The sequence below is a fragment of the Megalops cyprinoides genome, chromosome 9 (assembly GCF_013368585.1).
Source record: "Megalops cyprinoides isolate fMegCyp1 chromosome 9, fMegCyp1.pri, whole genome shotgun sequence".
NCBI lineage: Eukaryota > Metazoa > Chordata > Actinopteri > Elopiformes > Megalopidae > Megalops > Megalops cyprinoides.
Window position 1 is genome coordinate 27,004,510 of NC_050591.1, and position 257,195 is coordinate 27,261,704.

At 38.4% G+C, this 257,195-nt stretch overlaps 2 protein-coding genes across 2 annotated transcripts in view; one reads left to right on the forward strand and one right to left on the reverse strand.

Moving 5' to 3' along the window:
• LOC118783436 (F-box only protein 40) overlaps positions 1–4,699 on the reverse strand; it is a 5,205-nt gene extending 506 nt beyond the window's left edge. Inside the window, exons 1-3 of the mRNA XM_036537307.1 lie at positions 4,677–4,699; positions 4,121–4,158; positions 2,021–3,889 (exon numbers count right to left, since the gene is read on the reverse strand). Coding sequence (XP_036393200.1) covers positions 2,021–3,889; positions 4,121–4,123 — 1,872 coding nt within the window. The 5' untranslated portion in view covers positions 4,124–4,158; positions 4,677–4,699. The remainder of the gene's footprint in view (positions 1–2,020; positions 3,890–4,120; positions 4,159–4,676) is intronic.
• Positions 4,700–79,205: 74,506 nt separating this feature from the next.
• On the forward strand, positions 79,206–235,046 carry cntn5 (contactin 5). Its single transcript, XM_036536353.1, has 24 exons — positions 79,206–79,518; positions 135,516–135,642; positions 155,973–156,185; positions 169,565–169,688; positions 170,205–170,380; positions 181,037–181,132; positions 185,493–185,696; positions 193,817–193,919; positions 199,345–199,526; positions 201,455–201,591; positions 202,583–202,712; positions 205,828–205,972; positions 214,420–214,547; positions 215,105–215,280; positions 219,063–219,183; positions 220,553–220,711; positions 222,758–222,907; positions 224,805–224,875; positions 229,428–229,662; positions 231,716–231,825; positions 232,307–232,493; positions 232,607–232,719; positions 233,255–233,423; positions 234,866–235,046. Exons 2-24 carry the CDS (start codon positions 135,588–135,590, stop codon positions 234,967–234,969), a joined length of 3,288 nt encoding a protein of 1,095 aa, XP_036392246.1. The 5' UTR covers positions 79,206–79,518; positions 135,516–135,587; the 3' UTR covers positions 234,970–235,046.
• The last annotated feature ends 22,149 nt before the right edge of the window (positions 235,047–257,195 follow it).

The following is a 257,195-nucleotide window of genomic DNA, read 5'->3' on the forward strand; positions in this document are numbered from 1 at the left end:
ATTATCAAATACAATTAAAATTAATTGTGTTAGTTAACTCAGTTCTTAATAAAACTATACACTTACTTTGACACTATAGCATACTACATAACATTATATTCATTTTGTGGACACTCCTATCCAGAGGAATGTCCAGCACAAGAGAACAGAAGTGATCCATCCAAGTTATATGAGCAACAGCATCAGACCAGCGCCAGACCAGCAAGCGCATGGACAACACTATTCAAGCATCACCACTTGTTAACTTGTGCTAATCTGAAACTAAACAGCCTAGAAAACTATGGGAAGTGCTTACATACATACACTACCATATATCTCAGAATCACTAAATCACAGTATCCATAGCACATGTTCATGCTACAAGTAAATAAGCAGCAAGTAATACTAATATAAATACTATACACCAATAAACAACAAATGTGGTAAAATGGGAACTGAAAAGGTCAAAGTTTTGAAATTGCTCCTAACCTACTATGACCTGAAAGACCAACTGTCTTCCGCCTTGTTAAAGTGACAGCACAGTAAGGTCATGTTTGCATTCCAGCTCAGTAAGGTCAGCGGCTGTTCGCTGCACCCTTGTCCCCTGTCCACCAGAGTGCAGACAGAGCGGTGATAAAGGGTGTAGTGCTGCCAAGGTCATGTTTTTTTTTTTTTTTTTTTTTTTTTTCCCCCAACTTTAGTTGTGTTATAATGCATTTTTTCTCCACTTAGATGAACAAAACATGCATCTTGGAAACGTGCATCTTAACGTTCTGATATTCTTAGGAAATTTATTCAAATGAAGAAAAGACACATGTTTATGCATTTGTCCCAAGTGTATTGAAACAGACAGCCATACTTGTTTATGAGTGCTTGTTTCTCTACTGAAGAACCTGGTCTGCATGTTGCATTTGTACATTTATTTCATATGTATCTGTATTATTTTCCTTTCTTTATCTTATTTATTTAAGTGAACTGTGTGGTTGCAGACTGAAATGAGAGTGAAAGTATACAGGAAATGGTGTCACCTCAGAAGGACAGCAATGAATTCCCTGCAACAGGTGTTTCCATGGAAGTTGTGATGATTTATTTGTACTTTACTTAATTTAGTTGTAATTTAGTTTATATCTGACTTTATCAGACATATTTATGTTCCTTTTCTTTGCAGGGCTACTACGTATGGAGAGACGGAAGAGTTTGAAGTATAAAAATCCTCTGTCAACTGACTTCCCTATAAGTTGTGTTCAGCGGCTATTTACATAATGTGACTAGATGCCGTGAATGATTGAACAGACATGCCCAAATGCCATAGCCAGCACAGGCACCAGGCAGTCACTGGGGTTGAGTAATCCAAATGCTTGCAGGGAGCAGCAACAAAGCAAATTTAGACTTCAGTCATATTATAACCCTTCCAACTGGGAGACAAAGTGAAATCAGACACTGTCAGAAATCAAACTGTTTGACTTTTGGTAAACACAATGGCTTGAAGGTCTATGTAAATTACAACAATCTTTGTCATTGATTTAGGCTGAAGATTATATTTTTGCATTTTTGTTTTTCAGACTAATAAAACAGTTGAATGTTTGAGATATCAAGGTGAATGAATGGCTAATATGTAGGAACTATATAATTATCTCTTCAATATATTCATATGGTCAAACATAATATAAACTTTAATGTGACCATTGCATTACAATTTGTGGAAAAACCACCACTGAAGCTTGAATCTTGATATTTGAAACTTAGGATGTGAGTCTTGATTCTAGCAACTTGTGACTTGAATTGACCTCACTGTTGTGATTTGGGACTTTACTTGAAACTTGACTGTTGTGACTCAGGACTCATAAGGGCTCATAAGTAAAAACTTGAGACTCAGTTGGGACTCAAATAAAGTATGCCAAGTCCCCATGTCTGCCATTATGGATTGCCTACCCACTAGCTACTGGTAACATTCAAGTGATAATGGATAAAACAGACAGGTAGATTAGATTATAGATCTACACTAGAAGCTTTTCAAAAACAATCATGTAATATAACTTGCCTTCTTTCTGCACTTCCAGCTGGATCCACCATGGGAATAGATCTTTTTCTCCCACTTAAGGGAGACCATCCCCCTCTCCTGCAATAGAGTAGCACAGACATCCCTCATCAGCCTGGAGACTTGGGCTAACTGGGACAAGGTGAGGCTGTCTAGAAAGCCAGCAATGTGCTGCAATATCTCGAAGGGGAGCTTGCTGAGAGAGTCTAGATTGCGTGCCCGCTTCCTTTCTGGGGTAACAGCCTTCACACCCTCAAAGAGCAAGGCTGGGATCTCTGGCCGGATGTTGAAGGTGCTGAATTCCTGGTTGTATGTGACAGTGGCTCTGTGCGTAGAAGGCTGAAACCTCTTCTGACTGTAGGTGCAGCCGAGGTATGCTAGAGGGCAGCGTTGCTCAAACCAGCCATTCAAACAAGACTGGATGTCTGAGTGCACGTTCTTGAAGTGGGAGGCAAATTCATCCCTTCTGAAGAAGTGATTACAGAGGAAAGTGAATGCAGAGCTTGCCTTATTATGCCTTCTTGTCACGCACTCTGTTTGAATCTGGACATGCAGAGTCAAGGCCCGGTCAGCAGTGATATCTGCCAATGAGGTGTCTGCTTTGAATGGGGCAGTGCAGAATTCATATGTCTGAGTCCCAATGTCCACAAAAAGGCCATCCGTCCCCACAGTTTCACTAATCGGATGCCCTCTTAGTTCTTTTTCTAAGGAGCACAATAAGGTTGCATAGACCTCATCCCACTTTGGAAGGTCTGCTTGTGACACCCCTAAATCAGATGTGTCAACCCCTTTGTCTTCCCTCTTTGCTCTAGTGGAAGGATCTTGGAGATAGTTGCGTTTTGCTGTGTAGCTGATGGGAACACTGAAGGTGTTGAGAGTTTGGACCTCTATGGGTTCCAGGTTCCCATACACAAAATCCCTCTCTTTGGGCGTGCAAGCAGCGAGCTGGCCGAATCGAATGAGCATACTCCCATGGTGAACCAGATACATGTTGTATTCTGCTATGTTGACCTCTTTACCTAGCCTCTCCAAGACTCCATCTTGCCATGGAGCAAGACCAGTTTTGTTAACATCAACAGACGTGGTGGTTGCAGTCTCCTCTTGCAGCTTGGGTGCTTCAGTGCAGTCTGTATGACTGCCTGATGAGGCCTTGCTCTCTTTTCCGTCACTGGGTGTAGGTTTGTATTTCACTGTTTGCTGGCAACTACCTAGCTCCTTGCTAAACATGCCCTCCCAGGAAGTGTAGTTCTCGATACTGGTCACCTCTTTGCTCTTTGCAAGGGCCTCGCGTTCTTCCTGTGTGAGCTCTGCTTCACTGAGTCCATAATCAAGAGGATCTCCTGGGAGCACTGAGACCTCGTCTCGATCCATGCCCCCCACAGCCCCCTCAAGCTCCTCAGGAGTAGGCTTCTCCTCCCTCTCCATCAACTCAGGGAACAAGCTTTTCATTTTCAACGAATGAAACAGGAGATTTTGGTCTCGAACGGCCATGGACAGGTCCAGCTGTTCATCGGAGCCAGGCTCCTTCAGGACGCTTTTGTAGAAGGTGGTGTCCGTCTCAGCCACGGGCCAGCGGTTCCAGTCCAACGAGCAGCTGACCACGCTGGCTGGACACACCTCCAGGTGTTTGGCCAGCTTATAGCGGCACATGGAGAAGGGGCAGCCAAAGCTGGCATTGAGGCAGGGCACTTTCTGATAAGGACACAGCAGCTGGTGCTCTTCTTCCTTGCACATGTGGAAGACAGCGCCACAAAGCAGTCGGCAATTGATGACTACACAGGAGACAGAGACCTCGACCGGGGCAGTGCAGTGCTGGTTGAAGCACTTCTCGCAGTGCTTGTGCTGCCCGGTAGGAGCTTTCTTGTGTCTTCCCTGGAAAGAAGAGCCAAAGCATTGTGTTCACATAGCATGAAATAAGGACAGCAGCGTTAACCTTGGAGGGCTTTCCATGAAATGAACAGATATATCTTCAATACTTAATCACATAATTCCATTATGTTTAGAAAAGCTATAAACTAATGGAGACACCGGTTCTTATCTCAAGAAATTTATTCTAATTCTAACTAATTGCTCTCATTTTGAAAAATTATATTAATAACCTACCATTTTCACCAAACTCTCTCCATGCTGTATTTCATTTTCTGAAAAACAACACAATTTGTTTTTGCAGACAGTTTTTATCAAGATGGCAAAGCAAAACAAATTGTACATCGCCCTCAGTTGAAATAATCACTTTTACCATTGCATACTGTGTAAAGATCAAAATAGGTGGAACAAAGCGATGAAAAGATAAGTAAAATACTTCTCTCACGATATTCAGCCTCTTTAAAAATTAAAATAAACTAATCTTCCTCATGGGACAGACACAATCATCCTCACCTTTGTTCCTAAATTTCTTTATATGAACATATCTCTAATAATAATAATAATAATAATAATAATAAATAATCTGGCATAATAAAGTTAACAGCAAAAATCAATACAAAAAGCTTAGTTTGATTGTATCTGTTGTAGTAAATGTACAGCCCATGTAGTCTGATAATTGGTTACTGGGGGAAACACAAAAATACAGCAGTAGTAGTTCAGTAATGCAATAATGTATTACAGACAAAGTTAAAAAGTATAGTCCTATGTAGAAATGGACACAATAGTAACTTACCACAATGTGAAGTCCCCCATGGGTCTCCAGCTTGCTTACTGAGGGCTTGTGCGTTGTTCTAAATATCTGTGCATGGAAAAGTTAAAAATAGACAGAGCTGCAGACAGGCTAACATCACCAGACCATAGACAGGAAAGGTCAGGTTAAAGGTCTTATATTTACTGTTAGTTTGGAAGAGAAATTTATTGTTATATATCGTAGGTTTGAGAGACCTGTTTCCTGGCCTGTATGCAATGTTTGGAAGCATGGCAAATTTTTAAAAAGACAAGACAATGATTTATCACACAAAATACTAGGTCTCCTATTTTCTGACATTTGACCGTTTCCATATTTTGAGGTAATTTCTAAAGACTTCTAATTTTTTCATATTCAATCGTTCATATTCATATTCATATTCATATTCATATTCAATATTCCTCGTTTTTTTGTGGCTGTTATTGTTATTCTTGAATTTCTCCACAAGATGACAGCATAGTCCTTCAACATATGTTTTCTATCATTATTGGTAAGCTTCAGGGAGTTCATATTTCTAAAAAATACTAAGCTGAACTCGATTACACCAATTTCTTGACAAAATTCTAGGAAGTTATTTTCAACATGACATTTCTATGCTATGTCTGCTTTGTCATCATAACATTTTTATCAATTTTTGAAGAGCCAGCAAAAAGTATTACTTGCAATAAACAAACCATACAGCTAGCTGACTCATAACTGATTCACATACATTCAAGCATAGTTGCTATCTGCCCCATACTTTTGACATATTCATCCAATTATGAATGTTATGTTGTTCTGGATATATGCCACAATTTATACCATAGATTATCACAGGATTTTTTTTTTTTCAGTAAGTCAAATGCAAAGGCGAGTAGCATCAACAGATGTGTTTTTTTTATCCAAACTCCAAATCCAATTTTTTAAAAATATCTTTATGGAAGTGTGGTGATGTCCTTGAAGGAGCTGTTTCAATGTGACTAATACCTCACAGACACGGTGTATGGAGCTACTGTAGACAAAATTCAACTCTGCGTTCACTTGCCTGTAGTATGCTATACTTACATCCTCATAATAACAAAAAAAAAAAAAAAAACACATTGCGGATGCCTGCATATTGCACCCTGATATAACTGTCACTTTTCTCCCTGGTTGGTAATTATAATGTTTGTCAGACAGTGGAGACATATGCAGGATGCAGCTGCTGTCATTATCACTATTATACAGTAAGTGTGCTGTAATCAGTGCCTGTCTCATCAAAAGATTATGCTCTGGAGCAGGAAAACGAGGTAGGAACATTAAATTACTGTTGCACAAAATTCAGTATCTCTGCATCTCTGACCAAAATAACAGCTGGGACTATTTCCCAACTCCCAGCCCACATCTTACATCAGTACGGCTGCCTGCTTAAACACGGTAGCACTGGATTTCATATATAGAGCAACTTGAGACTTGGTCCAGTAATACAACAGAAACTTTTCAATATATTATATATATTATAGTTGCACCATCTGATAAGACAGATAAACAGTAGCAGACGGATCTGTAGACAGAGTTGATACTTGTGTGGGCAGAGAACCACAGAATGATATAGTGTGTAGTACAGACATTCTGTCTATTAAGTCTAACCACAATGTGGCTGCATTTAGTCTGGGCCAGAGGTTAAATGTGCTCCAAAATATCCGTCTCTGGAAGTAACCTTAACATTCAATAGCTCATGGCTTATGGTGAATAAGACAGATAAATCTGCCATACCCTGGCCCCCAGATGTTTATACATCCATATAAATGTTGTTCTGAGAATTATTCACCCAATATGCATTTCAGAATAATATTAAAAACAATAAAATAAAACTTTACTGTTGTTACCACACCATCATGGGGGAATTTTATACATTCCCATTAGGGCAAGGAACTGTAAGGACTCTTTCTAATTTTGTCATATTAATGGAAATAGATAGGATCTAGTGAATTATAAATGTGGTGTTAGAATGAACATGTTTTTACAAGAGGTCTGGGTAATCACAGTTGAAAACACTTGGACACTACTGAAGTTATATTTTAAGACTCTGTCTAATACCTTATTTAGGAAACTGCATTTGGAGGTTGTGACAAAGGTCCAAATGCAACTTCATCAAGCTGATGAACAAAAGCCTGCCAAAATATAATGGACAAATCCCTATAACGGACAAGAACACTATTGCTCCCAAAACTTAATTTGTCTACTGTTCACTTTGGATTCCAGTGACAATGACAGTCTCTGGCACTGCTTTTGCTTATAAACTATATTAGATTATATCTATCTTCTGAAACTGACAAATAAAAGGCTGTAAAATGCTATACACCACAATAGATATAATAATTTTGAGAGAGGAGCAGACTTATTTTATGTGCGTGTTTGTGCCACTATGGGACTATGGGATAAGGACAAGGCAAGGAAAATGGAACTGAAATAACCCCTGAGACCTGTGTCACATCGATCATGGCAGACACAGGTGACATCATGGTAAAGGATGAAAACTTGGAAAACCCTTGAGAGTACAATAACAAAGAATTTGAGGTAGTTTTTGTATGACTGCATGAAAGTGTCCTCTTTATGTGGATTTAAATTTTATTATTACAGACCAGTGTGTTACCCTTCTTATAGCGGCCACCTACTCCGTAGATCTTAAAGTGTCATTTCCTGGGAGTCTTCTGTGAACAACTAAAAAGTACTGTTTTATGATTACATTTATAATTCAGACTCAAAAAATACATGTTCCCATTGTAAATCGATTCAACATACAAATGTGAACAATGTAGTCCTCAGCTTGTGATTTTGAAATATGTCTTTTTTAACTTAATTCAATGTGCAGTGAAGGTTAAATGTCCGACTTACCAATCACCATGCTAAATGTCTGCATACCTGAAAGGTCATTACACTCACATGTCACAATTAGTCTGGCAGAATGCTGGCAGTGGAGGAATCAGAACAGATATGTAATTTATGTCATAGGAGGCCAATAATGTAATATTGATTTCCACTAATTGCACATGGTGGATTTACTGCCTTTGTTTGCATAAGTTCTAACCAAGGCTTTGACTGAGATTTCATGAATCCCATTAACAACTACAGACTTGCTAACCTGCACTTTAGTTACCGGAGGTCCAATATCTCATATATCGTATCTCCCGTATGGAGGTAGCATGCCAAAAATTGCAATGATTATTAAAAACACAAGTAACAGTTATTTGTATAACAGTTATACAGTTATTTATACTTCATACATTATTTAGATTACATACATTATTTTTTTTATTTATACTTTATACAGCAACAAAATTTCAAACTTGCCCACATTCTATAAAGTTTGTGTATTCTTCTGGACTATGCATTTGTGAATTTCCTAAAAGCAAGATGCAGAATTGTAAATTAGATTTCCTGCCTGTGAAGAGAGTATAAAGACGGTAATATACATCTCATATAGCATGTCAAAAAATTCAGATTTATACAGTACATATATATATATGCTTTTCTTTTACACCTGCTGTGTTTATGAAAGGGTCTATATCCTGGTTCAGATTTAACACTGCATACTGTATGTTACATGAATGTGTCACTATCTTGTCTTCTTGTAATTAACAAGTTGTATCTCTGATATCGCCGTCATCAGTGGAAACTCATTATTGTTGGCTGAGGCTGAGAGAGACAGTAGGATAAATTGGATACAAGCTCAAAAAAATGTACAGATTGCAATGATTACTGGGATTCTGATGTCTCAAGACGGGGGGAAAGTGTGATCTTGGCGATAAAAGCTTGTTGGGGAACTTCAAAGCCAGACTGCTGAAGTGGAAACTCTCTCAGATCAGCGCCCAGGAATAATACAGGAGTATAAAAATCCATCTGCTTCCCAGACGTTAGCATTCCCAAAGTAAAAGAAATGAACCATGGCCATTTTAGGAATGTTCAATTATCTCATTAAACTCTGAATTTTCCAATAGAGCAAGGTTTTATCACGGGGAATCTGAATTGGTTGCAAAGCAAAAAATTACCAGCAAAAGGCGTTGTTGTATCCCGAAAGGACGTTGGAAAAATTATTTCTTTAAACTGAATAAAAGATGAACAGCTTTACTCTGATCCTTTCCCTACTTTTATTAGCCCCGGTAATCTAATTGTGTATCATACAACAGTGGCAAGGCTGTTATTTACCCAGATTTATACTCTGAAATAGAGCAATACATTAGAATAAGAAAAAAAATATTTTGTCCACATCCTGCCTGTTTTTACCTTTTAATGTGTGAGTAGGCACTGTATTCATTTAGAGACCTCCTCATTGCACTCCTCACCTTGTCTGGTCTGTTTGGAGTGATAAGGATTTATGGGGCCTGCAAACAGAAGGAGCCATTCTAATAAGGGCAAACAATGCACCACTTCATGTTTTATTTATCCTTCATTATTGAATGTTCTGTTCGTATGTCTTCTGGTGCAATGTGCTCGATCTGCTATCCTTCTGCCTGTGATGCTGGATAATTTGGCACAGAGTGCAAGGGTCACTGGAGAGAGGATCCATTCAACAAGAAAATTCAAGGGAAATTTAAACAGCCTGCCGCATGGATGTCACAGGGCTTATAATCAGTTATTTAAAGGGTTTAAGTGCCACTCATTGTGGTGCACCTGGACTGGTCCCTTTTCCCAAAGGATGGCATTTCGGATTGGTGAATGTCAGACTTCAGAGCTTTGGAGATGAGATGGAGGCATAGATCTGCGGGCAGCATTGGAAGGATCAGGTGGCAATTGAAGAAGAGGAAGAAGAAGAGCAGTGTGAATCCACAGCATGCTGCAGTTTGTGCTGTAGGCCACCACGTGATGTGTGGTGTTGCAGATTGCATGCTTGTCACAGCTCACTGGCTGCTCTTTGATCCTTACAATCTGAGAATGAGAGAGGGTAAGCACACAATCCTGAGCACATACACATGCCTGCATTTACTAATGTGCACAAAGACACACACACACACACACACACAGCAGCTGTGAATATATGACATTTAAACATTGTGAGATGAAACAAGATCATTAGAATTGGGATCCTTGTGATCCGAAGTCTTCTCTCTCTCTCCCTCTTTGTTGTTGGATGCTGCATGAACAGGTCTCCCTCTGCAGTTTGTTAGCTGTAAGCCTCAGAATCAGAATGTCAGAATCTCCCACTCATGTGCCTCAAACAATGTCTCAGCAACTATTGAGATTTTTCATGCCTTATAAAAATGGAAAGATCAAACATTTCATCTCTGAAGTAACGTCACACTTCCCCTTTGTAACAAGTTACTGCTGAAAGAGAAACAATATGCATCTTTGTTGGATTATAGCTGCGTCCCTTTTCTTCAAATGAAGTCACCTGCTGGAATCTCCTCGAAAAGTATGTATATGATATTAGTTAAGTACAAATACCAACCACTTATTATGTGCCATGGATTTTTTTCAGGATCACATGTTACGAACGATGAAATATGAAAGAAGAGTGAACTATGATGAATGAAATCAAGGCAGACTGCTCTCGTCTCAGTTGTGTAGCTGTTGAGGACATGGAGCCAAGAACAAAGAGGGAGTGCATTTGCTCTACTGGTTATAATCTTATTTTTGCAGAGGAATATTATCTACGTGCGTTTTCTGTTTTGGCCCTCCTTCCAGTGCAATGCGGATGTTGACAGCCCTTGCGAGGCGTAGCCCATTTTCTGCCTCGGTAACTCCTCCGGGCTCCCTGTTGCCCTGTCCTACAGCGCCAACTGTCCCTTGCAGTGGTGCCACCAGGCCGCTCCCCAGTTACCGTCATCCCCAATTACTCTTCATCGTGACACATCTCCTGCAATGTGCCCGCCGCGCCCCCTTCTTCTGTCCCACTCCGGCGAGCCTCTGTCTCCGGTCTCAGCCTGGGAAGTTCCACCACTGCCCCACCCAAGGGTAACTAACTGTCTCATGGTCCATTAGTCCCCCCGTCTCTCCAGCCAATGAAGAAAAATGCCTTCACTGCGGGATCATCGCCGCAATCAACGGATTTGAATGTATGCCTCGTTTCCTGACTCCCGACATGTCTGCAATTCTGTGAGAGATCTTGAGGCAGGACTCCAGCTTGATTCAACCACAGTATTGGCAAAGATTAGACACAGGAAGGATAGAGGCAAAATCAACCTTTTTTATCAGGCTGAGCAACTGAGAACAGACACTCTGGAGGTGGGGAGAGATTGCTTCAGCACTCCTGGTCCCACAAGGGCACAGAACACCAATTGGAAAGTTTTCCCACACAAGGACACTCGCAATCAGAGCATCTAATGTGCAGCAACAAATCAACCATGAGCAAGTCCGTATGACACGCTTTTCAGGGGATGTTATGCGGTTCCATTTGCTCCTTATTTACCTTGGACATAGGTATTCATTATCACCGTACCAAAACATGATAAAAACGGGTATTGGATGTGACACATCAATTATTTAAACAAGACCAGTTCCATTTATTTGTTTTCATTGGTTTTAGCCTTGCATTCACGTTGGAGCTATTGTGCTGCTCCTCTTAAAGATGTCAATTTATCACACTCTGTGATTTAACTGCCTTTTGCCTCACTCTCATACTTTAGTGTCTAGCTGGGCTTTCTGAAGGGCAAATAAACCTGACCATAGCAGTGGAATTTCAATACCAGTAAAGCATTCTGGGTAAAGTGGGCACCGGTAAGCTTGTCAACAAGCTTTTGTGCTGAAGACAAAATTCATCTCCAAATTTCCCATGTTAAGTCTATGAAGATGATTTCTATGCTGTCATTATATATATATATATATATATATATATACATACACCATTCTACCATTCTATACCATCTATAAGAAACGCATCCAGTATTGTTATGTATAGCTGGTAGTCATTTACACATATAGGTAGCCCAGTAAAGTCACTGGATAGTCATCGCTTATTCTCTGGTCGTAAACACAGATTTTCATCACAGGGCCTGTGGCCCTAAATGGGATAAATCAGAAAGCCAAAGGGAGGGCTGCTGTGGCAGTATTGATTTTTTCAATATTGATAAATTGGGTTCCAGAAGTGGAGTCATTTCAATGAGAATAGTATTAATGGGCTGGGCTGGCAAAGCCTTTGAAGAGTAATGACACTTTCAAATGTGTTTGTTTTGATCCTATCAATGTTGTCATGTGTGGTGAAACGGACCAGCTTGAGCACAATCAAATTCTAGCATCCTTTGGAGGCATTAAACAAGGACTGTTGAATCACAAATCCAGTATACATGTACACACACACACCATCATAATTATCATTCCTCATCAATGACTATAATGTAGTACTGTCAGAAACAAGATTTCTTCCCAAACGTTTTCAAAGCAATGTCCAAACAGGTATGTAAATTTGGTGAAAACATTTTTTGGTATCAAAGCTCACCCTCCCTTTACACCCTCTCCAATTTATTTTCAGCATGTACCTTCCTCCTCATTTTCACCTCTCTAAGCTAACTTTACTGATCCATTGTGTACAGTAACAAGTCAGGAAGCTCGTCTCAATGGCTGGGTGTGATCCTCAAAATCCAAAAAATTACTAATTAACCTTTACCATGACTGTAAATATTATGTTCCTCATTTATAAATCAATGTGGCATAAATTGCTTAAATGCTAGCCTTTTTCAGGAGATTATTTTCGACTGAACACTGAACTTTCATCTGCATCAGAGGCGCATACCCTCCAGTCCCTAAAGCACAAGAAGAACTAGAGAAGAAACTGGAGATAAAACATTTAATCATATTATTTCCTCAGCTATATATCGAATTCTCACAAATAAGACTGCTCTAAATATGCACACTGTGCATTCAGTCATGTAATATTTTTACAAGCTGTTTAATGCACAACGAAATTTTATGAGTAAAAGCAGCACAGAAATTGGCAACAGAAGCACCTTGAAGAAAATAATTACTTGATACAAAGCAAGAGCAGATGGAATAAAAAAAAAATCTGACACCTTGAACCTGAGGGGCAACCAAGCAGAGCACAGGATGCCAGTGACAGATTGACTGGCAGTGCGCTGCAGACGAGAGAAAGGTTCTTATTGGCCTAGTGGTGGCTTGATATGAAGCAAGTTTATGGGGTAAGTGTTCGGGGTACGGGTGGATGAGTGCTTTCCCCTCTTATTATTGTGATTGATGGCAGGACACAAGCAGTGGGTGCTCATGACGCAAGGGGCATGTGGCTGTGACACAGAGTTGGCGTCAATTCCACTTCAGTTCAATTAGTCATGGACTGAATTGAACTTCTGTTCATGAATAGAAAATTGCGTATTATTTTCTATTACGATTTCTCAGGTAATGATAGGTCAATTCCATTTAATTTCAGTTCTTTTCCTGAAGTGACTGCCCTGAAATGGAAATGACCCATGCTCTGCTGTGATGGTCTATAATGCCTGTTTGAGAGCCACAAGACCATGCCTCTCTTTTCTGCTCCAGCCTCCAGAAGCTTAGCCTAGCTGGCCTTCAGACTGCTCAGCAGCCCTTAACAGTTTTTAGACTGTTAACCACCCCCCCCCCCCACCCACCCACACACTTCCATACATATACGTTACCAGTCTATAGTGTTAATAGCTTGTCATCATCTGCTTAACTTCACACAATTTATTCTCCGAAATCTATTGCCAGCAACAGCATTCATTGCCCCCAAATGAACCAATGGTTGACAAATCTGTGCTTAGTAAAGGTTTGAATAAGGGTTTGTGGGAAGTTGTGGGTTTGGAAGAGTGACCCATCAGACAAAAAAACAATACTTTTTACATTTACATTTAGGTCATTTGGCAGACGCTTTTATCCAAAGTGACTTACAAGTGAGGAACAGCAAGCAAGCTACAGTAGTGTAGGAGACCTTGGAGTAAGCTTAAGTGCAACCTAAACAACTATATTTGTTGATCAAAAGACAGTTGAGGCGAAATGTTTCGTATTGGTTTTCTCCACGTATTAAATTGAATTTGCATATACATGTATACAATGGCTAATGGCTGAAGTCCATTGGGAATAACACGAGTGAGTGAATATGAGTGTCGGTATGTTCAACTGTCTGTAATTGTGTCCCCCGATGCTGAGCACAAAGTTTTCCCTGACACATACAGACTATGCCTTGAACCCCACCACCATCACTCACTTTAATGAACCTTTGTTGCAAAGGCCAATGCAACAGTGACTTGTACATTAGAATGAGCGATGACAGCGATGCTGTTCATTCTGATTATTAATATGCTCTTCATCAGTACAAATCATTTTCTTTTCTCAGAGATATCTGCACTCACTGTTGCAGGGCTTCCAAATCTCTTGCAACTTAATTTATGCATGATCTGAAATCAGGAATTTGAAATGTTCTTAAAATTATCCAGATTATGTCACTCTAATGCATATTTTAAGGTCTCTCCCCACATATGTCTATGGTAGAAATTGGTGAAAGTACAGTAATGAGGAAAAACTAGCACTCTCTACTGAAAGGTCCCTGACTACTATCACTGCTGGTTGTGCACAGAACAACAGACATTCCCTTTCAGAGCAGATGACTCCAAGCAAGGATACTGTTAACACTGGGGGGGGGGGGGGGGGGGGAGCTGTAGCAGTGTAACGTGGAGCAGGGTGAATTTAAATACAGAGACCACTCAGAGGCAAAGGCTGGTTGTAAGAAAACAAAACCTTCTTTACTGAAGGCCTCAAGAAAACCAGGCTTAGTACACAAGTGCATACACAAAGCATGGTAACTCAAAACGGAGCAATGAGCAAGGGAAAAGAGGGTTTAAATAGCAGACAAAGCGTTTGACAATACTAACTAGACACAGGTGTAACACCTGAACTAAATGGGAACAAACAGGAAGTGAGGCCATCCGGTGGGAGTCCTGGAAAACAGCAGCTAGAAACCCAGACAGGATGTTATGAAGACACTCGTTGGTCATTGTGGGAGGCAGCAGCAACCACAACCCTGACAAGAAGAACAGTAAAACATGCTTAGTCTGGACATTGACCTAAAAAGCCTTCATAAATTTTTACATCACATTTGAAGTGACTGTACGGCTTTGAATAATACTTACTTTTGAAATCATTTATTTTTCATGTTTGCATGTATTAGATTTTTACAACAACCTTGACCAAAATGTAATTAATTATAAATTGAGAGCCAATTTAATTATCCAAATCAAATATCAGAAGATATGTGATAATTTAGCTGTTCATCTTTTTAAAACAAACATTTTCAGCTTTTTTAAAATGCATCTTGCCCATTATTATTATTATTATTATTATACAACATTAAACAATTCACTAAGAATGATACTACATTTATTTTTCATGTGCTTTACAGACAAACTAAAGAAGGAACAATGTCTTTGAAGTTGAGTTGATGTCATATTGTGAGGAAACGCTACCCACACCACTACCCTGCCATGATTACAATAATGTCAGAACAGTTGGTTTTGAGTGGAGGACTTGAAAGAGTTTTCCCACTTGAAGAAACAGAAATGTTAATGCATTTTTGCAGTCTGCTCTTCTGGTGTGTGGCCCTTGTAAGCTGTTCTCTGCAGCTCAACCCTGCCGCAGTCTTAAATCATTTGCATTTTAAAACAACTCCATTTTTAAAATGGGGTACTTTGTGGCCTGCATATCAAAGCATATTTTAACATATAGTATGCACATTTTAGCTTTTGAAATGCAACTTTCAACAGCACAAGTGGAAATCAAATCCATCTTTCTTTTTTAGTACTGATGGGAGTGGGAAGACTAGAAGTTGTGTTTCCAAGTTCAGTCACTGTCTTCTGGACATATTTGATCTAATGTGATTCTTAGTTCTGTAGCTTAAGTTGTTGCTGTTGACAAAATGCACATCGGCAAATTTAAACTGAAAAGATGTACAGGATCTGTAGCACTCTCTGAAAAAAAAAAATTAAATAGTGAAAAGTACTGTTGTTGCCAGACCTGTCAGCTTTATCCATTGATTTATTGCAGACCCTTTGCACTGCAGGTGTACTGTGTCCTGCTGTAGAGCGACCCAGACGAGGAGAAACCTTGTCTCTGGAGCTTAAAAAGTTTAGTCTGGTATTCAGATACCAACATTTAAGAAAAAATACAACAAAATTAACAGTTTTCACCAAACTTTCTATTAAATGAATAAATTATACAGTTTTAGAATCTGAGATAATAGCAGTCAGTGGGCAAATATATTATGCCATATAATAACTTTCACCCTCAAACTCCTGAGAAACACGAAGTACACCCTTGTTACTCTGTGGTATATGCTTTATTGGTGCCTATAAATAGGATGTTAAAGTAAGTGTATAAAAGCCATCCACTTCTACAAATGCCCACTCCCTCTTCCCCCATAAATGTCTGTTTAGCCATTACTGTTATTGATGAGCTTTGATGTGGGTCATTATACATGTCAGAAGCATATGTTCTCTCCATGCTCTTGAAAGTGTAGTTAGGTTTAGAGGACTACCAATGAGAGAAAGATGACTGTAATTACAACAAATACATTGCAAGCATCTATCTGGCCCAATTCAGGAATAGTCCTCATATTCCCTGACTACACCTAGGATCTGTGGTGCAAATTTTTACTCTCTTGCAACTAGTAGAACCGACCCTTGTCCAAAATTTTGTCTCTAGTATACAAATTATCATCATTTTCTTATAGTGTCCATTATGGTTTTCTTGAAAAAAATCCTGACCAATTGTACAAACATACTAAAATCACAACCTGTTGAATGAGGTGTGTGTGTGTGTGTGTGTGTGTGTGTGTGCGCGCATGTGATTTGTGGGCATGTTTGATGAGCAACTTAATTGTCATATCTGACTACATTACATTACATCCCATTGTCATTTACCAGATGCTCTTATCCAGAGCAACTTATGTGGATTACAGTTCTTCCATGTTATCCATTAATACAGCTGGTTATTTACTGAGACAATTCTGATACTAGTAGCTAGCCCATGGGTAGCAGTGCCCCAGCAGGGAATTAATCCAACAACCCTTTGGTTACAAGCCCTGCTCCTTTGCAGTATCAGAGGGTGAATATTCAAGACTTGCCTGTTAATAAACCCAAATGCATACTCTGGTTCCCCATGAGGCTAGCCTGACTACAAAGTCTTACAATAATAAGTATGTATACATTTGAAGAGGATAAATTGCAGTTTGTTTGAGTATTAATTTATTATTTCTTCCACCACTTTGAAAGAGTCATCTGTCTGAAGAAAACACCCATTTTCATAAAACTAAGTTGCTTCTATATCTAGAATGATCCCTTTCAGAAAATTACAGATTTCACAGATAGTGTGAAAGTGGTTACCAGGGAGACGAGCTCTTCTGCAATGGTTTTACTGTTTGAAATACAAGCATGTTCATATTTTACCTGCGCAGCATAAATACCTGAATTATTTCTTGTACTTAGATCTTAGATGCTTTTCTCTACATAAGCAAATTTCATCGTTTGCATTTTATTGTATTATTAGTGTTTATTATCTGCTTATTAGATGCCCTTAGTCCTTGTCCACATAGTAAGTTTTAGAAATATATATTTTTTGTATTTTAGAGATAATATATAGAGTTATGTGTGCAATGAAAGTATTTTCTGTTACAGTGTTTCGTCATCTGTATTTGTAGGAATTCAGTATGTGTTAATTTTGTTTGTATGGGATTGTAACATTTATTCTTTATCCTGGCAGTTGTAGAGAGCCTCTGCCTTTCAGGGTTTAACCAAAAAATGAAGGCACTTATTGTTTCGATGTTCGAGATTCAGGAGAAGAGTTTTTAGACATCCAATTACCTGAAATCTGGCAATGTGTTTTTCCCCCACTGTTTAACTGTGGCGTATGTGTTTTCTTCCATGTCAGTGTTTTTGGCATCCCTCCCCCAACCTGTCTGTGCCATGATGTCCACAGGGGGACACCAGTCCCATCCACATGGCCATGGCCAGGTGCGACTGCCATCATCAGACTCCAAGCCAAAAGAATTGCTTCCTTATTTTTGCATAGCATCTTTCAATCTTGTAAATTAAAAACCTCTTTGGAGATTCATTCTACTGAATATGTGTCAAGGCTGAAAATGATTTATCATATTTATTTATAATAATATTTTTTTTTCTTTTATTCTCTGTACATTAAAAAAATAACTTGCCAGTCTCTGCTCCAGATCAGATGAAAACATTGTCTGTATACAGTACCTATGCATCCTCTCTGGTATTAACCCTTTCTCACGTAGCTTATTTTTATGCTATGTAGTGTGTGCGTTACATGGTTTGTTATGTTTTCATTAGTGTTATTAACCTTCTCATAGTTTTCAGTTCGTCAAATCGCTGTTTCCTCAAAGCCAAAATTAGCTAGAATTTTTCCAATCCAGTGTTCTAATCACACCGGTTTTAGCATATGCACTAAACGGCAAATCACACCGGTGTGACCGTATGCGCGAAAGGGTTAAAATCTGAATGCATTACTGTGAATTCATTCTCAATTTCTACCTTATACACATATTTGTGTAATTTGGTGCAATAATAGGGTCCATAGCTACATTTTCTATCTGTAAACAGCAGCTTGGTTTATGTGGTTTTTTTCATTGTTTCTGATTATGTGAGTTGTGTATTTAGGGGTTATTCCATTTCGTCAAGGTATGATCCAAGAGCTTCAAAATAAACTAAATGGGAATATCATTATAAGAAGTTGACATGGAAAGAAACACTAGCCAGTGATTTTCAGAAGGTGACCACAAGGTGTGGCTTTGTGTCACAAATTACATTACATTGCATTATTGGCCTTTAGTGGATGCTCTTATCCAGAGCCACATACATCGGTTGCAGTTTTTTTTAACAATTTTACTCATTTATACAGCTAAAAATATTTACTGATGGATATTTACTAAGGCAATTGCAGGTTAAGCACCCTTACAAGTTAAGTCAAGGGTACAGCAGCAGTACCGCAGCGGGGAATTGAACCGGCAGCCTTTTGGTTACAACTCTTGATCCTAATTCTGATCCTTAACCAATATGCTACACTGCCACTCCAAACAAAGTAAACACTTGACACAAGACCAAATGCACTAATACTCCTATGTGTTTTATTGTTCCTGCAAAATAAAACAAAATATACTTCAAATGACTGTCATAATAAGCAAGCAGACTTTTCAGGAAAAGATTTTGACATTTCCAAATCACAGCGAGCGGCGAAGATTGTGTCATGGTTTGGCCTGTAACTGAACACAGGTGAAGATCACAGAGCTAGCCCTTCAGCAAGTGACAACATAGACAGTGCTTTTTTAGCTAGATCGAATGATGCATGAGGCCTCTCTATTGCCCAGTTGCCATGTTTCATGAAAGCCAAGCTATTGAGCTGTTGGTGGCCTGCAGCTATATGAGTGGGAGAGGCACCATGGGTATGCTGACCGATGAACCGTGATCCGTTGTCCATGGTGCTGGTGGCATGGCTGATGTCCTTGGTCCTAAACAGCTCACCTCTGATTGTGGCCTTGAGCAGACAGCCACCCCACACCTGCAACACAGGAGTGCATCCCCTCATGTGGTCCCTTCTCCTGGTGCCAAATAAGGCCATTGTGAGGACAACATCCAATGGATCTTTAAGGCACGTTGGGTTTTAAGTCACCTGGCAATGTCATTGGTAAACTAGCATATGCAGATTTCCACAATCAACGGTGTAGAGAAACATTCTGATTTTATTTAAAAACTTCAATCTGAAATATGAGTTGCATGGGATACATATCGGCCGAATTTAGGGGGGAGTAACCCTCTGGCCATTAGTATTCAATCGTCTGATTTCAGTCCCACATCCTCATTATTATTCCTTATGATATGAGGTTTAAAAAAAAAAAAAATTTACATTTTATTACTTCATATGAAGACTTTTATCAGCTAGAGCACAGATATTGCACTTGAGATTCTTACTTTCAAATATGTAGCACTGACTACAAGCCCTTGCTTTGCAAGGGAAATCAAGCTCCTCCTATTCTTGGTTTAAATATGTAACCCGTGTAATTAATACAAAGTGAATAACTGATGATGGTGAATCGCTTTAGCCGAACATTTGAGACACTTTATCGCCTCTTTAATCAATGTTTAAATCAGGCTCAGCATCATATGCTCGAGTTGGATAAATGAACTGTACTGGTCATACAGAGAGGTGATGAGGCCATTGCGGAAGCTGAGCTCATACCAACCTGCAGACAACTCAGAGATTTACTCACTCCAATCCCCAGGCTCGTCTATATGATTCCCAGTCTGAGATGACTCTGTTTGCTCAGATGTGGCGTCGGTGCAGATGCAGGGTAATCTCGTAACTCTCTCCCACCATAAAGAGAATCATCAGGAAATCAAAGTGCAAAATGTGCCCTGGGTGACAAAAGCCGGACCTGACAGCGATCATCCGCAGTTCCGTTTGCTGTTCATTACCCCTGCGCTATGCCCTCCCGCTTTAATTCCGGAGCGCTTGGCCTTCTTACCTTGGCTGCATTTGTGAACTCATGTGTAAACATCTCTCTTCAGCTCAACGCAAACAGGATGTGACTTGAAGTGTCCCCTGGGTCATGGCCGGCTTCATGCCTGAGCAGAAGCAAGTGTCTGCAGGCCGAAGCCTTATAAAATTGTTTACTCTTCATCTGGAATGTTTCCTTCTGTGCAGTCAGGGATTCACATATCCTGCACAGCGACTTGTATATTAATTGAAAGATCTATGTAATGACAATGAGAATATGTAATAACAAGGAAGTGATTTTTTCCTTCCTCGTCCTCCTGCTTTGGAACAGGTATACTCAAGCATTATTACATAACAAGGCCTCTCCTCTTAGTGTACAATGATCAGATGGAAAATAAACTATGTATCAGTGCTGGTTCTGACAGTGTTCGAAGGAGAGAGATAACGTAATCTGTTGTAAATTACAGGGTATGGTATGAACAGTAGAGAATGTGTATTCATATGTAGAAGGCATGTGATGAAAAGACAAAAAAAACATTCATAAAGCATTATTGTGAATTACAGTTAGCATTATCATGACTTTTATTGGAAATAAATGGACTATGATTATTATTTCTCCATTATCCTATAGCTGTGTATTTGTCTTATTTATCCATGATCTTAGGAACATACATTTTGAAAGTCAAAGAGTTAAAAGGATTTTGAAAGGACTATGGTGGTGTTTTTTGTGTTAATATGGCTTAGCCTATGTTGTGCTTATGCAGAAAAATAAATCAGACACAGAATCATTAAACATCTGTTTATTTCGAATGTGCAGTTTATTATACTTTCTAATTGTGTGTAGCTGTGTAATTCATTAAGAACATTACACATTTGGCCGCAAAGATAGTCAGATTTAATCAGTGTGCCTGTTCAAAGACAACTACACTCTGGAGTCCTTTCTCTCTCATTCGTAATTCATCTCTTTTCCAGTTTCGGAGAGCTAGGATTTACGCCACTCATGTTAACAGTTATTGCAACATCATATTTATCCCCCTCAGCCAGTCTGTGACAGTGTATTTTACAGAGTCTGTGTAAGCATACCTCTGTTTAATGAAAAACAATAATGTAATTGCCATTCCTTTAACAGCATCACAAAATTAGGATCTTAAGATAAGTATCCACCGACACAGACCAAACAGTTATGATAACTATGCAACATCATTGATCAAATTGGTTCTGTTGAAATTAGAAGGATTCATTCACTGCCCTCTGGCTGTGCCTGAAGTAGAGATTCGCCTCATGAAGGCGTACGTCTCGAGTCAAAAACCTTTTCACAAGTACACAGTAGTGACTTACCTTTTCTGAAGAACAGAAGAATGCACTTACAAATAACAAACAAGGAATTACAGGGCAAACAAAGCAAGGCATCACATCTGAAATGCCATTACTTTAATATGCGCAACCTCCCATATAGAGCTAATGGCTTCGTATTGACTTATTTTCTGCTTGAGCTGCATTTCTATTGCAACTGCCATGAAGTTGTCAACCATGATTCGGCTGAAGGTCACAGGAAAATACAATGCTTTAATCAGCATCTAAGTGCTCTGCTGTCTGTGGAGAAGAACTCGATTTTAACCATCGAGATTGTGGAGAAGTGGGGGAGGAGGAAAACATCAGTTTAGCTCAGAATGTAGAAGAGAGAAGAAATCTGTATTCACTAGTGGTTATTATGTCTTCACTATCTCTAAAGAAAAACCTAGAAGTCAGAGTAAACAGTGATTATACCAATATATATTGATATGGTATATTTGATATTATTATCATCCCACCACACAGCCATAGACAATTATAGTTGGTTATAAATTATATATATATATATATATATATATATATAAATAAAAAAATCTGGTATTATTTTCTCTGACTTGTAGAGTTGTTTGGTTTACAATGCTGATCAAATAGCTGTTGTAATAAAAACATCTACAATTTGCAAAAGATATTGAACAATGACTTATTTTTGTTTCACGGCAGTTTCTTTTTTATAACGGTAAATAAGGCACCGGGGAAATGTAAATGGAAAGTGCAATGGTTCTGAAAAAAAAAAAAAAAAAAAGCTTTATGGGGTTGGGGGTGGGAGGGTCATAGGCAGTTCACCAATACAATAGATAGTATTCTGGTTCATTCAGAACATTCAAGTGAGCAGATTTCAGTCATAGGTTGTCAGCACCGTTGGTGGGCATATATGCAAAGCTGTTACTGTGCAAAGTGGGGTTGGATATCCATAATGTGCTGGTTGTACTGAGGTGAAATGACAACTGAGATATCTGAGATTTGGGTTTTGGATGACAAAAACACTAAGGTGGCCGTATATGACATGCTTACTAATACTGTATTAGCACTTAATAAAGTAGTGTTATTCCCTAAAAAACACACACACTGTTAGTCATTAATACTCCCTAGTTCAAGTTTTTTGAAGTGTATTTTACTGACATTCATTTGACATTTTCAACATTATGAGAAGTACACTCACCAAGAGTGGGGACAAAAAAAGTCAATAAGTGAAATGAATATCAGATCTTTCATTTGCTTTCTTTAAACAAACAGTACAGTTTCTAATTTGAGAGTAGATAAATTTTTCGCCATAAACTAATGACCCAAACTCAGTCTTACTCGTGGAGCAAAGTGTGCAGCACCTGTGCTAAAGGTGTTAGGGTTCATAAGGTCAGTGCCCATCCCTGAGGCAGCTCCGGCTGAGACAGCTTCAAGTAAAAGGAAAAAAAGACACAAACACACTGCAACACCATGGCTACAATCATGTTTGCTCAATATTAACAAATCCGACTGCTTGAAAATACAAATGAATGCATGCTAGATAATTGAATTTGATGCATCAACCATTTCCAGTGGCTTGTCAACTGGTGGCCTTTTATTTCCTATAACATCAGCTGTAGTTTAACCTAGCCAGTTCACATTCGTAAGGAATATGGTGCAGAGACATGACCATATTTGATTTGGGTTCACCAACAACAAACATGTCTGATTGGCTATTGCCATGGTTACTGATCTACAAACACTTGCTCTCCTGCAAAATGGCACAATGTAATTTCAAGGTACATTTAACGGCTATGGTGTAAAATTTCTGCAGTGTTCTTGAAAAAGTCTCATTTGCTGATCTCTCCTAAGCACCTGGTGTTTGTTTTAGGGGTCTACATTTCCTTCAAATGAGATTCTGAACACAGAAGGACACAGTGTAGAGTAAAGTGGTTAGATCACAGGACTCCGGACCCGAGGGCTAGCTCAATAGGACATTTGTGTAATAATGGGCCATTAAGATTAATGTCCCTATTTCTGGTCGACTCAAAACAGGCTTAAGTACAGAATCACATATGCATCTTAAAATTCACACATGCACCTGTGCATTTCTGTTCATTCACACATATGAAACTAAGTTCTCCACTGCACTGTGATTCAACACATACAGCAGTTGTTTAATGTGCTGCACACTAAACGGTGACCTTTGCAAGATAAATTTTGCATACCACTCACCAGTTGTGAAAGTGGTACTTTAATATGATACAGTACATGTTCTAAACTTAAAAAAAAAAAATTACAAAACAATAACACAGCATAAAAAGTGTAGACATCAATTTGACATAGTATAATGGAGCACAATGTATGTGACACAGCAGAAGAAATGAAAAATTGACTTGCTTCCCAGGTAAAATGTGCACATTACTTGGCAACCCTGAAAGACAAAGGAGTGTGAAATTGTATCTGCTCAGCTCCTTCAGCACAGATTGAATCACAGCGTTATAATTAAATTGTTGCCATTCGAATTGCTGGACAGCAGATGCCTCAGCATTCACCCACAAATAGGGACCACATTTCCGCTCACTTGTTCTAAAGCTGTACAATCATAGCTACAGCAGGTTTGTTAAGAAATGGCAAAAATCAGAATGAAACATTCAGTGTATTTCATAGTGGGTCCAGGCTTTTTGACAGCCAGTGTGAATTTCTCAGTATGCATGCCGTTTGTACTGACAGTTAAAATTTTGATATCTGTAATTATTAGTATTACTTATGATATACCATGGAAGCAAAGGACCAGAACTGTGAACTGAAAGTATTATTCTTGAGAAGTATGAAATGAATCCACATTTAGTGTTTTATGCTCCTGGCACCAATTAGCCTGTGACTATAGTAATAACTTGTCCTCCTTCTCATTTGCTCTTTTTGTAGAGTGACAACATGTGAACAGAAAAGCATATACTACTACTACTACTACTACTACTACTACTACTACTACTACTACTACTACTACATTACTGGAAGCTGTTCTTTTTTTAAAAAAAATCTTCAGGTTGTGATCCTGAAAATCCAGAGACAAATATCAATTCAGAGTGTTACGCCCCTGCGTGCTTTGTCTTGTTCTGTTGCGTTGCATTTCCCGTATGTTGCAGGACGTCCCATGGGTGGATGGCGCCGAATTGCTTGCTCCTCCCGCGGACGTGCAATTGGGAGTTCTGCTCTATAAAAAGAGCATGATTTCACGATGTCGGGGGACACGCCGGAGGCACATCGTATTGGAGCCACGCCTCGCCTCCGTTGACATCACAGCTTCATTCGCCATACTCAGAATGAGAGTGAGTTGACGGCCTGAGATGCGAGGCTTGCCCTGTTGCTGTTGTTTGACTTGTTTATGACCGGCATTGGTTGTGTAGCCTACTTAGTAGTTTTGCAAGCCTTAGTTGTTGTTTCTATAATAAATACTTTAAAATATATCGAGCCTTGTCTCGCCGTTTTCTTTTTGCCGGCAGTGCCGTCTCACCCCTTTTGTTCACGCTCCTGACCCTAGACAGGGTCGCGACACAGAGGTTCTCTGTTGGGTTTATGTTGACCCACCACAAAACACAGGAAAGTGTGTGTAAACACAGGAACGGACAACTTTATTAAAAATTCTAATAACACAAATGGATGAACAGCACAATGGGCCAAACAGGAGCACTAGGCTGATACTCAAACCCTTACACCTCTCCTAGCCCTGCCTTCAACCACACTGGAGCTGCCTTAATCCAAGATATCCCTCTACAGGCATGTGTGATCAGGTAGTACACAGCAAACACGCAACCTACATTAATTACTCCTCCACTACAGGCTAGGGGTAGTCACACAAAAATTAGATAGCACAATACTAAATCTAACTCAGGTGACTCCCTAACTACATTCAATCTGCTTGCTCACCTTTCTGCTCTTTTCACTCTCCCTGCTTGATTACCGAAAATGGTATCAAGTGTGCCTCATCTCCATTCTTGCCCTTGCACCCACGGACCCCGTCCCATTTCCAGTGCCAGGAAGCAGCACCAGCTGCTGACACACCCACAATCCCACCCCCTTCCTCTCTTGCCCAGATAAGCTCCCAGCTTCTGAAATCAGAACAGCAGATGTCATTTTGTTGAGTAGTGCATACCAAAATATCTGGTGACCCTGGTCATTGATGTTCCTGCTCACAGCATTCAGATGATCAATTATTTTCTAACTCGAGGCAGTTGTGGCATTCGCTTTTATTTTAATAAGGGGATGTTTTAATGTTCGTTTCACTCCATAAAATATTGGCTCCTGCTGCGTACATAAGTGCAGAACTAGCATCAAACAATGAACTCACACCCACAAGCACAAAACATCAAGAAAGTTCAATAAATAATGTATAAACTTATGACAAACAAACAAAAGAGTCCTGAATGGCGAACAGCATGGCATAGAGACAGATGGATCAAATGTTTCAGTTTATACAGCCACTGTCAGTGTCCTCTTTTTAACAGGCAAGGAACATCACAGAATCTAAAAAGACAAAACTAGCTCAAAAGGTGCAGAGGCATTGTTGGAGATATAGGACTGGAATATTCTAACACAGACTGATAGATAATAAACTGCAGAGGGAGACTTGTGTGCAACAAACTAGTAATTTTGCGCTTTTAAAATGAAATATACACATTTCTAAACTGGAACTTATGATTTGTGACATATGCTTACAAACTTCCTTTCTTAGCTTGAAGACTTTTTTTGCACCAATTTCATTTCTGTATGTGATTACAGCATTGTGAAATGGTATTCAATTTGAATTCAAGGATAGGATCAGCCACAATGCAGTTACTGTGAATTACAACCTTGTAACCCCTACAGCCTGAAAGCTGCAGATTTCAGCCCTATGAGCTTACCTTATTCTCTGCTGAGCAACACATTTTTCCACATAGAAACTTCCACATTATTTTGCCATGCACAGGAGGCTTGTATCTTTCAATGAAAAACAATGCCTTCATACTTCAGTAATGTTGGAGGGTGGACTAAGTCAACACACTGGTGGTTGCTATCAAATGTATTCACAGCCAGTACTATCTAACCTGGAGAGATTTTATGATGGAACACAGGCCATCAATGATGGCCCACAAACTTGGTAGCCAGGAATCACAGCACCTCACTCTGATCGATACCACAGCATGCTCCAGCTTTATGATTGTTCTCACACTGCCAATTCTCCTGCATCTAAAATTCCAGATTGTGACAACCTATCCATCAGCAGTTCAGCTGTGAGGAGGTAGCTGCACAGCCAACTACACTGGACAATCACTGCTGCCCAATGTTCTTAGATGCAATAGAATGGCATGGCAGAAACACTTCAGGTAGACTCATTAGCATAAGAGTTAAAATGCCGCTTTAAATGCATCAAGACATAGACATACTGAATGGGAATCATTGTAAAATTGTTGTGAATTGTTGTGTACAATAAACTAATCAATGGTGGGTCCTCATGTGATCATCTGGCCATGTAGTCAATAAAAATACCACTTGTAGTGGCTGATTGCAGCCTGACTTCATGATACTGCATTAATGAAATTCTGGGCCCTTGCTTGCTTCCATTTTTGCAGTCTCACTCTGAGACAGGATAATGCATGTCCTCATGCCATTCACATAGCACAATGGCTTTCTCACAAGATTAGAATGGAACACGCAAGCCATGTGCACTCTATTTTCCTGACTTGAACCTCATGGAACATGCACAGGATAGGCTGGGATGAGACTGGAAAACTGGCACGCGCTTTAGAAAGTGTCGAAAGTGTCTTAGCAAACAGAATCCATAACTTGATGGAAAGCATGACTCCCATATGTACTGTTGTGTTGCTTCTAATGTTAATATACATGCTACTAGCCCGTGCCATTCACAGTAGACTCTCCTGTTGACAATAAGTGCTAAGTAGCATAATGACATGTCTTATGAGACCCGTCGCACCAAGACTGCCACCAAAAATGAAATATGACTTCATTTTAGAACTCAAAGATGGTGTTGTGAGCTTCTTTATGACATGATTATAGTTGTATTTCAAGTGCTGCTATTTAAACCAAACCATATTACTGTGCTTTCTTTTAAAAAAAAAAATAATAATTCACCAAGAGATTCATATCACCCATAGTCATTGTGGCATTCTCAGAATGCAGAAGGATATTTTTCTCAGTCAGTGTTGCTTGCTCAGTATATTCTGATGCAGATTTGGGCTATTTGATCTGCCTTCACATTGTGGGGAAGTGTGGTTTCTTCCTGTAAATTTTTACTTTTCTTTTGTATTGCCATTCAGTTTGCCTTTTTATTTGTCCCTTTGTCTTTTGCTGTATGGAACCTTCACCATATGTGAATAAATTACATTTTTCTTTGGCAGTTTGACCTCAGACTTAGTAACAATGCCAAAAATGGAGAATCCTCATTAAATGGAAACATTACCACACAATTTAAAATGCATGTTACTGACTCCAACAGACATTTTTAAAGCCGGTTGTTTCCAGTCAGGTCAAGGGTAACCCTTCACGGGGGACTGGGTTATGGATGCAGTGCCAGTGTATTGGCATTGTATGTTCTGATCATTCTTGCATCTGTTTTAACTAATCAGATTGGGATGGGAAGGGACTCTGCAGGAACAGTGAGCTATTTTGTGCAGCCAAATAATTAAACATTAATACTCATTGGATTTGTGTGGATCAATGTTATTGACCTGCTGTAATATTTCATGAGCCAGTGTTGTTTTGGCTGACTCAATGCACTCCCGTCTCAGTTTTACTACAGGAACAGTACGTACTTATTCAGATTTCCGAACCCACTTGATCCAGATTATAGATTTCTCAAGTATTAGTCCCCAAAATAAGGAGAAAGTCCATTATGATTTTGTAGCCAAAGCATAAACTTTACTTCCTTTTGCCAGTAAACCATTCTTCCGGTTCATGCAGCCAGACGATGGATTCTGCTGGAGTCATGGTTCTGGATCAATAGCCCCTGTTGAATTACTTTGTTTTAGGAAACTTGGTCATTTATTTGTAATGAAATTCCAGCTTGTGAATCCTTAACTGCATTTTGCAGCAATCATCACAATGACGACCATGGAAGATTGCCGATATGGTTTTGTTCACCATTTTGTAATCTGTGCCATGAAATGAAGGAACAGAAATATACTATGGACAGTTGTCCTGCTAATCTAATAATATTTTACATAACTGAAAAATAGCTTTCTTATCAGAAAGTTCAGCATCTGTGAGTTGGCTTCGCTTAGCTGCCTTCCTTGACATCTGGTGTTTGAACTCTTACTTCTTGCCATTCTTATGGTTGTTGTATGAGGTAACACACTGCCAATCTTTTGTACATCAGTTTCCAAATATTTCCCAACAAAGTCAGATGGCAGCTCAGGGATCCAGAGGTATGTGCATCTTAAGGAGGCAGAACATTGTGGTTGATTTTCTTCCTTTTGAAATTCCTGTCACTGTTCCTTAAAAGTATATTTTATCTTTGTTGATGTCTATGATTACATATTCAGCTGGTCTTCATTTTTGAATGTCTGTATTCAGAATAAATTGCAGTTATTGAACAGAATCAAATCTCCCTCCCTGTTTAAATCTCCCAATAAGGGAAGCTAAATCCAAAAGATGTCTTTTTTAGTATTGTATCAAATACAATGAGGAGCAAAAATCATCATCAAGGCTATCAATAGGCATCCTCTATATGCTAAGACCTATTGAAAGAGTAGTTAGGCTTGATATACTATGCTGAACATACTTGTGTGTGGTACTGCGAGCATGGCATCTAGTCATCCATTATAATTTATTCTTTCAAGATCACCCCTTTCTGTAATCTCCAAAACCAAGGTTAACAACTGAAATAGATTCCTCTGTCCGAACAAGTCTACGCATGATTATTTATTTGTCATGTCTCTCTAGGCAAAACAGGACATGTTGTGATCACAGTTGTAAAATACTCATTACGTTTACATTCTTTCGGCAGGCACTCTTATCCCAAGCGACTTCCAGCGCATGTAATGTAATACTCAAAATACAGAATCTTTTTGAGCACGTCACTAATTGCGCTTCTCAAAAGCTCTAACCAGCTTTTTTTCCCCCCCTGCTGTCACAGGAATACACCCAGCCTCCCCAAGCATACCCAGGATATGGGGAGTAGGCTTGAGATCTTTATTAGGGAAAAATTCATAGCAAAGTACAGACGTGGACTCCATTGCCAGAACCACCTTTCCATTCTCTGACCGCACGGTAAGCCCTGCTGCCACCCAGACAAGCCCACTAAAGGTAAGCATGCGTCCTAAATGGCACACACACACACACACACACACACACCCCTCCCACACACACAGGTACTGATAACATCTACTCTACACTGCTATCTAGATCATCCCATCATTAAAGCTGCCCCCCAGACAACTTCAGCACTATGACTCCCCTTTCTCACTACTGCCCCCACTTGTAGGATGAACAGCAGCAACAAGGGAGCACACACAACCACATACCCACAGACATAAAAAGGGGGGTTTGTAGCATTGGCCTGGAACAATCTGCTGGGTCTACCTACACCCCAAAAATAAATAAAACCAAAATGAAAAAGATGTTCCACATGACAATGTGCTACCCTGGACTCCATTTGCATCCCTCCAATCTGAGTAGCTTTTTCCCCATCCTCCCTCCTTTGCACACAAAGAGAGAAGGGAAGCAGCAAGTCTCAGCAGCCCAGCCAGCTCACGAAGCAGCCTACACTCTCACAATTAGCCCCATCAGCTGATAACATTCTTTTACTGCAGGAGAGATGCGCTAGTGCACTCAACCCCGGACACTGCTCTGTAAGCTTGTCTCACTCCCATTATAACCTGCTTGGTTTCTCTCCTCTCTACAAGACTGTCACTCCTGGAACAACCACACCACTGCCCCCAAGCATGTTCCTTCCCCCTCATCACTCACACATGTATACATTTCCTCACACTCAGTTAGAACTCACACAAGCAAAGCTGACTTTTTCTGTATTTAAAAATAAAAGCTTGCCTCCTCCCTAGGCAGGCATCTCTCTGAAACAAAAGAACCCGCCCTTTTAAATTCTCCTCACCACCAACACTAATCACTCATCACATTCAGGTGCACTCAGTAACGCCTACGTGCCCCGCCTCCATCAGTAACTGTGGCATTGCTTACCCCTCCCCCCTGCATTTTTTGCTACTCCCACTGACAGACATTTTCAATTTTCACAGCTAATCACAATTACTGAACCCTGATTAAAGTTTCAGCATTCAGCCAACATGCTAAGACTGATGCCAAACCATTTACACATTTGCAGTGAAAAAAGCTTAATCACTAGTGACCAGAGTAGTTTTCATATATTCATCCTAGACAGACACCTATCCCTGCCCTGGTGAAATATTTAATGCTTCCATTCAATGCCATGGTGGAGCAAATTGAGAGAATATAGTGCTCTTTGAACTGCAGAAAGTATAATCAGCATATATTTCCAGCACCTCATTAAAGTCCCTGCCAATAAGACTTCAACACAGCTGAAGTTATTTCTATCACAGCGCCTCCATTAGCCTTGTAGTCTGTAACCCAGTGTTTCTCAGTCCTCTCCTGGAGGACCCCCTGCCCAGCATGTTTTAGATCTCTCCCTGCTCCAACACAGCTGATTCAAATGATCAACTCGTTATGAACTCCTGAAGCTGCTTAATAACAAACTGATCATTTGAATCAGCTGTGCTGGAGCAGGGAGAGATCTAAAACATGCAGGGCAGGGGGTCCTCCAGGAGATGGTTGAGAAACACTGCTGTAACAGAACACAAGCATGAACTTCTCTAACACATGCTAATACTACAGTTAAACTGTACATATAATAAAAGGGGAAAAAGCATTTAAGAATAAATATCAGCAACTGATATCTGCTTAATTACTGGTACCAATATTGTTTTATATGTCATACATATCATCTACTAGATACTTAATGGATGACAAGTATGTAAACTATCCTGATTAGTGCAGTTATTGAACAAGAGAAGTGCAATGCAAATATTCTTGCATCCTCAGTGTTAGAGTGGTTTCCCAAAGGATCTGCATGGAATCGATTGTATAATTTGTATAATAAACTTCAGGAGGCATACAGAAATTGTTGATTTGTTGAATGAAAATAATTATTGATATTTAGGAGCAGTGAGGAAAACTGACATTATAAATATCCAGATAATAAAAACATGCACAATTTCTTATGTGATGATTCCCTGTGTATCAGCTTTCACAGAGATCTCCTTTGTCCTAATTATTGATTGAAATAACCAGGATCACAATCAATCACTGAAATTGATCACGTCCAGCAGCAATACAGAAATGAATGACAAGGCGCCATGATTCTTCTAAAACTTTCCAATGGCCTGTATTGTATAAATAAATTCACAAAGAATACATAAATAATCAGTTCCAAAGGAAGTCGAGATGAAGACATATGTATATCCCATAATAAAAAACTGTACAATGGTAGGAGTGCAGAGTGAATTCATATAAGGTTTCAAAATTGCAAAAGTTTATATGGTTGCTATTTTGCTTTTATTTCTTTATGAGACCGTACCTGGGTCTCTCTATAAATATAAATGGTTCAATTTGGTGTGAAAAATAATTCAGAATGGCTCAGAGCCATTTTTTTTTGCTCTGTTTCCTTTATTTCCCTTTAATTCTTTGTTTTTCTTCTTTCTTCCAATTTTTCTTCCTTATATAACTTGGCAGCATTTCCCAGCTTCACTTTCATTTGACACAAGCATTGGTTGAAGTATACAGATATGGGTAAAATACTTCACATTGTCAGGTTCATGGCCATGTTTAATATACACACAAAGCAACATTTAAGTAACTTTTTGGGACATTCATTCATTCAATCATCTCATGGTCAAGTTCTAAACATGTATACATTGATTTTCATAACATTTAGAACATGTGAACAACCAAAATGGTCAACAATAATTGTTAATTTATTTCTTTCAATTATTCATTTAAAATTTACCACAGTATTAAAATATTATATTCAGGTGCACTCTTGCACTTAATAACTCATCAATCATTTGGCCTTAAAGCCTTGTGGTTGCTTATCACCTGAATTCACTCTTTGTTTCAAAAGATTAATCTCAAGTACCATGAAGCAAGTCACAAATTTAAGTATTAAATCGTTGCATTAGTGTTCATGTTCGTTGGTTATATTTGGGGGCGTTTCCTGGGCACAGACTGCTTACCTGAGGGGAGAATGTTTGACACCCCCCCCCCCTTCCCCCACAAATATTGTCTGTTTTTGACAGACTGCTAATTAAATTAGAATGTGAATTGGATAGTAAGTAAAGGGTTCTCAGAATCCAATTATGAAATGCAAATATTGAACAATACATGAGACTAAATCAAAGGTTCCAACATGCATGCTTTATCTTTTATTTTTCTATTTACTAATCAATGTGAAATGAGTTGTGTAAGGCAAAGTCCTTTACATACATAAGTTATTTGAGACTACAGGATCTGTCTGGGGTATCATTTTTGCAATGCAACCAAGTCGAAACCTAAGGCAAAAGGCATTATGATTTAATTATATAACAACAACCCTGAAAGTAGTTCAGAATTCATAGAAATACATGCATCACTGCATCTCAAAGGCACTCAATGTGATGTTACTTCCTTTTTTTCACAAAAACCCAGCGCAAATAGTGGATATTTTATATGCTGGATGATTCCCAAAGTTGAAGCCCTGTGATAAATCTGTAATTTTATGAGAGCAAAGTTTTTCACTTAATGAGATGGAATAAAACCCATCTGTATAAATCATAAACACACCCCACAATTATTATGCACACAATGCAATACATATCAAGTTAGAAGCCAGTAACTATATCTTGTGTTTGTGATTATAGCTCATTGTATAAAATGAAAAGCAAAGAAGAAAAAATGACAGGGCATACATATTAAATCTCAGGAGCTAGCAGAGGGACGTAAGGAAATCCACAGACTTAATGTTATTGCACTGTTTGTTTTATGCTAGTGAAACTCAATGAAAAATAAGAAAGGAATGATATTTAGTAAATTAATATCTAGGACAAGAAGAAAGTCTATTGGTGGATGAAGGTGTCAGAGAATGATATGGAATGTGTCAAAAAAAAAAAATCGTAGGTGGATAAAGTACAACAGAATGGCTATCAGCAGTAAGCGAGAACAATCGCCTTAAGAAAATTCACAGTGGCCAGAAACCAATGGTGTGACTGAGGGGTGCAATATCATGAGGGAAGCAGAGAGAAACACAAGTTATGAAAAAGTTATGTGTTTTCCATTTATGAATAATTCATTTTGTTTTGAAAGATGACCTCTCTCCTTGTGCACCTTTATATGTAATTGTAATTGTTTTCAAGGCTGATACCATTTATTTTAAATGTAATTTATTGAAATATGTAATTTACCCAAGTAAGAAATAAAGCAGAATAAGTATATGAATGCCTCAGAGTGGCAAGAGCTTGTCCTTGGCTAAAACCTGTACCAGAAACGTATATATGTCATCTTCACAAAAGAAATTCAAGGGATGCATTATTTAACAGGTCTGACTTCAAATATACCTAAAGTCAATCAACTTTAACATAAAACCTCTTCAAAATATGTAACACTTCATGGGTTGAGTATCCGAAACAGTAGTCTGGGGCACCTGAGTACCAGAATGCTTTGAGTGCTAGCTGAGTTTCGATAGCCCAGGCTTGATCCCTGCTATGTCATCAGCTGACAACTACCGGGTGCCCACAGCAGCAGAAAAAATTTTGTTCAACTGGGGATTGAGGGAGGGATGTGAGGGGTTGCTCATCTTGCCACTCTCAGACACCCTGTGGCTCATCTGGTACCTGCAGGTTTCTCTGATGATGTCAGTGAAGCCGCAGACATCCTCCAATGGGTGCTTAGCCCACTGTTGTGTGTTGGTTGACTTGCAGGGTGAAAAATAGTCCCGGTTGGCATGTGGGTGTATCAGAGGATTGCATATGTCCCAGTACTCCTGCATGAGTGCAATGGTTGTCGCAGTGAGACAGCCAACATTATCTAATTAGTAATTACTAAATCAATGGTTGCGTTTCCAAAGTTAGGGCCAGAAAAAGCATAAAACATAAAATAAACATTAATCTGATTTCATTTATTGGGGCAATAGTTTCTGGCAACAGTTTTTAAAACTAATAGGCTCCCTTCCAAACCCACTGCCTTAAACATGAAAAAGTGATAGTCACACATCAACTGCGAAGTAATCATATTGTAATGGCAGACACACCATCCCTCATGTTAATGTTTGGCAGTGCGTACCTCATACTTACACAGCACTGACAGTGACACCCATTTTGAGTTTTTCTACAGAAATAACCATGACTGAGGACTGATCTAACCTTATGTAAATATACTGAATTTGGATCTTATACGACCACGCAGTACTTGCCCAACCTTGGATGATTTTTTATCTTCTTTATGTCTGTTTCACCTTCTTATTTTTCCTACTACCTTACATCATTGAAAATGTTCAAGTGCCTTAATTTATGTACCTTATCACTGTGTATATATACACGGTGTATATAACAAACAATTGCCACATCTGTTTGTTGTAGCCACTTGCAAGACACTGTCCACCCTTGGTGCAAAATAGATGATTGCTATCTTGGTTGTGCATGAAAGTTAGCTAACTGGGCTCCAAACCAAAGATGAATAGTTATGCTAAAAAAGCAATGTAACTACATTCCCCTTTTAAGTTCCTCCCCCAGAACATACCAAATACCAAAAATCAATTATCGTCATCAATTACAATATTTACATGAATTTTATCATTAGCAACAGTATTACCCACATTGCCCTAAGAATATAATCAATAATTGCCTTTAAACATTTAACAGGTCGATATAATATCATCGTTTACCTCTCCCCACATTAGTTCGACCTTTGTCAGGCGCCCACAGATCAAAAAAGTTTCATATTAGAGACCTTTCCATCTTTTCCGTCACCTGACGCTGCCAACACTGCCCCAAACCCGCCAAACAATGGGGTAAGTTATATTACCTTTTTATATTCTTTACAAAATTAATTTAGCTGTGCACATTTTCTCAAAATATTCTCATTTACATTTAACCAATGTACTTGCTTTAGTTCACTGAGTTATATTGTTTATGCATAGTTAGCATATTTGCGGAACATAGACCCTGGTGCCCGGCTATGAACTAACTATGGCTATGAATGCTAACTTTGGGGCAGCTGCCTTTTGCTAGTCTGGCTCCCCTTATGGCAGAACTATAGGAACAGTCCAATAACGATTCATTATTTACATTACAGCAAAGTCATAAACAAAATCGTTTTCTTCAACTACAAATTGTCGCATATTTACCACAGCAAACCCGGTACACACGATTACATTACGAAGACCTGGACTTCAGTGTACAAATGTGAATTGTTAACCGAGGGCCAAATTTTAGTCCCAGGTTGCAGAATGTGTGTCTGAAACGAAGGTAGGATGGCCTGCAGTTTTAGCCCAGCATTAAGGATAGCCCTGGGATTAAATAAATAAATAAATACATAAATAAATGCATACATAATGTATGGTTGTACTGAATCAACCAGTACGTTTGTTCAGTAAAAAGAGTAAAAATGTCCATCACTAGTTATTTTTGTTAAACTGGAATTTTTAAAGCCACTGCAATTGGATAAACTGGGCAGCATTCATTTTCAACAGTTATTAATTTATTCTGACCAGCACCAAGGCCAGATACACTGCATTTTAACTTAGTTAATTAGCTCTCATAAAAAGGTAAATTTAGTAATATATTCTATGGAGATGCACTCCATTCTCCTTCTTGTGGCATTTTGAGTTGGTGTTAAAATGAGCCTTTTGAAAGGATAGTTTGAGAATAGAAAGCAAAAGGAAAAATTGTCATTTTTTCAAAGGCCCTTGAAGAGGCCATCAAAAATTGAAAAAAAGGAATATATGCTGGGGTCCTAATTAATAGGACAATGCAAGAAGCTCTTGTGTCTGTGGGAATTCTTTTCATGTGTAAATGTGGTATCATACTGTGGAAAGACTGTTTTAAAGTTCAGATGAACTCATAATTCTTTTTGTTTCTCTCAGATATACTGTAGACGCCTGTTTTTTCTGTCTTCCATGATAGGTAGCCTGCTTCTTTTAATCAAAACATTTTCAATACAGTTACTTGTAGGTATTGTCACACTGATGTCACAAGGCCCTGGATTCTGTGAAGTGATAAAATGTATATCTGGCTTCAGTATCAAAGAGTAGAGGGTATCTGTAGCTCCTTTTACACTGGCAGAATGGCAACAAAAATGTGATACAAGTCATTTCTGAACCCTCCTTGATCCTAGTCCACAGATTACGACTAAGTTTATACCACATCTGTGTTGAGGCTGTCTTAATAGTAAATTGAATGGTGTTCAAAACATTTTCTCTATCAGCTCATAACCTACCTTACCCAGTAAGGAAGTAAGGCACTGCCTTAAGATTTTTACCAAACCTTGAACTCAGTGATACGTTACTAATTACCTATCACGTTACCGCCTACTGTAAATCTTCTCCTCAATCTCCATCCACCTTTAAATGCTTATTGCTTTTGTCCAACTCTTTTTGTGTGTGCCACATGCATCTTATGAGAAATCTCTCATGCATTCAGCTCAGCCAAAAGTGCTCAGATGAAAAGTGAGTATGGCTGCGTGCCATCTCTTGATCACAGATGCATGATCTGGCATGTGCATGGGTGACAATGACATTTCATGCTTGTAGTGTAAATATGATTTTCTGTTTAATTGCTCTCACAGCATATTTGTGTAAATTGACTGGGTAAATCTGATACACCCTCTCAGGGGAGAAAATGGCTTACATGCTTTTAATGAGGGTAGAAGTCAGTTTCTTAATTCATCAGAGAACCCTATCGGAGCCAATCACACAGAATACAGGGGTGATGATTGAAAACTGAGACCTGGGGGTATGGTGTACATCACTTTGTTAATTAACTACCCATGAAAACAAAATAAAGGAGACCACAGAGCCAAGAGGTTGACAGGACAATAACGGACAAATGTTACCTGAACATTGCTGGGCCAAGGAAAGAGAACCTGGATATTTGTTATCATGAAATATCACATAACCTCATCAAAGACACAATGTTTCAATATGTTACAGTTCTTTTTTATTTTTCTGAGAAATAGTAATAGCTGTAGATGTAATATAACAGGAACAGTAATGGTAAAAGAAGACGCAAGTGAATGGAATGCTATAAAGTTGTGGCATTCCGTGCTTTTGTAACCATGACATGCTAAGGTTGAGGTCAGCAATCAAAAGAAAGATAAGTAATGTACAGAAGGAAAGAAATAATCATACTATGTGAAATAAAGGCAGCCACTCTATTTGCCTTTTTATTGTCTGTAAAGCGCCCTTTTTTCTTTGCCTCTTGTTAGCCTCAGAGGATGGTGGTCATCAGCCACTGACAGAACATGACCATTCTGCTTTACGACAATGTGCTACTACAATTGTTTAATACACTGCAACAATGCTGCCCTGAACTTTGCTTCCAATTCCACAACTAGTTGCACTAGACCAGCAATGATGCTTTCTTGCAGTAAATTCTGTTTTTTTTACTGTTCCCAAGCTGCTTTTCTGAGAAGGCAGCCACCTGGAATGCCTCTCTGGTCATTTAAGAAATCAAGTGATGGGCAGTCCTTCAAAACTATGCTCTGAAAGTAATTCTCAATTGCAGTGTATTTGATTAACACACACACACACACACACTGACTATAAGTAGTTAAATCATTATGACAATGAGACCTGCAAGAATAAAGAGATGCCTTATTGCTCATTGTACTTACAGAAGATTCCAAAGTGAATGCTCCCCTCTCGACTCCATTTGAGCTCTCAGTTTCAGTACCATTTATTATGAACCAATAGGATCACAGCTGCTCTGAACTGCTTCTATAAAAAGCATTGTCATGACAACAGCTACCTTAACATCTGTCAATATGGTTTATGGTGTTTGCACAGACTTTCCATGTATATGCACAGGCTTATTAATTATGTATGTGATAATTACATCAGCATACATCAGGAGTTTATGACATTTGCAGAGAGTAAACTTCACTGACAGGTCAGTATGTTGATGAGCTACAGTAAATGTGTAGCATCTTTATTGATGTTTACTGGGCTGGTTACATCCTAAAAAACACAGACATCAGACACAGAGGTGAGGATTTATGTCCTGCTTCAAATATTACCAAGGAGCAAACATTACATTATTTCCCAACTGTTTGTTTATTTGATGCAGGGTTAATATATGTGCATCTGATTAGGGTTGGGTTTTTTATGCTAAAGTAAAAAGAGTAAATAATTAAGTTGATTGACATTGCTACTCAGCATGGCATTACACCTCGCTGTTGGAATCTGATTATTAACATCAAGAGGAACAAGTCATTGTCTGACAGAAAAAACCAAACAAACAAACAAAAAGCCTCAACCATGTATACTAATGGTACATTATTACTCCAACAGTTACTGTTTAGCGAGACAGCCAGCATACTGAGACATGCGGGGGACTGTGTGTAAGACTGTTCATAATCTATCAACAATATGCCACATACTTTCACCTGTAAAAAGCTGACATTGTTTTCTCTTGATCATGGTTTGTTTTGGAGATGTAATGTGCATGAGTAAAAAGTATATATTTTTTATTTTCAAATACAGTTGTCATCAGACCTCTCTGGTTTCCTCAAAACTTTAATTTACTCTTGGGATTGTCATTTTGACATGTTAAATTGCTGTTAGTTCTGTTAGTTGACCTGTATGGTCAGCCTCTGTGCCATGAGCAGGAGAGCAGGTTCTACTTGCATAGTGAACAAGCTGAACTGAGTTCATACTGTATTCCAAGTGTTTGCATATCATATTATCCAGGCACATTATACATATCACTATTATGTGCCTGATAGAGAGGCACATGTGTTAGGTGATATTATATTTTGAAGTGGAAATAGTCATTTCAGTCAATTTTGTAGTAGTTCTGCAATACATGAGAATACTACATCGAATCTGTGTCCACATATGTGTCTTTAATGAAATGGCAATGCATGTAAGCAAAAATAGACATTGAGAAAAAGCTTTGGAAGATCAGTTGTATGCTGTATATAAAACGTGCCACATTGAAGCAGATGTGATAGCTAAAATATTTAAAAATCCCAGTGCACTAGCGTTCTGTTTGCACCATATATATGATGTTGACATTGCTGTCCTAAATGGGGCTCAGATGGAATCAAAAGCCTTTTAAAAAATCATCTCTTTGACATTAATTTTATTCATGACTTTAAAAACCCCATTTTATTATGTGCATGTCGTTATAGACTGCAGGAAATGCATATCGGATTTATGGTTCCTGTAAAAGATGTGTGTAATTAAAAACAGAAACCCTTTGTGTTTGGTGTTCGACAACTGTGGGAGGACAGTTTATTCTCATCGTGTCTGGACAGCTAACAAATGTAATTTTGATAAATGACAGGTGGGTGTTTTAAGGACAAAAGCGCAAAATTTTGTAAATAGGATATTAACCGTACACATTTACACATGATAAAATGTATCTTTAAGCATAATGCTTCATACAAATAAGGTTATACAAATAAAATGCACATAAAGAAGGTTATGTATATATAGAAAAATATATATATATATAAATAAATAAATATATATATATATATATATATATATATGTTCTTTTTCACATAATGTATTGTAAGTAAATATAGAGATGTACACATACACACACATGCACTACATAGAGTCCATGTTCCATGCTGTTTAATACACACTTCCCCAGTTTCATCGGGATTGACTGTGAGATATTTGCATTGCGTGGGACATTGTGTGCCCTGCAGTGTCTCCCTTTGATGCCAGTCAGCAATACGGCTTCACTGATACATTTATTGATCACGAAGCAAAGACGTTTCGCTCCCGCTGTTCTGGATTTTATTTCTTCCCTGCAGTTCCATCCAATTATTGATCTCCTGGCGAGAAGGAAACGGTTACAGGCATGAGAGCCGTTTACACTCCCAGACATAAATTTATTCAGGCACTTAAATTTGTTTATTACATTATAGCCTTTTACTCATCCTTCTTTATCTATTACTTCAAGTTCTTATTTTTAAAACTTTAATTCAATATTTTCTGTGGTTGTCTCTTTCAACAGAAATAAAAGAAAACCATGTGAGCATTTTATTTTTTTTTTCTCTCATATTTCATTTCAGTTTATTTGTAAAGTATTTGATTTTTCTCCAATATTGAATCAAATGTCTTTATAGTAACCACATTCATATATTTTGGAACAGGAAACATAAGGTTGGTGAAAATCCACCAATAACTGTGTAATAAAGGTTACATCAATTTAATATGTCTGGTTGTTTGAAATGCAATTCAGCTTGCTAGAAATAAAACAAGAATATGAATATTTGATTGGCTACATCTGTCTGTTTACTTCTAATGTAGAATACTCACCCACCTGAGCAACTAATTATTTTCACTTTTATTGCAACTTAATCATGCCTGTATATACAATACATTTTAAAGTTGCCCTGATGGCCATTCCTGTGCCTCCTAGGTTTCACTACATTACAATCATTACATTACATTAATTGATGGTAATGTTTCATATGGCATGAGAGTGATTAATAAAAACACAGAAAATGGCATCATAAAATATATAAAATATTAGTGCAGCTAGATTTGGATATTCTTTTTCATAACCCACACTCAGAAAATTGTGTCCTGTTGATGGTCAGATTTTTAAAAATATTTTTGCATCATCTTACTGGTTTCATAGCTGAAGTACTTGCATTTTACATCCTTCAGGTGTCCAACTCTGGGCTTGAAGACACCAAAAACAATGTGCCCGGGGACTACACATTTTGTGTGTATCCCCCTTGTGTTGCTTCAGGAAGGACTTGGATGCTGTTCTTGCCTTTCCCATCCTTACAGTACAGTTTAGTTGCTAAGATTGTTGCAGTGATGATTTTGTGTTGTCTTTCACCGATGGCTTACCTGTTAAGTATATATTTCGTACTTATTTGTCTCCCATGATAATGAACCCAGCAATAAATTTGCTAAATTTGTGATTCTGAATATTGCTAGAACATCTTATGGCTTGGATATTCACGTCATTCATGTCAAAGTGCATGGCAGATCAACACCCAGTCAACTTGCAAAAGTATTCAGTGTGTCATAGTGTTTGATACAGAATCTTGCAATTTTTTATTAGTCTTTGTTATTAGTATTTGTGTGAAGAGCTCTGTGTCCTGCAGAATGTTAATACTGCCCTCTAGCAATATTCCTCATTCTGATCCAACATTATCAAGCCATCTTGCCTGAAGATTCTGCTAATGTTAATGTTTCACATGTTTTAATGTTCATGTTTCACGTTTATTGATTTTTGAAGAGTCACATCACATAGGCAATACACATAAGGAGTCCAGTTTTGATTTATTAATACTAATGTCATTCAAATGTCAAAATATTTCTCATTTTTCTTATTTCATCTCATTTTGTCATGTTATTCCCTTATGGACTAACCATATTTATGGGTGTATATATATATATAATGTAAGAATACAAATAGGTGAATGAGTTCTAAGGATAAGCACATTTAATTTATTAGCATTTACGTTGTTTGTCATATGATACCGTCATGAGCTTTCATGCAGAGCATTGGAAACTTTGGGGGGAAAAATGTTCAACAATGCATGCTGGGTGTCAGAGCTAACCAAGGACATGTTATGACTTCATTAAAAGAAGCACTATTTATTATATATGACATGACACCCTGTCTGCATGGTGGAGCTGCCACCGCTGAGATGGGTTTTGTCCTTGCAGACACCTCAAATGAACTTCCTGCTATACTTAGAATTCACAAAAGACAAGAAGCATCCATAATGAAATTTGTTAACAACTCCCATGATGAGTTCCACCTGAACTCTTATTGCAAGACCTTCCAGTCTTTGTCCTTTGCGTAACTCTCAGCATGCTTGAATTGTACTGTGTAGTGCCTGATATGACAGGTAAAAAAATGAATAAACACATAAATACTATGTATTTTGAAAGATAGACAGACAGATGGATAGACCAGGTCACACCCATATGTTAGTTTGAATGTACTAATTTGGTTATCTGATCAGAAACATGCAAGAGCCGTAAGTACTTCTATTGTATATTCACTTGACTCAGACCAGTGACTGACTGGAACACTGACTGAATGATTAACTCAGTGAGTGCGCAACTGCCAAGACAACAATGCATTGCCACTAGAAACACAAGAGGGCAATGTGACTAGCAAGGTGAGTTTAGCTGCTAGATGCATGATGGGACAAGGCTGACAGTGAAGTTGTTGCAGCCAAATATAATAAGTGCAAAAAATATTTGAAAAACCTAGAGGGAAAACTTTCCAACTCCACATGGTTAAACAGAGACCCCTTTTACTGTCCAATAATCACGTTATGCCTAAGACACTAGCCTGCTGCCCAAGCCATCAAGCCTCATTCTTTCTAAAATGTGTCTGATCTCAGATGACCTATCGTAAATCTTGCTGGCTCAGTATAAATCAGAATTGTCATAGTTTTGTTCGTTCAAGAGGCTATCACCTTGACCGAAATACTGCATGTCAATCTTGATTAATATGACAGTTATGCACAGTGGCTTTCAGAGTCTGCCAATGTATGTTGAGAGGTAGAGGGGATATTCCCTGTGGGGCTTTAATACAACTCTTGGTTTGAAAGTTACGCACATCAGTGTTTGATTACTATAGTATAACCATTCAGCAAAATCTAATTTACTTTATTTCTACAGTGGCAGTAATGCTGACCCAATCAATCTCTCTGAAATGTCTTGAAAGGCTACTCCAAACCCCTGGGAAAATAAATAATAATTTCCACTGTGCAGAAGCTGAACCTTGGTATGACAATACAAGACCCCTGGATCGATTGATCTGACCAAATAATGATTGACACTTGCTTCAAATCACAGCTGTTACTGAGTTTTTTGTTTTATGTAACATTTTGATTTTCTCTTCATGACCTCATTCTTTGGCATGGCGTAAAGCAAAATATAGCTTTCACGTTTTAAAATATTTTTGAAATGCTTTCAATATGTTTCAGTTATGTGAGCCCGTCCATTCTGACAGAATTTCAGCTGAGAAATCCAAAGGAACAGGGTAGAAAAACTGAGGGGCAGCCACGCAAGAGAAATTACTACCACATTGTATGATCTAGACCCACAAGCATAGTATTAAAAGACTACCTTATGCCCATGGTACTAGCAAAAAAACAAAAAAAAATCGCCCAGACTGCAGTGCATAATTCCATGCATTGCCGTTTGTTGGCGATATGAACACATGTCTCATGAATTGGTCACAGGATGTAACAATGTGTAACCTGTGTGTTTTGGCTTCCATTTTACTGCCATTTCCCATGGTGATTTCAATCTGTTGCATGGCTTTATTTTATCTGTTTTTTTCCATGTCCCATGAGCTGGCACATTGTGGAAAAGCAGGTGTCCCTGGAGAGTTGGGACGAAAGTTTGCAATTTGTTTCTGCCCAGCAGGCATGGTGAATACAACTCCCCCTGGACATTACAGAGATTATTTCTGCTGCACATACGAGCTCTCCCAGCCAGTAGATCGCCTTGTTCCCTGAACGCCGGCAGCTTTGCGATAACACCGCCCCTGATGGGACCAACACACAGCGATGGGGGCTGCCTGCACACTGCACAGAGAAAAATAATATTTGAACAGCAATAACACTAATAATAGCTCCAATGAGTATAACATATGACTCAGGAGCATGCATTGATAATATAAAATGAGGTCATTTTATTCATCACTTTCTTGTGTGGGTGGGTGAAGGATGTTTAACTTTAGCAGTTGTGACCCTAGACACTTATTCGGTGTAATTGCTTACAAATTGAACAGGATCTTCATGCCCAAGGTTCCTCATGGTTATTCTCCTTTGTTTTAGAGTGGCAGTCTTGAAGTACTTTTGAGCAGGGACAAGATTTTAAATAAATAAATAAATGTTATGGGCTAACGAAGCATTTTCCACTTCTTAATGATGAAACAGTACACCAGCAAATTAGTATGTATAAGTACATTTCAATACGCAACACAGACATGTTCAATACTTAGGTATTATTAAACACATGGAGAAGAAAGCATCATTAATACCTGATACCTGATACCTTTTGTATGGAAAATGAAAAATTTATAACTGGCAAGTGCTCATTAAACAAAAAACATGTAATAATTCTGAAAAATGTAAAATTATTTCATGAATTGTGAAATAATTATGAAAATTTATGAAAAATATTTTAAATATTCATTTTCAATATTAAAAAAAATGTTTCAGGTCAAAAAACAATAGTTAGGAGCTCAAACTAGCTGGAAGAAGAGCATATTGACAGTAGAAAAGGTCCACATATACACATGATGCCAGAGCCTTAGACTAATGTTACATTTGTGTTCAAAATCATGTCTTCAACATTTGCTGTACAGTTTATATACACTTTAAATCACAATAGCTTTTTCATGGCCCTCTTTCAAAGGGATGTGCTGCCATCTCACCTCAAATGATGCACAGACGATTTTCCATAATAGACAGGACTAATTTCTATTTAATATCATGACACTTGTTAATATTTTTGATAAATATCAAAGAAGCCACACATTTAGTACATTGTGACTGTTCTCATTTATTGCAAGTTCACCACTGAAGTAATGCCTCACAAATTCGGGTGTGAAACCTCCTTCATGTAACTTTTACGTTTACGTTTTAAATAGCACCCACACTGACACAGGGTTTTGATACAACATTAGCTATTCACACTCAAACCTGAATTCAGAGCACCTTGACTAATTAATTTTGTAAGGACTGAATTGACAGTGTTTGTGAAATTAAGCTATAATGAAAGCGTGAAAGACAAAGTAAATACATGAATAGCTAAAAATAAATAGATAAGTAAAACTTCATCCTGCCATTCAGTATAAAGTAGTTTGTTAAAACATTTTAATTTGAATTACAATCCAGTCCAATCCATTCATTTCACATCCAATGCATGCAGGGAATATGATATGTAGGTTACATTTTGAGGTGTGCACGCACAGCAAATACTTGCACATGCATGGACACACAGGCTTTGTTTGCTTAACTGTTCAGAGAAATGGCACAAGTGCTACATATACCGACAACACAGTGGAAAGTGACCAGATCATCTCTTGCAATTAATTCAGCACTGGGTTGTACAAAACCTCTCAGAAGTTCTTGTAAGTAAACTCAGATTCTGTCAGGATTAATTAGGCTAAAAAGAGGACGGGTGAACATCCAGCAGAATTTTTCTGTTCAAGATTCACGAACTGAACTGATAAAACACAAGATTAAAATACAATTGTGGTGAATGTTTTCAGTACAAATATACAATTTCTGTACAGTTGATGCATGTTCTACATGATTATTATTTTAATTGTTATTATCATCAAAAAGATTACTTTTTCCCTTTAAAAATAATATTTTTTTTTATTGCCTGGTGTAATTATGTATCTAATTGGAGTGTCATCATGATAACAAAGAACAAGGTAAGAAATGCAGAATCTGATTTATATAAAGTGAAGAAATTAGTCTCAGAGGAACTACTCTCAATATAATAGGAGCTGTTAGGGTTTTGTGAAAAAGGAACAAAAATGAATACTACAAACTAATTTTACAGAAACTTAAAAGAAAATGAGTTTGAATGGGTCAGCACATATTGAACCTCTAAACTGATGTTGAGGTTGTATGATATCTGAGGTCAAAGTAAATTAAAATTTTGACACTTTCACAATTTTGAAAAATTACTGTGCTGTAATCCTGAACCATTCCAGGCCAATTTGATTTACTTTACTATAGTTTGTTTCAATTGGTTTTAAGAAACCCACTAACACCAACAGCTGAACTCTTCTTCAAACCATCCAAATGATTCATGACCATGATCTTGACAGAAAAGCAAATTATATCTGTTGTATGGAGAATTCTATATTCCATATTACAATACTTAAGAAAGCAGCTTTAAGGGATGATTTTTTTCACTTGTTGACTGCCAGCCACTTGTGGTTTAATTTAAACACAGTGCCAATGGGGTTGTGTAGTTTGTGGTTAAGGAAGTGATGTGACCAGAAAAGAAAAAAAGCCCTGGAGGGTATAGTAGTTAACCTGAAGTGCTCCAGTAAATATCCACTTGAATACACAGATACAACTTAAAATGGGAGAGTTAACATCATTAGATGCTGGATATTGGCTTCTGCCTGGCAAATAATGTATGATGATTAAAAAGAAAAAAATCAAATGTTTCTGAGATTGAAGTATATAAATTGAAAATCTTCCCAGATTAGAGAGCAGAAGAAATGCATACACTGTCATGCAGCATTATGCTAAATATGAAATAAAGAATATGCCCAGTTGTGTCATAGAAGCTGCCCTGTAGCTGCAACCCACACTGGGAGAGTGAGACAAATATGTGCCTTTGTCCCAAATATGTGATGTCACCCATTACTTCTTTACACGATGTAGTCCCCATGCCAAGCCGACATGAGTCAGAGGCAGACACATCACACACAGTTTTATGGAGAAAGGCTGTGAGTACCTGACCAATCAGCAGGGGTTACTAATAGGCAACTGTATGGACAGGTCCCTGGTCAACCTGCCCTCTATATCCTCTATATCCCTGGCAGAACAAAGCCAGATTTTGTTTGCCACTATGGGCCCCTGGTCATTGTCGTTAATGACATGGGATCAAGACCGGGGCATAGGGTTCAGCTCTTCATAAACATTGAACACTTTGCCTGACTTAGCTACTCAAGAACCACCCCTGCATGTAATATTTCATGTCAGCTAAGCAGCTGCAGTGTTTAATGGAAGAAAGTGCAGTGGCGGATTTGGTGTATGTAGTTCATGTAGTTCCTGTATCTGTGTAGCTGTGGAACGTGAGCCTATAGTGATGGATTACCCTTTCAGGGAGCTAAACTAAAGAGGTCCAAGCGTGGACCCTTGGGGGACTTCGTGTGATTGGATCAACATTTAAATTTGCCAAGTAACACCATTTTGTGTATGTAGAACTAAAGTCAAGTGAGAATGGCATGAGATTTGACTGAGGTTCTTGGGTTGTCCAGTAAAAGGTTTCAAGTGGTATAATATGGTGTGTGACAGTATCAAAAGTGCACTTACATTTAGGAGGATTAAAATGCTAGAAAGACTACATGGTCAGCAGATATTAAAATATCATTATTGACTTTTTTAGAGCCATTCCTGCACTTCATATGCTAGACCTGAGTTCATATAATTTTGAGCAGAATATACACAGCCAGTAGTCCATGATGTTTTTACAGTCTGCACGGTGAATGGGCACAAAACTGGTAGACAGAATTTTACAAGAGTAAAGGATCAAATAGGATAGAACGACGATAAGCTGGATAACAGCAGAGGACAGCAACGTGTGTGTGTGTGTGTGTGTGTGTGTGTGTGCGTGCATTTATTTGTGTATGCACTTCATTTAGGTAATATCATTGTGTTGTTTTCAGTACATTTTCCACTAGATTGACTGAGACCCATAGAACAGGAAACTCAGCAGTTAATTCATTGAGTTGTTGCAGTTTCAGTGAGAGACAAAAGTGCTTGTCAACAATAAATTTGTTGATGAGAGGACATTTCTGGTTTAGTGGTCTTACGTTTAAAAGGCTGATTTTTGCAGAATGTCAGGCACTAGAATGTTCAAAATTTGTAACATCTGTGGTTATAATCAAGTTGCTCAGATGGCAAAAAATGTCCAAAGTTTTTGTGCCATTATTGTGTTGATATGAAGCACTTGTCAAACTAAATGCAGTGCAGTTGCTTTTAAATTTTTGGCTGTAGGCACAGCTATGCTTGGATCCTCTGAGCATATTTGGGCAGACAAGATGCTTAAGTCCCTTAAAGTATTTAAAGCCCATGGTTCAGAGTGCAAGTTTTGCCACTGAAGTGAAGAGGAGCTACATGGGGCCACAGCAGCATGAATGGCATCCAAGAGTCCAATAGCAGCAGATGAAGAAGCTCTGCTGAAATTCACCACAGAAGAAGCAAAGATGGAAAATGGAGCTAGTGGGCATGAGATTCGAAGAATGTGGTCCCAGCAATTCCAGGATAAGTACTCTAGGACACGGAAGAGCTGGTCCAGGAAGACATAAAGTCCTTCTTCACAGCCAAATCACTGACATATCCATGGCTGACAGGACACACATAATCAGGACACAGGAGACCACAATCCAGCTGGGGAAAGTGATGAGATAATGCAGTGGTCGGGCACAGCACTGCACTCCTCTCCAGCAGAGGTAATGAAGCAGTGTAACACCAGCAGCAGGAAGAGGGAAATGCCACTACAGCAGGTACAATAAGTGGCTCGTTTTCAATGCGGACATAGATGATTGACATACTAACACCACTGAAATTAAGCTAAATAGTAGCTAATTGTAAACTAAACACAACATGAAATACTGAATTAAAGTGGGTATATTGAAACAAACAACACAAGCTCAATTTCATAAAGTCCCAACAGAGGAACTTCCATAAGTGGAAGAATAAGTTGTAAAAATGTATGCTTAAAAACTACGGTGCGGTTGCGAGGGAATTCTCTGAGTGCAGATATGTGTGAAGCGAGAGAGGATCCCTCGCAGCATTTACTGTAAGATACAAAGAGGAGATTTTCAGTACACTCACAAGGAAGAGAGGAGATTGATTTATGGGCTTCTGCTGCACTCTACCTTCATTCATCACTCTGTCCCTGTGCACCCAGCCATCCCACCTCGCCTGGGAGCCCCCCACCCCCCACCCCCACATGCAGTCTGCTGCTCTTGCATCTGAATAACAAGCTGCTGGCAGCACAGAGACCCATGCCTTACCTGCGCTGTGAGTCACCATCACGACTGAGACGCAACCACGCACTGTACAGTACAATGAGACTGCACAGAACACAAGCCACACACACACACACATGCTTGAAATTTTCTTTTCAATAGAGATAATTGTGTCTCGCTCTCCCCTCATGCTTCAGACTCTTCATCCTTTGTAAGGTTTGCAAGGCGTTGCCCCTTGTTTTGCTCAAGAAAAAAAAGCCACAGTTTTGAGGTATGCAATGTTGACTCAACTTACCATTCACTTTATGCCAGGTCTCAGAGTAAGGTGTCTAAATATTTTATAAGATGAACCTAACTGTGATTATGTTCAGTGCAATTTCTGTGCAGGGATTTATTGTCTAGTCAAATGCTTAATGGCCTCTTTTTGCAAGCTGTATAAGTTTATTGCATTTTTACTGCAGCATATCTCTGTAATACAAAACTTGCATATGCTTCCTTATTAATGCAAGCAGTGGAGTCTGAAATGGAGGGTGGATTCAAGCAGTGGATATGCTAACACCATTCATGAATATGCATGAATTCCCTCACAGTTGCATAACCACCCTTTAATTGTCAAAAAAGTATTCAACAATGCTGTCAAATAAGGGCAATTTCATGTCATTCCCTTCAATCTTATTCTTCATTAGTAGAATCATGCATTCTGGTGCCTTTTAATTGTAATTATTATTCTATACTTTGAATTTGATTACCACTATTCTTTAGTCTTGATAATAACTGTAATTTCAAGAGACTTGCTTGTCCCTATCCCCTAGTTTCATAAACACCAGTGCTTGCATAGACTGCTGGATCAAAAATTGATACCGCATGTAGCCAGTTATTACTGTGCCCTTATGAGATGTAAACTGAGCCATAAAACATTGTAACAATGGTTTTCACTGTTTGTTACACTTTGTCACAGCAAATGACTGTGTAATAAGCCCTCCTAGTGAGTGGTATCTTTAAAAGATGGGAGAAGTAAGTGGAGATTCCATTTTTTAATGGCTGTTGACCTACGAATAAAAAGAACTTCTCCTGAATGGGGATGTCTCAGGTGTCACATCTCAGGACATGTGGAAAATATGCATACCTTTGCCTACTTCCTTCAAGAGAGACAGTGTGGGAGAGGGAGACTGAGTGTTTCCCACTGTCCCTGAATTTTACATTGTGTCATCTATTTGATTCCTGTTTTTGCTGTGGTGTAGAAAGGCAGGTGGGACCTCCAGTAATCCACAGGTAGGCATCTCAGCTTTTAACAGAAAAAAAGAGAGACCATCTAATTTTGTTTGAAGTAAGAAAGACATTATTCTGTAAATGCCTGCCATTAAGTTCTGTTTCCGCTTGCCACAGAATGCCTTTAATGCTTTGTGCTCTGGCAGGTATTTACTGGCTGGAAAGAAATGTCAGACAAATAGGTAGTCTCAAAGGGCAGACCAATCCTGCATGCAAAAATGTCCACTGGAAGCCCACGCTATCTCCTGCTGTATTCACAAGGTTAAGCCGAGAAAGTCATGCACTCTGACACGCCATTACACACCAAAAGATCACACAAGACAGATGACTTAAAAGCCATCAAGACTGGGAGAGGGAGAGTAACTCAAGGTGCCACTGAAAGCTAATAAATCCCTTGATTCCAAGGGCCCTGTCCGCTCACAAGGGGTCAAATTTACCACTCTGGCCAATAGTTCAAGGACATGTAAGCCAATTTCTTGTTTCCCTAAAATAAAGGCTAAGGAGGTCATTGTCTGAAGTGATAAGGTCGTAGATCGTATGGTCTGGTCTGGCCTACATGGTGTGGTAAAGGGTTATTTCATCAGTCGAAGGTAGTGCCTGTGATAGTGTCTGTTCTTAGATATAATGAAATTATTCCAATGAGTTTACATGGGCATTTACTCAAATTAAATGAAATACAGCAGACATAGTTAAAAGGCTAAGAACACCAGGGTACTCCACAAAACCACATATGTAGAACACAAAATATAGCACACAGCTTTGTATTATTATTTCTGGAAGCTTGTTTTTAATTAGTCTAATCCAATATTTACACACTTTACAAGAATACAGAATAAAAGGGTGCATAGCAAAGCGTTTGTTTCAGGATCATAGCATTAATGAGAGGAGGAATTTGGAACATGGCAAAAACAAACGCCATATTGCAGCCACACCAGGGTACCCCAGGATCTCAAGAGAGCTCTCTTCCTGTAATTCTACAATACTGTGCAAATGTGGGAAATCCCCTGTGCTGAAAATATACTGCCTCAGCATTTCTAGAGCATGGTGGCCTAATAACGGGAGCTCAACACATAATAATCGTAAGTGGTGCAATTCCAGTTTAAGTTACAATATAATCATAAGACAAAATTGCATTGGTGGCTTGAGAGGCACAGTTTGTTTGTTTTTGTTTGTTTGTTTTTTTTTCTAATTACCAATCAGTTCAATAACATGGATTCATTTTAACTAAATGGCCAGATGCCTCCAAATAATAAACATGTAGCTGACTGCTGTCCTCTGGGTTTGTATTTTTACTTATGGATTCTTACATTATTTCAAATCTTAAATTATTCACCAGAGTTAGTCAGGAGTCCTGAATGATGAAAAGTCCTTACGACTATAAAAAAACATTTAATTAATGAGGAACTGATATAATCACTATTCATTTACTTTTTCAACTAGGCAGGTTATTCTGGAAATAATCTGTCAGACAGGAACTCTGAGGGGCACTGTTCTGTACCAGTTGTGTTTTTCCATTTGCCCCATATCAGACATGATTTCTTATTTATATCAGGAAAATACACCATTCTTAATTTACATAATTAAACATAACCATTACTTGTAAAAGGAGGAAAGATGATACATGTGAATATCACCAGGTAATTCTCATCATAATAGCTTGCCTCTGAATGTGTAGCATTACAGAGCACATAGAGTTGGTTGCAAAAGCTCTTCAAGGACAAATCATCCAATATTCCCAGGGGGCAAGAAAAAAGGTGACAGTGACAGAGAGAAAAAAGTCTCCTTCTACTTAGCAGGAAGAAGCCTCCGGAGAAACCAGGCTAACTGGGGATACCCATTCACCACATGCTGCCATGGCACATATGGAGCAGAGAGATAGAAGGTAGAATTACAAAAAAAGAAGGCCAAGATCAATAGGGGAAGCATACCCAGTGAAGTACAACAGTTGGCCAGTTTGTACCCTTAACAGTCCCTAAAGTAGGCAGGGATGTTTTTTTTTTGCTGGTGCACAGTTGTTTTGCAGCCCTAGTGCCCCTCCCAAAACCTTCCATAGAAGCTCCATTCCAATTCTTGTTGTAAGATACAATGGTCAGATGCTGAGAAAATATGATACTGAGTCCCTGAGATGGACACAAGTGAAGCTCAAAATGTCGAAGCTCTGTGCTTTAAAGGCCTTTATTCTTGATTTTTCACAATTTTGGCTGCACCTGGAAAATGAGCAGCCCTAAAATTTTTTGTGACTTTTACTCAGGTGTTCACTCCTTCAGCAGAAATGATTACTACCGTATAACACCACCACTAGAGGGCAAAAATGCCAGGAACAGTTGAAACACAGGAAAAGTGTTTCATAGTTCATATTTTTTTAATGTAACAGAACCAGCTTCTTATGAACAAAGGAGTGAAACTGAGGATTTTGAGGATATTTTTTTAGTAATGCCAGAGCAGGTTTGTTTAGTTTTATAAGTTACAAGTAAGACTTTTTAAAAAGTAGATAAAATACATCCAATATATCACAGGCAGCGTGGGAAGCAACATTTGAGCAAACCGTGAGAATAAATTACCACTATATTCAAACAGCCAAACTCCCAGCTGCAATTATTCAATCATGCAATTAGCTGAGATTACATTCAAGGGCATGCTTATATTTTTGTGTGGTCAGGGTGTTTTTTTGGGGAAATTTTTTTTACCCTGTTGATAATGTGTCAAAATATTCAGAATAAATCAGCACATACCATTTGGAATATGGGAGCTGTTGAGAATACATTTTTAATTTTATTTATTTATTTTCTGTGACATTTCTGTGAAAACATAGTTAAGCTTATGTGGTGGAGTCAACTAAAGAAAGTAGTTAAAGATGGAGAATATCAAACCAACTCCATGCCAAAGCACCTGCAGAAATTGTATTTAAAGAATAGAGTAAAATGGGAGTATTGGAGCATTAAGTTATTAATGTTGTTCTTATTTACCAAAAGAATCTGTCAGTGCCTGCATTTACCATTCAGTTATGTAATCCTCAATGGGAAAAAGGAGAAAGACTTTGGAACTTGGTTTTTTCTTATATCTTTGACATTTCCTTTGTATAATTTTTCTGAGATACATTAGATGATCATCTCATCTTTTTCGTAATGGCTTCTATGAAAGCTTGAGGAAGGTGAAGCTTTATCTGAGGATATAACTGAGGTTTGGGGGAAAGTCACTCTTTAATTCAATCTTATTCTTTAAGTGTAGAAAGTTTAGATCATGCCTGTCATTCTGTCACTGCATGGTTTAAACTGTGCTTGACTGTGACTAGCATTGCACTTATTGATAAGATTGCTGGATAACTAATGTCGTACTATAAATATAATATTTATCTCATGGATAGATTTTGTTTACTTCATCATGAATCTCAGTGTCTCTGATGACCTGTTCTGAGACCATAATCTTGCAGAGGTGTGAGGTGTACCTATTCTGGATCAATTTGCTCCTTCTTAAAAATTCTGCCACAGATCCATTTTGCTGCTGTTGCTCCTAGCCAGTGTCATCAGAGCTAATTCACTACTGTCCCCTCCCCAGCTCTCACTCTTGAGGTTGGGCATCTGCAGTCAGCCCTGCCCAATCTTATGTGGATTCTCCCATATCCTTGTCACCTTTGCTCTGCCTGTTCAGTCCATCACTTCTGCCTGCATTTTTTTTTTTTTTTTTTGCTGTCCTCCAGCAAGTCTGACATCAGTGGGCTTTCTGAGTTTTATTTCTCTGTATCCATGACCACCTTTTTCTCATGGCCCGTACTAAGTCCGATAGTTGAGATTCTGATGCTAGTTACTACAGTTGGAGCTTGTAGGGATAAGGAGCAATCTGTGCAAGCGGCAAAAAAAAAAAAAAAAACAATGGATGACCTCATACTGTTCTTAGAACTCCTGAGGTTGGGAGACTGGAAGCTTTTATGGTCCTGAAATGGGGCCCTGGGTAACACATAATGCTCTCATGATATGGACATGCTACACTTTTACTAGATCAAACTTAGTTTGAAATTAGTTGGTCTCTTTGTAATCTATGCATAATATTTTTGTTTTGTGTGGTGTTTATTACTTTGCACATTTGTGACAAGGTGAGGTTGCATTACTAGAGTTGGATTTCTGCATTGCATCAAGGCTTTTGAAACCTGCTGAAAATACTTATGGGTTTGTGTATCATTAGAAAAGAGCAATCTGTAAAAAGTGAACAAGTGAAAAACATATACTATACCTTTAGAGCTGAAAGGGTCTCATAATAGGTAATGCTATTTTATTTTTCATTACTTTACAAATGAAGGAATAGATCAACCATCGGTATTGATTAGTTGCTTAAGTGATGGAAACAATTGAACTCGACAACTGATGTTAAAGCAATGTGAAGATTATGCTGTCATATTTTACTACAATCAAATATAATTTTACTACCAAAGTTAATAGTGATTCTTAGCTGAAAAAACTTTGAATCCCTTAAAAAACCTTTGAAAACCCTTTTTTGGTAACTGGTTACTTTTTTCCCCTCTAAACTCCTGTGCCTAAGATGCTGTGTGCATGGCCAGAGGCCCTGGATATCTGAAAAGATAGTAGATTTCAGAGTACCAGCAGGTGATGAGTTTCATGTGGAAGATTTAATTAGGAGGTTTAGGAATTAATGCCTGGGGAAACGTTGGACCTGGTCAACACTACAGAAATGTACATGCTATTTGAAGCAGCTGACAACAAACCCAAGCCTGAAAGAGAAAGAAAGGGTCAGACACTGACCCTTGGATTAAACCCAAATAAGTTTTCAGCTTTAACTCACAAATGTTAATAGGTCTGGCATGATTTGGTAAGTTCAATGAACACCAAAGTTAATAAAAACAATAATGTTTGTACTGGAATAAAGACAGTAATACTTTTATTTATTTTTTTTGTGTTGGTCAAAGCTACGGACAAATGCTGATAAAATCCGGGGTGTGCGTTGCATGTTAGGGCTGATATTTGTGTCTGTTTGTCAAAACATGACCCGTATCAATTGGGCTGTTGGAACCTGAGAAAAACCTTCCACGAATACAAAGTTCAGTAACTATTTAGTTGTTTGGGGAAAGCTGAAACATACCAGATATCACCAATGCATGAATGACTGATCGTGATTAGTTCTGTAGGATAACTGTAGTGACTCTCAGAACAGAAAATAATATGGATGAGTTTAATGTTAAATGAATAGATGAGGTTCTAATGGAATCCACAATGAACATATTTCAAGACACAGCCTTTATGATGAACCAAGATAAATCAGAAAAGGTAAATCTTGAGAATCTATACCTTTCAGAACTGGTCAATGATAAATTTTCTTTAATTAAGGTTAATCCAGGTAGGTTAACTGTAAACCCTCAACCAATATCAAGATGCACACAATTATAGTCCAAAGGAAATATGTGCAGAATTTCATTTTGACCAGCACAGGATTAGGAATAAGCATGTCACCCCTGGAGAGACTGATTTACGTCTGAGGTTTTGTGTTTTCCAAAAGGGCAGCCATGATGACTATCTCATCACAGTAAATCCTGAGAAGAAAATTACATTTGATAATGCTCCTTGGCTCTGGGGCAGATGACAATGCAAGCAGCGTGGAAAACATATCACTGATCCATGATAACGACATCACTCAAAGCGTCATGCTTTTAATCTCAGTGACAATTGATAAGTTGAGTTTATAAATAAAACATGGAGGTAGTTCGAAGATATGTCTCCACCTCTTTCTTTGTATATTTTCAGCTGTCAATCCCTTTCTTTCATAATGGTAGGTGTAGAATGTGATGGGAAAAATTCTATTTAAAATAGACTAAAAAAACACATGAATTGTGTGAAAAATAGGTTTCACTGTAAGTCCAATACTTTTTCAAGTATATGAAAATATTTCTCATTTTGTTCTATTTGCTCAACATTTTCAGAGATAAAAAAGTGGTGAAAACGCAAGGCCAGCTTCTTATAACAAACAGAAGTGACAGCAGGGGTTTTGACAGTAAAAGTGAAAATAAACTTACACATATCACCCTGCATTCATTATCTACTTTGAACTGATATTTGGTAGCCACTAATTCTGGCTTCGCCTTATTGACATTGTGAATTCTTCACCTAAATGCAAACTGGTTTCCCAATTTATTCAATTCACACAACACTGCTAATGAAAGCAGGCTAATTCTCAGCCAGTTGTGCTGCACAAAAACTTGACAAGGCCTCTTTCATGTAGGATCCTGCTTGTTAGGAAATTCATTATTTTTATTTATTTATTTATTTACTTGATTATTTTTGTACTTTTTGTTGCTCATTTAAACTTTTAACTGGTTTAAATTTCTGTGTACAAGCCAAAAGTAAGCTCAATCACCACTATGTTGAAACAATGCAGTGATGCGGCAGCTGAATTTAAAGATAAACCGCTACATGTGCTGGCTTTGTTATTTTATGCTGGTGTATGGATCAGTGTTTAGTTGGAATACTGGAGATAAGGAGAACCCATGATGGAGGCTGGACTGAACCCAACAACCCTCTTAGAGATAGAATGAGACTGTCAAGCCATGCATACAGCAATAAATGCAATATTCGTAGGCTGACCCTCATTAAGGAGGGATTTTATGGTGCTGACTTAAATCCAGAGCAAAAATACCTACCTACATACACTGAATCTGTGCTCTTTATGCCTTTCAACACCCAAGTCCCACATACAGTAAACTTCTTACATTAACAGTAACTTCAGCCTTCAGAAACCTTTCTTTCTTTCTGCCTGCTTGAATGTGATTTCTCAGCTGAGCCAAGGTATGCTTGTTTAGGCTTTTTTTTTTTTTTTTTTGCTCTTTCAGAATTGATCAAGGATGAAATTCCTGTAAGCTCTATTGAATTTAGAGCTTGTCTGGTGAATGTTGAAGCTGTTCTGTGACATCTCCAAGACATAAAACTCTTGTTTCTATTCGTTTTTAGGTGCTACACAGGTGCAGGTATGGAGTGTGGACATCATGTGAAATGCTACTGTCCAGGGTTATATTCTGGCCCACTTTCAAAGAGACACTGCCTTGATTGTCTTACAAAATGTCTAAAATGTGTTTGTGTGCACTGCAATAGACTATAAGCCTATCGAGCGCATGGTCTCTTGCAGTTGTTCCCATCTTACATTCTGCCCCTGGCTTTGGCCCATTCTGACCCTATGGATAATGTAGTTGGAGGAGGAAGGATGAAGGAGCAGACAGATATCGCTCCAGGTGATATCTGTTGGAATGGTCTATGGTGGAACTCAGACTGTCGCTGACATTTTGTATGGCAACATCTTGATTGGTTTTTAAGTCTAAGATGCAGTTCAAGAAACTGCTTTGGCAGGTGGTCGGCTTTTCGCCTGTGCAGACGCGTATCAAAGGCACGGAACATGCAGGCCTCATCTGCGCAGTTATTAGCTCAGTGTGATGGAGAGCATGTGTAAGCAGCAGCACATGCCTTGCAGTGCCAGAGCTCTCCCACTGTACGCTTGACCTTCTCTCACTAGCTGCTTAACCTAATCAATTATGGTTCAGAGCAGCAGCCGAGAGAGAGCGAGGGAGAGACCACAACCTTGTCTGAGCTCTGAGGAGACTGTGAATCATTCCCTGTGAGCTCCAGAAAGAACACAGCCACAGGCAAATAGAGAGTGATCTGGAGGACATGGATGTACGAAATGAAGAAGAGTCAGTCAAAAAAAAAAGAGGGGAAGTAGAAGGGCAAGGAGGGATAGAGTACGCAGAGGCACAGGAATGGGAGACACAGATCTGAGGCAGGAGGGAAAGGTGGAGGTGCTGCAGTCCCTGCTCCCTTTGATGACCTGTCTAGATTGAAAACAGTGCAGTGTGTGTGTGTGTGACTGAAAAAGCAACACTTTCTGTCTTCTGTGCACCACAGTTGTAGCGGTAAAAGATCATCAATACCACATATAACACATCTGAGAAAGTCTTGCTTTTGTGCCCTTTTTGTATTATTCTCCTTTTTGCCACAGATAGGCTGAGCAGCCTGACAACCTCCACAATAAATTAGGTCTTTAAACACCATTAGTGTACAAATACTATACATGCTTAGAAAATTTTGTGATAATGCAATGATTAAATTCTTAGTAACAGTGTATGTGTTGCTTATGTTTCTGATGGATGCAATAGTTTTCCAAAATTTTTACAGATAAGTGCCTTACCAATGGAATAAATGCTAATGAAGATATTTTGGCAAACTTGAGAAAAGCAATGGGTGACTTTAATCATTCATCGAATCAAATTACAATTCATTTCATGGACTTCAGGGTTAACTTGGATAAATTTTCAAGAATTCATTTGCTGGCTATACTTTACATCTCTACTCTGCAACTTGTCCTTGTATGTTGAGTCCAGTACTAAGGGAGAGTGAGTTTCAATTCACTGCCTGAGTAGTGGTATGAATGCTGATGCACTGCACTGGGGTTGACATTCATGAGCCTGGCGGTGGGTACTTGATTATTGAATGACCCATTGGGTGTACTAAAAAAAAGCTGAAACAATGGTGTAACTTCTCTGACTTTTACAACTCAGTTCAGCTTGTAGCCTGCGTGTACAGTGGTGTCATTCTCTCCACTGTGAGGAATACTGACCTCTTTTCTACAGACTTTGCAAAAAACTTTGCCTTACTGTCTTCAGAAGCACAGATCCACGTGTAGTTTTTCTGTTTGTTTTGCTAATTATACTGTCGTTGGTGGCTATGTCTAAATTGAATATTTCCCTGCTGAGTTAGTTACCTAGTTTCCCTAGCTGGCAGCTATGTTGAAACTAATGAAATGCCTGTAACTCACTGAGAAATTTTTAAAATTTTTTAAATTTTTTTTGATAAACCTTATGGCTTGAATAATGATAAAAAAAAGGAAAAGACATTCCACTCCCTACAGCAGAGCAGCAGATCAAAGCCTTTGACCATTGTCATATGGTTACCATTTCAACCTAAATATCAGATCAAAGAGTCTCCCAGTCATACCTCCATCAGCACATGCAACAAACATTCAAAACTTGGATGGAACCTTGTTTAATGTCTTCACCACTATACTTGTGATAGGTGTTTCCTCCATTATTCCCCGAGATATCACTCTTTCTTAGAGGAGGGACAGTTATTTTTAGAGTATTATCCTTTTTCAGGGGATTAGCAGTTATTATTAGAGATGCACTATTTTTGTATAAGCTTATTTTGGAGAAATACCCTTTTTTAAATTGCACTTCAAAGCCACCATATGAAAATGTGCTTCTCTTCCAGAATGATGATGTTTTAAAGTTTTCAGATTAACTCAGATTAACATGTCATTGCAGTAGCTTCAGATGCCCTGAATTCCATTGGCTATTACTCTGGTCTTCAGCAGGATCAGTAACACAATCTACATTATATGTAATTAGGCTACTGGTGGAAGCCTTGTGTTGATGCAGCTATATCATTCTTTTATGAGGTGCATAGTTACTGTTAACAAATTACATTTAATGAAACTAAAAATCCTTTAGTCTACATTTTATTGCACCAGTATATGCAAAGTATTAAATGTAATTATGCATAAAATTGTGTGTTTAAGAATGTGCTCATGGGTGTTCATGTATCATACAAAATGTTTGATGATCGGTTATAGTCGGATTTATTGGAATTGCTTGTGTTTCTTCAAAAGAAAATAACAAGCCATGAATTTTTTTCCACAATCACCTATTATAAACCCTATATTCTACAGCAGGTCATAAAAACTCATTGTTAAAATTTAATTCCCTGTCTGCAAGACTTATATGAATCACCTAAACTGGTGTTATGCTCATTTAGTCCTCTCAATGAGAAACAGATTCTGTTCAAAGATATCCACAGTGAGCGCTAGGCTGGACCATTCTGTTTACAAAGCCTGGTACATAACAAGAACTATGAGTATGTAAGCATTGAGTATGATCTCAATTTTCTCATATTGAATTAAAACAGTCATTGCAGCAACTTGCAAATTCATGTTTTTTGTTCTAGGCTTTAATATGGTTAATGGATTGCATTTGTATTGTGGTTTGTACTTTATTTCTGTATTTATTTTCTATACTTTGTCCCTTTTTGGCAGAAAGCATACAGTTCTTTGCATTTTGCCACAAACTGAAATCAGTGAGCTGCAGTAATTTTGAACAGAGGGAAAGGTAGCTCATGTACTTTGCCTTTCAAACATTCTGTGAAAGGTAAAACAGACACCTTCCTGTGGGGCAACAAGGTACATTTTATGCAACATTTGTTTTGTTACAGTCCTAAAACACTGAATGTGCTTTGAGGGAAGAGGCTATTTTTCTCAGCAAATAGTACAACTACAAAGGAGAAAGGTGTGGGTGGGACAGTCAGAACATGCTGGAGATGACATTAAGCCAACTCTTCCACTTTCATGGATGATGCTAAAATTACAAATGCACCAGCTTAATTAGTTGCCTCTCCTGCTGTTGCTTCAGCAGGGGTACATGCATATGATGATGCATTTCTCTTTTTTCTACAAAGATGGATAAGAGTACAAATATATCATGTGTCCATAAATCCACAGCCAATGTTACAATGGTTGTCAATTTTCTTAAGAGAACAGAGCCTCATCACACAATATATTTTTTGCGAGAGCAATAAAATTAATTACCCATGCCAACTAATACTGGAACAAATCACTGCCTGGTTTATTTGTTAATTATTTTACATATTATTTTTGTAGTGCTCTGCAGTCTAACCCATAAAGACAGTGAGGAAGCCAGCAGCCACTGACTGTCTGCTGATTAGCTAGCTACCTCTTTAGCTAAATATGTCAAATTTCTTTTGACCATTTATTTCTCAGTGACAAATAAATATTATCAGCTTTGACTTTGAAGCAATAAATAACCAGTAGCTAGTAGGTGGCTGTAACAATCAGGAGTACAGGAGTCCCTCAGGATTTGGTCCTTGGCCTCCTTCTGTGTTCCTTTTACACAAAGTTGCTTCTGTCATTTCTTCCAATTGATTCTCACACTGCTATCCTGATGACACTTTTGTCAATATCCTTGGAGTGACGCTACACAATGGGCTGGAATGGACCTCATAGTGATGGTCAGTAGGGACTGTAGTTTCTTCCTATTTAACATCAGAAGGACCTGCCCCTTCCTCACCACCTGTCCAGCCCAATTCCTGGTCCAAGTCCATGACCTTTCCCACCTGGAACACTGCAACTTCTTCCTTGCTGTGCTTCTTACATGTGCAATAAAACCCCTGCAGCTCACCCATTCTGCATCCATTCTCCCCAGCTGATCCACAATGTCCCCCAATTTTCTCATGTGTCACCTATCAGGATATCTCTCCGACGACTGTCTGTGATGGCTTAGTCAGAACAGCAACCTCCCCCCCAACACCTGTCATCTTTTCTTTCCCTTATGATTGTTTTATACATGGTAGTTTTTACCACAAGGTATGTGGCAGCTTTCTTTTTGGAATACTATGGTCCTACAGTATATTGTGGTTATATTGTGTTGCACATGCACATTAAAATAAGTATGTACTTGTGATCTTAGCACTGTATTTGGCATTGACACATTTTTAAATATGATTAGTAGTGTCCTGTTACTACAACTTTTCATGGCATTTTCTTAGATGCACTTTGTATGGACCTTCTAAGTTGCTCTGGATGATAGCGTCTGCAAAGTTATGATCATGTAATGCAATGAAAATAATGAGAACATTAATCTAACAGTGAATATACTCATGGAAGAATTAAATCAATATATCCATGGATACTATTAACCCAGCTGCAGCGATAGCCATGGATACATTAAAACAATAGCAACAATGTCATGGTCATAGTCTATGCCATGAAAATCATGTTTGCTTGGTTTTCACTGTAATTAGAATAATGATGTGAATGATTTATTGCTGTTGTCTTCCATGTTCCAGCATATGTACTTTGTTGTCTTTCTTTCATTAGATGGTACTTCTTTTTTATTGATTGATAATTGAGATTTCAGTCTTTTGAAATAGCTCAAGCACAAGCAGTAAAATGACTCAATATCAGTACCTTTTAATTGTGTACTCTTCAAGAATAGAGATGGCATCAGTGGGTTTTATAACAAGATGGAGATCCATATCCATAATTGAAACTTCTAAAACTCGTCCTAGAAATCATGTGTAGCTCTCCGGTGTAGGCAAGACAGATGAGCCCAAGATGAACCACACAAGTTAACTGAGGTCCAAGCTCTGGCTAGCTCCACCCTCATTCAAACAATGCACCATTAATTTGCATTAGGAAAATTATCTGGGTATGACGAGAGACCACATTCTCTGGTATATATTTCCTATATTTCCTGCTTGTCTTCTCCTACCTTTCTCACAGATTGTGATTTATCTCAGCGGGTTTATTAAAATTGAGACAGTGGAGAATGGAAAATAGGCACTGAATCAGACTTTGTAATGCGATAGCATCTCCCTGCATTAGCAAACATCTAACGATGATGGTAAAAAAAAAACCCTCATTCTTTTCATTTGAGTGAGGGTAAAAGTCCATAAAGAGATCCTTTCCGTAATGGTGGTAAAGACACCATTATCTATTTCCCATGGATATTTTTCATGCGTAAGTGTTCCACACACGTCTTACTTTAACTTTTATGAAACGGAGCCAGAAAACCCATTAGCTGAGTATGCAAATGAAAACACAGAGGTGCGACAGTGTGAGAAAACACACAATTGTAAATGTGAATTGACATAATGCGCATATCTGGAGCTGGTCCTCAATAAAGGGACCTGGAGATGGCTCTGATAGTGTGGTATCACAATAACAATTAATGTGTGATTGTTGAGTTTGATGAAGATATTATGTGAGGTAGAGACTTAGTGTATGTGGAGAATTATGTTTATGTGAGTGACAGTTTTATTTTTTGCATATACATCAATATTTAAAAGTCATTGCAGATTGACCGCCTGTCACTTTTATTAGAAGACATCATTGGGTGAATTTAAGGCTAACGTTAGACAGCTACTTAGCTTCTTACATAAAGTAACATGAGAGACTATTCACAGTTCTTATTGATTACATGAAACATCATTCGCATGGTGCCTAAAACACCCACAGCTGTGCCAGTATTCACAGACTATCCACTAGCTAACTAGCTAGTTATAGGTTGCAAGCCAGGGAAATAATGTAGACTTCAGTGGATACAATGCAGAGCACCCACTGCAAAGTTACAGGTAACCATCACTCAAGATCAGGAAACAGTGCAGTAACATGTTGTGTGTCCAAAAATGAATATGTGAAACCCCTGTTGCAAAGATAGAGATCAACTTACTCGACACTTATTTTAGTCACATTAATCACATTATGTTGTAACCAATAATGTGTAGACATCTATTCAAAAATAAATAAGGAGTTCTTATCTTAAGCCAGTATTTGAACTCTGTTCTGAAAATTAATGGAATGAACAATGATGTTTCAAAACTTTGCTTGTAGGCTGTTGAATTCAGTGGCTAGCTAGCTAGCTAATGAATCCAGCAGTTAGAGATAATGTTAAGAACATGTCTAGCAACAGCAGAGTAGAAAGCTTGGTAACTACTTTCATCAGTGGAATGATGTTTCATGTAATTAATAAAACTTGTTAAATACAGTCTGAGTTCCAGCTTACTGTTGCAACATAACCACCTATCAGTTTTGACAAAAATGGATCACTTTTATAAAAGTGTTAAAACTCAGAAACATCATTTAAATATCATTAGGTCTGGCATAAATTGGATCTGAATCTGATCTAAAATTGATGACATACAAATATGTGGGCTGTGTTGAATTTGAGGTTTCAGGAGGATTGAACATTCAATACATGCCACATTATATATCTCAATTATAGCCTTTCATAGACTGAAGATTTAAATGGTAGCTCTTAATTTAAAAGTACATTGGGGGAACTTTTAGGTCCTTCAGCACCTGATGAGATTAGTGTAAACTCCCAGCAGGCCTCTTGTCTTCAGAGCGACTTATTACCTCTCTCAGGCTAGTGCTTGCCTGGGGAAAGGGAAATGTAAAATTTACTTTTGGACAAGCAACACTTCAACATGATGGATTTTTCTGAGTAACATGCTCCCAAAGAAACAAACCAATCACTCACTGGAAATGGCTTTTAAATAGACAAAGTATTTCAATTAATACTCATCAGAGAAACTATATGATCCCCTAACTCTGTACCAGCTTCAATAAATAATATAATAAATGATGTTTATATATATACATATATATATTCTCTGGTTCTATATATGATATCTCCTTCATACAGTATAGTTTGAACTCAGGCCTGAAGTGCAGATAAAAGGGAATGGGGACACGGGGGATGGTTCATCAAAGACTCTTACAAAGATTGTTGTAGAGAATGTATGGATTAGCAAGGCTCTGATGATACAGGGGAATTTCAGGGGGAAGGTCTTCAGACAGATTGATCTCCCATCCTGCCTAACGACTTCAAGCGTGTAATAGCATCAGCAGACTTCACTTTGGATTCTTGGAGAGAAATCAGCAGCCGCAACTAATTAAGATTGATGAGAGAGTCAGAGTTTCTAAAACACTAATTGAATCCTTCAGCACCCAGAAAACAAGTCAATCTGTGTGCCCAGCCGAAGTCCTATCACCAGATCTTAAATCAACACCTATCCCTCCGTACAAAGGAATTCATGTAAAAAGGCGGTTTTCATTCCTCATCATCATATAGTTTAAATTCACCAGCAAGTTGATAATGATATTATGTATGCTATGTTGGATTTAAAAAAGGTGTGGTCATAGTTGGCAACAGTGTTATAGATACGATTCTAACTGAAATCCCAATCTGGGGACATAAATATGTAAAATGTCACTTACTTTATTTACATGTTGTGTATTGATTTATGTAAATGTTTGTATAGATAGGAAAAGCTTTCTGTTTTTTTTTCCCATTCTAAACTGCATCTCCCTGTATTTGCTGGGATGTGACATTATAGCAGTCTTTGCCAATATGTTCATGTTCAGGGCATCAATCATGACCCTTACTAATGACTTATTCATTATCCATTTTCAAACACACATCCTGAAGATGAGAATCGAAGGCCCACATTTTGAGAGACACTGTTGCAAGCCGAGTGTCAGCACTTTCTGAGATGAGTTGCACGATCAATCAATTTCATTTGCTGAAAGGGATCCCAGGTGTACTATCCTGCGAGTAAAACGAATCCTGTGTGTAGGGAGTGGGGGGTGTGTGGGGGGAAGGGCTGGCGATGGCAAAGAAAAGATATGCTGGATAGAAATGTGAGAAAGATAGGGAATATGCTGCTGGATACCAGCTTATGCTCAGATATCGAGCTTGGCACCAGATATCATGAAAGCATTAAGTTTTTAATTCACCCCCGTTGTGCTCAATATGTTGTAGTTAGGCAATTCATTATATGATACCGTGACATTGTGCTGACATAATTCAGCACATGCCAATACATTCAAAAATTAATGGGCCATATGTACCTTCAGGGTGGGAGATATTGCAAGGTTATAATCTTGAGTAATTAGTACAGTGGTAACATCTAATTAATAACAGACCTGAGAAAAAAGTTCACCTGCTGGGCTAGTACAAAACACTGAAAAAGATGTATAGCTGGAAGCTGGTAACAAGTCAATGTAGGTGGGACATTGTCACAGGTGAATGGAGGTATTTTCTCTTAGTCACAAGACACTTAAGTTAAAAGGACACTCACTTTAATAAATACATGAAACTAAACTAATGGCAGAATATATTTCCTGTATTTCATGTAAATACAGAAGTAAATAAATACAATTTAACTTCAGAAAGACCATCCCAGGAAATTAACTGCTAATTCAGTTATTCATGGAAAATTATTATAAAATCAATGATTTTATTATCAATAAAATCAACAATGTTATTCTTGATTATTTTGTTGATTTTTTAATAATAAAATCAATAAAATTATTATTGATAATACAGTAATATTACCCGAGAATTATTTTCACAAAATTATTATCACATAAAACAGAATAAGCACTAGAAACAAGCAGACATCACATGCAACACAAGCATTAGCAGAGGATGATCCTGCCTAAGTGGATTTACCATACAGACCAAACAAATGGAAGCCTGGAACAATAGGAATTTTCATGGTACATGTTTGTGTCTTGTCTGACCTGGGATCCTGCCGTGATCAAGAGCTGGTTCAAAGTGTAGCTCCAGCAAGCCAAGCGTCTTCTGCTGCCTCCCACTGTGAGAGGAGCAGACGTGGCTGGAGTGTCTGTCCAGCACTCAGCCCTGGCAGCTTCTCTCTGAAGAAATACTCAGAGAAGGGACAGCCAGTGGATGTCACAAGAACTGTTTTATTTATTTATGAGTGTGCTCTTCTATTATTTCACAAGAGATTATATTTTAGAGGTATTTCACAGGAGATGTGCACCAACAAAGAAGTCTGACATTATTCAAACGTGTTTTTTTTTTCCAAGATCGTATTCATCATCATGATCGGCATCATCATCATCGATGACATCATCAACATCATCATCACCACCATCAGCATCACAGTTGGTTCATATGATATGTACCTGTGAGGATGTCATGTAATTGAAAAAACCTGATAAAGGAGAAGGCTAAAAAGGTTTTATTTTATCATTTAACATAAATGTCATCCATATTTATATTGCTCTAATATGTGAGCATATCATTGATTTGCCATATATCTTGCACAACTGGAGCTGGTCGTCTGTGTCATGCTGCCCCCACCCCCCTCATTTTCTCAAGCAAAAATGTTTCAATGTGAGTTGCGAGACTTTTTGTATTTCACAGCACTTTTCAAGGTCAATGGCTTTGAGTTACCCCACAGGCACTCTCAGCCACACTCAGAAGGTTTTACTTTTATTTGGGATGAGTAATTGCATGATGCCAAGTCTCAGAGCTGCAATTTAAGTTTGACCAGAGGCCGGGGAGCCCATTTGTCTGCAGAGGATTTTAACTAGCAAGTGGGATGAAAAGAATTACGAAAAGCTGAGACTCATCTGATGTGCCAGGCATTGATTACCGAAGCCACCTGTTAGGTCATGACTATATGCAGTGCCTGGCCTATCAATGATTGCACCTTTGCAGCAACAGCAGAGAGGACTCCAAAGGTCAAGTGAAGGACCTGATCATGTCATCCACCAGCACCACACACCATCTTCCACCTGACAAAATGCACGCTCACTCCAGAGCTGGTTTAGTGGCCTTGTGATTGGAGCGTCCGTCCTGACCCCAAAAGATTGTGTATTGAATTTTCTGCTGCTTAAAGCTACAAAAGATGGATTGGGGTAATGGCCCAGCCATGGACTGTGTTCTGTCCTAGGAGTGTACTTGTGCATGGTACTCCCTCTCACCACAGCAACCAGGACAAGCTCTGATCCTGTGTGCCTTGCAGGCTTAGATATATTTTTCACTGCACTCAGTTCTAGCATTGCTTGAGACCAGAAACCCTTTCTATAAAATGCATATGTCTTCTGATTGTTTCTAAAACAAAGCACCCCAAAAATGTATGGATGTCCACTATGTGGCAGGCACAAAATTCAAACCAATACCATGAGTCAAAGATCAAATGTAAACACAATGATATGTATGAATGTTTAGGTAAGAGCCTTATGCCTAGTCAAGTTGGATTCAACTGGACAGATTACCTGGTAAATTGTAGCTGTTCCATCAGAGGATTAAAGACAACAACAGTTACCTTTTTTACTTCTGTGCACAAGCCTACAGTCCAGAATATATTCAATTACATTCCCTGAAAGTATCTGGGGTCACAAGAAGACTGTTTTGTGGCAAGATATTCTTTTCCCCAGGGACACTATCCTCAGAAAGCATTCAGACAACAGGTGAGAAATCAATTTATGTGCTGCCTTGAGTCCTCATAAGCACAACAAAGTCCACCTGACTGAACTATTCATTTCAGCTCAGTTTGTGGAAAAAAAGAAGTGCCTTGAAGGAAATGACTTTTCCCCCCCTCCTGCGATCCTGGTCACACACTCCTTTGACTTGCTTATTGTTTATCACCTCCGATTTGAAATCGAGTCACAGGGGTGGGGTAATATACATCTCCCATTACAGCGGCTCATGGATGCATCTTGACACGTCGGTAATCCGATATGAATCAATCAACGCTGCAGTTATAGATGTGATAAGAGGGCGGATGGGATGCAGACTGACCGTCCTTATTGTTTGGAGGGCACTGAACTCTCAGGGGGCTGTGGGAGGCAGATGGAGCAGAGGTGTTGTCACTGCTGAGTGAACAGGTAATGAATTATTCCAGTACAAATGGGCTCCACCACTTGGGAGAGCAAGGTTTCTCACACAAACATGGGGAGGTTGAGGAAAAGGCCACAAAGGGCTCCCTCTGGCACTGGTGTTCTGTACATGCAAATTCAGTGCTCCGTAAAAACAGTGGTATCCTAAAATTTGATTAATAATTCATTAACAGTATCTGCTTCATGTTAAAGTCTTTTTATGAAATCATTTATAGATATCATCCTCAAGCAAGACGCGCAGTTGAATCAGTTTAATACTCCCTCATTTTCAATCCCAACCCCCTTCATATCACCTCTTCAACTATCAAGCCATTGTTACTGATGTCAAATGAACTCATCATAACCCACTGTATATCCCCAGTGTGGATAATAATAGGTTTCATTTGTGGATGCACAGATGTGAGCCTGAAATGATATTGCGCATACGCATTGTGAAACACGATGAGCTATCATCTTAGCAAAGCTCTTTCTATGGTAAAAACCCTAATGATATCCTTGTTATGTGTAAGCTAATTAGAAAACTCAGTACTTCTTCGCTGTTTGCTGCCTCAGTAACCATGAATCAAAATGACTCATTTGGTGTGATTCAAGTTACCCATATGGCAGGGTTGTCAGCCAAATAGAATGAGAATAGTTAAGTAAGCAATTATAGATTTGTAAATTGAAAGTACAATAAAGCCTTCATCCCATCCCATCCATGACACCTGTCATTTTCTATGCCTGACAAATATATAGTGGACATGGTGCCTCTGATGTGTATGTCTCTTGTTTGTCACTGAGGACAGTTTTGTTGTTTTTGTAGAATTTAATCTAACCAATTGTGTACTGTAATGTACTGTATAAACCTCTCAGTTGTGAATGAAAGTGTCTGGTAAATAATGTGTGCAACATACAGTATAAAAACAAGTAGATTTTGACCTTTGCTATTTTTTATTCTGAAGACAATTGTTTTGTTATGATATAATTGATAATACTTCAATGTAACATTCATTGTAAAATCCATTACAAGAGAATATAATTAAATTATAGTGTCTGACTTTTTTCTTATCAAAACAACACTAGATCAATTTATAATAATTTGGTCAGTGGGCAGTGCAGTGTGTATGTCTATTCTAATTGATTTGCCTTTATTTGAAATGAGCTCTCTACTGCAGCTGCTGCAAAACCTGTGTTTTTAACATCATTGTAGAGACCTTTTGTGAGATTTGTTTTGACCTCCAGCCATGAGAGGAGTGGGCCACTGTAGTGAGTCTGCGAACACAGAAGGTCAATATGGGTGTGAGAAGGTCAACACACATGTGACAGGACTTATCTCTATGTTTATCAATTGTTTTGACAGTCTGTAGGTCTCCTGTTTTGGCCCACTGGCAACAGTGGTTTCTCTATTTTAATCTCTGTCTCTCTCCAGGGATGTCTCTCAGTTTTATAAATTTTGCTTTATCTATTGGGTGCACCTTGTTTGCCCACAGGACATATGATTTAAAAGCTCACAGTGCATTCCGTTTGGGCATTAAAGTGAATTTATAGTTCTGTAAGGCTTTTCCTTTTACAGTCTCTTTCCCCCAGGTTCAAATTGTGTAAACAAATGTATGTTATTAATATTACTGAAAATGTATATTCATAAAAAAATCTAATGTATATTAGTTTTTAAAACAATGTGTTATTTAAGGTTGTTTACATGAAATATATGATTGTTTTCAATATTATCTCTGCTAGAGTAAGATATACTAAAAATTGGTTGGAGAGAGCTGCATAGGGTTGATGTACTGCAGGGAACCGACTCTGTTGTGCTCCATATTTCAGTGAGTCTCAGCCATGTACCTCTACGGTGTCTCAGACCAGACCCCTCTCTGACAAATTGCATGCCACTTGTCTGTGGGTCACACTTGCCACATGGGACAGGATAAGGATACCATTATTCCAGGTGGATGCATTATTTGCAGGCCCACCATTCTAGAGGACCATATGTCACAGTTTTTCAGGGAAAAGCTATGTCCATGTGGATGTCAGCGTTGACCAATGGCAACCAGTGGATGAGGTCACGTAAAGATATGATGGAAATGCTGATAATATTGACCCACATACTGGATATAAGGTATAAAAATGGCTCAGATAATAATGTGCTGTAAATGTAATATAAACCCAGCACAAAGCAATTGCTACAATCCTGCCTGTAGGTATTCTTATTGCATATAAGCTGAATTGATTATGGTTGTGTCCTGTCTCCATGTATGAAATGCATCTTTTTGTTTTTTTCTGGATTTGTCTGGATATAAGATCAATACATAATCAAATTTTAAATGAGGTATCCATAGGAACAATAAATAAATCTCAAACCAAGCCTAGGAAATGTCTATAAAAGGTCTTGTGACATACCCACAGACATGTGAACATCCTTTTCATGTAAGCAGTTCCTTTAGTCTGCAACAGTTTTGTTCTTGAATTTTTTAAGCGAGTGAAAGTAAGTGCAGTTTATTCCCTGGTCATGACTGAGATATGTGATGAGGCAAAACTGTAATTATGCTGCTGTTGTTGTTTTTTTTTCTTTTTCTCACATCAAACAGGCCCTTAATCTTTTATCTCTGAAAGAATGTTTTTATGTCTCCACTTGCATACATAAATACTCAACCTGCAGATGTTTCCACTGTCTTCTATGTAAAGCAGCAATCTACTACTCAAATGATAATATACCAATCCTATCTACTCAACATCTGCTGTGAGATAAAGAGAAATTGCTCATATTTTCCAGGCAACATAATGTTCTTCACCATCTGCACTGGCAGAATTTTTGTTTATCTTTTTCAGAAGTCTGGATGCCCACAAACAAAGGACTAAAAACTGCAGAAGAGACATGGGGTAAACATCCCTAACCAACCAGAAAAATTAAAATGGGTAATAGGACAATGTCATGTAAAATATATAAATTCATACTATAAATGTAATAATACATGTACTTATAATAATTCTACTGACATCTGCTGTAGGTCTTTTGTCTGAAATGTTATGTTGAAGTAAACTGTGCAGCCCCAGACAGTGTTTATTTGAATGTGAACAAGTCAGTTGCCCTGACAATAATGATTTGTAAAGGTTATAGGTCCACCAAATCATTACCCCAAATATGTTGTAATGTATATATATATATATAAATCTAGATCAGAACTCAAACCAAAATATGACTTTTTGTTAGAGCTGTAAGTATTGTAAGCATTTGCTATGTATTTTAGGATTTAGCAGTTTGTTGTTTGTAATATTGGATTTCTTCGCTATCAAGGATTTGTGATTTAATTGCTGTCAAGCTTCAGCTAATTTACATGAATTCACTTATTTATATTCTTTTCCTCTGTTTACAATTTAATATTCAGCAAGTTGAGGCCTATGAAAATCTTCTTGGAATCTATGAATCTTCTATTAAAGGTGAGTAACAGCATATTAATTAACAATTTAGGTGAACTTTCCCCTTTGAGGGTTTCATGTAGAAAGAGTAAGAAACAGCATATTAATTCAGTATGTTTTTCCCAAGGCTGAACCTAGATCTGTCTTAACTTGTAAAGAGATCAGCACCACAAGCATTCCAATTCATCGGCTAACACTCAAACATTTGATTGTCAGGCCTAATGACTCACTGTAATCAATCATACATATCCACCAGCTGTTCCACTGGCAGCTTGCACTTTTCTGTATTGTTTTCCACAGTCTGCCTGGACAGGTGACAGAAAAGATAGCAGAAGCTGAAAGAAAATAAAGAGATAAAAAAACCCATATCTAAAAAAGTCTCTTTCATTTAAATGGGCTCAGAAAAAAAACAGACATGAGGTGATGGTTTGCTCAGCATGGAAACATATTGTTGAGGTCTTTCCACTTTAGCGGTGAGTCATTGAATATGCGTGTGTTAATCAAATGCATCTGCCTAGCCTGACCTCTTAGCTTTTAGTTCCTACAATTAATGCCCTTCCGTTTATTCATGCATTACTGTTAAGAGGTTTAATTTATTTTTGTTCTATTTTTTTTTCTTTATTGAAGATAGTGTACTGTGATAGAAGGCCCAGACTTAAACAACAACACCACCATATGCGACATTTGCATGATGGGATATACAATGTTGTGGTGCTGATGATAGTGACGATGGATTGAGACAGGGGTGGAGATAACTGCTCTGTACATTGGAGCATTACACATTGTATGGTTGAGTTGATTGTAAATCAGTGTATTTCTGCTGGTTAACATCTGTGTTTTCCCAGAAAGTGATATGCAACTTCAGAAAGAGATCATGAGGCTTTTCTTCTCACAGAAATAAGGAACCGGCCGTGCCATAAACAATCCGCAAAGGACATCATCATGTTTGGAGATAATTTATTCCTCTGACAAACAACCTTTGGAAAGGTGTAGCAACGAGTCAGCCAGATCAGTCAATTTATGATCACAATGTATTTGAAGCTTTTACAAATAAGGCTCAGAAAGTATTATACTCTGCTCTAAATTGTGTTTTGAAATTTACTATACTATTTGTAAATCCTTCAAAATCTGTTTTTTTTTTTCTCATTCTCATAACTAGACCATTCGCAATACAGTTTCTACCAATGTGTATTTACTTTTTCTATTTGTGGTACAATATTTAAATATGAAATTCCACTGCATTAGACAAGCATGTATGTATTTAATGGAATTATGCTGACCAATTAAAACACATTATGAAATTAAAAAGAAGAAAAGTCCATGACAAATCCGTGTCTGTCATATATGTTGGGTGATGTAACTGTATTAAGTATTTAAAAGAAATATGAAAAAGAGAGAAAGGCATTAGGTTCCAGTGCTGTTTCAGTCTGCCTCTGTAAACGGAAACATGGAAACATGGAAACAATTATTGTTTATTGATGATGCATTTAGCAGAATCGAGTCACAGGGGCGAACAGAAAAAGTTATCAGAAAACTGTCTTGTTGCCATTAATGAAAGCACAGTGCCAAGTTCCAGTTATGGTTCCATTTGCGGTTTTACTGAATTCTGACTCCTTCATATTACTCTGACACAAGTGAAGTGCTCAGCTGGAAGCAAGTGAGTGTAGAGGTAATTACAGATCTTTAAAAGAATCACACACACACACACACACACACACACACACACACGGTATACATCAATTATATACATTATATACATTACAAGTTACCTATCAATTAAGTTGGTGAAATACTTAGTTCCACTTATACTGCATCAATGCTTGTAAGTGCTTCATTGCAACAACTCCATAGCAGCACTGTTCAGGGACCAACTGATTAATTATTGTTATTGTTTTAATTAATTTTTATTGCTCTACTTTCTGAAAAATAAATTCTGTGCCTCAGGGTCTCTGTTTAGTCAAACTCTCCATCTTGTGCATTCCTCTAATCTCTCCACACTGTTCCTCATGGAGAGTCAGATTCTTTACTTTGTAGATCCATGTACATGGACAACATAGGCATTGTCAATGGACCTCTATTACATTACCTCTATTGCAGCTTGTGTGAGTTTAGTTTAAATTATTACCCTTTACATTTAAGTAAACTTCAAAGGAGCCAGTTTTTATTTTTCATGAAGGAATGTTTTTAATTAGAAACTGAATTTGCCTGTGTAGGATGTGGAAAAATTATACATGGGCTGGCTTTATATGTAAGGGGTGAAATGCAGAAACAATACAGTTAGTGACCGTCAGATGTTGATGATCTTTTAAGTTTAAGAAAAACATGAAACCTCTCAGTGTTAATTGGAAAGCGTTCATGTTTGTTTTTTCTAAAGCTTCTTTCAGTCTAATCCAAAAGCAAAAATGACGCCAGCAATTTGCTTTCCAAACATTTCTTAGCCAAATTACTGTATCCCAATTGGCTGAAAAATTGCACAACAAATGAAAAAATCCAAAGGGCATCCCAGTCCCTAAAGGGCTCAGTAATGCAAAAGTGAAATGGAATTAGCCATGGGAAATTTGCTTTTGTTTAGTGTTGTTCCATTACATTACAGCCTTTGAAATAGTAAACGGTTACCATTAACTAACCATTAATTATGCGTGTGACACTGCTAGTGTGAAAGCAATATACCTCAATGGTCACAGAATAGAATTTAAAAACTGGATGACAGCATCTCATAAACAAATGATGCAACATAATGAGCATCACTGTGGTGCCAAAACAGCCCGTTGCAGTGCTGGTGGGGAGGAAAGGACAGAGTATCAGAAAAATGGCTGGCTTTCCCCCGACTTTAAAGAAATGATAGAGACCTTAAAATGTCTGATCGCCAAAAGAAGCCATCCGAGCGAGCAGAGGAGTGCAGCCACTGTGAAATGGATCTAATGCACAGGCAGGTTGATGCTGAGACTCGGTGCTGGTTAATTAATGATAGAGGGGGAGATAGGCTGTGAGCCTAGAGTGATGCCATTTAGACGCTGCAAGCGGAAGGGAGGAGAGTGTGAATGGAGGATGAGAGATATCACTGATATCAGGAACAGAGGGAGCCAATTCTTACATTGCATACGGTTGCCTTGTTTAAAAGCAGATGGGTGATGTGCCGCTGGGAAGAGAGGGCTGGGGAGCCGCACACAAAGAGATACGGCCTGTGTGTGCTGGTCTTGTTTCAAGCAAATGTGGTGAATAAGGGAAAAAAGATATGATTTATGATTTAAAGATATGCATTCATTTAGGCAATTTCTTTTTTTGTATAAAACATGACATTCAAACTGCATGTAAGTTAAAATTACTAACATTTTTTCATTACCATAAATGCTTAATAGCTGAAAAGAACTTTCCTAGTTTTGTTTCTGGGTAATGGATGGTCAAATAATAACAGAATTTAGTCCAAAAATTCTGCTGGTATATCTGCAATTCTAACATAGCTGCTATCTGCGATTGGCATGACAGATTACTTATGTAAAGTACTGCATTAACCTGAAGGACATATACATACAGTACTGTACCCTTCATATTTATTCATATCCTTGACAAAAGAGGAACAGAAAGGATGTTATAAATGTCCATTTGGATATTTTTCTGCTTAAAACGTTATGCTTTAATTGCACAGAGCAAATTCAGAATGTTCACATGTAATGGATATTAGTCCATAAAACAATGAAGCTCAAGTTCATTCACTAGTCTGCCAAAGTAAATCTACACAATGATTTTGATTATTATAGTTGAATATAATGGGGTATAGTGGAGTAGTCTGGCACTAGAAAGACGGAATCAAATGTTTTCTGTTTCCCTGTGGTAAAAAGGAGGTAACACACAGTAGACATTTACCAGCAGCATCATTGTCTTCTGACAGCAATACATTCTTTGGCCTCAATATGGTGTCACCTAAAGGTAAATAGTTACTGTTGCTATGATCATTTGCACTTCCCCTGTACATTATAAATAGAAAAATCTAGATGACATGCTATAAGCTGAAAGCACCAGTTTCCACTTTTGTGCAGTAATACTCAGAATAAAGAAAACATTTCTGAGCGGATGCAGTTGTATATACAGTGTGTGTGTATGCATTAAATACAACTTCACGTATGAGTTCTGCAATCTCTTAGACAGACTGTTTTACACAACTGTCAACATGCATTGTCTGCCAGGAGACAATGCAGTAGCATCAATTCTCATGTTTAAGCTCAGAAAGCTCTTTGAAAACTGCAGGTAACTGATCACTGACCTTCACAAGTTGGAAGTGGGCTATAAAGGAGTTCACAAAAACCTGAAAGTATAGTGTCCAACAGTAAGAAATGTAAGGCTACTGATGCATGGTCATCTTGCAACCTTTGTCTGTGAGACATGATTTAAGAAGAAACTGTAAATCTAAAGGCAGCAGTTAAAAAATTGTATTTTAAGGTTACAAAGCATCTCAAAGACCCATGAAAAGTTGTATGTATGAATGTTGCATTCATGGCTGAGTTGGAAGGAAGAAGCTCCTTCTGAAGGCAAATGACGAAAAAGGCTATTTGAATTTTCCAACTAAATCTATATGACCATTGCAATTATGTCTCATTGTATGAACTTTGACACGTAGGAGGACATTATGGCCAAAACCCGTTCAGCCAAGAAGCTCAAATTTGACTGAAAATGGTCAGGTCAGCATGATGATGCATTCATTCAGATCTACAAATAAGTGAATAATTGATCACTCAATACATGTTCTCAACTGATCTTTTCAATCTCCATACCTCATTCCAATCACATATTTGTGACTCAAACTTTAGAAATCAGTTCAAACTAAACAAAAACTAAAAGATCTTAAGGCCTTGGTGAGGGAGGGTGGTCAAAACCTTACTGAAAAGAAACAGAACAAGACTACAGGGAACATCTTGCCAGTGTCATCCATGCGAAAAAAGGATTTACAAAGTAAATTGATTATAGGGATGTGAGTAAATGTGGCCCTTGTACTTCTTGCTTTTTTGTGAATGACTTTGCTCTTTGTAGTGGAATTAGGGTTAAAGTATATAAATGCAACATTTTTGTTAGAAGGAAGTATCAATAAATGTGGAGGGCACTGTAAAATATGATATACCATTTATTGGAAGATATTTTCTATTTACCTTATGTATATTTACAAGGACTAAAACTAAAAATGACCACAGATAATCTGAAAAAAAAAAAACACTGCATCTCAGGAATAAACAAAAATACAACTGGCAATAAACATACTTCATGAAAACTGCACTGAAAACTAACTTTGCTGTCCTGCCTTTTTTTTTTCAACTTTATTGATGGATTCAGAACATCTTCAACAGCTTTCCTATAAAGAAGCAACACGTACATCTCACTGGACATGATGCATGTGCAAAGGTTGCAGTCAAGCAAAGGTTTCCTGACAGTTATGTGAATTATTGTTGAGAAATGGGAGATATTAAGTGATAATGACCGCTACTGAAAGCTGAGATCCTCACTGTACATCATAAAGAATTCACATTGACATTGATGTCTGGGGGCTGTGGCAAACAGTGCCTCAGTCCCTGTCTTTTTGTGTTGGGTGCAATAAAGCGTGAAGAGCACACAAAGTACATCTATTAATGCGTCCTTTAATTGAACCTCAGAATAATGTAATGTTATTTGGCTCACATCTTCATTCAGAGCAATCAGGACAGGTGGCTCTAGGGAACATTAACCCACATGTTACAATATGTATTTTGCCTCTGTAATATCCCAGATGATTTTGCACACTGATATAAATTTTGAGGCACCATGTATTTCATTAATCCAAAAAAAAAAAAAAACAGGGACCCAATGCCATGCTGCTTGTACATTCAGAATATACAGGGAAAGGTCCAACTAGCAGCATGAGTAGGCTATTCTGTTGTACCAGTTGCTCTGAACAGTGAATAGTGAATAACAAATACTGCATCAGACGAGAGACGGCTGGAATTGCTGGATGAACACAACTTTCTAATGACACATCTAATGAGTAGCTCTCCAAGCAGGCACAGTGAAGCGAGGAGAAGGATACCGTTTGTAGGAATGAATATACTACATTGCCAAGTCTGGCATGTAGCACATGGACCACCGCTGGGAGTACTTGTAGAGTAGGTTAATCTTGTTATAAATACTACTATCAAAACTATTGCCGGTACTACTATTACTTCTGTTAGTACTGCTGCTGCTTTAAAGAAGTATCCTACAATTACACGTACACTTACCGATTTATGCTATATTTTTCAAAGAAAATTGCAGGATCAGGAAGTGCCGAGGCTTCTGTGTTAATCCCATCTATTACCTCGGTTATTTCAACGAATGAGCAAATGAATGAGATCATTAATGGATTAATCAATCTCGTGTTACTTACTATAGCACTCTTGGCGAACGAGGCAATTGTCAAGAGTGTAACGTGAAACAAGCTAAATTAAATTAATTTCGGCATGTGGTGCCGATGACTTAGCTGTACTTGCTTGTGTTTTAACTTGTAGATGCTTACCTTTAATTGCGTTTGATTAAAACGTTAGATTGAATGCAGCTGCACACAATAATATACATGCTTTAACTAAATGTACACCGACCAATACGCATTGCAAAGAAACGGAAGCAGCTCGTAAATTAACAAGTAACTGCAAATGTTTTTTTTTTTAACTCCCATGAGATGGCTGCTGAACGTTGACAGTATACTATATCGTACACGAGTGCATAAAAACAAAAATCAAGACAAGGCAGGGGAGCAACATCCCATAAGAAGGATGACAAACGGGCTATTCGAATGGTAATTCGCGTTTACCGGACTTACGCTGCTCGCTGAGTGATACAGAGAGAGAGCGAACCGAGAGCTGCCAGAAACTGTGTGGCAAAGCAAGCGCTGCACAAGTGAGGCGAGCAGCTGTGGAGTAAACCTCTGCGTTGCTATCGTTGCATTTCTGTGCGACGGCGGCAGACGGCCGGTGAAGGGTGAGAACGACTTCGCAACGGAGATCAGACAAAATCGAATTGACGAGGTCTGAATTGAAGGATGTACTACATACGTCCGTCCGTCAGTTAAAGACTCACGGGACCCCTTCTGGATACAGCTTTCCTTGCCATCCCCGCATTCCCATCAGGTTTGCAGGCGAGCGGGGTTTACGAACGGAGCTTGGAGGGCGACACTGGAACGGTACGAATGAGGAACGGCATTGCATTCCTCTGCATATAGAGTAAGTAGGCTACCTAGAGCTCGTCTTAATCGAAATCATGTATTTGGAGAGGAGAAAATGTTTTAAAAGGGATAAAAAGTGAAACGAGCCACCGGACACTCGTTTGGCATCATCTTTGGAGAACAAAGTATAGAGGAGCAGAGTATTGGGATAAGTGTACAATAATTTAATATTAATTACCATCTTCAGCAGCTGCAACACGAATGATAAAAGTAATTCATATTTTTATCTTCCTTTGTGTCGTGCTTTTACAGATTTGATGTCAAAGAGTGTATGCTAAGATAAAAGACGGGTAGCCTGTGCTCCCACTAACTTCTTTAACAGGTTGATTTGAAACTAGTTGAAGAAGTATATTTGCTTTAGATGGAGTCACACGACCAAACAACTTCTTACCGAGTGTTCATATTGTATGTTGAAATAATTCACAGGACTCTGTAGTTGTATCTTGCACCTTTATGCACTTGGCGCTTATTGGAAAATTGACACTTCCAAAATACTACTGTGTGTGTGTGTGTGTACACATAATAACAATAACAATAATACAACCGAACTATACATTTGTTTGTGGGAAGGTTTAACTTGGAAGTTTAAAGGTTATGGTCGAAAGCTATACCTATATTGACTGATTTTAATAATCAAGTATCATTCATGCATTGTTTCAATTGTAAATAACAGGTAGCATCATTCACTACTTATTTCGATCACTGCAAAATGCTTTGATTTGATCGCCATTCCCTAACTACACAAAATTGGCAGTCAAAGTAATCTACTTCTACTGTACCGATGAAATCATTGGTAGTCACTGTATCGAATTCTGAGTTACCAGAGTTACAGTCGGAAAACTTTTCACTGAATACCAGTGGTTTGAAGAGTTGATTTTTTTTTTTACAAGAATAAATCTGAATCTGGTGAATATTCTGTCCATCAGCTGTGTTACAGTGGATATATACCATGGTCACCATTACGGTGGCAGTATTACTGTGGGTAGTTCACGGGACAGTTAATAATTTTATTTTTCATTCACTGCATTCACTGCAGTGTTGGCAGGGAAGCTATTTAAATATGTGATTATAGGATGCTTGACACAAACAATCAGGCTTGGAAAACATCAGCGCGCGAGTTATTATCTAAATTATGTATTGCAGATTGGCTTTAGTCCGCGGGATTCCGTGACTGTTGAGTGTCTATTATATGAATGCACTTTGATTCATTTCACTGTCACTGAAGTAAATTTATGCCCGTTGCCTTTTAAGATGCCTTTTACCACAAGACATGCTGAGCAACTTGTGTGTGTTTAATAACAGCACTAGCTGATTAGCAAAGTGCATGCTGCATCTGCTCTGCCTGCCTGGCATTATTATCTGAATAGCTGTGATCATGAAGTTTTAAATCCCCTGCAACAGAAACCCCTTTGAATTAATTCCTCTGTACTGTTGGCTTGTCTTTGTGGACTTGTTTCGAACAATATATTGAACACATCTAGAAATGTCAGTGCATTAGAATACTTTTCTTCTGACTGACATGTGTGATGTGAGTGACATGTGTCAACATTTGTACTGTTATGGCTCTATTGATGGAGACTTTGGCTCAGGTTCACCTTGACAGGATTGCTTTAAATACATAAATTGGCTCACTGATACGAAGAGGCCATATATTGCATACTAATTAAACTTTACTGGAATGCCTAATGACCAATGACTTGTTTCATGTCTCAGCTGGCACCTTTTCTGTGCCATCAAGATAACACTAGGTGACTAACACCAGTGTTTGTCTTCAGATAGATCTACGTAACCAGACATAGCGTAATCTCCCAGTTGAGACTGGGTTTGATACATTGTGTAGGATGTAGAAACAAGTGTTTGGGGTCTTGATTCAACATTTGCAGTCAGCGGAGGAAAAAGGAAAAGAGAAAAAAAAAAGGTTTTGATGGATTTATATTTTGAAACTGCAAATCCTTCTTTGCATAAATGAAGAGGGCCAGCTGTAAGCTTGCATTGAATGCCTGCAGCACACTTGTCTTCAAGGCAGAGTGCTCAGTCCCTGTGGCATCCTTGTCCTTAAGGCAAAGTGGTCCTGTTTCTGATTCACAAACCAGTAGGGGTTCCTGTGACCATTCCATCAGCCAGTCCAGCAGTGAAATGCACTCAACAATCTGCCCGGCAGAGAAAGCATTACACTTGTGCAGGACAGGTGGCGTCATTGCACTGAATCTGTGAAGGAGACTAGACATTATTATTTGGATGCACTGTAAACCATGCCCAGTAATTCTGAAGGCCAAGGTTGATATCAGAGCCTTTACCCATTCTTGCCTGTCTGCTGTGATAAGCTCTGGCTTCTGTGTGTGACCTGGTACTGTATTTGTGAAGCAACGCATTGGGGATGTGCAATTAGGTCGGACCTTTATTTCAGCTGAACCTTTAAACTGAAAATGCAAAGTAGTTCATGCAGTTTTGGAGGTGTATGCAGCTCCAAAAAGCAGACTTTAGGAAACTTTATAAAGAAGTCACACACAAGTACTTTACCTCCAGTCTAATTAATGGGTGCAATACATTTTTCACTTTTAAACTCTTCATCTTGGCCCAGACAGATTTTGTGGTCAGGTGGTTGATGTGAGTAGAAACTTTTTTACATGAAAGGCTATGTTGGTAATTTAACTGTATCTGTTTTCATGAAGCTATCATCTGAAATTGCACTTCTTTGAATGTTCATAAAGGCTTTCAACACCCAGCAAAGTTGAAGTTGGCTTTCTATGCATATGAGTTCAAAGGAAAACAAGATCCTGTAAACATTCCCAGATAAAATACAAGGACACCATTTCCCACAGTCCTGTGCTTAAAAGTAGCCTTGGGGAATATATATTTTTTTCTGATTAAATCAGGATAAAACATGATGGCTGGGTAATACTTCCTGCTCTTGAATTGTTCCTGCCCTGAAGGTTTAGTGATACATTTGCAAGAAATTGATGTCTGCAGTGAAAAGATCTATTTTAAACATATGTGCCACAGCATAGCACCAAGTGTAGACCTTGATGGATAATGCCATGGGGTATGTTTATAGCTTTTCATGGTTTGTGTGAAATGTTGGTGTCTTTACTTTTTATTTTTTTCATTTAATTACCTTTGTCAGATGAATTATATCACAGCAGTGTTGTAAAATTAAGATTTAATGATGCATTTCTTTGGGGTTTTGAAACTGTGGAGGACAATACAATATCTAAGTTTTCATTGGTTTGTCTGAGAGACTGCATTTCTGTGTTTAATAAAAGAAAGTGTATAAGGCCACATAGGTTACTGCTGTTCTTGTTTGTGTTTATTTAAAATGAAGGAAAGATGGCTGACACAGCAGTGCACTTTGCAGATTGCATTCCAACGCAAATTTCTTCTCTTATTGTGCTCCATGCATTTATTTTAAGGAAATATGACCGTGTCCACTGTCTCTTATAGTTGTTTGCATATGAACACTATCGTGCTATCAACCAGTTCTAGCTGCAAGTTTTTACATATCACTGTGTTTTTTACCCATACATTTCAGCTTATTTGAAGTTAAATTCTTAGTGTATTCATTTAACTTCAGTGGTGTGTTTGTGGTATGTGGATATTGATTATGTTCATATGAAAATGTATCTACGAAATACCCTGTGTAGTCAAAACACATTTCTCACTGTCCATGGTAAATACTCAGTTTAAACTATTATGTAAATTTCAATAAAATTTAAACTATCAGTAGGGTAATGTGTTTCCTTATCCATTTTACCAATGGTAGAGATGGGAAAAATGCGGTTTGATATTTCAGCACTTGAACCTCAATTAGGAAAAAGAACACAAGCCCCAGTGCTTATGTGTAGATATCTGGAGTTGGAAAAAATGCACCTGTAGGAAATAGGGTCAACCATTGATATGCATATTAACATACACACTGCATATTGAGACAAATGGAATCCTATTTGTCAACCTAGATTATAGATAGTTGCTATAGCTAACATTAGCTACATATATTTTTGTCTAGTTTGGACAGACTTAAGATAGGCCAGGATCATTGCTATGATCACATCTATAAGGTATCCATCCATGCCTATATGATGAATAATTATATTAAAACTAAGGATGTGTCTCTCATGCATTCTTATTTCATGCTGTTTCGCGCCATGTGACATGGTAAAAATGTTTTTTTTTTTTTTCTTCATTATGTGGAGAATGTTATTACAGGGTTATTCCACCTTGAATTCATTTATGCAGCTATACAACACAGGGGTTTCAGGAAGGGCCTACAATGTGCTTTCCTCAGCATATTTGATCCCTTGACCCAGTGCATCCTAATTGACTGTGTGTGATTCTGTGTGGTTTTGCACACACTGCCAAGGCCGAGGTCAAATGCAGACTTTTTCTGGGACAATTAAATGAGAATGCCCTCTGTCCTCAGGGAGTACTGCAGCGGGCACACCATGCGCTTTGATGTAAATCACCTTAAATGCTGAGAGCTACATCACTGTGGCTTCACACTGCTTTTATGTTCCTTTTTATCAAGATATTTTTTATGAGGATGATATGAGGAATGTTGTGTGTGTGTGTGGTGGGGGGGGGGGGGGGGTGGCTGTGAGAACTAGATTCATTTTCACTGCATTTACTTTATGTATTTTCTGACATTTTCAGAGCATTTCATATTATTAGAGAAGCTTCAACCTCCTTCCAGTATCAGCTTGCTTGCAGTAGTGAAATATTATCTGTATTCATTAAAATGTTTTATAATAATAATAATAATAATATTAAACTTGATTTTAGGGCTGTGTCAGGGTAAACCAAAGCAAAGAGTGATCTGTTTGAATCACTCCATAATAAGAGTGAAATACACTTACAAGTAACACCATATTTGTCGAGATAAGAGTTGTTCTACAACTGCTCAGCTCTCATCTTGTGAGCAATATATACTACCTTATATCCCCCTCCTGCAGGAAGGTTAATAGCTTCTTTCCTTATACCTTTTTGCTTACCCAAAGGTATGTCAGACAATCTTGTGAACTACAAGACGAAGTAACCTAAGAAGATTGTACCACGAGTCAGTCAAGCAGAGACGACTCCATGTAAACTCATTCTTTGCTGATGGATTTAGATGTGTTCAATTTAAGCTTTTGTCCCGGAAAAATGCACAACTCTCCTGGCCCCCCAAAAACAAAACAAAATTTTTCATAGGTGTGGAACTGTAAATAAAAATTTCCAAAAGTGCTCAACTGTAAAATAAATGAATGTCAAAGTAAAGCTTTTTGCGGAGCTGAATATTTAATGGATAAACACAAAAAGTTGTAGGAAGGCACATGCTGTGTTAGTTTAGACTTTATTCATAGCGGAGACATGTCTCTGTGTTCATCCTTCATCAGCATGCATGAAAGAACAAAGAAGGACAAGCTTCTTAAATAAACCTCCATTATTTTCATGATGGTACTTCAATTAATCAATTAGTTAATTAAGGCAGTATTGAATTCATCTGTAAACAAACCGATAAAATCATGTTTCATGTCAGAGAAAACAGCAGTATTGGTACAGGATTTTGTAATCTAATTTGACCATCTAATCTCGAGAAGGGGAGGAGGGCTGATGTTTAAAGGTCAGTGTCATAACACTCAGATTAATTATGGGTGTGATTATTCACACATATATTCACACCATGAAGAAATTAACACCAACATTCTGCTTATTTGAAGTTCAGTGGAAACCTCTGGAATTATATAGATGCTTCCAAATGCTTCCAGTTCCCATATTATGTAAAAAGAGAACACAGAGGAGATGCATTGTCATGGTTAAGGTTAGAGAGCACTCTAAAGTGGTCATGTACCTTTACAAATTTGAAGATGGATGTAAGGGAATTATTATTGTCCATTATTAGGAAATTTGGTCAAGTAGCAACTATGCCAATAAGAGGATGAATATCTGTCTTGTCACCATGTGCTGCGAGACAAGTGGCTTTGGAAGCATGTTACAAAGAAGGCTAGCAGTGCTTGTATTTGAGAAAGAGAGACAGAATCAGACCTGGACACAGCTTGCATGTTGTTAAGTGGTATGATACCTACCTGTTCAGTTTCAGTGCCCTCTAGCAGAAAGATGCATTCACAGGCAGGGAAAAAGCCTCAAAAGTCAAAAAAGGCAAACAACAAAAAGAATCCGCTAGAATTTGCCAAACTCCATCTAAATGTCTCATTTTGGACTTTCTCACTGGGTCCTGGAGCCCTTGTTGAAATAGAAAGTGATATGAACTGCAACATGTACTGAGAATTTTTTGTCAAATGCCTGGTTCCCTCTGCCAAGAAGCTCCAGCTTGGTGGCTCCAACATGACAGTGATCCAAACCATTCCTCTGAAAATACATATTAACGGTTAAGTGAGCACACAGTACATTTAACTGATCACTTCAGTTTCCATACCTCAATCCAATTAAACATTTGCAATCCATACTCAAGAAAGCAATCCACAAATGAAAACTGAGAAATGTGATGGACCTAGATCCAATTCTGTCAAGGCCAATCCCACACAGAAGTGCCAGAACCTCATAAAACTCTCCAGGAGGCATCTTGTCAGTTTAATCCATGTCAGAAGAGGATTTACGAAATACTAATTAGAGGGATGTGAGACTTGTCTGTTCTGGAATGATTATTGTTTGAGAGAAATATGAATTTGCAGGACTAGTAATGTTAAAATATAACTTTTTTAAAATAAAATTATTCAATGTGAACTTTTTTTCTTTTATAGCATGTTTGTTAATACTTACTCTTGGTTCTTTCTTTACCTTTTAAGACCAATAAAAGCCACAACCCACATCACACATATGCACACACACACGCACACACACGCATGCACACACGCACACACACACACACACACATACACACACACACACACACACACACACACACACACACACACACACACACAAATAAAAGTGGAATGAAATGTTTTGAAAGTTACGCTCTCCTGAAAGTTAAAAGTTATTGACATGGGACAGCAGAACTGGGATTAGGCATAATTGAAAGTGACAAAGTCAGTGAATGCTGGCCCTAGGGAAACTTGAATAAAATGGCTTTTTGTTTCTGGGAGGGTGAGTGTGAAAAAAGAGTGTTGCTGAGTTAAAGTAATGGGTCTTCAGGGATGTCTACAAAGAGGTTTGAGATTAATAAACTGAAAATGCCCAGAGGACAACATCTTCTTCAACCTAAAACAAGCACACAAAACATGCCCATAGCAACAATGTCATGTGTGGGAAAACATGCTGGGATTATAGTAAAAGATAATTTCTAATAGTTACTGTCATTTTTCCTTGTGGTTTCCAAGCAACAATTTCAAATTCTCAAATAATATTTATAAGTCGGGTTTATTCAGACCAGTGAAAATTAGGCATATGCTATACATTCATTGTAATATTAAGTAGCCATTTACTAAATCTAAGGCTAAATCTGTTTATGCTCTTCTTTTTATATTTCATTTTATGGTACAGACAACAAATGTCAAATAATGATTTGTACATATGATAAACACCTTTAAACACCAATTAGCAATATCTGGTGTGTGCTATGTTTTCTCTTCATTACATCTCATCTCTGCAATATACTACATGCATTTTCTTACTCAGAGATTAGTTCCCCCAATGTAATAACAGTACCTTCATTTAACACTGATGGAAAGAAGGTGTTAGTAATGTACACAACAGAAATATTTCCTAAAAGGTCTCTGTTTTTGTTCCTTGTCTCCTTTGCTTGACAAATGCCTCATAAGATGGAAACTGGCAGTAAAACGTTTGCTGACACGTGTAGGTGTGCACTGCATTGCACTATGATGAATCACACTGAATGTTGGACTATTCTTGAGTAACATGCCGTGTGTTTCCAAGAAACTAAGTTTCCATTTTCAAGGTGTCAGGGTGTGTCTCTGACAATTAGATGTTCAGTACCAGTTACCTTTTAGATGTTTTGTAACTTTAAAGAAGTCACATCCCTTTTCAGACAGATGAGGGATGTAGTTGTCAGACAAGTGGAAAGTTCTAGGGTTCAATGTTTCTAATTTCTAGCAAGAGGAAGGTTCTTTAAATGAAGGTGTCCTCAGGTGGATTGAAATGGTTCATCATATCAAACATATGCTATAAATTATTTCTGAGATCATACTCTTTGGAATTTTTTTTTGCATTTATGCCCCCTCTCCTTCACCAGTGATGATTACATGAGATGGTCCTACATTTGTAATTATGTTATTATTCCCCTTTTTATTAATTACTATGTGTTAATGGTGCTGAGCTAACAAGTTAATTAGGCTAGCATATCCTTGACCTTGGTTGGTGCTAGACTTTGCCTAAAAGGTTTGAGCGAGTGTTTCTTACTATGCTTATTTATACATTTCATATTTGATTCAGTGATTACTAAACCCAAAGGCTTGCATAAAAATTTCCTGTGAGACTAAATTTGATGCAAAGAACAGATAATATAAGAAGATACTTTTTTGAAGATAGTTTTTTGTATCACTTCCAGTACATTTCTTCATATTCCAGAGTTTTTCCAATGTATATATTTGTATATACATTATCCAGTATATATTTCTGACACATGAAGTGTTTTGCCATTTTGCCTGAAAGATGTGATACAGTATTATATTGGGGCAATTTATATGGAGCTGGTTTGTGTTGTTTTTTGGTAAATCCCAGTAGCTATACCTGAAAATCATCCATGCACTCTTGTTGACATGAGTGCTAATAATAATAGTAGAAGTAGATATTGAGGGATCCCGCAGAGAATTCCACTCTACTTTCAAAAACAGAGATCTTAAGAGCCTAATGGAATCACATTTAAGGCAGTCAATTGTACTGTGCTATTAAGTTCCTTGTTCAGCAGATCTTTGTAAAAGGTTCACATTTAAGGAAGTAAAATTGACCATGTAAAGGTTTAAAAGCTGTAGTGAATGTTAAAGTGTTGTGTAGGTAATGACTTGCAACTTTTTCAAAAATGATTAATGAAACAAATATGGCTGTTATTGCTTTAAATAAGTGAACAAAAAAATGAAGAAACAATGCTTATTTGGGCTGCCAGAGTAATAAGAATGCAGATGAAAGGAAATATATTTCTGTAGTTTTTTTTTTTTCCTTTGCAGTCTGTGTTCATTTTTGTTTAACTTCTTTAGAAATGAGTAAACTCTTGCTTGCTAGGAAAGAACCAGGGACCTCCGACATGTAAAAAAATCACCCTTCAGTAGCAGGTTTGTAATTTGTGCTCAGTGGGTGGATAAAAGCTTTGACCTAAGCCCAGCAAAAAAAAAAACAGTGAAGCACTGCACAAAGTAGTGCTGTACATGACAGCTCACATCACATGATGCTGTGAAAAATCTTAGCACATCAAAAGAAGTTGTTCTCTCTCAGTTAAAATGCTAGCGTTGGCTCTGGACTCAGATCAATGCGGCTTTGCTCCATTTAACCCTCCAACACTGCGGCTCAGCATCCCGTGACTCTGAAAGCGTTTCTGCTTGCACAGTTACCCAGGAAATCTGATACTAAACAACAGGTACCACGTTGGTCAGGTTAATTTATAATTGTTTGCAAAATAGTCAGTCAGGCATAGTTCATAACAATCGTAGCATTACGCCATCTCATTACCCTGAAAGCATTCTGTTTTCGGAAATAGTGGCTGCAAATCACCGATTTGGGGAGAAGAGGAGTCACCTTGATGTAAAGTGTGTTTTTAGAAACAGGTCCATTAAGGACTAGATTTACACATGAGTGATCATTGGAACTGGAGAAGTGAGCATGAATTTGGTAGGAGTTGCACCTGCAACTCAGACTCATGCAGTTTCTGTACTTGAGAATGTACAAATATTTAAATTTCATTTTATTTGTAACTTTTAAAGTAATTGTAAGGTACATTAATTTCCCTTTACATTCTCACGCTGTCTTAGTCACACCAAACTGCCTCATGGCGGGTTTAAGGGATTTCAGTTTTGAGTTTCATATCAGCTTGCTTACATGATGGCAGCCACCCATCTGTGTATAAGGCATAAAGCATGTTATTGGAATATTGACCCAGTGGTATTATGCAAAACTAATGAATTTTCACTTTGTTTTCTGAAAATATTTACAGCATTATTGTACTCTAGTTGTGTTTATTCTGTGTGGTGGTGTTGGCAGTCAGGTAATGAAAGTACAGAAATCCACAAGATTTGTAAAGGTTTAAGATTGACAAAAGCCTTTAGCAGCTAAATTAACAATGGAATATAATAAACATTTTGAAACAGCTCAGAATATTTTAGCTTAAATTTACACTTAGAAAGAAGCTGCCTTCAGACACAGTTTTCTTGTATAAAAAGTCAAGATTTGGTCTAGTACTATAACATACATAGTTACAGGCATCATCTAAATGTATTTTAATTAGCTTTTATTATATTCTGTGTGAGAAAATAAAATGTTGGCATGCTTTACATGAGCGCATTGCTATGGATATGTTGACAAGGTGGCAAGCACATCAAATTGCAGTGTTCCATAATAATTTGCATGGTTATTTTTTCTTCAGGCTTTTTGTCCCCAAGATTGACTCAGATTCCTTGTTGCCTTATCACTCGGTGCATTATGTGGCATCTATGCGTATCGTCTGCTTATAGCCACAGGGTGATTCTTACCTTATTTGACTTTTGCCAAGTAAAAATGCCTGGAGGAAAATGTGGGAAAAATATTCATTGGGTACTTCAGATTAAATTGTGTCCCTCTTCAACTGTGCAATGTCACAAAGGACAGGATAAATTGGATTGCCCAAAACTAGACACTCCATCACACCTTGCAACAGGCAGATGAAAGCTTTTAAATTAATTGAGATCCTGACTCTATCCAATCTGATTGCTTCTGTTTTGAAATAACCCCACTTCTTTTTGAAAAAGTCTTACGTTTATACACTCTGTACACATGTGCTGTGATGCTCCAGTTTTTCTCCAGTGAACATGGTTCATAGAAAAACAGAAAATTGCAGCTCAGTTGCAACTCAGTATTTGGAATATTATCTTACACTGTACATTTTAAAATAACCTTACAATCAGATGGAATATTCCCATCTAATTCAACAACCCAAAACATCTGTAAGTGCATTCGCACCTGAACTATCAGGCTGTAGTTTTGACTCACTATTGGATAGCAAATCAGAAATTATGCAAGTAAATCATGCCAGATGGGAATCTATGTCTCAAAATCTGTCTTTTATCTGATTCCCAAATAGTGCTAATTGTGTTTAGAAATGGAGCTCTTTCTTTGTGTATGAGACAGATTGTAGCCCTACAAATTAATATATCTACATTTCAAAGTAAACTACTGGTCTGTCGTTATCCCTGTCTTCCCCAAAATGCAACATTCCAGTGGTCTCAGTATGTTGGCCTCAAAATTCGAGAGCGTATATATGTTCCCAGGGTCTATGTTCCCCAGTTCAATATTCTGTTAACACGCCAGCTAATGCTAACCTTGCATCTAATGCTAATGTTAATAGTAGCCAAAATGCTAATGCTAACACTTATCCACATGCTAATGCTAACCCTAACTCTAAACCTAACCCTAACCCGAACTCTGACTCTCACCCAAATTGCAAGGCTAAATCTGACATTAATGCTAATGCTAAACAGAAAGCCAAAGCTAATGCTAACCCTAGAACTAATGCTAACGCTAACCCTAACCTAAACCTCAATTTGAGCTCTGACATGGAAGCATTATCCATGTCATATTAAGTGAATATAGAGCTGGGGAACATAGGACCCTGGGAACATAGGAATGACCCCCAAAATTCCACCACAAGTCTACCTAGGATTAAATGATCAGCTCTACATAAAAAAGAATTTAGGAGGTCTAGACACCTTCAGTTTTTTTCAGGATTCCATGTTTTTCAATTTAAAGGATAGAATGTCAACATAAACAAGTGTTTTTGTCAACTGTCTTGAGGAGATAACTTTATAGCAATTTCTCTTCAAGCTGAAAGTGTGCCTGTCTTCTGTTGTCCTGCCAAGAAGGACAGCACCATGGAGCTTGATCTGCCATAAATGCAATGCGAGTAACATCCTGTTGCCGAACACAGCAGCCAGAACCAAAGTGTAACTACACAGCTATACTACACACAGCCTCTGGTGTATAAACATGCATCAGCTTCTCTCTATGTGGTATGAATTTCCCAAATTTCCCAACAGAATCCCCAGCAAATGTACAGTGGGAATATCCCACTGTTAAGGGAAATGAAAACATGGCAGAACAAATGTCCACATCATTTTGTCTCTCCATTTCAGTTGAATATTATTTAACAAACAAGGGCTATGATATACTTGCTTAACTTAGTCATTCAATGATAAGGAAATGGCATCAGAATCTTATTCAATATAAAGTCTTTACCAGTTTTACTGTAACATACATTGAAGAATTTAATTAGATTACATAGATTCCATAATATTTTGGGTTTGGTTCATGTCGTTCCATCGTACCCATAGATCATTAGATTGATATGCTTTTGAAAAAAATTGATAGCAAAAAAATTTAAAAAATAATAGTTTAATTGCACTTTTGAAATACCCAACAAGATGCTGTATAGACCCTGTATTATTGATGTGATTAGAGCCTTCTGAAAATGCTTATCACTTTTAATTACTACAGGGTGCCCATACTGAGGCGTAACAGCAGGGAATTATTCATATGTGTTCTCTCATTACAATCAGAGATTTTACAGCAGAAGAATTGCTTTCCTGAACAAGTCAAATTAGAGGACAACAAGGACCTGACAGATACCCTATGCATCCCCCTTCCAAACACCTGGCAACAGGAAGGTCGTTATCTGATTTTAAATTAATCCCAGATTATGAGCATATTTTACAGAGGAGGCTGCTGTCTGTGAGAGGTGTTAGAAGGTAATTGCTAAGTATGGTAAATTATACAGAATTTCAAGGAAAAAATACAGCTAGAGGATTACTTCAGTTGAGTCAGCATTTAGCACATTAATATAATTTGCTTGCAAGACAGAAGCCCTGAAAATACATTTTATGAAGACATGAAAAAGTAAGAATGTAAAGAAATATTTATTTAAAGTGACATAATATTGTCTCAAATCACACTGGATCAACCATGTACATACATGCATGTACCTGTACATACATCATGCACATACATCACTTTCTCTCTCTCTCTCTCTCACGTGTGCACCCACCCACCCACACACACACACACACACACACAAACACACACACACATACACTCACTTACTCTCACACACAAAAAGCTTTGTTTCACAAAGGTCTGTTTGTAGAGAATGCAAGTCTGCTATAAATGTCAAACCTATCATATACTTGCGGAGACATGGCCTGCTGATTCTGTATGGCTTAATGCAGAAAGCAAATCATTATTATTTCTCACAATATCCACACAGCATGTTCTGTTGAATATGCCTTGCTGCTCAGGAGTAAGAGATGTGTTTGCCCAGAGCAGAAAATCAGCAGTGATGCTGAAAGATAGCCTGGGGATTGAGTGTTCTTCAAGGGATAGTCCCTGATTTTATGTGACAGTGTATGAACCTTATCTACCAGGGCTATGATAAAGCGCCACCCTCTTTGATGTTTTATTTCCGAAATGTCTAGTGAGTTTACAGGCAGCTGCAGAGATCAGCCAGATCAGGACATAATCACGGCTGCAGTAAAGGAGTCACAGGGAAGTCAAACAGAGCTAGATACCAGGTTAAGCGGAGGGCCTACATCTGCATCCTGCTGATACTGCATGTAAAGGATTTGGTGCTATTATAAGATCACCACATATAAGGTGCAAAGCACAGAACAGCCCACACTATGGTGTGACTCATATCATTCCTATTAGTGCAAAAGCAAAGGCTTCACAGTTTTGCAGTGATCATCGCCATCAGTACTGATTAAAATATGTGTTGCTCAAAGTTAAAGATATAGCACATTGTGGATATATTGAGCCTGGTAATAGACTGCAATACTACAAATTGTCCATTTTGTAGTCGGTTTGTAGGCACACCTTGCAGGCATGTCATGTGAATATGGTTTAAAATGATCCACTTTAACAAGAATAAAAAAATTCAGACATTTTGTGGAGTGCTGACAATATTTTTTTTTTCCTTTGCATTTTCTGATTTGTTTTCTCGGGAATGAAAATACTGGCACAAATGCTGTGATTTGTGTTTTGATATCCTCCTTAAAGTGTGTATCATTCTGAGTGTTGCAATACTGAATATTGACACTTACGTGTCATACGTAAGTGTGTATACGTACAAATACCTACACATATACATGTAGGTATTTGTACATTTAAAATATTAACACAGTAGTAATATTTTATGACTCTCTACTTATGTTGCTTATTTCTGGAAAAAAAAAATTGATTTTCATGCAGTGTACAGGAATGTTACCCCAGCTTATACCAGAGCACCTATGTGAAAGTATAATTAAATTCTTGCAGAACCAGTCTGCGATGGGTTTCCAGGAATGCACTGTGTTGTGAAAGCAGTGTCCACCTGTATATCAAATTTCCCCTGGAGCAGTGTCTACATGAGACCATCCCTCCGGGTTATGAATACTGTATGTTGCTCTTGTGTTCTGCTGGCCCAGATAGCACGTTCTGTTCTACCTTGTTTGCTCATACTAATGGACCAGATTTAACAATGTGGAAGAAAATGCCTCTGAACAAACACCACTCAGATGCCATGAAGATGACCATCAGTCAAAGCGCTCACATGATTTAAAACATTTCCTCAGCTTTTAATCACTGTCAGGCTTTGTCATATTCCCTTAAAAAAACTGTCAGGAACACTCTGCATAACTGCAAGCACGGACTGTCATTGCCAAAAATGGAAAGAGCCAAGAATGGGACCATTAATGCAGTGCATGGTCTTTTCAGTAGTGACTTACATTGTCTGTGTTGAACAAAAACACGTCAGGCAGTGTATCACCAGCCTGGATATACATGATGAAACCGTTTCTGCACTTATTTCCTTTATTTCCCAGATAATGTTGATGCGTTGAAAATGATCATGGAATCATGTAAATTGTAAGTACCACATGCAATCTAAGTGTAAAGCGAAGAACTTTTACCAAGACCTGACAGAAAATACATGTATCCACTTAACTTCTCATATTTTCCCTATTACTAAAAAGCACTGTGCAGGATTAGGTAACAAAAATGGCTAATATTTTATATTAAGCCTTTAGAACCAGTTTTAAGGATTGTGAATTGTTGATTGTGAAGATACCCCTGGATGTGATTACTTCACTGATCCATTGTGAAATATCAGAGCATGCATATGTGATTACAGCTTTATTCTTCCCCAGAGGTGTCCAGCTGAACAGCCTGTAGGGTACTTACATTGATTTCCCCATTGTGTTTGTCTTGATATTAATATGCCTGTAAGCTCAAGTTAATATTTGTATGCTGTTCCATGTGTGCTTGGCCCTGATTCATATGTAAATATTTGGCGATATGTTTTTCCATCATCAACACAAGGTTGTATATCAGTGATGTGATGTTAGGCCATAATGAAAACAAATAAGGATGTGGAAGTACTGCTACATTCTGTCCGTATGGTGCATGGCTATCATTTCAGCTTAGGGCTGAGCCAGATCGTAGGACACCACAGAAGAGACATTTTGTTGAGACACAGATGCCTGACATTGATACCATTTCCAAATGCGTCTCCTCAGCAAAAAGAATGGAAAAATAGCATTCGTTACTCAAACTTTTAATTAAGGCTGTAAATTAAAGTAAGGCGTCCCCTGCAGTTTTTTCTCAGTCCTACTTAATTGTTGCACCTTGATTAACCGGAATACTTTAGGACATCTTTTGCTGGAGCAACAGGAAAATCCTGTGCTTTCACCATTTAAAAAAAAAAAAAAAAAAAAAACGTGAAAAATCACAAAGGCATCCCCTAGTCAGAGGGGAGGGATGCAATGAGAGGGAACATTCCCTGGAGAGCAGTGTTCTCCTGTAAGGGATAAGGCACACATCCTATGGAGTCTTGCTGAGCCAGGGCTCCACCCCCTGATCGTGGGCTCTCCCGAGGCGGCTTTGGTTTGGAGGCAATCAGCGCACAGCTGTCACTGTACCTTTGAGAGCTGGGAGCTGCTCAAGCCAGCTTCTCCGGCTGCCTGCTGTTCCGTAGTGGCAGACACTGGAGTCATTCCAAGCACTTTCTTGGATAAGCCGGAGGCAGGTTAGTGTCTTTTGCATCGGTCTCTCACCCCGTGGTTGCCTCATAGTAATACCGAAAGGTGTAAGACGTAGGAGCAGAGCAAAGAATTTATAAAGAGCTTTCAGCTTAAGGGTCTGAACGCATGCCCTCTGCTTTGATATCCCAACCATAGGAGTGTTCACCTTTTTCAGGACTGCAGGGCTCCTTGAAGAAAGCAAATTAATACCTCACCAGCCACAAGGGTGCAAAAATGCAACACATCAGTGGGGAATAAAAGATACATAGTGGACATGTAAAAACTTTCAAAGTCCATGTAAAACCACTGAAGCTTGTAATTAAAGCCATTCAATAATTTAAATAGGTACATTACACTATTATTTTAACGTTGCTTAATATTTGTGCTTGTATCTATAATGCTGCTGTAGTGCTGCAAAAATGTTGAATATTGTGCATAACAAATGTTAAATATTTGAAAACTATTATTGTGAATAAGGTAATTGTACTTATCAAATAGATATATAATTACCCTTATGAAATTCTGGACATTTTTGTCAGTGTTATTTGTCAGTCAGTGTTTGTTTGTCAGTGTTATTTGCTTCCCAGGCTCCTGCTAAATGTTGCACATAATCAATAGCAAGTGAGGAGGAAAAGAAAACAGAGAAAGTCTTTGTTGCACAGCACCAGTATGACCTGCAGTAGTCAAAAATGCAGAGAGTGTGACTGACATTTTGAAATGTCTTCAAATCTGATTTTTTTTTTTTTTTTTTTCAAATTAGTTTTGAAAGAAATGTGCTTTTGCACAGCTAATCTGTATCAGGAAGAAGCGCAAATAGGAACAGATTTCTTGTAGTCCATTAACATAGGATGTGCAGCTTTTCTGTGTGCATCAAAGAATTGGTAGAATGTTATTTGCATGTAGTTATTATAGTAAATCTAATCCTTGGGATTTATTGAACTACATAGTTAGGGTCTACTATCTTAAATACCGCCAAAGCCCACAATGTCCATCATGTGACCAGTTGATCATCCTGTTGTATTTGCACAGATGACATTGTAGAATATTGTCAGAGTGCTCCTCCAGCATGCAGTGTGGTTTGTTGTGTGTTTGTCTCCCTGGGCTTCACACCTCTTTACTCATGTGAACATCCCCTCCTTCTCGTACATGTCTCCGCATAATAATGCACAGGTTACTGTAAAAACTGCCACTTCCTCAGGCGTTCTGTGAGGCGACAGATTCTGCAACGAGAATGTAATCCAGTAGTGTGCAAGTCTTTATCACATCTTGTGCAAGCCTTATCGTGTAATTGACTTTTCAAGATGTGGACAGTTTTACCGTCATGTGTGAAATGCGTTTCTAGAGGGCAAAGTTTCCAGTTGGCAGCACCATGTAGTGTAGAAAGGCTTTAGCCACCCAAAAATCACAGTTGCCTGCCACAGACTGTGAAATAACATTGTAACTTAATAGGAAAACAGGGGAAAAAAAAACCTTTGACTTCACTTTGTGTGTTCTTGAGTGGAAATGAAAACTAGTCAACCCACCTGGGAAGATTACAGGAAATAATCCATTGGGAGAAGGAACCAGATCCCACACTTATCTTTCCTCTCTTACCTAGACATAATATACCCACTGGGGCGTTTGGTTACCAGGCATGGTGCTGTGTGTTTTTGTTTTACATAGCTGTCTATAGACAACACAGAGTGCAAACCTGTACATGTAGCCATTTCAATGATCATTTTCAGGATGTGAGAAGCTGGCATAGTCAGAGAATGAAATGAAGTTAAATGGAACCCAAAAAGACCAAAGCTCTGTGGTGTCATTTAGGGCTATTCCTGAAGGGAATTAACATGTCATAGTGATATCCTGAGGAGCTAAAATTCCTGTGTTTGCACTAAACTGTTGCTATCCCAGTGTGTCAAATGCCCCATCCCCCAAACCATGTTGTCTTAATGTTATATCACTCTGACAAAGATTCAAGACAAATGTCTGGTGCGAATATTATGTAACAATTGATGTAAAGAAAAGCCGTAGCATTAATTGTGGTGGGGTTGAGGGTACTGCTCCAGTAATCCTCTGTGACTCTATAATGTCAGACAGTTATGAAAGGAAATATTTATTAACCCTTCAAGCATGAAATTATTAACCTGTAAATTGATATAGTACTGTACACATTCTTACTTCAGACCACATGTATTCAATGCTGGGAATCAGTCGGTTGCTAATGAATAAAAATTTTTCCTATGACTATGACTGCCTTGCTAGAAAGTTATGTGAGATGTGCAGGATTCACGTTTTTCAGCTAGAATAAAATCATACATCAACACAAGTAGACTGACAAGGCAACATCAACACAAGGGGAGTAAAGCACTGTCATAGGCTGCACAGCCTTAAACTATTACAGCTTTTTTCCAGCCACTAGGTTTGTATCGCCACAAGCTTGTTTCGTCACAATGTATTTACCACAAAGTTCTCGCTGCTGAAAAAGCTTCAAGTGCTGCTAGGATTTCATCCTCTAAGTATAAAGTGTGATCTGTTTTACAACTACTAACTTTTATCACAATATCAGGAGGAGCAGAGTGGCCAGGCAGGATTGTAGGGTGTGTTGATGTACATGTGAGGGTAAAGTTGTTGTTACTGTTCACTTGGCTAGAACCAGAGTTGTGAATTTAATCTGCTCCTTAACAGATAGCCAGTGACAATATTTTGGTTGGCTGTACATCAGTGAAGCAGCTACGTTCTCAGTCAGCTGTGAAGGACTGGATAGTATCTAGCACCACCTACAGTTTCTTGGCACTGTGGATTGATGGCACAGTCACGTTGTCAAGGGTGAGGGAAGGTTATGTGGCGGTGACAACTTAGACACGTACAGAAGTTTGGCTTTGTAGAGATGGAACTTGAGATTTTTACAGATCATCCAACCAGATGCATTATTAAGGCAGGTTTTGATGGATGAGGCAGTATGCTTGTCAGTGGATGGAAATGGCAGAAAGAGTAATGTGTCATCTGTATACAGTAGAAATTGTAAGGGAAGCCTGCAATTCACCAATCCCAGAAAATTTGTGTGTAGAAAAGAGAGGAGATGGAGAGGACCACGGACAGATCCCTGGGGAACTCCTCTATGACTCCTCTATGAGAGGATTTAAGTCAGGGGTGTCCAAACCTCTCCTGGAGGGCCACTTGTCCTTCATGTTTTAGATCTCTCCCTGCTCCAACACAGCTGATTCAACATTCTTATGTTAGCCAGAACATATTGCATGTTGCCTGACATTACATATATTGTGCTCTAACTCACTGCTGAAATGTCCTTTATTGGGGTACTTTATTTAAATTGTTAAATATGAAATTCTTTTGTGTAAATATCCACAATGGAAAATAGGCATATATCTAACCCTGCATTTCAGTTGCATGAAGTTATCATGCTATAACTTGCAGATGTAGGTATAGTTCTGGGTTGTAACATGTAAGGAATGTATTTACAATTGCACTAGTTATCACAGCATTCTGTGTGGGACTGACATAGGTTTGGATGTGGTAGGCTGTGTTCTGCATGTTCCACTGTTCTTGCAGCTTCATTAGATCAGTATTATTTTAGAATTACATGCAGAATTATTTTCTGTATTTTATTTATCTAAAGAAGATGCAGACTAACTGACAAAGATAATTCACCCAATGCACAAAAAAATCTCCCTTCATAGACTTTTCAGTAACTAGAGAATCAGTAATAAACCAGGGGGTAGGGATTACAGGTTGAACCAGTCTGTGGCTGCATTGCCAAAGATCCTCTATTGTAACAGGATTTCAAACTCCACATGCTTTACATTGAAAATTCGGTCCCTGCCAAATAACTCTGCAAATTCACAATACTGGAACTCCTCACGGCCGCAGTAGCATCTGACGATCATTAGGCATACCGGGAAGGGAACACAGAGTGCATAGTCCCCCTGGTATATCTGGCCTCTGGCTGTGTGATTTGCATGTAGCTGCTGGGAGAGACTGGGGAGCAAGCATCTGTCTCAAGAGTTGTCACAGCAACAAGCTTTTCATAGAGAGAAAGTAAGGTTACATTATATACAGCAGAAGGTTTGCCCCTATTGAATGATGCCTTCAGTTCACTACGGGTCCAACTACTTGTTTCCCTTGGCCTTGTTCCTTTTTCGGCACGGTTCCAGGACAGATGTATGGATCTGCTTCAGGTGTGCTCCTTTTTGAGTGTATGCTTGTCTTGGCAGTTATTTCTAGCATAGTGCTGAATCTGGCTAAGGCTTGCAAGGTATAAATGAGATTAGAAATGTAGTTAAAAGAACAGAGATGCAAGATATCAAATGGAATTTTCAGGGTGGAAAATCATGTCTGTGTGAAAAGAACACAAGAACACTTGGTCATACAAGAGACAGACATAGCTTTTTTGGTTAAAACTATATCTGTGTCATTCTCACAGGGATTAAAGTTCTCCGTTGCTACGATGTATGAGATCAGTGTAGATCCAAAGGGAAAAAAAGGCGAGGGGAGGGGGGTGTGACTTCTAGGAATCGCACTGCCAGGTATGTCCATTTCAGGCTATGTAGGTTATAATGTTATAATGTTCTTTTAATAATGTTATTTTATTTACATAAGCCTATTTATGAATTTTGCAATACGATTGTCTACTGTCTACAGTTCCTTATGTTGTAATGGTGACAGATTGGGTAATGGAGCCCCTACTGGCTGGCCTACTGACGCTGCTGGAAGACTGGGCCTTTTCTTAGGCTACTAATTAAAGCCACAAACTGAAACTTCCTTTTTTGACAATATAACAATAATATGTATAAAACGGAAACAATCGGAGACGATAATATAGCCCCACGGTGTATTGAAGTAGGCTAATCAATTAATCACGTCTCGGCGGATGCTCGCACATTCAACTTTAGTCTACACACAAGCTGACATTTGATTAACACCAAAATATAAATTTATAAACATGACAAAATATCCCAAAAACCCCCAAATTATGAGAGTCTTAATGTCCAGCAAGCAATAGAAATAGTTCAAATACAAAAAGTTAATCAAGATTGCAGTCAAAGTCAAAGTTTGTGATGAAGAAGGAGCGAGAAGCTGCGGTTCAAAAAGGAGCAATCTGCAATTTCACTACTCCGATGGATGAGAAGAAAGCAATCCTTTTGCAACCACCCACATCTTCCAACCGAGAATAGGCCTAATCCACAAGGAAATTTTATTCCAGCAGCTAAGAATCGTGACAGTTTGAATTTAGATGAGCCCGAACGCTGTGTTCACCTCCATGCGCACACTAGTTTTCCCTCATCCCTAGCACTTGGCCTGTGAGGACGTCCTGTCCATCTTCATTGTACAGTATAATGAACTGATAACACACACACAATGTATAGCATAATTCAAGAGTAATGGAAAGAGAATAACACGTTAGAAAGAGAGAATGGGTGCGTTTCTGAAAGTAGCACAAACTCACGGTGTCCTGTAGGCTATACAGCCGTCGGGCTCACGGTGTCCTGGACAACAATATTTTAATGCTTCAGAAAATATTAATCACTGTCAGGTCAGCAAAGATTTGTGTATGTAGATAAAGCTTAGTATTGTGTCTTTTCGATGAAGTTACACCTTGGATTTACTGACAGTGATTAATCTTTTCTGAAGCAAGGCTCTATTCGTGGCACTGTCATGCAAAATAAGCTGAAAACACATTATTATACTAACAAAAGCACAAAGTTCGAGTATCCCTATGATTCTAAAGACCTGCCTTAAATTAACCCCATACTGATTTTCAAAATTAAATACACATACATGGCTTTTTATTTCATTTAAAAATAAAAGCGTCACTTTGACGCACTCCCGTGGTAATCCGCCGATTAACTTTGCCGCGGTTCTAGTGTTAAATAGGCTATTGGTGTCCGGGACACTGTGAGCCCGGCGGCTGTATGAAACCGTGAGATGTAGAATGTAGGCTTATATTCATGTAGGCTAAAGGCGTGTACACACTGTCCGCCTTTTCCTCAGCTGCCTCCGCCTTTTTTACATGAAAACCTATGGGAAGCGACTGCACGGTGGAAAAAAAGAGGCTGCTGTAAAAAGGTGGCGCGGTACCTGCCTTTTCTGGAAAAAAAAAAAAAAAACCCTTAAGTTGGGGGCTCTGTAACTTGTTTTACAAATTGTGGATGGGGAATATGACGTGGCCTGAAAAAAAAAATTCTATCAGTTGTTTTTTTTTTTTTTTTTGCTTTAATCCCTGTTCTCATGTATGACCTAAAACACTATTGTGTTATGCACTGTTATTTCCCTTGCATGAATATTACAAGGAATGCTGTGAGCTTGGCAGGCTGCATGATATTGGGGTATTGATAAAAACTGATAAGATGAAAAGAGGATAAAGAAACCATATGCAGGTGTGTCTGAATGACTGAAGTGTCCAAGGTTACATAATCACAAAAACAGGAGTAGTGTGCAGTAGGTGGTATTTCATCTAGACCATGAATAATTGCAGATGCATTTTATAAAAATTGTACTCTAAGGAGCAAAAAATATAGTTTGCATTCCATTTGTCAGGGGTGGGACAACTCCAGCAAGATTTATATAAATGGGAAATGGGGGAAGGAGAATGGATGCTACTGTAAAAGAGTACAAATTAGAACAAATAAAGTGAAATCCTGTGGAACTAAACAGGGAAGGTATTTATTTAATCTAAGGCATTTTCAGCATATCGTTTCCTTTGAGTGAAAGGCTCCATGGGCATTAGCTTATGTTTTATTTAATGTTTACTGGCAACAAAGACAATAGTCCCAGTGTAAGCAGTGAACACCTGCCAAAAATACAAATGCCTTCTGAGAGTCTGAAAGTCCATACATTTTAGTAGAGTTGTAGTGCAGGAATTGTGTCTCTTAGCAATTTGGCGTCAATTGGACGTTTTAATCTAATTTTACACCAATTTGAATTATTTGCAGATGGGAAGAGGTGCGGAAATACTGTCAGTCTGTGAGTAAATGTATATTATAGCCTTTAAAATGCTTGCAATTTTTCATCGCATTCTAGTAACAGACATAATACTCCTGGCATTCTAGCAGTGGGGGTTACTGAATACTGCTACAGCTAACTAGCAAGGCAAGGCATCCAGCTATTGCTTGCCGGCAGCAGATTGTTTGTGACATGGTTGTTTTTTTTTTTAGCTTACTCACTTGCAAGGCAACAACAGAAAATATATTTTCTGTTTTAGTTTAGTGCCTAGTTATCATATCAAATACAGATGGTCCTCTCTTAGCCAGTGGCTTACTCTTGTTGCATGTGTTAGCTTGATAAAGTTGTGTTTCTTCACAAACTGTAATGAAGTATCATATAAAACATATCTGATCTTCTTTTGCTTTGCTAATGTGGAAGCTCTTGGAGTTTTTGTCCCTTATGCAGATATTACACAACAGGAATTTTCAGTATTGATTTCATAATGGTTTTTTAGCTTTCTGCTGAATTTGATTTCACCAACAGCAGAAGTAGTTTTGTAAATTCCAGGTTATGGCAAGTCTGTGGGCCTGTCAAAGAACAAATAATAATTCAAACACTGGTTTCCATTCATTTTTTGAGCTTTTTTACTTAAACACTTTGCAATGCTTTGTCCTCAGGAAAGGGTTATGTTGAAAGTCTCTCTTTCTCAAATGCAGAAGGCTGGACAAAGCTCATACCTAATTTTCACCTGTTGGCATCACAGTTTTATGTTGTAATAGAGTGGGCATAGACAGGGACTTTGAGATAAGGAGCGCTTCAATAGTTATGCACTCCCCTTATCATCTAGGTTACCTCGGGCAAGAAAAGAGCAGATAGTCATGACATATTCAAATCTTTGTGCTCTCAGACATGTCTCCACAGAGTGGTGAATGTAGAATTTATCTCCTTTGGCTTGACTTTGCATCATTTGAGTCCCCATGAAATCAGGTTGAATCAGGTTGAGTGCAGGGGAGGTAACAGAACAAAAGTTGCGGAAATGTCAAGGGAGCATTTTGTAGTGCACTGGAAAAAATATGGAGGATTTTCAAGGATCAAGGATTTGTATGTGATGTTATGTATAGTAACAATGCATATTATGGGTATGCATAATGTATAATATAATGAGTCAAAACAAGAGTTTAACAGATTAAAGTACATTTTTAAAACAATGATTTGTGTACATTTTCCCATGTTAAAATGGGAAGATAATTTAATAATTTACCATTTACTTGTTATCTCTTTTCAAACTACATTAAATAGGTCATACCTACATAATAACTATCTATGTATGTATTTCACAACTGTTTTCTAGTAGCATACTGTACAAAGGCCATGAAAATAGTGACTAAGATGTGTACGAAGATGTTAGATGACAGATCAAGGAGCTGCAAGCATTAATAGTTTTAAGATGCGATAAATTAATTTAAATGAAATGCGCTTCGATGATCCACAGAAAAACAATTTTCCTGCTGCTTTCATTTTGCTGTCTGTCAACAATTATCCTGTGTTTACAGATTATTACAATTTCTGACTTAGTAGGAGTATAATACAAGAACCTTCACGTGGGATAATTTGATTTTTTCCTGTGATTTGTGGTCTGTGCAGTTATTGCACACAACTGTTCCTCACTGGATTATATGATTTTCACAATATTTTGAGCCTAATGATTATCAGTTAATTAAATTATCTGAGTACAGAATGTAAGTTTATCATTCTTTTGGAAGCAAAATAGAAATTAAGAAGAAAAATCCTGAGCCAGAATATATGTCACAGTTTGATTTACTGGTAGCTCCATTTCACGTTATTTGCATAGTAAGCAAATTGCAAGTCTAACACTAAACCTGTGTGATGCGTGTAAATGTCAATACTGTCAATTATAATAATAATTACACAATAACAACAGCAATACAAAACAGAATCACACTTTCAGTAGTGTCATCCTGAAATGAAATGTAATGTGTGTGCTGCTGGAAAGAAGTACAGCATGCACATGCTGAGGCATAGCCAGTTTAAAATAAGGTCAGGTGTCTTCCTGTCATCTTCTTCACCAAGAAAACAGCTGCGGTTCTCACCATGTTCAGAAACCCGTCATAATGCTGTCTCTCTGCTCCACTGTGTACCCATTCACGCTCATTCATCAAACTCATCAGAGAGGATTTGATTTTAATTAGTGCTTAAGCTGAGGTTAAAAACAAGAGCTCCACAAGCATAATTGATACCACACTCAAAGCTCTTATCGATTGGGTTAAAAAGGTTTCCATTTCCCCCAACCAATTAAAATGTTTCAGTGAAGACCATCACCTATTAGCAAGGGAATATGAAACTGGTGACAGCTTCCTATGTGATACAGTTGATACCACTAAAGGAAACTGATTTTTCCCCTTGCTTGGCTGTACGTCTTCAACATTGGAAGTAGTGGGTTGGGATTACAGTCACCACATTAAAGACATATGATGTACATGTGTCTTGAAGGAAAGAATATCTGTCTTTAAAAGAACACATTGTAATGACTAACACTTTTTAACACAGAGTTAGATAAAGAGATAATAGATTCAATTGAAGAAGCTGACATATTATCATGGACAGCAATTCAGTGGGTCAAAACAGCTTTGATGCAATTTAACAACAATGGAGTAACGTTCTTTGATTGCTGTAAGGAACACTATAAATGGGATTCCTATAAAATCTATTGCAGCATTTTGTTCAATCCATCATTTGCTTCATCACTAAATTCATCAGGCTTTTTGAAATCTTCTTTCAAATTTCTCCAGTTAATTGAATTAGAAATAAGATTTTTTACCTTATGTACAATAGTCCTGTCACTTTTCAGAAATAGGCTTTTCACATTATCTTGAGTTTTATTATCCTGAATTAGCTCTTTGTCAAAAATGGATACAGCAATCTGGTAGGAGTCATTTTGATGTATTGGTTTCCATACCTGAATTAAGGAAACAAAACATGAAATAAAATTAACAGAGTTAAAGCTGTGCTGGACTTGAAAGAACATTTTCTTCCAATTAAACTAATTATCAAAAGTTTTCATTTTACAAATTATATGAGTTGTTCTGTCTATAACTGTATTGTCTATTGAGTGATGCAATGGAACATGTTCATGTTAACAACTAATATGTGTAAAATCATTGAATTTCTACAGTATAATTGAAAATGTAGGATCAATATTAAATGCTGTTATAGAACAGTACATTTTGAAGTGACCAGTTACACAAAGCGTTTTAAATGCTGATTCTAGTCATTCAAAGTCATTCCACCCATGTGTTGATTCAGTGTAGATCAAAAAGGAACAGTGGGATCAGTTGGAGTATTTAAAGGCAGCAGCCTAGCTGTCAGAATCTCAGGTGAAAAGTGAGACAAAATCCTCAGGTAATGAGGAATGAATTAAATCTGGGTTACAGAGTCAATAAATCAGGCAGTGTGTTTTCCATCCTAAATTCAAAGCTTTACGTGACAGTAGAAGAGAATGGTGTTTAATAAACAGGCACATTAATGAGCTTAATCTAAAAGATGTTATGAGGTTCATTCAGCCGTGAATTTAATATATGACAGGAAAGGATTCTTTGTTGCAGCAGTTTTGCAAAAACATGTTCATGTTCTTCTTTAATGATGATGGTGGACAAAATATCAAGCTACCTATCCAACTTTGTGGTTCAGTTCCGATAGTTTACTGAAGCAAACAGTTTGTCTAGCTCCTGTTTGGAAAAGGTTGGAATAAAGGAGAGCATGGTAGGTGACATTTTGACAAACCCAATTGATGTAAACATGGGGCTCTTGAAATTCTTTGGATTGGTGGATGTTTTAAGCAAATACCTGAGAGATGTTCCAGATATTTATTTCTCCATGCTGATTGGTCTATTGGGCTGAATAGATAGGGGTTTGTACTTATAGGGGAGGCTAAATTAATAGTTTGCACATCTGGTGCAAGAATTAAGAAAATGGCGTCATGCCTTCAAAAATGTGGTTCTCCTCACATTTGAATGAGTTTAAATATGTCTTCAAATGTGCATGTCTACTCTGTCTTTCTTGCTACAGTGTGTAAGTAGCATGGAGGCAAAGAGCTAGCAGCCTAGAAATCAAACCTCAGTTCTTTTTGTAGGGTTCTTATGTGCATCAGACGATCATCAGGACATTTTCTAGAAATCAGGAAGGAAGGGAAGGAAAGGCATACTGCAAAAAATAGGCTTCCTTCCTCTTTTGAAATGAAATATTAAGCAGATGTAGTGTCATTTGAAGGTCTGTGTGTACTGTAATTGAACCGAGATCTGATCTCCACTAATGGAAGCAATATCCCTCCCCTGAATAAACGTTCCTTCTGCCAATATCAAACTGAAGCCAGCGCTATTAGACAGCCTATTCTTTAAGTGTATTTCTGTGTTTTCACAGCAGTGCCATTTACTACAAGTGTGAGTTTTTACAATCACTCAGTCTACGAGGACCATTTTCTCCTCATTGTCCAGGTGGCTGTATTGTACCAGTCAGCCAGGTGTGATTTATGCTTGTTGCATTCCAAGACAAATAAGCATGAAGGGTAGTTTATGAACTGCTACACATCTTGTTCTGTCCGGAGAGTAGTGATTAATTGAGGCATTCACCATCCATCTTCACTGAGAGATGTCTGACATAAATGTCAAAGAGTGGCGACATTTGTTGGATGCTGTCAGTCATTTATTTTGAAAATAAATAAAGACTTTGCTTGGAAGTGGTTTATTGTGAGCAGAATCATAAGCAATGATGGGACTGGGAAGCCTTTTGACAATACTGCCTGATTCACACAAAGGAATTCTCTTTTTATGCATACTTCCTTACCCTGTGACTCCTTTTAAAACAGATAGAAACTATTGTTATGGATTGTGTCTGCATACAAAGACTTTTTTTTTTACCTGGCTTTCGTCTGAATGGCATCCATCAAGGTTATTTTTCGTGTAGGAGTTTATATACAATTTCCCCCCGTTTTCCATACTCTGTTTACAGTAATGTGTTCTGTGATGTAGATTCACACATGGTATCCTTGTGGCAGAAATTCTGTTCTAGTTATTTATGTTTGCAAAGTCAAAGTTGTGACTGTATTATGATCCTGGAGGTCTGTTATATTGCACCTTTCTTTACCACCAATAGCTATCTGAATATGAGTTCATGACCGACAAAAAAACTGTTAGCACTTTGCGTGATCATTTTCCAGGTGGCACCGTACGCTTCACCACAGCTTTTAGAACCATTAACTCTCTAATAAAGTTCACATTCATTTTCATCAAACACAAATATAGCCTGTAAGCTTCATCCTCAAAGGATGTTTTCAACCTGTAATCCCAATCACCAATGGTGATTCTGATCACTTATAGTCAGAAACATGACAACACAAGATTTGGGATGTTGGGATACCTGAAAAAGAACCCAATTACTGTTGCACAGACGTTTACATCCTTGCACTAGCTCACTATGTAAGATTCACATAGTGACATTACACACGTGTGGTACCTCTAACTGAAGAAGGGAAATGTCAGCATAATCCTTTAATCTTGGGAAAGATAATTAACAGGACTCACCCATGGGTAGCTGTCAGTTTACTGAATTGATTTTGATTGTACATACTGTATGTATACTCTGTGTGTATAGTTCACTACCGAAATATGTAATTTCCACTGCTAAAACAGCATGCCTTAACAATGACATCTATGAAACTCCCTCACTACACAAAACAAAACAATCACATACTATAGTTATGTTGATATTTTCCTGAAATGTATGCATGCAAAACAATTGTCAATAACTGATTACTGTATCGTTTAATCTGTGAGACTGAATGCTTGTTATAATTAATGTCATTACCTATTATAGATACATTCATGCAATATGAATTATAACCAGTGCTTGCATATTTGTGGAGCACTAGTTGTTGCTCTGAGACTGAATCACTCTGGGCAGAACTCAGTGCTAGATGTACAGAAAGTTAGTGATACATTATTTTCACTTATACTGTTCTTATTACAACAGGTAATACCAAAGACTTACAGCATTAAAAGACTGTATGCCATATTGGTGTATACTGTTCTGTCCTGACTGAAGAGTTAAATGTAGGATTGCCCCTACACAGTACCATCGTGCTGATATTTATTCAATTAATTGACCGTTTTGAGAATGAAATATCGTTAAGGATGCATAGTATTTGCTTTGATGTTGTACTGCGCGCTCATGATGTTCCCCACGCAACTACCCTGAAAATCCATAAGTAGAAGTAAATATATCACTATTATCCCTATTTACATTTAAAATGTAGTGATGATATGTGTCATCATTTATAAACAGTCTGATTGACAAACTAACTATGATAGAGCAAGATATTCTATCATAATCAACTGTGTACTTATAAACCATTTGATGTCCTAGTAATAAGTGGTTGTGTATGTTTATTAATTATTAAATTTGCAAGTCTGTTTTGAGTTTTGACTGCATTAACCATAAGATGAATGATGGACTGATGACTTTGTGAGAATTGTGAATCACTGATACCATTTAATTAGTCTGTGGTGATGCCATGTGCCAAGTACCCTTCGTCTAGAAAGGGTCATGCTGTTCATATTGCTGTTCTAACGTTTTATGTGCACGATTGGTTATTGTTCTGTTATCTGTGTTTTTTTAATGAGCTGGAGTACCAAGAAGTCACTGGCATGACATTCAGTTAATCAAAAGACACCCTCAGAACGTCTTCATGAATTCAGCATGGCTGCCAAATGAATGAATATTTCTTTCTCTCTATCATCTTTGGAGGTGGTGGTGATGAGGTGGGTTTAACAATGATATGAATAGCCACATAGCATGACAGGCACAGATCAGTGGTGTAGGTTTGGCGAAATCAAGAGGTGTTAAAGAGCAGCAGTCCCAGTGTCGTACCCCCAAAAGTGTCTGGGTAGCATCAGCATGGCACAGGTTTCCTTCCTCTCACTGACTGTTTTCCTTAATCTCCTCAACAGCACACCATGTGTGAGGCCCTGCAAGGCAGATTGCACTTATTCACCTGTCCCAGAAATGTCAGGCTGTTCCATCAGCAGGGCTTGTATGATTGAATGCCAGGAAGATGAAACGGCCGTCAAACTGACAATCATTTCCACACTTTTGATTTTATTTATTGATCTATCTATCTGTATATCTGTATGTGTGTGTGTGTGTGTGTGTGTGTGTGTGTGTGTGGAGAGAGAGAGAAGTGAGGACAAGTGATTGATTGTCCCTGTGGGAGTATGGCTCTGGCCACCACCATCATAAGGCCCCTTGTTAATGTGGGCACTGCCAGCCCACCCATCAATCCACCCAAGCTGCATCAATCATCTCCAGTTCTTTACTAAGTGACTCAGTGTGGCTTTAGCTGTGGAGTAAAAGCATGGGAGATGTTTGGAGTATGGAAACTGACATTAAGTCTTAATTCTGTTGAATTTATTCATAACTTTGAGAAGAACAGGTGAGCAAATGTTACACTTTTCAGCACTTTCCCAATATTATTTGGGCAACAGCCACTGAAATTGTTACTCAGAATGAAAGACGTAGCACATTTCAGTTAGTTTGAAAGGAGGCTCTAGTCATTGAAAATGATGTCACAATCACATATTTGTCATGTAAACAGTAAATTAAGATGCTAAAATAGAATTAGAATAAAATAGAATAGACATAGAATTATACTTGTAGCATCAGACCTGTCCATAAATGAGATTGCAAAAGGATTATTTCTTATGTCCATCACCATTGTGTTACAAAGTGTTGAGGGCAATCCTTTCTGGGCAATGCAAGAGGAGTAATCCACTCTGAACAGAATAACAACATGATCAGCACATCTGTGTGTGATTGAAAGTTGCATGGCAACTGGAAAGTACATACATACCTATAATCCATCCATAGAACTTTTATGACTACTTAATTTGTTGTATCCCTCTGAGAAAGGCATAGAAATGGAGCCATGGTAGTTAGCATTCAACTCAGCCAGTAAGTAGCGCAGCAGGATTAAACTAGAGACCTTGTTGTCTTTGCATGTGGGAAAAGCGCACGTCCGCTCTCATTTGACAGAGCCAAGTGATCTTCCTAATAACAAGATACATTGTTTGCCCCAACCACATGGGAAATGTCAGATGGTGTCATTTATTATACTGGAGGAAAAAAAAAACAATTACATCACGTGGAATGGAGATGTCTCAATTTGTGGATATTAAGATGCCTAAACCCCAGGACTCTGTGTTCATCAATGCTGCATTCAGAACAACCATGCCGAACACTCCACTTTTCATGTCTATGTTCCCATTTCTTCATGTTTTAGGACTTTGATTCATAAAGTTCCAGTACATTCAGAAACTTTGCTTAATTCATCTTTGTCTTTTGATGGGATGAGTGAATGTTCAAAGTGAATTCCAGATTTTCCTTTTCAATTTAGCCAGTCTCATTTAAAGATGATCACCATGCAACTCATCACATGTATTCATTCAGACACAAAAGCAAATCTGATTGCCATCTCTCACATGCATGCTTGTACAGTACTTGTACAGTGGGCTATATCTCTAAGATACCATCATCTGTGTTGACATATGCTGTAGTCAGCAAGTGCCTCTGTGCATGGCAGAATTCAATGGAATCTGGATGATGCAAGCCTTCACTGCTATGGCTGTTAGTGACGTCTCATGTAATCTCAGATATGATTCCATGTAGATATGCTGAAGGTATGAAGGTGGAAGAAGTACAGAGCTTCTGAGATGACACTTTTTGTCCATAGCAGCCTTTGCCAAAAACAGTGCACTTACAGTAAGGTCTGAAAGTAAATTTCTGCAAAAAATGAATCAGCATGTTGTATTGTTTCTGTAATATAACTGACTGAAGCTCCGATTCCTTCAAAATGTCTCAAATATGTATGAGAGTTGCCAAGCAAATTAAGAGAGTTATTTTTTTCTATCACAGAATCTTTCTCAAATGAATAAAATGACTTTTGATCCACAGAACAGTCAATTAAGTACAATCTGTATAGAAGTAAAACATTTGAAGAGCTGTAATTAATCCAAATCTTAGGAAGTGATATGCAGATTATCAAAATTAATATGGAAAGTGAATTGGTCTGGAATATGCAAAATTAATGAAAAAGGGAACATTTACTTAATAAGATTATAGATGAACTGCACAATAATTTGATGAAAAGAACTATTACTGTTGTAAAATGTCAAAACACATTTCAGTAATGAGAGCTCTGATTAAAACACAATCAGTTATGCATTTAAGATTACAGGATCATGAAAATGATCTATGCCAGACAGTTCTTATTTAAGCGATGACATAATATGAAGTAATGTAACAAAAAATGATGTTGAATGGTGAAATCAAACCGAACACTTATGTTTAAAACCAATATTTGAACCGTAAATTCTTTCAAAGCACACTCACTTTTTTATTGTCTGCGGTTGAAGCAAAAAAGGAAAAGTTTGTTGGTTTTAGTTTGATGAAAAAGCTGAGCTGACACGACCAAAATAAGCTTGTTATGAAATCAATGATGGTAAAGAGCTTTGCTGAGGTTGTTCATTGATTTGGAGTTTACTCTTTTAAGCTGAGTTGTAATCTATAGTCACTCTTTTTTATGCTTTAGATAGCTCACGTAGGCATGCATGCATTGATTTCAAGACAACTGAAATAACAAATTCAGTTTAATCACAAAATAGTGTACGTAACCGCAATTCCTTGGTGGACTGTAGTGTTCACACTGCACTTTGATATATTGTCAAAGACAGAATTTTTATGCCAATGTTTAATGAAAAAATGCATGAGAAATGGATCAGTTTGTGAGATGGTGTAATGTTTTTGACACCTCTCCCTTCTACACTAGCTACTGGGTACAGGTAGAAGTCTTGCACAAAAGATCCAAATGAGGCCCAGCTTTGGGTTGAGCATGCTATTAGGGCGGTGCGATACGACCAAAATCTCATATCCCGATATAAGTCATTTCATATCCTGATAACAATACATATCACGATATAGCACATTTTCTGTGAATTCAATGAATAAATAGTTTATATAAAATGACCACATGGAAAGGCCTATTTATTACATTTTCAATTATATACTCAACAAATTAAAGGTACTTACTCATATTTGATTATTTTTCTCCTTTTATTTAGAACCTTTGTGCAAATTTTCAATTAACCCTTTCATGCGTACGGTCACACTTTTGTGATTAGCCGTTTAGCGCATATGCTAAAACCGGTGTGGTTAAAACACTAGATTGGAAAAATTCTAGCTAATTTTAGAAAAAATATTGCCGTAAAGTGTGTGCTTTGCGACACAATGAAATAAACGATAGAACATAATATGAAACGATAGACGTTTTTCTATCATCACACGATATATATTATCATATAGCACAGCCCTATATTCTGTTAGCTGAAGTAGGTATCGATGTATGGAGAAGCTGAACCTTCTGTAATCTGAGGTTAACAGTTCCAGTTATTCCTTTTCTCTGACCGTCTGCTGCACTCATTATTCTGGGAAGGTGAGATAAAGTGATATAAATGGTAGGCCAGGCCTACTGCAACAGCTGAGGAAACTGTTGTATAGCTATAGCCTATAGAGGTTCATTAAAGCATTAAAGTAAGTGGCATTTCGTGTTCAGATCAACCTCTCTGATGTCTACACAAAGAGCTGATTCTGATTCTGAGGTCAAACAAAGGGGGCCCTGGCCCCACAAAAAAGATTATATATATATGTGTGTGTGTGTGTGTGTGTGTGTGTGTGTGTGTGTGTGTGTGTGTGTGTGTGTGTAGAAAGAGAGAGACTGTAGCATTCACAGTCCCGGAAAGAACATGTGCAAAAGAACATGCAGCAGATTGCCCTTGATATAGTGAAGCCATTTTATTTAGTGATTTTTAGAGTTATAGGTTATAATAAGCACTGTGTGGGAACCAGTTATTCAATATTAGCATTATTATTGTTGTAGGTTGGTTTCATAACCAACCATGCTTGCAGATGGGGTTTGATAACTCACTTTGCAACTCCTTTTTGTCCAAAAGATGCATGCTGTTTCCTCACTCTCAATGAGTGAAGCAGTTAATTTAGGTGTCTGTGTTGCTGCCTGTAACAGACACTTTTTTCCATATCCAACTTTAGCACACAGCATGTTGCCCAATTATCAGTGTTATATAGAGACAGCTCATGTGGTACAGTAAATGGTAAATGGTAAATGGACTGCATTTATATAGCGCTTTTCTACTCATTTGAGTACTCAAAGCACTTTACAGTTATATGCCTCACATCTACCTACCAGTGGCAGAGGCTGCTACATAGGCTTACCAACTGGCCACTGGGAGTTGTTGGGGGTTCAGTGTCTTGCTCAAGGACACTTCGACACTCTGCCAGGATGAGCCAGATTCAAACCAGGGACCTTCCAATCCCCAGTCGACTGCTCTACCTCCTGAGCCACTGTCACCCCCAGTACTCAGGCAATTATCTTATACTTGGACACAAATACCTTAAGTATTCTGATTAAAAGAACAGATTGAGTGGATTTGCTGTTCATGTTATGGCTATTATACTTACCAACCTCTAGTTCCAAATGTGTAGACAGATACATGTTTTAGTTTTCAGGTTAGTACAGAGAGGTAGGATCTTTTTTTCAATGTAGTACAGCTGCAATCAGCCAGGTGCTAACATGCTGGACTTACATTTTGTCAAACTAGCCCTTCATCTTGGTTTAAGATGAATAGATTATGTGGTTAAGGGACATCCTGTGGAGGTGGGTAAAGCTGTAGGCCGTACATGAAAAAAACACTTTCCTAATGAATATACTGTATTAAACTGGGGGACACGAGCAGATTTTCTGATTTAGGTTTGTGGTGTGTTCATTATTTTTCTGTCAGGCTAAACTGAAATCAATACTCCAGCTCTGTGTGATACCTGGACAGTTGAATTCTCGTTTTTACTCTCCTTCCTGTTCTTCATAAAGGAAGTAGAGGGGTCATGTGAGTTGAATTATTGACCTGGTGTTTGTTTATTTATTTATTTATTTATTGCAGTAAAACCACCACAGGAAGAAGAAAGTCTGGAGGATGCCACGTTGCTCATTAAGGAGATTTTGTGTACAGACTTCTCAGCAGTTGGTCTCATGCAGCTTTTAGGCTATGTTTATCAGAGGCTATTCGAACAAGAACCATAAAGTTTTAAGACAAAAGGCAGAAGAAACAAGGAAGAAAAGTTTGATTCTGATAGAGGTACCAATTTGTGGATTGCATTGACATTAGCATTAGCTGTACATTTAGCTCTGGGCTATACTGTAAAATTTTATTTACTTTAATAGTTCCCCCTTTTCCGCCCTGCTTCTCTCACGGCAGTGAACAGCTTGCAACTAGTGCAAGAGCAAGGTAAATTAGCACCATTTGGAAAAATGATCCAGCTGCATTATGTGGTCTTTGACATGAGATCCAATTGTGAATATGCCAAAAACTAAAGCTCTTCCTCCTCATAATCGTGAGTGATGGTTCTGGGTTGATTATGAGTTGTGGGTTCCAGGCTTCTGCTAAACATAGTTTAACCACAACTGGGACCATCATTTCTTAGGTAGTTGTATGTATCTGGAGAGTCCCCCCCCCCACCCATAAATAGACACAATCTGAAACAACCGTTTTTTATTATGGACAGTGCAGCTGATGGAAATGAGCCAATACTTAGGTTCCACCATGAAATGGGTCAGTGGTCGACTGGGCTTAAATGGAGCAAACACTTTGGAGAGTAACTAAGTGGAGTAAAAGACGTACCTGCTAAAGGTTGTTTCTGGCATAGTGGTACTAAAGCAGTTTCCTACCCAGGATTTAAACCGGAAATCCTCTGCTCAAAAGCGCAGCCCCTGTTTATGCTATAGGAGCTGTCACCTGACCAAAGAGGGCCACATCCAGAGAGATAATGTATATCTGAAGAAAGCATCACCATGCTGAATGAGTAACAGAGTTGTTCCATCACGGCGCTCACATTGCATGCAGGAAGTAATGTGAGGCTGTCTAGCACATCTAGCACAAATTTGTACCTTGATTGAAATGTATAACACCCGCTGCAACTAACTAGCAACTCAACTGCACCCAAACTGATCAAAGCTGACAGCAACCCAACTGCATGCAACTAGTTTCATGCAACAGCCAATCAACATGCAGATACTGTTTACATTTCACTGGAGAAGCTGGGATTCATGCATAATAAATCAGTTTTGAAAGCATGAACTAGCTATGTGTTTCATTCAGATGATGCAAGTGTCTGTCATTAATTTGTATTCAGCTGTTGACAGATGGAGAGGAAAAAAAGCACATTGTGTTTCGTTAAGTTAGCAGTTAATTTGTTTTACTTTAGTTTTATATGTGAAAATTATAGCAGAAATGTGACATATATGTATACACACACACACACACACATATATATATATATATATATATATATATATATATATATATATATGTATATATATATATATATATATATATAAAAATATACACACACTCTATATGTGTGTGTGTGTGTGTATATATATATATATATATATATATATATATATACACACACACACATATAGAGTGTGTATGTGTGTATAGAGTGTGTGTGTGGTCCATATAATCATTCACAAGCCACAAGCCAAGTCTAGTAGACAAAGTTAATTTCCCATCCTGGTGTCATTTTACAACAAATGGTGGCAGAGTGAGACTTGAGGCCAAAAGTCTACTATCTAACAAGGTAATATGCATTTAATATGCCCACAGCTTCATTCTTTGTTTTCACTCTGTGTCTACAGAAGGGTTGATATCAATATTGGGATGATTCTGTCCAACCATAACTACATTGCATTATTTTTTTAGCAGACAGGATTACCCAGAGCATCTTATACTATGAAGTAAGTGGAAGGTTAAAAACTTGCTCAAAGGAATGCCATACCAAAATTCAACCTTCAGCACTCGGGTTAGAAGCCAAGATCAATAAGCATCGCTCCTCACCATCAATTCTGATAAATTTGATAAAATTGTTAGGGTTGCAGTTTTTACTTAGCAGATCAATGTATTTATCATCTGCATGGCTGTCATTCAAGACAAATGAAATAAATTCACATATCGTCCACCATAGTGTCAACACATTTATTATTCATGTAAATTAACTTAATCCCTTAGAATACTGTGATATCCTTTAATTTTTTTTGTAAAATTGTTCCTAATATTTCTGAACTGAAGTAACCAGTAAAAGCAGTTTCCTTATAAAGGAAACATAAACACTTATAAAGTAAAAGCAAACCCTTAGAAAGGAAGTTGGTATACTGCTGATATTGGGAGTTAAAGATTCTGTTGTTACAGTCGGCTACAGAAGCATGTTTTCCTCTTGGTCTCCAGCAGAGCGTGACGGTCATTTTTTTTCCTCCCTGCAGATCTGTTTTCAAGGTCATTAAACCTCCTTTGCTGTGTTCTCAACCCAAAGAGTCTTGTATGCCCTAATGGCAGAGATGAGTTCAAAATGGTGACACTGATACTTGTTGATATATCCCTTTATCTCAGAAGCACTGAAGATTGCCACAGTTCACCAGGAAAAGACGACGAACAGCAAAATGTTCGCTGAACCACGTAATAGTAATGATGATGATAATGACTGTTATGATTGCAGGATGTAATTACTGTAATGATAATGAAAATGCTAATGGTGATTAATCTTCCAATGTTTTAAGCCAAGCTTACTGAAAGACTATCATGTTAACATGAATACACAAGTGTCAGTATTACCTGTCATATTTTTTCAGAAGCAGTGTGCGATCTACAATTGATTGGTGATATTTATGTGTCACAAGGCATGTACAATATCTGACTACAGAAAAAACCTGATTCTGCTTAACATCTGATGTAAATATCATTAGAATGTTTGAAGAAAGGATATTTTGTTATGTAATTTATTTTTCATCTTGTATATAATGCATCTATTTCTCATTGTAAATCCCAAACTAAACAGGTAGATCAATCAATCAATCAATCAATCAATCAATCAAGTTTTATTTGTTATAGTGCATTTTTGCAATCAATATTGTCACAAAATACTAATTATTCCCTGACCCCAGTAAAAGGTAGTCAAGAGTCTGCTGGACAATAATAATAACAGAAAAGATAGCAAAATGTGTGTAACATAAGGTATCAATTCTTGATAACACTTCACTGCAGTGGCTCCATTCTGTAGCCAGTTAGGTAGACAGGGAATGGAAGCCTATGGCAGGTTATGAGTGGGGACCCTCCTTCTGAGAGTGGACGGTGCTGCAGTGGTCCAGGCATCACATTCACCTTGGCCGGTCAACCTACCTGCTAGTGGTGTTGTAGAGGCATTTGTGCTCAGATGGGTGGAGAGACAGAGAGAGGAGGAGAGAAAGAAGACCAGTGAATTTGGGTGCAGTAAGATATGATGCAGTGTGACATTAGGTTGCCTCAGCAGACATAAAAGACTCATTGTAAGGGTAAAAACTTTCGATTGTGAACGATACCTGGACATAATAGCAGAGCTCTGTGTGAAACTACTAGCAAGCCAGCACCTTGTGAATTAAGTAATCTGGATGGGCTATAAGGGAATGAATAGAATGGATAAATAGGCACAAGTCCATTTAAAGCCTTATGAGTAAGGAACAGAACTTTGAAATCAGTCTGATATTTAACTGGCAACCAGTGAAGCGATGCTAAAGTAATATGGGCTCATTACTTTTTTTCTTCTTGTTAGGATTCTTGCAGCAGAATTTTGATCAAGCTGCAGGGGGTTTAAGGTGGCACTTATTCAGTCTGCAAAAAGGGCATTAGAATAATGAAATTGAGAGGTGAATGCATGAACTAGCTTTTACACATCTCTCATGGACAGAAGAGGCCTAATTTTGGAAATATTTCATAGCTAAAAAAATGCCAGTCTTGAAAGATTTTTTGTGTGGAGTTGAAGAGAGAGGGCTGGGTCAGTTGTAACCCCAAGATCCTTAACAAGTAGGTCAGGGGTGGCTAAATGACCATTGAAGTTGACCAAGAAATTTGCCATGGCAGTATGAGTAGTAATAGTATGAGTTTTTTGGGCCTATGACTATCATTTCTGTTTTGATTGAATTTAGAGGCATAAGGTTTTTATAACATCAAATGGTACGAAATAACATGTTTGCCATTAAAATGAGCTAACTATGAAACATATTTTCCAGGACAAATTTTATACAGCAGCAATGGGCCATAATTGGTTCCATTCTGTTGGGTTTAGGGTTCAATTATATCAGACAGGGTTCCTAGTTACACCACTCTTCAGCACCCTCTAGCAATGAGCTCAGCTGATGATAGTGACATCTGGTCCTCCTTATCCTCCACCTACCCTCTGCTCTCCTGTACCATGGGACTTGTAGAATGAAAAATAGCCATTGGCTGTGGGTAAATGTATTGGAGGATTGTGCTTGTTGCACATCAGTGCTCCGGTGTTAGTGTAGTGGATGCTGTGATGAGGTGAGGTATTTGTTATGTTGGGGGTGAAAAACAAGAAACTTCTTCCAATCTAGTGCCAATTTTTAATGTCGTAGAAATAACCCACATTTTTTGCTATGCATCTCAGGGATAAAACATGCTGTTACAGCATGTGTAAACACATGAATTTTTTTTCGCTTGCATTTGGAAGGGCTAAAATTAAACTGTTGTTTAATTTTCATGCCATGCTAAGGCCAGCTAAGGTGTCTGAATTGCCGGCTTGTAGACACTGGACCGTGAGTGAACTCTGTGATCATGGGGGAATCGGGGAGGAGAAGGAGATTAATCATTTTTAATTCCGCCTTTCAAGAGCACGCTGGCCCATGATGGCACATCCTCAGCTGGCAGTTGCTCCTGAGTCAGGTCGTTGTAATTCCCAGCCGGACTTTGGCAGAGTAGCAGGGATCCGAATGACTTGACACCCCTGCCACCCCCCAGGGAAGCATTTGACTTAAGCACATGGCCCGGGGAAAAAGATGAGCGGGGCTGCCTCCAAAATGGTCATAATTAAAAACTCACTGATGGGTTTTTTTGTACTGAGCTGGTCATTGTCCACTCAAGCAGTCGCTCCCACTGAAGCCCGGGAGCAAAATGACAGAGGTGATGTATATCAGCTGAGAGCACAGACTGTCATCCTGCTTGAAGATGAGAAAGACTTAATCTGGTTTTCAGACAGTCTGCTTCAAGGATGTTAATTCTGTCTTCATCTGTGTGGTATATTGAAAGACAGTGTGTGTGAGAGAGTGTTATGTATGTCAGAGAGGAAAATAGAGGGTGTGCGAGATGCTGTCATCACACAGTTTGACACATAATATATTTCCACATTGCTCTTGTAATTACAGGACTGCTTCCTGTTTCTCCCTCGCTCTCTGTTGATGTCTGCTGACACATCAACTTCTGGCATGTTCCTTTCATACCTGTTGTGTATGTTGCTTAAGTGGACAAGCATTAGTAATGAAGAGTCTTTAGAGATATATTTTTGGCACATTCAGGGTTTCTGCTACAAAATTTAATGTTAATGGAAGTTAATGGAAAAAAATGTTAAAATTTTAGAGCAGGCTCTTCCACATATCACTGTCTTCAATTTCACACATATCCAAAGATCTCATATGTAGGTCTCTCTGTGAGTCTTCTATGAATCATGTCAAGTACATACCCACTGTGACTGGTAACTGTCCACAGTTGGTAGATCTGTGAAATCATATCCAGTTTTGAGTTTTTACAACATCCACCTAACTGGTCCCTAAGGTTCTTTGATGGAATTTCTTGGTTCCGGTTTCCATGCCTGGTGCTGCAGGAGTGTGCTGCAATTTGAACAATTTAGCAGGTGCATACCTTACTCTGTAATTACAGTGCCAGCAAGAAGCAAGAAGGACAACTGGCTTTTGATCTGAACTGCTTCTGCCAGCTGTAATACTCTTAATTACCTTTGGAAAATAGAAAAGAGTAGGGCAGTTACTCCGATGTGCATGTTGAATAGCTTTTTCAAGTGTTGATGTAAGAAAGGAAACCCCGAAAAGCTTATAACCATCAAGCATGGAAATGAATCAAAGCATTTCTGTTGATGCAAACATTGCTTATAGCTTCTTCTCAGCTTCATGATGTCATGCAATGTGCAAGCTTTACTTACCCATTCTTTACCTGTACTTGAATCCACCTCCAAATTTTGAATGAATAGCATGGTACTTTTCAATGGTACCTTGGAAGTATTGTAGTGGAACTCTGAAATATTGGATTTGTTGTTTGACTATGAGATGGCTCAACATTTTGCATTCAGCATGATTCTGTACTTTGCACAGGTTTCAGGGATTTAGCATGACTTTATTGACCTGTAGGAGGAAGCTGGAACAAAAATAGGGAAGTCAATGTTATCTTTTAAAAATATGATCTAATATTCTATAGGTGGCTGTGTCTTTTTTCTAACACATACACAGTAGTCATGTTATACTTAAGATCATGTTGTCAGTGAGTGTCCCAGCAGGTATGTATTTTGCATGGTGCATGGTTTGAAGCGTTACTTTGGTTAAACATTTTTTTTGGCAGATTAGGAATTCTAATTGGAAGACAGCAGCAGCTGACTGTCATTGAGATTCACCCTCTGTGCTTCTTTCATCTGAAGAGCAGTGTTGCGTGGGAAGGTGTCCCTTCTGCCTCACTAGCATCTCAACAGGTCTGCAGGGTGGCTTTAAGTCCTCGCGGTGCCTTCCCTCTCATTATCAGCCATTCTAGTGGAGAACGCGGACATCAGACTCACATCCGCTGCGCTCTTTTAAGATGACTGCACAAGGCAGTGAAAAATACGCCACGGAGAAAAACAACTTTCCAGCTTCCTGAGCTTTTGTTCTTGTCCTTAACTGTGATTGTAAAGCTCATCAAACTCTGAGGACAGGGAGAACAAAGAAAAACAGTTTGGTTTGGAGGCATTTTTAACAGCCCTGGCTCTCCAAGAATGTTGTTCCAAAAAGAACTGTACTATGCCATACAGAGAGAATGTAACAGAGGATTTTGTCACATTTGAAAAGGAGAAGGGACAGAGGTACTGAGTCCCTGGATTCTTCCTTGCTGTATGTTTGACTCAATCTGAAGGAATATCCCCCTCATTGGTTCGTGCTGAATTCCTTCCAGGCTCAAGGAAGTCCAAACATTCCAGATCTAGATCATTATGTGCTTGCTTCTATATTTACCTAATAATGTTTGTTCTGTGTTGTAATGTTATAATATCAAATGTAACACTAAAACATGGACTCAGTATCGCTGTAAACTTTGTGAGCTTTGCCCATAACAACTTTGAGTATGGAAAGTAAGAACTGGTTTGCCTGCCCATTATGTACAAGTAATTTTAAGTTAATTTTTCTCTGTTAATGAAACATGTCATGTAGAAAACAAAAAATGCAGGTCTTTCTCAATTTGGTATTTCAAAGTTAATAACAAACTTGAGGACAAAGTGCATTAGAGTTAGATTAAATCTGGCCTGTACTTAATGGCTTTGTTATGTGATTTCACAGGGCCACAGTGACATAAAATTTTCTGCATCAGCAATTTGATATTTAGCAAAGTAATGGAAAATGTACAGTATATTTTAGATTCTGTATTTGAACTCCCCACAGAAATAATAAATCAATCAATGTTTTAATGCTGCAGTGTTTTGTTGTTGGGTTTACTTTAAGGGACGTTTAAAATATGATGAATACGGTATAAAAATGGCTGTACAGTTTTTTTGTCAGCATTATTGATTTTCCTTAACTTTAAAATAATTACCATGCAACTAGTTCAGTAATGTGGCCTGTTAAAGTTTTAATGAAGCAAGTAGGCCCATGACACTTTACCACAAATGAATACAGATTCACTGTAATAAGATATGTGTGCACTGCACCTACATAATCAAACACAGTCAGAAAGACTGCTACTCTTGCACATTCTGCAAATTAGTTATGCCAGCCTCAGAAACATTTTCATCGCAGTGCTGATCCAAGGAGTGAAAGATTGAAAGTGTTTTGATGGTGATGGTGACAGAAAACTAAAGGGTGTTGTGCAAGATTATTTCACATGTTCTTGGTTGTGAGGAATTATAACAAAACATCTTCATGTTTATGTCTGTGTGTGTGTGTTGTGAATAGACTAAACTTAGGGAACTTTGAATGTGTATACTTTGGCGGATAATATTGATGTGCAAATCATGTAATGGTACAAGATGGATTCAGATGGTTTACTGGCACCTAACCACCATTCAATGTCATAGTTCACAATGACAGTAACCATTATTCTACAGTGTTGTCAATCAGTGGTGGCACTGATGAGTGATATTTCATACAGGAATAAGCAGTGAGTCACTGATCACCCACCCTCAGCAGAAATAAGGGGGTTAATGAAAGGGGTGCTGCAAGGGGCAGTCATCCTCCACTTTTCAGGTACTCCTAAAGAGACTGTTCTTTTTCCTGTTAGATAAAAAAATACCTGAAAAACCAACAGTGCCTCCCCTGCAATACAGCTCTAAACTATGTTTTCTACCCCTTGGAAGAAATTGTTCTGCATCTCATAGCTAATCATGACATCTCACAGCTAATCATCACAATTTGGACATGAAACATTTATTTCAGTTAATATAATGTAAGGAAATGCTTTAAAAAAAAATAGCAGGCTATCCTCACCATTCCAACCTTCACACACAAAAAAGCTGTTAGCCTTAGTTATATACAGCATATGGTGCACCATTATATGTATTGGTTAGGCCTTGAAGTTTGGAACTTTTTAATTAGCCTCATTTATTTATCCTGACACCATAAACCCCCTCTTCCCCTTTTCTTTCCATCCCATGAGTAAGTGCTTCTCACTATGCAACCCAGGGTGGGAACCGCTGAGCATTTCAGGCACAAATTTCATGCCCATTTCTTCATCACAGGTGCACGCCCTGGTTGCACGTATAATTTCACCATGCCGAAAGCTGCCGCACTCCATTCAGGTGTGTTCAATCTCGGTGTGATGGGGATAATTGCCTCCTGCCCCTGCCTGGGTAATTGTCTTTTGATTGAGGGCATCGGGACAATCAGGACAAGGTGGCGAGGGGCAAAATGCGCGGAGACTGCAGACAGGAGCGAAAGGAAAGAAGAAAAAGGAAAGAATGTGAAAAGGGAATAGGAGACATGCATGCGTGAGGGGGAGGGAGACTTGTTGAGGATGCAGCCTGAGCTACACGCTGTGCAGAAAAGGCTTTGTTTACCCTGGCAAAGCCTTCGGCAGCTTCCCATTAAACCCTGCTGTGATAGAGCTGGCTGAGAGGGAATCATGGGAGATGATGACAGAGGCCTGACATGACACCTTCAGATGGGCCACAGTGTGGCGATTACAAGGGGTTACACTAAACCACCTTCTCTTGCTCCAGATGGATGATGATAGTTAAAAAAAAAAAAAAAGAGTGATTTTCCCATATGCTGACATTTCTATGGATTTGACCATTGTCAGCATTTTAAAATCAGTATGAAGAATTTACATTTGGGGCAAATATTCACAAACACTCACTTCATCATGACAAAACCCCTTTTTTAAAATTGCAATTATGTGCTGTTCTTTCCCCAAGCTTCTCTTTTACTGTAGCTAAAATGACTACCTCTGTCAAACACAGGTATGCTTTCATAGTTAAAAGTTCATTTCATATTCTACTAATTCTGCTGTCATTCTAAAATGCTTTGTACATTAACACAAAAAGTAACTTACAAAAAACAGCATTTTAAAATATTTTTACATCAAACAGTATTCCTGCTAGGTACAATCTAGGCAAGATATTTATTGAATATTGAGCGTACTGTCTAGACTCAAATTGATATAGTGGGAAACGTATGTGAAAGCATGGAGATGTAGTAATGTTTTTTCATCACTTTATTTAGATGAATTTAATGTAGAGCTATTCTTTTTAACATTTGCAGATCATGATAACTTGCTCTCTGAAGTTGTTTGTTTCATAAAGGTAGTAAGTGGAGGATAGCTACGTGAGTTCTCTCTAGTGGACCTTCTTTGCAAAGAGAAAAGGCCGGTAATAATATTTTGTATCAAGGGACACATTCATTAGACAATGCAGGGATAAATAGTGTATCCAGTGCTGTCTGATGTAGATTAATGAGGTTACATCTCATTCCTCACATTGAAACAGCAGGAAGCTAGACCACCAGACAGAAATGTACATATTGCAGCCTAATAAACATCCTGACCAGCCTTTTGTCTTTTCACCTAATTGGTCTGTGTTACATTTTTTTATTATTATTATAATCACGGTCCTGTTTTTTATGTCTCTTCGATAGCCAGACATAAATACATTTGGATGTCTGAGTGACATGTTCTGCTCATGTGAAATTCTTCCCATGAGGCAGGCAGAAGTGAAAAAAGAGGATGAAAACTGGGAAGCAGAGCGTCGGCAGTTGAGTTGCGGTCGGCTAATACAGTAAACGTATCCCTGCTCTCGGTCCTGAGAGAGCACTTTGAAGCTGCTGCAGTTTCTAATTGAGACTCCCCTCTGCTGGAGCAAGAGAGAAAATTGAACTGCGTTGTTATATTTGACAGAACAAAGACTTTGTCCTTGTGGTCCCTGGGTGCTTCATAAGTTTACCCTTGGTTACCTCCTTGTAAGCCAGCTGCAGGGCTGGTGAGTATATCGTCATGCCTGTAACGATCAGCACTCATTTACTGGGTGAACAGCTGGTCCAGGTGTAATATCTCTCTTTATTGTCTTGCTTGCTTTGCTTAACTATTTTTCATCATTTAGCCCTATATTGGAACTAAAAAATATTGCTGTACTGCTTATTTTCTATGCTTGCTTTTTGCTCTGGATATGTTTAGTCAATAGTGAAGATTTCCTGGCATTCTTTTGGCCCACAGTATTATCGGTTTTATAGGCCCTGATGGATGAACACTTTTTAGTTGTATTTTTCATTAAAGGCTTTGTGTCTGTCTGCAAAGGTTCTTCCATGCAATATAAGGTGCAGTGTCCACATTCAACTGATCAATAATGTGATCTGGTCCGCAAATTTCAGCGTTATGTCCCAGACCACACCTTCCTATCAATACTCATAGACATCTCCTTAAAAATTCTTGGTTGAGCCTTCACAGTGTGTGCTTTTCATAAGGTTAGTTTCTACTACACGGTTCCTGGCTATATCATCTTTAAATTTTGTTGGTTCACTTATTTAAAGGATTGTTCCACTAGGTTAACAGTGGGTGGGCGTACAGCCAGTAGCAACAAATGTAGTAAGATTACATGTAGCTTCTGAGTAGTGGTTGTAATTGGAGAAGTAATGATACAGAATCCATGTAAATAGTAGCTATCTGTCTGCACAGTACCCAGAATTTATTGCAGTAGTCACTAAGGCCAATAAATGTCTTGTGTCATTTTTTGTTTGTTTCTTTAAAACCCTCAAGAAATGCCATTGTGCCCATGTATAAACCAAATGTTGTGTTTATACCAAACACTGGCATTGTATCCATCTCCCATCTGTGCACATGATGTAGATGCTTCAGTCAGTTTGTTCAGCTGTATTTTTACGTTATTTTACCATATGTTGTTATAGGGCATATATGGCCAACATTTGCTTAATATTGTTTAAAAAAAACACTTTACAGTCATTACATAGACTAACAAACCTCTGGCATTCTAGTTCTACATTCTAGTTCACAGCTGTAGGATATAAAGCAGCTATTTGTGTTTAGAGGATGCCATTTCTAGTCACTTAGGCTGCAATTTTTTATTTTTTTTTTTGGTATTCTCCAAGGTCAAGCGTCCAGTTACCAATCCCTTAAACAATCTTGGTAAAGGACTTATTACAATATTTCCCATTTGTCTCAGACTGGTGATAATCACTATTGAGTGTAATCCATATCACATTTCATACCCAGAAGTATTGGGATTACAGTTTTTATTTTGTGGTCAAATCGTCTAGATCATTTTACATATCTTAATAGTCTACAATACACTTGGAAAACTGATTAATTAAAGATAAATGAGTGATGTTTGTATGTACATTTTTTGTCTGCCCCAGCACCTAAGCCTTTATTGTGTAGCAGTACATATTTTGCTTTTATTATTTATTTCAGATCTATATGGTTTAAACCCTCTGACGTTTTAAATGTATTTTGCTTGAGGTTATGTGTTAAAATATACTGAACCAGTGATACAGGGAACTGTGTTGGGGAACAATAGCAGAAGCTTTAAACTGAGAAGGGTGGCTTTGTTTTAGTTTTATTGTCAACTCAAATTTAAAATAAGCCCGAGCTTGGACATTTATCTCTGTTGGGAATAGGGTACTTATTCATCTAGATCCTGTAGCATGATTGTGCTCCCCTGTACAGTATCTTTAACTTAATGCTTCATATCTATGTTCAGAAGGTTACATGCCTTTATCTCTGTAGATAGGACTCTGCAGAGATGAGTGGGGGTTAGATAGCTTATTAACTGGAGGTATTTTGGAGGATTTTCTCAAGCTTTGTGACCTGTGCTGAAGGTATGATTCATACCGTGAGGAAAGGTTTTAACTTGAAGCCACTAGGAATGAGGAGATGTCTGCCCGCATAATGTTACCAGCATGCGGGATTAGAGCAGGCTGCAGATCGCAGTGGATTTAGAAACAGACACCAGCCACAAAGCTATCGAGCCACACACTGAACCGCGCTAGTGCACTGCATGTAAGATGTAGATCACCCCTATCCCCAATGTGTCATTACCCTCCGAGTGAACGCAGGCTATGTATTTTGACAGTTAATGTTCTAAATGTCTGTAATAAGGTCTGTCAAATTATTGTTTTTTTTTTTTTTTTGCTGGATGACAAATCATTCTCGTTCTGTTAAAATGAGAGTTGCACTGTGCTAGAAGAAGAGAAGATGGAATGATGAGCTAAACAAAATCACACAGTGTTTTACAAACGATTGTGGGCCATTCAGAAAATAGCTGGCAATGCACATTAGTGGCATATGGCTGGGTGTGTATGGCTGTGCTGGGAACTTGAACTCCTCAAAGCCTGCTTGGTTGTGAAAGACACTTGTGGAACAAAGGAAAAAAAAATCTTTGTAAAATTGTTACGTTGAAAATCAAAAGTTAGTTTTCAAGCTTGCAATGAGGAAGAAAGTGCAGAAAAAAAACATAGAATAAGACATAAATGTGTCTTTCTTCTGTGACAGAGGGTGTTGAAAAAGCAGTGCAAGTTTTAAAGTGTGGTTTGAGAATGCTTTCCCAAAGAAAGGCCTGCAGTATGCACAGTCAACAGAAAGGCTTTGAGGTTTTGAGTGGTAAATGCTTTTTTTTTTTAAGGCAAATCTATCTACTTAAGGACAGCTGCTCTTTTGTTACATCATCGGTTAGTTTAGCACACATGTCATGATAGAATTGTTGCATAGTTTTTCTTTAGTGGTCAGATTTCTAAAGCCCATGCGTACAACTTTGTACATTGTTCTTTAATGTTAGCTGGAAAGAAATAGAGTTCATCACAAAAAAAGCCCACATTGCAAAGGAAGTTAAAAAACGTGACAACCTTGCCAATAAAATGGGACAGGCTAATAGCCTTTCCCATCCAAACCTGTGATTAAAGAATATTGTCATGTCGTCAATCATATTTATTTGAACCTATTAAATGTAATTAACTTATGATTTAAACTGTCATAAAAATGCCAAGTGACAGGGTGATGTATAGCTGAATAACCATGAATTCCAGGGCCATTTAAGTGAAAATATTTAATTTAGTTCCGAGGTAATGTCTTACCCTCAGTCTCTTCTCTATATCTGCATTGCAGTTGTTCAGCTGATTGATAATAAAGAGGGTGATGCCACATGGTCTTCCAAATGAATATACCATAATGTATATTGTACATTGTACATACAGCAATAATGGGAGTCTGTATATACATAGTTGTTAACCTTACAGTTTTTACATAATATGTATGCTTAATTGAATCTTTAGACTAGAAGCCGCTTTTACTCACAATAGAAGTGGGTGTGCTGTACAGTGTCCTCCCTACTGAACAGGAGTCAACAGAGGTTACAGAAGGATAGTGCTTAATTTGAAGTATCTGAGAAGGTCAGACAGAGAGGAGTCAGTCTGAAATTAGTTGATCCTTCCATTCACTCTTTAAATTTTCTGCTATGAACTCATGAACATGCCTTGAAATATGTCTTTCATATATTCACAATAGCAATTACTTCTCCTTGAAGGGAAGTTCTCAGAAAAGTCATTCTTCAAGTCAGAAAGCTTTTTTTTGTGCTTGATTAAGTTATTGAGTGATTTGCTGGAAATTGTCACTCTGTTGATCTCACAGACAAGTTGTGATTACAGTTTGGAAATGGTGTGACAAAATAAAATTTAATCTGCCCAAGTGTGCAGTAACCTAAAACCCAATATATAATGCAACTCTCCACAGGAACAGTACATCTGTTTTTATTGCCTTCAGCATTGTTGAATTGAAACATGTCATCTGGAGATCTTTTACTGAGGTGTTTGTCTTTCATATTTTTTAATGTTTTTTGTGCCAATGCATATGGAAATGCCACTCATTCATGACATAGTATGGCCCAGATCAAGTTCACATAGAGAATGGAAGATGTGGTATGAAAGATCTGTGTGTGAGGAGTAGTGGAAAGTACTGCCTCCTATATTCAGGTTGTTCTCCACAGCCTGTTAGGACCATGACAAATGTATCAACCAAATGTTTTTCTAATTGTGAATGATGCTGATGATTTGAAACTAAAAATCCCTTTCGGGGATGTCATGCTTGCAATCAAAACAGTAATAACAAGTTAGCACTTTCAGTAGGTAGGAACAGTGCTGAATAGACATAGGCATGGAGCTCCTAATTGTTGTCTAAGTGGCACACTGTGATTAGAAAGGGAAAGTTGAGCAGGACTGCACAGAGGATCATATTGTGAGATGTAGTCCTAGTGTACTGAGTAGACTTGTTTGATAGGCTTACTGTTGTGGATGCTGTGTGATCTGTGGACCACAGGGAAACAAAAGTTTGCCAACCAAGATACTGGATGTCTTATTAACTGGATTCTTATAAGAATCACTGTTAATTTTGATAGTTATAGTTTGATAGTTTTGCCATTCTGATACAATGTGCAACTGTCAAATGACCTAATGAGGCAATATAATCAGTCAGCTTATACTTCTTTGCCAAAATATAATATTCAGTCTGTCTGTGATGTAGGTGATGACTTGCTGACTAACCTGCAGACACCATGGGAGATTACGTACATGGGAGATTAGCACACATATTTGCTCGGTGATTCACCAATATTTTTGTCAATAAAAACAGAGCAGTTAAAATAAACCTTAAAATTCTCTTGTGTGAAGTGTGATAAATTAAAAAAAATAATAATAAAGATAATAAAGATTATTGTCATTGTTTCTGACATTACTGGTTTTAAGTTATGGAGAAGGGCAGACGTCTACTTTTGAAAGTAAAAGCTGAAACACTGTAAAGTCATATGCAGTTAAGAGAACTTTCTCTTACTATAGGTCACACACTTAAATATTCTCAAATCTAAGTTAATTCCAGCATAAAAATTTAGAATCATATATGATTCCTGCATTTGTGCAAGGTAATCAGCTTCATTTCCGTACGCAGTCTATAATTACAATCAGGTTCCTGGTGAATCTGATTGTAGGTTACATCATGTCTGTCATTAAAGCATGGACCTACACCTTTTTAGCATTCCAATAATGCTGTCTGGCTCTTTCAAACCTGGCAATCTCAGCTGTCTGCGTGACTCATTGCCAGAAATTACCCAATGACTTCCTGCTCCTTGAAATTTTAATTTAATTGCATTTTGACAGAAAACAAAAAAGGAGGAACAGATCCAAAAGTGTGATTTCTGTTCTTTAGAGATTACAGTTCAACATCTCACTACCGAACTGGGGAAAAAACATTTATCAAACTTTGTCAGGTCATAACATTGGTTTTAGTATTACTGTGTGTGCATAATAGATTAATTGAATTGTTTTGTTATTTCAGCGCTTTCAAATGTCATCTTTCCCACTGAGCTGTCAAGTTAAGACACTAATCTGATAAAATACTGTGTGATATTTCACTGATTTTCATACCCCTCATCTCACCCACATGCACCCATTTTACAACCCCACATATCAGATCAAAATATCAGGACTAACTATTGCGTAATTATAGTCTTATCTGAAATTCCAAGGCATGAGTCATCCTTTTGTTTTGGGACACTGTAATAGGGACACCTGTCCATCTTGGCCTTTTTACTCATTTGAATTTTACAATTCCATGACTGGCTTTGTGCTCAGGGCCTGCATTAGTGTGACTGTTCTTGTTAAAATTGGTGTTTGCTTGGGGTTGTGATCTCAAAGAAGTGCCACTGGAAAAATTTAAGCATTTTTTCAGCTTCTTCCCCAAGGTCATTATCTTGGTTTTGTCTCAGGTTCAAACCATTTTAATCTTCATGTCTTTAGGGAGAGATTACATGTGATCTGTCATTCTTAATTAATTTAGAGGAAAAATGCTCAGCTTGATGGGCTAGTTGGAGCAATTAATATGCCTTTATTTTTGCAATTAATTATGTATGCATTATTACCACCTTTAGAACAGTTAGGGGCAAGGTAATGTTGTTTATTTGCCTTGAGTGGGTGTCTGAATAGTAGTTTTGACTGGTGAGGTGTGATGAATGGATGGCTGCACTATAGCTTGAGCTGTGTCACTAACTGACTGCTTCAGTTCAATAGTTGTGATTGTGATGTGGAAACTAGCCAAAGAGTCTGTTTCTTGTCCATTCTTTTAACTTTTAATATCTTGGCATGCAATGAAGTAGAACATCAGAGGCATATTCTGTTGCATGATATTAATTTATAATAGAGTAGCCATAAAACCTGCAAACTGTTCATCACAAGTAGAGTCAGATGTTTTAATTTTTTAACACCAGATGGCCTCTAATGATCTTTCTTTGCTGTTCCCTTTATATTAGGCTCTCAACTTTGAAATGCTTCCATTTAAGGTATTGGTGAATCGTTTAACTGGATTAATGTCGTGATGTGTTTCTCCACATTACTAGAGTACATGAGTCACTTGAAGTTTGTTCTTTCAGAACTGACTAACACAGAGAATGAAGGGACATTTATCATGAAGGCCAAAGAACCTACACATGTGCAGCAATCAGACAGTATGCATAAGGTATAGGACACCCTATTTTAAGAAAAAGGAAGTATGTTTTTCCATGTTCATGTTTGCAAGTGCAGACACACACATGTGGACACAATAGAAATTTTTGCGACGCAGTGTTGTCTTGAAAGGATATGTACACTTTGACATCATTATCATTCACAATATACTGGTGCACTGTTGCTGTAAAGATACACAAAATGTTATGAAATCACTTACTCTCCAAATGAATGAAATTAGTGTAACTGATAGGCATATATAATTCTTAGAGTGTCTAAAGAATGGCTTCAATCAGGAGAAAATTCAGGTGGGTCATCCTTGCACTAGTGTGGAATGGCAGTCAGGGAACAGATGAGATTCAATAGGGTGAGTCATTGGTCTAATTACACCACTGCAGACTTCATCTTTTTTTTTTAAGTGGCTTAGAGGAAGACACATCTCCAGCCCCTACAACAAGGTGCTGTCTTCTCTCTGGCAGGTTTGTACAAAGCCTTATTTCATGAGTTGTTGATACTGAAATGGAGAGGATTTTCTTTCTGCCTTTCCAGCTGTGCATTTTCAGTAGCAGTGAAATGGGAGGCAGGAAGCAGAGGTGATTGGCAGGTAGCATAGACAGGATTGATGTGGGACACTCACGTGAGATGAAGTTTAGATAGCCAGACTATGTGCCTGAACTTCTCACTTAAAATAGAAGAGACAATCACTGAGAGAGATCGCACATCAAGTGAAAGAAACACATTCAAAATACAATAAAGCAAATATTTTGTAATACTTCACGCATCACTGAGAGTGACTAGAATTTTAATATGAACTTGGTTGTTTGTTTAGAGAGAGTTCAGTTTTATTACATGCATTGGTAAAAGAGCCGTCTCCCTTGCTGTCACTTAAAGAGGAGACATCGCTTCTGTCTCCCAGGTTTTCAAGGATACATGTAAAAGAATTAGAACAATGAAATGATATTGTGTAACTCTTACATTACATTACATTCATTTAGCAGACACTCTTATGCAGAGCTACTTCCAGCACAAGAGAACAGAAATATATCCATTCAAGTTGATTGAGCAACAGTGTCAGACCAGGCTAACAACACACCCAGGCCATTGAGTGTGAACTTACTATTGAAAGCCTACCACATGTTAACTTGAAGCCAAGGGAAGCCAAGTACACACACTACCATACATCACAGTCACCAGACCGTGTTACAGAATCACATAAAATACATATCTGAGGTGTTACTGTATTTTTCAATGAAATATGTTTCATTAGGTGTTGCTATCAGTTAATTACCCAATAGGTAAAAACTCAAATGCAGCAGATTTTACTCAGATTTGATGGTCATGTTCATGTGTAACGATCATCTTGAAACATAAGACCATTAAAGTGCAGCTCATCTTGAGACTTGTAAAAAGTGTGATGCCGATTCAAATGGAGAAAGCACTTTCTCTAGCAAGAAAGCAACTCTTGATAATGTGACACAGTGCAGTAGAGGTGAAAGCTTATGGCAGAGTGGAAAAAAAGACAACGGACAAAGTGAGGACTTTTGTGAAAGTACCATATTAGAGAAAATGGATAAAGTGACAGGTTACTTGGCTTGAAAAAATGAATTACGAAGCGCTGTTACTCAGACAAGCAGAATGTGGAGATCATGAACACACCCATTGAGGCCAAAGTTCAGTTCAATGGCACTGCACTTCATACTCAAATCTGAGAGCCAAGTTAAAGCAAGTGCTGTGCATTTTTCTCTACCGCTTACTTTTGGTCAATGCAGGGGACTGCTGAACATCATGTCATGTGGAATTAATAAAAACAAAAGTATTCCAAGTCTAAATTGTGGTTAGATTGATAGTGAAACTGATGGTTAGAATTAGTTATAAATATCGACAGTGAAAATTGCTGTCATTTTTGTGTTGAACATACAGTATGGTCATTTTCATCCCATAATCAGTCTGGGACACTTGGATATGGCACAAGCACAGATTGAGTTAATGTATCAGCAAGCGTTGCTTGTGACATATACATTTGATATTCCTTTTCTTCATGTATTATGCCCTTTTTCATCCTAATTTGGATTTTCCAATTGCATGTTAGACTCATCCCACCACAACACCCTAAGAACTTACACAGGAGCACACTGCATATAGCAAATGCAATCCTCCTCAGTATATTTCCAGCATACAATTTCTTATACAAGTCACCCAGCACACTACAGCAAAGTAAGCACCCAACTAGAGGGTTTGCATGGCTTTGCTGAGATCATTCAAGTAACCAGCTGGCACCTGAAAAGCCACAGGGTGTCTGAGAGTGGCAAGACATGGAAACACCTGCCGACATGCCACTCATATCCCCGGCTAATCTGCTCTGCCTCTGTGGACTTTTGGCGATCATCGGCTGATGACACTGTGCGGATTGACCTTAAGCCATGGAATTCATCTTGTGTTCAAGGCTAATATCTTAATCAGTAAGCCAGATGGGAGCCTGTGACACTTTGAAACAACACTTTTTCTTCAGATAGCAAGATGAAATACCCAGTGCTAAGATACGTGAAAGACTGAAAAACATTAGGTAGCATTGCTTTGGTTCTTGTTTATTTTATTTGTGTGGTGCTGTGTCCCAAATATATGTACAGTACTCTTTTACATTATGCATGACTTATCTTCATTTAGTTATACATTGTTTCATGGAGAGATATATGATCATGCTGAATCTAGTTTCATTTTCTCATCATTTACATACTGCTTGACAACAAGGAGTCAAATACCATAACATTTCTTCAATAAATCAACAATATTTTAAAGATTCCGCTCACAAGCACCAGGCTCAATATGAAGAAATGAATCCCAGAATACGTACAGTATGAATAAAATAAAATCAGCACAGAATCTGAGAAATATGATGTTACGATTCCAGGACAATGTAGATGAATACTGATGATAGGGAGTGCTGAATGGAGATGGCTGCATTACATCAGAGGCAGGCGGTGTTAATAATGAATGACATTATGTATGCTTTTCTGAGGCCCTGAGTCTCACAGCACCCACAAAGGACTGCTGTAATCTGATCCCCTCCGCTATCATATATATTATGTTGTAAGTATTATCATTGTATTGATTTTTATTGTAATTATTTAATATTAGTACAGCCTGTGTGGTCCATGTTGTGATCTATCCTCAGTAACCAGTGGACCTTGTTACCACAAGTGCACAGTATATGGACCTGGTTAGGTAACTGTGCCCAGATTAGGCAGCTGAACCCCTTCAGCGTAAGGGGATGGCATCCCTCCTTAGCACTCTGAGCCATGCTACATAATCATATCCCTAGATTAGACATTAAACATGAAACAGGTAATCACTGAATGACTGTCGTGATCAAGCTCAGAGAGGGGTAAAGAGCATCTGCTTCAAAGTGTTTGGTTCATGCTGTCTGTCTTCACTGGCATGCACAGTTTGGGGGCTTTGATCTGGAAAACCCCTCTCTGAGAACAAACCATCTCTCACGGTTTGATGAGGAGTGGAAAATAAAGAGGCATGTAAAGCTGTTTCTTTTTCATCTTCTGATCGAGGACCTCTGGCTGTTCAAGGTGTCAGCTCTCATTCTGCTAAAGCTCCTCGGTTCTCCTTCGGTCGGCCCGCGGGCACAACGCAGCCCTTTTGTGAAATGTCCCTCCAGCTAAACGCACTTATCCCCCTTCATATTTTTCGCAGGCACAGCTTTAATGAAGAAGCAGACCCTCCAACAGTCTCGCTGAAGGGGACACGACACCCTCCAGGACAGCTATGGAGTCACCATGGAAACCACTTCTCTTCCTGTCAGTCATCAGTGGCCTCTCAGGTAAGGTTTCACTGCCTTTTATTTAATTTCCAAGGGGCCTCAGTGCTATTTATTAGAACAAAAGGAAGTGATACACGGATGGACAAACAATGAGTTCTGCACAGTCAAGATGTATAGCAGTTTTTATATGTTAACTAAACATAATCTTAGGTTTTCTTTGATTGATGTAATGATCATTTAATGTCTATTGATGTGACATATCACCTTACACCTCTGTCTATACTTGACAGTGTATACTTCACTCACACACCAGCCCAACTACTATGATGTTAGTTGCTTCAAATTAGAAGATGACGATCAATAATCAGCACACTTTATAAGGCAGAATAACAATTAGATGTTTGAAATGCATTTTCCTCAAGCAGGATTGGGTTAAATTCTACATTTAATTTGACTTCATTCTTAATCAGTTATTATGAATTTTTTTTTCTCAGCTGTAGACTGCTGCAGTTTTTCTTCTATAGATAAGAAGTCTTTGACTGAGGGAACTCTTATTGTGATTTGCACGTAGATCCCCTGAGATTTACTCCATGTCAAGAGACTTCATTATGTATTCCCACTTTACAAGACTCTAGGGACCAAAACACAGAAATGAGATAGAAGTTGAAATGCCTGAGAAGCTTTGAAATAGTAGAGTGAACCCTTTTATTGTAGTCAGATTGCTGAACAGAACAAAGAAAGACAAGAAATCAAGCCACTGGCCAAATATGTGAAGAAAAAAATATGTCAAGAAGGAAGAGGGAGAGGGAAGAGGGAACATATTTACACAAAAGTTTAGAGAAACATTATAATGGTTGTTAAAACTGACTAGAAGCCATTAAATCTCACTCTTGGTCTAATATATGAATATGGATCAAAGCAGTTCCCTTCCCTAACATCAAATATTATGAATAAAAACACATCATCCAGTGTTAACTTGCAGAGGTTTTATATACCAAAGTACGTTGTTAAACATGCAAAAAAATAGTAAGGTTTTTACAGCATGCCACCTGCAGAGAGGAAATTTGGACCTCTTTTGTATTTTAAAATGTCATACCATGATTGGGGTGCATGCTGTGTTATGTAATGTCTCCAGTACTGTCAGGATTGCCTCTGAAATACTTCATTTGATCTTTAAATGTCTGTTACCCCATTTTCTGACGGGCATAGTTTGGAAGAACATACCGGCCCCAGTGAACCAGTAAGAGACTTCCTCCTAATTTGATGTCCCTCATGCTGTTAATCCGACAGAAATGTAATTTCCATTCCTCTGAATCATGGTTCCCCAGGCCTCCTTCTGTTTTCTCATCTCTTGAATAAGTAATGTAAGCAATGGCAGTGTGTGTGTGTGTGGGGGGGGGTTTGGGTATTGAATGATACTGTCAGAGAAGACTGGCCTGTTCTGAAATCAAATTCTCAGTGTGATCGTGAGGGATGGTCAGGCTGGCATGTAGTTTGCATTATGTGTTAAATTATTGTAGAGCAAGTGGCAACATTATGAGTGGCAGACATATCCTCCTGGGCGTGACATTTGCACCCTGCAGTAGGACTCTACAGAGGCTGATCCCTGCTCTGTTGATGGAATTGTTATTAAAATAAATGCATCCAGCTGAGTCAAGAATTACCCATCAAGATTTCACAGAACTGGATTAAGTAATCCTTGCTTCCTGGAAAAAATATCCGAATAATGACAAACTTATCTGTTTAGTGCCACAACTACTAAAAATTAAATTGCATAGTATAATTATAAAGTAATTGAATATAAACTTTTACCACCTGGCCAGTCATAAATTGCTTCCCTTAAATGATAACTGACCAGAGCCTGAGAGAGGCCACAATCCCAAAGGGGTTTCAGCATCAGTATCAGGAAAATTAATTCATGATTTCCCAATAGGTCAACGTTGTGAATGACAAAATTCAAACACTGATAAGACTAGCAATTATCTTTGCCAGCCAGTCCCTGCAAATAAATTTTGCTCATGAAGTCAAGTCATACCTGCACAATCAGTGGCTGGAAGGCAAGTGAGAAATTTGTTTTTTCTCGTTGCTGCAACATGGATGGTTGCTCAGGCAACTGTCTTTTGGTCTTATCCACTCTACAACCTATCTGGCACAATTCACTCTTTGCAACTGCTTCTATGGAAAGGAAAGGTGTAGAGTACAATGTTCTTTGGTAAATTAAAGAGAAAAGAAAAATGCTGTGACCTTAAATCAGGATAAGAAGGTTGAGCCATGTGTTATGAGTATGTAATGAGGAATCCCTGAGTGAAGATACTGATGTTGACTCTGTAATCATGCAATTCAATAGCAGATGAAGAAAACAGTTTTGATAGAATTGTCTGCGATGGAAAAACAATATGCGTGTATATGCAGTGCTCTGTGAGCTTCTAAAGGAAAATTTTTTTGCCATCTTCTAATAAGTCTGTATATCGATACGAGGCCTGCATGGAATCAACAGCAACAGTTACCCTAGTTTCGGTGTCGGGTACTTTATATTGCAATTTGGTGCTGTGGTTGATGTCTTGCTGACTCACTTTCCTTTCCATGGTGGAACCGGGGTCACCTGGAATGAGAAAGATTTTCCCTGTCTGTGTGCTGATGATAGCCCATCGGACTGGAGGTATTGCAGGTAGAGCAGATATTGCTTTGTGCCATGTGCCTAAAACTGGAAAATAAATGTGTGACACAGCACAGATGCATAAATAATGCAGTAAATAATTGTTAGAAAAGCCCATCACTGACTTCAGTGGAGTTTTGAACTTCCATAGTGAAAGTATGGCCAAGCCAACTTCCACAGCTCCTGAAAACCAACACTGGATACATTAGATCCTTGATATGACATTTGCTTTATTTGTATGTTTGTCTTGTGCAGTTGCCTCCCTGTAGTTCAAAATACTTCATTTGCCATCACCTCTGGGAAAATGGAACAAGACTTAATAACCATATACTCACATCATAGCTAGAAGAAATGTGCTGCCTACAGACTACTGCAGTGCATCTGAACTCACCTTGTGTTAATCTCATGACATAGATTTGCAGTAGTAGCTATAATGAAAGCACCATGTAAGGTTTTCGGTTTATAGTGTTCAGGAATTATCAGACAGATAATACGAATAATTTTCTTCTCATATAGGCCTGGCTTAAAGGAGCTGAATTATCTCTCTTATTTTCAGCCTCTCTTCCCCTTTCACAAGATGTACAATAGAATTTTTTTTCTCAAATTAAGGGCTGGGTGAAATGCTACGGCTCCACTTAGCTGGTGAGATTGACTGTCACTCTTTATTTTATTTGGCCTCCTGGTAACAGCAGATCACACCGCTGAGGAGCAAACTCATTAAAAGCTTGTGTAGGCCTGAAACAAATATACAGTACTTAATGGGCCTTTGACAATTGCCTTAGAGGGGCCTCAATGCCCTTGATCCTCAATAATAGGTTCACAGGAACATACGACTCATGAGGGTAAGGACAGCTTAAATGTCCTCATGGAATATACATTACATCATGTTTTCTTTTGTTAGCTGGCACCCTTATACAGTGTAACTCTGTTGTATGCAGTGCATACAGAAGCAAGCACCTTGCTCAAGGGTACAACAATCATGCCTCATCCAGCATTCCAACCTGCAACCTTCCATTTACAGTTCTAGTTCCCAAATGTAATGCTGCTACTGGACCTGCACAGACTGCATATAGCCAGTTTCATTCAGTGGTTGACTGTTAATGCATCAGTTTTTGATGACTTGAAATATCAAGTGTTTGCTGGAAGTGATGACCCGGTTATTTAGTGATTTTTTTTTTTTCCTTTTCAGTTGGTGAGGCAGAATTGTGCAACCCTTGCAGTGCTGGGTCAGGGGAATGGATGTCAAGGGATTATCCTTCTTACTCTGTTTTATGAAAGCCTACAAATAGGCAGTGAGGAAATGGCATTACAAAATGCTTTTCTTAAATAAAAGTCTAGTGAATTGACATGTACACCTTTGGTGTATCCCCTTCAAATTTGCATTATTCAACATCCGCAGAGATTGAATTGAGTTCTAGAATCCGTGTAAATATTTGCTGAATTGCTCTACCAAAAATGTAATTTTCTGAAGATTAGAAAGTCAGGTTGGCAGTATATTGTAATTGTGAAGCTAATTGAGTGTAAATCCTAATGTTCCTATATAAACACTAAAAGATTCAGCTTTTCAATTATATTGAATGCTATTGGTTTTGTTTACTTCAATAAAATGGAATTAGGATGCACATAAAATGGATTTTTCCATTCATTAAGCATTGTTCTTAAAACAGCATTGGTAGATCAAGTTAAAAATAAGAATAAATTGTCCTGGAGGGCATTGCATTGCTAATGATTGTTTTGAATTAATGTGTTTCAACAGATTTAAAGTGTTCCAATGTGATTATGGCAGAGGGAAATATCAGAAGCTCTTTCTGTACCTTAATGTTATAGCTGACTTAAATTTCTATCCGCTGATGACTGGCGTCCTCCTTCAGGGCCTTAATGTAACCATTCAAAGGGAGCCTTTCACAGAGGAGTAAATACTGTGTTGGAAAGGCTGATGATACAGTACAAAAAGGAAGTGCAAATGTAGAATTATATGACTATCTACATGTTGAGTGACATTCTAAAAACATTGTTAAACATTTTATGCAAAAGAATAGTTCTGTTAGGTGATGAAGATAACACCTGATTGGTCTGTCACTAGAGTCAATCATATCCTGAAAACAAAAGCTCATATAGTATATGACTTGTATTTATGCTTGCCATGACAGCAGGGAATAATGAAGTTAAGTTCAATTGGATGAACTCTATACATGCTAATTTTCATAACTCTATGACGTTTGTAATTGTCTGGCACACACCTCTAAAAGGTCATCAGCTGAATGCAACAGCATACCACTCAATACATTTATTTCAAATCACTATAAAAATATGAATTCAATGTTCATATATATTCTTTTCTACATGAAAGAATTTGATTCATATGAGGAGTATTCCATTTAAAATAATTCATTTTTTTTTCTGATGACACTCATTATTTGTACTCGCAAGCATACAGAGTAAAATGTACGCACGTAAGTGTGATTGCAGTAAAGCAATTACATTATCTGGGCTGAGATCACCCTCATATTTGTTTAATGTAAGGAATGTGAGGAACTGTTGAGTTATCAAATGCAATAGTCCTACACATGCATTTGGTCTAAATAACCCATATTCCCAATTACATCATATTCTGTGTTTTGTACTAATAAATATCTGTTCTTAACGGCAAAAGTGTGGAGAAGTAAGAAATTTCTTTTGATTTTGCTTCTAGTAATAGTGGTGCATTTAGTCACTTAGTGTCAATTTTAACAACATAAGCAGTGTTACAGCAATACAGTCAATACAATTAGGGGTTTAGACCACTTATAGAAAAGAGGAAATAAATTTACATATTTATGTGAAATGGTATTTCCATGGAACTTCAGCTAAACAGCAAAGGTTCAACCGAACTTTACTTGACCCATGTGATGCTCTGATTGACTTCATACACAGTGCTGAGCTTACTTATTTTGTGTACAGAACAACTGTTTGTAACCCAACATATAAAACAGATACATATAAACTATAGGTCTTCTGTCAGCTACTTGGCGTTACACTGCATGTGTACCTAATATACATATGTTGACAAGGGTTATTTCATGGATATTTCATGGAACTGCAGAGGGTTTGGAAGCTTGTGTGAAGGATACTATATACATACATTTGTGCACATGTATACCTATACATAATATTTATTTGTATATGTGACCTCTCTGTACATTGACAGAGATCAGTGTCTACTAAGTGACAGGACCTCTCTATATGTCATGGCATTCAAACAGGAAATTAGGTAAAACTTTATTTGTGTATCAATTTATTTGTTTTGGAAGTGTGAATTTGAATGTGTGTCCATCAGTGGTCAATTTAAAAAGTTCTGGGTCTTACAGTGATATACAGATTGCCACTGGCAACTGTGTCACAGCAAATTGGTTGTTAGGGCAAAGTAAATTGGTTTAATTTAGTGTAGTTAATCATACTTTTCAAGAGTGCTTGCAAACTATTACCCTTTCTTCCCACTTTTCTCTTTCTGCCTCCTTCTTTTAAGACAATTTAAAAACAGCAAGCTTTGATCCCAGTGACTTTAGGCTAATCATTGTAGTGCATGTAATACTCTCAACATGAAGGCCACAACCTCAAAGCAGATCATTCTTTGAAATATCGTTCCTTTTATTGACCCAGAACCAAACCAGGTGATCATTCTACTTTAACAACATATGGGTATGTTGTGATGTGCATTGATTCAAAGGATAATATTGAATGAGTTACCAGCGAACTGAGAATAAATGTCAGCTCAGGTACCTCAAACAGCATGCTTTGATCAGTAGAAAATACTACAACAAATGTGTTGTGCATTTCAGCTGGAATGTGGACTACCTGTGCTATTCAGAATGCTTTATGAAAAGTTAGTGGTTAGTGGTTAGTGGTAACTTGTGGTTGAGGGACCAATCATCTGGCTGCATCCTGGCTCCTCCATTTACATACAACCTGTTTTATCTGTGATGGGTTTTCAACACCTCTGTGAAATATTACAAGCTGTCAATAGCTAATTTTGTGATTTTATATTTGTCTATTTTTATGCTAAAGTTAAAGATCTGACACAGGGTGTGAAATATGTTACTTCAAATGTTATTCTAGGCATAAGGTAAAGATAGGATTTATGGGCATGTCATAGTAGGTGCAGCCTCTTAGATTTCGATTGTCAGAAACTTATGGAAAATGTCAAGGGTGATTTTTTATTAGGACCAGACAAATTCTCTGTAAGTCTGTGCATTCCTTGTAAGTCTAAAGGTGTATTTCCTTGTAAATGTTATGACACTGTTAAGGCAAATGTCAGTCTAAACCATCTGACAGCTGCTGCAATCTCATGCCTCACTGCACAAATGAAGCCAAAACGGGATATGACAAGAAATCACTCAGATATTGCAGGGTCCCATAGAGGCAACCTTTCTCTCATTTTGCTCCATGTCTTTTCCCACTGCAAAAACCTTCAGATTAAATTCACTAAGCTTAAAAGCCTGGGCAGCTTTCCTCTCTCAGTGACTGTTGGATTGAAATTTAGAATTATTAATAAAGATTGGACATTGATTGTTTTTTGTGATAAAAATGGTTGTGCTGTTTATCTTACATAGTGTTCCAGTGGTCAAGCATTACTGATTAATAAATACCTCAATGTAAACAAGATTCAAATATTACAATGATTAATATGTCTCCTGGGCTACACTAATTAGATAAAGCAAAGTAAATCACATTAGTCCAATTGCCCAAGAAAGCAAAAAGCTGTGTTGAGCATGTAAAACCTCTCACTTTATGATAATGCATCACTCACTGCTTTGCATTTGCATTTGAACATAAGACACATAGTCACTGTTTGAAATGATCACATGACACAGAAGGAAGAGAAACCAAACACTTAGGCTACGAGTGAAGCAATGGCCAACAAGCGTGTCACTGTCTTGTCACAGGCTTGTCTCCTGTTTTGTTAAAGAGTTATGAGCACCCTAGCAGTCACTCTTACTAGGGGAACTCCGAGGGCTTTTATTATTAATCAGAGAAGAAACAGTGCAAGGAGAGTCTTTTCCACACAGTCGTTTCTTGTTCCCTTATTCTCATAGATAAAGAGTATCAAACCGATGCTACTGCAATTACTGTACCATTGTGTGCCCTTGGTAAATACAACAAAAACGTGTGTGTGTGTGTGTGCGTGTGTGCGTGTGTGTGTGTGTGTGAGTGTGTGTGTGATATGGCGGTTGACAGTTTTTATAATGACTGTTTTTTCTTTTTTGTGTTTACCAAAGGCACACAATGGTACAGTAATTGCAGCAGCATCAGTGTGATACTCTTTATCTATGAGAATCCTTGCACTGTTTCTTCTCTCATTAATAATAAAAGCCCTTGGAGTTCCCATAGTAAGAGTGAAAATGAGAAGGCCCAAGAGATAACCCTGAGCAAACAAAAAAAAACATGATGTTAAACAACATCATCTCTACAAGCATTCTGTGGAGTGAATGCTTTCTTGCACATGCATCTTGACATGTTGAATAGAGAATGACAAAACAGCCAGGAGCAAAACATGGCCTTGTATTCAACATACAATGTGTGTAATGGCTGTGTCAGTGTATGAATATCAATGAAAATCATAACTTAATTTTTAGAGCGCAGAGTCAGATTGGTCCACTTCATTTTACTCTTTCAGGAACTTTCTTCAGTAAAGTGCAATGCTTACACTACTCTCCATCTGGTAATTATTCATTATTAGCTCCATGTGTGGTAGGATAAGATAATATGGTAGAACTATAATGTAGATCTGTGTCCTGATATTGCCTTTTCATTTCATGTCTCACTTTTAATGACTCACATTCTGACTATATGAGTCTGAGAAATATTGCTGTTCAAAATGGTGTTTCCCACAAAAACTGTCGAAATGAATGTGCACAACAAGGTGAAAAGCACTGTGAAATACCTCCTTAGGGATTATTCCAATCTAATGGCACATTGCATGTCTTACACTAGGAACATTAGGCAAACAAATGCTGAGATGGGGTGTAAATTTTTGGAGTGAGTAATTGTAGCATAACCTTCCAAGTTACATTAGCATTTATAGACAATGTGTATTACACTTGGCAGTACACTGTAGAGTTTGCCTTTACAGATGTGCTCACACCAATATGTTGAATAATGACAGTATCACTAGAAGGCGGCATAGGTAAGAGGAGGTAACAGGAAACAGGAAAGAGCAGTATGATTATGTACAGAGCTTCACTTGCCAAGACCTGATCTCTCATTTGTCTAGCAGGCTTGTGCAGGGACAGCAACATGTGATCTTGCCATGCCAGTGCATAAAATATAAAATAATCAATAACTGATGTTTATATATAGATTACATATAGCTTCATATCAAATTTCTGCTGTGTATATGTATGGATATGTACACATACAACAATGGGGAGGCAACAGTGGGGACATAAAACTACCTTGAGCTATAAAGATCAGCTCTTCAAATTACGGGTGTATTATTGTGGTTTAATGATAATGCAGTTATGTGCAGTGTTTTCAGCATTTATTACAATATTTGAATATTTAGGGTGACCCATCACCTTGCGTTCTACTGTTGTTTGTACAATTTTCACAGCTACAATGTACAACCAAGGAAACTCAAGCTAGGTGAAGGCAACTTAAAACAGCAGAATCGTGTCGAAAAGTTACATTGCTCGCTTATACTACTTACGTACTTCTCTTTTTTTTTTCCATTTCCATTTACGATGGTCTCTTTATCTTGGTATTCCCACTTTCCTCAAAGGGTTCAAGTCATTTTACCAAGTTTACAAAGGAGGTCTGAGTGGCTGGTACAGTTAATTTGTTTTTGCTGAGTCTATTTCTTTGTATTGATTTTTGATCTGGGAAATCCATTGCTGCAGGCACAGTTGTTTGTGCCTGACAGCATTAGCTCTGCCTGTTTATTCCAGTGGGTCATACAAGTGCTTCTCTCTGTCCTCGCCCTCGCTTCTCCTTGTTCCTTTTACCCCAAAACCTTAACCGGTTTGATTCACCTACTGGCAGTGAGGTGATTTTGCTTTTCCTCAAAGTTGGCACGTTCTGATACCTCTGCGTTCGAATGTCAGGACCCTCTCAAGAGAATGAAACGCACAGGTTTCTGACCCAGGCAGCTGTCTAGTCTTTCCTCGGCTCCTTGTGTTGTGGCTGGACAGCTCTGATCATATCGGTCACCGAGGCGCATGGCTAATGAAAGAAGATGTATCTGGTGGAGAGCATCTCTCGGCGGAGCCAGACCTGCATGTCAGCACTTTTCTCTGCTTTAATAACCAGCTCAATCTGCACATATCAACTGGAGACTACCTGTTGGGATTTTATGTTACTCTGAATCGGTATTCTCATGGAGCAACCTGTGCACGCTTTGCCATTTGTGACAGAGATTATATTACAGATTACTTAATACTGACGGCCCCACTGGACCAGGGATTGATTGTCAAGTCAGAAACTTGAGAATTTTAGTAGTCAGCTTAGAGGAAAGGCAAATAATGCATAATAAATGTTGAAACATAGTACATCCATTATTTCAGTATCCTCAACTTAAGTACAGCCTTTTCAGATATAGATTCAAGAAAAATATGTTTTCTTGAATCGTAATTCCAAGATTCAGTTAAATTTTATTTGTATAGCGCTTTTTACAACACAAGTTGTCAGAAAGCAGCATAGATGTGCCACCGAAAACAGTAACCTGATGTGTTTGATACCTGTAAAAAGTGTTCTTTCTTCCATTTAATGAAACAATTCTGATAACATAAAACTGAAGCATATTATCATTGTGTTGTTTCAAGATGTAGGTTCCTTCAGTCCCTTGCCTATTCACTAACAGTAAAATGATCACAAATCTTCTTCAGATTCAGTTAGAATCGATTGCTCAGCAAAGCTACATTTTGTGATTCAATATTCAATTATTGATTTGATTAATTGTTGTAAATATTTAATTATTGTCTGTCTCCTTTTTGATAGCTAGCTAGAACAGCAAATTGTAAATGCAGCATTATTCTTATTATGCATGTTTATTATTGGTTTGGACTAGGTATTCCATGAAATTATAATGCATATCAGGAGTTGACAATTTCTTTTCAACTGTCATATCTTTAATTTAAAACATGCTTCTTGCACATGATGTGGAAATATGACTGAATATGAATTTGAGAATATGAAGAACAAATGGTTCATCTCTGTTTAATGATGTAGCACCTACAAATACGTACATACTATGAAATGCTCAAAGTCTTTGACCATTATTGTTTTCATTCAAAAATTTGGCTTTTTTTTGTTATTGTTACATCTCATACTGTACATATTTTGGTGTTGGATTTGTATTTATGTTAATGTCTGAGAAGCTCACTGTCTCTTGCTTGAAGGATTCCATATGACATGTGATGTTAGTGTCACATGGTGCTGGGGGTTTGGTGGCCCGCATGGTGTCACACTTCCTGTCCTTGAAAAACACTGTTGTTACACCACAGCTCAGTTCTCTATATAGTCTGAACTCTTCTCAGACTAGTTTGGCCATGTGCCATGTGACCACATTGAAATTACTATTCATTAGCGGCAGTTAAGATGGATAACGTTGCACATTAAGTTTATTGCATTATGATTAACAGTAATTTTCACTTTGATTTCCTTCAATGCAGGGCAGAGGCAGGTATGTTCCTGACCATAATTCTTGTGCGGTTATGAATTTCTCCAATTGAAATACTAGCATGATTACTTTTGGCTTTTCTCTTATCAATGAGGTAGAACTCAAGAATGATGTCCAGATGCATAATTGAATAGCTCTGTTTTTTTTTATACCCATTTCTGTGGTCAAAGCAGCCTTGTAGAATTTATGATGTGCATACTAGACCTCAGTCAGAGTTTTCCCCTTTTCAGGGTCCCTCAACAGTTTTCAAAGACCATTCAATTTACCATTTTTTATGAGTTAAATTTCTCTTTTAGAATGATTTTTTATAAAAAAAAAGATTTAAACCAAAATAGAAAAGTACCACATTAAATTAAATGTCAAAGCAAAAACTAAGGTAGGGATTCTCAATCTTTTTAAGAACTATATAATTGCTGTCTCAGAGTTTTTATTGTAAACGGTGTGTGTGTAGGCCATATTTCACAGAATGTTGTGAACCTCCGGCAGTACCCTGAAGTATCCCAAGGGGAACCCAGGATTCAAACATGAAAACTTACACATCCAGTTGCAAGCTGTACACCCCACTACTCCACATAAAAGACAATTCCATATATTGTATCTTATAGTTAAAACAGGGACTGCCTGTAATTTGTCTGCAAACAAATTAATGCAAATTAAACCTCAAGAAATGTTCAACAGGCTAATGCTGACAGCTCCTCGTTGCTGGAGCACGACATCCTCTAAAGCCTGGGAAGAAATGTCACTGGAAATATACAGTGTGCACCCTGGGGCCATGGCAGTTAATTCTTGGAGGATGCATTTCAGAATGCCTCATCAGATCACTGAATGGGATTCGATTTCCATCCATCACTCAAGCATCAACAATTTCATGCTACATTATTAATACGGGAATGTCCAAATTAAATGTCAAATGTAACTTGCAGTCGGGCGCGTGTCTGCAATGGTTTTTAATGAGTGTGTGCTTCTGGCAGGAATAGATGGTGTTCTCTTGGAGGTAGGAATTTAGCATACAAATACTATTTTACATCATTAAATGCCACTTGACCCATCAAAGAGAGGGTCTGCATGAATGACAGCTTGTTTCTTTCTTTGGGGAACAGCATTCGATTTAAGGAGAAGGAAACAAATCTGTCTTTTTTTCATGGTCTATTTTGGGATAGACTTTTCAGTTCTCTGAAATGATTAGATAATGAATATAACAGCAACCAAGTCCCTACGTAAATTTGAGCTAAAATTAAGGACGGGTCAATAATTGCATCCACTGACAGTACAGTGTATTGCATAAGTGTTCAGTTCTGCAGGCTAATCCAGCAGCCCCCAAACCATTTTGAATATGGTCACATTACCATGCATGGTGGATTTCAAATTGTGACCCATGGGTTAATGTAAGATATTTTACTGCAACACGCACAAACAGCAGAAGCTTGCATAAATACAAGGAGGTGGATTTGATAAACGAATGCATGATATACATTTTAGGGATTTCAAACTGAAAACAGCCGTACTGTTCCCTCCAAGGTCGAGCGTGCTACACGTGAATGACAGGGAAATGAGAGAAATGAAAACACAGAAGGCTCATCACTTTGACAAGGTCATTTGTTATAGAGCACAACTGATCATTCAACAATTAGTTTGAAGGAAAAAGATGTATTTACTAAACGTGGAAGACGTTCAGGAAGATATTGCAGTGCCATACAGTATGCCTGGTATGCCACTCAGGTACAGTAGATTTTCTCAGCATAGCATTTTCCTGATGCTTCCTGATGCACATACAGGATTGTTGATTTTTTTATGAACTCCTCAGGTGAGAAAATAACATAGGATGAAAACCTGCGTTTAACATGTGCTGTAAATTTAATTTGTTTGGACGAATTAGTGTTAATGAAGAAGACCTGCAGAGAACATAGCCAGGGGGTGTTTCCATAGAGACCCTCTGTTGCAGTATGTTTGCAAGTACCCATCTGTCTATTAAATTAAGTGTATATATACATATATATTTATATATAGGTAGTGTTGGTAGTCTGACTTTATATTATCCATTTAGTGTTTGCTAGCAGTGCTGGAAATGCTGTACTATCTATTGGACTATCCAGTAATTTCACTAATTTGAAGTGAATAAGACCTTTACTATCTGACTTTATTGGAATATGGCACAGACAGAATACTGGGCCTTACAGGAATGATTTTTCATTTGATGCATAATATTGAGGACGACATTCTGTTTGGGCCAATACCTATTTACTTTGTGTCGTGTGTTTTTGTAGGGGTTATGAATATATGGTAGAAGTGAGTTATGAATGAAATCATGTTCCAAAGAGCACAAAGGAGTTGCACATCATGAACAGGGTTTAGTATTCATTTCAGTGGAAAAAAAGAGAAATCCATTTGCATTCACTGTGCCCAGGTGGACCATGCCATGAATGCATGCTTTAATGAATGCATAAGGTGAAAGCTGGCATTTTCTTAAAAACTGTTTTTCAAGAACTGCTCCCCATTACATAACACATATAACATGAAATATGTACATAATATTCATTCTTCTTCATGCAAACAGCATTAGTATTTCTCTAATTTGCTATCACAAAATGAATACGATTCTTTGATGCAGTCCAGAATAAGGTTAAATAAGGTTATTTTTTGGCCCCACTTAAGTCAGTAGCTTGAAGCAGCGTGGTACTGCTGGCATCACATGTGCTGCCACCAGCTCAGACACATTCCGAGCATCATCTGGCAGAATGTAGAGGCTAATCAGCGCTCTAAATGGAATCATACATTTAAACAAGCTATTTGTAATTCTAAAGCCGGGGTAACCTCATGAGCAAGTTGTTGCTAATTTCAGTCATGCGCATTCTAAATTCAGCAGAAAAACAAATCATCTTCACATCCAATATTGTATTATAAATTTCAAAATCTTTTTTTATTTACTTTTTTTGGCAGTATGTTAACACAAACATCAGTGTTTTGACTTTAGTTTTGTCTGTTATATTAATGACTTTTGATTGTAGTTTGCATTCTGTAAGTTTTATATGAACGAGTGGTGATGAGCTGGATGTGTGCTTGCATAATTCACTCCCCTGATCAAATGGATCAATTGTTTGCCATGGCTACTTCTTTTGCTCTTCTTTGTCATTTGCGCCCCACTGTTTGTTCTGAGCTAGGAGCTATGCTCTTGCAGCAAATCTGGTCAGGTGCTGTACAGGCCATGAATAAAATATCTGTGCAAACGTGTATTATGATAACCTGTTGAAGTGAAGCAGCCCAGATTTTTAGAGTGATGCTTATATCATTCTAAACAGATGCTTTGCAGTTCTGTGCATTTCTGGTACCTTCCAATGGTGCCACATATTCAATATCTGTGCACTTTCACACAAGGTAAAGCTTCTAGAATAGTACAGATATATATAGGTACATATGGATTGCTATATTCATAATTATACAGAATTAAATAATGGAGCTCACACATAATCAGCCTCAATCTATATAATCCCCCTCTATAGATCACTTCATTATTACTGTAATCCTGCTGGCAATGGCAGCCTTGTTCATTAGCACCCCTGACCTCCCATCTCATCATGTCAAAATGTTTTTTTCACAGGAATGGCCGAGTGCAAAAGAGACCCTGAGACAGAGCTTAGTATGTGTTCTCTCAGGCCCTTTGTTTGAAAAAAACTCACACAGCACTTGCACACTCTGCAGAATCCCCGCTCTGTCCGTGCTTACCTGCCTGTCTGCTCACTCGGTGTGTTTGTCTAGAAACAGCCCATCTCCCGTAGGTGTTTGCTTCATTTGCTGTTGTTTCTGGGTACCCCTTACTGCACATATTAGTAGTCAGTGCAGGATCAAGATAATTCTGTACAGAGCAGAAAATAATGTTCTCAGCATGTGGAAAAAATAGTGTGTAATAACATGAACAATGAGAAAAGCAATTAAGAAACCATTGTACATCTACTGTAGCAGAGGGTTCAAAAAGCATCATGTAATCGACAGATATCCAAAAATAAGAAAAAGATAGCATCAAGTATAAGGTAAGCAGCCACAACACAACCTTGACATTAAATTCTTTAATCCTTGAGGTTTTAAAGTGACTGAAGTATGGATCCAGAAAAGCTCTCTGTTATAGTCTTTTATCAATGTCACCCTGTCTCTGGGATACATTAACTTTCCCCACACCTTGAAATCACAGAGAGGAAATGCTGTGAGATATGCTTTTATGCTAACTTATTCTTTGCTTTATCCATGTAGAAGTTTTACTCACATGTAGGAGACCACATGGACATTTTAATACAAAGATAACATTTTTGGTGATGGTTTAGAAACTTGTTAAACAGAAAATGTATTACTCTATCAAAAACTGGGTTGAAAGTGATTATAATAATGGCATGTTATAAGCCTTGGTGTGTTGAAAAGATTATCCTCTATCCATGAACAGATGGCACACCTGTCTAAAGTGACACATTGAGTGACACAGCCGTCTTTTGAAGATACGGTTTTAGGGCACGGCAATGATAACTTCTAGTCAACAAAAATGTTGTCCTACCAGTGTGTTTCCAATATAGTGCAGTGATTTTTTTAAAAGGTTTTACACGTCTTCTACAGATTTACAGATTTGTTTCTTCCTATTGTACTGCAAGTGGAATTCTGAATCATGTGAATTGCTGCAGCCTCTTACAGAGCATGTGTAAGGCTCAGCATCTGAACCATGGGTCTTGCTCTTAATTAGAGAGATCAATGTAGCATACATTACCAGTTGTGCTGGATGGATCAAATGCATAATCCCAAACTAAGACCATTTGGGAAGGAACAGTTCCAACAGCAGTAACCAAACAGAGACATTGAAATGAAATCCACTGATGTGTGGAGAGTTTACCAATAGGCAAAGCCACCATCATGAGTGTGGGACCATGAAGAATAGGACCTGCATGCCCTGAGCATCACATCATGGCCCTCTTCATTACAGAGAGGTGCTTTGCTTTGACACAGCAAGCACTTGTTTTACTCAGGAAAAGAGAAAAATAGAGAAAAGATAGGGATCTGACGCTTAGGGATCTGCAAGGGTCATTGCTTTTATCAGACAAAGCTGACAGCTGATGGGAGCTCGTGCCCATCAGCTACGCCAGTCAAACAGACAAAAGAGTGTTTTACTCCTAATGGCTTGTGTCTGTCATGCGCCGCTTCAGACGAACTCTCAAGGTGAGCATGTCCAAAGAAACAGCAGATATAAGCTGCCATTGTTTAGGTGCAACTTTCTCTTTGCATTGTTTTTTTAATTGTTCGGCTGATCTGCTTTTCTTAAATTCATGAAATGAACCCAAAAGGTATGGCATTAATTGATGACAGTCTGGATTTATGAGTTACAGCTTGATGTGTCTCACAGGACTGCTGTGTGATTCAAAGGATCTCACCTTTGTAGCTTGTTCAAAAATTCAATTTGCATGTCAAACTAATGTGCCATTGTCAGATTAGCGAGCAAGTTAGTGATCTTGCCTTAATTTAAATAAATTATCACTTTCATTATATGGAGAACTGTCACACTTTAAGTCACAACTTTTGTACAAAGGTCGCTTCCTTTTGGCTTGGCCTCCTTCGTGTACACTAACATGGTTGAGCACAACTTAGTTCAGTGGTTTCAAATTGAGTCACATTACATGATAGTCACAAAGTTTATAACCTAAACTGGGGGGTCTCAGGTTGGAGAAGAGAAATGAATCCATAGAATCCACAGATTTCAGAAGCAGGTAGCATTGGGTAAAAAGCCAGGTTTCCTTTTATTCACAGGAGCTTTTTTTTGCAGGTGATGCTCTCTCATGCATTTGAGCTTTTTACAATTAAGAATATGTCATGTAACAGCCTACTTTGCCTTGGAATGGAGCTGTGTTTTGTTAAGGTAGACTGCTCTCCAAAGACTCATGATCATCCTATGAGCTTTGTTCACCATTTTTATAGTGCTTTATCAAATAGTTCAAATAAACACATAGAGACTCCTGGGTCGTAACTGGAAGATTTCATTAAGCCTTTCTCTGTTCCTTTCCCCAATGACTTGTTTCTTTCTTTACACTTAATTTTGGCTTTGCAGAAGATTTTTTGTTTATTCTATCCATTCTCTCGCTGCATGTATATCTTTCAGGCTTACCTGAAAAGGCACTACAGCTACTAAGGTCATGGTACTGCTGTCACCTTTAAGATTTGATAACCAAATCTGTCATAAAGACTGGTTGATCTCTTTTTGTTATTTTATTCATTCTAGCATTTTATTTTGTGAAAGACACTGATGCAATTTACCTGACTGTTGAACCAGATTTTTTGGAATTGTCAGCTGTACACTAGGCTCGTCTCACCACAACAACCACTGCAGTCACACGGGAGTGCTGAGGCAAGACACATGCAATCTGATACACTCGCATGCAGCCAACAGCGATTTTTCACTCTACAAGTCACACAATGCGCTACAGTCGCTTATTGAAGGATGGGCACCACTCTGTCACAGGGTGCCTCAGAGAGGAGAAAGAAGCAATCCTTGCCGCCATTCCCTTCCCTGTCCCCGATGGAGTGAAGCCAATTTGTGCCACTGCTGTTGGCTCCCAGTCAATGACACAGCAGGGTAGTGAACCCGGGCCATTGAGATCAGATTGCGCTCATGGCAAACACCTTAACCGCTGAGCACCCTGGATGTCCTATTCATTGGTTATGTGTTATATCAGAATAAAATCATTTCAGGAGATGTTTTGAATGATTTTAAAAATATATGTTTAATTAATTGTGATATACTGGATTGGAAAGTTAAGTTACTGTTTGCAATTCAGGGTGGAGCATTGCTGTTAGACCAGTAAGCAATGTACTGTACTCTCTAAATTGCCACAGTAAAATTATGTAACTGTATAAATGGATAATCTATCTGTATGTATGATACACATTCTATTTTGTGATGTCTCCTAAGCAAATAAAGAATATCAAGAGGAAATTGCAGTTACTGATAGAAACTCATTCACAGAGATATAACATGCATGCTCTCCAAATTCATTCACCTAGGTACTATTTGTCACCTCCGTTTAAAAAAAAAAAAAAAAAAAACAGCAAATTTTTATAATCTCTTCCTGTGCTGCTTTGCATGCAATAGAAATAAAATGGGAAGTTGAGGAAATGATAATTGTGTCCTTCTCATACGGAGAACATTGAGCCTTTCTTTATTGCTAAGGCAACATTCCTAATATGTGCCACCATTATGATTGTGATTGATTCCCTCCTGAAGTGCATTGGTCGAAAAGATTTATTTGGTGCAGACAGAAATGAACTGCATACAGTTGGGGCTTGACACGTCAGCATACTGTCCGTATTAAATGTTGTTATTATTGACAGCTTCAGATCAGGAAGAGAGGGGTTCTTGCAGGAAGCCGAATCGTGCAGCAAGCTGGTGAAAGAATAAAGTTGTCGAACGTGTGGAGACAGAAAACGTGCAAATAAATGCCTGCTATGAAAAAGCCCATATGTAAGCAATGAGAGGTAAAGCACTACTGAATTAAGCTCTCAGCATAAGCTCCAGGGATTGTGATCAAGAGAAAATGATCGGAATAACAATTTAAAGGCTGATGGCTTGATTAACATGTAACCATGTTTGGCTGGAATAACGTGTGTGTGTGTGTGTGTTTATTGGGGGGGGGGGGGGTTACGGCAGGGAGTTAGTATTAGAACGATTACTAGACTGTCCTTTACAACGTTAGTTTAAAACTTGACCAATCAAAGAAAGAAAACAAGACACAAAAGCTCTAGTAATCGTGTCCTCTGTGTTGACAGACCAGAGGATATTCTTCGTCTTTAACATATTTCAGCACTGGTCAAAACACAAGCTGGTTCGCAAAAATCAATGTGATGCTTTCTATAGAATGCAATGCATTGCTTCTAATTTCAGACATAGTTCTCACTTATCACGATCGGCAGATATGCAGTGCAGTAGGTCTCCATCTCCATAAAAACGCTTTATCTATATGCTTTTGGATCATCAGTCAGAAAGTGACTGTCACAGAAATCACCCATAATAAGCAGCTGCCATCATGTGTTTCTCAGCACAATCAGTTTTTTTTTTTCTTTTTACCCGCTCTTTGAATTGCATATATTTTAGGGAACTTGCTGAAATGGCACAACTGATTGGCCCTGATGACTTGATTATTATCTTTTTGTGTAGTTGCAACAGATTGCCTTCCTTCAAAACTGGTTTCAGGGATTGCAGTCCTGTAGTCTGATTATCATTGTTTTATTATTAGTTTATTATCCTTTTAGAAAATGCTATGGGCCAAGAGTAGAGCATGATAAGACAAAGTAGCGTGAGAATTTGATGTATATGTTTACTAATAACTGTATTCCTTTGGTCTTCTCTGTTCTTGTACACTAGCCATATCTATTGTTTTATCCCTGTTGTTTCTCTCTCTCGTTATGTAGTTATGAGGTTTGAGGTTGTGATAAGGTTGATATTATACAGTAAATATTAATTAACCTTCTGTGTACACTGAGTGACATTCTGTCAAATACAAATACAACAAATCAGCCCTTCTTGAACCTGCTCTGTTGTAGAAGTTATGCTTTCTCCCTTCTCCATGAAACAGACATGATATAAATGATGTTGAGGGATGAACTGAACATGTCATCCTGCTGGGTTTTTTTCTCATTAGATACCAGGCATCTGGGCTTTTGTTTGACAGACTGATATACGGCGGCTCAGTCCAGAGTTGTTAAAATCATAATTGGATGACTGATTGAGTTGGGTCTATCCACAGGTGCAAAGAGATTTTCTAATCAAGAAATTCCGTAGCTGGAATCTTTCCTGTCTGCAGAGTTGTCATCACCGATGGAAAATTACAGTATGATTTGTGGCAATTTTTCTCCTCAAACAGAACCTGACAAGCAGACAAAAATTCACAAACCCAAAACTAGAATAATCCACAAATCATCAGCATTAGATTTTTTCAGTATGCCATTAAAGCACAATGGTTCACATTTTTATGCACTGTGTGCTTTTTGGCAGTGTGTCGCATTCAGTATGCAGAGACTGAAAAGCATGTCATCGACTCTCTCCTTCTGTTCTTCCCGTAGAGTTGTCTGCCGCTGTTGCGGGGCGACCTGCGTCCTATGCAGCTGTGTTGAGAATGAAGCCAGACAGCTCGGCATCGTCTCTCAGATCCAGGATCAGTCTGCGGCACGATCGCGGCGCGGGGTCCCCTGCGACCGCCGACTGGCCGGCGTTTTCGGGACGACGCCTGTCGGCCCACGACACGCACAGCTCCCAAGAGGAGCACAGGAGCGAAGGTGAGAATGAGAGAGGAGAGGGAGCTTTTTTCATCAGCACTAGCTATACTGGAGGGAATAAAGAGAAACACTGTGACTAAGGGCAGTTGCTCATGTGAAAAGCCCAAAACAATTAATGTCTCCTTTAGAAGTTTGCCCATCCAGGAGGCTTTGTTCAATGTCTTTTTTTTGTGGTGGCCTTTGTTCAGCTCCTTCCTCTTGGTGTATTTTTTTTTGTCAAATTCTTTAGAAAGAACAGAGCCAATCAATTCTCACCTACTGTATTGTAACATCAAATGTTGCAGTCAGGTTCAGGTTCCTACTTGGTGTGATGGTGCTTGGTTAGACTTGGCATGTGAAGACTCACACTAGGCTGTTATTCTGTGTTCAGTGCCTGGTAACCCAGGTCCTGTCCTCCTGAAAATTGAAGCAGGATCACGGCAGCGTTCAGCTATCCCTTGGCTCCAGCCGTCAATGCAGGAGCCATGTTTTGATGGATAAATTTGTCAAAAACAGAGAGATTCATTTTCACAACCCAGCAGGGATGCTCAGTGTGACCAGCAAGGTTATAAATAAATAATGTCAGCAATGGTCAGCACTTGTCAGGACAAGACCCTGAATCTGTAACATGAAACCAGTGGTATTCACTTACAGCTTGGATTTGATTTCACTGTCTTATCTCTGTGGGCTGTGATGATTATCTTGTGGAAACCAACCTAGTCTGTCAGCATAGAATATTTATTTTCCTGATAGAACAAAGGATCCCTCTCTGTTTATGGTCCTAGCTATATCCAGTAATGAAAAGTTAAATTCAGAATATAATTTTACTTTTTAAGGATATTTTTAGACAGCCAGATAATATGAATGTGAAGTTACATATGAAAACAAAAATATTGCATATTTGAGTATCCCTATCAAACTCCATATTTACTGATTGCACAGAAAAGTTTCAATATATATATATTTGCAATGGCAATACAAGTCTTTGATGATATGCTGCCAGTTTGAATACCCTGCATAATTCATAAGTAAAATTGATCTTGTTTTCTAAAATATTGGCTTGATGAGCATAGAGGTTCATTATCTCTGAGAGGACTGTGTTCTACCCCATAACTATCAGCACTATTTCTGTTACTGCTACTCTCTGCTTTCTTGGAGTTCTCAGAAGATCAAAATGCATAGAGATGAGAACATTTCTCATTGTCTTCTGTACAAACATACCTAACAGTAGAACTGGAAACAGAAATCCTGAAAGGCAATGGGTAAGAGTTCATTACTCAGGACGAATGTGTCATTACTTGTCTGATTGTTGTTTGGTATGTAAAAGAACTTATTTTTATGTAAATCTTTCTTAAGAACAATATACGTGTAGCACTAAAGTAAATGCAAAACCCGTTGATGATTGATTAAAGGCAGAATTTTTAATTGTTAATTATGTTATTATTTTGATGCAACATGAAAATATATATTTTTAAACAAGACATGAATTAGGCTTATTTATGAATGCTTTCAAATGTATGTATAGAGTGAGTTTAATGGATGTTTTTTTTTTTTTCAGAAGTTAGACCTAGAAGACCACTGTGCTTAATGTGAATTACAGGTGCAACTTGCCTGAAATCACACGCAATAGTTTCCTCTGTATGTTCTGAGTTTGATTAACAATCAAAAGTTATATACAGCTTATTCCAGCTTCACTTGCCTTGCCACTCATTATTCAACATGTCTCAGAACCAGGATCTTTTCTCTGTGGTAACAAATGTTATTATTTGACTGGACCCAAGGAAATGTCAGAAATCTTCTACTGAACTGCACAATACATAGCATTAGCATGTGACCAAGTTTCACCTCCGCAACATGACTTCTGAACCTCGTTGACTTACACGACAAAAATAGCCAATCAATTTTGCAGAGCCAAAACCCCCCTGATGGTAATATTGCTGCAAATGTTTGAACATGAGCATGACATTTTCATCACCTCAGCACAGGCAGATAAGCCACCTTATACACCAGCGTATATTCCCCTCAACTGAACAGGATTCAAAGCAATAGAATGCATTGAAGAGCATTCTTTTGTGTGTGCACCTGAAATTTACAAGGGTGATGGAGATAGTGTTCAAATTATTGTTTCTGCTGAGACAATATGCAATCCCCAAACAACAATGAGGAGGCACAATTTCAGAACAAGGAATCGGAGGCCAGGTGAGAAAATTGAAGACTATATCAATGACTTAAGAAGCAAGGCAAATTTCAAAGAGTTGAAAATTTGGTATTTTGTATAAGGAATTAATCAACTAATCAATGTTTTTGGCATTCCTAATGATAACATGAGAAAAATTTTGCTCATGATAGTGAGCTGGCGTTGTCCAAGGCTGTTGAAACATGTCAATGAGCGAGAGCAACTGAGCAACATAAGGTTGGCAACACTGAAAGAAAACCAAACTTGGTGATAGTGTGCATTATATAGTACTAAGAAAACAGCAGGATGATTCAGAACAAAAATCACAATAAGAGAGAGCTGCTGACCGGTAACTGCAGTGACTCCGGAGGAAATCATGCAGCAAAACAAATGCCTAGCTTATGGACAGCAGTAGCACAAGATGAACCACTTCCAGAATTGTTGCAGATAGATGTTCAACATGCTCAGAAACCTCAAAAGCCATCAGTCATCTATGACACCAGCACCAGTCTCTAGCAGTAGTGTTGAGTCATTGCTCTATATTGGTGGGGTCACACTGACATTAATGCAGTTGACTTCCAGTCAGAAAGAATCGGTAAAATCCTCTGCATTTTTTCGTATCAGTGGCGAACCCAGTGAAAGAAAAGTTGACACAGGGGTCAACATTGATGAATGCCTTAAAACGTGGTGGATTGTGAACAAATTAACACTTCAAGAAATACAAAACATGTCACATAATGGAGGAAAGGAGAAAGGACATCCCCACTACCTGTTCAGTTTATATAGCATGCCATGCTGCAGGTCAGTCATTCACATACTAGATATATGTGGTGGAGATAAATATAGAGTTGTTGCTTAACCTACCAGATTGCCTTTGCATGGAGTTAATGAAGAGATTCATCAGCTTGATGTGAACTATGAAATTTTTTTTCAAGGACATAGTAGGAAAGCTTCCTGTCACCTACTCAATGAAAATTGACTAATGGGTGCAACCTGTCTTCTGACCAGCATGTGGAAGTCCAGGAGTAATGTAGGACAAAGTAAAAACTTTATTGGACAGGGTGATCATAGGTGATCTTACTCTGGTGTCAGAGCTCACTGCATGGGTATCGTCGACAGTGATGACGCATAAGAAAAATCCTGATCAGAACCATATTTGCAATGATTCAAGAAACTTCAACAAGGTATTAAACATTGACATCACCCAGTGATCTCCATTGAGGAATTGACTTCACAAATGAATAACTGTATGTAACTGTCTTGTGTTCAGTCTGCTTCTTCTCAGTGGATGTAAAAAGTTTCACAGGAGAATAGAAGGTCAATAGCCAAAGTTTTTTTTTTTTCTTTGGAAAGTTTGTGAAGACTAATGTTGTTTAAAATTCTTTTATCTCATGAGGTCCAGGTTGGGTTGGAACCTCAAGTTCAATTAGGCTTGAGTTGCCTGGTGTATAGAGATTTTGATAGAATTACCTAAATATATTTCCAAAGGGCTTTTCATTTGTTTACCGTTTCCTTCTGCAACTGCAATGATAGCATTTTTTTCAATGTTTCAATGTGTTGTCTATTCTGCTAATTCAAATTTGGATTGTTTTGCCTTTCCAAGTAGATTTTCAATTTCCTTTGACTGCAGCTGATTAATTTTAAGTTTTGCTTGAAGTATATTATAATTGTCTTTGATTGTTGTATTGGTTTTAGGGTTCTTTTAATTGCTTTTCACTTGTTAGATATTCTTCAGCGTTATACAATTTTGCCTGTGACAACTGCCTTTCCTATTTGCCATAGAGCGTATACGGAGAGTTCACAATTGTTTAATACTAGATATGCCTTATGTCTCAATCAATGGGGTGAATTCCTTGCCCAGTAGCAGTGATGTGCTGAGAAGCCACCTTGTGGGGTTAGTCTTTTAGTGATAGTCATCCAGTTGTAAAATGACAAGGGAGTAGTCAGAAATTGCAATGAGATTTATTTTGCCGTGGTGGGTTCTAGGGACTAAAAGGTTGTTATTGAAGTTCCAAACAAAGACTTGGGAGGAGAAATTAGTGACAATCCCAACATAATTAACCCACCCTTGACAAACTGGTAAAAAAATCACACTTGCCACTTCCTTTCCATGTCAGGTGTTCTTTGCATCCCTCCACACCCCCATTTCCCCCTTTTTTGTCCCTGTTTCTGTTGTCCACATGGGGGTCAACAACCTTGGCCCACGGCCAGGTGTGAGACCTTCATTAGACTTCAAGCAAAATAAAGTTTTACATGATCATATCAAATGCAATCGTCCTGCTTTGTTAGTATGACAATCCATATCTGCTCAATTAGAAAATGTTGATATGTTATGAAAGTTTATGTCCTGAGGGAGATTAGGTGAAATCTTTAAGGGTTGGTCTGTGGAGTTGCCAAAAGTCACTCAACTTGAGTTCATCCACGTATTGGTTTATGGTTGCTAAGGATGTGGTTATTTCATAGTCTGGTCACAGCAGAGGTATTGAGTGTGTTTTTGTCCTTCCTGAGCTCCTCTATCTTCTGCTGGCTGAATCCCAGGAATGTTTTCATGTCCAATCTGTCTTTACATAGGAGATCTAGCACTAATAGTCTTTGGTTGGTTGATGCAAGGACATTAGCATCAATTGTTATATTTTCCATAGATGTCATTGTGCATTCTTTTAATATTGTCCAGTGGCTTGCTGTCTTCTGGTTGTGCAGCACTAGCATTTGACATGCTAAGTTTGTAGTAACATCTTATAAATGAAATGTAGAAGTTTGCATTGGCAAAGATCTCCAGGGGCTTCTGGGTTTGGATGCTGTGAATCTTTACTTAAGTTAAATATATTTTTAAATTCTTCTGTAGTCAGGTGGATGAAAGTTATATAACTCACAGACAATTTTTTTTCCAGCCAGTATCTAGCGGTAGGGTGCTGCCATTTTTGAATCAGAGAATCAGTCTGCTCAGTTCTGCCACTGCTGTTGAGACATGCTGGGCTCATCCTCCTCCCTCATTTTGGCAGATGTCTCTGGATCAGATGTCTCCAATGTCAGCGAGGTTTAGCACTTCTTTTGGCAGAATTAGATTTCTGAAAATACCTTTTAGTGTCAAGTCTGTCAGTGAAATATTCCAACATGCAGTGGAACAAATATATGTGTGACACCCTTATGCAATAACTAACTTGATGAAGTCATTGTTTGAAGAAACCTCAAGATAAATGCTTGATCACACAAGTCAATTGGACCTGAGACTCAACCTTCTGAAATGTCTAAAATATACATTTCAACTGAACTAATTAAACCGCATGGGGCATATTTTCACCAATGAAGGACTGAAGTTACACCCTTCAGAGACCAAGGTTGATCAGCAAGATGGATGTACCCAAGAACATAACCCCTTTTCAATGCTTCTTGGACTTGATAAACCACTTGGGGAAATTCACTCCAAACTCCAGCAAACTATGAGCTCTCCTACAACAACTGACAATACCGAGCACAATGTATTCCTGGGTTGAAGCAACATCAAGATGCATGTGAAAAAGTGCCTGGTCCACCTGTCTTGAAGTAGTACGATGTGGACAAACCTGTCACACTTACCTCTGATGTTTCACAGTATTGTTTTGTCAAAGCACACTTGCAGGAAGGCAGACTAGTTGCTTAGTTGCTAGTTTCTTATACACTGACAAAAACAGAGAAGTGCTTTGCAGTAACAGAAAAAGCATTCTTAACAGTTGTGTTTGCATGCTAAAATTTAAGAATTATATCTATGGAAAATACATTACAATCTTGAATAAACTTACACACATAGCTCAAGTGTGATTGCGGGGCATGATGTTGAAGCATCAGATGTGTTTCTTGATATGCCGTCTTGTCAACAACCACACTGCAGCAATGCAGAAGATGACTTTGATATCAGGACAATCAAACTTATCTCATCCCCTCAGCTACACTTAATAGAATACAAGGTGATGGATTCACCAATTCTGATGTGCTATAACATTATCAATGGCAAAGGATGGCCCCCATGTGACTTTAAAGTTTCAACTAAAATTCACCTGTACTTTCCATATAGGGATAGATTCACAATTTAACATGCCATTATAATGAAGGCCTAAAGCAATAGTCCCTAAATCACTGCAACAAGAATACATCACATACGTCTTGCTGTACACCAGAGTCGCTGGTACAGTAGTAACAAAGCACCATCAGTACAATATCAGGTATTGCTCCCAGGGATGAAATGACAGTGGACATTGAAGGAGCGTTATCATTATGCCAAGTTGGGAACAGAACAAAAGCATATCATTTAAACAAACCACTCAAGCTACATTCAGCTCCAGACCAGCTATAGTCATTGTAACTATGGACATTTTTGAGTAGAATACTGTCTGGAACGCTATCTAATGCTTGTTGATTCATATTCAGGTTGTTTTGAGATAAGCTCATCTGGCCACAGATTCATCAGAAAAAACACGCACTTAAAATTTGTGGTACGACAAGTCCAGCAGAGCACTGCATCTTCTACCGGAAGCACAGGTTGTTGGGCTCCAGACTTTGCAAAAACACAAGTGAATGGGAGCAGTGAAAGAAATTTTCCAGGAACCACAATTGTAATTCAGTCAGAAGGAAAGGTGTAACTTTCAGCTTGTTGCTCAGCCAACCCTGGGGTAGACTGACAGAAACACTGTCATCAAGCAGATAATGGGCCCAACTGAGTGACACAAAGCAACCCACACAATGGAGAAAAACCACCACTTACCATGAACTCAAGTAAGAGACGGCTCAACCTATTGTCAGGTCAACCACAAGTGAATATAAAAATATTCTGAATGGGTCTGTAAATTAAACCCAAAACACACAGACTATTGTTGCACTGACAATTTAAAAAATAGCATTTCAGTATGTGCACTTCATGTGTTACAAAACCTTCTGTGGAATTAAAAGTCACATACAGCTTTCCCTGACTCCGCTCACCTTTTCGTTCATCATTTAACGGTGTATGAAAAGGGTTTTCAAAACTAGCTTTTGCTTTTGGTGACGGTTTGACCCTCAATTCTGAATTATGTTGAAACCCCGTAAAGAACCAAAATTAAATGCAAGCCACACAGGCTCTGTGAGCTTTGCTTGGCTGCGTGACTGTTGAGGCATCTGACAGCGCCTGGTTCGCTGCAGGCGCATGAGGAAGCAGTGGCAGAGGGAGAAACTTGCTGACGTGTGTCAGTGTACCATTTTGTCAGCTCCTCTGCATTTCAATGCTGCCATAGTAAATATGACACAGGAATTTCACAAATAAGGTGTGAGGCACATATAACGCCTTATGGTGGCAGAAGAGTAATTGTCTCTACAATCCATTGTAACAATGTTTGAAACAGGCGTCACTTGTCACTCGGTAATGCTTTCTTGCTTTGGCTACAGGAAGGGGAATACTGATGCAGTGCCTACTGCGAACTTGACAGATTATGTCGTTGCTGTTCAGTAAATGATGAAAGTGACATTTTCCAACTAAGAAGTAATAAAGTACAACCCCGTACTACATGCTGATAATGCAATCTGTGACCGAGAATTTGCGGCGGCAGTACAATAGAAAGCAAGGTCCGACAGCTTCAAAGAATTTTGTCATTCAGACATGAGTTTTTTTTTTTGTTTGATGTGTTTACGGAAATTCACTCAGCTACAGAATTTTCAATTGAAAACACCACATGGGCCGTGAACAGAGGGCGCATGTCCCAGACATTTCCATGGAGCTCTGCGGTCGGTAGCCAATAATTTGTTTCCTGAATTAAGCCATTATACAGTAAAGGAAATGGAAGCACAGATCTTAAGAATGACAAATATTGGCTTTTTTCTTTCCTTTCAAAGCTATGTCATGTTTACTTCATCTGGCAAAGCCTTTGTGTCAGTTAAATAGTGCAGGTTTTAAAAATGAAGATGAAAGAAATTAATGAAAATCCCCTCCTCAAAAAAGTGTTTTTGAGGAGAAGAAATCATGTTTTTTTGTTGTTTGTTTGATTGTTTCCTGTCATTGAGAGTATAATACTCTGCTTCCCTTATATCGGCAGTTAGCAGCATACAGATCCTGTGAGCGATTTGTTTTTTGACCATCGTCCAGAATAAGTCATCTGAGTTTTTAGGACAGTGTTTACATATTTGCATGGGGTTGGCAGTGCAGCATAGTGCAGCATAGTGGTAAGGAGCAGGGCTTGTAACCAAAAGGTTGCTGGTTAGATTCCCTGTTGGGGCACGATGGCTGTACCCTTAGGCAAGGTACTTAACAAACACTTGCTTAAGTAAATATCCAAATGTATAAATGAATAACATGTTAAAATTGTAACCTATGTAAGTCGCTCTGGATAAGAGGGTCTGCTAAAATGACAGTAACGTTACGTAATAATGTTATATTTCCTCTTGAAAGGGTCGATTTTTGTTGGAGTGTTCTGACTGAGCACATTGGTAACCATGTACTGTTGACCACCAACTCATGTAAGAAAAATATATTCCTCAAGTAATCAGACCTGATTCTAATATGTAATACTGTACATTTTACTTGGCCCCTCATCCAGCTTTGAATAATTAGATTGATGCAACTTTTTAAAGCATGTGTGCACTCTGGTATCTGTGGAGGAGAATTGTGGGAGGTATACAGATGGAGTAAAAATGTTGAAATACTGTGGTGCTATTGCAGAAGACTCATGCTGCTGTGGTCCAGTATTGTTTGTTGAGTGGTTGAGGAGCAGCTGATTCATGCAGGGGGCCAGATCAGAAGAAAAGCATCAGACAGTTCATTCAAAGCGCTTTCAGCTCCTTTCATGCTGTCCAGTCTACCCCGCTATTTGTAAAGGTTTCTATCAGAAAGCATGATACCTTATGGCTCTGTGTGTGCCCTGCTACCTTTAGTGTATTTGGGTTTCTGTCCTTTCAGATTTCCCACCTGTCATCTAAAACATACAGCGGGAGAAAACAATAGAGAGAAGAGATCTCCCTTTTCACTGAACTGACAAACTGAAGTCCCGTCATTCCTCTTTCTCCCATAGCTGGGTTTCTGGAGTCAGTGAGCAGAATGGAAGAAGATGTGCTTCGATTTCATTTCTAAGCACAGCGGTTTCAAACTTAAGTGTGTTAACCTTGCAGGTGAAGCCATTGTGAGTTGCCGTATACATGCAGCATGTCTCTGTGGAGTACTGTGAGGGATAAAGCAGGTGGACAGCCGGCTTCTTCATCTTTATTTTTATTCCTCTTTACTCATTATTTATGAATAATAGTGGAAGGCATTTTATTTCCCCCTGGGCTGACATTTTGCTGACGAGAAGCTGCTCAGGGTAAGAGAAGTGTGCTTTGTCTTTTGGATCGTAATGTAAATTGTGAGGAATAGTCTTTGCTCCATCAGTAACCAGGGCATGTTTTATTAATGTCAGTCTCTCAGTTTCTCAGAAGGGATTCTGATTTGGAGGTATTTTTCAATGCTACTATGTCCGTAGTTTTTTGATAAATACTTTTTTTTCCCTAAGTCCTTTTACATGTACAACTGGTGTCAACCTTTAAAAGTTGTTTGCATTTAATTTACAGAACTATAAATTACTCTTCTGAAGGTTCCATTTAAATGCATATGTAGTATTACTTACTAAACTAGTTATTACTAAGTTATATCACATCAGTAGAGGTGTGAAATCACTACTTTCACTACAACACTATGTTCCAAGAAACAAATACAAAGGGAAAGTATCTGTTTAGGAAAATAATGTATTCACCACGTAGATAGTGATGTCAGAAGACATGCCGTCATTCACATAACTGGAGTTGTTTGTGACTGAATATTTGCAAACATCAAGTAAATTCTTCTGAGGAGGTAATTTGTGGTTTCTGTGTCTTCATGAAGTACCTTTTTTAGAAATCTGTTGTGTTTCATGTGTAATTGCATTAATACATTTTTATTTCAAATTTCTGGGAACAATATCAAAGTCTTCCTTATATCTGAAGTATTTTGAAGTAAACCTAAACTCTGTCTGCTCAAATCCAAGTTTACCTGAGCTCAAGACGTTGTCATGGGAACAGACCGCTATTGACAGTTGTCTTATTTTACAGAGGAATATAAAATGTATGAAAAAGAACAGCACGTACTCATGATCACATAGAATTCTTTTTTCTTCCCTTTTCTTCCTAAAGCGTGTTCTCCATAAACAGCAATACAGGGGTGTAATAAAAAAAAAAAAAAAACAGTGAGTCGTGCACATAAATTCTGTTTGATTCCTACAAGAGAAAATCAAAAGCAGGATGTGCACACTGTTCCTCCACATGCTCCCAGTGACACATTCTGCACTCAGTTATGCTTCTTTCCCAGTCACTTTTCCTGGGCTTCCTTTTTAGGAGAGAGGTGGAAAGGGGAATTTCATGTAATGTATAAAGCAGGCAGATAAATAAGTTCACAATAATTAGTCCAGTTGATAAGGGTATTCAGTCTGTTTATAATTTGTCTCATACAGAATACCTAAGCATATATCTCAGGAGGAAACATTGGGATTTAGTTGAGAATTGTTCCTGGCTTACATGAAAGCGGCTCCAACAACATAAAGAGTGTAAATTATTCACAGCGGAAGGAAGGGGATTGTAGTTGGAACTGTTAAATAGGAGGCAGAGCTAGTGAGCATATGGACGTGTGGGAGTGTTTGTGAAGAGGAGAGCTCTTTAATCTCTGAAGGTGCAAGTTTATGGGGAAGGCAGTCAAAAAGCACAGATTTCCCTGCTGTAGTGTGGAGATGGAAAAAGTGCAGTCCAAGCCTTCCTTTGTTTTCCAAGGCTGTCTAAAGTAGCTGCTAATTGATGACTTTGTTGCCTACAGTCTAGCAATTAGCAAAGTGGATTTTATGGAGTCATTCCTTTTTTCCTGGAGTGATACTGATGAGTGTTCTTAAATGTCAATCAACATTGATATGTAATGTTGATTGCCACTGTGTGCATGACCAATAGCACAATACAGACCTCCCATAAGTGCCCTAGGGTGACACTGAGCTGACTAGAGCTATGGAACAACTGACAATTTAAATCTAATTAGCATTATGATTATGAAAGTGATTACAAGCAATAGTCGTTTCATTTGGTTTTATTTATTTATTTTTTTTGCTTGAACCTAAGAATTAAGAACTAAAACTTTTACAAAATGCATTGAAATAAGGCATTCAAAGTATTAAGCATCAAAAACACTGAGCTTTTCACTTTGAAAGTGCCGTAGGAAATTCTTTCATAAGACATTAAAGTCCCATAAATTTAACGTTGATTAATACATTGATAAAACATTATTGTCAATTTTTATACTAATTTGTTTTCTCCATTGCTTGTTCTTACCATTAATTAATTTTTCTGAGGTTCTTGTCCTAGCACACAGACACTATTTACCCCTTATAAATGACTTAATGAATGTTCATTGAACAACAGTTAATGTTATGAATCATCCGCTGTATTGTGCTGCAGTGCTTGTCTTAAAGTAATTTGTGAACCATGAGTGACTGTAACCAATAGTAATGACCTTTTTTTATTAAAGTATTAAGTAATGTTTGAATAATATACTAATTAATAGTAAATACTAATTTACTATTAATATATTAATATATGAACTTATAAAAAGTGTTGCCATTGTTTGCAGCAAGAAAAGGTATGTTGCTTTGCTGCTGCCTCTACAGTCACAGAACTAACAGACTTTTTTATTTTGTTAAAATACTATGAAAACCAGAATACATTGTGATTGACTGTGGTACTCTAACTCAAGAGCAGCAAGGGCAAGAGCATAGTCAAAGCACGTTCCAGGATCAAACAGCAATGCAGTTTCTCATACAGAATTACTTGGTACATAGATTCAGTTGTCAGCTCAGTTAAAACAATACTCACTCCCTCCCCCCATACTTTTCATTCATCAGTACTTCACATCCATTGAGATATCGGAGAGCCTTAAATAAGCCACTGGCAACAGGTGTGTGGCTGCGGGCTGGCTGGAAGATGTGGTCTGGCTCTAGTCCACAAGGGAATGGAGCCACTCTGTAAGCACGTAGTGCTCTTCCACCACCACTCTCCTGGTATATATGCATCTATATTTTTTATGTGTGTGTGCTGAGTACTATGATGGGATGAGTAGTCTTTGATGTTGGCTCTCCTTCATGCTAGAAAAGGGACTTTCCTTTCCTACAGTGCCTGCAGAAACCTGGCCCCGTTGCAGCAACAGTGGAATTCGTGATGACAGCTTTGCTGAAAATAGAGGGAGATATGAGGACATGGGCGATTCATTATGTATGCCACGCAGATTCTGTAAGACAGTGCTAGTTTAGATTTCCAACAGTTGGTGCTTGTGAAAAAGGTGGGAACAGACAAAGGGCAACGGAGCCAGTGTCCCAGAACCTGCCAGGGCATGGAGCCTACAGCAGGTGTCATGAATGCATTTGCCCTGCTGTCAGATTTCAGGTTAAGTAAAGCGGAGGCGTTTGATAGCCGGATGCAAATTACCTTTAGAAATGCAAGCTTGTTACTGAAGTAAGTTGAGGGACATTCTTTAAACCCTCCCATATGTGATTTCATATGCAGGATGCACTGCTCATAAAGAACATACCTGCTATTCCTACCCTTCTATTCACAGTGTAAGGTGAGGGATTCTTTATTACAATACTCACTAAATTTATTCACATCAACCCTGCAGTGAGTGTTGGGGAGTTGGAAAGAATTTCAAATAAACACATCCTGTAATGCTGAATCAGTTGGTCCTCATCATGTGCACCCCAACACTGTGAAGAAACACAGACACATGTAACCACGCAAACATGTGCACGCTTTCACTTTGGCAGCATCACGTCCCAATATTTTCACCTATCGGAAATGACTAAATTAAAGTACACTAAGGCTATTCCTCAGCAAAGTATGTCCCTATCTCATTTATTGTTATGTTATTTTACATGGATATTTTACTAGAAGTTTGCCATTATTAAAGTCCCATGAATCAAACCTAGGGAAAGTGTTTGGTTGGATGCATTGTGCCTGATATGCAGCAGATGCATGGGCTTGAACAAGACTAGTCTGATACATACCTGGGCCTGTATGGTGAATCAAACATTATCCCTGGATTGAATTTATTTGTATTTATTTATTTGTTTATCTTGTATTTTATTGTAGCTTTAAGAAGACGTGGAGGTGTTATATATTGATTTTGGGTGTACTCCAATGTTATGCTATGTAATTGATTTTGAATGTACTTCTTATCTTTCTAATGCAGAGAGAGTGGAATTTGGACCTGCATTTATTCAGGAGCCTGATGACACTATATTTCCATTGGAATCTGATGAGAAGAAAGTTACCATGAACTGTGAAGCAAGAGGCAACCCTTCACCCACGTACAGGTCTGTGTATAATAGTATGTACCACAATGAGGAAGCACATGAATACCACAAGCCATCTCTTGTATAAAAGGCAAGAGGTGCCCTTGCAGTTATCTGTGGCATGCTACACTAACGCAGAGGAGAATTTGACCAGCTTTTATGTAATTGTCAAAATCCAGCCATTTAACATAAAAGGCTACAGCTGGTCATTCTGTTTGAAAGTTATGCATAGGGGTCCAAGAAAGGGAAAAAAAAATCAAAGATGTTTTGAATCCCAGTCTACACTCTAGATCGATTAATTCAATTACGCCTTCAGTTGTTATTACATTAGCGGCATCCATATTTCAGGCACCGCAGATCATGAGTTGTTGCAATCGGTATCGTCAGCAGTAAAATGTCATCATTACTCAGGAACGTGGCATGATCCCTCATATTCAGAAATGCTTTGGCCATGAATCAGAATGCATGTCGTCTGTTATATTTCACTCACTGTGGCTGGAACATGACCCTGTGCTGATTATTTGCTCGTGTCCCCAGATGGATGATCAATGGAACAGAGGTGGACATCCGAAGCGACTTTCGTTATAGCCTGATCGAAGGCAGCCTGATTATCACCAACCCCAGCGAGGCCAGAGATTTCGGGAGGTACCAGTGCAAGGTGGCCAACAGCCTCGGCACTGTTGTGAGCAGGGACGCTCTCCTGCAGTTTGCATGTGAGTGCATCTAATCAAACGTCTTGTGCCTGTGGAAACAGGATGGCCCTCACAGGGGGGGGTAGTGAATACCAGACAAACCCATGCAGAGGATGAATGTGAATGATGCTCTTATCACGTAGGAGATAATTATAGACCCATTTGGCTGGTTGTCTTAAAATAGACCCATTCGGTTATGCAGATAAATAAAGCGAGTCCTTTTTCTACATGCTCCAGCACTAGAGAAATCAGCTCCTGCATTTTCCCGTTAGCTGGGAAAGTGCCTGTGTTCTGTGCCTCGGTAGTGAATGAAAACAAGTAATGTGTTTCTTCTCCCATTTGTCCCCTGGCCTAATTCCAATTCATCAAAAGCCAAGAAAGCATACAAAGAGGCCGGGGGCACAGTGCTTGGTGAAAACGCATTGTTGGTTCTGCTTACAGTTTTCCCAGAGGCAATGACCATAATAGCCTTATTGCTATGCCTGCAGGGAGCATATGCTACACTATTTCTAGTCAACAGATTTTTTGTGGAAAATGCTGTATATTTGTGATTCTACAAATGCTATAGGGAGAGCTCTTATGTTCTGAAACTGTAAATACACCATTTAAGGGATGACAGTGGCTTCTAAAACAACACATTTTTTGACTGAGCAATGTTCTTTCACAGAGAGCAGCACAAGACTAGAGTCTGGCTTCCGTTTTATGATCTGTTTTTGAAGAGGTGACGTTAGTTGAAATGTCCCTATGTACCTCACATTATTTCACAGTTTGCCATCTAAGTAGTCAACATGTGCTTATCCTGTAACAACCTTCTGACAGTTTTCTGTATGCTGTACCCTTTGAGCTTTATTTGTGTCATTTTACAGCTTACATTTAATTTATGAATTATGTGATATGAATTATGAAATATGAAAGTTATTGTCTTTTATGTTTACTGATATAAATTCCTTGAAAGGAAATTGAAAGTTAGAGTGCAACTCAGTTAAAACAAGTAGGTAGAGATGTAGTTCATAAGAGTTTACGATAGTTTACATGAAAAATAATTTTGCAAAAAGAACCAAAGTAAATTACATTTCATGGACCAAGGATTGATTTATTGATTAATTGACAATGAGGAGAGAATATTTTTATGAAGATATGGGTACCAAACAGATGGTTTTAATGACATTTTTCTAATAATTCTGTGATCTCTCTGGACACAAACCTGTGAATCCATTTCTCTTTGCAAGTAGAAATTCTTTGTACCGATCTTGATCACATGACATTACACACCACAGCAACATATTTATAGTGACATATAAATTAAAAATGTTCTCTACTAAGATGACTTTCATTTGCTGTACATGGTAGCCTCTTTGCAGTGAGTGCCAGTCCCAAACTCAGTTTAAGTAATTAGTTGTAGTCATGTCAGAAGTGTGTGGCTAAACTTCTTGAAGTAGATAAGTATATGGTAATGCACTTTGGATGTGAATATGGGTTAGAGGGCCTGGGCTGGGAGCTTCTGTGACAGGAGAGGCTGGGACATCAACAGATGCTGCAGCCTGACTGGGCCAGGCCACCGGCAGTGCTCCCTGCCCTCCAGCAATGTGACCAAACTCCTTAATCACTGTGTGTATGTGTGTGTCCATGTGCATATCCCATAAGTGAATGTGTGTGTGTGTGTGTGTGTGTGTACTTGTTTGTTTAATTAACTGGCTATCTTACACATCTTTGCATGGTGAGCTGCAATCACATCAGAGCTATGCTGCCATGAAACAAAAGATGAGTTCCCAGCATCAGACATTGGGCTGCAGGGCCCTCTGTTTCTCTCTGCATAACAAATGCCTCCCATTTATCAAACTGCTGTGAACTCAGGCCTGGATATACAAAAAGACTGTGGGTCCATAAATACAGTTTTCGAATGCAAACATGTTAGTCAAGTGCAGGTCAAAATATTTGGGTTTGGCGCAGCTGTAGCATTTTGGACACGACAAATAAGTCAAGTGGCAAGTGGGCAGGGATTTTGTTGCACCTATTTTGTTGCACCTGTTCAATGGCTCCACATTATATATGTGGATATATGTATATATATGGGTCTATGTATGAATGTTTACATGGTATGTTTATGGGTTGCAAACTCTCCAGATTACAATAAATAACATAAGTAACAGCCTTTCCTCAGAATGTTAGTCTACTCTAAAATGTTTAGAATAGTAGCCATAATTAGAGACATTAGAAACATTAACACATTTCAGCTTTCCAAACGTTAACTCATTTATGCAAGTGTGGCAAGCAAACAATTGGAAAGCTATGACTATTCAGTAATTCTGTAGTGCTGAGGATGAAGCAGTCAAGGGTTTATCCAGGATAGTCACATGTGTGGACACATCCAGAATATCCAGGATAGACACATTATATGATTATAAAGTTGTCTTTGCAAACTGCATGGACTTTGACTGAATGGTCACCCAGCCTGTTGGTATAAATGATACCATTAACACATGGTGTATGCATCAACAGAACAGAACTGACCACTGACTGGAAAACAGGCCACAACCCAGTGCCACATTATGTAGTTATTTGAGGGAAATATCACTTCATTTTGATTTTTTATTTGCAATTTCATAACACTTGACTCTCATTTGAAGTACATTGCATACGGGTTTTGTTTCTTGTTATTTCTCTCTTTTTCCTGTTATGGTTGAGAAACAAGTAAGCCTGAGTCATATTCATATTGTTCTTGGCTGTCAGTATTTTATTATTTGACCAATAAACGCTAATTGTTAGATTGATTATTATAATTCATACACACAGAGGAACTAATTTAATAATGTTACAAGCCAAACACGACAGCTAATATCCATATTTTTTTCTGTTTAATAATATCTGGCTGGTTATTGCATATAATTAAAAAAATGAACTGTATTTTGAAACGGTCAATGCTATTTATCAACATTGTTCATTAAATATTGTCCTGCAGATGCCTTTCTCTCCTATTCTTTACCACTTTTTTAATCAAAATGCCTGCTGAGGAAAGACACAGTGCTAGCCTTTCTGCCAGCTCTCAGCTGGTGAAAATGCAGTGAAAAAAGCCTATTACCTTGTGTACATACAACCACACCCTAAAGTGTTTGTCCATCACCTATCACTTTCCTACACTGGGCAAAGAGCAGGTGCTCTCTGGATGAAATGCGCGCACTGTCTGCATTTTGCTGTTGTGAAATTACCAGAAACAGCCGTGCTGGCAGCATTGCAATTGCACCACTTGTTGTGCTATGAAAGTAGTGCACTGTGTGTTTTGATGTAAAAACTGACCCTAAAGACTAAAAAAAAATTAGGTGACATATAGGGCATAATGTATCAGGTTTTCAGTTTACAGCTATTTTTCACTGATGTCACCATGCGACTTGGTCCTTGTTGCACATGTTATTTGTCAGGTGCGCCTGCATTAATACCATTAACACGGCAAAATTGGGATGGTATTTTATAAATAAAATCCAATATATATTGATTGATTTTGATGTCTGGTTTGATTTACAAAAGCATATTATAAACACAAGCCATAAGTCATAAGTGCCATATCCTCTTAGTTAAAATTGTGCATCTTGTCTCGATAATGTTTGTTTTTGTATATGACTGTTTGACATGTATTACATGTTTGACTACTACATATTTTGCTACATGCTTTCATAGAATGTCGTTGTACAGTCTGGATCAGAACTTTGTGTCCATAGTAGCATCAAATGCAAAGCTGGGGATCTGAAACTGATGTTAAGTTTGCGATCAAGTGACAAAATCCAATATGACAGCTGGCAATCAGTGTGGACCAGTTCTCATCTTTCCACCTTTTAAAATTCCTCAAGCAGGCTATTTTTCTTATTTGCTGGCTTGTTGTTAGTGAGTGTGTGAATTGTGTGAGGTGTGCCTCCTGTGCTTTTTCCATGGGCATCTGTGACAGGACAGGCAGGGTGCAGGGTGTTCTTTATTTGCTTGTTTGCCAGAAAAGTATCAGACTTCTCTCTTGTTTTTTTTCCATCCTTCTCAGCAGCAAGAGAAAAACAATGCAAAGAATAACATGAACTTCAGACTAGTTTTGCCCATTCCTTGTGCTTGGGGTACAAAATCCCAGGCAGACAAGCAACAATTTCAAACCGAGCGCATCTGTTGTGTGATTGTCTTCCGCTCTCTGTACTGTACCTCCAAACTGGTCCCAGATGGAGCCTTTCGTTCTTCATTTTGAAATGTTGCAAAGCTCGCACATGATCTGTTTCATGACCCACACTCTGATGACTGAGAGCCGACAGGTTTCCACTTGTCTTATACTGCAGTAAAAACATTTTACTTTTAAGTTACTTTTCATAGCTAGCATGAACCTACCAAAGATACTCTTGCCTATTACTATGCCCACTACTGCCTTTCCTAATGTGTCTTGTCATGAGGTTTTGAAGCCTGATGTGTCAGGCAGTGAACTGTTTGTCAGACTGTTAACAGTTTTTTCATATGCAATGTTAATATAATATGTCACTTTTACCTATTATATTTTATTTAAAGAGTCCTTGACTTTGGTATTAACACTGAACAAATATATGCTCGGTATTTATAAACGCTTTAAAATAAATGTGATTTCTACTGTATGTTCTGTAGCCTAGTCCCTTCATATAATAGTGGATCTATGGGGAAACTGGATTGAATTCACAATGATTCAGCTTACAACAGCATCTCCAGGAATGCTCTGTGGCATAAAAGCAAGAACCCTCTGCACATAGCTAATAAGTTGCCAATTGATCTACACAATTTTGTTATCGTAAGGCAAGTTATTGTTCAATTTTAGTGCATACATTGAGATTATCCATCTGATCTTTTGGCTTTGTTATGGAAATGTTATGTTATGAAAATGATTGTAGAAGTTTGTACTTGGGTATTTGGATATGCTTTTTACAAATGGCAATACATTATTTTTATGCAATCATAGTCTTTCTTTCGATGTTTTAAATTTTCATTTTTATTAATGTTTTCCTGTACCTAGCTAATTGCCTTTCTTGCATGAAACAACTGGCTGTTCTTATTAGACTAGAAATACTGAAGCTTCCCTCAGCCCTGTTACAACAAAACATGCTGCTGATTTACAAGGATTGTGACTACTGAATTAAACAAAATGAGGCCCTGATTACAGCTTTTAATAGTGTTGAAGCCTTAACCTCAGCAAAGAGCTTAGATTGAATCAACTCCTGAGTTCCCCTTAATGGTTGATAAATGCATATATGTAAATGAGGAGCTCTTTCACTTCTCAGCAAAGAATCTTATCTGCTCACGTGTCAATCTATCTTGCATTATTAAAGATACATGAATATTGATTCTCTTGCTTTTGTCTAACATTACAAAGAGGGAAAAAGGGGTCAGGAGGAGATGGAGATAAAAATCAGGACGTTACAGCTGTCAGACAGAAGCATCAAGAGAAGGAAGCTTCAGACCGGAGGGCAGTCACTTTATCTCTCTTTTTTGGCAGTGCTCCTCACAATAGCTGCCTTTCCTATGCCTCTGATGCCTCCATAAATATTTCCATTTTTACTGGTACACCCTGTCTCTGCAATTTACCGCCCCATCTTCGAAAAATGCCTCAGCTACCTTTGGCCTGTGGTGTCAAGATCCAGGGTGTGATATTTCATTTATTCATTTATTTATTTGAGTATTTTTTTTCTTCTTTTTATGGTCAAAACACAGAAGAAAATCTATTTTCTCATTTAGACTACAGGAGAAAGTATTGATTAGCTATAATTCATACGTCGTGTTTGAATTGACGAGTGGCCGGGGTAAGGCGCTGACACATAGAACAAGGAGGAGGCAGCGACGGGCACTAATAAATCAATAGGCGCTGTGGTGACATTGCATTTAGGGGGCGTTCCATCACTTGCACTCCTTTGACAGCTCGTTAGGTCAGATCACCCTCCTTGGGCTACACTTAACAAGCTGGGCTTTCTCCTCCGAAGATGGTTTCCTGTGTCAAAATATGTAAGCCTGACGAACACTGTTGAAAAAAATGCAAAATGTCAAAACTTTGTGTTTTCCCCCTTTGTTGTTTGTTTTTATTTCCTTTGGTGTTTTTTTGACATCTGAGTTGGACAGGCCTGTCCCCCCACTGGCTGTTTCATTTTTTTTATAGAGGAGTCTGTCTTTGATCTTGACCTCCTTTACAGTGGGGTGGCTTCTTTGGATTGCATTATAAAGGAGAACTGAAGTGCTGGCTGCTGTGTGAGCAGGGTACAGCCTCGCAAGCCCCCTGATCACCCCATATTGCCAGTGTCTGTTGCTTCATCCTGGGCACACACGCGTTGTCTTCCAAACCTGTGTTAGATCTCAGCTGTAAATTCTTTTTTGTCTCTTCAAAGAGTTTTAAGTGACTGCAGCATGCTGCATATAATCCAATAAATCAACAACTGGAAACACTGGATTCCTGCTGACCTTTTCACACAGGGCACAGGGTTTGGCTGTTTTCCCTAATCTAACAAGTACTGGCATTCACTATAGTATAGCATGCTGTGTGTCATTCATGGTTCCCAGCTTGTCAAATGCAAGCACGCTGTTGTGTCGCTGTAATTGTACTCAAGTAAAAAACAAATGAAAAAAATATGCACTGCCATGGCAATTCCACTACCATGACTTCTGGTTCAGTGTGAGCTAATTTCCAAAAACATCAGTAATGGAAAATAAGCCACATTTAGTGTATATTCAGTTCATACACTTAAATGTGTCTTATTTTCCATTGTTTGTACAAATGAAAGAGGCATGAGATGGGGATATATATTTCTGTTTGAACATGTAATGCTATATGAATATCCCAGCATTTTATAAAGATAGACTCACAGTTATGCAATTCAGTTCTTTTCGAGCAGAGATTAATAATAGAGTTTCGCGTCAGGATCGCAGTGTATTGAAGTTCTGTCATTGCCACAAATTTGTCAAATTCTCCTTTCCCCCAGTTTAATCATGTTGGCACATGGAGTGGAAACTGTTACGTTTGTACATTCTGAAAAGCTCGACTGTAGTTATGACTATAAATGAAACTAACCATGGTAGTTCCAGCTCTTTAATGCCTCTGATTACTTTCCCTCAGTCTACAGTCACTTCAGTTGTTCTACAAATGAAGTGTGACAAGCCTTCCAAAAACAGTCAGCCTCTTGCTTCTCAAGATAAAGGCTTTGAACCTTGAGCCCATCTCAGCATGCCTGAAACTGAGAGGAAATGCAGGTTTCCCAGCAGTGGTGAGATGCAATTATCAAACGCTTCCAGTATCGTGGTAAACACTGCCATCAGAGTGATGGCACGAAAGTGCTGGGTGTGCACAAAACTGCCCTGGGTCAACAGTTTGTCATTTGCTTCCCACTGTGTGGCAGAGCTGCCACTGGAAATTAAAATGGCCCCTTATAAGCCTGAAAGGGGGCAATCAACAGCGTCTGGATTGATTCCCAAAATAGCTCTGCCACAAGACCTTTCCTGGAGAGTTGTCCAAAACGGGGGGGACAGAAAAGCTAGAGTTCTGACAAGTCTGTGTTCTGAATGAGGCAGAATGGAAAGTAATTACCTGAGCATGTTTAGTAAGCTTACTGCCTGTATTTCGCAATACTTTCGTTAGCATGCCTTGAAGGGTAGAGCAATAAGAAGGTGTGCATGAGCATACACACATCAGTTGCAGTCTTCTTTCAGTTTCTTCATTGTTTCAGACACTACAGGAGAGCTGCTAGGAGCTGAGAGGATCATACGACTTCTCAGATTCATCAAACGTTTGAGTCATGACTCACGCGCACAGATCCCCAAGATATACAGGTGTTCTTAAAGCTTCAAGGAACCTTTTTTATCCCTCACAGTGAATGAAAAGAGATTGTATGGTACTTCCCAGAGGCTGTAATGACTCCACCATTGATGAAGGAAAGGCTTTTCCAGATCACAGGTCATGCCACACCACAGTTCGAAATGCTGAAAATCTGTTCTCCAGGTCTCAATGCCTTTAATGGTGTCTTTTTGCTTGAGGGAAGGAGTGAACCCTTTTAATGCTGTAACACTTCTGATCTCTGTGACTAGGTTCAGAGATTCCTTTTTTACATCAACAAGCAAGCCCTTTAATGACACCGTGCTCCCAGTATTATGGGGAAGCCAATATTATGGACTAACTTATTACCAAAGACATGTTCCTTCCTTTGGTATGTTTGTATCATAAACAATACATCAAAAGTCCCGTATTGTCATTATGTGGCGATGGTGTAAGGATGATTCCTGGTAATGTTAAATGACAGTACATTAGTAAGCACTGTATATGGCCTATCCCTGCCCAAGTTGGATAATTGAGTTTTTTGGTGTAAATGGAGGTGCACCTTGTGGTATTCAGCTTTAGATAGGATTGACCTTTTACAAATGATTTAAACATTGCTCGGAATGAAAAGCGATTTGACCATGACTGATTTGTCAAGTGCCCCAGCGCTACTGAGCTGTCAGCTGGCTGTTGCTGATTTCAAAAGCATCAAGTGACACAGCTGCTCCAGCTGTCAGCATCACTCCTGCATTCTTGTGCATTCTTGTGCATGCTGCTTAGACTTTTACATATTCCTGATTCATGTGTGTTTTATGAAAGCTGTGTGGCCAAAAAATAAAGACCGACTCTCAAGTTTATCCATGGCCATTAAGGACAGTTTGGTTCGATTTTATTAATCAGGCTGCAGAGAGGAGAAAATTAATGAAAGTAACGTAGATGTTTCTTGTCATTGTAGACAGGCAGTTTCTGTGCCCTTACTGACCTCTGTGAATTAACTTTGTGAATGAATACAGAAAAAAATGTATTAATATCAGAAGAGAATGCAGCTATACAAAATGCTGTATAGATAAGTGGTGTGTACGTCACAGTCCTCAAAACATTTTGGGAAACTGTGATGGACAGGCCAGATAAGTTGCCAAAAATATTTGTTCTGTCCTGTTTTAGTTCTGAGTGCTATTGTAAGGAACTCTAACAGCTTAAATGGAATATTCCTGCATGTAGAGCCCTGATGTTCAGCATTGTCAGCTGGTTAAACACGAATGCATGGGAATAAAAGCATTAATTGGCTGATCATGTGGCTGACTTAATGGCTAGTTTCCATGTAAATAACTGATCATCATCTCCGTGCTTCGTGGTGACCAACTGAAAATTGGATCAAATGACACACTGCGTTTCCTGTGTTGTCTTTGATATCTTGGTAAATCACTTTGTTTATCTCTTCATTTCATAGAGGCTCATCTATGGTGACTGAAATAACTTACACATTCATTATTATACATAAACTGTACTGTATCTGTATTCTACAGCTGGCCAATTACTGAAGCAAATTCAGTTTTTTTCAGGTACAATGCAGTGCCTCACTGAGATTGTAACCCCAGTATTTTAACCACTAGTCCACATTGTCATCTAAGCCAAACACACACGCCATACCATACTTTACATGTTGTAGCATTTCAGCTACCCAGAAGAAAACACCTTACAATTTTTCTATATAACATATATACACAGGGTGTGGTGGGGATTCATATGTCCTTTAAGTTGTGATTTTTAAATCACATTCAATTAATAGCTTGGATTTTGAGGTGATGCATTCGTGTTTGATTTAGCATGTCTTGGCCAAGAATGTACAGGTTGTGGTGAATACATTTTCCCCAATTTAGCATGGCTCTGATCTCCAGGGAAACTGTACTGCACCTATTGCTGTTGTGAATGAAATACAATTTAGGACATACTGCAAATACCCTAACCTCAAAAGCACCTTCCTTTAAAAGAGCAATTGTATTCTGACCACTTCTTTCAGACCATGTTCAGGGTCAGCTGAGGGGAATAAGACAGGCTGTGGGCAAGGTTAGGGTTTTAATGACTATAACGCCTCAATTGCTCTTGGTGTCTGGAAGTAAAATAAGGAGGGAATGTAGCATGAATTACATTTAGAATGGGGGACTGAAACTTTATTTACAACAAATTCTCTGCTATTTTAGAAGCAAATGAGTTTTCCCATTAAGACCACGTACAAATCTAAATTAATACTGCAGTGAACATTTTAGAATTATTGCAGAAGTAGGCAGAAAATATGTAATGTAATCTTCCATACTCAACAGCAGGTCTGTATGCCATTTATAACTCCCACTAAAACATACACACGATCGAAAAACAATTACACAGATCTCACCATATAAAACCTGCCACAAGAAAATGACACTCCTCCAAATGGATAGGATTTTAGACATAAAATTTTAGTCATGATATGGTTTAGTGTATTGGAAAACTTCATTGCCCATTTTACAGTGAGAAAATGTATTTATATGAGTCATTGGTGGTTTTTATTATTCTATTATGCATTTTGTACTACTGTTGTTTTGTACTACTGTTGTTGCTATTTTGGACAAGGTGTCTCTTCAAAAAAATGTTTTATTTCAATTGGAGACCCTGGTTAAATAAAGGTGAATTAGTCACTATGGAGTGTACTATACTTATTGTTCCATCCGTAGCACTTGAACCATTTTGTTGTTTGAAATTGCAAGTCATGGATCTCATAGGGCATGTACAGTAGAATAATACAGTTGATATTCTTTGGTGTGATGTGGAAATCAAGCCAAAAATCTTCTCTCCTTTGTTTTTGCTGTGTTGAGTATTGTATGTTGGTAAAGACTGTCCTCTCTCTGTCTCTGCAGATCTGGGTAACTTCAGTGGGAGAATAAGAGGAGGTGTGTCTGTGCGGGAAGGCCAGGGAGTGGTGCTCATGTGCACCCCCCCTCCTCATTCCCCAGGTAATATTCCAAACCACCATCACAACCACCATTTCCCCCACTGTCCTTGCTGTCTGAAACCAGGTGTTAGAATAGCCTACCAAAGATGAATCTCAGGATTCCTGTGGGCAACAGCGCTTATTTAGTCCTGAGCTAAATTGGATTTCTCTCCTAAATGACTTTTCTCTCCGTGGCTATAAGAAGATGTGGGCTGAAATCCATGTAAACCACAACCTGTAAATCTGATTCCTGTTTTGGGGCAGTGTTTGACTCCTCTATGAATTTCAGTAATAGAGGCTGCAGCAGATCGTGGCAGGATTGTGACTTGGGCTTCAGAGTTTAAAAAGCTCAGAGAAAACAGGATTACAATAGAGGTCACTACCCCAAATCACATTCCCATCAGTTTTTCAATATTGTACATTAGGGGCCGCAACGACATGGTTTCAGCTAAGTCTTTATCTCAATTATGTCAATCCCAGGATTTATTTACGTTTTATGGATGGTACCGTGGGCATTTCTGCTGAGCTCAGCTCAGCTCTTCTTAGCATATGTCATCTGGTAATCATAATCCATTATTTTATTACGTTGCTTCTCTGTCTAGGAATACCTGATTGATTTTTTTCCCATTTTCCCCAGGGGGATGAGGTTTTTAAAGATAAGTCTGTTGCACTTAGACGTAATTCTGCTTCAGTCTGATGCAGGCGATGTGGCATTACAAGAAAGAATGCCTGCAGATGATTTTGTGGGAGGCTAAATTATGGAATAGCCCTGCATTGCGTGGTTTTCTCTTTTATCTGTTTCTCAGCTCCTTTTTCAGGTGTTTCTATGATCACCAGTCACCTTGCATTGTTTCATTTCTTGTTGCACAGTTTTATCAGGATACCTTTTTAGCAGTATCACACAACCGATCATCCTTCCTCAGCCAACAGGCTGGCAAAGCGTTTCTCGAGTCTCAAACCCTGTGTACAAATGAACTGCATGCTTGGCACAGAATTGAAAAACCTACACGCACAATTGTTCCAGCAGCATGTGGGAACACTTGATCCCATATTTCAAGGCTCGCCATAGGTGTCCTCTGATACAAGTTCTTATGTGTGAGCTTTTTCAGAGGCCATGAATCATCCCGTTTTTGTTTAGATCAGCTCTGTTTCAGTGCTGTTATGGTCCCACGGGACTGTTTCCTGAGAGTGCTTCAGCTCCAAGACCCCCTGGATGCCATATTGCCTGTCAGTGTGGCAGGCGGATACCAGCGACTGCACAGCTGTTGGGAAATAAAAAAAAAGCAGCACGTGTTTGCCGTGAAATTGCTCCTCCGCTGATAAATCACTCTCCTAAAGAAGGAAAGGGCGTCTCATAAGGGAAGGATGCACGGCCTTAATAGATGGGTTTCTGTACTGTACGCACTCGCATGCAGGCGGGGGAAATTGAGCCATTTTAAATTGCCATGATGCACCTGGCGCATTATTCAGGCTGTCCGCTTAAATCAAATGCTATTTTCGGCCTTTTCCTTGTGACTGTCCACCCATCTGATCAACAGAGAATCCATGAGGGAGAACAATAAACGCCACACATCTCCCATAAGGCCAATATGAGAACTATACCACACATCACCTCCTGTGTTAGTCCCGTAGGGATAGTACCACCTAAGTAAGGACCATGAAAATGAAATAGGATTATACAACGGGTGAATGGGTGACTGTCACATGTGCCATATGGGAACACAGCCTGTGATGAAAAGCATCACAATAAATCCCACAAATGTGTGGCTGTCTTTTATTTACCTGCCTCTGCCATAGAAGAGCTCATACAAATTAGTTTGAAGAGGGGATGGAGCAATTAAAATGGCAAAGTAATCAAACCTAATTCAAAGGCATTGAGCTGTAAGCAGGATGTTACCTTAATTTTACTGCTGCATAGAGAATGTTTGACCACACTTAACAGTTATTGACAATAAAAAAGCACATTGTGTTACTGCGCTGTTACCACTGTGGTGTCATTCCACACACAAATCCAGTGATTGCAGGGTCTACTGCATTTTTATTGGGCACGTTGCAATTCCAAGATGAAGTGTAACACATACTGTCTGGGTTTTAGGTGATTTTTTACTTGCTATATATAATAACTTTAACCAAAAGGAGCACAATAAATAAGATTCTTGACAGCAACTGAGAGAATTGGCCATACAGCAGCTAATTTAAGCTGAAGCATAAATTCACTTCTCTTTTATTTTCAGCTATGTTTTTGATTGAGTCACAAATGATAAATAATCTCTATTAGTTTATAATACAGTGTTTGTTCATTTACCCAGCGTTTTCTTGTAGCGTATGTATATTTAGTATACAGCTATATTTAGTATTTAGCCTGCATAAGTACACATCCTGCTGTTGTGCGCTACGGTATGTTATTTGTAGAAAATCATTCTAAAAGGGGACATTCAGACCAGTGATTTCTACATCTATAGCCACCTGCAGTGCTTTTTCTTCAGCTTTTTAGGGGCAGGGTGCAACTGGTGCGCGGCGGCCTTCAATGCCTGTCAAACATCAAGACAAAAATAATGACAAGATTGGGAAATCACACAGAGTTTTGGAAAGGAATTAACAGCCTGTGCATATGACAGTGAGTTAATAACTGATGTGTTAAAGTACGTCCTGGGGGACCCCTTGCTTAAACGACAAAGGGGCTGGGCTCAGAAGGCGCCGTCGCAATAAATATCTCATGACAGTTCATTAGGCACATTCCCAAACAAGAGCAACAAAGGGAATTTTGTTTGTAAGATAAATATTCATAGTTTATCGCAGACAGCTTAGCACTCTGTTTGACAAATGGAGCTTGAAGCTATCAAAAAAAAAATGCAGTCCTTCAGCAATTTATCAGCAGAATTACACCAGATGAAAGGTACGCATTTGAACTGAAAGGGAAAATGATAGCACTGGACCAAATTCATGAGAGTGACTTTGTGAGTACTTTCCCTAAAGAAAAGTACATATAAATTGCTTCCGCAGACCTTAGATCACATGCAGTGCAACAATGTTCATGCCATCCTCTGAAAGAGAGGACATTCAAATGCAAGTGACCTACCTCTTGTACATATTGATAAAAGTCAAAAATGGGTGCATTTTGCATTTTGTCTGTCATTCATATTAACTTAGTACAACACAACAGATGCATGCGGTTACAAAAACATATAGCATTATACTCCACACTAACATGGGTTATGTTTAAATGTGCAGCGTGACAAGACAGAATATACTTTATTTATGTGCACATCTGTGCAGAAATCTATGTTGGCAACTCCTGACAGCAAGATACGATTTACATTCCTGGCTGTCTACCATAAATAAATGAAAGGCAAGGCTACTTGAATATTAACAGACATTTTTACAAGTGTAAACTGAATCTAAAGTTTCAGGGTCTTTCCCTGTTATATGGTTTATGAAAAGTTTACACTTATACATTAAAATTATATAAAAGTTTGTTTGCAATTGAGACTGATTTGGTTGCTTGGTGCGTTAGAAGTCGGATGGTTCTTGCCATTTCATTAACAATGCCATTGGAAGAGTGCCCCAATTTCTATCTAAGATGTTTTCTGTCTGTCTGTGCCTCTGCCAAACTAGTCTCTTCAAGAACCTACCACAAAATGTGAGCCTGCCAAAGGCCAGAGAACAATACTGATGAATGATGTCACATTTGACATGCACAGTATCTCTTGTTACTAATTCAAAATCTGGGGCATTTATCTCTGTCTCCTGTTCTCCCATCCAGCTGTGTCAGAATGACTGTATATTTGATTTGATGTCCAGAGCAATGCCTTTCTCTTCTCTTAAATCTTTTAAGGGCTCCTCTGGCTTTCTGCCATTGAAGATTTAATGCTGTTGGGTCTCTTAAAGGCATATCAGACAGAACACTTGAACATTGCAACAGTTGAACAAATGATGGATCAATGCTATATTATTTATTTTCCCCCAGGACAGAATTATATTACCATATTTGATTATTATGATGTCACGTCACTTCATCCGTAGTGAAATACATAAAACACATTTCTAATTGGTGTTGCTTGTGTTCTTTTGTCTCATTATCACTGGTGAGTAAATGAATTTCAGGAAATATGTCTTCACTGAAAAACATTTCTACATCAACAGGACCTGCAAGAAGTGATTAACTCATCATCTCTGAATTTCACTTTTTCACAATGTTGATGGTCTTTATTTCTTCTTTGCTATAGAATGGCAATGCCACAACATCACCAATATGTCTGCACCCTCATGCACTCAAGCAGCTGTGGTACAAGTGGATCTTACAAATGTACAAAAGACTCAGGTCCAGAAATTCCTTCACTTTCCTTATTTGCATGCATTTTCTTTTTTCCACAACACTCCAGAGATCACATACAGCTGGGTGTTCAACGAGTTTCCATCATTTGTGATCGAGGACAGCAGACGGTTCATCTCCCAGGAGACAGGGAACCTGTACATCTCCAAAGTCCAGCCCTCGGACGTCGGCAGCTATATATGTCTCGTGAAGAACCCAGTGACCAATGCAAGGGTCCTTAGCCCGCCAACACCGCTGACGCTGAAAACTGATGGTGAGGCTTCCAAACTGACCCTTCAGGCTTCTAAATGCTGTCATGCATGCTGGCTCTTTCACTAACACATGTGGATGGGATTTTTCAATGTTTCATGTGTATGCAGATAAATATAGTTAGTATTCTGCACATCTATTTGTGTGAGGAAAAACAATGACATTCAAAAGATGTGGTGACATGGTGACATGATCCACAAACGATAGGAGGGTCAGCACCAAGTGAATGAACATTTAACACTTTTGGTTTTCTTGTTTACTGTTTATTTTTTAGCAGGACAATATTAACATGACAAACTTATCTTAATTGCTCTCAGTGAAACCTTAAAATATACTTAACAGTCTATGACATAAATATGGGTTCCAACTTATTTGCACCTCATATTTTTACATTAGTGGGCCCTAATATTTTTAAATTAAATTTATGATCATTGTTTCATATGAAATTTTATCATTTGAATAGTTACTTAAAATAGGTTAAGCATGTAAAATTTTGCAGTATATCTGCTTACAAATCTATATGCACTTACCTCTTACCAGCTATGTATCCTTATAGTTTAAGCAAGCATAATGGGTGTGGTAAAATTGCAATTTTATCAAGCTGTGATAAGATATAATTATTCTACTTCTGCTTCTTCTTAGTCTGTCAGAGTGGGCATGTTGGATCATAACCGTGAATCACAGTGTCATGAATGTCTAGCCTCCCCTCCCTCAGCCCACACTGCTCTCTGTGAGGCTACAGCAGCGTACCCGAGGAAAACGGCCATAATTAAAATTTGCCATTTGAGCAAATCTCCCTGAAGTACTTTAATACTTCATATGCTGTGATAAGTTTCTAAATACAAACTCAGTACTGTATATCCTAAAATTCCAGGTGGAAGGGGACTCTTCCTCTTAAGGAGCAGGCTCAGGGAAATATGAGAAATGACATACATTTCAAACATGCTCGCTAAATAGATAGTGAGAAACGGTGTATCATTAGCTCAGAGCTCTTCCTCCGCACACAATGTGCCTTGGTGAAACCGGCCTTTGGGGAAATCATTTTCCAGCATAAAATTAACAGACTCAATGGTCCTGGCTCTAAATGGGATTTTACTCTTTCATACGATCCTCTTAGGGGCTGTGCTAGAGCATGGTTAGTTGGATTCATGCAGAGCTCTCACTGCAGGGCTTTATACGTCTGACTGCACAGAACACTGTCCATCACCCACCACGCAGGTGCCCATCGACATTGACAATGTGAGGTTGTTCAAACGGTACTCCGAGTGCCCTTTTTGCAAGGACTTAGAAGCACCGCCAGCCGGTTGCCTTTCGCATTGCTCGACATATCTACCTTATCGGGACAGCATCCCTTCCAGCATGCCTCTCCCTTTCTCTCCATTTGCATAACCTCTCTCCCTTTGTAAGAAGCGCTCCCTGGAGACATACACGATGCTAAAGGCATTACCATATCACGTTCTGTTCTCATTAGCAAACATGGCAAACGAGCAGAGCAGCACGTCTAACTGCCTGTGACCAGAATTGCACGCAGCCGGCTGGAAAACTGAAGCAGTGAGAGTGAGAACAGGAGGGGAATTTGAACAATGCTTTCTCTTGTGTGGTGATAAAATGTCCTTTGTTTTTTGCAAAGGTGATTACTCTTTCAATTATGTTATGTTAAGAAAGTTATGTATGTGTATATTTGTTGTGTGTGTATATATATATATATATATATACATATATATATATATATAATATTACAACTTACAGCTTTCCCAATGAGGGGACTACCTTATGTGATACAAGTATAACAGAACTACAACCCTTGCCACACACTGCAAAAAAGATTTGATTAGCTTGCCCAGAAAAAGGCCTTGGCCAATTTGCAAGACAGCTTGTTCTTCCTGTGTCGTCACTTTCTGTAGCTGACTCAAGCCTTCTCTCACACTTCTCAGCTTTCACCTAAGACTTATTCAGACTTGAGCATGCTGAGAATTTTGTTGCGTGCCTCACTTAAGTATTTTTCAGCTTGGAGATTCAGATTTAACTTACACACCCACATTTATCTGAAAATGTGTGATACAAAGTTGTGCACTGTGAATAAAAGTAAATTGCCCTGAAAAAGCACACTTTGCTTCCTGGAGCCTAGATTTTCCCATAGAAAAGTTGTCATTGCAGAACGCAACTGGAACGCAACTGGAACTGAGATCAGCCTTTTCAATACTTTTTCATAAAATGGTACAAGTTAAAAATGTCTGTAGGCTAAGCTTTCTCTTACACTATTCATCAGCTAGATAACAGAGCAAAAGCAACAGACAATATGAAAGTTTGTACATACATACCAGCTGTATGGAATACATAATTCAAATCGTCAATCTTTTAATTGTATTAAAAGTAGTCAAGCCAGCTAGCCAATTAACTTGCTACCATTTCAATGATAGGGAATATTACTGCAGCTGAATTGACACATTGCTGGCCCCTTTCAGACATGACAGTGTTAGACAGTAATGTACTGAAATGAAATGAATACCTTTTTGTATTTGCTTGCTAGCTAGTTATTGCAGTTTCAGATGAAATGGAAATGCAGTGGAAATGAGCAGGGATCATCACCCAAAGGTTACCCCTTTCAAATGATAATGTTACAATGCAACGTGTTTCAGGAGGCTTTCCTTTTGTGTTCACTGGCTGGCTGTTGTCATCAGAAAAAAGCTTGAAAATTCACCACCATCACTAACCTCAGGAACACGTAGCACCTACAGGGCTCATTGTGATTTGATCTTGCAGAACATCGTATGACAGGGGGCATTATTTGCAGATATTTATGTAGCATACGTGTGTGTGAATGTATTAACAATGAACACATTAGAGTAGCTAAATTAATTTATGATACTGACACCAGCTGAGATGAATGTTGTTAATGACTGTGTCTAGCAGTCTGTGCCTCCAAGTTTCAGATGACAGAGAGAATACTATGATAATAACAGAGGTGAGTATAATATATGGTAAACTTATAATATTAGTTCCTAAGCAGCTCATGAATGAATGCTGAATGGTATGCAACTCTCCACGGAAGCTCTTAATCTGGGTTTACATACACATATCTCAAGTCTGAATCAGCCCTGTAATGAGCTCTGCTACTGTAGCACAATATACTTTGAACACTGTTTTAGTGTGTGCCAAGGTTTAAAATAACAGATAGCACACAATATATACAGTTGGCAAGTTGCACATTGACATGATAAATGTAGTATCGCCGGTGCCACACTCATACCTGGTACGTATCGTTGCAGTTGCTTCTCCTGATAATCAATCAGGAAACATGAGGATACAAGAGGCACTGTTAGACAGGGAGCAGTAAAGCAAGGAAGCAGCAGTAAAAATGGGAGAAAAAAACTGTCTTTACTAATAATTTTGTAAGTGAAGGTGCTAGAGAAGTGAACCTGAAATGTGGAAGTTTACAATGGATAATTCAATGTTAATTCATGCAGCAAATTTGAGACTTTAGTTTGCAGTACACGGCTATGCAAAAAGTATCGTTCCCTTGCTCAGTGTAGTGAAGGAAGCCATGGTAGGTGTCATGATGAATTTTATCTAAAAAGCAGAAAATGGCACTGGCACCCCTTACAGCCCAGCCTCCCATTCTGACTGTGCTCTCTGTTGAAGCAGCTTGATCAAGCGCTACAATCTGGGATCCGAACAAACTTCAGTACTTCTTAAACTTCTTTTGATTGTGGTTTGCCTCTATCCTGTGGCAGCACAGATTGTGTTAGTTTGTCCTGCATGGGTACACCTGCACTACAAACACACCTCCAGGCGAGCCATGCATCCTCAATACAGTGTCTGCTGAAGCTGTTTGCCAGCGCCGCACCAGGGACAGTCATGTGCCAGAACTTTGATGAAAAGTCTGCAACAAACCTGGCATTGTAGGAATGACACATTTTAAAGAGCCATTATTATTTGGGAAAGCAAGAAAATTGTGTTGTAAGCACCCAAGTCCACCCGCCACCACATGATCATTGATGGTCACGGCATAGTGAGATGTATGGTCCTCTAACCTGCAGACCACAGCCACAGTCCAGCCCTCCCCCTGTACACTGGCACACAAATCTTTACCATTGGACTGTACATGGAGTTATCAGAGCGCAAGCTATAAAGATTTATTAACCGTTCAGGAAGATATTGGCCATCCCTTAATTAAAATGATGTCATTAAAGTTTGTTGCATGCTAATTAACTTAAATTGAAGGCCAGACACATTTGTAGTAGATATATACAGATTAATTTACAGAGTTGGATGGTGTCCAAATTTCACCTATTTATTTCTCTTTTTTGTTGTTGGTGTAACTTTAAAAAAAATCCTGCATAAAAATCCACAGCTTTTTATTCACACATATTTACTGGCATAGATTTGAAAGTAGTACTGTATGTTAGAGGGCAATATTTCCCCTCTAACAAGTGATTGCAGATGTGTAGTTGATTTATTTTTAATTGTGTTTTTACTTGATGTTTTTGTATTTGATTCAATTGACCTCTCTCCAAGAGGCTTTTAAAACAGCAAAATAAGTAAGAGAAGAAAAATAGCAGGAGGGATCAAAAGAGATGGAATGGGTTAATGAAGATGAAATAGAAAAAAAAGTTAATGTGAAGATGATGTGAAAAACATTCAGTAGAATCTTACTTTAAAAGCTACAAACCAAAGAATTTTTGCCCACATCACTGTGTTCTGGTGAGCAGTAGTCCTTGAATGCAAAATAATATAGAAAAATAAGTGAAACAAACAAATTAAATCTCACTAGGCTGGATATCCAGGCTGACTGGTTGTGAAATATAGATCCTTGCAATTTAAATGTATGCTTCAGTTTTATTTAAGCATATATGATAGCACAACTTCTATTAGTTTTGAAAATATATACCCAGATAAAATAATTAAATACTGCAAATGGGTTTTATAGAATGAGTTCTCGTCGAGCTACAAGTGTATAAATCAGTGACAACAGTGATATGTGAGTAGAGTGATATTGAAATTATAATTTGTTTGGAATAATGTAATTGAAGTTGTTGAAAACATGCATTTTACAGCATAAGATTGCTTCTGTCTCTTTTACAGAATCCATTTTCCTCCACTGGGAAGAAGAAAATAGTTTGTGGTCTGTGTATGGAAAAAACTAAAAGCAAAAGTTGCACACATTTTTAACTTTCAGATTTTTAACTTCAGAACCCCCAAACATCAGTACATCATCCTGTTAATTATTTGCTTGGCAAAAGACCCTTTAATACCAGTGGCCTTTTCATTCTTCATTATTTGACCAAAATCTAAGATATATAAGAATATCTAAGAATATGCAAATATTGGGACGACAGGTAAGCTATCCATTTGTTGTGGATTGGTGGGTCTCATCCCAAACCTATACATCACCCAAGAGTTCAGCCATTTTCAGGGTTTCCAACAGAAAGCAACTAAATGGTACAAAGATAAAAGCCATCATAAAAGCCATTTATCCTGACAGAACATCATTGATGTTTATTTTGCTAATAATGCTTTGACTATGTATTATTTTTTTATCATCAGTACCCATAATAATACTTATCACAATTGGTAATACCAGAGCCGGTGGGAAATGTATTACTTTTTTGTAACCAACAGCATGCCACAGATAAGATTAAGCCTTGTATATTATTTCTGAGTGAATAATGGATAGTATTTCATGTTAAAGCAGATGTCAAAATACTATACTTTGACTTTTAAATATGTGGTAATGATTGAACGTTCACATTCCTGAGATTCACATAACCACATTCTGAACAAAAACACAGGACGAAGGTATATAATATAATTAATGAAATGCTGCTGAGAATTGTGTTGGTATAGCATTTATATAGATAGCATGGCAAGAACTGTTTGAATTAAATAATGTTTTCCCTATTTTTGACTCATTCATGGAGAATATGTAAGTAACATTAGTAGATAAAAAGGGAGAAAATTGCATGTGAAGATTCCATTCTGATTCCATTACAATGAGATTGAAATACATGCGAAAAAGAAATATCGTGTACTAACTGAAGTTTGATTGATTGATAGTAAACAATTTGTTATTGTATTTATTATTTCATAAGCATTTTTAAAACAACACTTGCTTGCTAGCAGTATAAAAATAAAAATACCACCACTTTAAGCATTTTCAATTTTTACTTTGTCAAGATATGTAGACATACAAGAAGCAACGCTGCTAAAGATATTGGGATTGTGTCCAATAGACTAAATTATTCAGAAAGATTCTTCATCTGAATTTCTTCAGTGAATATCCAGCTATATAAATCTATATACAGTGTAAGTTGTATTAGTTTCCCTAGGTAAGGGTGTCTGTATAGCAAATAAAAAATAATGGGTCTGAGGAACCCTGCCAAGTTGCATTCATGCTGGACAGCTCCTACAGTCCGTCTTGTTTTTGTTAAGATATGAAGGAGCTTGCCCCCTGGAGGAAATGCTTGTCTGTCATAATCTTATTACCTGAACCAATTTTTACAATGCTGAGAAAAAGAGAGCCAGTGAGTATACTTTGTTATGGGTTTGTTGAGTGTTAAAGACTCCCTGCTGCTGTGGTAGACATCTTAACTATTAGGCCAATGAAACTGGCTGTATTATCAAAAACCTAGTGCTTTATGCACTACTGTATGTGTGTAATGTTTCTAATGCTCAGAATGTTTGGAAAAGGAGGCACATGCTCATGTAAAATTCATAGTATAATTACCCATCTAATAAGACTGATAATAATCATTACTGCCTTGATAATAATTATGCAGACATATCTGGTCACATTTTTCCAAGGAAGAGACAGAGCCTGGTTTATTTCTCTTCATTGAAAATGCAAATTTGTTCATTGCCATCTGATAAAACATCTCTCTTGCAAATTGATACTGATGGGCCCTTAAAGTAAAGCTGAATAAACAAAAGGAAACATGCCCTCGGGCTACAACTGGCAAAAAAAGACAGTGGAACATACTCTTCACTGCATTTAGATTCTGGTGTCAATTAGGTTTGGTCAAGCGGGGTGTGCTTTTTCCCTCCAAAATATTTGTTTTCTCCCTGTGGTTCCTGTTGCCTAATTATAAAATAATTTTGGCTTTGAAACTAGCTGGCATGTCAGTAAGGAGAGGTGAAGTATGGAATTTTGCAAGGCTCATTATGGGTGGATAGCCATTCCTCAGCTACAGCTCAACTGTAGAGAGATGAATTAGCACAAATGTCCAGCCGATATCTCGGGGACAGAGACACATCTACCTCCAGGCCATCTGGCACCTGAAAAATACCACATGCAGAGACTGTAGAGATCTCTAATTGGCTAGGACAAACTGATCAATGAGGTGTCAAAACGTATTTGGAATCATAAGGAAAATTAGTCATACACAGAGAAAATTTCCAAAACCTGCTAAAATGCACTAATGTATGCTTAAAGGGATAGAGGATATACTGTATATTGTAGAGAATATACAGTTTTTCTAAATGATGGTGCTGGCAAAAATAGTTTATGGATATGACCCTAATTACATGCTATTTTTATTGCATGAAAGAAAGGTGTCTTTCTTTAATTTTACTCAACTCAATTATAAAGTTACACCAACATGCAGATGTGTTTTTTTATACATAGGAAAAACCTCTCAGTCTCTGTCAGTGCTCACTTATGCTCAGAACAAGTTCAGTCTCCCAATCTGAACCTTTTTTTCTGATACATTATTAATGAGCAGGGACCTGAACAGAACCAGTGGGAAGACATCAAGGTGGGATTGTGCATTGTGAGTGCGAAGCCGAAGCAGAAGGTTTGGGTATTTTGCAGTCCCATGAACTGCCTGATTCTGTGAGCTGCAGCTGCCAGGAGAGCTCCAAACGCCCAAGCCTGCTAACACCAGAGCTCTTCGGGTGCAGAGGTTTCTGAACCAAGTACACATTACGCTGTGCGTTACCACCGCACTGGCTCATGGGTAAGAGCTGCTGTTCAAAGGGGTCGGAGGTACGCTGGTTCCTGACACTGCCTTGCAGCTTATGGAAAACAGGGAGCTCAGGAACATCCAGCAAGAAACAGCATATCTTATCTGTACACACAGGAGGTTTTAGCTTTTCTGCCTGTCTGTTGTGTGTTTTTTTTGCCAGGTATAATGGGAGAATATGAGCCCAAAATCGAGGTGCACTTTCCTCCAACAGTAATGGCAGCCAAAGGCGTGACAGTGAGGCTGGAGTGCTTCGCCTTGGGGAAGTAAGTACTGTACACAGATTTCTGCTCTACCAAAAGATCACCCCAGGTGACTAAAGAGCGACAACCACAAACACAGCTGCAGCCCGTCCCCGTTTAATCACAGCGATGTGTCCCACAGGAACGCCATCCCATTATCCTTAAATTAGTTTTTCTTTTTGCCTGGGAAAATTTTCTTCAGGAGATAATGAAACAATGCCTTTATCACATGTTGCCTTGCGTCACACTGTTATTAACTGAACTTCCACAAGAACAGAACTTTGTAAAAAAAAAAAAAAAAAAACTTGTCTGCAATCTTGTGCTTTTCAGGATAGAAATGGACCAGAAGTGATTTCACCCTTGGGAGCTGTACATTCTGATAATGGCATTGTAGATACAGAGGCAGTTACATGCCAGGGTCGGTAGGATGCTCTAAATCTCTGTTATGTTCAGGTTTGGTCAAGGCTTTCTGTTGCTTTTTGAAAGATTAACTTGCCCATCCCAAGTTTACTGCCAGAAGAGAAAAACACACTCACACCAATAGAATTTCAATAAAGGGCAGCGACAAACAGCTCAGGAGTAAGAAGTCAGACGCAGACATTGTTACATCTGATGTTAACTGCAAATTGTAATGATAACAATGTTTTGTGTGTATTTACATCTTAATATTATGACATGTTAGGTTACTTGTAATTAAATTCGCCTAGAATATTTTTGCTATCAAAGTGCTCTACACAATTATCTCAAATGCACCACCTTGACAACAATGAAATTTGTAATTATCTGAAGGATTTGAAAATCACGCTTAATACACTGAGCCTATAGTTATCTGAAACATTTAGCTATATTGAAGACAATTTATCCTTCTCTTAATTGCAGACATTTTGTGGTAATTGCAATTCATGCCATGTATGGCATTCAAAGCAGCAAATGAGATTAAACTTGTTAACAGAAATGTAATGTATAATATTCTTTAATAACTGTGACTTGTGAATGATCCTTTACTTTACCAGGTAAAGTTTTGTTCATGTGTTGTCTAATAACAGGTTAGGTCACATATTGTGTCACTTAAATTCTGTCTGGATTGTGTTATCCATAATTATTTTGATGTGTTGTCCTCACTGGTATACATATGTAGGCAAAGTTGATGATTTATTTAGACTTTGCATAAATTATAAGGAAAAAGAATACGCATTACCAAATATAATTCTGTTGCATCACTACTGTTTTTTACCACATAAATTATTTAGCGCTCATTCTTATCTTAAGTGCAAATAGCTTCTAATCTAAGGAATTCTAAGGACCTTATAATTGTTTACAGTGCTTTCAAAGGGGATTCTCTATGAGGGAAAGTCATTTACAATTAATTATCCACATTAAAATAATAAGTCATTACTTAAACATATAGACATTGCACTGCATATTCATTCCGTTATTCAATTACACAGCAGAGGGGGGTGTTCGATGCTCAGCAAACAGACAAATTGCTGCAGACCTTGCCCTATTCTCTCCCTTCCAAACCAATTTGGGTGCTGTAGCTCTGAAACCAGAGTGTAAGGGTGCAATTGGCTGGTATTCCTGTGTGACCTCCCTCTTTACCTACAAATGAATGATTTATTAATGCACCTCATTAGGAAATGTCAGTCTCTATAGAGTCGCCGAGACAGAAGCCTGGATTGGTTTTATTCTCGACCTGCCGATCAATGTGAATGACTAGGGTACACGTTCAGATGGGACAAGCAGGCGACTCTTTGTGGGTAGAAAGCTGAGGCCTTTATATTTCTCCCTGAATGCAAGTGTACTGTAAAAAAGTGGTGAACTGTGGCCGCTGCTGCTTTCAATACGAATTCTATCATTTTTCAATGGAAAAATCTTGTGGGAAATTGAAAAAATGCAGTGTATATCGACACATCATATTCATAAAACATTTTATTTGTCTCAACTTTCCATCGTATATATTTTTTAAAGATATTTATGTGTTCCTTTGCAAAATTTGCAGCAATAGTAACCCCCCCTGAACTTTGCAGGATCATACATATGAATTCCTTAACTGCTATCTTTGTATATTCTTTTAAACATGATTAAAGCTACTAGCTAGCTTGCTGCATATGTATTAGCTGTAGACATCAAGTTAACGTCTCTGAGTGGTATTATGCAACTCTGTACTTGTTACAGTTACTGAACTTGCTGTAGGACCCGTGCTTCACTCCTCTAATATGAGGGAGAGATCGCTTTGTCAGGGTATTCAGGATTTATATTATGTTCGCGGAATTGCCCAGATGAAATTAGCGGTGATTCCTCAGTTTATCAAATTCTACAATAAACCCTGGATTGTGTTAAATCCTCTGTTTTCTCCAGATGGTGGAATTCATTTGGTCCTACCTTTTGTACTAGCATTATTCCCCAGCATTACTTTTGGTTGGATGACTATAGAAAGAGAAGGGGCAAGGTGGAAGAAAAATGCACACTTGCTTATGTGAGTGCACTGTATATATGTGTGTGTCGCGTTTCTGTGTAATGATGAAATAAATTGACTCTGAGTGAGTGGATGGAAAAAGGGGGCATTTCTTTAAAGCCTAAATGTTTCTAGCCCTGCAGTGACATTTACAGTTGACACTGCTCCGGTAATGACCACCAATGTCATGCTACGAGAGGCCCTCCAAAGAACAACCTGCATTACATTTCAGGCTTCTGAGTTTTCTAGGTCAAAGCAGAATAGACAATGATACAGCACAACGTAATGTACACTTGATTACTTCAGAGGGGATGTTTTGCAAATCTTACATATGTATTTTTTTTACATTTCTGGAGCTGGAGAAGAAAAGTTGAATTATGAGACCTGTGGATGTGTTTGGTTGTAAAACTGCAGAAAACCTCTGGCTGCAGGACAGTCTTTGATTGGGTTCAGAGCAGAACTGCACATGAAAGGACTTACTGGTGTTTTCCATCACACTGCCAATGCTGCTCAGGTAAAATGTAACTCAAAAGAGGTGTGGGCAGTTCAAAGCACAAGTTTCATTTTGCTCATCATATTTCATACATCAATACAAAATGCAATTTACAACAACTGACAATTTACAATTTGGCATTTCGCAGACACTTTTAAACCAAAGCGACTTACAATTGCTGCATCAAACAGGTTAAGCTGACTTCCTCATAGGCAAAAGATCACAGTAGGAATGTAAATTAATTATTTACAGTACCATGCTCCTGTATGTCCTGCAAACAAAACCTGCAACAGAGACAGGGTTAGTACAGAAGGTTAAATTAATAAAGAATTAAGAAAAGAATTAATAAAATTCTGTAGACAGAACTAGATTAACTAGCTAACAAAGTACCTTCTGGCAACATTGTGCTAGATGGCAAGAATAAATTGATTGCTGACAGTGTCTCATCAATCTTTGATGAGTTTTTTTATGTAAATTTGGAATTCCCTGTGCTTTTCCCATTTTTCTGGTCTGTAATGTCCTATTATATCCTTATATTCTTAGACTCTGTTATATTAAATAACCGCAGCATATTGTCAAATGGGCCAGACAACTGGCATTATTTGTCATTCTTAGTTTCCTATCATTGTAAGTTAAGTGGATGTGCTTTGTAGCATTGAGCTAGTTCTTCAGCGGAATCTTGGATTTATCTGGTGGGTGGGATGTGTAGGCTGTTTTTAGTCTCTTTAATCCGTAACTGACAGGACTTTATAACACTGAAATAAGTGGCACTGACCTATGAGAAGGCTGTCATAGCTACCCTGCTAAGCAGGCTACAGGTAATAACGATGAAAGTGGCTCTTTTAGTGGTTTATTGCTGTGCTCAACACCTCTCTTTTTCAGCCACATCTTATGAATATGAAAATAAAGTTGCTGGCAAGTGTAGTAGAGTTCAGTGTTTAATTGAGATTAATTATGATGATTATGTCATCCAATGATGATTTTCAGCAATCTAATAATATTCTTTGTGAGAGGAACATACTGTGTAGCGACTGATTTTGTGGGCTCAATTCCCATTCAGGTTACACAGGTTACTCTAATGCATTTTTCAACAGCTTTGGATATAAGAGTACTAATTACACCTCATCACAGTTTGCAGTAAGTGTCAAGTGCATGGAACAGGACAAACAGGAAAGAGAGAAAGAGAGAATATGAGACAGCCAGGTCTACAGATATTACACAGTGAGTTTGTCCTGCAGTTAGGGTATCCATTCAACGAAATGTTTAACCCTCTGGGGTTAGTGAAATAAACCAGATTCAATAAATGTAAAATTGTATATATTGCCGAAATGTTATAATTTACATGTGTAAGAACTAAAAAAAATACAAGATACCTGATCTGTCTAACATACTTTTTTGTCTGACAACTCAATAGCGTATGTGGCAGCTATTTTAAAGAAAATAACTCACTCAAATGAAAGAATGTACATTTTCAGATGAATATTTGAAATCTGCTCCCACATTATCTGATGTTATGCACATATTCTTTGAGTTTTATCAGATTTACTACAGGTCATGAAAACTCACCCAGGATTGTTGCCCACAGGAATGTTCAAAAGTGTAATTCAGTCTTATGGACTGTGCTGAATACTGCTGTATATGTGATTTGAATCTTAAGCGGAATCACATCGAGAGTCTGCAGAAACCTGTAAACTGCAGCACATCAATGCCCTTGTGAATGTTGGACTTGTGAGGAGATGGAGAGGGGGTGCAAATAGCAATTTAATCTAGCTTGGATGATTGATATGTGTTTGATGCGTTGGGGATCTTCCTGGTGTCACATCTCCATCTTTGGGAAATCTGCCAGAGATAGCGGTCATACTCAGGGCAAACTGCTGATAACATCTTTCTAGGAAGAGGATTGCACCACACACACACACACACACACACGTACACACACGCACCAGGTGGAATTACACCAGCGCCTCGGTTTTAGACAGAGTTGAATGCAAAGGTACAAAAAGATTCATCTGTATAGGTATTAGAATCCAATTCCTTCCAACTAAACTAAATATGTACAGTAATTGCCCAAGTTAAACCCATCACTTGCACACATTTCATGCAGTGTCGCACAGTTGGAGGTCTTTCTTTATTCCTGTCTGTAGCAGCATAAATTCCTAATCATGATATCCCTAGAGGATATGGTTCACAAAGACATCAGCGCTAATGTTATTTTGTTGTCCTGTCAAGGTGACATTAAGAAGTCTCCTTTCTTATCACTGGGATACAGATGCGCAGTTTGTCTGTCCCACGCTGGTCGCTTTCCAGGAATTTCACATTCAGTAAAGCGATGACAGTATGCGATAACTCCCAATGTGTTCCCAAAGACTGTTTCTTATTGAAATGTGCGACTAGAGAAATATGAGGAAACGGGGGGTCTGCATCGCTTCTCAGGATACTGATAAACAAGAGCATAATCGTGCCGCTCGGCTCACCTCTCTCTCCTCACCCCTCCCTCTCAGTCCCGTCCCCACCATTACCTGGAGGAAACTGAACGGAAACATTCCCAAAAAGGCTCGGCTGCGGAAGTCCCAGGCCGTCTTGGAGATTCCCAACATCCAGCTGGAGGATTCTGGGACCTATGAGTGTAAAGCAGAGAACCCCAGGGGAGGGAATGCCTTCCGTGGCCAACTGCAGGTCTACAGTGAGTGCTGGGGGGGGAGAGTGGGGGGGGAGAGTGGGGGGGCGGTGGGGGTGTTGAAACTGTTTTTTATTTGTTTTCAACAGGAAGACATACTATCATTGTCAGAGACGTAGTCTCAGTTTTAATCAGTTTGAATTGTTTCGCAATACTTTTGCCTTCGCTTCGGTTAACAAATTTAAGACAGGGTCACATTTACTGTGTTTGTTTCTTACACATTATTAAATAGTCGCTAGAAGTAACATTGTGTAAAACTTTATTAAAACTATTCCTCAACATTATGGACAAATTGTGCTGCAGTTAGTACATTTTTGCAGCACTTTTGAGAAAATTGATTTTACTTTTAGAGCACAGTGATGTTAAAATTATGTTTTTCAATGTTCTGCTTTCAAGAGCCTCAATAATCCTATGGCCAGACCTTTTCTTTATTCAAATACTGCAGCCTCAGTCTGTTGGCTCTTTCATATAGTTCACTCGTAGCTTGATTGAATTGATCAAGATGTTCCTTTTCAGAATGACAGTTCACACATCAGGGTAACCAGTATAAATAGCACTGACTGTAATCCTGTTACAGAATTAGTCCCCCACTTCCTCCCTGATATGGACAGATCTGAAGTTGCCCTGGTTTACACAGGCTGTGTGACAATGTATCCCAAGGCTGCAGGAGTTCATTCTTCTGTGCACATGTCGCAGGCCGCAAGGCTGTGGGACCAGGCTGCGTCGCTGGATGTTTTATGACCACAGACAGGGACAGTAACTCTGCCAAATGTTACTGCTGCCGCTCTCTTCTCCTCAGTTGAACCCAAGACACACCTCAATGATTGATACAAAACAGCAAAATACACAGAGCAATATGGGAATATGAAGGCTTTTTCACCTGCAAACTGAATGCCTCTTTTTCATCTCATAGCTTTAGTTAATCCACCACAATTCCTAACCAAGCTATGAGATGCCATTTGAGAAAATAAAATGTACACGATGTTGAAACCATTGCTGAAACACTGATCATATTCTGTCTTTAACCTGCATTTTTACATGAAAAAATAATACATATTTTATTGACTTGTGACCCCTCATGTAAGCAAGCTCCTGTAAAGGACTTTTTTGTTGATGTTTGGTTCTTGAATATTCTGTTCCAGCAGCACTATGAAGGGTGACCTTATTGAATTGAAGATGGGGGTAGAATATAATCTGTAGAGTTGCCTCTGTATCAGCCTCACCCTCCTATAAACAGACAAATTCTCACTCTTCCCCTGGCTGTTCACATAACTCAGAGGAGGCTTTGCCTGTGCAGAATTATAGCACATATTTTACAATTCTTGCAATAAGGCTGTGGTGTTAGTCTGAGATTCACTTACAGTTCCCTGTTGGATTTCCTTCTGTTTTATCATATTTGAGAGCATTTAAGTGTGTGGGGTGAGAGTCAAATGTTCAGACAATTAAGGAAATGCTTTCAGACTGAGTGTGGAAGTAATAAATGCCAATTACACATGAATCTGGAAAAAGTTTCACAGAGAACAAGAAAATGTAACCTCATTGATATAAGAAAGAATGAAGTAATTACCTTTCAACAAATTCTAATTTGTAATGTAAGCTACGTGTCATGCATACATCATTATTCTGTGCTTGATCTATAAAATCACTTTTGAAAAAAAAACATTCACGCTTGAATTAGGCAGCAGTGATGTTAACATATTCAACAAAACCCTAAGAGATACAGGAGGGGGAAAAATAAAGAGATGCAGAGAAAAATAAAATCAATGTGCCTGCAGGTGGGACAGCGCTGCAGTTGAATAATAAGCGGGTTACATGTAAAGCATTATGAGCTGTGGTCAGACAGCTAAGGTGAACAATGGTGCCTGCAAATGTGTGTGTTTTTGAAGGGCCTCACTGATAATGTCCCTTTTTGTTTTTTTTTTTTTTCCTCGCAGCCTATCCGCAGTGGATCAGTATGATTAATGACACCCAGCTGGACAGCGGGGAGCAGCTACAGTGGGAGTGCAAGGCCACAGGGAAGCCCAGGCCCACCTACCGCTGGCTGCGCAACAGTGCCCCCCTGTCTCCGCAGGTACAGACGGTCACATGCAACAATGCAGCAGTAAACGGCACACCATACTGCAAGGAAGAGCTATCTTTTTTGGGAAGAACTATATCCCTGCTTCCTGCTTCCTCGGGGCTACAGATCACTGACCCAGTGCATCGCAATGGTCTCATGATATCACACAGAATGACTTCTGCCCAACTGAAAATTGACTGGCCTTCGTATGTGCTTGAAGTCTTAGCCCCTCCAAAAAGAAAAAAAAGAATGCCTGGCTCCACCTCTTCACTATAGAGGAATATAATTGATTTAGAGCGTTTCTGTCCATCAAATGGTAATTAAAGCTTAGAATGATCTTGACTCATTTCGACATGACAAGACTGAAGGTTATTGATCTTCTGAGGGAATGAGAGCTTTTTTATGTGTAACATACATAAAGTACCAGCTTATTGATATTTAAAGAGGTTCCCTCCTTTCTTGTTTAGAAAGTGCCTCATGCAGTTTTTACTCTAATATTCAGAGTGATGTTGAAAAATGTAACAACTCTTTTCTGACCAACATTTGAATTAACTTTCATTTGGGCATAATTCAAACATATGCAGAGCCTTACTCTGTTAGGCCACAGGCAGGAATGAAATCTGATGTAAATCTTTTTTGGCAATAGCAGAAATACCTCAATAGGAGTCATTTTTCTTTCTTAAGATATTGTTATAGCTACAAGCTTTGTGATCAAATAAATTGCCCCTGTAGTTATGTTTAACACTGATGAGATTCAGCCTATCCTAGGGATTTCACCGTTAAAGTTGTTTGCCTTTAAATTCCTTGAGGCATGTTTTGTATGTGGGGGTGAGTGGGTGGCAGAGTTGTGCAATGACAGATATAATGAGCAAAGGAACGGTAGTAATAGCAGTGCTGTCCCCTTGATGATACTGTAAATTGTAGCTACAGTGTTGTAACAAAGAGCTGTCTCTTTGACTGAAAAGTAAGTCAGCGTGAGGTAAGTTCTCCTTTTCTCCTACAGAAACGAGTGGAACTGGTGAATGGAGAGCTGCTAATCAGGGGTGTGCAGCAGTCAGACTCCGGGATGTACCAGTGCATTGCGGAGAATAAATACGGAGCCATTTACTCCAGTGCAGAGCTCAAGATTTTAGGTGAGCGTTTCTCAGCTTTGTCACACTTCATAAGACTTTATAAAGCATCCGTAACACGTTTATGAGCATGAAATCATTACTTTAAGAAGGATTCATAAACAACTAGTGTTTTATGACAGTGGACATGGGGTGATGTAGCTCATTTTTTTTTATCATTATCATACCATCCATTTTAATATATATGGTATATCTATGTCAGCACAACATTTACTCATAACTGATTTATAATGTGGTAACTCTGTGCTCACAAAAGTGTTCTGTTAGTGAAAGCCTCATAAAGTTATACACAAAACGATGTTTGAGCTTGTTTTTGATTTGTACGATCTGTTGTAACTCCTTAAATGGAATAGCCAAACTTTCTTTTAGCTTTTTTTTTCTTAGGATTTGAGAAGAGAAACATTTTTAGAAGTAGGGCATAAACAAACTGCTTAGTTATCATGTCCATGCAAGACTTCCAGCAAAAATCATAACAGAAAGGTTGTAATACTTAAATGTTATAACGCTTAACGTGCTTAAATGGTTCTAATTTGGCCCATTTGTTACATAAAATGTGTAAAAAAAACAAATAGCTACAATGCTAGCTTGTTATATTTTTTCACTGTCATCAGCTGCTGTCAGTCTAGACAGAGAAAAAATTAGAGTGGTGACAGATGCCAGTAAGCTGGTTACACTGCAGTCAGGTAACAGAGAGAGGTGAGAAGAGCGAAAGTGCAGAACAAAACCTTGAAACGTGTTGATTGGCCGATCGATAGCTCCCTGTTTAACCCAAGCACAAGCTGCAGGAGGCTGACATGGATAAGAGATAGAACCTTGTTGTGATATTCAAAGAGGCATCTGTATGGAACGGGCTGCAAGGAGACAGAATTTAGTTTTCCCAAAAGTCCTAGAGGGAAAGGAAAGTAGGCACTGTGACAAGGTTAGTGACTGCAGTGGAGCCTAAAGGAGGAGTGGAGAGAAAACCAGGAGGGGGAGGGGAGGCGATGAGCAGGGGTTGGTTTTCCTTTTCTTTTTGTTAAGGCAAGAGACGACCCGTTTTATCAACCCAGTAACAGCAATTAGGCCATGTTTGACTCTTGAGGGCCCCAGAGGCTGAAGAGAGAGCCTCTAACCAGTTCACCAGAGGCAAAGAACCACAGATATAATCTCTCCATTTGTCTCCTTGTCATTTTCATTTTTTTCAACACATTGCATAGTCAGTACAATTCCTCTTTGTCCTTCAGGATTTTTTTTTCCCTCAAAGTCCTTTACTGTTTTATTTGCAATTTATATTTAGCTGCTTTTATTCTTTGAAGAAAAGCACTCACATCATCACAAAGGAAATCCAAACAACCGAGCATCTCTTTTGTGGGGAAAGTGATGATATGCCCATTTCAAATCAATCACAGTCATTTTCCACTCTGCCTTTCCAGTATGCATTATTGAATGGCTGTAACATGAAGGACTAGATTGGGTTTAACGTAATGTCCCCTGTTTTGATGGTGGTAAATTCAGGACACAGTATTTGTGTAATGTCTTGAGAACATCGAAGCCCCAAAGCCTCCTAACATTGATGCAAACTGGCTGTGAAATCCCTTCTTTAACCATGAGCTGAGAAGTGACTTTTGGACAGTGGTGATGAATGCAGTAGTAACCGTCCCCTGGAGGCAGAGGCCCCCAGTGACCTGCGCCCTTTTGAAAATGTCCACGAGCGTGCATTAACATGACAGATTAGACATTTAGCTCCGGAGGGTACGTTCCGGCCTCTCGAAGCATGTGATCTAACCCCTGTTCCAGGTCCGCTGGGTAAAAGGGAGAGCCAGCTAAGCATCACCGCCCCCTCCAGGCTGGGTCTCATAGTTCTGCATTGACTGAAACTCCAAAAGCAGATGTCTGTATACAGCATTCACCAAGGCCCAGTTGCCTTTCGGCCACTATCTCAGGGGGCACACATGACATGCGAGGGGGGCGGGGAGCTACTGTCGAAGTCACCAGCTTCAGTGGGTGGCTGGAAGCCACAGTTTGGGATCGAAAAACTGTATTCTCTTATGGCACGGAGAAAACATTGCTCAGTGTTGGGCTAATTAGTCCTGACGGAGGCTGGTACCACGCAGATGCCCTGGTGGGAGTATGCTGTGGCACATGCACCACATTCGCACTGTCAGTGTCAGACTCTTTCTCCCAAAATTCCATTATTGGTAACATTGCACTAATGACCATGTCCCAGAAGAGCTGGGAAATTGTACATTTGTTCAGACGCACCTGTGTTTTGGCACCAGGAAGCAGGTGTATGTAACTTCAGCAAAAACGTCAACCCTTCACTGCCCCCTTCTCATGAAAAGGAGTGTCCTTGGTGAAAAAGTCTAAACATACTTCAACCTGTGTTGCACTACTTTTTTAAACTCTCATAAAAGCAAGTAGGACATGTAAGTAAACAGAGGTCTTAGTCTTTATTTCACTTTTGTTCTGCTGTATTTAACTCACTATTTTGCATCTTGCATTTTACCAGTCAGGGAAAGAAAAAAGAACAATGCATGGTATATACATTACCTGTCAGAGAATGTGATTTGTCTAATTCATCATTACTTCAAGACAAGGTATTTGCAATGATCTAGTACAGGATTTTTACCCATCCGGGTCTATGAAGAATCACCCTTTCAGTATCAGTTTCTCTAGGCAGCTTACACCTGTTATGATGCTGATGATGATGAAGATGATGAAGATTATTATTCTTATTATTATTATCATTATTGTTATTATTATTGCTCAAGGGTACAACAACTGTGCCCACAATACAGTCTCGTTATTATGAGCCCTATTCATTGCAACATTCTTGGGCACCTTTAAAGCTAATTAGCAATAGTGAATATGAATGCGTATGTTATGCATATGAAACATTTATTTTCAAATGTTTTCAAATGAAATGGTTCTGTGTAAGTATGTATACAAAGATATAACACATGATGTCTCTTAAAAATCTAAAAATATATAACCACATGTATGCTTTATGATGCGCTCGTGATTATCAGCTTTTTAGGCTCACCATCTCTTTGGCACAAAGAGAATTTAGTTTTATTGCTTCAGCATGACACCATGTTTCCACAGTACCTTGAACCTCATTATGGTTTTCCTTGGACAGCATCTGCTCCCAGCTTCCCACCCAGCCCCATACGGGTCATCGCCACTATGGGGAAGGACGTGTCTCTGGAGTGCAAGCCCCGAGCATCCCCCAAACCCAGTGTCATATGGAGGAAAGGAGACAGGAGGATACAGCCCAGTAAGAGGTATTCTACAGCCAGTCTTACACCAATTTACATTTACATTTATTCATTTAGCAAATTCAACCTGAATTTCTCCCATTCACACCAACATACAGTACCACGCATTCTACCAAAACAGAAAGGATGTATACATGAGTCTTTTGCCTCTTGACATTCTCGGTGTTAGGTGTAAAGGTGTTTGTTCTTTTTGACTAAGGTTTATGTTGCCATTTGTTCATGCTTATATTTCTCATATTGTGGCTGGATTTTTTTACTGTATAAAATCTGGTATTTAACCCTTGTGTTGTCTTAGGGGTCAAAATGACCTGTTTCTGAGTTTAATTGCAGAGAAACCCCCTAAATTAAAATTTTCTAGCATGAAATTCAATCAATTTTCCTGGAGTGACCCTACCATTAGAAAAGTGAAACATTGCCCTTTTCTATATTTTTGTACAAGCTATGCACCATCAGGGTACAAAGATTACCTTTGGGTCTGTTTTCAGCACAGAGAGAATAATAATAATAATAATAATAATAATAATAATAATAATAAAGAACACATCAGTTAAAACAAAAAAATTATTATGTGTGTTTTGTAGTGAAAACAAGTGGTGTACTCTGAATAAATACAGTCTCTCTGTACTGTGAAGTAGGAAGACACAGTTATTCGCCAAGTTGTTGATGAGTGACAGGTTGTTTCTTCATGCAAAATAGATTTAGGGTTAAAATTCAATCAAGAGGCTTTATCATAGGGGTGTAGCAAGGGTGGGTCATTTTTTAACCATGAGGACAAGGGGACTATATGGTTACTTTTTTATGAGTCAGTTTCATGAAGACAGTCAGCTTCAGTAATGTCACAAAGGTGTTTGTGACTTTACCATATAAGCATTGATCTTTCCATCGCTTATTGTGTTGGTCTTATTTTTCAACTCTGTCATTTATTTTACAGACATGTGAGAGCTTTGAAAATTGCCTCCTGCTAAATGTTTATGGGAATGAAATTTGACAGATGTGGCAGGCAGTCTGTTTTACTATAGTATATCAAATAAAGCCTGCTGCTCTTCATGTTTCCCTGAAGTTCACATACAGACTGCCTTTTGACCAGCCTAATGGCCTATCACATTGTAAGCTCCCTCCTACCAATCTTAATTATAAGCCTGTAACACATTTACTGCATTCACTTAAAACTAATCAAGGGCATATTGACTTTACCTGAAGATGCATAATTGCTAATAATAAACACAGAAGATTGTGTCAAGACTCTTGAGGCATTATCTACCTTTCCTTATTTTCTGAAAAAAAAAAAAAATTGCACCAGCTGAGACCTTGTGAGTGAATTTGATCGAGATTCTCTAGATGATGTCTGCATCAGCTTTAAGTGATAAAAACTACCCACAATGCCATGCACTTGAAGCGGAATTGCATGGTGGTTAGTGCACAGTCAATCAATTTGAGGGACAGCGCAGAAATTATCAGTCAATGTTGATTGCGCTTGGATTTGCACAGAAAAGCAAGCCCTCAATGCATCAGCAGAGATCTGGCATCTCCTTCAGCTCCTTAGCAACACAGGGAGTCCCTCGAGAATCAGCGCTGCTGACTTTATTGTTCTTCCCATGCAAGTTCACGAACACACCCTAGTTCGAGGCACAATGAGACAACCCTTAGAGGCAAAAGAAAGGGGAGAAGGGATGTTTGCACAATTGTGGGGCATAATTTCAAAAATAAGTACTCAAATAGTTGTAGTTCTTTGAGTGAGCATTCTGAAATTCAATGTGTGTACTGTGTGTGTGTGTGTGTGTAGACATGCACTGACACCTGTCTGTAAATGACCTACCGTCTGCTTTCTTGGTGTGTTTTGTGTTTTGTCTAATTCTGATTTCACACTTGACTTGTTTCTGAACAATCCATGTCTCGGCACTGAGGGTGTACTAATTTAGCTCTGACAAGATGGTAATGGAAATTTGAATGCTTGCTGCATATTTTCTGGAAATGGACTCTTGTTGTGCTGGACTCGCTTCCCTTCATTCCCTTCATGCCTTGCACCTCTCCCTTATTCCAGCCTAAGGTGCAGTGTGCTCTGCTCAATTCCCACTTCCATATCATGACCCCTGGCCTCGTATACCCCTAGGCAAACTACACACAGCTGAATGTTAACAAGCGCACTGAGACTAAGCAGGAATGAGACTGGTGGAAATGCCTTTCAGCATGTATTATATGTGCTATGATCATTTTCACCACTTGTAAATTATTAGATCACACTGTAAAAGTCATGTTAGGTGTGTTCATCACAAGCCTCCTGAAAAAACACAAGGGTAAGGTTGACTCATAGACAGTTTGTCCCACAATCAAAAATCCAGGTCAGGCTTAGGTCCTCTGTCATGCACAAGTCACCAGCCACATCTGAGTCTCAAAATAAAGTGCAGGTAGTGCCACAATTGTATTTCCCAATTGTCCTCCAGTGAATGTGGTTTCACTGACTGCCCAGCTGTCTTCAGGTGAGTACAGAGAAATTGGTTTGACCATCTCCCTGTTACACATTGGCCTTCCCATACTCTTCCCCATAACTGTGTGTGTGTGTGTACTGCTGATAACACTTTACTCTGTAGAGAAGGATAAATATGTGGTCTCTTATGTTCAGGTGTGCAGATATGAAATCTTTTTTATGACTATTCCATTATAGTATTGATTTTTAAATATTGCTGTCGTTGGAATACACCATAATATTAAATACGGATTGAGAACCATGATCGAGAAGATGAACTTTATTGCATGGAATGCAGATGGTGTGATTTGTTGTCTGCTTTTTATTTGACTTTCACTTCGAAGATACCAACCATCCATACATGTAGAAACCTTGCCTTCAACTGGGTTCACTAGTAACAGAGAGAGATATACACACTGTGCCAGACAGGTCACAATTACATTACACTGGAGTAAAATATTTTCATTTCGATATCACATTAAAATGTAAAGCCCTTCCAATTATAATAGTTCCAACTGCTAAGTTCAGAGATATGGAGAACAAAGTTACCTTGTGTTTCAATGACCTATCATTGCTTTACCAAGGTCACAGAGATTGGAAGGGAGGGGGTAGGGTGTTGGAGAGGGAGGGTAAAGAGCTTGATTATAGACTTCATTGTCCCTGGGAATAAAGACAAGAAGCAAGCAAATTATCATTGTGTTATGTGAGATAGGGGCCCGCTCACCTCTAGATATTAGCAGGGGAGGTTAGAGCTGGAATGGTAGTTGGCACCTAAAAATGATTTATAGTCCTCTGATAAACAGAGGTACTTTTTTGGTTGTGTATAATTTAGTCAATCTTATTTTTATGCTTTCCTGATCTTCATTTCCTTCATTTGTTCTCTGTTGTTTTAAGGACAGTTGTTGAAATCCAGAGTGTTTTCCAAATACTTCTCAGAGCTAAAAATAATGGTGTGACATCATCTGCAGGAGTTACATATAAGTGCACTTTAACAGAGTGATTCTAGTTTACGGGTCAGGTAGCAACTCCAGTATGACTACATACGTTATTTCTTATGTATGGTTTACAACCAGACAAGAGAGAAGAAGAAAGGAAAATGTACAAAGGCCTTGTAGGAAGTGCACCGCTGCAACAAATGCTCTTAGTTTCTCTCAATTCAATATGGTTGAAATCCTTTATTATTTGTTGTGAAATAAGTTCATTGTGTAATGATTTCATTAACCTTTTAATGTCAGGATAGCCATGAATCATTGCCTTGAGTGACTGGCAAAGTGACTGCACACTTAAGGTACTCACCCATACACCGGCAATAATAAAGGCCTTGAAGTAGTAGCCCCTACCCCAATCACACAGCCCAGTCAAACAGACCTGTCAACATGCTGGCCAGACATTGAAGACTGTACGTTAATAGTCCTCCCCACTTATACCCTCACACGCACGTGCCTTGCAGCCACAGTCCTAGACATGCGAGTTATTTATCACTGAGCACGCTTGCCTGCAAGCAGACGCGCTGGAATTATTTACAGGCTTTTCTGCTGACTGCGTAGGGGCTGCAAACCAGGCAATTTATTCTGAAGAATAACCACTGGGAACTGTTCTTAAAGCGTCAAGGCAAAATGGTCTTGTATAAACAGCAGCGGAAACATAGACTGGTCACAGAGCATCTGGCCAAGCTTCTGGTCATTGACCCAAAATTGCACTTGTGCTTTTGAGCAGATGTGGCGATATCCACAAAATGTTTTAGTTCTTATACTTAATACTGACTCAAATGTCAGTGTTGTACAATGTAAACAATATCTGTATAAGAGTTTTGAAGACAGGTGGCTTAGTGACCTAGCTAGGAATGTATTCAGCTGCAATTTCATCTATACACCAAATTAAAGGACTGTATTCATTTAGCGTGATATGAGGACAATAAAGACTCTATTTTCCTCTCTTCTCTTGAACTCCTTTTAAATGTGTGCAGTGTTTCTTTGGTAAAGTTATCTGATGTTTTAAACACTGACTGCATTACAAACACTAATTATATGAAACAAGTATCTCAAATTGTTAGTATTTCATAGCTCTGAGATACCCCTTTGCTGAGCTGAATTGGTACCCACAAGAACATAAAGCTGTGCATCTAATTTAAAAAAATAAAGCGTTACAGTACATAGTTACAGTATCTTAACTGCAGGATACCTATCTGTTGTATACTCATCTACATCCTGTCCTTGGGATTGTCTACCATGTGGCACATAAGTTTGTAAAAGCACTTCCTTGTCAAAAACTAAGCTGTCCACTGGATCATCTGTAAATTGCACACATCAGAATTTAACCTTCTAAAGTGTAGTCCAGTTTGTTATTTATGTGTGCATATAAATAGTGACCTAAGGCAGTACATGCTTAATTAAATGCCACATGACTAATCCTCAGACTTTACAAGATGAATAGAGTTACTGATTGATGGGGTAAGCCATTGTCCAGCTAGGCTCTCCAGAGGACAAAATAGTGATGAATTGACCAGTCATCTCTTTAATCCAATAGATTTTACAGCAGATTCTTCAAAACCTTAATTTATTGTATTTTGTGTCTTTGTTTCATGGGCCAAGGCCACCAACAGTTTATTTTTTCACTCCATCATGCTTTCCTCTCCTCTAGTCAATTTGAGAGCAATAGAGATATGAGGACAGAAAGAAAAAAGAGAAACAAAAAAAATGCAACCAACAAATCTGTCCGTAGATAAAGACTTATGTTTTGAGTTAGATAAACATTAAACGTGTTATCTATCCTCAATAATTAGAATACATTCAGTCACATCATATCGTATGCCAGATTTTTGGAAATCTATAAAGCAGTTTATAAAAGATTCTTTGTTTGAGCAGGAAGTGGTTCTATGGATGCAGTCATGGTTTTCATAGTCTCTAATCTCTAATCTTTTCATTTTCATAGTTTCTAAGAGTATTGTGTATTGTTTGTGTATAAACTGATTTTGTGTTGCAATGGTTAGCTAAGACTGTTTAAAGGGAAGTCTGCTGTAACATCTTCAAACCCTGAGCTGATCACAGTCATTTGTTACATGACTGTAGCTTCTACTTACTAGTAAATCTGTGCTGGTAAGGTTTGCCAGTGAATTAGTGAAAGGCAGCATCTTATTAGTGGTGACTCCCTGATAGAAAATGGAAGGAGCAAACCAATATAAGAGATAGCTTTCATCTTACAAGCCTATTTCAGTGTTTACAATGCTGTATTAAAATTGGAAATATGTTTGCCAAGGCAGATTTACCGTTAGAAACGGTCTCCTTCTCTGAAGTGTAATCTCTGCCTGTGTATTCAGTGGTGTTTAAGATGGATTTTGGAATATATTTTCACATCATTATGCTTCCTCGACTTTTTTTCCCAACACCGCCAACCACAGCCTTACTTGAGCTGATCCCCCCCCCCCCCGCTCACCCTTGGGCAGGCCAGCAATAGACATTTAGAACCATGAATTCCTTCCTCCCGGCCGGGGTGACTTTCACATTGTGAGGATTTTCTGACATAGCGGTTGCCAAGAAAGACCTCTCCGGATGGCAAGACGTTCAATAACAGGAAGAGCAGGGACGGAATCGAAACCGTGAGCCACGCAGGCTTTTATCTGACACTGACAGCTGTGCCGAGTTAATGAAGGTTTGTAATTAACATGGATTTCCGCTAATGTTCGGGCCTTTTGTTTTCTAAATGAAAAGTGTTAATCCCATTAGCTGTAGACTATGTGGCTGCCTCTGTTGAAAACTACAGCTTCCCCTTCTTAAAGACAGACAGAAGAAGACCAAGATCAGATCACTCTATGGAATACAAATAAACATTGTCATGTTTAATTCTGGTACTATATGTAATTGCCATGTTCTTTTCATTGTTCTTTTTAGGGACATAATACATACATTAATTCATTACATAAGCATAAAATATGAAAAGTAGTTCTTTTGGGGGGTTTAAAAAGAGTTAAGAAATAATCTCATACACCTATAAATACTTGAGTCTTTAAGTAATAAACAGATATCATTTATGCATCCTAAAATGTATTAAGCTTGCTTTAAGGAGACAATCTTTATTTAATATTCCCTCTGGTTGTCTGATTTGCATATTCAGTATACCCAACAGTCCTATCGTTTGTCCTTCCTGCCTCTCCTTGTCCTTGTTGGATGTGGATTATTTCGCTAATTTGAACTTCCAGCGGCAGTTTTCTCTCAAATTCTTAACATGCAGCTGGCTTTGGTCATGCCTTTGTGAGTTTCCCTCTGCCGAATTTTTATCGTTCAGTCTAGCATGAAAAAGAACCTTTGTGTTGTAAAAGCGTTAAACCAAACAGCATGAGACAAATTGATGTAGAGAATAAGAATCCAGTTTCTTTTAATTGGAATTTCTTGGTTTTGACTGTAAACAAACAGCAATTAAAGGATTATGTTGATCCCTGAAAATGTTTTTGGCCTGGATCTTGAAATGCCAGGTGAAACTGTCCAAACATATAAGAATGTATGTGAGCCGTTAACACCTGGTTTTAGGATTGGGCAAAATATTTACATAACATTTATTCATTTAGTAGATGCTCTTATGCAGAGTGACAAGGAACATACAGTAAGGCCACAAGTACTAAATTTCAAATCTTAGTATAGTATAGTATATAGTATATAAGGTATAAATACATCAAACAAATTGCTATAATAATCAAAATGTCAAGGATAACATCAGTGTTAAAAACCCTAAAAGTACTATAAAAGAGCAAGACAGAAGGGATCCTGAGATGTGACCCATATACATTTCTATTGCTACATTTTTCCCTTACCAGGTGTTAAAGATGATCAGGACCCTTTCACAAAAGTATATTGTGATGATACAGTAACTTTTTCTACCTCAGGATATCTGTCAAGCTCCAGGGTGCCAGCAATGCTAAAAAGAATTCTTATTCAGATCTGGGACAAGACACATTGACAATGCATTATAAGAGTCCCTGATGTGCATCCTGCATATTCTAGGAGCTTCTGTTTGTTTCATCGTGTTTCATTTGTTTTGCTATTCAATCAAACTTCTTTTCTGCTGTATAGAATCTAATGAAAAGCATTTTTAGACTTGACTGCCGTTTGCTTCTATTTAATTAAAAACGCACACGTCAAAATTTTAGCATTTGACTTGTCTTGGGGAGAGACATGATTTATGTATTGGGTGTGCCTTTTGGTATAGAAAAAAATTTTTGTGCTCTTGCTTTCAAAAACAGTGAGTCATTTTCCTCAGAGGAAAACTCAAACATAAAATACAACTTAATGCCACAGTGCATTTTATGTGTATGCACATAGCTATGAAAAATCTGTTTAGTGATGGGGAAAGTCCCTAATTTTGTCAGATATTGTTTTTCTTTTTTTTTTTTTCAACAGTTCTGGTGTAAATACAACCCAGTACCTATAATGTCTGATTTGGAGGTGGCAGAACTGGAGGAGTCTTAGAAAACAGCTCAAAGCAAAAATTAGAAGTGATTCTTGTGTAAAGTTTGGTTTTTGTTAATGTCCTTATCAGTGTATTACTGTTTGGACTCAGTGCTGTTTCTCAAAGCTTAGTTTTTAAATACATTTAAAACTAGCAGTTGATTACCACATGCTTGTTTTAGTTATCATTCACTTGCTAGACTCTGAATTACTCACTTAAATAGGAATATATATGTATTTTTAAAGCAGTGTCTGAGACAGATTATATTACATTGGTATGTGATAGCATTGGTATGAGCCAAAAAAATTATTCCACTTCACCAACAGTAAATTGATGAGAAACAAAGCTTCCCCATCTTACTTTAATGTTCTCAAATGGCCACACTCAATATGCAGTATGCATTTTTGGTTTGCTGCACTATAGTGCGCTATGCTTTATCTGTTTTGACTAATCACCAGCAGCAGAGCAATTTTTCCTTCATCGAGACATAAATATAAATATCTGAATCTGTTCTGAAATAATTCTTTTGTTTATTGGATTCCTTTGGCAGGATTATGGTGCTGCGGAACAACACTCTCAGAATCCTGAACTCCAGCCGCGCAGACGAGGGGAACTACGTATGCCAGGTGGAGAATCAGTTTGGCTCGGCCGAGATGACAACCACTCTGTGGGTGAAAGGTGCGAGGGGCCCACGGGGATTCATTTTCTGCCACATTAGTGCCCCCATCAGCAACCGGAAAACAATCCCTGGTGCCGTGTGTCACCACCCCCGGTTCGGTCGTTCCTGATGTCAGCATAATTTGTCATGTCTGATCAGCCATGGGGTGTAGCTTTTCACATTAAAAAACTCCTTTCAGTGTGGTGAGGTAGGTTGTGAGTTGGACTGGGAACTTAGAGGTTTTAAGTTTAATTCCCAAGTAGGGCACTGCTGCTATATCCCAGAGTTAAGGTGCTTAACCTGAATTGATTCACTCTGGAGGAGGGCATCTGCAAAGAACATGCAATTTAATACAATTTGTTATTGTCTTTGTGATGTTTTGTCTTTTAGTTAGTCCATTTCTCCATCAGTAATGAAAATTGTGCTCTGACCATCATGTAAATATCTGACAGAGAAAGCATTCTATATCATAGAATGCAAAGAAGCAGCAATTTATTCATTGATGACTGTGTAGAATGCACCTTGTGTCATTGACAGCAGGGATGGAGACAAACACAGCCCCACGTTGTCTTTGCAGAGGCCATGCGGGTGGAGCTGACCCCAGCAAAGGTGGAGGTGACAGTAGGAGAAAGTGTAGTCCTCAGCTGTAAGGCCGTCCATGACCCCTCCCTGGACGTGGTCTTCCTGTGGCTGCTCAATCGTCAGCCTCTCAGCTTCAGCCAGGAGGGTGGCCACTTTGAGTACATCCAGACAGTAAGTGTCTCTGCTCCGACCTGATGATGCTTAAATGCAATTACCGATACATGTGGATTCAAATGAAATCAGGATTAACTAAATGATCCTTGAGCAAATACTTGCATATATATGCACAAAACTGACTAATGTGGTGTCAAGAAGCTGGCCAACACTTCTCATAAAAATGAACAGAAAGAACAAACTTACGAAAGCAAATTAAAATAAAATAAATAAAATTTTAATAAAATTTTAAAAATACACACAGAGCCAGCTGAAAAATGTAAGCCCCCTGCTCTCCACCCACACACCTGTATTTAATATGCTCCAAATTAGGCAGGTGTGGCTCATTAGCCAATGGGCTGTCTCACACAGACTACTGAAACACACATACTGAAAATCACAAACAAATAATTAACCTGTTTGGATGGAATTGATCGATGAACTCAGTTATTGTCAAGGTTGAAAATGGAAACATCCTTAAACATTTAACGAGTTAATTAAATTAACAATTTAGCAATTAACAGTTTTGGGGAATAGGTGAAGGGTCTTCACGTGTGGTGACAAAGTGTTTATCAATATGAAGTGCAAAGTATTATGCCCTAGTTGCAATTTACAATTGAGGCTATTATACCGAGACAAGCTTCACGCCGATGAAGAATATACAGAAGACGGTTAGTTTTTGTTATAATATATTACAGAAACAGTCGTTTTAAACTTGATCAAGAATAGGTTCCCTAATGGACAATCTAACCCTAGGTGTCACACCTAAAGACCTATGAAATGTATTTATCAAAAATATATTTGTATTTTTTACAAGCTTGGACAGTTTGTACTTATCCTGTGACTTATCCTTTAATTATAATCTGTAATCATCATATGTGTCATTTTAGAGAAATTTGGTCATAAAAAGAGACATATTTGTTGACATATTTGAGACATATACATTTATATGTTTTTTAACCAGCTAGAGAATACATTGCCATATTTCAGATCCTCTTATTCTGAAAATGCATTGGCAGTGGGTTTCTGATGTGGAGTGACACTGCTTCAGTTAAGCCTGTGAGCTGCTAACATGGACAAAACGGTTTTTCAAATGTTTTCTGATTGCATTGGGGGGAGAAATGAGATGCTGTCAGGGGGGTGGGTGGCTCAGCATTGAAATATCAATTCGGAGAGGCTGCTGGATGAATAACACCATCTGCGGCAGCCGCAGACACACCCCCAGGCTTTGGCTCCCTTTGAAGTTCAGTGTTACTCCAAGAGGTTAAGACAAGGGAAAATTATCATTCGATCTCCTCTCCATTGGACTGTGTTTGGTGTAATGATCCCCCACTTAGCTGGGGAGAACCTTGCCTGGGTGTCAGAAGTGATGCATTCACACATAAACCCCTTCTCAGCACTCACTCTTGGGTATGGATGTGTTTTGCTCTTCCTTCAGGCACAATCTTTAATATTGGCAATTTACACTAGTACTTATCAATGCTGAACTAAGAAGCAGTCATTGAGCTGCTATAATTGGAAACCCTGAGTTTGGAACATGGCACACGATGCAGGGTTCACTGACTGCATTAACCCTAGTGCAGTTAATTATTTTGAAGAGATGCAAGTGATGAGGATATAATGCAGGCACACTGACGAGAAATAGGAAGTTGGAGAGCAAAGACTACAAAGGACAAGTCTTTAAATCTGAAGCAGATGAGTTTAATATTTATCTCCAGCACATCCCAGCCAGGAGTTTTTTGTCAGAATGTCTGATGTAATGTGTCACACGGTCACTACAATATATGTCTCATATCATATTGTTTTTGGTTGGTAATTATTAAAATTAAGTAGACTATGTAAAACATACATATCCTGCATATAATGTCATTTTAGCTACATAAGAAATTTGTAATACTTCATACTAGCCAACACAAAGCACTTTGGTATGGAATAAATTGTGCTATGTCACATAAAACTGTGCCAGTCGAAATTTGAAAAGAATTACAGTGACTTAAATGTCTAACATAACAGTTGATGTGATTTGATACAAGTCGTAGTATCACACCCTCTTAGCACATCATTAGGCTGCTGTAGTTGGTGACAGATGCACTATGTGCTATATATTCCACTGTATATTTATTCAGTGAAAACTGAATAAAAAAAACATTTTCTGCATGTATTTTTTGAGGATGTCTGAGCTACGTATGTGCATCACTGAATGAGACGCTCCAGAGCTTGTTTGAGTCTGTTAGCAAGTGTGAACAGCGGTGGTGTATTTCCTGTGAGGACAGTTCTATTGTAAGGTGTAATGAAAGGGAAAAAGCCCTACAGAAGGTGCACTCTGAGGCCTTGTTGACTCTGAGACTCAGGCCTCTTGCTCATACTGCGATACTGGAGACTTCAAGGTCACTGGTCATTAAAGGACAGGCTTGTCACTTTCAGGTTGGAGGTAAAATATTAATTACCAATACTAAATAGTAATGACATTTCAGAATCAAAAAATTAATATAATAGTTTCTAAAGCAAAATGAGACATCTAACAGATTTTGAAAGGGGTCAAATGCTTGGTATCCAAACTACATGTGCATCAGTCACAGAAATAGCTAAATTATTTGATGTGTCAAACATTATCACAGCATACACTGCATCACAATGGTCAGAAGTCAGAATACAGAGACATTGATAGGTACTTAGCAGTATTCACAAAACAATAGCCTCAAAAATTACCACAGAACTTAAAACCACACCTCTGTGACACAATCACAACAAAAATATAGACGTGAACTTTGTGAAAGTTGATGTTTATGGTATGGCTGCCATTTGGAAACACTTTGTTAATAAGGCCAATGCACAACACAGAATAACCTAGTGTAATGAGCACAAAACCTGGATATCTGAGCAGGGAATGAAAGTAAGATGGTCTCTTGAGTTATATTTTATTTTCTTCCCTACATCTGGATGGGTTTATGTTTGGAGAAAGCTAAAAGAAGTCTTCAACCAGCATTACCTGTTCCCAACTGTGAAACATAGTCATGAAACTGTTATTGGTGGATCCAATTATTGTTCTGCATGGTAGAATTATGGCCAAGGAATACAAAGCCATTTTAGGTGACTGTGTACCCCAGGGTGCAAGCATTGTTTCATCAGGATGGTTCTTCCATCATTTTGTGTATCCCCTGTGTTTTATTATTATTAGTGTATTGATTGTTAGACACTAATTTTGGAGGTGAGCTTGTATTATTGCCTAATCCTTTTTTGAAGTGGTTCTCTTAGAATTAAGAGAGCTGAGCTATATTTTGCCTTTAGCTTTTCGTTACCTTGAGAATTGTTGAGACTACGTGAAATGACTCTAAATGATTACATTCTTTTGCTCCTCTAAGCACGTGGGAATATATAATCATAGACAACTTTGGAATATCACAGGGAAGATTAGCGACTGGGACATGATAGCGAAATGCACTCCTTGTCTGGAGGCCGGCTTTTAATTAGCTGTAATCAAGCAGGTAAGACAGAAGTGGTATCTCCTTAACTCTCCTCCACCAGCACCTGGACTGTTTCTCCTGAGAGGTTATTCATTTTCTGAGATTACAACAGTGCAGGCACATTGGGGTGAAAGCCAGATTGAATTCACATATTGCCAGACTGAATTCACACCTGAATATGCTATGGCACTGAATAGCTATTTGTATTATGCCATGTGTCACCTGAAGTGCTATAACTTCCAGAGAGGAGAAATAAATTAGCTTAATGTTGCTCAGAAGACAGTTGTTCAGCAGCTCTCCCTTCCTTTCTCCACTTCTTTCCCTTTTCACAAACAGCAATCCTCCACCACAGATCTGATGATCAGAAACATCCAGCTGAAGCATGCTGGGAAATACGGCTGCCGGGCCCAGACCAGTGCTGACACCGTGTTTGTGGAGGCTGAGCTCCTGGTTCGAGGTGAGCTCGTTATCTGCGGTCAGCAGCTCGCAGCTCAGAGATCCTCAGATCAGCGGCCCCAGATTTGCACACAGGTGTCTGGCTGTCCCCCACCCACCCCCACCCCCGGAGTAATACCGTGGTTGACTGTTTTACATGGATCACTGGTGTTTCTTCTTGCAGCCACCCCTGAGAGGACGGCATGGTTAAATACCTGACTGGTCAAATCATATTTGCTCGCATCAACAATTTCAAAAACGGGAGAGGGGTCCCTTTGAAGAGCAGACCGAGGGGTTGCCTATCTGGGATTTCACATTTCCTCCCGCTTTCATGGCTATGCCTCCATGAAGAATCATAATTTCTTCCGCCTCTCTCTGCTTGCAAGAATGAGCATCTTGAACAAATATACAGCGCTCACTGAGACTGGTGCTCCATACATCATGCTATCTTGTTTGTGAATGAGTCTTTCTTTATAATTTTATAGTATTGAAAGTTTCAAGGTATTTTACCTAAAGCATTATGACCCTGTCTGCCTTTTCATTTTAGCTTTCATTAAGGAGGATAGGCATATTGCATATGATTCATCAAAGCTTAACACGGAGACTTTAGGACCTCCTGTGCTGTTTTCCTAGTGACATACACTGCATATTAATGTCTTTTAATGCAAATGTTCAGCACCTTTCCAGTGGTCACAGAAGATTGGTTTTCATTAGGTACGCCAGCTGTCAGCCGCTCATTTACAGCTGCTTCCTCCGGAGCCCCTTACACATTTGCTGCAGTAGCAGATTATACTTACCTCGGAAAGCTGCTGTAAACATATGCTGAGTACTCTTACACTCAGTAAGGTATGCCCTGCAATCCGTCTCATAGCAGCTGGACTGATGTCTCTGAGAAGAGAAAAACGTTGGTCATTGTGCCTTAATCAGTACAAAATCATATTCAAATGAGTGAAATTTTGTTTGCTTGTTTGTGTAATGTCACAACAGGGATTTGAAACGTAAGCATATGCATCTTTATGTACACATGTGTTTCCATTCAAAGGATTACCAGAAGGGATGGTGAAAAAGCCGTGTAAGAGCACATCAGCTCATTCAAATTATTACTCCTTCTCTCACTCTAGTTAAAATCAATGCTTGCGTGATATGAGCTAAGCGTTCAGTACTGCACTATCAGCCTGGACCGAGTTCAGCCAGAACAGTAATTTGAAGGCTTTCAGCCGCTGACTTGCAGCACACACTTCTGTGCAGTGAATTGTAATGCAGCACTCTAAAAGAAAATGACAGTATTTGGGTCCCTTCCTCTCACAGCTAGTCTTTGCCACAAAGGCCAGGGAGCTCTGTGTGAAAACTATGATCTCTTCACTTTGGCTGTGCCTGTGTTTTGTTTGCAGGTCCCCCCGGGCCGCCAGGGGTCGTGATCGTGGAGGAAATCACAGACACCACGGCAACGCTGTCCTGGAGCCGGGGGGTGGACAATCACAGCCCCATCAGCACCTACAATCTGCAGGCCCGGAGCCCCTTTTCCTTAGGATGGCAGACAGTGAAGACAGGTAATGAATAAGGAAGAGCTCAGCCTCGCCTTCCCACAGGGGGAAGTGGCTTCACTCACAAGTCAGGCTTCACATCGTCTCATGTCCAGCGGCTGAACTAACTAGCGTGAGGTGACTCTTAAAAGCGCAGAATCCATAATGGATTCCACAGGTATTGTTCAGCTGCTGGCTTACTTTGATGTCATAATGTATTCTGACACATGAAATCCCCCTAGAAAATGATGTAAAAGCAAGCTTACCTGACCTCCGCTACCCTTTGATAAATCAAAAGTCAGTGCTTTTATGTATTCAACAAGGTCTCAGTGCGTAAGAGGCAGAAAAAAGCAGGTACCCTATTTTAACTTGTCTGTCTGTGCGGAGATGCCAGTGTTATTCTAAAGAGCTCATTTAAACTTCTGCCGAGTTCATATGAAATGCTGACAATCGTGATTGTATGCAGACTGAAGTAGAGATTTTTACCCAAAAACAGTTTCTCTCTGAGTTGGCATTAGAAGGTGAATGTCTCTCCTTTAGAGCAAGGTATAAGTCACCGTATTTTCAACAGCAGTTTTATTGGACTGTCAGAAGTTTAATAGCTTTATTTTGTGTAGCTTGACAGCAACACCATCCATTCTTAGCCTTAATGTCAGGGGACAATGGCTTGCTAAGCATGAGTAATCTGTTTAAATACCGCCAGTCGGATAAGAATAATAGGAAAGTTTGTGCTCGATAATGATTCATCTCTGTGGATGGATGACTCACCTTCCTCTTTTACTCCACTTAAAGCGGCTCCGTTCAACAGAATAGACCACAATTCAGGTCTTTGTGATGCATGATGTAATTAGTATGGTTAGACTATCATATGGACCCTAAGTGAAGAGGTAAGGATTTTTAGACCAGTACCCTGCAAACAAAGCTGTAAGCCTACCTGTAAAGAGCTTTCAGATTGGCAGAGAGCTCTCATAGCAGTATTGGTTGATAAGAGTGGTTCTGCTCTACATAACATCTGTGATGCTCAGAGGGAGGGTAAGGAATCTGCTGTTTTTGTGTTATTTGTACCTTTTGTATTGTCTTTGAAACAACTGTGTAAAATTATGTATGGTCAACTTTCGGCAGACAATAAAAACAAAAATAACAAAGGTGATATTACATTTAATTTATTTTTCATGGGTTTCACAATTCACTAGCCCTAATTATGTGTTTGACTATTGACTAGTCCTATGTCATTGCAAATGACTTTTTTGTACAGTCCCTAAATGGATTGCATGGCTAATGTAGCCTATTATTGCCGCTTTAGGCTGATACAAGCTTCTTCTCCGTGATGGAGAATAATGAGAGTGCACAGTGGCGTAAACCAAGGTTAGGTGGAGGGGTTAAATACATTATGTTCTGGCTCTTCTGTGGTCTTAGAGAATTTCCAGCACATGCTGTACCAATGGATTCCTGACAGGGACAGACATATTCGGCTCTCTCTCGGGAAGAGCTTCTGCCCATCCTTCAGTTTTACTATGTGTGCTGTGCTAGAAAGGATAGCCCTACAGAGATAATCGTATGAATAAAGCTGAATCAAAAAGCAGTTCATATCAATTATCGCGTGGTTTATGGAGCGTCATCTCTCTTGCTAAACTGTGCAGATGGTACAAAGGCAGAGATTGATGTTTAAACAAACTAAATGAAAGAATGAATACGCGTTATGGGTCTGTAGGAGTAGATTGATCTGTAGGTCCCTAGCCTCAAATGTTTGTTTTTAGTTGACAGTCTGCAGAGGAAAAAGAGAGTGTGTGAATGACTGTTTGCAGAACATATATTCAGTCTCAACTTTTTTTATTTTATTTCATAATTTTTCTTTTCAGAGGTTGAGTTTAGTTGCAAATATGAATGTGTGCTATACAGCATTCAGTGTTCAGCCATACAGTATTCTGTGTAGCTGTGTAACATTCAACATTTACTTCTATCATCCCAGGCTATCTTTAATGTTATCAATGTATCATATAGTGCTTGTATTGGTTTGCTAGTACCTGATTCACATGTGACACTTTTGACCTGTGACTGGGCAAATATCTACAGACCCAGAACATGTGACAGGGGACATGGAGTCTGCCATGGCCGTGGAACTGAATCCCTGGGTGGAGTACGAGTTCCGGGTCGTGGCCAGCAATGCCATCGGGACGGGAGATCCCAGCGCCCCTTCTAGAGGGGTTAGGACAAAGGAAGCAGGTATTATTCATGCAATACAAGCTTTACTGTCCGAGTGTGTCTGCTCTTAAGCTCTTAAACAACTAAATTTCTCAGCACTGTGTAATAACATAGAGAGTCACTAATTTCGCATTAGGAATGATCAGGTTAATTTATGTTATACCATCTAAATGAAGACTGTGGAAAATGAAAAAATAACCTTAGGATTGCTGTGAATAAAGAGGTATAGTGAAATTTAAAAATTGTTAGTGTGAGCATTCAAATCACATTAATGTCTGAAAACCCTGTACAAAGGCAGCCCATTGCAGGGTATAAGGACACGCTATTCAGAAATGTTTTTGAGCTGTGGAAATTACAGTAACCAGAGAAAATCCACACAGAAGAAGAAGACAGAAGCTCCATGTAGGCAGAGCTAGGTGTGAATGGGGGATGTGAAGCTATGAGGTTCCCAAACTGCAACACATATTGCAATTACAAAGACCAATATTACTGTCTAATTATTATATTGGACTGTGCAGCTGCCTTTTATATGACAACCCAATTATATATGTGTCAACAAAATATTGCTCCAAGAAGCTTGGATATGCAAAAAAAGACTACATTTTTGGTTTATATCATTATGTGCTTCATGTTCTTTGTTTTGCAGTTCTCAACAAGTTTATGCTGACCAAGAAACTGTATCTTCAGAAAATATATCTGAGTCATCTTGTGGATGGTTTCATTTTTTGTTTATAGACTCTGTATGTGCAGAATATCAATGAGTATTTAAAGAGTATTTCAAAAAAAACAAGTCACTGGGTATACTCACTACATTTACCTGCTTCTGGTAAAACTAGGAATGGTTCAAAATGCCAAGCTATGGGAAGTGCTATTTCTACTGTGATGTATTACCGGTGTTACATGAGTCTTTTAGCGGGCTGTCACTGTGTCATATCTACATATATGTCTACCAGTTAGCATTATTCAATATTCTTCTTCTACATGCCTCCCAAAAAGAAATAACTGGCTATGATAGGAAAAGGCAGCTGCACTGGTAGTGTCCCTTGATCACTCACTTGTGGATTCAATGACTGCCTGACTGGCCACCGAACTAATGATATATTACAACCAAATAGGGTAGCATTGCCAGCAGAGACAAATACTAACAGTTGAGTTAATATTTTTCAATTATTATTTCAATTCATATCATCAAGAAAAGTTTGACTGATGTGCAGTGTAATGCTTACAATTTTACATTTCTGCATTACTCTTCACCCATCAACCCGTTTATACAGCAGATTTTTTTTTTCTGCACCCATTTATGGCTTCCCTGCATTCTCAGTGTGACCCAGCTGCATTTTAATTGGCCGAGACGATGAAAATAAGCCGCTTACATGAATTTAAACATGTCTGGTGTTTGAGCTGAGGCAGCCAGGCATCTCGCGCCCTGAGGCGAAGACAGAGCAGTATTATCTATTCATGGAGAACACACCATGGAGAATCTCACCACGCTGCCACTTGTATCAAATGCAGGCATGCCAATATTTAACTGCTGTGCCATGCAAAAAAAACAAAAAATGCAAAGGCCATTTTCTAAGCAGCCATTTTTCTTCATGTCAATTGTCCTTTTTGTGATTGTCTATTGTTCTTTATATAATTAACAGATAAGTTGTGTGTTGATAGTTTTTTTTAATGAATTGCATTTTTGACCAGTCAGGGATGTTTATGGTGTAAATGCTTATTCCCATAGGCACTATATGGTTGAGGTCTTGCCAATCAGTTTTTCAGTGTCTTTACTGTTTTAAAAACAGAAAAAAATAAACCGTAGTCCGGCAGCGCCAGGTTCTCCCATATATGCATCACTATGAGGTGAGATCACTGTGCACAGAGTTAGAGAGAGACGTGAATGTGTGACTGTATCCCTATTTGTGCCCCATAGTTCCGTCGGTGGCCCCGGCTAATGTCAGTGGCGGGAACGGCCGCAGGCACGAGCTGGTTATATCGTGGGAGGTAAGGCACGCATCACAAGCAGCTCTTGGGACGTCATTAATGCAAGTGACAAAAACGCAGGCATGCCTGCTCCAGACAAATTGTCACCACTAATTGACTTGAGTATGCCAAAGCGTGGCCCATGCGAGCATAATTGTTGTTAAGTACAGTGATCCATTGTGTAATAGTGGGTTGATATCATCCAGAGCTTCTTGTTACTAATGACAGAGCATTGCAGTGAAGGGCACACATTTTCAGTATGGGCTCTAAAAAGCACTGCTATTTTTAAATGCAAAATGCAACGTGGGGTCTGTGACATACAACATCATCAAAATAATACACAGACCATATAGATACATTTTACAGAGGATATATCTGTCGATATGTTGATGTTATGCCACCCTGTTAAGCAAGTACTTAAAAATGTTTGACATAGGAACATGCATTAGAAGTTAAATACATTAGCAGTGTTCATTGCAGGATAGTTAAAATTTAAGGAGCATATATATATATATAGTTATGGGCAGCTAGTGATTGCAAATCTGCTGAAGCCAGCACCCTACACTGCTTGTCTTGTTTTAGAGATATAGTGGTTGGCTGGAGAGGAGGCAATCACAATCTGTGTTCACCCCAGGTTACTCTCACAGCTGTGGAATATGCATAGCCTCAGTGTACAATGCAGTGTTAAACAAGATTCATTTTTATTAAAGAGGAGTGTTTGAGGAAGAGCCCAAGGATGTTAAATTGTATTTTTATTATTTTTTTTACTCTCTGTCCAATTATCTGCACAATGCTTCTATCGTGCACATACATGATTTTTACACATTTTACATTGTGTAATATTTTTCCACACTAACTTTATTTACTATTTACAAATAATACTAAAAATTGAGACATAATTGTGAATTCTTCAGTTAAATTCTACCATCCAAACATGATAGCATATAATATTTGATATGCCTCCTTCTGAGCTGAAAGTAAGACTTCAGTGAAGCAGGTAGCTATATTAAGCATCACTGTTTCTATAGTATGCTGAGATCAGTTAATCATAGTAACAATCAGTTTACTGGAAATAACCATTAATTCATTGTCTGAATATTCAAAGTGAGAGAGACATACAATTAAAATTGTTACAAAGTCGTACAGGGAACAGAGTTTGACACATTTTAATTTCAGATTTTTATGGGCCTGGACAAACCTTAAAAGCTGCTGTATAAAGCCTGCTCACTCTTTCACAAAAGATGCAAATTATGATAAACTGTCAGTCGTCAAGTGCTCCCCCATAAAGTCACGGAAATTTGTGGAACATCTGTTTATAATCTCATTTTTACAATGCTTGGGAAAATGTAATCAATCTCCCATCATGTCAAGGAGATAATAACATCAAAGGATTGTCCACAGAGAGAACACATTTGACTTTTGACTACATTGTTGTGGGGACAGCATTGTATGGATGAGCACAATAAATGAACAAAGAGGAAGGATTCCAATTGAAGGCAATAAAAGGTGCCATTAGCTGAGGAGCATGGAACAGATGTGGATTCTGCCAAGGGTTATTCCTGTAGTTATTAAGTGCCCAACTGTCACTGGGACAATAACGTTCATATGATGTGAACAGCACCTCGGTGTGGCATTATGAGAAAAAGGCACATTATACATGGGCTAATGCTTTGCCCTAGTCATCACAATGAGAGAAAGTCATTACTCTAAGTTTATAACTCTAAGTTAATTTTAGTGGTCTCCGTATGCACTGTGGCGGTGCAGGATTGTTCAGCAAGTATCGCAACAAACTTACCAAGTTATGCTACTGTTTGTATAGCCGTGTAGGTTTTCTCAGCCATTTTCTGTGCACGTATGCAGAGGCAAACTCTTTCCATGCTGCACACTCATGGATCTTGGATTGTGAGCAGTTGTATTGTACTGCCAATGTTAAATGTTATCAGAGGTGTCCATCAATTAGTTAATGTTTTGGGAGTAGACTTTACCTCAGAATTCAGATGAGAAGGCCCATACATTCTGTGGAGATGAAGTAGTTCCGCCATCACCCCCCCCCCCCCCCCCCCCCCGTACAAACGCTGTCATTTTAGCTGAGGCCATGCAGTCTTGCTGTGGCTAAATGCATTTGGTGATATAAATCAGGGCTAAGTCTGTGAGCAATGGAGATGAATATTGAAGGAGACGGCGCAGGGACTCAAGCTCCTTGGCAGTCACAACGTGCGAGTGGACAGTTGCACTGCCCCTCCCATCATCTCAGAACGAGCCGCCATGGTGGGGTTGTGGTGATTAACCAGGATGAATGACTAAACACCCTGTGCAGATTCGCTCGTCCATCTCATTAGCATCTGCAATGAGAGACCGTGTTCTCTGGGAGCTAATGAATAGGCTATTAGAGAAGCCCTCACCGCCATCACGCTGCCAAGGCAGGTCCACCTCTCAGCCAACTTAAAATGTTCACACAATGTTTCTGTAATGTTTTTACAATGTTCATCAAATTAGCACTGTGTCAGTGCAACAACTGGGCTTTGTCCAACGTATACTCATATTTACTCATGCTCGCTGCTCATCTGTCTCAGAAATTCTTGATACATACATGTGCGACTCCATTTTGCTACTTAACTTACTCTCCTAGAAACCCTGTTTCAGAGCCCACGGCTTGAGACCCCTCAAGAAATTCCAGTCCATTAATGACAATGTGATATCAATGTATTAAGTCTCAAGGAGCATTATGGTAAGATAATTAGATGGTCTTGGCAATTCCTGCCTGCAGAGATAGGTGTGAACTATACCTCCAACTATGGCTCTTGCTCTTGCTCTGGAGGGCTGTTAATATTGGTGGCACTGACAGGGGACATTATGATTTTGAAGTCTGTTCAAGTCACTCAAATTACCATATGACAGATTGGTTGGCTGCCAGAAAGAGCGGGATGTACAGTTTTATTTTTTTCTTTTGCATTTATTAAATTTGCTCAAGTTTTAATTCTGGCAGATCACATTTTAATTAAAACTCTCTCTCCTCTAATAAATTTAATTCAGATCTGTTAAATGCAAAGCAGGTGTTGGAGGTAGCTTCCAGCTTCCCCTTTCAGCAAATACCAAATATGTGCCCATGCCAGCTATGCCTGTCTCACAATGCCTTTGCAAAATCACATCTTCCATATGCACACTCCACAAAGTGATGTGCAGTATGGTATAGCACACCATAAGCAAACAGCAAATTGCTTGTGGTGTAATGTCTGTGTCCAGGTTTCAGATTAGAATTTCAACATTTAAAAATGCACAGTGAAGTCATGTGAAGACAAAAAGATTTTGCTTAACATTTAGCTGTTATCATTTGAAATGTTTGTGTAATTATGAATGAAAGGCTACTGTTGATTGTGTTCATTGCTCCCAGTACTATTTGTCTTTTTCATAATACGTGAAGAGGAAGCTCCACTAATGTAGTGCAATGTAAGCTATAAATTTCCTCAAACAAGCCTAGATGTAATTTTCATCACTAGTCTTCCCCTTATTGCAGGAAATCAGAGCAAAGCAAAGCAAAATGAATAACAGATTGACTGTTGACTGTTGCCAGAAATCTGTTAACCAGATAAACATTTAACTCACTTTAGCATTTTCCCCCTATACAGACAACTGTTAGATAACTGTTCCAGATCGAAAATAATACTAATTTGCCAAATACCAATTTGTGCATGATTTGTGTGGCATAATCACATTTAACAAATGTGCTCATGCTTGTAATTGGAGGAGCATAACGCTCACAAGTGGTTTATTTTAGTGCATTTCTTCATTAAAACTGAGAATTTCAAGAGCGATATCCAGCTTGAATGACAAAACCCAGCTTTAGGAACATTTTGCTGTTATTCTTTGTTACTGACTGTGTTATTTCCCCATAACGATAAATGCAAAATGCTAGGGAACGCTGTTTAAAAAGCCATTAAAATGTAAATGATGTGCTTTGTGTTATTCAACACATTGCAGCCTGGAGGTTGATGTGCAACATTTTATTGAAAAACCCAGTAATGTTTTTTTTTTTTTTTTGAGCACTGTTATCTGTTATGTAATTAGCGTGTCTTGTGCAGAAAATTAGTCATTGCATTGAGAGGGCTGACAGCTTACTGTCCTATAGTGAACAATGGGTACATGAAGGCATCAGCTGGCTGAATGCTTCCTCCATGTATTACACAGACTTCTGTAGAGAAGTCCAGGTCACAGTCACAAAAGTAGGTTAACTTACAGAGACACAGAGCTTAGCGACAGGGTTTGGCTTTGGTACGAGGTTAAAGAGTGGGAAAGCAGTGAAAATTGCTCTAATGAAGCACGGAGACTTCTGTTTAGGAGGAGCTTTGATTCCTTTTTAGCTTTGCTTTGATTTCACTGCATCCCTAATACCATTTCAGCAATGCCTACATTCTCACTCTTTTTCACAGATTCCGATACAACCTCCTTCTTTTTTCACAGTGAATCATTGTCACATTTACTATGTAAAGGCAGATGTTCTCATGACTAATGATTTTTTAACACATATTTTAACACATATGTCAGCTCAAAGTGACACTTTGTCCTCTACTCTCAGCCAGTGTCTGAAGAGTTCCAGAATGGGGAGGGCTTTGGGTACATTGTGGCTTTCCGAGCCAATGGGACGCGGGGCTGGAAAGAGAAGATGGTGACATCCGCCGACTCCACGACATTCAAGTACCGGGACGAGACCTTCCCGCCCCTCACCCCTTTTGAGGTGAAAGTGGGAGTCTACAACAATAAGGGAGATGGACCTTTCAGTGGGGTGGTCACAGTCTACTCAGCTGAGGGAGGTAGGGACCGCAAGAGCTTTAGCTCTTCTCTAATCATGTTATATTCATGTTTGGTTCTCCTTATAGACTGCGCATGCCAGTGCTGAAAGAGAGGTTAGCAGCACAGTTCCCTTGAGGTGATCTTCCGTGTCTGTGATGTTCTACAGTGCTGTATGATACATTTTCACTGAGACTCTTCTTCCTATAAGCGTCCACTCTTGCATGAAACCCTCACTCCAAAGCTTTTTTTTTTCTAATGGAGTGAGAAATCCTACAAATGTACCATGAAAATATGAAAATACACAGCACAATCAGTACATGGAAAGTTTTACTTTGAAAGTTCAGAATAAAAAACACAATCTCACAATGTCTCACTATGCCCTGTGGAAATGGGATTTACAAATCACAATTAAAGTTGCAGAGCTTCTCTCTGCATATTAGCACTACATTCTAGCCAGATCTTTTTTGAAACGTTGATGGGGAGTTTATTTTGGAGAGGAGCCAAAGGATTGTCACTGTTTTTTGCAACCATTTCAACTTTTTCTGGCAATGTCTAACAAATGCATACCTATCAAAATATTTCTACTTAATTAGGTGACTTCTTTCAGCTAGACTGTTTACTAAATTGTATTTAGTGTACAGCTTTTGATCAGCTCTATTTGAGTGGTGAGGTAGTAATCAGCTTGCTAAGTCAGCAGCCTAGCTATGTAAACTGCCAGTTAGCTTGACTGATTAGTTACCCTACTCAAATTTGCAAATTATATATATAATCCAAGTGGCTTAGGTGTGAAAGCAAAAGTGATTAGCATGTAGGTCTTGCCATGCTCAGCCAGCGTCATTTAGGAAGGCAAGAGTAGGTCGTCTCTTCTATGTCTTACTGTCTTCTCAAAAGGCATGATGGGACCCACAAATTGCTGTTTCCTTCACTAGCCATGAATCTACACATCATGAGCCGGAAACTGATGCTAAATTTCACTTTGTTCATTTCATATTGATTTGAAAAGCACTTTGCTACCCAGCTAGCTACAGATAAAAGGGCAGTTTCAGAAGGATTTTAGAACAACTGCTTTCAGCTTTGAGATTGAGGCCAGGAAGCACTTCCAATAACTGATGATGATATTTCAGTTACCATCAGTTTTAGCACTCTTACTTTCTGGGAATTTTTTTAATAGCATATTATTTTCAAGAAAGGTGAGAAAGCCACCTTCTGATTAAGAATACGGTGGAACAGAGAAGTTGGGTGGATTCTCAGATTGTAATAATCTTGTGCTGGATAAAGTGAGAAAGCATCTAGTTATCTACCTACAATAGCACTGTGTTACATATTAAAAGTTGCATGTGAGTAATCATTCAAGAAAAGCTCTTAATGAATTGATACTGACATTGTAGCAAATGCCAAAACATATAGTACTGACCTTGATTAATTTCCTCAAAAACTACTGGAAATCCTCTCTATTTATTCTTTCTTTCTGATCATCCTATAATGCTGACATGGTTGTGACAGTTTAGTACATATTGCCTTTCTCTTTGCGGACTGATTTGATCTATGTACATGGACAGGCTGATGAACATTGGATCAATAATAAGCTCAGTCCAATTTGTTGGCAAAGGAACTGTGTTTGTCATGCATCAGCACTCTATAGTTTAGCAGGCAGGGTGATTATACTTGGAGGCATCCACTGATCTGAGCAATGACGACAATATTGTACTGGGTCGATTCTACCATGAGAACATTAGCTATTGTATCAATATTTTAGCTATCCTCTAGCTATGAATACAGTGCCAGAAGGAGAGTGGAGGGGGAGCTTGTATGTTGAACTACTTGAAAGGGCATGTAGATAGAGTGAGAGAGAGAGTAAAAAGGGAGGGAGAGAGGAAAGGAGCTCTGCACGAGCAGAGATCATACTCATACAGAATCTATATTACACTGATGGCTGTGGATTTGTGTGGCTAATTTCTCTCCAAAACATTTCTCATTAAAACTGGGTCACAGTGGTTTGCTAAGCCTGCACATCACTAGCAGTGGATACACACCCACATGTCTCACTGATGAAGCACACTGCCTCCCGCACAGAGCCCAGGGAGGCCCCCTCAGAGGTGAGCGCTGCTGCTGTATCCTCTTCTGAGATCCAGGTACAGTGGAAGGCCCCTAATCCTGGACCTGGAAGACCCTGGGGATATGAGGTATGACTCTGTGTGTGTGAGTGTGTGTGTGTGTGCGCGTGTGCGTGCATGTGTGCATGCGTGTGTGTGTGTTTATATAAAACAGAACTGTGTGTATGTGTGCATGTGTTGCATGTATAAGAGAGAGACTATGTGTGATGATGTGTGTACCATAGAGAAAACTCCAGATACAATGTATAAGCATGTGTGTATGTGTGTTTGTGCCTGTACCTGTTCTGTGTGCCTGAACTATAACAGCCAACATTATACAGTCTCTTTAGTTTTGTATGGTATGTACTGCCCTGTGATGAAAAAGTGCACAATTTTCCAAGGAAACGGGCAAACACATTCAGTAGCAAAAGAGCAAACATTTTTCTCTAATGACCATTATCCATGTCATTCGGTATAGTCAGTTATTTACACAAGCAACATGGTTAAGAATCAGTAACCTTGATTGGGTATTAGCCACCCCACCACTGAAATCCCTCATTATTTGGTACAGGTTAATTACTGGAAAGACATGGAGCAAGAGGAGTCTGGACGCAAGATGAGAACTCCTGGAAACGAGACCTCCATCATACTCACAGGCCTAGAGGGAAATACCCTTTATCTCATCAGTGTGAAAGGGTACAACAACATTGGCCAAGGTCCTGCCAGCAACGCTGTCCGTGCCAAGACCAAGAAATCCCGTGAGTGTTGACCATTCTCCATTAGAAACCAGTGGGGCATGTTCATTTTGTTAATTCTGGAATTCGGATCATAAAGTCACTACAGTACAGTTGACCTTGTGTTCTCTCTTCAGCTCCCGCCCAGCCCCCTAGCAATCTAATGTGGATTCAGGAGGGAAACAATGTGTCCTTAGCCTGGGAGCCAGTGAAACCAATGGATAATGAGTCTGATGTTGTTGGTTATAAGGTGAGCCACTCCCCTGTCAGCTTTGCTTTGTTGCTGTATTTGCAGTATGTCAGTCACAAGAACTCTGGTTCCAGGTGACTTTGAGCTTTTAATATTCCAACTAAACCACATTTTTGGGAGTATGCTACTGCAGGGGATATCGGGGTATGAACAGGGCATAAAATCTTCTGTGGAGTATGGATGTTTTATTTTAATTTTCTTTTTGCCAGTCCTGCTAAGTAATCTATCAGTTGGCATTCTCTTAATCCTGTTATTGATAATATATGTATTCCCCATTCGATCAAATGAGTGTCCTTTTCTCTGTTCCCATTTGAGTGTGTTGGTGATTCCTCTAGTTGATGGGCTTCAAATTTTACTGCATTGAATAGATGTGGAATTAAAATTGACTTTACCATGACACAGACCCATTACTTGAATCAACTCTGATAATTCCATTCCATGCTGTTGACTGTATGTTACAAGAAAAAGTCTGGCATTTCGGTGCACCAGCAGCCATGTAGTGGTATGACATGTATGCCTGTGTGTTCCACTTCAGGTGTTTTTACGCCAAGAGGGACGAAGCTACAGTCAAGTGATAAAGACCCACAACCCCACAGCAGTGCTGTCTCTGCCTGAGGGGGGAACCTATGTCATTGAGGTGCGGGCACTCAGCGAGGGGGGAGAAGGCACTGCCAGCTCCTCAGTTAGAGTACTCACCTCCTCAGGTAAACCTCCGCCAGGTTTGGTTCTGTGTCTTTTTTTTGCTTTATATACAGTACATTTTTATCACTGGTGTTCACTGAAAAAGCTCCTGTGAGAAAGCAATTACTTCACCTAAATCAGATATTGTTCATATTGTTCACACTTTTCCCCCCATCAAAACACTGATCACAGCATGCTTGAAAATTTGGTTCTGGAGCACTTAATGTATCATTGAACAGTTGTTTTATGCTCAAAACACCTTATTATAATGGATAAACATAATGATTGCCGTCAGTACTTTGCTAGCTAATGAAATGTTCATAAGGTATTATTTTTTTTATCCTGTTCTTGCATTCTGTGCTTAATACTAATTAGATCACACAGCTGCATGCGAGTGAAGTGGCCTTTCCTTAATTCTATGTTAATGACCACCTCAGCACACACCAAAACCTCTCCACAGCCAATTAACTCTGGCGTCATACCCCATTGACACAATATGTTGAAAGTTTACAATCATTACATTACAATACTACAATTGAAGTAAGAAGATAAGCAATGCAAGCATATGGATGGTTATTTCCCAGATGCTTCACATACCTGTGAAGCCACAAGCAACCTGCCTTTGTAACATCTGTTGTGAACAATATATATATAAGGCTGTAGTGTAGAATAGTGCTTACAGAATTGGACTTGTAACCAGTCTGGGGTTTGAATTATTGAGAATGGGGTGGGAGTGTGACTGTTGTTGTTATCTGATGCAAGGTAATGTATTTAATGTAATTTTCTGTGGTAAATACCATGGATACAAATAGATAACATGTAAAATTTAAGCATGTAATTTGCCCTAGGTGAGGATATCAGCAGCTACAAATAAAAGTATAATGCAAATACTGCATTCAAATTTAATTTATTTCACAACTGGACTCTATTATTGATTATTTCTATTGCAAATTAGAAAACCCAAGCCCCCCAGTGCCATGCATAATATATTTTTGTGGAATATTTTAAAACACAAGCAAACCTGTGATTATAGAAGACAATATTAAGATGGCAAGACTTAATATCAGACATATTGCTTTTAATAAGTGGCTGTGATCACAGCAAAATCACCATCAATTTGTAACAAGATGTGATGAGCATTGGTTGTGGAGAACAAATTCACTTATTCCCTCACAGTCATTTGCTAGTTTACAGAATGCACAACTCTGGTGATTCAAAAATAAATAGGAAATCCTCATATCTGTGTTGATCAACTTGTACCCTTTTTGTGTACATTGCCTTTTTTATATTCCAGCATGGGAACTTTGGCATGTTGTACCTGTTGTTTTAAGTATGACACTTACACAATAAATAAGCATTACACTCAATAGTTTCTCCTGCTAAGCTTCGTAACATCACAAAGTTGTGGTGAAGCAATGTTATTAATTTATTGTTGCTGGTATTCCACCTCCCCTTCCATTTCCAGGGGTTCGGGCGAAGAGCGGTCAGCAGTCTGTACACAGCCTGTCCCAGGGCTCAATATGGACAGTGCTGTTCGTGGCTCCACTGGTGCCTTTAGCTGCCTGGTGAGGCCAAACCGCCAAACCCACCCACTGGCGTGGGAGAGAGGCTTCCTTCACTCGGACTGCTACTTTCCTGGCCTTATCCATCCGACACAATTTAAGGCCTACCAAGGGGGGACACCTTTTGTCCCCAGGCAAAGGGTTCAATATATGCATTTTCTTTTTTTTTTGTTTTATTTTTTAATTGTTTTTTTTTTCCTTCATGTTTTTCCAATACCATTCAAGTATTGTACTGTACATTGTGAGGAAAGAGTTCTTTAATCTTTCTAATCTCCGGATTAACCAACTAACAGACTGCAGTCTGACTCTTTCCGGAAGGTTTTTTTTTTTTTTTTTTGAGTTCTGAGGATCAGGCTGGTTCTTTCAGTGAGTTATTTGTATCGGTTTTACCCCTGTAGCTGCCTCTCAGACAAAGCAGCGTAAGCTCATTAGAGGAGATAAGTGCATTGTTTCTTATTCACACACACACAACACAAGGAAAAGGTTTTTTATAGTATCAGAGTATTGGTATTTCCAGACCTGCTTTTTGTACGTTGTGTTACCATTAGAAAAAGTGGTGTGTGTGTTGGCTATGTCAAGGTTTCTGTTTTTTCCGGGGATGGCAACACCAGGTGAAACATGGACAGGCACAGATTCTGAGCCCGGTAGGTGACAGGCTTTCACCTGGAGTGCCCTAAAACATCTTTAGACAATGACAAAACGATTCTGTGATGATTCTCATGGTGACAATGCGAATAAATGTGATGTATATTTTTAATGAATGTTCGTCCGTCTCATCATTGGGAAGAAAAAGATGAAGATGGTGAAAAAACACATCAGGGAGGCTACTTAAAGATGTACACAATTTTCCCCATGACTCCATTTGTATCAGCAATATGTCTGTGTTGAGAGCTTCTGCAATCTGTATTCATTCAGACAGATCTACAGTGCATCCATCTCGATGATGCTTAATTTGGTTTCAGAGGTCACAAGAGGGATTAGTAATGTTGTGCCTGGAATCGCACCAGGGTTCAAATAACAGGAAACATATTGTTATTTATTGCAATACTTCTTACCTCCTGTGATAATATTTTAGAGGATTATTATGTGATTGTTCATGCAATTCAGGCAATATTGCCTTTCCTAGTGCAAAGTAACAAATAAGATTCTCTGCTCTTTGGGGTTTTTCCCATGTGCCTGATATCTGCCTGATTGGATTTCATGCACTCAGTGCTGTAGTTACTAATGAGCACCTTATAACAGGGCTGATGAGGCTTCACCTCAAGTATCGCCCTCGTATCATGGGGTCCTTTTGTGCCTTGGCCTCGGGAATTTCTATCTTTGTCTGAATGTCAGTCAAAATTAATTTGCTGCTCGTATAATTAATGGGAGAATGGAGCCATATTACAGCCCCATTACAATTCCCAACACTGGTGGTCTGCCTCATCAGACCACAGCTTCAATAAAGTGACCATCCTGCTTGTTGAACATTCGCACCAGTTCTTTGGACACTTGTGAGTTGCAAGTACAAGGCAGGTTAGATATGTGAGGATCAGACCCACTGTGACAGTACCATTGTACTGAAGAACTGAATGTGTTGCTTGGAGTGGTATTACTGTGCATGAGAGGCAAACTCAGCTTTCTGTTCATTCCTTTCCATTTCACCTGATTAGTGGTCTGTGAGACTGTATGAAGTGCATAAACCGGTAAGACAAATAATGACCTTTTGCTTATCAAAACAATCTCCTGGAGGGATTTTCTTTAACTACTATCCTTTTCCACTACATTGATTGGGCCCCCGGTCTCTGCACATGTATGAATACTCCAGTATGCAATTACTTATACAGTGTATTAACTGTCTATGTGGGACCTATCTGCCTGGGAACTCTGATGTCAGCACATAAGGCACTGCCTCTTTGCTGTCAGACAGAGGAGATTGGATCATTGGTATAAAGCTTTTCTGCATCATACTTGATTTATAAAAGTATTTGAATGACAGGATTTCAGATTATAAATATTTGATTTTGTGTATGCCTTTATTTGGAACTACAAACACAAATTCAGCAGATATACATGAACATATTTACAGCAAATATACAGAAACTATACATTTTCCACAAATGTAAAGTCCTATAAGAGTCATTTCAAAGTAGTGTTGGACATTTTACACTTGACAAATTGAGCAGCAATTGCAATTACTACTGTTTGAAAGCTGCTGAAATTATTTGAAGTTTATGTTATTTGAAGTATTTGAAATCCATTTGCAAATTAATTTCAATGTATAATACCAAACAAAATAGAATAACAAAAAAAAAATAGCAGCATGCCTGAAAACCAGTTTCAGAAAATGTTATTTTCAAATACAAATGCTCCATTACAGTATGTATCTGATTCAAGTCTGAGGCACAATGTTTCTTCCCAACATCCTCAATACATCCATCAAAGAATCTGGTGAACTTTCTAGATTAGACTCTGATTAGAAGGGTGGAGTGGGCAGTGAAAGGTGAACACTGACTGAACTTTCATCAAACACATCTGTCATTGAAGCTGAATTTCAGATGCACTTCTTCTGCAGTTGTTTGATGCTGAAGCAATAGCTGTGATGTTTAGCTGCTTCATGACATACAACGTGCTCTTTCTTGTTTTCCAGGGACGTCTATGGTATGGTTGAGACATATTGTAGATTAAATAGAGTGCCTGGGGGCAATCACATTTTTATATATATTGATAGATCATCCTAATGTTATATCTCTTTGCAAATGTGGAGGTGGTTGTGGTCTTCAAAAATCAATAGGAACATCAAACATGATTACTTACTACTCTGTACATAATAATTTGACTACATATATTGAGGTCATTGAGGAGAGCCAAAACAGTCCTCCAAACATGTGTCTGTGAAATCCTGTTTTATTGAAGAATGAGCCCCAACCAAATGAGTTTCCTGGTGACCTGGCGTTGACTTCATATATTTTAATTCAAGGTCCAAGTCTAACTTAATCGAACTGGTAATATTTCTCAATTACCTCTCTTTAATTATGTCTGAATAATATTGCAATTGTGAAATTAAGATCATAGCTTATTCAGACTACCTGCAGTTAAGGGATTTATTAAGTAATTCTAGGAAATCTGGATCTTTTTCAGCTTACAGAAAAGTGGCGCATACAAATTGAGAGTTTGTACAAGAGACCAAATTCATGGTAAGACAATTACAGTGCAGCTGAACAGAATTACCCAATGGAGTAGGAATGGTTGAATCAATCAGCTTGAAAGGCAAAGTGATTTTACTTATAATTGTTCTTCGGTTTTAGTCTATGGTCTTTAAAATCCAATGTAACCATCTAAAGGAATGCAAAGAACAATTGGTATTCAAGTTTTGAATTTATGTATTTATTTGTAATTATGTATAGTCACATAATTCCTGTAAATCATAGCATGTTAATTGACAATGCAGTGTTTTTTAAAAATTATTTTTAAACCATATTATTAGGTATCAGTTTATTTTTTGTAAGTAATTCATGTTGGCATAATAGTTTAAAGGACTTGAAATGCCTGTACTGTTTATAAATTATATCCAGGCAGTCTCACACTTTTATGTAACCCCGTCTGTGGGACAGAAATCATATTTCCATATACTTCCATATATAATATACAGTACCCTTGCAGTTCAAATCACATTAAAAATAATAACAAATACAAAATGTGGAGAAAGCACATATTACCACAGAGTATTCAGAATTGTGATTTGCCCTGCTTGTGGGTTTGGAAAGGGAAGGACATGGAGAACACCATGATGCACCATCACGTGGTTTGTTCACAGGAATCAGTTTAATGCAGGAGTTGCACCGATCTGTCTATCTTTATATTCCTTGAATGGGGTAATGTAATCATCTGTGTTTGCTAACTTCTCAACCTCAATACAGACCAGTTGATCTCTTCAATGACTGCTGAAAGGATAAACATACCAAATCTGCATCAGCACCCCTTCATAGGTGCACTGATTGAAAACAACTAAACAAAGAAACTCCATGGAAGTTTTTCAGACTTTATACTACATTGCTTCTCTTCTTGGCTCTTTTCCCACTTTTTTCACACTCCCCAGCCTCTCCTCACAAATTTGTGTTGTAAAACAATGGCGTTTTTTATACATTTTATAAACAAAGATAGATGAAATGACTGTTGGATCATGGACTGCCTTTACATCTGTAGAGCCTATGTTGTCTAGTCTCATAGATGTGTTAATTCATATTATATGGATATAGAAGACCCAAGCCATGAGCAATGCTTTGTTTCATATATACCTTAATGACAATCCTGACCAGTATTAGACATTTTGGCACTGCTTGACCTGAAATCAAAGTATGGCCCTCATTATAAAACATCTGGATCCCACTCTGGCTGTTGCATCACCATTCAAAAACACATTTGTCTTCATAACACTGAACCACATGCATCTGTTTGTACTGATTAATACATTTATCAAAACTACAACATATCCATGTGAGATTCATCCACGCAGCGTCCTTTGACCATCAGTGGTCATCATCTTCTCATACAATTGCTATGTAACAATGTGCTCTTTAACTACTGTTGAGCAATCACTAAAAAGATAATCAAACATAAACAATAATCCACTGAGCTTTAACCCAATAACCTGTGAGACAGGCCACTAAGCATGTTACTTCAAATCTTTCCCCATCAGATCTCTCTTTACATTAGTAGTGTCTCACAGACTTTGTTGCATGTGTCCAGTGCTACCTCTGGAGGTGGTTCTTACATTTGTGGAAGAAGTTTGTCAAAGGAGGTTTTATAACATTTATATCACAAAAAGTGACACTGTTGACAGGTCTCATGAATGCCTGAATCAAAGCCGACATTTGACTGACAGTGAAAAAGCCTTTTGTGAGACAGAATAATAGAACCCATGTTCTTTCATTTTGCATTGTGCAGTGTTTATGTGATCATCTACCTCTTCATTGTGATTGCTCTGCATATATGTTTATCTGCTTTTTTTTCGAATAACTCTAATGCGATAATTGATTTCTCTGAGTCTAATGTCACTGACATCATATGGCAACCATTTACCTGTCTACTCACGTTTGGGAATCTACATCAGAAGTGGAAGCTACAGAGGGTGGGAAGTTAAACAGCTCCATTTGTCTTTTTCTTTTAAGAGCTATACTTAAATACAGTTCTCTAATGTGAGATCCCCAGCAGGGAGTCTTTGGTTGCATCTCTTATGCAAATGAAACAAAAATGAGAGCAGGGAGGAACATGTCTTCAATGTTATAGGAACTGCTTTTGACACCAAAACATATGAGCACATCTGGTTCCTGTTGGGATTCATTTTTCCTCTTCCAAAGATGAAAATTGAATAATGAGGGTTACATTTAGAAGGTACAACGGAAGTGCCCTTCATTAAAAAGAAAAAAAATATATTTCTGATGAAATTACCGTCTGAAGGCCTTTCACTGAAATCGTATTAGCTAAAGAGTCAAGAGCAGTCTAAGTCCACTCCATGTTCCCTTGCACTCACAATAATCAGTTCCAAGGTTATTTTGACAAATATGTCTTTCCTAACAAATAAATAACTTGTTCCTCAATATTGATTGCAATTTTTTTTATTTTCAAGATTTTCACCTAAGTTGACACAAGGAACTGAAAGCATTTTAAACAAAATAAATAGTGCAGAGCAATAGTGTTTTTATTTTGTATAGTATTTCTGTGGTCCTGTTAAGCATCTGCTCTACATCCAGCAGGGCTATGCTAAGTCTGGCCATAATAAATTTTGTCCTCAGCTTTGAATAGAGAATTTTTGCATGTTTTACTTTTTGTTCATTTGGGAAATATTTCCAGTGTAGTTCCACATCATGTTACTGTACATACAGTAAAGGGCTATTCCTTTCTGCTTTTCAAAAATAGTGAGTTCTATTTTGTTTTTGGGTTTTCTCCATTTTTGTGTCCTTCATTTTCCTTTTGGTCCCCCTTTGTTGTCTTGTCCCCATCTACAAACATTAGAATCTCTTTTATAAGACAATGGAATGTTTTTTCTCTCTCTAAAAACTTCACATACACACAGAGGAAACATACAGCTGCAAGCAGCAATGACAGTATGCCAAGCACAAAATGGCTGACAACAGTCTTTAATGGTGATAAGCATTCTAAGCATCCTGAGCAAAAGTATCCTCAGTTAAATGTTTACATTACATTACATTATTGTCATTTAGCAGATGCTTTGATCCAGAGTAACTTACATATGTTATTATTTTTTTACCAATATGTTATGAATTTATACTGCTGGATATTTTACTGAGGGAATTCTGGGTTAAGTACCTTGCCCAAAGGTACAGCAGCAGTGCCCCAGTGGACAATCAAACTGGCAGCCTTTTGGTTACAAGTTCTACACCTTACTACGCTGCACTGCTGCCTCTAATGTATATATTATGTTATATTAAAATAGGTAACTATAAAAGAATAGAGGGAAGATGGCAGCCTGAAATACAAGGGCAGCATCTCTCGAACTCACCTCTTCCCAGTACTGGCTCCACACTGATGGAATGAGCTTTCTGTAAAGATTCGGACAACAGACTCTCTGGACGCCTTCAAGAAAAAACTTAAAACTCATCTGTTCAAGCTTTATCTGTAGCCTACCTTCCCCCCTATGTATGTCTTTCTATCCTATCATTTGTTATGTTTGTTATACTTGTTATGTTCAAAAAAAACTCCACACTAGCCTAGCACTTAACTTTGTAATACCTTACGTCTACTCTTAGCATAGTGATGCACTTATTTCTAAGTCGCTCTGGGTAAGAGTGTCTGCTAAATGATGCAATGTAATGTAATGTAATGTAATGTACATGCACCGCCACCAATGACAAGGTTGCCCTTTTCAGTTTGCTGGTGGGTCAAGCGGGAGTTCATTTTGCCAAGCATTTGCTTAATCACATTTTCTCTTCAGGTATTTTACAGTTATTGCTGGATTTGTAATTAAGTTGTTTGATAGACCAATCAGCAGAGCTATAGGCCTTTCTCGGGCAGAAACAGCTGCTGTAGAAAGGCATCCTTCAGTTTTGGTGGGTTTTTTTACATCATGTAATAACTGTTTGCTGAATTATTTGTTATCTAAATATGGTAATGGCTCACTTTGCCCCACCTTCTATAATATGTCTTCTCCCTGACCTTTGACTTTTCTTTCTGCATTCAATCGAAATCCTACCTTTTCCTCCGCTACTAAGATGTTCAGTGATTTAATGCCTTTAAAAACAACAAGTCCCTGCGGATTATCCTTTTTGTCCCTAATTAAGATCCTTATATTTAATTTATCATTCCCCATTGCCCTTGAGGATACCTTCATCAGCTGATCTAATGCAATGTTTATGCCCTCTCTGAGGTCAGAATGTGGAGTGTCCGGCTCATATTGGGCCTTTTATAGCTTCATTGGCTTTTCCTTACAGTAAACCCAGTGAGGTGGACCTTCTGTCAGGCTGACATATTGCTTAAAGTCGAAGCTGTCCCAGGTGGCAGGCCACAGTAAAACCCAGAATCAGCTGTGGACAGTGTGAAAAGGTATAATAAAGCAGGTTATAAGAGAGGTGGTACATTTACCTATTTTTCTTATTACTTCAGCTGTGATAGTCTACAATAAATTGGATGGATGACTGTGCTGTTAGTGTCCACATTCCACAAGGACATCCTCCATGTTCAATGTAGCACAACACTAAGATGAATTGAGGAAGCAATTTAAAAATATGATTGTATCTCTTGAAACTGTCAGCATTTTGGTTTGGTTCTAATTCAGAATGTTCTCCCAGCAGTACATACTGAAGATGATGCTAACTGAGATAGCTCCTAGGAATTTGAAAACAATCAATTATTCTTAAGGAAACAAAATGGTGAATATAAGCAATATTTTTTTACACCTCTTAATTTCCTGCTATCATCTTACTCCAATAACTGATTTACGTTCACTGCAGAGCATTTGATCAATATTCTCAGACTGGACTGAAATTTCACAATTTGGTCACTACCACCTGCATTTCGTACAGCCATTATGCCTGCTAAACAACAATCTTCTTTTTAAAGTTTCCTTTTTTTCCAGAATTTTGAAATAGGGTCTCATAAAAACCAATAGGCATTTTGCACACTGGGCTGTATTTTAAACTTTATTGAGAGCATACGGACAGGTTCATGTTTATTTCATCTTGGTTAAAACTCCACAGTCATTAAAAATATATTTATATGCATGGTCAGGCAAGGAAAATTAAATGGTTCAGTTTTCAGCAATAGAATTACATAAACCAGTTTGTACTCTGTGTGCATCAACAAGAGTAGTTTTCTCTGTAGTTTGCTGAAATTTAACATGTTCTTTCACCTGACTTTCGATGACAGTATATGAGGGTCCCCATATAAGTACTACATAATGTCTTCACAAAAGCTGCATTACTGAAGTACAATGTATAACATAAGCATTCATAGCCATGCATTCCAACTAATATAGAGGCAAGCAGTCTTCCTAGAGCTTTACGGTGACATACTAGATCAGAATGGTATGTTAATATTACATAAAGTTACATTTTTTACAGGACACTGGTATTCATTAAAGAATTTGTGCCTTACTTTGAAGAATGTCTGCTTTCATAGCCTTTAGGATATATTGCATTTCAAAGAAAATGATATCTTTGTTAGGTCTTTTTTAAGCTGCACAGCCCTTCATGTTTTTCATTCAATTTTGATAGCCTTTTCAAAAATCTAAAATGCTCCTTTCCTATAGATACCCCCTCACTGTGAACTTACACTTAAATGAATTATGAGAAAAGCATGGCTTCAAAGAATGGGTTGTATTATTTTTAGGACTATGAGAGCCCTTGGTTGGCAGTGGTAGATCATCTATGGTTCAGAAACCTTAAACTCACAGAGATGCAAGAATAAAGGGCTCTTTCCCCAGAACTATAAAGTCCACCATTTGAAACTTGCCACATGCCACTGCTTTGGTGTCACACTACACTGGCCCTGGAAACAGGGCTGGAAATGAGTTTGTGCTGCCAATCCATTTCACATTTATCTTCTTAAAGCCTTTAAGTTGAGGTTTGTCCATATTATGCGATGAAGAATGGGTTTATCAACCTACCCACCCATGCAAGAAATCTATTAACAGCAATACAAATCACAAGCTTTTCTGCTTTACACACTTTTCATCTGGAGCTTTAGACAACAGTCAGGAGTCCACAACTCATAAAGAGAAAGAAACACAAGAATGAACACAAGACTGTTTTCATTCCATGCATGCTGTCCAATATGACCATGTTACTTTATGTTTTATTGCCTGCAGAGTGGAGCTGTGGTAAGGGAACTGGCCTTATGTCCAGAAGAGTGTAGCGCCTAATTGCAGATGGGACACTGCTAGTAACCTAAGCTACTTTACTGAGCCTGAATCCCTTTAGTGAATTGAGCTATGTGAAGGAGAAAAGTATAAAATGGCAGCCTTGTAGGTCACCTTGAATTAAGATGGTTTCTGACATTACATTATCGGCAGACACTCTTATCCAGAGTAACTTACATAGGTTACAGTTGTTACATGTTATTCATTTATATAGCTGGAAATTTACTGAGGCAGCTCTGGGTTAAGTACCTGGGTACAGCAGCAGTGCCCCAGCAGGGAATCAAACCAGGAACCTTTTAGTTACAAGCCCTACACCTTGCCACTATGTTACACTGTCGCCCCTTATAACACATATGTAGCTCATATGTTGCCATTATAACCATACATAATGATATAAGTGTATATAGCCACAAATACCTTCTTAACATACATACATGTTTATTTACATTAAAGCCTTTCAAACTGAAAGAAGAATGTTTGAAGAATATTTTGCTGGTGAGAATAGCATTACAGTATTTAAGACGCACAACAATCGTTGCCAGTGAATCAGGTAAGCTGTGTAAGGAATACTTGTTCTACTTTCCATATAGATGTTTTGAAGAACTTTATTGGACTATGGATCCCTCTCTGGGCACATTATCAGCCCCTGACTTAAAATGCCTCCAAGACAACAAACACAATAGAGGTGCAATTAATTGCATCATGACACCCACAGAATCTATACCATGTGTCAATTAAAGGGAAGTGAGGGGGCGGGCAGGCGAAGAATCAGCTCAGATGCAGGCAGGGACTACTGGCATCTTCTAATTGTTGAAAGCAGAGCAACGAATGGCCTGTTGCCAGTGCAGTTCATCACTTCAACGTTGAGAGTAAAGTCAGACCATCAGCAACACCCACTAAGCCCAGGTCTTATAGGCAAGCAATAAATAGATGGTGAGAGTTGATTGTACGAGTAACTCTGACAACAAAACCCCCTCAGAAAAAGAGCTCATGTGAAATAAGGTTCTGGGCAGACTTCAGGCAGAGCTTCCTCATAGCTACGTTTAAGGCTAAAGAATGAGCTCCCTTAATTGCTGCCTGGCGAGTGTTTATTATCCAAAGTACGTGTAGACCTGCTCTGTAGACAAACCAAAGGAAATCCAATTGTGATTTAATGAGCCGTGGGCCAAAAACCATCCAAGATCGCTCCCATTGACTGATTAGAAAAAACTTCCCCTGATATTGAGGACCTCTGCGTTCCCTTACCGTCGGCATTAATGTTTTACTCGCTGCACCTCATTGACCTAGATACAGAAAAAGAGACGTTATCCTTAAAAGTGCATTTAAAGACTACCCAGGAATTGCAAGAGAGGAAGTTGTGTGAAATCACTGTTAAACTACGGTTATCCTTTTTTTTTCTAAAATGCCAGTCATAAAGATGAGTTCAGCAGTGCAGCCATGAGCCCATATGCTAAATCCTAGATAAAGCAGTTTTTAGTTGGCTGCTCCCTATCTATCAATACATCTTAAAGGAATCTAATCTAACGCTGGAAGCCCTCAATATTGGAATATTAAGCAAATCCATGAATAAATTAATGAATTAATAAATAAATGAATCATCTCTAGATAGATTATTTAGTGTTTCAGAGGGAGGGGCATGACTCTTCTGTGTGATATAGCACCCACCTGTGCATCATGCTTATTCCACATCATTACATATAATAAGGTTTGCATTACCAAAAGCAAATGCACTTCCTGCAGCCCCTGTGTCAACACAGATCATCTCAGAGACATGAATACATAAGCAAACAGATTTCTAATAGATTGAGATAAAACCGTATCTGCAAACACAAGTAAAGGGGACAATAAGGCCGTCGTTTAAATGCTGCAAATGTAGACTTTGTTTACATGCTTGGATGAAGCTATTTTATCAAATTGTTTGAGGGGATTCTCGCCTCATTAAATTGCTTCTCTTACATCCACCTGAGAAGTTTGACTCCTCCAATGGGATAAACAATTTTTGAAAGCAATAAAAAAAGGCGTCAAGGTATTATGAATATGTTGATGTGATGTCTTTTGGTGCTTTCTGACTGCAAGGATCAAACATCTGTTATTACTTTACAAAAGCAAGCAAAGTATTTTCCCTTGCATCCAAGCGATGTGAAAAATCTTCAGAGACAGGAGAGAACTGCCTCATTTGGTTTGATGTTTTTGTTCTTGTGCCCCAATGAATCCTTGAATAAATGTGGTCAGGCTGTGTAACAGGTTCCCAATGAATATCTGACTAGAAAACGAGATGGAAAAATGACACAATAAATGCATCCACACGAAATTAAAACATACTCGTGGTTAAACTTACTAATAATAACAAAAGTGATAATGTTGCTTACTACTACTACTGCTACTACTACTACTACTACTAATAATAATAATAATAATAATAATAATACATCCAATTTAAATGCATTAAAGGAAAAAAAACATAATACCAGGGGTTAATTTAAAGCCACAGAATGGTTTGGCATTTAACATTGTCTTGTAGCTTCATTTGTTCTCACACTAAACATATGTTGTTTTGGAGAGTTTTTCCAAAGAAAATATTCTGAAATATTTTGTTAGCCAAATTGAGGGGCATCCTTGTAGGAAAGTGTTCTCCAACAAGCCAAGGGTTCTTGCCCTCAGAGCACAAATATATGTAAAGACATTTTAAATAAGTACTAGCTGATTCAGTTAACATTAAAACTTAAAAGCAAATTGAATGTTAATATAAACTAAAATTGCTGATGCCATTAATTTTGTGTGTTTATGGATTTTCTTGTTTCTCTTTCTATACCTTGGTTCACACAAAAGTAGCTTGTCTTGTGCTTGTGGTGGGGGACAGTAAGCAAATTAACTGGCTAGAAATACTGAATCAAGTGAATGCATTTAGGCCTGAATATGTACAGAAAGACACAAAGCTTCATGGCCTTTGGTCAGTTGAAGCCAGGTGGACAACTGTAAGATGGACAGGTCAGCAGGACGTGGAGAACCAAAGGTTTGTCAAGATGACAGCTGTGGAATTTTGAAGTAGTTCTTTAATGCGTCTGGATAGTATCAAAACAAAGAGACTAGAGAGAGAGAAAAGATGAGCTGCAGGAGGTCGGATGAACAAGATTCTGAAACAAAGAAACTGCAGTGCCACACAAATTAAGTCAATTTATCAAATAAAAGCAAGGGCTGTCTGAGTTCTCAACCATCACAGCATGCAAGACTCTTTCAATAAATGAGTAACTCTCCTTTATATAAGCATCCTACAAAGAGAAACATTCAACCCAAAACGTGTGGATGTTACACATAAAAAGCATAAAGCCAGTGTTCAAAGACTTCATTCACAACCACTCAGAACCACTGAGACTGATCTGTTATCTGTTAATATGTACATGTGTTCATTCCAAAACTATTTAGAAAAAGATAGATTGCTACTGCAATTTTTTTTTCTAAATGATGTCATATATAAAACTTCTCCTATTTTTAATATATTTGTAAGATAAAATGGATTGTGTATGGAGAGGATGAGTGGTTGATTCATTTTTTTCTTTTTTTAAAATTTGAGATTTTTAGACACAGAACAACATGCTGGTTGCTGAATTTCTAACAGAGCTCAACCCTTGTGGAACTGGAATTTGTTCACTGAGAGATGCTGTTGAGAAGAAAGAGACTTGCTGTGATGAGCTGGTCTTCCAGGAGGCCATTTTCCCATAGCACATTATGCTGGCATTGACACAGTGTGAATGCTTGTGTTAAAAATCTGATAAATCCCTTAAAAACGATTATACTATAAATTTACATTTTTGGCACATCTGTGATTCTTTGTGTCACTATGTCCTTGGAAAATAGGACTTTGTACAAGAGTGATGAAATGCATATTTCAAGAAGATGTCATCTGATCTGGTAAACCACACTCAAATGATCTATACATGCATCATGTTTAACACTATAAGTATGAAGTAATTCAGGAGAAAGGAATAAGCATGCAAGACATGGTTTAGCGGTTGATCTCCACCCGTCAGAGGAACTGTACATAATGACCGAAGAATTACTAAGGCAGCACAATGAAACTTAAGTGGCTTTTCTGCTAATCAGAGTTTAGCACAGCACCACAATGGCTTTATCGGCAAGCGACCGAGCAGCAGAAAGCAGTCCCACGGCCTCTCAGGGTTTGCCTTGTGGTGTTCCCTCAGAGGACCCGGTTGCTGAAGCTTCCGAAATGACAATAAACACAATTAGACTCCACACCAGAGAGACCTTTGCCTAATTGTTTGTTTACACGTCTGAGGGCACTGTGATTGGAACCCCTTTGCTGTAGAAAATGCAAAGCAGAAGCAAAGCCGTCTCTCTGTTGACAGGGGAGCGCCACCATTTGTGACTATAGCTTGAAGTGGGGACAGCTTCAGCAACAACTGACAATAAGTTGCTAATCTTTACATGGTACATGTATTCAGTTGTAGTGTGCACTCTGTTGCTTGTGGTCACCCGATATTTGATCAACAGGTATTTTTGGTCTCGGCCACACAAAGGGTAGCTGGAAAAAGAAGACTTTCAACATTCCTCTATTTCAGCTTGAAGGACCTTCAGTGTGTAGGGCTGAAGTCTAGATCAGTGCAGCTCAGGTACAGAGTAAAACAATATAAATTATGCAGGCAGATTTTGCTAATTTTGCATATTTTTGGAGTGTGGCTCACAAAGTAAATCCGGAAAGATCAATGCTCTTCCACTTTTTTGGGTAAAGGTCATTAATATAGTTCCCACTGGGCAATGAAGAAGTTGAAATGTCATAGGTCTCACCAGCTGTGCCCTGACATTTGTAGGCAGTGCTCTATGGAGTGCAAATGTCTTTTAAAATTACTTTTAAAAGTGAATCTTGTGCATACCAGTGTATGTAGTTTACCATATGCATGTTGAATCCTGAATGGTTGCTTTTTAAATTGATATTTTTTTGTTTTTTTTTTTTACTGATGGAGCAGTTCTCTGTTGCAATGAGAATCCTGACATTGTGAGAGGGATGAGATAAAGTACTGTATTTCAGGCAAAACTGAAGATGCACCAAGAGGGAAACCAAACAGGATGTAGAGGAACACACTGGTCTTCTTTACCTCTGCAGTGTACATAAGGTGCATGTGCAGTACACATAAGGTAACCACTTCAATATGGCTCTCATGGAATAAGATATTTTCCACGTATTGTGCACTTACACCTTCTATTTAAAGTAGCCTGCTCAGTCTGCTATGCCAAAGGACCCACAGCTCTGGTACAAACAATCATTTACACAGCTCAGGGAATTTATGTCACCATCATGGGCTCATTAGTAACAAATGAACCCCACTGCCAATACAGCCTTTATAACAACAATAAACTGTTTTATTTGGGTTATCATACAACAGTGCTTTTTTTTCTGAAAACCAGCAGTGGCCCTCTGTAATACAAGCTGTAATCGTATAGGCAGTGCTTAATGGCGTGGTATTTAGTATTGACCTCCTTCAAAGCCATGCCTAGTCAGACGTGTTGTAGCACACCGCACAACATTGATCTAATCAAGGGTTCAATGAGCTACAAAACAAACGCTCATCAAGACAATAAACACAGAGCAATTATTATCAGCATCCACAGCAATAACAATAAATACTTGGAAAACGACCTTAAGTTTCCTTTTGAAGATGATGTATAAAAGCATATTATTAAAGAAAGAACTCATTAGTGAAACTGAAAAGAATAATGAGTAAGAAGATAACAGCATATGCTAGTGACATACAGTGTTTCAATGTAAAATACAGAGTGACCATTGTAGATGTTACAGTAGTACACAGACATCTTATATAATGTCACCTCTTTATAAAGAAGCTTTAGGGACATTAGGTACACTAGAAGTTAAAAAGACATTGAAATTTATTTTGACAGGAATGCATTAGAGTTCTTTACAATATGTACTGTAGCATGTACTTTGTATTGTGGATCTGATTATCCTTTGCTCCAAATTGCTTCTCTTCAGATATCAGCTTAAAGAATTGAAATACTGAACATATTCAAAGCTAAGGACAAAGCCAGATAGCAGTTACACTGAATGCTTTCCCTAATCTAATTTGCAAATGATTTATGCTATCAATTTAGTGAAACTTTGTGTTAAACACCATTGGCATTAATCTCAGTTCAGTATATATTTCACATTTAGATTGTAATTATCAACTGGAATTTTTAAACAAGATATAACATCAGTATTGCCATTTTTCTTTTTATTTGACATCTCCCCAACACATACACACAAACCTTCACACACACCTCCACCAGCATCAATGGGTGATCAATGTGTTCCTCAGATTCAAAGCAGGAATATCGTATTTCAGACTCAATGTCTTGCACAGAGAACATATATACTGTGCACTTCAGATCCCAAAGTGTCCCATCCAACGTTACTTGAACTAAGCCATACTTTACCCCATACCCATACACAGCATCTCTCTTACAAAACCACAGCTGTCCAATGCTTCTTAGAGATTCATGCACGGTTCTGTGGCACATGGTGTTTCGCAGGTCTCTTCGCCAGGGCTGAATTTAATTAGGCTACTGGACTTGCTCTCACAGTGTTGGCCGGAATTTCCAGGTGTAATGCCAGTAGCTGCAAATGAATGAAAGTTAAATTTTCTTCCCACAGAAAAGGCGGCTGCCATCTGGCCCAGTAAGAATAACTGTCCCACTGAAACAGTCTAACAATCGTTCTCATGCAGTGCTGTTCAGATCAGGAGGACACATTGAGTGGGCTCTCAACTGCAGGAAATACTTTCTCTTCATGTGGCTCACTGCTACAGTGCTACCACTACTACCATATCTTCCACTACTCATTCAATTAGTAATCATCATCTTGTAAATGTAATGGCACTGCTGAAATATTTTCTTTTTTAAATGATCACATCCTTGGAGAAGATTATCTGTAAAGTCCTAACAATAAATCCACTTATCCCAAAAACAAACTGTCAAGAAATTCAAAAGTTCAAAGCTGATATATGTTATTCTGTATTACTCACAGACAGTGCACTGTTACATTTGAAATGCATAAAAAGCCTTTTGTTTTCAGTTGATGTTCTCATTTGCTTATTCTCTCATTATCAGATGTGTCATCAGGGATAATATTCTCTCTAGATTTCCATTAGTGTGTAACTACAGCAAATCCAAATACAGTCTTTGGAAGAAAGTGATATAGATAAGTCAAGTTTTTTTTCTGTCTGACTCTAGGGAGCATCTATCTAACTGCATATTGTCTTTAACCTTGAATCTTTAGTCCAAATTTAATCTTTTGTTGTTGTTTGTTAATTCTCTGCTCAATTGTTATGAGTGAGCTGTCCAAATTGAAGCCAAAATGTTTGAAAATCTAGACACAGCCAATCCATCAGCAAGAGTGCTAACAAGTAAGAGGTTTTCTTGCTTGTTTAGTATCTTCAGAGAAAATAGGCAGGATTGCTCTCTTTCTCTTTTGTTAGCCCTCTTACCAGTGACAGATACAATGAGAAATATCTGCTTACCTGCAGCTATACTGGTGAAGCCACATTTCAAGTACTTTTAAACTGAAAATTTTCCTTTCCTTCATTCTATAGCCACTATTTACTTTGATAACACTCTCACTAAAGTTATTTCAACCTGGACAAATGGTCAAAACTGAGGTTTGTTATTGTAATTTCATACTGCTTTCATACTGCTTCCTCATGCTACTGCACTTTTTGAAATGAACAAAAACATTCGATCAGAAAGGGAAAATCCAGACAGGAATGAGGGACAATGAGCAATCACTTATTAAAAAATCTTTATAAAGGAGCTGTCAGTCAAGGTGTGAAACTTATCATCCCAGGCACTGTGATGAGGAAATCCTTATGTAAGTTTGTTCTCTTCTGTCTGCTATTTACCAGCATACCCTTGGGATTCTGTCACTGGCTGTATCCTGTTTATCAGGCTGTGGATGTGTGTCTCACCTGTTTTCCCGGAAGACCACATGGGGACCAGGATGAGGTCACTCTGGCCATTTATGCCTCTTTTCCTCTATGCACACAAATTCAGGCCGGATTTTCCATTATATGTTTTGTTGTGCTGGCTGGCTTGTTGTGCTGTAACTTGCAAATGCATGCAATTGTGGGCAGAGTCAACTGTCTGCATAAAGATCATACTTCCACAGACATCAGTGCTAAAAAAGAAAGAGAATAATGTTGGACTGCCTTGAATAGTGTTGGACTGCAGATGGGACCCAGCAAATCTGCAGTCCAGGCAACGAAAAAACAATTGTGGAGTCAGCTTTGACTTCAGCTCATCAGCCTGGTTGCAACTGTTCAGTAAAGAAAAGGTATCATAGTGTCCAGCAGAACAGAGGAAGCAACAGGCGATGAAGTGGATAGCTACAAATATTATAGACCATTTCCTCTGCAGTAGACTAAGTCAGTGTCAGGCAGGGTTATATTTACTGTTGTTATGTGCAGAACCTTCACCTGCGCCCTAGAAATTGAATGTAGATAATTGTTAATTGTGTTAACTGTTAAAATGTTAAACATTCAAGGGCCATTTTTTTCTGTTCAATTCAAACCTACCAATAGCAGATCACACTTCATCAATTGCAACCAAATCTATGTGCATGTCAAGGCAGCCATTGGTTAATGGACCACACCTGTCTAATAAGCAACACATTGAATACAGGTGTGTGGGTGCTGCTGAGATCACTCGTGAGCAGCTTGTGGTGCTTGTTTGTTTCTTCTGTTCATTTCTGGATGTGAAGCATTAGCTAACTTCCTCACACGTTACTTTCACTGAGCATTATGAATTTGGTAGTTATAAACCTGCTCCACAAGTTATGTTTCATAACCTATGCTCCACAGGTTATGAAACATAATGAAACATAATTATGTCTACCTATGACTAAATAGAACCAAATAAAGCTTTCTCTGATCAACAGCAAACCTTTTCTATTCACTGGGGCTCTGTTTGAATTATTCTGCAGTTGGTTGTAAATGAAAATTAGGGCAAGCACTGTGCATTGAATGTTAAGTTGTCTTCCTCATCATAGACACAAACCGTGTAACATGAGACTAGATGTGAATGTTCACATTTAAGGCATCTTTCCTGAGAACAGCTTTGCAGGCATTTGTAGCACTCTAAGACATACCTACTTGTATTGTCTACTTTATTCTATCTCATAAAGCCTTTGAAATCTCAACCAGAGGCTGACAAAGCTGCCATCAATTGCTATTTCTGGCCAGACTGGTAATTCTCTGCTCTTCAAAGGTGAGATGAGTTAGCAAAAAGGTGAACTGAGGGTTCTGTTAGTGAATAAAGCCTCATAAATGCCTCATAAAATTACTACAGTTCTTTTCCTTTCATGTCTTCATGATGGCATAAACAGCAAACCACATTTTTAAGCAAAAGGCACCTGCTCTTAAAAATACTGACAGCTCCCGAGTGGCTTGGTCATCTAAGGCCTTCATTCCAAATGCAGGCTAAGCCTTATGGTCTGGTTTCAAATTGATCTGGGTCATTAGCTGAAAGTGACCATGAGTCCACCATAACAGAGCAAACAGGCTTTATTTTGCTCTGGAGAGGGGTGGGATAGTCAGCAAGGATTTCTTGTTTTCCTGCTTTCAGGCTCTCTGCGATTTGTCAAAGATTTTTGAAAAAATATATCAATAAATAAATAAATAAACTTGTCAATATTTAGGATCAAACCAGGGAATTGGATTACTTTAAATGCATTGAGGGGCAAATACCCTGCCAGTCATCACAAGAAATGCAAATACGTTCTTCAGCATAACTGTGAAAAACAACTTCAGCTCATCACACCACCATTAATAATATTGATATGAATCACATTATTCGCATAATTATCCATACATTTCAATGTTTATGGCACTGAAGGGCCATAGTATTTTTTTAAAGCTGTTTATTCATTTTCGCCGTCAGCATGCAGCACAGAGTTTAATCTGTCCAGCTCTCTGCTCATCACTGAACACCAGAGGAAATATACATTCAGAGAAACACCTTCACAATGACATAAAACTAATGGCCTATAAATCTGACCATGAGAAAAGTTATGATTAAAAAAGTTTGTGAAAAGCATGGAGCTAAAAAAAAAAAGGATCCCTGCGGAAAACTGTAGGGCTAGAGATCTGTGTGGTCTCCACACTCTTACTGTCATTCTGTCTTATCAAGGCCCCCTCTTTAGCTTTCCTGTGAGCTATCACCAGAATACTAATGCTGATATGTACATGATAATGGGATTTCATTAGAGAACGAGAAACAAGTCATTCAAACAGAGGTAGCCTTTTTATTTAAAAAAGACAATGTTCATATTTGCTTCCAATCTTCAGTTTGTTTTTATTATTGAGCTAATTAAGTTGCAATTGACAAGTGTTCTCTAAATACTTGCATTTTATCCCAGTCATCCAGCAAAATACACTCATGGGTGCCAAGAATGGAAAGTGGTGGGGGGTGCTTTAGCCCTTAAAGCTTTGCTCGAATGAATAGATTATTATTACTTGCTTATTACTGGTCATAATTATTGAGTATCCTCAACCACCTGTGTTTTCTGGGGACTTCCACATTGCTAATTGCTTTATCTGGTGAAAGGCATAGTGTGCAGCCACTCTGACTGTAAGCTGGAATTCTTGGAAGTAGGTTGGTGTTTATGAGTAGAATAAAAATAAAATTGTAGAACAAAAACAGTTAACAGTAATGGATTCCTATGCTTTTATGAGGTTTGCTTCATCACATTTTTTACATGTACTATGTATATGTACCTGTACTCTATATATATATATATATATATATATATATATATATATATATATATATATATATATATGTAAAAACAACCAAATTGGTGTAACACTCTCTAATACTTAGTTCATCTTAAATTATGCATTGTGCTGTGCAGCATTTAATATGTATGGATGTAATCAAACTGCTCACACCACACAATGCATTCTAGTAATAATGCTAATAAAAATGCAATCACACACACCAGATCTACCATCACTATAATGTATTTGATATTGGTGTTTGATGGAGAGGTTGTCATACAGGGAACATCAGTCATAGGGTACTACTAATGCAGAATTATAATTTTCCATTATGGGAGAAGTGGAGAACTTGATATACTATGACTAGCTCCTGCTATGTTTTTTTAATCTGTGTAAATACTGGTCACATATACAGACTATTTCCCACAGGTACTGAAATAACCTGAAATATATATATTTTTTAAAATATTCAGCATAATTTAACCTCACACACAGACACGTACAATCCATCTGTTGTTAACTGTTATCATGACAATATTGCATCATCATGTCACAATTTTAACTAACAACCTTAGTAAAACTCCATCATCATATTCCCAATAGGCCCTGTTTTGTGGCCATAGGTACTATAGTAGTCAAGTATAGGAGTTTATTTTGTTGACAAAGAACTCTTCTATACAAGTGAGACAAAATGATCCTACTGTCTGCAAAGTGGAACATCTTATCTTCCTCTCTTTTGGTATTAATTACAGATGTTTCATTAATATGGTCCCCAAAGCCTTTGGTGCCTAAAGACTGAATCTCCTGTACAGCAGCCAGCTGGGGACACCACAGCAAATCTGTGATGTCAGGAGTATTCACCCGGGTGTTGAGTCAGAAAATGGGCCCAGATGGAGTGAAGAATGATCCACTGTCTCCTGGTTAATCAGTGGATGGAACCCTACCCTTGTAAGGACTTCTGAAAGTAGAATCTAATTCAATCAAACCGATATGTCAAGTTGATGTGTTTCATCCCCATGTTTTTTTTTCTGTACAAATGTGAATCAGAAACATCTGAGCTCAGTTAAAGACAAAATCTAAAGAACCTGCTTTGACCAGTGCAACAAGTGTTACATTTAATTGGTAGTATTACATGTAAACACCTTCACAGTTGGTTTATTTTGCTGTTGTAGTTTTTGTTTACAGTAGGGAGCTAGAACTGCTCTGGGACACACAAGGTAAAACAGTATTTCAAAATGCACCAGTCATGTCCTAAATTAACTCCAAAGGCATGAGTTTTGGTTTTTTTGTATAATTTGTATAAGATTCCGTCAATGTCTGCTTTACAGAAAGAGGAAACATCGCCCCCTTGAGGTGAGTACTTTTAGCTTGTACAATGTGCAAGTGAAGTGTGCTTTGAAAACACTGAGGTGCTACCTCTTTTTCACTAACATCAAGAGGTGCCTGAAATAATTTTTAAATACAGCATTGCTTTGTTATGGATATGATTTCATTCCACAAATGTATTATTTTCTAGGTATAACTGTGCTTGTTAATTAAATCTGATGTCTTAGCTGGCTGAGGTGTACGTTTATATTTCATAAACAAATTAATATATGACATACATGACCAAAATGACAGTTTTAATTTGAAGACTCACAAAGACCAAATAATCATTTGCTCCTATGCATTTACAACTAGGCTATTTTTAGTGTTGATGTAGGTGTGGTTGTTTCCAGACTCTGCTGTCTGAATGACTAAGCGCTCCACTAGCTCTATGTACACAAGCTTCTTTTATCTTGTGCAGTTGAGAGGAGGAGGTGTAAACTTGGATACTTCTGTAATTCTGTCATTTTGAAACCGGAATACCTGCTATATAAGACTTTATTATGAAATGACACTGAGAAAGACACGAACCAAAATTAAGTCAGAAAAACACATATTTAATTCATGTTAATGGATGTAATTGGACAGTTAAACCTTCTCTAAATCTCTGCAACTTGTGAAATTCAAAGCCAGTTGCTCTCACTTCAAACAGAAACCTTTTGGTGTTATTAGAAGAACAAAGCTGTCCCCGCAGTGCATTAAAAAGCCTTGAATATTCTGTGTCACACAGTG

Coding starts and splice junctions, on each gene's coding strand:
- cntn5 (XM_036536353.1), top strand. CDS start 135,588: ATGGAGTCACCATGGAAACCACTTCTCTTCCTGTCAGTCATCAGTGGC. Junction 222,908..224,804: donor GGTTAGGACAAAGGAAGCAG/GTATTATTCATG, acceptor TGTGCCCCATAG/TTCCGTCGGTGGCCCCGGCT. Junction 229,663..231,715: donor AGTCTACTCAGCTGAGGGAG/GTAGGGACCGCA, acceptor CCTCCCGCACAG/AGCCCAGGGAGGCCCCCTCA.